Here is a 288,358-nt window from a genome sequence, read left to right as displayed (position 1 = left end):
CCATCAATGACCATTTTTAAATTAAGGCTAGATTTTTTTGTGAAACATACACTCTAGGAGTTATTTTGAGATATTCTATGGTCTGTACTATACTGGAGGTTAGACTAGATGATCGCAATAGCCCCTTCTGGCCTTGGACTCTGAATCCCTGGCCATCACAGACCAGGCCTCCTTTATTCCTCCCCTGCTGCCACAGCCCCCTTCTTCCATGCCCTCGGTGCCCACAGGCTTCATTGTTGGACTTCAAGGAGGCAAATGGCCTTTTCCCCTCAGCCTCCCCTCTGGAGGCTTCTGGGGTCAACCAGCTGGCCAGCTCCCCATCTGCTTTCTACAGGGGGCCCTAAGGAGAGGTTATTGCTTCCTCAGTGAGACTAGCCCATCTGGTTCTCATGAGTTAGGGACTCACTTCAGACAGGCAGCACCTGCTCCAAGAGAGCCCTCAGCAGCTCCTCCTTATTCCTGAAGGAATTGTGTGCCAAAAAAGTAAAAATTCTGCCCACAATATTTTTTAATTCTGCAAAATTTATCAATAAATGTGGAGACTCAAGCATGGCAGTGGGGAGCACAGGCCACTGGCTGCATGCAGGTGAGAGATCACCCTGCAGCCCATCCCACACCCAGGACAGGTACTCAGTGGTAAGGCTGCACCTCACCCTGACACAGCACAAGGGCTGGGCCTGCCTCTCTGTGCCAGGTGCACCGGGTGTGGACAGGCAGGCTCAGCCCAGCGGAATCCCAGTGCAGAGGGGCTTAGTGTGGGGTGGATCCAGATCTGAGGTGAGAGGGTTCTGTGGGGTGGCTGTGAGGGATCTGGATGGACAGGGGCTCATGGGGCGGAGGGGGAGTTCTGGGTTTGGGGGCAATGGGACTGTGCAAGGGGATCCAGGTGAAGGTGGTTGGGGCTCAGCAGGGGAGGTCTGGTGTGGGGGCTCAGTGGTGAGTGTAGGTGCATCTGGTTGGGGCTCGGGGGGGGTAGGCATCTGGGTGGGGGAGGCTCATCAGCATGGTCCAGGTGCAGGGTGGGTGGGGTTCATTGGGGTGGGGGTTTGATGGGCCTGCTTAATGGAGCCCCTGCTGCTGCTGAGGGGACACCGCATGCTGGTTCCCACTTCTCCCCCTAGTCTGCTACCCCTTCCTCCTATCCCCTACCCCTCTCCCCCACATCCCCCTGCCTGTCCAATCCCATCTGGCTTCCTTCCCTACTGCCTCTTCCCCTCACCCACCACAGGCACTCACCATTGTATGGAAAACAGGATGGCTCCCAGCACACATAGAAGAGCCTAACGAGCACTAGGTGGCATCCAGCTACAGAGTCCATCTTTTTAATCTCACCTCATAATGCTGTTCCATAACATTAATCATGTGTGTTGCCTGTCTCTGTACCTTTTCCAATTCTAATGCATCTTTTTTAAGATGAGGCAACCAGTACTGCACCACATGCAAGGTGTAGGAAAACCATAGATTTATAAAGTGTCATATTTACTGTCTTATTTATCCATTTCCTAATGGTGCCTAACATTTTTGACTGCTGCTGCAGATGTTTTCAGAGAACTATCCACTATGACTCCAAGATTTCTTGATTGGCAACAGCTAATTTAGACACCATGATTTTGTATGTATAGCACATAACACTGAATTCCATCTGCCTTTTTTTGCCCCATCACCCAGTTTTGTGAGCTCTTTGTAACTCTTCACTGTCAGCTTTGATCTTCACTATCTTGAGCAATTTTGTATTGTCTGCAAATTTTGGAACCTGTTTACCCTTTCCTAGATGATTTATCAAGATGTTGGTTCCAATATAGATCCCTGAGGAATACCACTATTTCCCTTTCTACATTTTGAAAATGGCTATTTATCCAACCCTTTGGTTCTGGTGTTAACCAGTTACTGATCCATGAGAGGACCTTCCTTCTTATCACAAAATTGTTACTGTAGTTCTAGGACATTAGTAGCTATGCTGCAATGAATGATTGTGTGTTTTCAATACATGCACTGAAGGATACTTCAGTATGAAGTTGTGTAAAAATATCAATACATTATAGAAACAAGTGTGTGAAAACATTTAATAAAGGATCTCTACATGCAAAGACAAGCGGTCACCAAAGACAGTACTAATATCTTACTGTAATTCCACAAAGTGAGCTGAAAATCTTAACATTTAACAAGATAAAATGAGGTAGTTAATGATACCAATGCACTCTGCTCTGAAACTAAGTACTTTAAATTCCACATGTTGTAAAGGACAACTAATTTTCTTCACTGGATGCTTTATTGATGGAAGATTATCTCTCATTCAGTTTACAAATGAATATGTGTAGTGATACACATTGCTGGATTAACTACAATATACAGTACCAGAATCTTTCCAAAAATTCTATATAATATTGTAATTAAAGTGGAAGACAAGAAAATATATTTAAAACAATGACTAATTAGGATACTAGTTTGCTTTGTAAAACTTTTCTTACCAGTAGTCTTATCTAAAAGAACCATCCGTTAATTTAGAAAAAAATAGTTTGACTGGCAAAAAGGCTTTTAAAGAAAAATAACCTTAAAATAAGCCAATTGAAGTAAGGATTAGTGCTTTGCATTGACCATTCTATTAAAAAAATGGAGAACTATTTTGAAAAAATTTTTAGGACATCTTTAACTATAAATAAGCTGGAGACTGTTAAAGGCTACTTTTTCCTTCACAATTACCTTTAATATGATCCAACTGGAATTTCATTTAGTCCTCCTCAGTCAGAACATGGTGGCCAGATGCAAACACACAATGCTATGAGATGTAAAATAGAGGCACTTTAAGCACTCCAATGAAGACAAAACAATTTCATCCTTCAGAAAAAATATTTCATAGCTACTTTTATTTTTGATATTTCTTTCACAACTATTTTCTCAAGTGCTAATGAAATAGTAATTCATATCAATGACAAATTTTCAATTAGCAGCACATTTGGCAAGTCATACTACTGTAGAGAGGTGATCTGTAGAATGCTTATTACCTGCAAGTCTTATTACCTGCAAGTCTCAATCTACAATCAACACAAATGATATTGTATTTCCAGTAGTAAAAATATTTTCTTTAATAAAGGACTTTACTGGTGGGTAACAACTGTATTTGCTGAGAACAAAAACCTTTACACTTATCAATTGCTATGAGAAGAAAATTATCAGTATTAGATAAAAATGATGGTATATCCTAAACAGGATGTTTTAAATGCACAGGTGTCCACTCACATCAAAGTGTTCTAACTAGTAGTATCTTTTCTCTGCTTCTCTTAAATACAGTGCTCAGGGCAATTCACTGTCAATACATGCTTATATTATCAAGACAATGTTTTATGATTGATATTGTAGGAAATACAAAAAAATCAAGTTGTTCAAGTACTCTATTACTGTGACTAATATGCTGTTGTTTTGAGTTAGTGTACAAACAGAGCCCACGGGTCCACATATTTAGATGCATCTAAAAATGTTTCTTCATCTGTTACAGAACCTGCAATACATATAACATCCACATAATTTATTTAAACAAGCCATTTTGACACAATCCACAGACAAAGTGACAAGGTTTATTGTACAGTGATAATTTCTTACTGTACTGATGTAAACACATTAAAGTGAAAAATATATGCAAGTATGTTTGAGATGAGTTTCAACCAACAAAATCAAAGCAGCTGAGCATAGCAACTGTTTGCTTCTGTAAGGTCTAGCTCACAAGTTCAGGCTGTACATTTATTCTTTGAAGGATGTCTTCAGGCATACAGAAAACAGGACTGACAGGCTTAATTTGTTCATCTCCTAACAATGATAGACCAGCAATTCCAAATAAGGTGTGAAAAGGATCCACCTGGAAAAAAAAATTAAGAATTTATACACTAAAACTAAAACCCTTTGGATGAGTTTACAGTGAGACAGTAAGACGATTGAGTTGCTAGAAGAGACTGAGAAAGCTCAATGGTGGTTGAATATTTAATTTCAGAGAACAATGGAAGTGCACAACTTCCTGGTTTTTAGTATGCAATTACTTTAAAATATCAGAAGTAAATATTCACACACATTAAAAGAAAAAAATAGCCAGCTTCAAATTGTATACATTTAGGATACAACTTTGAGATGTTTGAAGTAATGATGTTTGTTGCCACCAGAAATTTTTTTAAACCTGAACTTAACAGCACACATGCAGATAATGGAAAAAGTCTGACAGCTCTTTCCACCAATTCCTGTATGCATTATTACAACATGGTAAATCTAGTTCCTTATGATTTTACTATATATAATGTAAAAGTTACATGCTAACCTGATGATCTAAAACCAGCTCTGCCATAAACTCCATATTTTTTTACTCAACATTATATTGCTCTTTGGCAATCTCTCTGAACATAAAGCTGTGCTGATGGCTCTTAGAGGGGGCCAAAGGAACCTGAATACAGAGCTGGAGGGAAAACAGAAGGAAAAATGGGGCATAGGAGAGAAAACATAGGTAGGAGGTAATTCTCTGAGATTTAGAGATTCCTTCATGAGATAAGGAACGGATTTCCCAGAAGGCTGCTATACAGTTTGCATATCCCTACACAGAAAACATAGAAGGCTACTTACTTAAACCCTTAGGCTGAGGGTATGCCTTCAGTGATGTAGCCTGCATCCTCACTGCAAGGTGGGCATTGTCAGCCCTAGTAAAAACAGAAACCAGGGCTCTAACCTACACCCCCAACTGTGCCAGCTAGCCCAAATTGAGAGCACCACTTAGCTCAGGTGACAGGATTATGTGTGTGGCCAATACTCAAGTAAGAGCCTGAGCTAACTCTACGCTAAAGACAAACCCTTAGGACTTAGTAAGCTGTGAACTAGAGCTCCTTACATTGCTCTGCAGTGTAAATAAGCAATAAATTAGGTGGGAAAAGCCCCTTGCCTATACCATCTGCATAGGAGGCCTCATTGGCCAATTTACAGCTGGCTTAAGGGCTCTACACTGATCCAGCTACCAGCCTCCCACATATTAGTATTATATTGCCTAAAAGCCCAGTCTCAGACCAGGGCCCTAATGTACTGAACAAAACAATTAAAAGACTGTCCCTTCCTAAAGATATTGGCATAGCAGGCACATCATGGGAATGTCCAGAATGCACAGCACTGGCTATTCTCTGCTTTCTAAGGCCCATACATAGGCCATTAAAAGCCAAATGTAAGCTAAAGGACCTCTGAGGCTGCTCTAAATTTACACAGAGGGCTGGACAGGCCCCTGCATGGACCCAAAGTTAATGTGGCTCTCTTATTCTCCTTAGAGACATAAGAAAAGCTTCCTGCTACACATGTAGGGCTAACTTAGCAGACATGGGCAGGCCCAAGTTAAGACAAGACAAGCCTGAACAAGGAATTGCTGTAACAGCTAACTATTGTGAATATATTTATAGCAAATAAGGGAGTGAGAAACTAACTAAACTCACGATTGTGGGTATTAGAGAGACAAAGTGGGTATGGCAATATAATTTATTGGACAAACTTCTGCTGGTGAGAGAGAAGCCTTCTAACTACAGAGCTCTTCCTCACGTCCGGGAAAGGTACTCAGTCTCACAGCTAAATACAAGGCGAACAGAGAATTTAGCTTTAATAGCAGCAGTATTCAATTTTCACAATAACTGCTACAACACTTATTGATGACCAGATTGCAATCTGACTTTAAATATACTGACAATTTTTAATGGGAAATCTTAAATGCTATTTTCACCTTCCATTTTCATGTAGCTCACTTTCATCTTTAGTTTACCTAATGCTTTTTGTTTAAACTGACACATTTGTCTTCGCTAAATTCTAAGCCAGGGGTTCTCAAACTGTGGATTGGGACCCCAAAGTGGGTCAAGACCTCATTTTACTGGGTTTGCCAGGGCTGGTGTTAGACTTGCTGGGGCCTGGGGCTGAAGCCCAAGCCCCACCACTTGGAGCTAAAGCCCAAAGGCTTCAGCCATGGGTGATAGGACTCAAGCTTCAGTTTCATCCCTGATTAGTGGGGCTCAGGTTACAGGCCGCCTGCCCGGGCTGAAGCCCTTGGGCTTTGGCCCCCCCTGCTGGGGTGGTGGGCCTCGGGTGGACTCAGGCTTCAGTCCTCCCTCCTGGGGTCATGTAGTTATTTGATGTCAGCAGGGGGCCACGGTGCAATGAAGTTTGAGAACCCCTGTTCTAAGCTATAAATATCAAGAGCATATATTCTTAATGTTTTCCAACACCACTTTTAACTGGAAAAAAAATACCAAATTTAACTGGACAAGGCTATTTAAAGGAAACATCTTTAGCTTTTACTTCTCTTTTTAATGTAGCATTTTAAAATGTAACAGTCACAACTGCAATACAGCCTACAATCTTATTAGCCTGTTGCTTTTCAACAAAGTGTTTTTTCAGCCATCTGCTGGGGCTTTAAACAGGGAAAGGGTCCTGAATTCTCAGCATGGGATAAGTCAGCAGATATCAAAGACTGTCACATGCTCCCTCAAGGAAACAGATATGCTAAGGTAGCATTAACCTGTTCATACTCGTATACTACCTTTTATTATATATAAAATAAAGCCTTTTGCAAACCTGTAAACTTTGAATTTCAACCTAAAATGTACATATAAATTAACTTGCCATATCTCCTGGTCTGTCTGCAAATCCTCCAGTCTCCTCATCCTGGCATGCCAAGATAAAGCAGCGCAATTTCTCTCTGTCAATCCAATGTAGTCTACCAATTATCTTCAGGGATGCTAACACCCACCATGAATAACATACATCTGGTAACTGGCAAATAAATATATTAGTAGAGTATTATGTTTTTTATATACATGGGTTGCAGTAGTAACACTAGGTTTTGTGAAAACTAGCCATATCATCAAAACATCACTGAGCAGAGTACAACTTTGGAGCACTGTTTCTTGGGCAGAGAACAGAGTTCCTCCACACAGCTTATTCGCAGATGCCCTTCCTCCTCCTCCTCCCCCACAGCAGGAGAATCACAAGTGTTCTGCTGCTTTTGAAACCTTGCCAGTCTCTGACAGGATTTTGGCTCTGAAGAAGAGACTCACTTAAATGGTATTTTCATTTTCATGGCTAAGAGGGACGAGAGACTACGAGGACAGTATCAACTAATAATTTAACAAAAAAACTCTCAAGTTTGAAAGCATTTGTCTGCTGCATCCATTAAGAAAACTAGTGCTAAGAAGTCTCCACTTCCAAGTCAGTTATTCCAGATTACATTATTCAACTGTTGGACACACAACACAAGTCCCACAAAAATTATAAATCCAAAGTATTTTTCTGGTTACTTTAATGAACGAACATTTATAAATCCTGTAGTATACAGCATTCCTAAAACATCACAATATATCCAGGCCCTGATTCAGCAAGGTATCTTGAGAACATTGCATCCTCTTAAACAGGGGCCCATACTGGATGATACAGCAAGGGAATCAAGATTAAGAGTAAAAACATTTGAAAAATTCTGCAACAGCATTTGAAAGGAGGTCCATGATATTTTCCAGAAATTAGAAAAATAATATTTCTGCTTCTACACTAAGCAGAGTAAAAGTTTTTTAAAAAGTGAATCAAATACCTTCTCTGGCCTTCCATTGAGACCCCCAGAGGGTAACTGTCGTTCACAAAGCCACCAGCCCAGCAAGTCCGCATTTATTTGGTGCAACTGGCCTGTTATAGCCAGAAATCCTGTGCAACAATAGATCTAAAATTACAGACATAAAGTTCATGTGTATTTAAGAACTAAGTAGCATGTAACAGACTAAATGTAGGAGGATCACAAACAGGATTCCATTCTTTCACATCATGCTAATAGTTAAAATAAGCAAGTTAGAAGATTAAATGTTCAGTTTACAAAGTGAACATACTATTCCACTGTTCTGATAAGATTTAAAAAATCATAAGATAACATTTTACTAATGTACTCTAGTTATCATTAAAAGCAAAATGTAATTTGTAGCGTCCTAAAAAAAAAATCAGATTGAATGTTAAGGTATTTTCTTAATCTATGCAGGACCTTAGAGGAGATTTAGAATTAAAAAAACAAAAAACAAAAAACTATTTTGAGGGGGACTATGACACGTTTAGGTTGTATGTTTCAAAAATGATTAAGTTTCTCTACATTGAGTAGTTTTTATATTTTCATTTAAACAAGTAAAACCTTCCAAATTACAATGCTCAGCACAATTGTGGAAAATGAACAGCTGATTACTGTGATTAGATCCATATTGAAATAGTACTAAAATGTGTTGAAGGTAATTTCTATCAACTGGAGGTTTGGAGTAAGTGTCGGTATCAACTTCATCCAAAGTTAAGTTACATGTAAAGTTTCTAGAGAAAGTCATACAGGTCATCTTCCTTGGCATTTATCCATTCTTAATGAGCTCTAGTACCCCTTCACCTTACCTCCAGCTAGCCTGTCACCTTAAAAGAAATTCACCAGCACCATCAAGAAGTTAACCAAGTTACCTCTGCAACATATCAGACTTTAGAATAAAAGATAAGAGTGGAATCTACAGTCAATTCCACCTGAACTATAACTATCATCGGGCCAAACAAATATTTTTGCTACCAGAAGGCAAGACATTTGATCAATGTGCAAGCCAGTGAAGTACAAAAAGTTCTGATATGCTTAACCTAACAGAGAAAAAGCAGATGACTTCAAAATTGTACTCTAATCATATTACAAAATTTGAGATATTTCCTCCCTAACAAATCTGAATGCTAACTACTTTTTGAACAGCTTCATGCTTGTCTCTCTTCTGGAACTTTAGCTACATTTTTAACTCACCATTGTGATGTTTGAAACAAATTCACACTATACAAAATTGTGGTTCGGATATGGATTTTTAGGGGAAAAATTCAGCTCCTAGACCTCTTAACAGATCAATTCTGTACTTGTGTCATTTAAAGGAATAAAGTTCTTTACATACATTTACGAAGTGACAAAAGTGCTTCAGTCTGCGTTGCTGACAGGTTTTAGAAAGTTATAAAAACTAGATATTTGAGAATTACTTGCTAATTTAAAATATTTCAATGTGCAAGCAACAGCACTTACCTGCCCTGCATGCGATTCAGAACCTGGTCTACAACCAAATCCTCCATCAAAGTTCATACAGGACAAAACAAATTCGACTGCTTTTTCCACATCAACAACATCTAGCTTTCCCTGCAAGTCAGAAAAGTCCCTTTAACATTTTATACTACCACCAAGTAAATTACGTATAGCTACTGTAGCATCATTCATCTGCCATCTACAGAAAACTTAAATATTTATATCTAATATCCACCCTTATTGCAGAACTTACCAAAAGAGCTAGTGTTGCTGCAGCACAGAAAGAGAATCTGGTATCTATTTCTCCTACAAAGAGGAGGGGAAAAATAGTATAACTACAGAGAACTAAATTTTTATATATATATATATGTGTGCATATATATATGCACACAGAGGATGCATGCTATTAAAAAGAACACAGTAAGTCACTAAACATGGGTGTTTCTCTGAATATTAAATAGAAAACAGTAATACTTTATACCAATATTTTCCTCCACTAGCCAATACATTCACATTACTTCCCAATAGGATCACACTAAACAAATATAAAATGATCTGTATATAACCATGAATTAATAATCCTTTGATCACTTAGGCCTGGTCTACACTAGGGGGGGGGTTCGATCTAAGGTACGCAACTTCAGCTACGCGAAAAGCGTAGCTGAAGTCGAAGTACCTTAGTTCGAATTACTTACCCGTCCTCACAGCGCGGAATTGACGTCCGCGGCTCCCCCGTCGACTCCGCCACCGCCATTCGCGGTGGTGGAGTTCCGGAGTCGACGGGAGCACGTTCGGAGTTCAATATATCGCATCTAGATGAGATGTGATATATCGAACTCCGAGAAATCAATTGCTACCCGCCGATATGGCGGGTAGTGAAGACGTACCCTTAGTGGTTGCCAAATAAATATCCAGGCTTACTTCAGTTAAGAGAAATTTGCAAATATGCTATTTATTTTTCAGTTTATAAAAAGCACCCAGTGCACAATATGTGCACTGAACAGAGAGAGAACTGGTTGAACAATGTCAACAAAGAGATTCATTCACCAGTAAATTACCCACATTGCACACACTCAGCTCTTCAACATCATAATCTGAAGGCTACAAAGACTCAGAACTTTGGAGAAAGCAAGCTAAAGAACAGTGGACCCACAAGAATACATCAACACCAGTCAGGGGCGGCTCTACAAATTTGGCCGCCCCAAGCAGTCATGCCCGGGAGGCGCCCCCGAGCCGCGGGAGCAGCGGACCTCCCACGGGCATGACTGGGGAGGGTCCGCTGGTCGCTCCGCTGAACCTCCCGCAGCTGCGGGCGGTTCGCTAGTCCGGTAGCTCCGGTTGAGCTGCCGCAGTCATGCCTGCGGGAGGTCCAGCCGAGCCGCGGGACCAGCGAACCGTCCGCAGTCATGCCTGCGGGAGGTCCACTGGAGCCGTGGGCCGAGCGTCCCCTCCGCAGTCATGCCTGCGGCAGGTCCGCTGCTCCCGGGGCTCCGGTGGACCTCCCGCAGGCATGACTGTGGCAGGTCCGCCGGCCCAGCCTGCCGCCCCCCCGGGAAAGGGCCGCCCCACGCGGCTGCTTGCCCCGCTGGGCTCTGGAGCCGGCCCTGACACCAGTCTCCACAATGCCCAAGGTCTTCAGCTGGTGTGAAGGCAAAGATCAAGAAAGAAGGTCTCTCAGGCAAGGTCTACACTAGAAACTTTTGCAAGTATAGTTTCATCACTTAGAGGAGTGATTATGACATTTCTATAGTGGCAAAAAAGCCCTAGTGTAGTTACAGTTATATTGTTTAAAATGTTATTTTGCTAACGGAACCGATAGTTATACCAGCAACTGTGCATACATGGGTGGTGTGTGTGTGCACGGCGTGTGCTATACCAGTAATCCTTTTCCCAGTGTTGATTAGACCTCAGTAATTAGAACTCAAGTCAACACTTTAAACTGTATCCCAGATGCAAATAGGGAATGAGTGCAGTTTTTCAGAAATGATATAATATCCTTGTTGTAGTTTGTATCACCAATCAAGCAGGTAACCACATTCTGTACTAGCTTTAGCTCCTGAATTTTCCTCAATGGTAGCCTCATTTATAGTGCATTTCAGTAATCCGATCTGATAATTTACATTCTTGTTAGTATGTGTCATATCCCTGCCTGTGCATTTTATTACTATATTATGTCAAACTGGTTGCAATGTAAAAGTTGGTGCTGAATATGGATGACCATTTTAATACCAACATGTAGCTTGTCAACTGCAAATTGATGTTTATGGATTTACATATGTTGAAATATCTCGATCAGTTCATTTTATTAACTGAAAAATGAAACAATGGTTTTGTTATAACTGATATTCAACAGGATACAATACTGAAATATTAAAATATATTTTATATAAAAGAATACTTTAAAATGTCAATAGAAGAAAAGGTGAATAAACATACCCTTTAAAAATAAAAATCAAATGAGATCAATATTTTTAGAAGCTGTGAATGCAGACACAGATTTGTGTCATTACTATGCAGAGAGGTAATTCCTTTTACACTAAATATATACCACAACTTAGAAACCACTAGATTAATATCTAGTACAAATTACACTGAATCATAGGAGAAGGCACTCTCCCATCACAAGCTCTAACAAGTTTTGAGCTTTCAGAAGCTTCTATGAAGGTTGATCAGTTTTTGTTATTTATATCAATTTTTCTGTAAGTTGAGTCATCTAGAAAAGCAATGACGTGACTGGCTGTTACACAATGGCTCCTTTTTACAGTGAGGGAAATAAATGCAGTTCATGCATAATACATAGTGAAAAAAAAAAGCAATTTATTCTTAACTGCTTCATTATATGAAATACGTCAACCCATCCATGAGATTTTGAAGATATGTTACCCCATTTGTCTCCAGCAAATGATCCATCTTCTTTTTGCAGGCTCTTTACGTAGTCAACAATTTTATTTACATCAACAACATGGAGACTATCATATAAGGTAAGAATCTGCAAAACGAAAATGATTCAAATCAATTACTAGAAGGGTAAAGTTTCCTAGAATTTACCAGAGAACCAGAGCCCTAGTTTTCTTAAAACAAAACTTCATTTTATTGATGATGAACATAAATCACTAAAATTTTTAACTACCACGAAAGCTTCAGCTAACTGCAACCTACCCAACATTAGAAGCTTGATTCCATAAAATTTTAAAATTCCCAAATTAAGGTGAAGATGTCCATGTATGGTCTCAACACAATCTCTTTCTCCACTTTAAACTTTTAAACAGTCATTTGAGTTCGGCTAGCATCATGGAACATGGTATTGATTTATTAGTGTCTGATTATGGTTGAATTTTGTTAGGAGATAAGAATGTTCTGGGCTTATAGTAGCATGTATACCTAAGTAATCGAAAGGTGCAGAAAGCTTTTGGATGGGCACATTTTTACAAATATAAATTCAAAAAAGAAATCACAATTTAAGAGCTGTCAGACTTTAAAAGTATAGACTAGTCCTCAATAAGAAGCACATGCTTGGTAATAGCGAGAAGAATTTTAAGTTATGAAATTTTTAGTTAAATCATATTATAGGAAATAATGCAAGTGATTCATTCCATAGAGATTTTTCCAAGAGCTTTTTTGAGCAGGATTATAAAGGGGGGGGTGGAGAGGAGGAGAATTTCAACAAAATTTTGAAAAATTTCATCCAGGTCTAAGTTCTCTTTATCTGTTGATTGCAATTTAAATCCTATGGAGTTGCAGAAAACAAATTAGCAACTCCATAATTCCAGCTACAGTGTTTGCAGTAATCTATATTTTGCAGTTTACAGAGCATTGCATAACTCCAGTGTTGCAATATGCTTTTTAAATTGGAAAAAACAAAACAAAACAAAAAAACACAGGACAGCAATGTTAACATAATAGAGAGTTGGAGGACAGGAAAAGCAGAAATTAAGATTCTGATGGTAACCTGCACTTATTATTTTGGATTAGCAGTTTAGAATTCTTAATGTACAACATAAATGAATACAGTATGTGCAAGGTGGGTTAGTTTAGCATTGCTAAAAGAACCATAGATTTGCATTTCCTGACTATTTTAAATTTGCAAATTTAATTCTCAGTGTAGATTTTTATATTTAGGCTGCAATCTGTTGTAGTTTTATTATCTTATAGTAACATCAATATTAAGCATAAGGAGTTTAAATAAATCAGAAGGACCTCAAGACTTATTCCCTCTCTATATTGGGCTGGGAACCCTATGTACAAATCTTTTGGCTGGCCAGCGTGGATAGACCCAAACTGGGTCCAGAATGTGTCGTAACCAATTAAGACACTGAGAATAATTTGTGCCCAAATTTATGATAAGCAGAAGTGTGGCTCTCTACTCACAAATAGCTGGTACTCATTCAAACTAAAAAAAGAGTGGGCACAGCAATTTCCTCAGGTCTCAGAGTAATTCTAGAGCTAAAGTGTGATAATCATCAACTTTAGATTCAGGTAATACATGCCAAGACTCATCATTGACCTGCGAAACTCCTGAGCCCCATCTCTCACTACCAGACACATCTACTCTATATTTCATTCTATTCAAGGATTACAACCCACAACACTTCTTCCCTAGAAAATGATCTATGATGCAAGAGTATTTAAATGCTATTTACATACATTTGGTCCCAGCTTGTCAAGCCGTTTTACACTAACTTCTTATAAGTCAGGGGTAGGCAACCTATGACGCGTGCCGCCTTCGGCACCCGTAAGCTGATTTTCAGTGGCACTCTCATTGCTCAGGTCCTGGCCACCAGTCCAGGGGGCTCTGCATTTTAATTTAATTTTAAATGAAGCTTCTTAAACATTTTAAAAGCCTTATTTACTTTACATACAACAATAGTTTAGTTCTATATTATAGACTTATATAAAGAGACCTTCTAAAAACGTTAAAATGTATTACTGGCACGTGAAACCTTAAATTAGAATGAATAAATGAAGACTCGGCACACCACTTCTGAAAGGTTGCCGACCCCTGTTGTAAGTGTTTAAAACTGGACTAGGTAACAGTTTTTGGTATAGAGCAGAGGAAACTTGACTCTACAAGTAGTTAGAACCTAGATCTGTAATGGAGGTAGTGTGTAATCAGGAGGATCTCTAACGTATGGCTTCCTGTCAGCTGCAGATACATGACCACACCTTCACTTTGAAAGAAGGCTCTACATTATTAGCTGAATTTGAGTAGGCAGGCAAGTTGGGAAAATACTAAGGTATATGTTGGCTTAGAATGACAAGATGCACTTGGGTCAACCTCTGTGCGTGAGGCCTCAATACCACAAAAGAAAGTGTTTAATAGCTTACAACTTAAAAAAAAAAATCTACATCAATGTTTTACTTTTCAATTTTGTATTGCTGTACTAGTAAGCTTTAAAAACAGAAGCTTCCCAATTAAAAGTTTCAATTCAGGCACTACACACAAAGGGGAAAGGGAAACATTCATCTCTACTAGCTTTGAAGAAATTGGGTTTATATATCCTTATTATACATGTGCCTTCTTATTTTCCCGAAAAGAGGTTGATACAATTCAGCATAATTCTTGTAGCCTTTTTGAAAACTAGGCAGACTATTCTAAAATTCTTTAAATAATCAACCATTACCGTAGTTAGAAGTGTGCACATGAAGCACATGATCACTGCCTGAAGGTGACAAGCTGCTGCACCTTGTGCTTTCCAACTTGGTGCATTATACACATCTAACTTGCAAGAAACTTATTAGGGAATTCACAGAACTAAATCTATAAGTTTTAACAATTTTTCTAATGAACAAATCAGGCTCAAATAAAGCATTTCAATGTGCCAGCAGAAAAATGAAATACCTTGGTGGTATCTAGTACAGTCAAATTAATTTATTAAGTTAAGCAGCTGTTTTTCACTTACTTCCAATATTTTCTTTTCTATATATTTACCTGGACAGCACTAAGGGTATATAAAAGGTGAGGATCGTGACCTATACTGGCACTTATTCCACCGCACTCATGTTGACATGATTTGATGAATGCTAGAATTTCTTCTTTGGTCATTCGTTGCAGCTGTCCCATGAGATCCATTACTGTCAGTCCCCAGTAGACACCACTCATCCTCAAATATTCCGACATACAGTACTCCTAAGTAGTACAAAATTTTAGTTCTTAAGCAGACAAAGATATATAAACAAGTAGAGCCCTGCTTGGATACAAAAATTTGGATCCGCATCCGATCTGCAAAGACGTTAACAATACAATTGCATCTGTAGATGCATATAGCCGCAGACGGAATGCAGATACCTGTGGATTTGCAGGGCTCAGTGTAACGTACAGAATTGCAGAATTTACAAAGTTCTCTGAACTAAAGATCTAGCCATTACCAAATCCTCCCCATCCAACCAACAAGCCAAGTTATACTTTATTCTAAGTTGTTTACTTAAGAAATATAAGCTTTCTAAGCTGGCTAAGATACTGCAACTGAGTCAGTGAATTTCTGCCTTTTACTTAATTTTTCCATCTTAGATGGCTGAGGCATAAGGTCAAATTACTTGCCCACATTTATGCAGCAAGATAGTAGCTCAGACCAGATCATAAGTTACAATCTTCTTGGCTCTGGTCCTTTGCTCAAGTTACTAAACCAAATGGTCCCCTCAAAATAACAGCCTAACATTCAGTTAAGTACATAATTGCCATTTCCCAAAACTGAAGCAAAGCAACTTAGAGGAGTAACAGGAAGAGAAAAATTCATTTATTGTAGCTTAATATATTGTTATAACATCTTTCTTGATCAGCATTACCTATGATTTTTCATACTGTATTATAAAATTCCATAGTAATTTATGTATTTTCTTGCTACAGGTGAGCAGGAGAGCGAGACCATACACATGGCATAAGAGAAGGCAGGTTTCAGTCAGAGGCACCACACTTTAAAACGTAATTGAGACCATCTTGTTGGGAGACCTGTCGTATTTAAAGATCTAATTTTATTTTTCTGTACATTTTCTCTGTGTAGCCTTATGAATATCAAATATATACAGATATTTATAACTGGCTTAAAAAACCCCAAGCACAACTGCTACAGACTACTTTGGAAAAAGGTACTAACTGACTAGACTGTCCAATTCGATTAAGTTTTAATAGAATTACAAACTATCTACGCAGTACTACTATGAGCAGGATATAAGAGATTAATTTAATAAATAATTATACATTATATGCCCAGCTGAAGTCATAAGCCTGCCCAATATTGTAACACACATCACATGGCTAAACTAACTATGTCATTTTCTACTTAAACCTTGTTCCCAGAACTGACCCCATAGCATGTCAAGATATGCCTCCAGTATACTGAGGATTGTTAAAGTATATCTGTATTTGAAAGGATCTGCAAGTACTCATTCCCAAGAGAAAATTCCTCATGTTTTGGTATTTCTGGCACAATGGTTAAGGCCAGACCATTGGAGGACTTGAAAGTGGAACACTAAAAATCAAGCCAGACCAAAACAAGGAAACACATGAGGTTCAATAATTAGAGCTGATCAGGAATTTTCCAACAAAACAGTTCTGTCGAAAAAGCCAATTAACTGAACCAGATGTGTTTCAAAACAAGTCTGCTTTGACAAACTTGCATCACAGACTTCCTGGTGGGTTGTTGTGGAGCCTAGGGTCCCAGGGTCTGAGGATCTCAGATAGGGAAGCCACGTGGACTACTTGAGCTGGGAACCAGGTTCCCAGCACTCAAGGGCAGTCCCATTATGCAAGGCTTCCAGGCTCCTTGCCACGGAGTCAGGACCTGAAAGCCCTGGCTGTAATAAGCGCTTACCTCCTGTATCTGCAGCAGGGAACCAGGGTTCTCAGGGCTTCCAGGATCCCTGCCATGGAAAACCCACTGTATCCTGACCTCTCAAAGTATATCTACACTGCAAACAAACAAAAAAACCCAATCCACAGCTATAAATAGGGCCCTACCAAATTCACAGTCCATTCTGGTCAATTTCATGGCTAGAGGGTTTTGATCAATTTAAAGATTTTAGATGTTTATATCTGAAATTTCAGGGTGTTTTAACTGTGGGGCTCCTAACTCAAAATGGGATAATGGGGGGGGAGGGAGCATGCAGAGGTGGTGAGGTTTTGTAAAGCTGTTGTAGCAAGATCCCGAAATTGCCACCCTTACTTCTGTGCTTCCTGCAGTTAGAGGAAGTTCCCAGAGGTGGAGGTGGGCTCGATCTCCCTCAGTGTTGCTGGGAGCACCCCAACCAGGGGTTCCTAGCTGCTAGTCCACACCAGGGACAGATTAAGGCAGGGGGCCTGGCCAATTTAGGGATCTCCCCAGAAAAAAAAATCGGTGTCCCAGCCCCAGAAGAAGCCCCAGGTCAGAAGCCCCTACCAGGTCACCCTGAGCCCTGGAGGGAGCTGAAGTGGAAGGAGCCCTGAGTCTGGGATGCCCCGAAGCCCGGCAGGAGTGGCAGCAGGGGGGAAGCCCCAAGACAGAGCTGCCCAGTGGCCAAGATGGCAGGAGCAAAAGTCCTGAGTTCCACAACCAGAGGCACAGCAGAAGCCACGAGGAGTGTGTGCGCGCGCACACATGTGTTATGGAAGCCCTGACCCCTGGCTGGAGTGGCAGGGGACAGAAGCTCCAAGCCCAGGCCATCTGTCCCCTCCACCGCCCTGACTGCAGCCGTCAGGAGCAGAAGCCCACAGAGGAGGAAGCCCTGGGCTTGGCGCCAGAGCCATGTGCGGGGCAAGCCCAGAAGCCGAGGCTGCCCCAGCTGCAGGTACCAGGAGTGAAAACCCCCAGCCCGGCAAGAGACGCTGCAGGAGGAAGCCCCGAGCTCAGCACTTGGACCCAGAGCTGCGGCCGAGGGGAGGCAGAAGGGGAGATAGAGAGCCCGGAGCCCAGTTCCTGGGCTCTACAGCAAAGAAGTGAGGGTGTATCACCCTCATTTCTGCACTGCCTCTGGAGGTGGATCTGATCTCACTGATAACAGTACTGTCTCTCTTTCATAAAACCAGATAGGATTGGTTGGCTAAGGTTCACTATTAACAAGACAGAAGCACATGCTGGTTGGCTAGGAGAAATATACTTGTGTTACCTGAATTCCAATGTAAGGGTCCTGTGGGAATTTTAGATGCTTTTGAATATACAAATAGCAGCAGCAGACAAGAGTGCTTCTTTTTGTCTATGTTTGGCAAGGATAGCTGCAACTTTGCCTCTCCGATGAACACCTCTGCAGTTATCTGTATCCCTTTCACCCTCAGACTAGATTATTGTAATACACTGAATTTAGGGCTACACCTAAAACAATATGGAAGTCTCAAAATAGTACCTTTTCTAGTAGAATCCAGATTAAATCCAGTGATGTTGAGGCTCATTATAGCAGGTAGAAAGGCAACTATGGGACATACGTGATATTTGGGAAGACATAGCACTAGAACACAAATTCATCCTTATAAACAAAAGATCACATTTCCTAGGTCTCAGAGTAATTCTAGAGCTAAAGCAGTGATCTTCAACTTTAGAGTCAGATAATACATGCCAAGTCTCATCATTGACCAAGGAAAAGCACCATCTCCACCCCTCAGAACAACAATATCTTTTAACCCTTCCCTTTGTATTCAGACAAAAAGATAACTAACTTCCTAACTCATCACCTGCCAACCTACTCCTATCAGTGCAGGAAATGGCAAAATATATCACTTATCAGAGTATTATCAATAGTGAAATAAGCAAATACCTACATAATCATCTTTCTTTGCACCATAAGAAGCTATGTAATCTGCATGTTTCTCCAAAAACAACGTGCTTGGTGCATCAGGTTTTATAACGACATCCTTTTGTGGCGTTCCCTTTTTAAAAAAGAAACAAAAAGTTAAGTTGTATTATCAATCTAAAGAGACCTCGGTACCTGATTTTTAATAAACCGATTATTGTTACAAGTAACACTTAAGTTGATTGTAACAGATGAGAGAGAACAATTAATTCATGTTATGTGCACCTGTCGAAGCTCAATATTTGTCAGCACTTCATTTCTTTTAAACAGACATCTACGTCTACTTTATTCCTTTCCGATGAAATTTATTTGACAGAGCAAAGTGAATAAATAAAAACTTCGACAAGTTTACATTTTCACTAACCCAGATAAACATTAATCAAACTAAAAATTATTTAGAAAAACCGACCCCCTCCCTTACCCCCCCGCCCCCCGGCCGTCCAGGGGGCGCTCTGCAGCGAATCCAGGCAGACGGGTTAACAGCGAGTCGCCGACGGTTCTCGTGGCTGGGCCTGGGCCTCGTGCTCATCGCGGCCCCGCGTCCAGGTCAGGATCGCTCCGCTCAGCGCTCAGATTCCAGCCCCTAATCCCTGCCGGCTCCGCAACGCCCGGCACTGCCCAGTGACCCATCCCGAGTCCCTCGCAGGCCGGGACCGAGGACAATCCCCCCAGCCCCGTCTCCAGCTCCAGCCCGGGCCCCAGCGCAGCCCTCCCCCCCGGCCACGTTACTCCAACGGCCGCCGCCGCCGCCCCGCTATCCGCGCGCTCGGGCCCCGCTAGGCTGGCAGCGGGCGCCGGGCTCTACAACCGTCACCGCGGGGCGACGCCTCCCGCGCGCTGCAGCGAACCAACTGGTCCAGGAGCGACGGGAGCCAACCGAGCTCGCCAGGCGCAGGCCGGTGCCCCGGCCGGACGCTGAGACCCGACCTAGCGGAAGCCGGCAGGAAACGGGCGGGCCGGGCCGGGCCAGGCCAGCAGCGAGGGGAGGGGGAGGGGGACGGGGAGGGAGACCGCCCGGAGAAGCCCGCGCCACGCGGCAGGAGCGAGCCACCCACCATGTTAGCAGCCTCCGCCGCACGCGCCACCAACCGTCTGTCCTACGGGCGGGGTCGCGACTCGTTGAGCGGGAGAAGGCGGTGCCCCCGCCGGCCTCTCAAGACCCCGCCATAGCTGTCTATGGCGCTGCCTGCGCAGCCTGGTTACTCTGCCGCCGAGCTCCTCCTAGCCCCAGCGGCTCCGTGCGCGCGCCCTGATTGGCGAGGACCCGACTCCGCTTAGGTGCGCACGCGCTGCCCGCCCCAGGAGGACCCCGGCTGACCGGCGCCGCCTGCACAATAGTGAGCGGCCCCCGTGGGTGGGGCTCATAGGGGGCCCCGCATGGAGAGGCCCCGGCCGGTCGCGCGGGAGGGACCAGGAGACTGAGGCTGCGCACGGCGTCGGCCGGCCTCACTCGACGCGCGCCCGCATCCGCGCTGGGCCCGGCGCAGAGAGCTCAGCGGCCCCGGGGTGGCACCAGCGCACCGCCAGCAGTGCCAGCTATCCGGCCCGCTGCCCCAGCGTACCGTCAGCGCCTTCCGCCCAGGGCGGGACACTGCTCGGCGCTGCCGCGGTGTTAGCGAGAGGGAGGCTTTTTCGGGGGGGATTGTGGCTTCCTTCTAAGGAATACAAATATTTTTAGTTTCAATCACTAATCCGCCCCCTCCCCCGCTTTTTTAATTTTCGGTGCTTGGGGGAGGGGGAACATAAAACAGCCTGGCAGCTCAGCTGACCAATGGGAATCACTTGTTATGTGCATAGGCGGGAGCCCCGCAAGTCACTCCATTCCTCAGGCAGAAATGCCATATAAGGTAATATGTAGCGTTGGAGCCGTGTTTGTCCCAGGATATTATGGAGACAAGGTCAGGGAGCTAATATCTATTGAACCAACTTCTGTAGGTGAGAGAGTCAAGCTTTTGAGCTTACACAGAGCTCCTCTGCAGGTCTGGGAAATGTACTCAGAGCATCACAGCTAAATTACTCGTAGGAGACTTCTGAGCTGCTCTGCACCCCAGAATTCAGGGCCCAACCAGAATTTTTTTTGTCCCCGAAAATACATTCTGCTGGACAAGTGCTGCAGTTGTCTTTCGTCCACCAGGGGCTGCTGTGGCACCAGAAGAGAGGTGTCACTCCCAGGTGGGAGCAAAGATGGGAAGGAGAAGAGGCTGTGTTCCTCACAGTGCCCTGGCCATGGGTCCAGGTCAGGAGGCACAGGAATTGGAGGGACGGACGGATGGATAGCATAGGGCACATAGGTGGGTGGGTCATAGACTTGGGTTCAGAAGGACTACTGGGAGGGGAGAGAGTGGGATGGGCTGAATGGGAATGGGGGGTGCAGAGACACATGGGGACCAGGGGAGGGATGGTGGCTGACTGGGGCAGATGTGTCTGACTGAATGAGAGAGGCTAGGGGTCAGCCAGGGTCGACATAGGGGAGACTCCCTAACAGTCCTTCCACACACACCCAAAAAACCTGTTCCGTACTTCTCCCACCCACACTCAACAACCCACCAAGTTCACAACCAGGTTCCTTCCCAGCAATTACTTCCCTCTCTCTCAGCTCCTCAATTATCCTAACTCTCCCAAGTCTTTGCACTGCTTCTGAGGAATGCAGGAAATATGTTTCTGTATTGTTCTTTAAATTAATTATTACTCAAAGTTCTATATTAATATGCCTACTAAGGAATCTATTTGTCCTGAATCTTTTTTTTTGTTGTCTTTGTTACAGACATACATGCTGACAAGTATTTTGAAATAAATTACCAAAATAACTGAAACTAGTGTGATTATATTGTGTTATTTTTACAAATAAAATATGCAGAATTTTAAAATACTGTGTCCATAATTTTTAATTTTTTGGCACAGAATTCCTCCAGGAGCACTAAATACAAGGTGGAACAGATTGTCTCGTATAAGTAGTTAACATATCTCAAGGGACCAGTCAAGGTGAAGTGATCTCTTAACACCCCTGCTGTCACGGGGAGGGAGGAAGGGAACACAGCTGGGAGGTGTTCAGTCCATGGTTTTACTATCTAGCTCTAAATCACCTTCACTGAACAAGGACACCCCACTAGAGAAGTAGATTGCACCATGGAACGGGCCACCCAAATACCCCGAGAGAATCTGCTTCAATAAATAAATAAAACCATCTCTGACTGCATACCCCTAGTTGTCACCTACCACTCCACTCTGGAACCCATATAGGGGACCATCAAACAACTACAACCCATACTTAATGGGGACCCCATTCTGAAAGAAATCTTTCCTGAACCTACTCTTCTGGCCTTTTAATAACCCTCTACCTCTCCCAGCTCATCATCAGAAACAGCTCCCCACTGGCTCCCCAACTCAAAATGGCCCAAGACCTTGCCAGAATAGATGCAAAACCTGCAGGCATATCTCCACCGCTACAATAATCTACACCCCCCCACACACAACACACCTTTCAATACCCATAGGTCCTACACATGCCTGTCACAACATCTGGTGTACCTCATCCAGTGCACTAAATGTCCCAATAATACCTATGTGGGTGAAACCAGACAAGCACCACACTCTTGAATAAACTCACACAGGGAAATGATAAAAGACAAAAACACCACATCACCTGCAGGTGAACACTTTTCACAAAGCCATCACTCTACATCTGACCTATCAGTCCTCATCCCCAAAGGGAACCTGCACAACAGTTTCAAAAGACAAGCCTGGAAGCTTAAACTTATAACTTTACAAAACACTACAAAAACATGGAGTGAATAGAGACACTGGATTTATGGTTTATTACAACAATGTATAACCCACTAACAACCCCCCACATCTTTCCTCCCCTATGAGTAGAGGGGTGTTAATGGGTCATTTCACCTTAAAGCATCCCTTGAAATTTGTGTTAACTGCTTATGCTAAACCATCTGTTTCACATTGTATTTAGCTATGACCCTGGGTACATTTCTCAGACTCGAAGAAGAGCTCTGTGTAAGCTCGAAAGCTTGTTTCTCTCACCAACAGAACTTGATCCAATAAAAGATATTACAATAATTCCCCACTTAATGTTGTAAGTTATGTTCCTGAAAAATGCAACTTTAAGTGAAACGATGTTAAACAAATCCAATTTTCCCATAAGATGTAATGTAAATGCGGGGGGTTAGATTCCAAGGACATTTTTTTGTGGCAGACAAAAGGCATTATATACTGTGCAGTACTGTACTGTGGTGGGGAGGTGCCCCTTGTTTACCCCTGGGACTCAGGGCAGGGGGTGCAGGGTCTGGGAGGGAGTTAGGGTGCGGGAGGGCGCTCAGTGTGGGGTGTAGGGTCTGGGAGGGAGTTAGGGTGTGGGAGGGCGCTCAAGGTGGGGGTGCGGGAGGAGGCTCAGGGCTGGGGCAGGCAGGAGGTACAGAGCACTTAGCTGGGGCAGCTCCTGTTTTGTGCAGGGGGTGTGCAGGTGGCTGCACAGTGCAGCACTGCCCCCATGGCCGCAATTCTGGGAGCCGCCTTCCCCCCCCCCCAGCCCCGGCAGGACCACCCAGAACACAGGGGCTTTAGGGGCTACAGGGCCCTGGGTTAAGGGGGCCCTGGCCTGCAGCTTGAATGCGGCCCTGCGAGCACGGGACAGAGGACTCAGGAGGAGCAAGGGCAGCTGAACAGCCAGAGGCCAGAGAGAAGCAGTGCTTTCTCCTTCAAATGCAGGCAAGGCTGGCTCCAGAGTTTTTGCCGTCCCAAGCGGCGGAAGAAAAAAAAAAAGCTGCGATCGTGATCAGCGGCACTTCGGCGGCAGCTCCACAGCGCCACTTCATTCTTCGTTGGCAATTCATCGGCAGGCCCTTCCCTCCGAGAGAGTCTGAGGGACCCGCCGCCGAATTGCTGGATGTGCTGCCCCTTGCCGTTGGCTGCCCCAAGCACCGGCTTGCTGCGCGGTGCCTGGAGCCAGCCCTGAATGCAGGGCCGCATTCCGAAAGGGGCTTTAGAGCTGCAGGCCAGGGCCCTGGGGCCCCCTTAGCCCCTGCTTTCCAGGTGGCCCTGCCTGCCGGGGGAAGGGAGGGCAGCTTCCCCGCTTGCTTGCTCCCTCCCTCCCAGAAAGTCCCAAGTGCCGCCAAACAGCTGTTTGGTGGCAGGGGAAGCACTAGGAGGGAGGAGGAGGAGGCAAAGAGGAACTTGTGCAATGCTCCCTTGTAAAGTCAGCCAAACGACGTTATAAGGGAGCACTGCACAACTTTAAACGAGTATGTTCCCTAATGGAGCAGCAACATAACTTCGAAACATTAAGTGGGAGGACGTTAAGTGAGGAGTTACTGTACCTCACCCACCTTGTCTCCCTAATATAGGATGATGGCAGATTTTCTTGGGTTCCTATTCATTAAGGAGGTACAGCCAGTGGTTTAGCAGACTGTGTATCACCACATTTAGATTGTTTGCAAAACTAATACTTATTAAATTACAGGTATCAAAAGGAGTAAGTCTTTCTCTTGGCTGTAGCTCCTTAAAGGAACAGGCACTTGAGAAAATCTGCTGTCATTTTATATGGAATTTCTAGCTGAGGAGTGGAATCAAATGAGAGGTGAGCATTTCTATGTAAAGTACTGAAAGCTTGAAGAGGACCTGCTGCTACAGTTTTTTCAAACTTGGTGTAGTCTGCTTGGAGATTGTTCTTCCCTAACAGAAAACACTCCTCAGCAAACTGTACAACTTGACATGTTTGTATTAGAATCTAGAACTCTAGATCAGAAAAGGTGCATACAGTAGGGATTTGGCTCAAAACAAAACAAGATTAACTATGTTCTCTTTGAAGTGTCAACTGGAAATGGTGTTTTGCCCTTCCTAACCTAAACGGTTGTGTAGTCTGTGTGCTACTCAACACTCACTATTTTCTACATCTGAGGTGATTGCACTTCAGAACTGGGAGATGTGATCCTGTGCATGTGATATTCTACAGACTGCAACCTGAACTGGTGTCTCCCCTTAGGGATGTTTTACACTGCCTTGCTAGTAAACAGAAAGCCCTTGCAGGCTCTGCTCATCACAGCTACCAGCTGGCAAAGTCATTCCCAGCTGAGCACATGAATGCTATGCCCAGCCATCCATGAATTCCACACGGGATGACACCCACATATCTCTGAGTCCCAGTTCCCTCGCTCTCCCCTCCCCGCCCCAAATGTGCATCTTGTACTGTTCAATAGCCCACTGGATTGTACAGGCTCATATTTAGTCTGTCATTCCAACAATGGGTAATTAATATACACCAGTCCTGTTGACCTGAGTAAAGATTTTCCAAACACACACTGGTTTAGATAAAAAGCTTATTAAATAGGAAAAAGACAGATTTTAAGTGATTATAAGTGGAAAGGTATAAAGTCAGAATTGGTTACAAAAGAAAAAAAAGATAAAACTGCAAGCTAATTCCTAAACTTTACCAAGCTAAATAAGATTTGAAGCAAACATAATTCTCACCACACTAGATACTGCAGGCAATTCTCACTTCACAGTTCTCAGGCTGGATTTCCTTTCAGCCTGGGACCATTGCCCTTAGTTTTCTTTAGGTATTCATTGATAGTATGAGCAGAGCAATATAAGGTGGAGAGGAGAGATGAAGGTCCTGCGAAGGTCACTGTCCTTTATTTTTATACCCACGTCCTCTCTTTTAGGAATATCCCTGGCCCCCACTATGGGGTAGATAAACAGTCCCCTTTATATGTGAGATCTGCACCATATCTGGGAGGAAATGTGAATTTCTTGTTTACACTTCCCCATTGCTGAAGAATGGCTGTTTAAATGATAGCCCACTTGACTTTATTGACCTGTCTGGGGTTGCTATGTGTTTTGTCTCTGAAAAACTAGTTTGTGGGTGTTACCTAGAACTACAACATATTTCAGTAACAGTCATATAGCAAAATCTCATAATTTTACATCCAGTGATGTTACACACATCTTAATAGGACAATGATGTTCAGCAGATTGAGTTTCTAAATGATACCTCACAAGTCATGCTTTGTACAAAACGTATCATAATTATATAAAAGTGAATATGGAGTAGAGGGTGTCACAGTGTATAATTTATATTGGTTATTTTGATTTGTAAAATGTTTTGGGATACTTAAGGATGAAATGCAGTGTATAACAATATGGTGTAATATGGAGAAAATCCCTAGAAAAAGAGGATATTTGAATGTGAATTTTCAGTCTTATAGTTCTTTGTATGCATCACCTGAATATGTTGCAGGATTGATGTTCTCCAAGTTAGCAAACTGGCAATTTACAATAACTAAATTAGATTAAAAAAGCTACAAGAAACAATAAATGGCCTGCATGCCAGACTTTGCCTTCCATCAAATGCTCCGGTCAATAATAATAGTAAAAAAAATAACCTAAGTCCTCTATAAGCACCAATCATGGGTTTGGATATTAAATTTCAGATGGTGGCTTGCTACTGAAAGAAAGAAAGGAATATGTCTGAGAAATCAAGGAGAGGTGCATTGATATTGAGTTCTATGAAAACTCTTTCTTGGTGACAAAATCTCTCAGAAAATTGCCCTTTTCAGCAGTTCCCAGAGTTAAGTTATTTCTAAGTATAGACTGATAGAAATGACAGAATTCACATGCTGAACATACACGAATAAACGAGGTCACATAAGTCACTCCAACAAGACAAGTAAACACTCCAAAAATCACACAGATTTTCCACTAGAGTGCATGCTGTAAGAATGTATGGTGTAGCCAAGTGGGAAGAAGCAGTCCTAACGTGCCCCCCCCTTTTTTTTTAAACCACACACAGAGAAATGGATTTCAGACATGTTACAGCTATTAACACCATTTAGATTGATGGTGTGGTTTGTCTAGACTTCTGAGAGGTAAATCTACCAAATATACCATGGTTAGGAAAGCAAGGATTGACAAGGAGAGCAAGACCTAGGAGGGTTAAAATGTGGAGAATGGTCTTCTACAACCACCATCTGATTTTCCTGTTCCTTTGCCTGTTTTGCTACCTAAGTTAAAAGTTGAATCAAGTCCCCGTAGAAGAGATTCTCCCAGAAATGATAATGGACATTTTTTTTTTTTTGGTTTGGTGAGAGAAAGCATTGTTTCGTGTGTACTTGCCTTGGGGGGGGGGGATCCCTTTTTTCCCTTCTGCTCTTTTCCCTAGTAACATTTTTGCCATTTCCCTTTTTGAGCATGTCCTGTCCCCTGAGGTTTTATAAAACAGCTAATAGTCACCAGGTTCTGCATGTTTATTATCCTAAGCAAAGCCACACGTAGGAAAGAGTGGTATTTAGCTAACAGTTCTCTATAGTTTGCCTTATTCTATTTATTTCTTTGATTCTTACAATTTCTGCAAACTGAGAACACTTTAAAAAAATCCCAAGGATGCAGAAAGGTACAAAAATATATACACTGGAGCAGTTCAACCACTGTAATGTAGAGATGGAGCCCAACTCTGTTACACTAAGGCTCCTTTTATATTACTCTGGTAGTGTAAAGGGGCCTTAAGGTGGGCAGAAACAGCTTCCTGAGAATAACCCCTATGCAGGTGTGACGGAGCGATTCTGGCGGGACCCAACTGAGAGTGCCAAATCAGGACCAATTGCTCAAACAGGGCAGTCACAGCCCTAGGCTGGGGTTTTTCCACCTCTAAGGCCAACCAAACCAGCCAGACAAAAAGGACTTTGGTCTCACCCCACTGGCTAACCACAAGTCACACAAGCAATTTCCTTAGACACTCCAGTCTCCCAGCATCACCACCAGTGCTACACTCGTCCTGGGGATGAATGGTTATGAAAACCAACACCCCAATAAAAGAAAACGGTTCCCTCGATCCCAAAGGACCAAGCCCCAGACCCAGGTCAATATACACATCAGATCTTACCCACAAATCACGCTGTTGCCAATCCTTTAGAATCTAAAATCTAAAGGTTTATTTACAAAGGGAAAAAGGTAGAGATGAGAGGTAGAATTGGTTAAATGGAATCAATTACATACAGTAATGGCAAAGTTCTTAGTTCAGGCTTGCAGCAGTGCTGGAGTAAACTGCAGGTTCAGATTAAGTCTCTGGAACATCCCCCGCTGGGATGGGTCAACAGTCCTTTGTGCAGAGCTTCAGTTTGTAGCAAAGTCCTTCCAGAGGTCAGAAGCAGGATTGAAGACAAGATGGAGATGATGCATCAGCCTTATATAGACTTTTCCAGGTGTAAGAATCCCTTTGTCCTCACGGTGGAAACTTACAGCAAAAATATGGAGTCTGGAGTCACATGGGCCAGTCCCTGCATACTTTGCTGAGTCACAAGGCATGTCTGCCTTCTCTCCATGGGTCAATTGTGTAGCTGATGGCCCTTTAATGGGCCATCAAGCCAGCTATGCCGGGCTAACATCAGCTTTGTCTGGGACACTTCCCAGAGGCAGAGCATAATACAAAATATAGACATTACAGAGCCAATACTTATACTTAAACTACAAAATGATACACAGACATACAGACAGCATAATCATAACCAGCAACCCAGAACCTGGTCTTAGACACCTTATATGACCCCCTTTACTTAGGATTTGGTGCCACCACAGGACCTTGGTTGCAACCCATGTTCTATATGGTTCCCATTTATATCAATAACGTCACAGCAGGTCTCCCCAGCTGCTGTAGAGATAGCATAGGAGCTCTACACTGGCCTTGTTTCCAGCCACCACTGCAGGAGTTGGACTGGGAGCGTGGCCAGAGCATGCTGCACTATGACTAGTCTCTGCTTCCCAAGGGCTTATTGGAAGCCATGGCAAAGAGCACAAATTAGAGCAGCCTTAGGGCAGGCAAGCCAAGCTCCTGCAGGATGCCAGAATGCAGGGAGCACAACCCTCCCTCAAATGCAATCAGAACTGCAAGTGCAGTTGACGGAGAAGAGGCCCATCACCTGATATGTTGAATTGGTGCATTTACTAATTACATCCTCTGAGGAGGGAGTCTGAAGTTACAAATATTTCATATGCATCCATATAGCTTGTTTCAGGAACCAAAACTTCCCATTTGCAAAAATTAATGTTATGGTTTTATGAAAGCTAGGGCTAGGAAATGAAGAAAAGCACACAGGAATTAAGACATTGTCCACCTAATATATTACAGTGGAAATCCTCTTTTGAGGCAGCTTAAAGACTGACTCAAATGGAGAAGATGATTCAAGAGAACACATTCTGGACATATTTAGTGCCAGATACTTGCCTTCCTTTCACCCTACATAAGCCCACCAATCTCTGAGATAGTCCAAAGAGAGACTGCTGAACTCGAATTAATATGCAAATTAGATACAATTGACTTGGGTTTAAACAGAGACTGGGAATGGTTGGGTCATTACACTAATTGAATCTATTTCCCTATGTTAAGTTCTCCTCACACTTTCTATGGGTCATCTCAATTATCACATCAAAAGTTTTTTTTTTCCTCCTGCTGATAGCTCATCTCAATTGATTAGACTCTCCCTGTTGGTATGCATACTTCCACCTTTTCATGTTCTCTGTATGTATAAATATCTCCTATGTGTTCCATTCTATGCATCCGAAGAAGTGAGCTGTAGCCCACGAAAGCTCATGCTGAAATAAATTTGTTAGTCTCTAAGGTGCCACAAGTACTCCTGTTCTTTTTGCGGATACAGACTAACACGGCTGCTACTCTGAAACCTGAGATAGCACAGGATGCAAGTGAGGGTAGAGTTTGGCTCTTTGGATTCATTATACCTCCTACGTGACTCAGCCATGTTAGTGGGAGTAACCACCACCTTAGTGATGTTTTCAGGAAGCATTATCCCTTTGAAAGACCTAATGTCTCCTGGGTGCTGGTGTGTTACTGGGAATGTGGCAAACAATGGGTTTTACTACTCCTTAAAGGTAATAATAAAAAAAAAGGTAATAATTGGAGATATACTAATCTCCTAGAACTGGAAGGGACCTTGAAAGGTCATTGAGTCCAGCCCCCTGCCTTCACTAGTAGGACCAATTTTTGCCCCAGATCCCTAAGTGGCCCCCTTAAGGATTGAACTCACAACCCTGGGTTTAGCAGGCCAATGCTCAAACCACTGAGCTATCCCTCCCCCCTTCACTGCAGCACAGCCATAGCACCACTCACACATGCTGGACAGTGGGTGAAGGCATTGCTGCAAGCAGTTGGAGCTGGCCCCCCACTCTTGAGCTCCCCAGTGCTGGGAGAAGGATTATGCTTCCTTCTTTTTAAGGGTTCTCTGTGTTCTTTCCCTATCCTACTGCACACACACTGGAAGGAAACTTTTGCTTGTATACATTTAAGTGCACTTCATCCGAATCATATCTTTTTAGAATGTAAGTGCAAAAGTGACATTTTAAACTTTCTAATTTGACTTCTTTAAAAGAGTGGAGTGACTATCAAGCTTTTTGTAGAACAGATTTTTTTTTTCTTTAGTACTCCAAGTAGCCCAAAGCACATACGTTAGATATGGTCACTGCAATGACTGTAGGCAAAAAGTCAATGCCATAAACACTCAAAAATAGCTCAAACAGCATTCTCCAGATGAGAATTTGTTTTTAAATTGAGAGGGGAAGTGTTGACCCTTATTCTTTTCAAGTAGATCTGTGGGATCTTTATCTTCAATTTGGACTAACAGTGATAGATAAAATATGCATTTTTTCACAAGTGAAGCCTGAGCAGCTGAGAACCCAGCATACATGTAAAAAGTGAAATTGCACAAGTGACACTTTAGACCAGTACATTACAAGACAAGCAGCCTAATTCCTGGTGTTTTATCATTTACTTCAATAGGAGCAGAATCACAATATGAAAAATAAAGTTTTTTCAAGTGCATGTTTTTTTCAATAGATACCAGGTGCAGGCTTCCTTCATGTAGGCTACATAGTTATGGTTCTGCTTTCATGTGCACAAGCACTTCTGTTTTCCTTCAGCAAGACGTCTATGAGGATAAGCATTTTGCTAGTTCTACCCAAAAACAAAATTTATGCCTTGTGGCACCTTAAATACTTATTGAAATAAGTTTAGACAAAAACCTCCCACTACAAAATGATTCACCCTCAACTAGGAAACAGAACAGAGAGAATAAAACTTGAAATGTGAATTTAGTTCTCATGAACGATTGACCGTCCTGGAAACTGACATGATACTTGTTCACTTCCAGTGGCTGGATACTGACTGCTGTTCAAGTAATGCTTGAGGTTAGTTGGATCCCCAAAATAGGTACATAGCATGCACAGTATCAGTGTAAACTTCCCCTCCTCAAATCCCACTAAGTATCAATGATAATTTGGAAGAGGTGAGTTAGTCCCTCTATGAGGGAGATTTCCATGGCCTCGACTGAGATGGTCCATTGCAGTAGTCTGTGTCATGGATAATGACCAGATAGGAATTAAGTATAATTATTAACTCATTCACAAAGATTGACTAAAAATGAATTGTCTAATTCTGGGCTGGACCTGATTTGAACAAGTAACTTAAAATGTCACATCTAAATATCCTATTACCAATAATGCCACACAAGGTTTCTACCATAGTCTATTTGAAGGAAATTGGTCCCCATTTGAAAATAATGAGTAGTGCACATCTGTTTTCTGAGAATAAGTAGTTTTTTATTATTGCAATTCAGCACTATGACTAACAGAAACAACTTTTCAATCATTTACTATTAAACATGACAGGAAAAACTTTGCATTGTATGATTTACTGCTTCTATCAATCATCATACTTGAATTTATGAGGTAATATTTATGTTTAATAGGGATACTATAACCAAAAATGTGTCTCAGTAACCCTTATGGTGATTTTGAATGCATGCAGTTCAAAGAAACTAAAATAAATCTGAATCTGAATGGTCATTGTTCAGTTTTTCTGCTATAAAAAAATATGTAGTTAATGAAACTACTATTGCGCATAGCATTAGTTCCCAAAAGTTGTTCACAGTATTTATCCATAAAATGAAGTCTTATTTTAGGAAGGAGAGAGAGGAGAATGAGGTTTGTTTTTTTTAAACTGTACACAATATGATAGCTTTTTTTAAGGCACAGCAGGTAAAATACATGCATCCAAATAGACAGAACAAAAGAAAAATATGTCATCAGAACTGGTTTCAGATGAGTAAGATGAAAGATGGTGCACAAGTAAAGCAAATTTCATGTTATGCTATGCCACTATAAACAAAAACAGGTTTTGTTCATACATGTATAGACAATTTACAAGTAAAGTAAAATAAAGTGATAATTCAGCTGCTCTGATATTATTTTCCTAAAACAATAATCCCTGTTTTGATGTCAGAACATAGTATTATAATTTAGCAGGGCCTAAACATTCACCTATACTTAATTTTAAATATTCTGAAAGTGCAAGTTTGTAGAACTCAAAGTTGTAAGTACACAGAAGAAATTGAAACTTACTGATTTGGAGACCATATGAAGCAGAACATGATCTCTGAGGAAACAGAGTAATAGCTTTTTTATTAAAGGTTTTGATATTATTTCTTTGCTTAGGTCCAAGTCTGCTCCTACGGAATTCAATGATGAAATTACAATGTACTCCAATGTGTGCAAGTTTGGACCCTTCTAAGGAGAAAAAATGTACTATTGAAAAAACATATTGGAGGCCAAAGATATGCTTTAGAAAATACCAAATTTGTACTGGGACAGAGGGGAAAGAAAGTATAAAAGTAATGTTTAAGAAAGTACATCATACAAAAGTGTGAAGGAAAGGTTCTTATTTTTTTCTTTTTAAACTGCATTCAAGAAAAAGATTAAAGCCCTCTTTTCCTTTATGAAGGAATTGACAGCCAACATCAATGCTTTTGCTTAACTTTTAAACTTGGCAACATGTTCACGTGCTATGATCAGCCTTTGGATCTGAGCTGTTCCTTCGTAGATCTGAAAAGAATTATGATACCATTACATTATTGTGTTACATTGCCAGTTTTTAAAAATAGCAAGATCAGTTTCAATACAACATACAAAAATTAAAAGCTTCACAAGTATGTAAAGCAGTGCTGTTCTTTTTACCCAAACTATTCATGGCCACTTCCCCCCTTACTTTCTTAACTTCTTTTGTTGTCTCTGTCTTCATTTTATCAGGTTTGCAATGCCTCTCCCCCCAGTAATACTGTGTTCTTTCATCTCTCAGCCCACATTTTTGTATCTTTTCTGGCACTGTGTTCTCTCTTCCCTTTTCTCCTGTTGCTCAAACCACCCCTCTGTTTTAGCCTGTGTGCTGGCAACAAAATGAAACATTTACTATGAAGCTCTTTGTGCTAGGATTGAAATCAGGATTTTGGTCTTTATCCTTTTTGGCAGTACACAAAAATAGAGAGGCATGATGGGAGACATGAAGTATGATTCAGTGGTTAAAGTACAGAACTGGAGTTAAGATTTCAGTTCCTAACTCTCCTAAAGACTTGTGTAGATTTGGTCAAGGTCACACAGCCTCAGTTTCACCAACTGCATAATAGGATAATTATCTTCACCACCAGGTGTTTCAAGATTCTCAGAAGGAAGGCAGTATATAACTGCAAAGCATTATCCGAGCAATGAAAAACCTACAAGTCTTGTTAAGAAATATCACAAGAAAGGGTTCAGTTAACACCCCATGTTTGAAAACCAGAACAAGCTTCAGGCTCTTAAGAATTTTGGGCACTTTAAGCACAAAAGGTTATATTTTAAGTTGTACAGAGAGAGCTTCTAAATAAGAGCATGGTCACTGTTACTTAGATTTGTAATTGGAACTAAACTGAGAACAAGAAAGGGGGAAATAACTTTATCAGAACAGTCTATGGAAGAATGTGATAAGTACTGAATGAAATCAAGTACAGAAATTGAACAAAAGAACCAATTTTTGCAGATGAAGCATATGGACAAGTACACATGCAGTCTGTCATCAGGCAGTGATACAGTAGGGCCAATAATAAAGTGCAAAAAGTAATCGAGGGCAAGAGACATATGAGGTATCATACATCAGAAATGGGAAGATGGTATAAATCTGAAATAAACTCTTTCAGAGGCTGGAATACTTACTTTAAAGTGACAGTGGATGAAACACAGTAAGGCATTTAAAGACTCTTTACAGACAGATGAGGCAACACTGTGGATTATTCTTTTCCATAAACTTCCCAAAAGATTAGGAATAGAAACCAGAACTAGAGAAGTATGGTTAGATGGAATATTGAAGGAAATTAGAATCACTCCAAAACATGTGACCAATGATCAATGTCTGAAGAATGAAAATTCTTCAATCCAGATTTCAGAAGAATGTTGCAATCAATTCAGCAAATATATATTTTCTATTTATTATTTTTAAAGAAAGTTTAACAATGAAACACTGCTACAAATGTCAACAACAGGAGACCAATCAAAACCACAAAAGAAAATACTTTGAGGCGTTCTTCTCTGTAATTCCTTAGATAATTAGCTGATGTATCACAAATATAACTCCTGCAAAGAGATTAATGGGGATAATCATAACTAGGCTTGGAAGGGTTAGATTTTTATCTGTAAATGTCAGTAAACATAGCTTTCACCATGCACAAACTGACAAAAATATATTTCCACCAAAAATAACTGAAATGTACAGATAAAGTAGGATAAACACTGCTTGAGAATTTATCAGAGTCAAAATCCAGCGATTTAAAATTAGTGTTTTATAAAGGGACTAGCGAATAAATAGTAAAATAGATACAATTTCTTGATTTACGGATATTTACTGTGTTTATTTTGACATGTGATATTAACAATTTATATATTAACAGTTTATAAAGCTTAACTTTTTGAATCTCAACGTCTACTGTCATTAAATAATTGCCTGACCTCACCACAATTTCCTGCAATGGTGAAAATTTAAATCAATACAAAATTTTAAAAATTCTTAAATATAAGCACAGATATTATCATAATTATAAAAAAGATTAATCAAAATCAATAAGGTTCCGAGAAGATGAATGTAGAAAATGTAGAGACCTACTCAGTTTTTTTCCCAGATAAAAATCAATTACCATTCCTTCAGTCCCAAAGAAAATTGATGATAAAATCAACAATAATAAATCCAAGTTTCTGGGAGAAAGATTTAAATAATAAAAATACTTACAAGGCAATTACAGAACTAAAAGGCTCTGGACACTTTAGACAAGAAACTGTTACATACTGTGACTGTGGTTCTCTGAGATGTAATGCAGACATGTATTCCACTTAGATGTGTGTGCTCAGCACTTAGATGTGGAGAATTTTGCTTAACAGTCCCTCTAGGGGATGGCACTTGCACCTTATGGCCATAGCCCCATCCTTGACTATTGAGGTATTGCCACCCTGACTCTCCCCCTGCCCCCTTTAGTTTCTTTGCACTGAATGCCCAGAAACTAGATGCCTATGCAGAGGGGACAGAAGGTGGGCTGTGGAATACACATCTGCATCACATCTCAAAAGAACTACAGTTACGGTAAGTAACCATTTCTCCTTCAAGTAATGCTGCTGGGTATTCCACTTAGGTGACTCAAGCAGCACCTGTAGGGGGTGTAGCTCAAAGTCTATTTAAACAAGGACTGCACAACCACCTTCCCAAAGGTGCTTGGGTTCATCTGCTCTGGATGCCATGGTAAGGGCACAAGGGTTTGTAATGTATGTATCAACAACCATGTGGCAGCCCTGCAAATATCCAATACTGAGATGTCACTTAGGAATGCTATTGATGTAGATTGCACGCTCATAGGATGAGCTCACACTCCGCAGAGGAAGCATAGCCAAAGAGATTTCATATGCAGTCATGATGCTGGAACTTATCCACTTAGAGATCAGCTGCGAGGAAACTGCCTGCCCCTTCGTACTGCCTGCAGACCACACAGAGACGGCAAAGCCTGAAAGGGTGTAGTCCTGTCCAGATAGAAGGTCAGACATAGTCTGATGTCCAATGTGTGAAAACGCTGCTCCTCTGGAGATGAATGCTGCTTAGGAAAAAAACACAAGCAAATATACTGCTTAGTTTAAATTAAACAGAGACCACTTGAGACACAAACTTTGCGTGCAGCCAAAACGTCACTTTGTCTTTGGAGAATTGTGTGTAAGGAGGCTCTGCCATCACAGGCAGGTTCTGCCTGCAATTCACACATTTTCCTTGAAGATGTTATTGCCACGAGGAAGGCAGTTTTTTGACATGAGAAGACAGGGGCAGGATGTCAGAGGCTCGAACTAAGGTCCCATAAGAGTCACTAAAATGGTGGTAACATCCCACAAGGGAACCAGTTCCTGCACCAGCGGGTGGAGATGAAGGATTCCTTTCCACCATGACTTTGGAAAACACAGATCTTCCATGAATGAGTGGCTGAGATTGCTGCTAGATGCACCCTCAATGACCTAAGTGTACGCCTAACAACTGAAGACGTAGCAAATAGTCCAAGGTGTCTTGGATACTAGCTAGTGTCAGCTGAACTCCGCAGGCCAATGACCACATTGAAAAACACTTCCACTTTGCCGAATAGGCCATCCTAGTAGACGGTTTTATACTACTGAGTAGGTCTATCGATCAGCTGCAGAACATCACTCTTCCTCATCATTCAACCAGAGCAGCCACATCATAAGATGCAGGGAGGGAGCTGAGTGCCAGATGCAAGGTGTGATCGTGGTTCTGCATGAGCAGGTCAGGATGGAGAGGAAGGAATACAGGAGGCCAAAGTGACAGTGCAAGGAGGTCGGAAAACCAGCACTGCCTCGGCCATGCCAGGGCAATGAGGATGAGCCTGTCCCGATCTGCTTTCAGCTTGAGGATGACCTGTGGAATGATCCGGATCAGAGGAAAAGCATGCAGGAGAGCCAATTGCCAAATGAGATGGAAGGTGTCCTTAAGGCCACCTTGAAAGCAGAAGAGATGGCATTTCCTGTTGTCCCTTGCAGCAAACAGGTCAATCATTGGGATGCCACACGCTGCAAAGATGACTTGCAGAACACAGGGTTTTAGAGACCACTCATGGTTCAGGGGAAAATTCCTGCTGAGATGGTCCACAAGTTGATTCTGGACCTTAGGCAAGCGATCGGCTAGCAGAGTCAAAATGGGCACTTGGGGGGCACCAGCAGGAGGTGTGTCGATTGGTCAAACCATGGACTCGACTGCCTCGTCTGGGATGTATGATCCTTTCTGGGGTAATCCCGCTGTCTCAAGGGAGCAAAAGGTTGCCCAAAGGTGCACTGCAGATAGTACTGTTGCTGTGGTTAACCACTGAAGTGAAACCTTCTCACTGTTGGTGTATACTCCCCTCAGGAACATAGGGTAGCCTTAAAATCCTTGAAGGAGGGCAGGATCTCATCTATTTGTGTGAAAAAAACCACCCAGCCATTGAAGAGCAAATCCCCTATGGCCTGCTGCATGTCGGGAACAATGCCTGAATTCTGCAGCCAGGACATTCTTCTCCTGGTCACCACAGAGGCCCTAACTCTGGCCGAAGCATTTATGACATCCAGCATGGACTGCAATAATGTCTTGGCCACTAAATAGCCTTGATGATAAAGGCCCAAAATACTTCTCTGGAGATTTCAGGCATTAGAGGCCAGCAGGCACTGGGCCAGGGGCCCCTCTGCTAACTGCAAGACAAGTGCCTCTCCTGGTGCCCATAGTGCTCCATAAATGGTCCCCAATGTGGGTCAGGTGATGGAGAGCAGGAAGACGAAGATCCCAGCCTCGGTGCTGAGAAGCCTTGGGTTTCAGGTATAAAGGTGGAGCCAATCCTGAGGGAGCGAGTAACCAGTCTAATTCATTTGTTGCCCAGAACGAGGCAGGGACCGGTGCCAATGAATGAAGCCGTATCAAAGGCACTGAGTATGCCAGTGCTGGAAGGAGTGTCGACCCCGAAGTCAGTGGCATTACTGAAGCAGGTGACGGTGATGAAGTGGAGGGTGGTGAGAGTTGCCACAGTAATGTTGACAGTGCTAAATGCAATGGTGCCGAGGAGTTTCCCAGTGCCAAGGATGTCCCTTGCACTGAACCTGGTGGAAGAGGAACATCGGGATGTGGTGACAACAGACCCGAGGGTTCAGACAATGGAGCTATAAATGATGAAGCCCTAGCAATGTCCTTGACCAAGGGAGCGGTCAGGATGGAACGGCAGAGGAGGGTCTGTAGCTTCCTGGTATGCTGCCAACATGGAATCAATCAATCGGTGTTGGCATCGCCCTTGTCCATACTGGACTCAATGGATGCTGTGGATCCAGAACCAGAGTTGATGGTACAGGATTTCTAACCTCCCTACTCAGCACCATGGATAAGTTAGAGCAGGGATTCTCACAACAAATTTTTTGGTGGCCTCAGAGTGCAGCCACCAACTCTTGCTGACAATTTTTCCTAAAATATTTAATTAACTTTAGGAAAAACAAATAAATATGCATATATACATGTCCAAATCATTGTAATTTATATAGGTTTTTTCCAGATTCAGTAATAAAAATAAATAAAATAAATAAAAATGTACAGTGTTCTCTATTCTTTACTGGACCTAAACGGAATAGAAACACAAATAAGATGCTTTGCGTGTTCTTGTCTTGTTGTTATTTCCTTTGCCTTTTGGGGATTTTTTTTTTAAATTTGATAGATAGTAAGTCTGCTGCTGTGAAACGTGATATTTGTATGTTTGTTAATATCACTTTTCACAGCAGACATACTCAGCCCCGGCAAGTCCTGGGACAAATTAAGCCCTGGGGCCGAGGGATGATGGCGTGGGCGGTGAGCCTGGGACCAGAGCTTGGAACCAGAGCCTGCTACCACGCGGCTGAAGCCCAAAGCCCTGCAGCTGAAGCCTGTCCCCCCGCCCTTGGGAAAGTGGGGAATGCACCAGCTGCCTGCACCTCCAATATTTGTGTCTCCAGAGGAGGGCAAGGCCCAACCCCCGCTGGTGGCCCTGTGAGAGGGGCCACTGCTTCCCTCCTCCCCCATCACAGCCCAGGAGGCTGTGGCCGCAAGAAAAGCCCTTGGTGGCTCCACATGGCCAGTGGCCGCATTTGAGAAACGTTGGGTTAGAGGCACCTGCGCCATCCTGCGTGCCAGCACTAACCCTGTGCTCTTCCTGAGGGAGGCAGAAGAATGCCCATGATACGTGGGATGGTCTTATGCAGTCTTTTCCTCGGTGCACTAAATGGGGAACAGCTCCTCAGTCTCTTTGGAGAGGCGCCTGCTCCAGAGCCTGCAGCACCCTCAGAACCAGAGGGTGACCTCCAATCTGACTAGAGCCCCGGCGCCGAAGCATGGCCTGTTCAAGTAGCTGCTGCTTTAGGCAAAGATCTCTAGACATCTGAGTCCATTTTGTGAATGATCTGCAGATTGAATACTGCACTTTGATGTGGGCTTCACCCAAGCACAACGTGTGGAGACTGCTGTTGGGAATCGCTCCCCCACATGACTGACAATGTTTAAACCCTGGTGAGGGCATCTCAGGGGAATACTTAACTAAATACAAATAATGTGAATTGAACAAACACTAAGGATACTCCTAACAACTAGAAAAAAAATACTCTAATATAGTGAGAGATTGTGTAGTCTTAACTTCACAGAGCTCCAACTCCAGCCATAGGCGGTAAGAAGGAACTGAGGGGGCCAGGGCAATGCTGTCTCAACTTAGCCAGGGGAGGGGTTATGACTACAAGGTGCAAGCGCTGCCCCTCTATGGGTACTGCTAGGCAAAATGGCTCTGATAAATTGGGCACACACACACCTACACCTCTAAGTGGAATACATGGTTGCATCTACTTGAAGAAGAACAGCACTGAAATTCCCTCTGAACCTTTCTATGAAACGAGCTTCTAGAATCTGATCCCTTTAGGAAACATCAAATCAAACACCTGGATAGATTTCTCAGATAAATGTTGTGACTGATATAAAAAGACATTACTCTGAAACTTAATAGGCCATTTATAAAGATGACAACCTAAAACCATTTTACAAACCCAAGGCATCCTAGTTACACAGTAAAAATATTTGAAGAGCTTACGATGGACATGGATCTCCTCTATTAATACTGTATGTTGACCTAGTTACTGGCAACGTTTACTGTATGAATATGTTGGATTAGTAATGGGGGAGGGTGAGATGTCAGGAAAAACAAACAAAGGAAAACAATGACTCAAAATAAGTCACTGTTTGGTAGCCACTTTGTGGTAGTTAAGAGACAATGCTAGACAGAAAGAGACTCGGGAACACAAGAAGATCAAAAGGTCAATATCAGTTTATAAAGAGACTGGGGAGCTGTTTGGGGAAACCACACCAACATAGGCACCTGCTGGGGTGTCTGAAGGTTGGTCTGCTTAGGTTATAAACAGAGGATGGTAAGATGTTATCTCAGGTAACACAGATACATGGGTAGATTATTTGTTTTAAAATCCTTTCTTTTATGCTTTGTTCCTACTGTTAGAAATTAACAATACTTTGTTTTTAGCCCACAAAATCTTATGCTCAAATAAATTTGTTAGGCTCTAAGGTGCCACAAGTACTGTTCTTTTTGTGGATACAGACTAACATGGCTGCTACTCTGAAACCTGTTCTTAACAAGCTGTGTGGTCACAATATTCACCACTGATCACAGACTCTCAAAGGGAAGAACTGTTAAACCCAGTCAGACCTGCTGGGTAAGCCTAGCTTATACACAGGGCATCACAGGGTACAGTAGTCCAGGGCCCAGTCTAAGAGTGGGAAAATTGTGGGATTACAGTCCAGGAAAGGTAAAGAAATGATGTCTGAACCTGAAGGGGTACACTCAGAGACCAGAGAGGGTACTGGGACAGAGCTTGAGTGGACTGTGTTTTTCTGTAGAGAAGGTAAAGAACTGGAAGGGAGGATGTTTTGTCTGAAACTTGTGTAATTGGGCTGGATTTTCAGAACTCTTTCCTGTTTCCTTCCAATAGATGGTCCCATAACACTATTTATAGATTCATTGGCAAAGGAAACACACACACACACACACATATATATATGGAATTGGAACAAGATCTGGGCCCCAATCCTTGGCTGGCTGTGTGTGCCACAGCTAAACTTGGGGAATGCAAAGCCATAGTTGTGCTCCTCTTATCTTGAGCTGGTTCCCTTGTGTGAGTCAGAGAAGCTAAGAAGCTGCTCTAACTCTCACCAGCTACCAATGGACCTGAAAGGCTGTTTGAGCAGCCAGAGGTCACAGGAAAGTCCCAGCCACATACTCTTTAGTCTAAACCTGCTTTTGTGCTGCTGGAGGATACTACTATGGTGTGAAGCAGCCACACCACAGGGGATAATCTGGACCATTACATGTATTTTGAATAGTCCAAGACAGAATCTCCCTTTTTAAAAAAGCCTCGAGACACTAATCTCACTACCAGAGTAACACTTTTCTGAAGGATGTAGACCTTGTCTATCAGCTGTAGATGAATGCTGTCCATTTTCTGGAATTAATGTTACACACTTCATGGACTGGCAAATAATCACAAGAGAAAGCTCAAGAGCATCACTGGAAGATGAATTTCAGAGCCTAGGATTACAGACATCAGTTGCCTTATCCATTGCTTGCTTGTGGAAAAACTGAGCTGCCCAAAGGACACTGACAAAATGGCTCCTCAATCCAGACCAAGGAATAAACTCAAAGATGAAAGCCTCCCATTTTGCTTCCCTATATCAGAGAAAAATAAAGTAGAGGAAAAGTTAAAGAGGATTGCTGACATGGGACAAGAGAACTAAACAGCATTCTACCTGAACACACGTCTTCAGGTTTTGCAGAGGGTATAGAAATGTGCTGTACTAAACACAGAATAAGGTTGCAGCTTCCTTTCTTTTTTCTCATATGAAAAGGGGAAACCAGAACAGCTTCAGGACTATAGTAATTAATGAAAAAGCAGTAAAGAATCCTGTGGCACCTTATGGACTAACAGACGTTTTGGAGCATGAGCTTTCGTGGGTGAATACCCACTTCGTCTCTTGCATCCGACGAAGTGGGTATTCACCCACGAAAGCTCATGCTCCAAAACGTCTGTTAGTCTATAAGGTGCCACAGGATTCTTTACTGCTTTTACAGATCCAGACTAACACGGCTAACCCTCTGATACTTGACAGTAATTAATGAGAATAATGAAATAGTTTTATACCATTCATGTGAACCAAAAAAAAAAGAACAGGAGCAGCAAAGAAAAGTTTCCCACCAATTACACTGATAGTTAGTCACAGAACATGGTTTCTAAACTCTGCATCATTAGAACTTGCCAGCATCTTCACAGTTAGGTTGGATAAATATTTTGTGGCCTAGGAAACACATTGCGTGGTGAAAGAACCAACTCTTTTTTAGAATTATTTAGTTGCTCCTATTCCTGCACTTGATAGTATTAGGAATAAAGTACTGTGCCCCCGTCTGTGCAAAGGAATTCTTTTACAATCATTCCTTTAGAAGAGTAATAAGTATCAATAATGTTCCTGAGATAACTTCTGCTCGGCACTAGTACTGCAGCACTCCGAGTACTTGAAGTGGCTTTTAGTTTAAGTAATCATAAAATGCTTTTATTATGGGTCCCTCCTTTCTGCCTATGTGATTTGGCAAATGCGTGAAGATTACCATCAGTTTTGCAACAGGGAAGTGCAGTGGATCATCATGTAAGGAAGAAGAAAATTCAATCTCCACTTCAGAAAGCCTTTTAAAATAGCCTACAGGTTTGATTATTTATAAAGTGTTTTGTATAATTTCAGTTTCCTTAAAAACTGTTCGTTCTTAAACAGACTGAAGTGGGGGATTAAAGTCTATATTCTTCTCTACATTTTGATTTCTTTCCTTTCAATCTCTGCTTCCTCTTACCTTGCCTAACCAGGTGCTGCTCCCTGCTGTGAACTTGAGCCTCACTGAACTTCCACAGCAGCATTTCAGAGGAGCTTTCTAAGACAACACTGGATACCTGCTATACCACAAGGTGCTAACAGAGGCAGCCTTCCTTTTACTACACACAGCCCTTTATGTTGCTGCTTAGTTCAAGAGTTATCTGAATTGAGCTGAGAACCATGTTTCATTAAAACTAATTCAGGCTGCTTAAGTACTGGCCATGTAGTGTGGGGTCAGGACAAAGCATGTTTAAGCCAAGTTTAAGAATGGTGTTTTAGCCTACATGCGGACTTGCTATGCCAACATTTCTGTATTCAGACTTAAGATAGCATTTAGAAAGATGGCTCTTACTTGGAAAGAGACACTCAAGTCCCAGAATAAAAATATCCACATAATATCAGAGTGTTCTAAAAACTGAAGGCACAAGTAGCACATCTCTCAGATCTCAAGAGTAATTCTAAGAGCTAAAAAGAGTAGTGACTGCCATCAACTTCAGTTTCAGATAATACATGCCAAGGCTCATCACTGATTTTGGAAACTACTTTGCCGCTCTTAAAGCCAAATTGCCTCCCCTTCCTCATTCCTGGGGTAGCCCAGAACTGTTTTTTCCAATCCATCATCCCAGCTCCCTCCAAAATAGGGGTAAATGGAGTGAACGAAGCGCTACGACGACATGCTGCTTAACCTTGGCTAAAACAAGTTCAGTGACAGAGTCCCAATCTGACTTCTTAGCCAGCCTCCTTCCTCAGTCTACCTAGAAGATGCATCCTACCTCCAAAGATGCAAAGCAAAACCTGCACACAAAAGAAGTGAGGTGGGCAGGGAGAAAGCAGCTTTTCAAATATTATTTAGTAGTCAATTTTAAAAGCAAGCAACCACTAGCTTATTTTATAGACATAATGCAACCCCTATAGTAATATTTTAGTTATTTGTTTTACTTACCTGATAGATTTTGGCATCTCTCATTAGTTTTTCTACAGGATATTCACTATTAAATCCATTTCCTCCAAAAATCTGGACTGCATCTGAAGCTAGTTGGTTTGCAATGTCACCAGCAAATGCCTTGGCAATGGACGCGAAGTAAGTATTTCTGCGACCCACATCAATCTCCCAAGAAGCCCTTTGGCAAGCCAGTCTAGCTAGTTCCACTTTCATTGCCATTTCAGCCAGCATGAAGGACACTGCTTGGTGCTACAATTGTTAAAATAAAAGCAAGTTAATATTGCCTAGTTGGGATTCTACAGGGAATACAAAAGAAACAATGTAGCTTCTTTAATATTCTGGGCAAAGCAGTATATGGAATTAATTCTGTTCAGAGATATGCTATGGGATGGCAGAATCTCACACCTATAGCTCGGGGCATAGTCCCAAGTAATTAAAAATTAAAACCTATTTAATTATAAAATTTAGCATTGAACTGCACTGTTTAGCTACATTGTTAATGGGGTTTGCATCCTGCTTTACATCAAAAAGAAAAGTTGGTATCAAGTCTTTTCTTCCCTGCAGCTCCCTGCCCAATAAGTAAGGAACTGAAGTATCTGGTTGATGTAATTCAGCCCCAGCACATTGCTTTCAAATGACCTATCACCATTTACCAATTCATTCTTTAAAAAAGTTTCTGGACTTAGTACCTGGTTAACTTTATTTATGGTTTTATATGGAGCGCTCAACTCTACCTTCCCATTTGAAAAAGCAGAGTGAGGGCAGAAGCATAATATAAAGTAGTCCTACGAAAATAGAATATCTTAACAGCACATGCTACGAAACTGTGGCTTGTAACTTTTTGCTTAACGTACCTCTATAATTGGTTTTCCAAAGGTTTTTCTTTCCAAAGCATACCTCGTAGCTTCATCCAATGCTCTCTGTGCTAGCCCAACAGCACCTGCTGCTACCTGTATAGTTCAAACACAGTACATAGTAAAATCTGAATTCTCCACTTTTACCTTAATTTTTTTTTTAAAGTACCTTATTTCTGCTACTTACTGGAGGTCTGGTTTTATCAAAAGCTCCCATAGCAATTTTAAAACCAACTCCCTCAGCAGTTAGAACATTTTCTTTGGGCACTCTCACATCTTCAAAGACAATACCTCTTGTATCTGAGCAGCGCTGACCCATATTCATCTCCTGAAAAGGAAGTTTACAAAAGGTATAACTGTAACTGAATACTTCCATGGCATGATGTTTTCTAAATTTTGATTTACCTGAAAAGAAACTGAAACAGATTTTTTAAAACCAGGTTTTCAAAGTTAAACACACCGGAGAGCACTTAGACGTGCATATTGGGTAACGCCACACGCAAATGCCTATTTGCATTACAATTAAACACTGCCCTTTGTTTTATAAACCATATTTTTAAACAAAAGACAGATTAGCTCTCTTGAGAGCAAAAATTTAAACAGCCTTGACATAACTGCATTTGGTGGTTTTAATCCTGAAGAGTTACTTCTCATTGATAAACAAGCAACCAAAAACAATTTCTTTACTTACGCTAAAATCACTCAAGGAGTTTATTAAAACAATGATTTTTTTTTAAAAATCATTCTTTTCCTTATGCTTTTTATTCCCTTTATTTTTCTAAGCACAATGAAAATCACTAGTTTCACCTTTTGCTTACAGCCATTTTCTAAAGCAGTTTCACTTTTTGGTTTTCATGCACTAGCAACAAAACATTTTAGTGACAAGCTCTTTGAGAGAATTTGTTCTTTCAGAAAGAGAGTCTATTGAAATGTTACAAAGTCAAAAATGTTTCTACTGAAGTTTATTTTGTACAAGGTTGACTTAATTTTGGATTTATTTGAAAAAATAAAAAAATATAAATGTCAGATTTAAGTTGATATGACAAAGTCCCTTTGATCACCCCCAAGAAATAGAGCAATCAGTAAACAAGCATTTAGGATACCGCTCCACAATGTAAAACAACAAATTTGATCTGTAGCATGGCTCCACCTGCTGCATAGTGGTGCTGTTCAAGAGACAGAACAGCCATGGCTGGGAGTCAGGAAAGGAAAGAAGACATATGTTCCTCTTCTAATTAAATGGTCATTTCAAGTGCCAATCAAGTTGGCAAAATGGTTTCAGGTACCACACTAGCCCATGAGTCAGTCATTCTCCTTCCCCCCACCTCCATCTCCTTGACAATTTTTGCAGGTGTGTAATCACATTTTTCCTTTTCATTCCTGCTGCTTTTTAAACACCCACATAAACAAGAAAAAGAGACAGGCTCTCTATGCAGAGCATCCAATGAAACTGACTATACATGAAGTTATGTCAAATACACAACAGTAAAATATAGAGGAAAAGTAGTTTTTCATTTTCAATAGTTAGGTGTTACTTGAACCAATAGGTAAAATCTTTTCAGACAGAACTCAAGGTGTGGAGTTTTGCAGATAAGCTGCTCCTTCCTTACTCCCACCAGTCATGCTTCCTTGCAGAGACACACAGATCGGCCGTCAAAACAAAGAAAGTCCTCTGATTGCAAGAAAAAGAGGTCTTAGGACCAATTCTGATTTAACATATTTATGTACAGTGGTGTAACTCCATAGTTATTTATAGAGTTATACCAGTGTAAACAAGATCAAATCAGGCTTTTGGTTTTTTTAAGCCATCCAGGGGACCAAGCCTCACGTTGACTTGAAATAAACCCATAATACTAATATGATGGACCTAGTAAGTCACCACTAATTTATTTCAAACATCTTTAAAAATTAGTCAGAATATAGAAATAGCAATGAGTACAAAAATGTTTTCTTGTGCTAGGCAGTTATGTTGTGTACCTAATACGTTAAAAAGCATTCAAGTCATAGTACTTTCTCCTTTAACATTACTGTTTTTGAGCAGAGCAGTGCAACTCCTAATACCCCAGGTAGCTCGCTTATAAATATCTATGCATATACACTCCACCTTTCTTCCAATTTGGATTCCAGGGCTGTCCGCTTCCACAATAAATCCAGTAAAGGCTTTGCTGGCAGGAGCTTTCAGATCAGGATTGGAACGAGCTAACAGAAAATACCTAGTGCAAACACATAGTAACTTGAGTGACTCAAACCTGTCTTCACGATTAAGAGCTAAACAGACACTTTTTTAAAGATAGATACTAAGTACCATATAACATTAACCCTATCAAGAGATTCTAAAACGGAAGCATTAAGTTCTTTTCTTCTGGTAGATGACATGAACAGTAGACAGCCGGCTTTAAATTGGAAATATTTCTACTGAGGCATTTCCAGTACACCCACCACTGTGGTATCTAAGTGCCAACAAAATTACACGGGACAAACAGTTGATAACAAAGGACCCTTTCCTCATAGTGTAATGTACATTTTTATTATATTAGTTACCATCTTTAGGAATGTTATGAAAAAGTTATTGCAGAGATGGGTCATTTCATAGCAGATCAAGGATTAGGGGAGCAGGTGATTGTGTGAAAACCTTTAGAACTATCACATGATCCCATGGAGGGGATTAATTTTATTCTTCTAGGTCTAAGTTGAAGCTCATTTCTAAAAGAAAAATGCAACAAATTTAATAAGTCACCCTTGTAGTATTCATTGATGACATAAGACAGATGCTAGGTGCTATTAAATGGTTCCTCAAAGATCTTGAACCATTAAGCGGATTTCTTTGAAGCGGGTTGTACAGGATATTAAACTAGGGCAGGATGAGAGAACTGTACTTTTTTTAAAAAAATGCTCTTTTCAGACTTCAAGGCAACATCATCTAGATTTGGGGATAGCTCGGAAAGTATTCTTTTTAAGACACCACACAAATGTAACTGCTTTTTATAACCATCTGTGTGGGAAGTGACAAGTGTATTCTAGCCATATGTGGCTAGAAGAAAGAACTATGCTCAATGACCATGTATACAATCAAGGCAGAGTAACGAATAATAAGACAAGTTCTTTTAGTACTGTGCAAGTAAGTCATCCTCTGTACTTTTCCTCCCTTTAAAAATAGATAGAATTGAGTGGCTTCTAAATCATGCTGCTATCAAACACATTTTCAGAACTTTTGTTATCTGGTGGTTTCCTTAGTAGATCTTGTGGGGCACTGAAGTGTGTATTGTTAGCTGCAAAATTCTGTAGTGATATATTGATCACAGCTCAAAATATAATGTAATGAACATGAAGATTTAGAAGAGGGATCATAAAAGAGAGCCTAATACCTATTTTAGTCAGAGGAAATTTTGTTATATATAAAACATGGTGAAGGGCTGAACATAAAATCATTGAAACTGTACAGCAGATTAATAAGCAGTTAATGTACCAGTTAGCTTTGCCACCATTGGTGATCCACATTTTTTGACCATTTATGACATATTCATCTCCTTTCTTCTCAGCTCTCGTTTTTATACCTGCCACATCAGAGCCTGCTCCAGGTTCTGTTACACAATAGGCCTAAAAGGGAAAAAAAAAAAAAAAAAAAAAAGAGGCAAGGCATTCAGTAACAAAAATCACTTCATTTAATGAAGAGGACTGTATACATTATCACACTGTGGAGGTACCAAACTATTACTTATAATGGTCTTGATTTTTTCATCTCACACAATGTGTTTCCACAAATGAATTCAAAGAAGCCTTACCAAAAAAAGTAGATAAAAAGCAAAAGTATGTTTAATAGGTTTAAACTTCCAGAGTGACTTACTAGATATTATGGAAAATTTTGACAAGGCATATTGTGCAGTTTACTTTTTGAAGTAATAGGAAATTAGTAAGTGATGTGGGCAGCAACTCAATTTATTTTTATTTTTTAAGTCTCCCCTGTTATCTTTATATCCCTGATGCACCATAATGTAAAAATTGTTAATAATTCAGTCTGTACATAGTATTAGTGCTTTACTCGGGGTTGAATGGCTCTTAAAATTATCAGACTACAAACCACCTCACTTTTAAACTGCTAATTTGAATCCAGCCCAGGCTGGTAGTGACTGAAAGTTTATATTTGATGTTTAGGTGCCTATATTAAAAAAAAATGGTGGTCTCAATCCAGTGATGTAAGCAATTGTGCACTAGTAAAAATGGCACCTTGTTGGCAGAAAACACATGGATTAAAAATTAATGGACTTTCCTCTCACCTCTAGGATATGGTCCCCAGAGGATATGCTTAAGTCACACTACCGATGGAACACAGGGAACCTTGTAATGCAGTCTGTGTTACACCTTTACAGCAGAAAGAAATTTAGACTCTAATACCGGTATAATTTTGAATAGTGAAAGCTCCTTATTTGATACAGAAGAGTATACCAGTGTGTCAGAGAGTAGACCTTAGTCCAGTATTTGTAAATTTTCTAATGAGTACAAAAAAACACAATTGTACAGAGTGTCACAGGGTTCAGGATGCAATCCAGAATAGTGAGGGGTTGAGTAACCGCCTGCCCTGTAACCCTGGGTGCCTCAAATGCTTTGCTGCTATAACTCCAAGCCATGACATTCACGGTCAGCAACAACATGCAGGTCACACCCTGAGTACCTATGTCTATCTGCAGCTTGGGTCCTACAACTCTGACCCCAGCAGCCTGCCTGCAACACGCCAGTCACCCTTATGTGGCTTTCTACCAACCTGGGTTAATACCTGCAGGGTGACCCCAACACACTCCCAATACCAATTATTCCCCAAACTATGTGCTCTAATGTCCAGCCCTCTCTTGGACAGTTCAGAGAAATAATAAGGTTTGTTTGTTCCTCTAAAGACATTAAAGCACATTACAACTTATTAACTTAACTGGGGTAAATACACCTTTCCCTTTAAACACAGCACTGAATTGGTTTATAGTAAAAATAAAACAAATCTATTTACAATAGGACATAGGCTAACTGGTGCCAAGAAAAAGGAATAATGTTATAAAGCGTTACAAACAAACTGAAAAGTCTCAAACTTAAGCAAGCAAGGTACAGGATTTGTTCAAGATGGTTTCTCTCACCAGTCTTCCTTTTTTCCAGCCATGGCTGACTTCCTCTCAGTCAGGACCTTCCACAGAAGCACAAGGGGATCTTTGTCTAATCAGCTTTCTCACCTATATTCAATTCCCAGGGACTTCAACTCTACCTCCCTCCTTCATTGAGGGCCCATCTTTCTCAGCTTGCAAGAACTCTCTTCGCTTGTGTCTGTCTAGTGATGGATGCCAACGATGGCTTCTTTCTTTGCTTGTATCTTTCAAAGTTCAATTACTTTGGTTCAAGAGGCAGGATGACCTCATGCTGTTTTTTCTTTCCTCTGGTCTTCCCATCCCCCTGTACATAAATAGGGCTTGCGTTGTTTTGATTGAGCCATGCTTAATTTACATAGGAGACAAATAGCTGCCTTCTCTCCTGTCTGGAAGAAAGCCTGTTTCTCCCTATTTGGCCACAGACTTTAAAGCATAATATCATTATGTACCCCTATCTCCTCATATAGTGTTACATTTCACAATGATGTTAATCACTAGTGTGTCATTCGCTTTCAGAGAAGACCTCCACTCTATACCATCTTATAATACAGTAGTATTGTATATTATCATTTGATTCAATTGCTTACCATTTGAGGATCAGCCCCCATCTTTATATACAAGTAAATACATTGCAAATGTATTTTTTGAAAAGTAAAACCAGACCAAGCTTCTCTCCTGTTGGGCACAGACGCCATGCTACCTCCTCCTGCAATTGGTTTGATAGCTTTGTTTACCAAACATGTACCTTCATTGTCTGCCTGAAGACCAAGCTGGCCAGAGAATCAAATACACATTGCTTTGTCTAAGGCAGTCAGTGCTTATGCATTATGTGCCAAACACATTAAGAATATAATTCTGGTGCACATTCAGAATTTTTTATACACATCCACTACATACACCATGCAAAAATGTTAATAATCGGTGAGTTATTTTCTAATGATAATTTACATGCCACCTTTTAGATACAGATATGACAATAGTGTGTTAGGTACAGTGAGTATGTCAGGCTTGACAAGGGCTGCTGACAGAGTGAAGCACAAATGAGCCTCTGTGTCACAATGAGGCATGTCTTCGTTTAGCTGTTAAAGAAATGCTGTCTTTCCACCCTCCATGTAGCATAGTATCAGAAATAACATTGACTGAGATGGCATTCATAGTTTTTTGGCAAGAAGTAACTTATGCTCTGACAATCAGTCTATCATTACAAATACAAATACACACAACGGGCTGTCAAGTATGTAATACACACACACACACACACACACACACACACACTACTCTCACGTTCCACTCTCTACATGCAAACTTAAACAGTTTTTCCTAATAGATCCCATCAAGGACCTGGTGAAGCCTTTACAAGGACGACTATTGATAAAGATCATCAGGAAAGTGGGGCTCACATATAAACTTTAGTTTTATCTTTTGGATACAGTACAAAGCAAATCTTGATACTAAAGATACCACAACATTAGGGGTGCTCTATTCTATCTAGGATCTGACAGGGTGGACGCTCACAATAAGCCAGTGTGATGAATAAGAATACTAAATACATATATTGCAAATTTGTGATAAATGAGACACCACTGATAAAGCTAAATTACTTGGACCACCAAAACTAAAATTTCCACATTTGGGATTTGGATTTGAAAAGCTACTTACTAATGCTGTCTTCTAAGTATTTAAAAAAACACCACCACACAGAGCCAAATGAATCCAACCAACTGAATGACTAATTGGCTTGCTATGCTGATAAAACTTCAATAATAGATAAGAACATAAGAATGGCCATACTTTGGGTCAGACCAAAGGCCCATCTAGCCCAGTATTCTGTCTTCCGACAGTGGCCAATGCCAGGTGCCCCTGACTCAATGAACAGAACAGGTAATCATCAAGTGATCCATTCCCAGCTTCTGGCAAACAGAGGCTAGGATACCATCCCTGCCCATCCTGGCTAATAGCCATTTATGGACCTAGCCTCTATGAATTTATCTAGTTCTTTTTTGACCCCTGTTATAGTCTTACCCTTCACAACATTCTCTGGCAAAGAATTCCACAGGTTGGCTGTGTGTTGTGTGAAGAAATACTTCCTTTTGTTTGTTTTTAAACCTGCTGCCTATTAATTTCATTTGGTGACCCCTGGGGTTCTTGTGTTATAAGAGGGAGTAAATAACACTTCCTTATTTACTTTCTCCACACCAGTCATGATTTTACAGACTATCATATCCCCTCCTTAGTCCTCTTTTTTCCCCAGGCAGAAAAGTCCCAGTCTTATTAATCTCTCCTCATATGGCAGCCGTTCCATACCCCTAATAATTTTTGTTGCCTTTTTCTGAACCTTTTCTAAGTCCAATTAAATCTTTTTTGAGATGGGGCGACCACATCTGCACACAGTCTTTAAGATGTGGGCGTACTATGGATTTATATACTGGCTATATGATATTTTCTGTTTTCTTATCTAGCCCTTTCTTAATGATGTCCAACATTCTGTTCATTTTCTTGACTGCCACTGTACATGGAGTGGATTTTTTCAGAGAACTATCCACAATGACTCCAAGATTTCTTTCTTGAGTGGTAACAGCTAATTTAGACCCAATCATTTTATATGTTTAGTTGGGATTATGTTTTCCAATGTACATTACTTTGTATTTATCAACACTGAATTTCATCTGCCATTTTGCTGCCCAGTCACCCAGTTTTGAGAGATCCTTTTGTAGCTCTTCACAGCCTGCGTGGGACTGAACTATCTTGAGTAGTTTTTTTTAACATCTGGAAATTTTACCACCTCACTGTTTACTCCTTTTTCCAGAGCATTTATGAAAATATTGAATAGGCCTGGGCCTAGTAAAGACCCCTGGTGGACACCACTATTTACCTCTCTCCATTCTGAAAACTGACCATTTATTCCTACCCTTTGTTTCCTATCTTTTAACCAGTTCGCAATCCATCAGAGAACCTTTACTCTTGTCTCATAACTGCTCACTTAGCTTACAAGCCTTTGGTGAGGGACCTAGTCAAAGGCTTTCTGAAAATCTAAATACACTATATCCACTGGATCCAACTTGTCCACATGCTTGTTGACTCCCCCAAAGAATTATAGTAGATTAGTGAGGCATGATTTCCCTTTACAAAAATCATGTTGACTATTCCCCAACAAACTATATTAAACTATTTGTCTGATAATTTTGTTCCTTACTATACTTTCAACCAGTTTGCCCAGTACTGAAGTCAGGTTTACTGGTCTGTAATTGCCGGGTTCACCTCTGGAGCTCTTTTTAAAAAACTGGTGTCACATTAGCTATCCTCCAGTCATTTGGTACAGAAGCTGGTTTAAATGATAGGTTACAGACTACAGTTAGTAGTCCTACAATTTCACATTTCAGTTCCTTCAGAACTCTTGGGTGAATACCATCTGGTCCTGGTGACTTATTACTGTTTAGTTTAGAAATTTATTCCAAAACCTCCTCTAATGACACCTCAATCTGGGACAGTTGCTCAGATCTTGGGTTTTGGAATCTCCCTCACATCCTCAACTGTGAAGATTGATGCAAAGAATTAATTTAGTTTCTCCATAATGGCCTCATTGTCCTTGAGTGCTCCTTTAGCATCTCGATCATCCAGTAGCCTCACTAATTATTTAGCAGGCTTCCTGCTTCTGATGTTCGTAAAAAAATTTTGCTATTATTTTTTGAGTCTTTGGCTAACTGTTCTTCAGATTTTTTTTGGCCTTCCTAAATATATTTTTATACTTCATTTGCCAGAGTTTTTGCTCCTTTCTATTTTCCTCACTAAGATTTAATTTCCACTTTATAAAGGATGCCTTTTGTCTCTCACTGCTTCTTTTACTTTGTTGTTTAGCCATGGTGGCTCTTTTTTGGTTCTCTTACTACGTTTTTCAATTTGGGATATACATTTAAGTTGAGCCTCTATTATGGTGTCTTTAAAAAGTTTCCAAGCAGTTTGCAAGGGTTTTAATTTTGGTGCTGTACCTTTTCATTTCTGTTTAACTAACCTCCTCGTTTTTGTGTAGTTCCCCTTTCTGAAATTAAATGCTACGGTGTTGGGCCGCTGTGGTGTTTTCCTCGCCACAGGGATATTAAATTTAATTATATTATGGTCACTATTACCAAACGGCCCATATATATTTATCAATCTGGTTTCTATACTTCAACTCTAATATGATACATTTCCATGACCCTTGTCCAGGGTCACACATTCTTTGTGCCTTAATTTCCACATATGAGAGTGTGAAGTGCTTTGAAATCTGGAGCTAAAAGTGCAAAGGGATGTTTTATGTTTATCCTGTTCTTTTGTAATGCTCTATTTTTGGCTGCTTAGTTATGCAGCCTTTTTTGAAGTAGACATCTGAATCTTCCCCATTTTCTAGATACAGCAGCTACTGAGAGATTATAGTACTTCAGATTGTTTTTATGCCCGTAGGTGTTGGGATATATTTTTAATTATTTTCTGAAATCTGCCTCCGATTACACAAATGTGATTTTTTCCCCCCCGAACACCCACCCGCTACGCCTCTTCTTGAAAGAAAAGTTAGATTTTGAGACAATTACGTTAGGATTCCTGGATGACTATACTCCAAATAACTTCTATTTGCTAACTGAATGTGTTCCACTTACTATCCCTGATATTACAGTAAATTGTGATGTCTAGTTATATTTAAGTACCTATTTGGATTAAGTACATATCCCTTTACATTTTCTTCAAAAGAAAACAAAATAAGATATCATGGACCATAAGCATTCTATAAAGTAGCAGCTACACTTACACACATCAATGGCGCCTCAGTCATTCTCCCCAAATATTTCTTCTGCTGTTGCTCATTTCCTGCAATGATGACTGGCATTTGCTACAAGAGAAGATTTCTTCTTTTAAAATAGTGAACAGCATTCTATAAACTCTAGTCAAAAATAGTAGGAAAAAAAACAAGGAACTTACTCCCAAGGAATTCGCTTCAATAGCAGTTTGGACCCCTGTACATCCATAAGCTAATTCTTCTGTAATAAGGCATGCTTCAAAAGTGCCAAGGCCCAGTCCACCTACAGTTAAACAGTTTATTTACCAAAAATAGTTTACAGCCAAAGCATGCAACAATTCTTAATACAGATAAATTCAAGGAAATATCAAAAACATATCCCCTTGGATAGTCTGTATTTATCACATTTTATCCAAATAGTAAATTCCGCAGGCATGAGAATTTAGAGTTCTGTCAAATAAGACTATTTAAAAAAATAAAATTTCACACTCTAGGGTTTCTGTGAGCGATCTGCTCAGCAAGCTACAAAGAACTGAGACAAAAGTATTTTTGTACGAACTTCTTGTTGTCAATACTCTTGCTCTCCCCCTCCATACTGGACCCTTGTGCCTCCAGATTCTAGTTGTTATCCAGCCAGCCGAGAATTTTCCTGAAGTATAAGAGTTCTGAGCTCAAAAGCTGGCAGTATGGACTCTCACCCCATCCCCCTTCTGGCCCAAATTTAAGGCATGTGCTCCAAATAGTCTCCAATTGGCAAATGGTCCCTTTGGGGTCAGTCCTTGGGCTGTTCTAACTTGTGCCAGAGCCTAGGCAGAGACAGGCAGAGAAACTGGGGAGTAATCAGCTCCCTGACATTTCCCCTACTAAACCAAATAGATGCCAGCCATAGCAGAGAATCTGGCCCTAAATCGATAGGTTTCAATCTAACCTCCAGTTTCCACAGTCAGCCTGAGTAGTCCTCTAAAGCCTACAGAGGTTAGTGCCTTTTTTTGTGATTGCATGGTATTGTTACCAGACTTGAGGCCTGCAACAAAATTATTTTTTCTACAGTGATCACTCTTGATTAATTCCACATCATACTTAGACACTGTAGTGAGATTCCTTCGAAAATACAGTAGATAAAAAAAAAATCACTGAAGTTAACTGTGTACCTTCTTCTAAATCACACTACAAAAGAAAATCTGCTAGGAAGAGATGGGGTCCTCCTGACATGGAAGGGAAAGAATATCTCCTAGTGAGGAGAGCTTTAAACTATGTTCAAAAGGTGGCAGGTGACCAAAGCCCATAGATAGGCATAAAGAAGGCAATCTTAAAAGAAGGCTAGGTGTTGGGAGTGGGGGGAGGTAGCGGGACATGGAAAATTACAGTAAGGTCATAGGAGCGACAAGAGAGAAATCAGTGGAGAAAACTGTTCAACATCTTAGATTTCTATATACAAATGCAAGGAGTTTGGGGAATAAACAGGAAGAAGTGGAAGAGAGTTGTACATAAGCTAAATGATGACTAAACTGGCATTACAGAAACTTGGTGGGATAAGTCTCATGACTGGAATATTGGTACAGAAAGGTATAGCTTGTTCAGTAAGGACAGGAAGGGAAAAAAAGGGAGGAGGTGTTGCATTATACAAAAAGAATATTTATATTACACACACACACACACACTATATTATATATATATATATATGTGCGCGTTCTGAGGTCAAGGAAGAAGTAAGAGGCAGACCAGCTGAAAAAGTCTCTGGGTAATGATAAAAGAGGGAAAAAGGGGTCATGGTAGGGGTCTACTATAGGCCATCACATCAGGAAGAGGAGGTGGAGAACGCATTTCCAGAATGAACAGAAATATCCAAAAACACAAGACTTACTAGTAATAGAGAACTTTAATTTCCCAGACACCTGTTGGCTTTAAGTCTTGGAATGTATTGAGGACAATTTTTTGCTCCAGAAAGTGAAGGAGGTAATCAAGAGGACAGCCATTTTAGACTTGATGGGGAATTGGTTGTGAATCTGAAGAGAGAAGGCAATTTGGGTGAAAGTGATCATGAAATAATAGATTTCCTGAATCTAAGGAAAGAAAGGAACGAGAACAGCCAAATAAATGACAATGGACTTCAACAAAGCAGACAAACTCAGGAAACTGATAGGTAAGGTCTCATGGGAAGAAAATGTAAGGGATAAAGAAGTTCAGGAGAGCTGGCAGTTTCTCAAGACGACAATATTAAAGGCATAACTGCAAACTACTCTGATGCAGAGGAAAGATAGAGCCATATTGGCCTCTTAACTATTTTTCCTAGCAGGAGCTAGGAAAATCAAAAAGGAATCCTACCGGAAGTGGAAAGGATGAAAAGAGGAGTACAAAAGAACAGCCCAAGTATGAAGGGACAAAATCAGAAAGACTAAGGCACAAAATAAATTACATGTAATAAGGGACCTAAAAGGCAATAAGAGACTCCTTAAATACAGTAAAGAAAGAAGAAAAAAAAAGACAAAGAAAAGCTTAAATCCTCTAATTAACAGGGAAGGAGAGCTAATAACTGATGACATCAAGAAGGCTAGGTGTTTAATGCCTATTTTGCTTCAGTCTTCACTAAAAATGGTCATACTTCAACACAATAAATATTAACAAGAAGGGTGAAGAAAAGCCAAAATAGGTGAATACTTCTGATTTATTCAAACAGTCTTTAACCTGTTCTTCAAGTCCACAGGGACTGATGAAATTCATCCTTGGGTACGTAAAGAACTAGCTGAAGCAATCTCGAACCCAGTAGCAATTATCATCAAGAACTCAAGAGGCCTGGAAAAGGGTAAACATAGCACCTATCTTTAAAAAGGAGACAAAGATGACCCGGGAAATAATAGACCCATCAGCCTAACTCCAAAACCTGGAAAGATACTGGAACAAATTATTAAACAATGAATTTGTAAGCACCTACAGGACAATAGGATTATAAAGAATAGCCTGCATGGATTTGCCAAGACCAAATCACGTCAAACCAACCTAATTTTGTCTTTGACAGAGTTACTGGCTTAGTGGATGAGGGGAAGCTGTAGACATAGTATCTCTTGATTTTAGTAAAGCTTTTGACACAGTTCCACAAGACATTTTCATAGGCTAACTAGGGAAATGTTGTCTAGATGAAATTACTATAAGGTTGGTGCAAAACTGGAAAGAAAGACTGTACTCAAAGAGTAGTTATCAAGGGTTCGCTGTCAAACTGAGAGGACATATTTAGTGAAGTCCAACAGGGGTCAGTCCTGCATCTGATACTAGTCAATAATTTCTTTAATGACTTGAATAATGGAGTGGAGGGGAGAGAATGATTACAAAATTTGCCAATGACACAAAACTAATAGAGGTTGGAAGCACTTTGGAGGACAGAATTAGAATTCAAAAGGACACTGAAAAATTGATCTGAATCAACAGGATGAAATTCAGTAAAGACAAGCACAAAGTAATTAGGAAGGAAAATCAAATACATAACTACAAAATGGAGAATACTTGGCTAGTTGATAGAACTGCTGAAAAGAATCTGGGGCGGGGGAAATAGCTGATCACAAACTGAATTGGACTCAACAATGTGATGCAACTGTGAAAAAGGCTATCATCATATTAACAGGAGTGTCGAATATAAGACATGGAAAGTAACTGCCCAGCTCAGTCTGCACTGGTTAGACCCATGTTGGAGTACTGTACAAATCGTGGGTACCACACTAAGAAAGACAAAGACAAACTGGAGAGAGTCTGGAGTAGTGCAACAAAAATGATTAAAAGTTTAGAAAACCTGATTTATGATGAAATATTAAGAAAACTGAACACATTTAGTCTAGAGAAAAAACCTAGCAGTCTTCAAATTGTTATGGACTGCTATAAAGAAGACTGATCAACTGCTCTTCACGTCCACTGAAAGCAGGACAGGAAATGATGGGCTTAATTGGCAGCGAAGAATTAGGTTAGATATTAGGAAAATCTTTCTAGCTGTAAGGGTAGTTAAGCTCTTGAATAGGCTTCCAGAGGAGGTTGTTGAATCCCCATCACTGGAGGTTTTTAAAAACAGATTGGACAAACACTTGTCAGGGATGTCAAAGTTTACTTGGCCCTGCTTCAGCATAGGAGGCTGGAGTTGATGACTCCAGCTGTACATTCTGTGATTCTATGATAATGCTGTATGTTTTTTCCAGTAGCAGCCCTTAGCCTCTAGTATGTTTGTGAATGCTGTTGTATTTGTGTATTTTAACTTTTAATATCTAGGAATTTTTAATCATGCACTGAACAAGTCAGCCTGCCTATTTGACTATACCTGTTACTGCTTTACGTCTTCAAATTCGGAGTAGTTTATTTAGTACCAACCACATAACATTACCTTAAAAATAAAAACAGGGGGGGTCCTCTGTAGCATCATTCTTCATTTCTTTTATTTTATAAGCTTAAAAGAGTTGCTTACTCACCACAACTTTCTGGTATGTGTGAATTCATCAGACCAAGTTCCCATGCCCGTTTTATAAGAGGAACGGGATACTGAAAAGAAAGTATCAGTCATTCAGTTAATTTCTGCAGAACTGGAAAATGTTGAATATCCACACCTATTTTCCCACAAAAATATGGCAAGCCTACCTCTCCAGTTTTGTCATACTGTGCAGCAACAGGGATGATTTCCTCTCTAGCAAATTTACGAGCAGTAGCTTGAAACTCTCTCTGTTCATCACTGAGCTCTATAAAACAAACTATTTTAGTCACTAATTCTACACTACAGTTAGTCTTACTGCTTGTTAGAACTACTGTTCTACTCCAGTGTTCCTTCTAATTTTTCCCACCCATGTGCGGAATGAATATTGTTATTGGTGCACATAACAAGATTAATTTGATGGTGGTGGGGCCAAGGGGTTCAGAGTGTGGGAGGGAACTCAGGGCTAGGGCTGAGGGTTGGGGTGCAGGGGTGTGAGGGCTCCAGGGCTGAGGCTGCAGGATAGGTGCCCCTTCCCCAGCCGTGCCTGGGGCCACGCCGCAGCAGAGTTGGGGCTGGCAGGTCCCCAGGCAGGTTCCCTGAGCACCGGCACAGTGCTAAATAGGCTGCTGTGCAGCTTACAGGGAACCTAGATCTGCTCCCACCTGAAGGGCAGGGAAAAAAGAAAAAGAAAAGCCATCCTCAATTGCCTCCTGGGGACCAAAAAGGCTTATCCTTCACTTACCTAAGAGCATAGTCCTTCACTTTTCACCTAACAACATTTCCAATGCACTTATTTATTGATGATACAGTGATCTGCAGAACATTGAAAATGTCAATGTGGGTGTGATGCTTCCCGGGGGTACCCAGGGTTGTGAGGAAACTCATCACCACCTGCCCTTAGTGTGAGGAAATCTTGTCTGTGCCTGCTGAGTCAGCTCCCTGATTCCATCAGCTTCTGGTAACACAAGCACTGCTTTCCAGGCCCACAGGCCTGGTACTCTCTGTACAAGTTACCGACAGGCACACACAAATCTTAAAGTCCTCTACACGTCCTTCTGGAGTGAACTATCCACTTATCCACTGAAAACTCTCAGAACTCTCAGATTCTCTACGTTCAAAGGAACAGTACACACCAACTTATTAGTTTCATGTCAAGATCACCACTCTGCTTAACACAGATAGATAGATTTACAGTAAAAACAAGAATAAAGTTTAGTATCAAAGAACAGATATTCAAATGAAAGAATATTCAAAGAATATTGTAAACAAATAGTTACATACAAAACAAAATCCTAACATGCCTTCTGGAGCCTAAACTTAACTCACAAGACATACCTGTGTTTCCTAAAAGATAGCATACCCCAAATTCCTTTCCCAGCATTTTCAACTAGGATGGCTCAGACCAGTGGTCTCCAACCTTTTTATGCACAAGATCACTTTTTGAATTTAAGTGCAACCCAGGATTTATTCTGCCCCTTTCCCGAAGTCCCGCCCCACTCACTCCATCCCACCCTTCCTTCATCACTCGCTTTCCCCCACCCTCACTCACTTTCACCAGCCTGGGGCAGGAGGTTGGGGTTCCAGAGGGGGTGCAGGCTCTGGGCTGGGGCCAAGGGGTTCGGAGCACGAGAGGGGGTTCTGGGCTGTGGGCTGGGGCAGAGTGTCAGGGTGCAGTAGGGGGTATGGGGTGCAGGCTACAGGAGGGGACTCAGGGTTGGGGTTGGTGCAGGCTCCTGCTGGGTGGCACTTCCCTCAGGCAGCTCCTGGTTGGCGGTGCAGTGGGGCTAAGGTAGGCTCCCTGCCTGCCCTGGCCCCACACTGCTCCCGGAAGGGGCCAACATGCCCCAGCTTGGCCCCGGGGGATAGGGAACCTGGCTCCACGCATTGCCCCTCTCTGCAGGCACCACCCCCGCAGCTCCCATGGACCACAGTTCCCCATTTTCAGCCAATGGGAGCTGCGGGGGTGGTGCTTGCAGGCAGAAGCAATGCACAGAGACCCCCCCTCCATGGGGACATGCTGCACTGGCCACTTCTGGGAGCAGCGTGGAGCAAGCAGGGAGCCTGCCTTAGCAGCAGCCCTGCTACACCATGCGGCCGGACTTTTAGCAACCGGAGATTGTGATCAACTGGGAGAGTCTCCAGGATCGACCAGTCGATCGCAATCGACCAGTTGGTGACCACTGGCTTAGACTCTCCTTTTGTAAGATCAGCTTGTCTTCCCAGACTGAAGGATGAAATCTAATCTCCTTTCTACTTCCTTTATGCAGTTACAGAATATGGTCCTTTAGCCCAGAAGGTCCCCTCTTCAGAGGCTTATCTTGGGCCTGCATCTGGCCCAGACAGCAAACATAGCCTGTCTCCATATATGTCCATTGTTTTTTATGCTGATTGAATTGGCCCAGAGGCATACAATACACAGTAGACAAGCAGAAAGATAAGTGTTTACTACCCACTTTCTGCCTAGAATCTGTTTATCGCCTTCCAGTGATCTGTCTTAACTTACATAATTTTCAATATACACACAACACATTATCTTCACATACATTTCATAATGGCTATGATGACCAGTGTGAAATATGCTTTCAGCAAAGATCTTACATAACTCCTTTTGGAGAACCCAGGGGATACCTATAATCCTATGTACTGTGGTGCCAGTTGGAACCAAGAGCTTTCTGGGTCACAGTGGAGGAGACATTAAAAAAATTAGTTTATTATCAAAATGAATAAGGAACACTGTACTGACTGGAATAGAGAAGGGGGATGAGGAAAGTGAGGGCTTGGTGGATTCCTGCCCCCTAGTTCCAAGGTTCCTGATATATTGCACAGAATACAGGGCCTTGTCTTTAAGCAACAGTCTGCTACACAGAAGATACAGACGTTCCAGGCATCTTTTCTTTGGCGGTTGCTCAACCAACTACTAAATATTTATTGCAATTGCATCTACACAATCAAATCAAGTGTGTTAGTCCAAGTATCTTAAACATTTAATACCAGACAGAAAAACATTGTCCAAGTCCACGAGGGGCAGGCTTGCCAATGGATAAAGCCTGCACGTATGTGGCCTACATTTTCTAACTGACAATAGCAGCAAAGTGGGGAGTCACAAAAGAGCTACTTCTAGTCATTAGCAGCACATGTGATCACTCCACCGCTGAAGCAACTGAACTTTACCCAAAGATAACATGGAAATTCAAAACTTAGGGGTTGGAGTGTTGGATATCTCACGATATAGGCACTGGCTATGTTTGAAGCTTGTCCTTGCCACCTAGTATGTGTCCTGAGGGTGATATTGAGTTTCCTCAATAGAATTGTCCAAATGGGATGCCATGGGCTAAGACATTGTTTCAAGGGATTAAACACATCTTTAAACAAGGGTAAATATGGCATGCCTTGCACCTTAAGGAGTAAATTCTGCAAGGCGACTAGTCGGCTGATGTTAGACAGAACTGGCAGCAAGGCCAGGATGGGCAGTCTCATAGTACCTGTTATTACACCTAGGTTTCATTCTGCTGAGTGTCTATTAGTCCTGTGTGAAAAGAGCTGAGCCATACTGGGAGCAATATCTTGCTACAGAATAGCTCAAGCAAACCCAGAATTTTTTTAGTGGGGTATAATGCAGTTATGGTCTCATCATATATTCCCTATATACCCAGCTTTGGCAGGGGAAACCAAAACTGCAACTATCAGGCCAAGTCTTTCAGACCCAGCCAGCACGGACCGTCAAGCTTTCTCAGCGAATCAAATACTGAACAGTCACAGTTCAGCTTAATGTTAACAATGCAGCAGAAATCCGGTATTTTCAAAGCAGTACATCTCATACTCTTCCAAATATCTAGCTCCCGCCTCTCCAATAACGACACTTCAGTTATAATTATGTGCTCATATAGGATGAACTTGTACATCTGCTAAATGATTTGTATTTATTATGTTATTAGACTACAATGTATCATAATCACTGGACAGATAGTAAGTTGAAAAGTTGAGATTGTTATACTGTTACAGGAATCCCTTGTGGAGTTGCTTTAATCTCAAGTTAAAGGATGCCTCTATTTAAAGAGTTCATATAAACTTGATGTATGACACTTCAAAGAGACAAACTACAGGTCCAAAACATTGTCAGAACAACTAAGCCATTACTAGATCTTTCTCATTACTAATGAAAAACTACACATGAACAGATGAGAGAATCACACTTCTGCATGTAGTTAGTTACAGTTACAAAAAGTGACTTGAGCAGACTTTTGAAAATCTAAATTGTTATAACTTAAATTATATCTAAACCATATTCTTTCAAATATAACAGTTTTCATGCTCCTTTAAGACTATTTGTATTTCAAAAGAAAGCCATTTGAGTTAGTTATTCAAGGATAGAAAGATTCCACCACTGAAGAACTCCAAAAGAAGTTGAGATTTGTTTTTTTAAATCCAACTCTACATACATACACACACACACACACACACACAGGTTTTCTGACCTGACCAAGAAAGGAATTTTGTCTCAAATATTTTTTAAAAGAAAGAATAATCAATGAAAATAGGGCTTTTGTATGAAAGTGTTTTCTCAACCTGAACTACAGCATCACCCTGCATTGCAATAATATGGAACACATTCTTGAGCTATTGAAGGACAGTTACTTTCTCCAGATTGTAACAAATTTTAGATATAAACTGCTGAGCAACATTGCTTCAGACCCACAGAGTACTTACCAAAACTAAAGCCAGCTCCAGATTTAATGTGATGTGACGCTTCAGCAGCTTGACTAGATTGTGATCTCCAGCCACATTGAGCAATGCTTCGAAGAACCTGTTTAAAATAAAGGAATATGAGATTTATTTAACATGCTCACAAGCAAAGCTTCTTGGAGCCTTAAGAACTACTGGATTGGTTTATAACACATTAAAATTTAAATACAGACATACATTCATCTTTCTAAGCAAATACTGCATCAAATGTTGCAAAATAATTACAAGTGTTTTTAAAAGTTTTGGCTATTTTAGGTCCTGATCCTGCAATGTGCAGCACGTGGGCAGACTGCTTGTCTGCATGGAACCCAAGACTTCAGTGGGACTGTGTGTGGGTTCAGCAGTCCAACTATGCACTACATGTTGCAGCACTGGGGCCTTGAAAAGAGGGTGGGGGAAGTGTAATATAAGCATTTGTTAATCCTGTTTTAAATTAAGCTTTTACATGTATTAATAATATTCTGCCTAGAAATCAGCATTTGCCAGAATATATTGTTTGGAAAATCTCAATCTCAGAAATTCATGGAGCATGCGCTATTTTCTGTTTGCTTTTTTTGTAAGGAACTACTGCCCCAGATGGCTAGTGATCTATGGTCACTTTGCTCCAGAAGTTTGTGACTCAGCAGTAAATATGGACTTTATTTTCCTCTCTAAAGTTGATCATTGACTTTTCCCCTTCCATTTTACTTCTGTGCTTCTTGCATTCTTTGCTTCTTAGGTGGTGGGAGGTATATTGTTTATTATATCTTAAGGCATGCTGTGAAGAGAAGTACAGTGCTTAACCACCACAAGATTCTACTATGCAATTTCTGCTTAAGACTGATGAGATAGTGCCAATATTTCCCCAAAGAAAAAATATTTTTCAGGGGTTTTCTTTTTTTGGAGGGAGCCGGGGTGAAGATGGGAGAGCAGCAGTTAACTGGATCAAATGAAGCAGGCACAGTGAAAATTATTTGGTAAATCCAGCAAAGTAAGTATGAGCTGGTCCTCAAACTGGTAGTTTAGTGTTCAGACTTTGTGTAAAAGTCAACTGCATAAGACTTTTAAGAGCATACTTTGCAAACACTATTAAACCCACTGAACATTCCCTTGAGAATACAGTTACATATGTGTCATGAACATAAAGCTAAAGGTAGTATAAAATCCCTCCTTTACCTATACAGAGTTAAGAAGCTCAAATAACCTGGTTGACATCTGATCAAACGGACCAATAAGGGGAGAAGATGCTTTCAAATGTGTGGGGGAAGGTTTGTGCTTGGTGCTGCATGTGTTGTTCTCTCTGAGACAAAGAGAGACCAATCAAGTAATCCAGCTCTTACAGAAATGATACTATTTCTGTAATATTAGATGTCAGTAATAGCAAGGAAATGCGTTAGATTATCTTTTGTTTTAGCTTGTGAATTTTCCCTATGCTAAGAGGGAGTTTTATTCCTGTTGTTTTTTTGGTTTTTTTTATTTTAAAGTTTTTGCCTACAGGGGAATCCTCTGTGTTTTAAAGCTTATTACCCTGTAAAATTGCCTTCCATCCTGATTTTACAGAGGTGCTTCTTTTATTTTTTTTCTTTATAATAAAGTTCTGTTTTTAAGAATCTGATTGGTTTTTTAGTGTCCTAAAAACCTAAGGGTCTGATCTGTGCTCACCTTGGTTACCTATTTGGTTGGTATATCATTTTCAAGCCTCCCCAGAAAAGGGGGTGAAGGAGCTTGGGGGGTATTTTGGGGAAACAGGAACTCCAAGTGGTCCATTTCCTGAATCTTTGTCTAACTCACTTGGTGGTGGCAGCGATACCATCCCAGGGCAAGGAATTTGTGCCTTGGGAAAGTTTTTAACTTAAGCTGGTGGAATATAAGATTAGGGGGTCTTTCATGCGGGTCCCCACATCTGTACCTCAGAGTGGGGAGGGAACCCTGACAATATGGAACAACAAATTTGACCAAATGTAAGTTACTTTCAGCACAGCATTTCACCTTCCAAAGAGGTCCCTCCCTTCACTGATTTCTAAGATAAGCTGAACATAAGATATCATAGTGTTTCAATAAATGACATAGTAATGACAAGTCATCTTTAAAGACTATATAATGCCATAATTAGACACTTTCTTAGTAGCAAAGATTTTGTTTTGGCTAAAAGGTCCATCATTCTCTTGATAAGTATAGAAGATAACACATGATCTGTTAGATGTCTGGAAACAGCATAACAGGCACATAGTATGCAGCATTAAAATGTTTGATTCATGAAACTAATGCAGAAAACACTACAATAACTTCATTGGAGACTATGGCAAACAATTGTCAAATCTCAGAACGGAAGAAAGCAGATTGCTCGTTTGATGGTAGAAGAAACATGGTGGGACACAAAATTAGATTAACAACCAGACTGAAGATACAAAATGAAGTTCCACTGGATCAAATTTTCTATAAAAACTGCCTCCCAAAAATTACAAGTTAAAATAGAAGTGGTGGCTAGAGAGCAATTAAGAGTTATACACAAGGAAAAAATCTTTTCTGAGGTTTTTGGGTTTTTTTTCAAATAGATGGGACAGTTTTGAAGGTAAGTAGATACAGGAAGACAACTTCAGATGGCAAGAGAAGAGAAGCAAGCTATAGTATACTTGAATGTTGCATAACCGTCTTGAATTGGTAAGTAAGCAAGTTATTAATAGTTCCCTAATTCATTCCTCTGTAAGAAATTATTTGATTACATGTTATAAGTCCTCACTCTGAGTAGGAAGTTATGAATTATTGGAGGCTTTATCTTTTGGATAGTGTATTCAGTTAAAATGTGAGAGTTTATTACTTCACAAACAAGCATGGAAAATTTTACAGAAAAACAATACTCTCATATTTCTGTCTGTGTGCCAAATGACTGCTATGATTATTGATATAATATACAGAACCATGCAAAATTGTCTAAAAATGTCTAAGTGACAGATCTGAAACACGTTAGGGACTTGGATCCTTCAAATTTTCTTGATTGCAATGTCACTGACTAGGACGGTATACTTTATTATATCAGGACGGCTGTTTTTGGAAAGGCTTTTTCTAATTTTCATCTTGCCAAGAGTTTGTAACCATTTCTTTTGGATGCAGCCCTTGCGGCAGTCATTCATGCCTTTGGGGATCCAATGGCTTTGTTTAGGCTAGGAAAAGAGATTAACTTTGGGTTGGGCTTAGCTCTTACCTAGGCAATAACTCGACCTGCTAAAATCATGCTAAACATACTACCCTGCATCTACACAAGGAAAAGCAGTCAACTTTAGTTTAGATTTACCAAAACTATCTTAGCTAAGCCGACCCTATACTGACCCTTTTTCCTTATCAAGACAAAGCTGAGTAGTGGAGTATTACAATGCATTTTACATAGAGGTATACCTTAAGTCAACCCAGGGTATGTCTACACAACAATGTAAGCCCAGGCTCAGACTCAAGGTTGCTCCCAATCCCCTATTCCGCCTACACACAAATCTCTCAGATATAGACTCAGACCAATGTTTCTGGGACCAGGGACAGGAGGAGAAGAAGAGCAAACTATGGACATGAGTCCCACCAGTGGCCTTAGTGCAGTCAGGAAACCCCATTCTCTCCAAGCCAGCAATTAATTCAGGAATATTTTTATGCCTATCACCTTGCAGTAAACCATGTGCCTCATTGCCTCAGAAACCTCCACCACCACTTTACTCATAGTCGAATTTCCAACATCAAACTGGCTGGCAACAGACCTGAGGCAGTATGGGGCAGCCAGGTTCCAGACAGTTATAGCAACCTCCTTCTAGATGGCAAAAGCTCCCTCATGCAGCTGTCTTTACACCAGAGGGTCACGGCAAGCGGCTCAAAAAGCTCCAGAAATGTAGCCTTCTTCATCTGAAAGTTCTGAACCCACTGCTGGTCATCGCAGATCTGCATGATGATGTGATCCCACCAGTCAGTGCTTGTGGTCCTACACCAGAAGCATGGTCTATGTGGGGAGCATAAGCAGCTATATTGAGTGTACTGAGCAGTAACAGCTAATGCGAGTCTGCCATCCCAGCATACTCTTCCTCCTCTGCCTCCTTCTGCTCGATCATAAAATTTGTCATGTGTCTTTGGTGAGTCAGAAAATGCCACCAAAATGTCCACCAGCACCTCTTAGATGCTCCACCCTCTTCCTGACAAAAAGAGTGAAAGCACATGCAAGCAAATTACTTGAAAAGGGGTCTCCTCCATGTTGCTAGGCAAGATATATTGATGGGCTGTTCAAATTTCCTGTAATGTGCAGGGTGGGGAGTAAAGTTGTCCCACAATGCACCACACACAAAGGGTTAGAGTGGCCACATTTTGGGAGGGCACTAGAGAGTATGAAATATCATTGGTTTGACTCAGGTCTGTGAGCTGCAGAGTGGACGCTGGAGTCCAAGGTTTGAGTCCTGGCTAGAAAATTGTTAATGTAGGGTTAAGAATAACTATAGATGCTCAAGCCCCAGGTTCTCTACACAGGTCAGCTGACTCAAGTCCCACTAACCCTGGGTTTACATTGCAGCATAGACATACCCCTACAGGCTGAAGCAGAATTGGCAAGTACCTTATTATGTGGCACTGCTTGCTGCAAGTACAGGACATCAGCTTTCCATGATCTGCATTTGTTGCCTGTTAGCTTTGAGGTGAACTTTAAGATGTTAGGTTTGATCTGTAAAACACTAAATGGCAAGAGACTTTTCTTCCTGCATGACACTGCCACAGCCACAGTCAGCAGAGGTGGTCAAGTTGGTATAAAAAGAGAGTTACGGCCAGGAGGGGAACTCATCTACAGAACTTGTTTACTTTGCTAACCTGGAATACCTACATTTGTTGATCATTGTAGTCAGCTGCAAGAACCATCTATTTACCTAGCATTTCAGAGTTGCAGGGCTATAATAAAGTCTGGTATTTGTGGTTAACAGTGTATTTGACTCATGTTTGGAGTAAATATTTTCTGGCTTGAGGGTGGTACGTAGCTGCTAGTTCAAGTACAATTTATTTTCTTCTATAGAACTGTATTTTTATTTTCTACAGAAAGTGATTAGGACCTAGCATAAATTATTTTTACAGCACTATGACTCAAATTAAAATATATAATTAGAGATGTATATTTAAGAAGATACCTCCTTGTCAGATATTTTAAAAAATCCAAAGCTTTGTTCTCTTATTAGTGATCACTTCTGTTCAGTCTGAAGCAAGCATTGGCCTGCTGAGCCTGAGGTTGTGATTTCAGTCCTTGCGGGGGCCACTTAGGGATCTGGGGCAAAAATCAGTACTTGGTCCTGCTAGTGAAGGCAGGGGGCTGGACTCGATGACCTTTCAAGGTCCCTTCCAGCTCTATGAGATAGAAGTTATGTTTATTCATTATTTTTTTCCTCCAAGAATTTAGTCTCTTGGACTCCTCTAGCATTTCCCACACCAACAGAAGAGCCCCCTGGTTGTGTAACACATGCTGTTAAACACTATGGGTATGGCTACACTGGCGAGTTGCAGCGCTGGTGGAGGCTTTCCAGCGCTGCAATTAGTAAGTGGCCACACCTGCAGGGCACTTCCAGCGCTGCAACTCCCTGGCTGCAGCGCTGGCCGTACACCTCACTCAGCATGGGGAATAAGGATTGCAGCGCTGGTGCTGCAGCGCTGGTCATCAAGTGTGGCCACACACCAGCGCTGTTATTGGCCTCCAGGGTATAAGGATGTATCCCAGAATGCGTTTAACTAAATTACTCCCTTTGTTTTGTTATGCAGCCTCTCTTTGTTTTGTTGTGAACCTCCCGAGCTCAGTTGCTACTGGAGCTGCTCTACGGGAGCTGCTTATGTAAACAAACACAGCTCCTGTTTGCTGTCATCAATCTGTAACTACTGTTAACAATGAAATGAGATAACCCCCTGCCTGTCTCATTCACAGGGGTTGAGTGTTTGCTTTGCTTGAGAGAAACGGGGGGAGGGGGCAGAGGGGGGAAAGAGAGTATGTTGGATGCAGAGTATGTTGGATGCAGGCTGTTTGCAGTTAACAGTAAGGGGGTGGGAAAATTTTCTGATTTTGCACAGTGTCAGTTCCAAAAATCCACTCTCTTCTCCCCCACCCCCGGTCCCTGTCACATTGCCCCACACCCCCCTCTTTTGAAAAGCACGTTGCTCCCACTTGAATGCTGGGATAGGCTGCCCATAATTCATCACTCCCAACAGCGCTGCAAATGCTGCAAATGTGGCCACACTGCAGCGCTGGTAGCTGTGAGTGTGGCCACACACCAGCGCTGGCCCTGCACAGCTGGACGACCAGCGCTGCAACTACCAGTGCTGCAGATTTGTAAGTGTAGCCATACCCTAAGCAAAAGACAGAGAAACAGCATTTTGGAAGTTTAACACGTGAACTGTTCAAACATTAATCTGTCTCAGAACGCTGAAACACAGAACAGGGAAAGGACTCCAGAGGTCTGCATTTCTTTACTCTCCAGTGCACCTGCTCCACGGGGCTTAGCTTTAGAAAGCATTGTCATTTCCAGGGCCGGCTCCAGGCACCAGCTGAGCAAGCTGGTGCTTGGGGCAGCAGATTCTAAGGGGCGGCATTCCGCCCAATCCTAGGGCAGCACTGACTTTTTTTTTTGTTTGCTGCTCTGGCCGCCCTGTAGGGGGCAGAGGAGGGGAGCGCCCTGCAGCAAATTTGGAAGGGCAGCCCGCGTCCTTCCCTCCCCACCGACCGGAGCAGCTCGGAGCCCTCCCGGCAGGCGGCACAGAGGTCGGGGCCACGGGGTGAGCGCCCCCTGAAGCCCTGGCTGCCCCCCTTCTCTCTCTCCCCCCTCGCTCCCTCCCCTTCCCCCCATTAGACCGGGCACGCACTCTGCAGCACAGGGAGTCCCCTGGCTCCGGCTGCCCTGTAGGTTTTTTTTGTTTTGTTCTCCCCTGCTTTGCTGGCCGTGCCGTTCCCCCACCCCCGCTTTGCCGCTCCAGCCGCGCCGCAGGTTGTTTTTTTTCCACCTGCTTTGCCGCTCCAGCCGTGCCGTTTTTTTTGTTTTCCCCCCACCCTGCTTTACCACTCCGGCTGTGTGGTAGGTTTTTTTTCTTTTTCTTCCCTGCTTTGCCATTCCAGCTGCGCTGTTTTTTTGTTCCCCCCACCCTGCTTTGCCGCTCTGGCTGCACCGTGTTTTCTTTTTCTTTTTTTTTTTCACCTGCTTTGCCGCTCCAGCGCCCTGTTCCCCCCCCCCCTTTACCGCTCCAGCCCCACCGTGGTTTTATGTTGTTGTTGGGTTTTTTCCCCCTGCTTTGCTGCTCCAGCTGTGCTGCAGTTTCCCCCCGTCCCCCTTTGCCATTCCAGCCGCGCCGTTTTTTTTGTCTCCCCCACCCCGCTTTGCCGCTCTGGCCCCGCTGTGGTTTTGTTTTTTCCCCTGCTTTGCCGCTCCGGCCGCCCCCCCCCCTTTTTTTTTTGCTTGGGGCAGCAAAAAAGCCAAAGCCGGCCCTGGTCATTTCTAAAAGCCACACCCCGGAGAAGAGCAAGAGGCCAGTTGAGTGAAACCTTCTTGCAGAATTGATTGGAGCCAGGAGTAGAGGGGGAGAAGAATGACTTGGTCAAACAGCAGTGTGCATTCTATCAGGATGGCGCACAAATACACACCCACAGCCTAAGCCTCAGCTCTGTCCTCTTTCTCCCCACACTCAGTGACTAATGATTCAATGGACTCCAGTGTCTTCCACATTCCTCTCCACAGTTTTCCCCCTATATACCCTGGACCCCAGCATCTCCTTTGTTTTGCCTTCCATCCCCCAACATGAGCCTTCCCTTGCCTGAACCTGACCATTCCCTCAGCCCTGGTGGCTCTCCTACTTCAAGGTGCGGCCTCCCACCCCTCCCTGCCCCTGGTGTCACTCCAGCCCCCGCCTTGGCCCCAGAATCTTTTCCTCCCCCACCCCCATTTGCTTCATCCTAGGCTCTCATCACCGCCACCTGTACCCCCATGTGAGCCACAACACACATCTGCAGGGGCGGGGCCTCCACTTCAGGCTCTGACCCTTGCACCTTCCCTCAGAACCGATCACAGTGTGCGCATGCCTGAGCCTCAGGCGCTCCCCGGTCACCCCCACTTCCTGAGCCGCAATATGTCTCCCCTCAGAGACCCCTTCTCCCGCGGCCGGGGTCACCCACGTGTCCCCCCAGGGCCACCCCCCGCTTCTCCCGCGGCCGGGGTCACCCACGTCCCCCCCAGGGCCACCCCCCGCTTCTCCCGCGGCCGGGGTCACCCACGTGTCCCCCCAAGGGCCACCCCCCGCTTCTCCCGCGGCCGGGGAGACCCACGTCCCCCCCGGGGCCACCCCCCCCCCGCTTCTCCCGCGGCCGGGGTCACCCACGTCCTCCCCCCCGCTTCTCCCGCGGCCGGGGTCACCCACGTCCTCCCCCCCCGCTTCTCCCGCGGCCGGGGTCACCCACGTCCCCCCGCTTCTCCCGCGGCCGGCCGGCCGGCCGCGGTGACCCACGTCCCTCCCCAGGGCCACCCCCCCCCCGCTTCTCCCGCGGCCGGGGAGACCCACGTCCCCCCGCTTCTCTCGCGGCTGGGGCCCGCACTGCCCCAGTCCCACCGCCAGGCGAATTCCTCCTCCTCACCCGGGTGACCCTCAGCGCGGACATCTTGGTGGGCTCTGCGGAGCACGAACCGACCCCGCCGGCTGCAGGCGAGGAGCAGTGTCCGCTGGGCCCCGCCTCCCGACGTAGACCGAGGGGCGCCAGCCAGCTCCTGGGCGGGGCTGGGAGACTGGGCCCGTTGAACAGCTCGGGGGCGGGGCTGGGTTCGGGGCCGGGCTCCAAGTTCCGCGTTCAGCCTGCACCCGAGAGCCTGGGGCCAGCCAGGGGGGGCTCACCCTGGGGCCTGGGCGCGGAGAAAGGCAGCGTCCCGAGAGCGGCGCTGGGCAGAGGCGGGGAAGAGGAGCCTGGGGGTGAGAGGGTCAGGCTTGGGTGGGGCAGGGATTAGGTTCGGGAGGGGCTTACCTTTTCGGGGGGGGGGGGTCTGAGTCCCCGTCCCCCCCATGTTAGCCCTGCCTGTTTTGAGTGAGGAGCTTAGAACAGGAATGCATTCGGCGCATGCACTCGCTGCATGACTGCTTGGGGTGCGAAGCTGAGAACGGGTACGCTCAACACAAACACCTCAGACGCTCCTGAACTGGAGCGTGGAGAAGGGAACACCTGGCTGGAGCAGTTCACACATCTCACAGCCATTGGTTCAGGCTGTATTCATCTCCATTGGGTATTCTCTTTCAGAGATGAAGCTCAGCCCTGTTGTTGAACCGATCCTTGCTGCTGTCAAGTTGCCCTGTGTATGGCTTCATAAGCCACGGCATTAAGGGGTAGGTCAGGTGACGTCTCCCAGGATCACAACGTGCATTTTGACTTCCCCTATGGTGATCTTCTGGTCCGGGAAGAAAGTCCCTGCTTGCAGTTTCCTGAACAGGCCAGTGTTCTGAAAGATGTGTGCGTCTTGCACCTTTCCAGACCAGCCTGCGTTAATGTCAGTGAAACGTCCACTGTGATCCACAAGCGCCTGGAGAACCATTGAGAAATACCCCTTGCAATTAATGTACTCGGTGACCAGGTAGTCTCGTGCCAGCATTGAAATATGCGTGCCATCTATTGCCCCTCCACAGTTAGGGAAGTCCATTTGTGCAAAGCCATCTGCAATGTCACGTTGCCCAGAGTCATGGTCTTTTGGAGCAGGATGCAATTAATGGCCCTGCAGACCTCTGTCAACACAAGTCCAATGGTAGACTTTCCCACTCCAAACTGGTGAGCGACCAATCTATAGCAGTCTGGAATAGCCAGTTTCCACAGTGCAATCGCCACACACTTCTCCATGGCAGGGCAGCTCTCATTCTCGTGTCCTTGCACTGCAGGGCTGGGGCGAGCTCATCACACAGTCCCGTGAATGTGACTTTCCTTATCCAAAAGTTCTGCAGCCACTGCTCATCATCCCAGACGTGCATGAGGATGTGATCCCACCACTCAGTGCTTGTGTCCCGAGCCCAAAAGCAGTGTTTCACTCTGGTCAGCACCTCCGTGAATGCAACAAGCAATCTTGTATCGTAGCTACTACACATGATGAGATCAATGTCGCACTCCTCTTGCCTTTGTAGTTTAAGGAATAACTCCACTGCCACTCATGACGTGTTGGTCAGAGCGAGCAGCATACTGGTCAATAATTTGGGATCCATTTCTGCAGCCCAAAGAGGCAGGGCGCACAGTACACAAAATGTTGAAAGATGGCGCCAAATGCGGATGGAAGCACAGGGATTGCTGGCATGGAAAGCAATGCATCAAGGGGCATTGGGCCAGGACCCAGCATGCCCCGTGACCCCCTCTGCCTTCCCAGAACTCTTAGCGACAGAAGAGGTACTCTGTGGGATAGCTGCCCAGAGTGCAGCACTCCAAATACCGCTGCAAGTAACTCCTGGTGCTGTTTTCAGAGTAGCAGCCGTGTTAGTCTGTATCCGCAAAAAGAACAGGAGTACTTGTGGCACCTTAAAGACTAACAAATTTATTATAGCATGAGCTTTCGTGAGCTGCAGCTCACTTCTTCGGATGCATAGAATGGAACACACAGACAGGGGATATTTATACATACAGAGAACATGAAGAGGTGGAAGTATGCATACCAACTGGCAGAGTCTAATCAATTGAGATGAGCTATCGTCAGCAAGAGGAAAAAAAACTTTTTGAAGTGATCATTAAGATGGCCCATAGAAGGTGTGAGGAGAACTTAACATAGGGAAATAGATTCAATTGGTGCTGTAACTCTGCCAGTGTAGATATGCCCTAAGTGACATAAATTACACTGACAGATGCGTCGGTGTCGACAGTGCTATGTCGGCAGGAGATGCTCTTCTGCCAACATAGCTACCACGGCTGGTTGGGAGTGGTTAATTATGTAGCCAGCATAGAGCGACTATAAGGGAGATCTTACAGTGGTGCAGCTGATCCGTACAGCTGTGCTGCTTTAACATCTTTAGTCTAGGCTGAGCAAGTACAGAATGACTTTTGAGGGTGCTTTGGCTATTTAAAAACCCGCTGGCGCTGCCTCTGTGGGAAGCTGCATCTGGCCGATGACAATATTCCTATGCTTATAGCTGCATGAAGGGAAGGGTGAAAGCTTCGTTCAGGGCTGGCCCACAGAGGCTTAGTGCCTGGAGGCTGAGTTTGAACAGCCAGAGACCAGGGCTATTAGAGGGGCCTTGAGGCAGCAATTTGAAGCTGAAAGCCACTAATATTTGTTGCTATGCTCAGGAATGCAGTGCTTGTAATGCTAGGAGGTGATTGGTGCAGATGATACAATATTTGGGTTTAACATAATTGTATGTTGCTTTGCAGGACTCTTTTTGCTTTCAATTAATAGAATAAAGATGGCTTTCAAACCAACACAATTCTTTTATTAAAAAACAACAACTGGAGGAGAGTCAAACAAAAAATACCCACATCAGCAGTGAGGGGGATGGGAGAAGGGACGGTCCCAGGAAGAGGTGGGGTCCCAGGATGGCTAAAGATTTGTGTATATCCAGGGATTATATCCAACCTTCTCCTTTGGAGTACAATGCAGCAGGTACTGTACTTCAGCAGGGCCAAACTGCAGAGGGATGGGTGTTGAGTGCAGTGAGTGGTGGCAGTCTACAACGGAGAGCCAGTGGGCCTGTGGGGGGTGGGGGAGGAGTGGAATGCCGCAGGATAGGTTGGAACCAAGAGGTTGATAAGAGTGTGTTGGCAGTGTCTGGGGGGAGCATGGGAAAGAATTTTGTGATAGCAGCTGCAGGGGAGGATGAGTGAGGAAATGCTCGGTTTGCAGAGCTAGTATCACCTGGAGCATGTCAGCTTGGCACTCCATAACCTTTAAGAGCCGCCCTGTGGCTTCATTTTGGCATGCCACATTCTCCTTTTGGTCCCTCTTCTCGCTGTCCTGCCACTCCTTCGGTTCCTGTTTCTCGGTGGCAGAGTGCATCATAACATCACACAGAAAGTCCTCCTTAGTTCTTCTTGTCTGCTTTCTAATTCTGTGCAGCCGTTCAGCCATCGATAACAAAAAGGGAGGCTGTGCTCCCAAGGTCATCTCTGTGAAGTTTGAACGCAGCATTTTACAGAAGCAGTATTGTTTGCAACACACACAACACTGATTCAGTGATTTAAAACACAGCCAGTACTCACTAACTGGCTGACCCCAGGCAAGCACACAAGCCACAAGACCCCCAAAATGGTGAGTAGCCGTAGGGGCAGGGTAAATCACAGTTCCCAGACCCTGCTGTACACTGGGCACATGGCTCTTGGGGAGAGCCAGCACTGTAGCAGGTGTCTGATAATCATTCCTGTCCCCACACTTTCCACAGGAGGTGATCATTATGGAAGAGATCTCGCTGCTGAGGGTGAGCAGGGAATCAAGGGAGGGTCTTCTCCAAGACTGCGGCTTCCACCCTGGCCCCTATACGGCTCGCCTGTGTGCAGCAATGGTTCCCACCTCCCGTGACGGCACAGTGACATGGGAAAGTTACCTTAAGTGGGGCAAGAAACAAAGCAGCTTTGCCGAAGAACCTGCAGCAGCGGATTGCCCAGTATCTTCATGAGAGTTTCCTGGAGATCTGAGGAAGATTCCCATGAAGCGAGGGAGTCAATCAACAGGCTGTTCCGCCGCTCAGACTAGGCATGCGGTGGGAGACAAGCCTGCTTTCTGCAGCCCTCCTGCCCCCAACAACTCGCTTCAGCAATTCCCAAAATCAAATCCACTTACCAGGGGCCTCCTCTCCTGGTTGTGCTTTGCCAAGATCCGATAGCTGTGACTGGCTAGGCTCCTCCAGGGTAGAAAAGAGCTCCTGGCTGCATGCATCTCCCACCTCCGAGTCATCCTCTTCCTCTGGGTCCCCCTCCACATCCTCATCCAAGATTTCCTCCTCCTGGCTCAGTCCACTCTCCACTGGCACGCAATCCACCAAAGTATCCACAGTGGTCTTCGCAGTGGAGGTGGGGTCGCTGCCGAGTATCGCGTCCAGCTTTTTGTAGAACCAGCTGCTCATGGGCACAGCTCTGGAGTGGCGGTTTGCCTCCCATGCCTTGTGGTAGGCATTCTGCAGCTCCTTCACTTTGACCCTGCACTGCAATGTGTCCCAATCATGGCCCCTTTCTGTCATGCATCGTGAAATCTGTCTGTAGGTATCATAATTCCTACAGCTGAAGCACAGCTTTCTCTCTCCAAATGCTGAAGAGGTCCAGCAGCTCAGCATTGCTCCAAGTGGGGGATCGCCTGGGGCGTGGAGCAGGCATGGCCACTTCAAAAAGTGCGCTGAGACCACTGCATGCATCACTGAGCAAACAGGAAGGGGACTTTCAAAATTCCAAAGGAATTTACGGGGTGGGGATGACGGTTGGTCACCTGAGGGCAGGGCAGTAGAGTTCAAACCGGTGACCAGAGAGGTGAGAACAGGCATTGTGGGATACCTCTCGGAGGCCAATCGTAGCACTGTAATTGACCACGGTGTCTACACTGGCACCACAGCGCTGTAGCCCTTGCACAGAAAGCTGTATGTTTCTTGTTGGGGTGTTCTTTTTAAAGCGCTACAACTGTGCAATTTCTGAGCATGCAGTGGCTTGGCAGTGTGTACACCTCGGGAGTTACAGTGCAAAAAGCTGCTTTACTATGAAGAAACTTGCTAATGTAGACAGGGTCTAAGGAGGATGTTTTTTCACACCGCGGAGTGACATAAGTTGTACTGACAAAAGTGCTAGTAGTCTACACTAGAAGTGCTATAGTGTGTCTGATGAAGATGCTGACTGCTGATGGGAGAGAGGTCTCTTGTCAGCCTAATAAAATCACCTCCCTGAGAGGTGGGAGTCATGTCTGTGGGAGAAGCTCTCCCACCGACATAGCGCTGTCTACACCGGTGCTTAGGTCACACCCCTGAGGGACATAAGTTATAACGACATATCCTGTAGTGTAGACAAGCCCCTAGTTATTTGGGGGAGATGTAATCCAAGTACAGCAGAATATTCAGAAGGCACTGAAACTGTTTTTGCTAAGAAAATAAATGACACGTGTGAATGCTCACCGGGAGGGGAGGGTGAGTAGGGGGGTGCAAGAGTAGGTGGTAATAGGGGTTGGGGTCTGCAGCAAGGGATGGGGTGAGGAGGGGGATAAATGGGAATGAGTGGTATGTGAGGGAAGAGGAACTGGGCTCAGGTAAGGAGGAATGGGGGAGAAGAGGAGGGATTGGAGAATATGAGGGTTAGCAGAGAAAGTTGAGGGTGGGCTGGGCCTGTCAGACTTGGATTCTCCCCTTCTGTGTGTTTGCTAGGATCTAGAGGAGCCCTACCCCTCTTCAGGGGTCTGAGACCCTCTCCCTGCCCATTGTGTCTTCTGGAATCTGAGGGATCTTGCTCCCTGAGCTTCTGAGCTCCTCTCCCTGTGCCTCCCTGTGGGCTAGGATCTGGGGGTGGGGGAGCACTGAAGGTAATGCAGACTTACACATCTGAAAGCCAGAAAATGAATAGTTAATACACCTCTCCCTCGATATAACGTGACCCGGTATAACACAAATTCGGATATAACACGGTAAAGCAGTGCTCTGTGGGGGGTGGGGCTGCGCACTCTGGTGGATCAAAGCAAGTTCGATGTAACACGGTTTCACCTATAATGCGGTAAGATTTTTTGGCTCCCAAGGACAGCGTTATATCAAGGTAGAGGTGTATATACATTTTCCTGGTGAGGAGTGGGGCTGGTCAGAGTCTGTGGGGAAGGGACCTGGGCTGGTTTGGAAGAGTGGGCCAGAGTGAATGGACCTGGGGCATGGCTTCCCAGCCTGATTAAAGCAGGACCTGAGCCTGGGAATCCAAGCTGGAGGTGGGTAGTGGGAATGAGGGATGCAGCTCAGACTACAAAACCAAGGTAGCATGCAACCCCCACCCTAGTAAGATACTGCCCATGATATGTGTACACAGCAGCATAGGGCAGAAAATTAGCAAGGAGCAATTTCTTACATGTTAATGGCTTCTACTATCAGGGCCGGCTCCAGGTTTTTTGCTGCCCCAAGCAAAAAAAAAAAAAAGCCAGAGTGCTGCTGCCGAAACAAACAAACAAACAAACAAATATATATAGGAGTGCCGCCCCTTGAGAAGTGCCACCCCAAGCACATGCTTGGAATGCTGCTGTCTAGAGTCAGCCCTGTCTGCTATGCTAGCTGGTGGCTTAATGGGAAGGGGAGAGGGAGCTGGAAATGTTGGTGCGGGGAGGGGTACACATTGCAGGGAATGGTTGGGCAGGGGCTGAAGAAGGTTTCTCTTATATACTTACAGTTTTGTGCCACATGATAAAACTGTCACAGTTTGGGACATAGATTGATGAGATTCTCTCATTGGCTCTGTTAGTAACTATGCATTGCAAACATTTCAAAGCAGCACCATTATCCTCATTCTGCTATAACGAAACGTAGAGGAGCGGAAAGGAGCACAGAGGACATACATAGCAACTGGATGGCCTTGTGGAAAGAACACTGGACTAGAACTATTCCTAGTCTTGCCACTGGCCTGGTGGGTGACTTTGGGCAGGTCATGTTACCTCTCTGTGCCTCAGTTTCCTTTCTGTAAAATGGGGATAATGCTATAAAGTTCTTTGAGATCTATTGCTGAAAAGTACTATATAAAAACTAGGTCTTTTCACTGTTGTCTGGCCACAGTTGTGCATCAGCTGCAGACCTACATGAGGACTACAGCTGTCTAAATGAGCACTCACTTCTACCAACATTTCTCTTTCTTTTTAAAAAAATAGGAAATTAAAGGGCAAAAACTCAAACATCTGAAAACTAGGAAATACAGAGTTAAGGTAAATTAAAAATACACTTATGTGCATCCTTAACTCTACTCTGTGTGATCAATGCACCCATATCACACACGTTCCCACTCTGCCTTTTCACTGTAATGGACAGGCACTACCTGCACTTGTCTTATGCTCCACACGGGCGGCTCTAGCCACCAGCACACCAAGCGCGTGCCTGGGGCGGCAAGCCGCAGGGGCAGCCTGCCAGTCGCTGTGAGGGCGGCAGTCATGCTGCCTTTGGCAGCATGCTTGTGGGAGGTCTGCTAGTCCTGTGGCTTCGGCGGCAATTCGGCGGTGGGTACGCAGAAGGTGCGGGACCGGCGGATCTCTCACAGGCATGCTGCCGAATCCTTGTTAACAGCAGACCTCCCGCAGGCATGCCGCCGAATCTGTGTTACCAGTGGACCTCCCACAGGCATGCTGCTGAAGGCTGCCTGACTGCCATGCTTGGGGCAGCAAAATACATAGAGCCACCCCTGATGCTCCAACACTGAACCTGTCCCCCAACAGAATACCAAACTTGTAAAATTTAACAACCACTTTATACCCTTCTAACACCTCTTCACATTTGCTCACATGATATCACCTAATTCTGTTCTTTCCCTATCCATCATCATTAAATCCACAGACTGCTCTCATATCCCACCAGTGGGAAGAAGACCCTAATGTCCTGATACTAACACATCCTACACAATTCTATATTGAAATGGTGCAGACTGAAATGAAACCTCTTTCCTTAGATAACTCTCATGGGAGGACTCAGACCCAGATCTCTTCATATCACAGTCACAACTCTCCCAAGCTTGTCTACTTTATTCCTCCACCATTTAAAACAATTACATTTAACAGTGAATGCAGCTGCAGTGCATGAAGATAATTCCCAGTGGCTATTGCCACTCCTAGGAAGCAGAGTTAAGGTTGCATGGGCATTCTATATTACTTGGTTTTCAGAAGGCTGAATTTTGTGAACTCCACATGCTGAAAGGGAACAAGCTATCAGCAGGCAACCTTAGCACTGTGTTAATGTTTTTTGCCATTTAATTATATGATAGTTAGAAATGAAGAAGTGTGTAGGAACTTTGGTTTGTTAGATGAATTAAGAACAAGAAAAATGGCTAAATTTGTTGAATTGTGTTACAGGTATAAAAGACAGTTATTATTAGTGTTGTGTCATTTTTGCTCATTACATAACAAAAATAATGTGAAGATACTACTTGGGCACAGTTGTCCAGGGGTGCTGGAACAATTTTTATAGTGGCGGTGCTGAGAGCCATTGAACCAAACTGTAAACCCTACATATAATGGAATCCACTTCAAGCCAGGTGATGCAGCAGCAGCACCCCCAGCACCTCTAGTTCCAGCACCTATGCAGTTGACTCCCAGATAATTATGTTTATTAATTGTATGCAAACATAAAAGACGGGGCTTAACGCATATTGCTGCTCTGAGTGGTTTCTGATGGGGTATTTTAAACTGATGTTAATTTTCACATAAATTTCCCAGTAAATATGGGGCATTCAGTACGAAAGTGGTGGATGCTCTGTAGATAAAAAGATTTTGTAAGGATACCTATCTACCTTCAGGGGTGGCTCCAGGCCCCAGCACGCCAAGCGCGTGCTTGGGGTGCATGCCGCGGGGTGTGCTCTGCCGGTCGCCAGGAGGGCGGCAGGCGGCTCCGGTGGACCTCCCACAGACGTGCCTGCAGAGGGTCTGCTGGTCCCGTGGCTTCGGTGGAGCATCCGAAGGCACGCCTGCGGGAGGTCCACCAGAGCCGCAGGACTGGCGACCGGCAGAGCGCCCCCCGCGGCGTGCCGCCATGCTTGTGGCAGCAAAATGGCTAGAGCTGCCCCTGCTACCTTTGAGCTATATATTAGGACAAACGGCCCATGGACACCATATCATCCTGTAATTACCTACAATTAATACATAATTTCTGAAAAAGGTTCTCCCAAAAATGGTTATTGGAGATTTGAATAAAAATGCTCACTAACCACTTTCAAAAGCAATATGCATAATGAATTCAATTTCTGTATAAAAGGCCAAATCTAAAAATAATGTACCAAATAACCTGTTTCCCTCACTTTTTTTCCATAAATGTTTGACAGAATCCTCATTTTAAAGCAGTTTGCTAATCTGAAGACATATATGCTGGAGACCAGTTTAGATACAGTATCAGTTTAATGGACAGATATTTTAAAACTCCGTGATTGCTTTGATGAGTTTGATAAGCCATGATTGTCAGTAATTTAAAAAAAGGCAATTTTAGGTAATAGCTTTGTATGGCCCCACATATCAGATTACTCTTGTGGTGTTTCCTTCTTATTAAAATCTTTTCTGTGTTATTTCTTGGAATATGTACTTACTGACTGATAGACAGAGGCTGATTCTGATCTCATACAGGCTTTACATGAGTGTAACTCCTTTGACTTCTCTAAAGAAAAGGATAAATGGACACAAATCAGATATTAGGAATGGCAATATACAAAAACCTGTAGGAGAACACTTCCACCTCTCTGGCCACACAATAGCAGATCTTAAGGTGGCTGTCCTGCAGCAAAAAAACTTCAGGACCAGACTTCAAAGAGAAACTGCTGAGCTCCAGTTCATCTGCAAATTTGACACCATCAGCTCAGGATTAAACAAAGACTGTGAATGGCTTGCCAACTACAGAACCAGTTTCTCCTCTCTTGGTTTTCACTCGACTGCTAGAACAGGGCCTCATCCTCCCTGATTGAACTAACCTCGTTATCTCTAGCTTGCTTCTTGCTTGCATATTTAAACCTGCCCCTGGAAATTTCCACCACTTGCATCCGAAGAAGTGGGTATTCACCCACGAAAGCTCATGCTGCAAAACGTCTGTTAGTCTATAAGGTGCCACAGGATTCTTTGCTGCTTTTACAGATCCAGACTAACATGGCTACCCCTCTGATCCTTTGACTTCATTGAGGTCACACCTGACTTGTACCAATATAGTTGGAATCATAATCAGGTCCATAGTCTCATTAACTAATATCCTATAACTATTTTTGATAGATGCAGTATAGATGCAGTATAGCCATGTTGGTCCCAGGATATTAGAGAGACAAGGTGGGTGAGATCATTTCTTTTATTGGACCAACTTCTGTTGGTGAGAGAGACAAGCTTTCAAGCCCCACGGAGCTCTTTTTCAGGAAGCTTATCTCTCTCGCCAACAGAAGTTGGTCCCATAAAAGATATACCTCACCCACCTTGTCTCTTTGCTTTTGATAGAGGCATTTTTCCAGGTGGAGACACTTGATTAGACAGACAGACAGCTGGTTTTAACTCCTTTATCACTACATGGTTCTGTTCTCACAAGAAACATATTTCAATAAAAGATCTAGCCACAGTATAGGACTCTGTCTTGTTTAAGTAAATCTTCAAGATTTTGGTGTATGCTAACTATATATTTCTAATGTGCTAATCACCATACTGCAGTATCTAGGTCACAAATAAAAGGATTCCAAGTTTCAGTGTTCTCTTGGAATGGCTACATCCTAAATAGGGTGGTATCCTATAGGTCATCTTCAGGGGAGATATCTAGGTGAAGAAATTCATCAGTCAGTATATTATTGCCTCTATTGGGGCAATTTAACTACTTAATTTATTGAGCAGTCCACCTTTCTATCCATCTATCACCTGTTTATCTAGGTATTTATCATTGTAACATGTGAACACCTCTGAGTCAATTTAGCCTCACAACACCCCTGTGATATAGAGAATTATTATCCCCATTTTATAGTTTTGGTACTGAGGCTCAGAACAAAATAATGGCCTGATTTTGATAGCCTTATTTCTACTGAATAGCACCTTACTTCATGTATAGTTCAGCTGTGATTACTGAAGTAATCAACAGAAGTAAAGGTTTCAGAATCTGGCTATAAGGATGGGATTCACAAAGGTATTTAGGCACCTAATTTCAATTGAAATCAATAGGAAGTTAGGTGCCTAAATACGTTTGTGAATCCCACCCTAAGTAACTTTCTCAAGATGACACAGAAGTCTGTGGCAAAGCTGTGAATTGAACTCATGCTGTGCATGTCTTACATTGGGACAATTTCTATTTCAGTGATGTCTCTTTGATGTAGCACCCTTCCTTGACTGAGCATGGCCCAATGAAACTGTAGAAAGCTGCTCTAGAAGTAGAAAGAAAAGTTTTTCAAAAAGTGGTAGGACAGTCACAGTTTTCATAATCTGGCCCTGCATCTAGCAGGCTTTTTAAAAATCTTATATTTACTTCTGGTTTGACACAACAGCAGTTTGTAGACATATTTGAGTTGCAATATGGGGACAGGCTGATGCAAATGTCTTGTCATGCAGATTAAAAATAACCAGATGTCCTTACTGACAGCCACAACCTTAACATTACATAAAACTGAAATGAGAGAGCTGTACAGAAATCATTCTAGAAGACAAAAGATACCTACAGCCTGTTATGGGTCCTAAACTACTGTGTAATATCCACACTGAGTTGGTTAAAGCACTCAAGCCTCGTCTACACTAAATAGTTAGGTCGAAGTAAGCTGCCTTGTGTCAACCTAGCTGTGGAAGAGTCTTCAATTAAATTTGGCTCCCACTGACATAAGTGCCTCTCTACTCCAATTTAGTAACACCACCACCACCTCCCAGAGCGGCACAGAGTCATGGTCGATGTAATTAGGTCAACACAATGTCAGTGTAGACACTGTGCTGCTTACATTGACTCTTACTGGCTTTCAAGAGCCATCTCAGAATGCCCCACACTGACAATACAATCAATACAAGTGCTACTAGTGAGGATGCGCACCGCTGACACAAGGAGCCAAGTGTGCGCACACACAAATGATTTAATAACTGTGGTGGCTGTATGCTGATGTAAATTAGGTCGACATAATTTTGCAGTGTAGACATGGCCTCAGGGTCTCCTATCCAGCAAGGGTCCTCTCCTGCTATTATTTACCCTGTTCTCCACACTTATAATTATTAAAGTAAAATGGTATGTTTGTGTTTTCCCTTATAGACAAATCCTATATAATTTATTAGAGATTAAACCAGCTGAATTCTATAGAAATATAATTGGGTTCTATAGACATTACTTTAAAATGTCTGTAGATTTGAATAGAAAAGGCTATCCTTCCATTAGGTTTTAAGTCATTCTATAAAATTCTACAGCAGAAATATAATTTTTCAATAAATTCTATAGCATGATCCAAAACCCCTGTAGATCAATGACTGTTTTCTATGACATTCAACATCCACAAAGGTTTATGAATTAAACTGAACTAAAGCAATTGTTTTAATAAAATCCTGTGCAAACAGTAGCAGCTAACTGAGGCGGAATATATGCTGCAAAGTTAAAAATGTTTTAAACATGGTTATTACCCTACCATGTTATAGCAGTGTTGGTTTTTTTTTTTATCTTATCTGTGTGAAATGGAAAAAAATGTGACCCTGTTAGGCAGGGAACTTGTTTCACTCCTTCACTTCAATCCCTCATTTCTCTTCCTCAGCCGCAGTATCTTGGCTTCACCTTTGCTAGTGAGCCTACAGTACTTTTTACTTTTTTTCCTCCTGTGAGATTTTTTCCCCTCACTGTAGTGTCCATGCTGGCCAGAAAAAAAAAAAAGTCACATCCTGTTTAAATGTGGCTGTGATGCAGTTATTTTTGAAGTGTAGATGGAATGTAGAACAGTCCCATACCTCACTGTGGGGAGGAAGAGTGCAGGGGTAGGTTTGTTGAGGAGGATGCAAGTGGAGGCAGGGACAGACTGGCCAGTGGAGAGAGTAAGTACAGAGACAAGATCTGGCTTGGGGAGGTGTAGTCCTGCTGGAGAAGAAAGAAAAGCTGGCTGAGAGTGGGTAGAGTGGGAATAGGGACAGACTGGCTGGAAGGATAGAAGTGGAGATGGGGACACCAGGATGCTGGCCAGGTGATAGTGCTGCTGAAAAGGATCTGCTAGTTCTAGTGGATCACAAATTGAATACGAGTCAACAATGTGATGCAGATGTGAAAAAGACTTTTCTCATTCTGGGGTGTATTAACAGGAATGTCGAATGTAAGACATGGGAAGTAATTATTCAGGTCAGTCTGCACTCTGCTGAAGTACTGTGCAAATCCTGAGTACCACACTTAGGAAAGACATGGACAAACTGGAGAGAGAGCAACAAAAATGATAAAAAGTTTAGAAAACTTTATCTATGAGGAAACGTTAAAAACCACAGGCATATTTAGTCTTGAGAAAAGAAGACTGAGGGAGAACCTGACAGTCTTCAAATATATTAAGGGCTGTTATAAAGAGGACAGTGACCTATTGTTCTCCATGTTCACTGAAGGTAACAAGAAGTAGTAGGCTTAATCTGCAGCAATGGAGATTTAGGTTACATATTAGGAAAACCTTTCTAACTATAAATTAAGCTCTGGAATAGGCTTCCAAGGGAGGTTATAGAAACCTCATCGTTGGAGATTTTTAAGAGCAGGTTGAACAAACACCTGTCAGGGATGGTCTAGGTTTACTTGACTCTGCCTCAGCATGGGGGTGAATTTCATTACTTCTGGAGGTCCCTTCCAGTCCTACATTTCTATGATTCTATGAATAGGAGGCATTAGCAATAGCTGTGAGGGAGATTAGAAGCAGTCCCCAGTCAGGGGCAGTAGCAGGAGGCAAAGGCAACTCAAAACCAGGACAGTAACCCTTTGCACCCCCAAATAATTGCTTCCCCACTGCTACTTCTCACGTCTCCTAGTGGCAGAGTGGGATGTTCCATGTCAGACTTCTCCAATGCCTCATGAAGACTCTGAGACACTCAAACTTTGAGGGCCCCAGAACAGGCTCGGCTTGTTTGTGTTGTGTATTGAGGACTGTGTTGGAATTGCAAGTTATCACTTTAAGAGTGGGGGTGTTTCCTGATCCTGCAGTCAGAGTCAGCCTGGAATGAGCTAGTCTAGAACAAGCTAGGGTGAGTTACACTTCACTGCCTTATGGAGCAGCCTGCTTTGTCTCTCTCTGTTTTTGGTTACTGCATGTTATTGTTCTGGATTATAGGAGTCAAAGTAGTGTTACACTGCAATCTTGCAGTAAGATTATTTTATATTTTTATCCAACTTCTCACTATGCATACCATGAACATAAGAGTTCACATGAGAAGTGAACATGCAAATAATTTTCTACATCTCTGTTGGGCAGGGGTGTTGCATTTCCAACTGGAATCCTACCAGAATCATCACAGGAGAGAGAAAGACAATCTCTCTTCCTGCCCCCTTTTCCTCTGCCTGAGCAACCAGGCTACCCCTTTGCTAATAAGTCTGCAGTAATTTTACTTATTCCTCCTGTGAAAATTTTTTTCTGCAGTGTAGCTTATATATTGCTCAGCCCAGTTCATTAGTACAATAGAACATCCTATTTCATGCTAATGATCTGGAGACCCATTGATTATTGCTGAATTGTGTAAATTAGCAAGTAAACACAATACAAAAATAAGGATAATGTACTGCAAAATATACTCAGTTCATTTATTTTGCAGTCTAGGCCTAATTACGTATGTTAATATTTCATAAGATGTTATAGAAGTGCTAAGTATTTTTATTATTCTTATTATTACTAGTTAATGTACTGCAGTGCATTTTTTATTTAATTAAGTCTTAGCAATATCAGACCTCACTACAGCATTTGCTATGAAATTTTTATTAGAAATTTTTCTGTGTGGCCATGTAGTGCAGATTAGTGAGGCTCTAATGCAAAAATAACAACAACAAAAAATACATTTTGTAGCATTGGTATCCTGAAGTCAAAACCTATAGACTAGGATAACTTCAGAATAGGGCAACCTAACAAGCACGGCAGTTTCCCTTTAATAAAATTACAGAATTTATTTTTTATAAAAAAATATTAATCATTGAATGTACTATCACAGTAGTGACTATAGATAAGGCTGAGATAGAATCTTTATTCTAAGTGGCTGTTTTCAGACTCTTGCAACTTTATCAAAAACAGTATTTTCTTTAACTGGATAACAGTTCGAAAGTGATATATGTATTTTGGAAAGTTTAGGAAAAAAAGCCTACATGGCTTTTTTTTCATGTGAAATGTATTCAAGGTTCAGTTATAAACATATTCAGAAATTTGTTTTATTTTGTGCTTGGATAACTCAAATATTGCTTTGTTTCAAAACTTCAGTAAGGACCGATGGTTGTGCCTCATTGTTATTACAAAGCCACATTTGTTCAGTCTTGGAGTTTTTTAGGTAGGACACTGAGCATGCCTACACACGGAGTTTAATTTCTTGCCTTAACTTCAGAAAAAAATACTGGGATATGTTTATTTGAATATCTAACACACACATTTGAGAATAATGGATAGTAATGGAGACCAATTTAAAACATTTATATTGGATTTATAGAAAAAATCATACAATTAAAGAGACTCACCCTGCATTCCTGGCACACTCAAAACTTCCATGACTCTTCACTGGGAATTTTGAATGTACAAAAATGCAGACTCAAGCCATAAATCTCAGACTTTTAATGACACACATAATGGTACCTTGCACTCCTTTAGCATCTGTCTACTGCGGATCTCAAAACACTTTATAAAATTTAAGGAATTTAACCTCAAGTAAGTAGTGATTTTGGCATAAGTGATTGGCCCAAGCTAATACAGGATGTCAATGGTCTATCCAGGAAGAGTACTTATGCTTCATGCTTCAGTGATAAGACTATACCATCCTAATTTGTTTTAAAATATTATGTATTCTCCTCTATGTTATGTGAATGGTAGATTCAAACCTAGCTTCTGAAGAATTTTTTTAGAAATAGTTTAGTTGGACAACCATGGCTTTAATTTGCTCTGTGAGTGAAATATAGGCAGGTTAAAGACATAAAACCCCCAAACAAAACAAAATAGCCATTGGGGGCAGGGACACTGCCTACCACTAATCCAACCTAGATAATAATATTAAACTATTTGCTGCATTGAGCATTCCAGCAGCTGAAAAAAACTTTCAGATATGCTGCTCTTATTCCCTTTCTGCCTGGGAGAGCCATATTTTAAATATTTACTAGAGCTGCCTAGTTGCAATGAAAGCATCTACTTGTCAAAAATATTTAACATTTAGAGTAGCTCAGAAGCTGGAACAGTAACTTTATAAAAAGTATTTTATGGTTAGAGCTGCTGTGTGGGTAGGGTAAAACTACTTATAACTCTAATATTCATAGCCACTAAGTACATTTGAAAGGAACTCTTTGTTGAAAACATCCTGTGTTTTACCACTTAAATGTTTGAATAATGTGAAAAATATTGTGCACAGTGAAAGAAAGAGCATATTTATACACATGTATATGTTTTCAGTGGCCAGTTCTTTTGTACTGCGGAATTGAGACATGTTTCTTAAATTTATTTCTAAACTGTTGTTAAAACTTTTTTTTAATTGCCTGATTTAAGAATGAGACAAAACCATGCTGAAACAAAGAGTTGCTTTGTGGGGAGTTATATCTGAGGAAAGGGAGGCACTGTATGGGATTATTTGAAGTGGAAGATGGTTTTCTTAAATTATACAGTTAAAAATATTGTGTGAACTACTGTTCATAAAAGTATGAAGTTGTAGTTGGAGTTCGAAGTAATCTCTGCCATAGAATAGTAGCAGAGCAAGCTTCTCTAAACTGTCTCACCAATGTACCTCAACCCTGATCTAAAGTGTCACTGGGGTGAGAAGGGAGTTCAATATCCACTATCAGCGTGGAGGAAGATTATTGCCAATTGTAGCGTTGATTGTTCCGCATGGATCTCTGTCGACAGAGAACTGAACTCAGTCCACTAAACTCATTTCACATGGACTACAGAATAGTGATCATAGTGAGGACTTTTGGTCACTAGTATCCAAGTTTGTATTTGAAGTGGTAGCTTTGTAGATCAGTTTTGGAATCACTGGAAGGCTGAATGATGATCTGCATTGAATTATAGAAAAAACAAGGCAGCTTCCATTTTTATTGTACATCAATAAGACTAAACTTGTGGTTTGTCCTATCCTGTCGCAGAAGTCATTATTTATCTACTTGTAATGTGTAAATTCAAATTCATATAAAATTCAAATTGCAAAGCAACAGTAGAGGGTGCTGTGGTAAGAGACTGCTGTCTGGATTTTTAATAAATGTTTGTATTGACATTGTCAGTAATTTTAAATAGATAATGCAACAGAAATAGTCATCCAGTGATAAATAAAAGCTACATATTGAACAGTAAAGTATAAATGGATGTTAGCTTAAAAAGCAGTTTTAAGAATAATTATATAGTGGACCTCATTTATTTTTAGCAGCTGCAGCAAAGGACTGCATGCAATTTACACTTTGAAGCAAATTCTCCCCTCAGATACCTGGGTGCAATTCCCTTAGGGTATGTCTACACTACCCCGGTCGATTTAGTACGTCTAGTCTAGACGCGATGAATCAATTCCCGAGCGCTCTCCCATCGACTCCTGTACTCCACCACCATGAGAGGCGCAGGCGGAGTTGACAGAGGAGCAGTCAACGACACCACGGTAAGTCGATCTAAGTACATCGACTTCAGCTATGTTATTCACGTAGCTGAAGTTGCGTAACTTAGATAGATCCCCCCTCAGTGTAGACTAGGTCTTAGTAGTAGAGAGGAGTTGTGCCCATCTTTTCAGGGAAGAATGAGATGCTGATTATGCTGGTACTGGTGCTGATGATTATTGTTTTTAATTGTCTGACAGTAGTACCTAGAGACCTTCACAGAGATTAAAGCCCCATAGCGTTAGATGCTGTAAAAACACATAGAAATAAGCATTGTCCTAAAAAGAGTGGTTGTATATATTTATATGACAGACAATGAGTGTGAAGGAAGACATAGAGACAAAAAGGTGAAGGCTTTCAATAACTTGATATGGTGGTTGGGTGCCAGAATCCCTTAGATCCCTTTGACAGTCCCAGATTAAGTGATTGGGCCAAGTTCACACATCACATGAGTTAAACTTGTTTTAATACTACAAATGATGCTGGGTTACTCTTTTGAGAAAATCATAGGAGCCCAATCATAATAGTTAAAAATTGGCAGTTTATTAAATAAACAACCAAACAACCCTAACCAAAACAATGCCTAGTGTGCATGGCTGTGTTTTTTCAAGAGAGACTTGAGAGATTAAACTACAGAGAAGTGCCTGGTTCTGGTAATTATGCTGACTGATATCCATAGGTGTCAGATTTTGATTTCACATTTTCCCTCCAGCTAGACATTGCTTTGGGTCACACTGATACCCCATAGGTAGTGCTTTTCTGTAGAACTGGTTCCGTAAATTCCATTACTTCTGGCTGTAACCCTCCCTGAGAGTCAAATCCCATGACCAGTCTGAGTAAGGGGTATCCACATGAGGGGAACAGGGAAAGGCATTTCCCCCCGTATTCTGAAGTAGTGAAGTAGTAGTGGAGCTGCTCCATGGAGACTATTTCAGCTCACTGGTTAATGTACCTCTTTCTACACCCAATGCTCCACCACTGCAGTGTGGAGAGAGCCAGAGGATCATTTTGCTATATCCTGGATTATATAGAACTGTCCCCCACATAGCCCCTCTCCCATATACAGCCCATCCCTTTGCACAGTGGATAGTTTTGCTCTCAGGGGGACCTCTGGTAGTGGTGTGGGTCAGGATTTGCCCTTTAATCATCAAACTCTTCCTGGAGCAAGACTCTTGGATGAAATGGAGCCTTCTGTTTAAGCTGGTAAATATCTCTATCCCTTTATTTAAACCTCATGTACAATAAGGCTGAGAGCCTATATCCCCCTACATTCAATCTTACAATTTCAGCAACTATTCTCCATCCCTATACAGTCTACACCATCTATTAATTTAGAAAAAAAGAGAAGAAGAAACATGAAAAGAAATCAATACAAGAAACAGATATGAAGAAATAGGGAGTTATGGTAGCTGGCCAGGCTCTCAACAAATGTAAGTTGTAAGTCACTTGTTCAGCAAGTACTGTCAGGGCAGCCACATCACTGAGAATTACTTACTAGGTGCCTGCTATATGCGGTCTGCCTGCCTCCCTACTATAGAATGATTGTATTTGCAGTCTGAGTGTTAGTGGCATTGGGGTCATACGTCTACATTGCCACTGCGAGTGAGTCTCCTCGCCAACACAGACAGACTCAAGCTAATTTGGCTCCCGTTTCTATAAATAGAAGTGTAGCGGTTGCTGCTGGGACTGCAGTTCCTACTTTTAAGGCCCCCTGATCTCCTGGGCTGAACTCAGGTGGCTAGCCTGAGTGCTGCCTGAGTCTCAACTTCTACATGGCTATTTTTAGCGTGTTAGCTCCAGCAGAGCTACTGCCAATCTGTCTACCCAGCTGGGAGGCTGCTCCCAGCTGCAGTGTACACATACACTTTCACATACCCACCCAGCTCAGGTGTAAAACACCACTATACTGGAGCAAGAGTTTTCTGAGTGTGGACGGGACTTAGGGGCAACACTCAAGTAAGAACCTCAGTTAACTTTGCATTGAAGACAAACACTCTCTGATTCAACAAACCCCTGATGCAAGTACCCAAAGCTAAGTACACATTTACATACTTTGATGAAATGGGGTCACTTTGAGGCAGTGGTTCTTAACTTATTTACTATTGTGGGCTGCATATGCAGCTCTTTATGTGTTATATGGGCAGCATCCACACAATATATATACTATGTCTATGGCCCTGAGGATGTCACATGGGCCGCAGCTGTGTGCTGAGTGCAGGGGCGGCTCCAGGCCCCAGCACGCCAAGCTGTGGGAGGGCGGCAGGCGGCTGCGGTGGACCTCCCGCAGGCGTGCCTGCAGAGGGTCCGCTGGTCCCGCGGCTTCGGTGGAGCATCCGTGGGCACGCCTGCGGGAGGTCTGCTGGAGCCGCAGGACCAGCGGACTCTCCGCAGGCACGTCTGCGGGAGGTCCACCGGAGCCGGTGAGGGTGAGGAGTGCGGGCTCTGGGAGGGTGTTTGGTGCAGGAGCGGATTATGACCTGAGGCATGGGGTTAAGATGCAGGAGGGGGTGTGAGATGGAGGCTCTGGCTGGGAGGCGCTTACCAAAGGTGGCTCCTGGCCGGCGGTGCAGCTAGTCTCAGGCAGCCTGCCTGCCTGCCTTAGCCTCACACCGCTCCCGGAAGTGGCCGGCTGCTGGCATGTCTCTGCGCGCCCCTGGGAAGAGGGGGACAGTGTTTCTCTGTGCGCTGTCCACGCCCACAAGCGCCACCCCAGCAGCTCCCATTGGCCAGTTCCTGGTCAATGGGAGCTGCAGGGACAGTGCTGAGGGTCGGGGCAGTGTGTGGAACCACCTTCCCCCCCGGCCAGGGGCCGCAGAGACGTGCCAGCAGCTGTCCGCTTCCGGGAGCGATGTGGGACCATGGCATGGAGGCAACCTGCCTGAGCCCTGCTGCGCTGCTGGACTTTTAGTGGCCCAGAGATCACGATCGACTGGCAGAAGCTCCAGGATCGACCAGTCGATTGTGATCGAAGGGGTAGTGACCACTGAATTGTATATAATTATGGATTTAGCTTTGCAGGGGCCCCTCCTTAGTCTGAGGCCCTGGGCTGCAGCCCCTAAAGCCCCTGCGTTAATTTGGCCCTGCCCATGTTCTGGGCCCCTCTCCTTTGAGAGAAAAGTTCTTCACATTGCCAGATAAACCTGCCCTGGGCCTAAGCTAAATTCAGTTTTTTGGAGCAGGAATTCAGCCCGTCTCTAACCTACCCATTTTCTTACCTTTAAAGGTGGTTATGCTCTGAAAAGTGACTTTATAAATGGTATTGCAGAGCTCCATGTTTACTGTCTCAGTGATATTCAGACCAGCCTTGCTCACTTTACTTGTAACAGGCACATTGACAACATTTTAATTGGGGGGAAGCAGAATTAATTAAAGGACACATAAGAACTGGAGAACAAATTGCAGCAACTGCAAATACTTTTGCATGATACCGGGTTGGAAGTGAACACGTCGAAGACTAAGTGGATGCAGAATGAGTATTGTGCGGAAGGAATCATCACTGTAAACGGGAAAGAAATCGAGGCGGTCAACAAATATATTTATCTGGGTCAGCAGCTGAGCAGAGACAACTCATTCGAAGGGGAATGCAGTAGGAGGTGAAAGGTGGGGTGGGCAAGTTTCAACAAAACAAAGGCGTCTCTAATGGATGATGAACTGCCCAGGAAGAAAAAGAAAGAACTGTTTAACTCCATAGTTCTGCCAGCAATGATATATGGAGCGGAAAGCTGGTCAATGACGAAAGCAGAGGAAGAAAATCTTGCTGTCACCCAGAGAGCAATGGAAAGGCAAATGTGTAAGATATTGCTCCGTGATCATATACTGAATGAGGAGATGAGAAGGCATACAGAGGTGACCAATTTGGTGCAGGCAATATACGATGCAAAGGGAAGATGGGCTGTTCATGTAGTCCACAGGCAAGACTATAAGTGGACAATCAGTGACTGGAGTCCCAGAGACCACAAGCCACTGCTGGGCAGACCAAAAATGTGCTGGGCCAATCCCATGACAAAACTCTTTGGCCAGAAATGGAAAGTACGTGCTTACAACAAAAAAGAATGGTGTGGTGTTGACTTGCATTCGTGGAGGGACGGACAAACAAAGGTGACAAAGGTGAGAATTAAAAATAATAAAATAATATCTGTTGAATCTCACTCTGAGTAGTTTTGTACCAGGATTAAATTTGTACCGGGATTAAATATGCCACTTTTAATTAACAAGTTTATGTTCCAAACTCATGTTTCCTTTATTTATTAACACAATCCCTAATGGGCACTGTGTGTGTGTGGGTGTGGGGGTGCTTATGCCCCCAAGCTCCCAGTTGTCTATGGCCATGGTGTAAATAGATGGGTTTTCTAATTGCTAGCCCAGAAATCTCAACCTAGAATCTGTAGGTTAGATTGTGTTCTCTTTCTGCTTTATACATCAGGCCACTTTGGCAACAGATATAGTGAACAGATCTGTTGATGTTACCTGAGCCAAGGAAGAATCTTATTTGCTGTCCCAATGTTGCAGTGGCTCTGCGGTGCTAAAAAGTAGCAAAATCTTATTTTTGACAGCAATATAAAATGCTAGAATTCAGAATACACACAGGTATCAGAGCTGTTGAACAGTAACTCTTCTGGCTGCAAAGGCATTGCAAAAGGAAAACAAATGTTGCCATAACCTGGTGAAACTTGACTCCCTCACAATGCACCGGGATGAATGTATAGGAATGACTGATTGCAGCTATTACTTCAAAACTTATAGGTAAAATAACTGAAAATCATGGTCTTCCTTTTGCATTTTTATCCTGCTGTCTCAGTAGATGTATGTGAACTGCTCCCATAGTTTAGTTTTCACATGCACATCAGTATAAAAATATTATTTGGCACTTATTAGCACCTTAATTTGAGGATCTCATCCTGCTTTTCAAAAAAAAAATATTGACATAGGCATTCTTTCGTTCAGGCTTTTGATAGTATCATTCCCCTAATGTCTTTTTTTTATATACCGACAAACTATAAATCTAGGCAGGCTTGTGTCAAGAATTACATAGGGATATTGCAAAAGCGGGAAGGGGGACCAGCGATCAGAAACGTACTGCTTAATCATCTTAATGGCATTGTGCTAACAATGGACTAAACTGTAAATCTGAGGCTGGGATTCGATTACAGGACCCTTTTGCTGCAGCACTGACTGAGCCATACTGATTTTCAAAATGGGAGTTCAGCACTGGATTAAGCCTTCCCCGTTCTTCCGAAGTGATCCCTTAGCTGCTACAAGGGAAGGTTTCTATTGTCATAGGTAATGTACACTGCTACTGGGACGATGCACGGACTGAGATCAGTCTTGGCCCTTTACCTGATCATGAAATGCATTCAGATCAGGAGAATGACTAATCTCCATGTGCAAGTCTTGGAAAAGTTCCGCCTCGCTCATCCCAGAGGGCCATTGGGAAAGCATACAGGATGCCCCCTCTACCTCTCCGGACACAAATGCCTGACTCGTGGTAAGACACAACCCGGCCGTCCCAGACACTCATCAGCACGAGGGGAAAGAACAGCTCCATCATGGCATAACAAAATGGAAAGGAAACTTTCCAAGTCCAAGGGCCACTTGCCAAAGGCTCAAGCAACGAACTGCTGGTGAGTTTCTATGCGTGACAAAATGTCTCAAGAAACAGTATGGCCCCGTGGACACGACGCAGCTTGCCAATCTTTCCAAGAGGCGCTCTCCCCCCCCCGGTGCTCTTCCGACGGGGAGAGCGCTCCGTGCTGTCCTCAGCTGGCCCGATTCACCCCGATCAGCAGCTCAGCTTCCGGCCTCCACCCTAGAAGCCAGATGGGCTTTGTAACTTCCATCTTCCTAGTGCAACCCCCCGCGCCCAACAAGGTGCGTTCGAGTTACGCCGCTCCCTTCCTATCCTCGCCCCCCCAGGGAAGGCCCCGCAGCCCTGCTCAGGAGTTGCCAAAGTTACTGTGCCAGCAGGGGCCGGGCTGCAGGAGAAGTTAGGGAGGCTGCTTTTTGGGGCGGGGGGCGTGCAGCGCTCCGGGGCCGCCTGCGCGGTGCTGCTGCTGCTGCTGCTGCTGCATTGTGGGGGGAGGGGGGCTCTGCGCGCGGAGTGTGGGGTCCGGGCGCTGCCGGAGGTGTCACACGCAGCCCGGGTTGGCTCCCTCAGAGCGCACAGCTCCCCCGACTCCCCCTCTCCTGCCTGCCGCTGCCGAAACTCCCCCGCCCCCCCCGCGCTCCGCTCCTCCCGGATTCGGCGCAGTGGCTGGTTGGCGCCCAGACGGGACCGGAGGGGTCAGTGTTGGGCGCAGGAGCTGGGCTCAGCGCGGCGGCGGCGGCGGCAGAGCGGAGCCCAGCGCCAGCTGCCCGGCCGCTGCTGCCTCCCATGCCCTCGCAGCAACAAAGAGCGCGCTGAGGAGCGGGGAAGAGGCGCCCGGGCTCCAGGCGCCGCCAGCACGGAGGGCAGCGGGGGAAGATGGCCAGGAAGGGGGAAGCGGCCACCTCTCCCTACGGTAAGTCCGCCCCGGGAGAGGGGCGCCAGGCTGAGCGGGCGCTCGGTGCATGCGGATGGGGCGAGCCGGAGCCTCCGTCTGGCCTGTTTACATCGCGGCTCCAGCAAGTGAACAGCCGCCGCCGCCGCAGCAAGAGTTTGTTTCCCTCGGCAGCTCCCGGCGGCTGGGGCCCCCTCGACTCTCCGCCCGGAGCGAAGGGGCTGGGGCTCTCCTGCCTGCCCCTTGCGCGGGGGGACAGGGGCTTGGGAGCGGCTCCCTCCCCGCGGCGCGGGGGGGCTTGTTGCTGCCTCCTCGGGGAGCTGGGAAAGTTGGGGCTCGGTGGGCGCAGGGCTGCGGGCGAGCGGGGGCCAGAACTCTTCGGAAAGCCGCCTGCTCCCCGGGGCCGGAGCAGGTGCATCGCCGCCGCCGCCGGGCTCGGCTCTGGGGGGCTTGTCTGGGGCGCAGAGGTGCGAGCGCCTGCTGCAGGCGGGGGCTGAGGCTAGGGGGGACCCGGAGCCCAGGATTGGGCGGCAGGGGAGGGGGGGTGGCTTTGGGGAAGGTGGGGTGCTGGGGTGGGGAGCACGGAGCTGGGGCTGGAGCGTTGGAGTGCTGGGCGCGTGTAGACAGTATTTTGGAGCTGGGGGTGCGGGGTTGTGTACACAGGGTGGGGGTGATGTGGCACTGGGCGGCTTCGCAGTGTTCTGGTTTGGGGCGTAGGGGAGGACTGGTCTGGACAGGAGGTGCAGAGCCTGCAGCCGGTGTACTGGGACTCAGAGAGCAGCTTGTCTCCTTGCCCGAGTCCTGCCAGCCGAAACGTCGCTTCCTCCAGCAGAAGGTCACCGGGGGGCACAACTTTATCTTCGTGCTTGAGCGCTGCTTTAATTGCTCCTGAGTAGCTAATTCATTTGCAGCAGAAGACAAGGTTTAGCAGGCTCCTTAATCTGTTTAAAGGCATCTCCATAAAACCAAGTGCAGTTTTCCTTTTACAATTATGCATGAGATTTCCATGGCAAAATATTTCCCTCTTTAATCTTCAGAATGAGCAGAAACCTCTTAGAAACAAGCCTCCTTTTCTCTGCATCCCAGCAGGCTGGTCATACTCACAGATAATTTACATTAAGGAGCATACATGGAAAATAAAACTGTTGCTTTGGTGTAATATGCATGTTGTGTGACATGGCTGTAACTCAGAAAACCAAATTTTATGATTTAACAACATCAGACCAAAGGTTCATCCAGCCCCGTGTCCTGTCTACCGACAGTGACCAATGCCAGGTGTCCTAGAAGGAGTGAACCTAACAGGTAATGATCAAGTGATCTCTCTCCTGCCATCCATCTCCACCCTCTGACAAACAGAGGCTAGGGACACCATTCCTTACCCATCCTGGCTAATAGCCATTAATGGACTTAACCCCCATGAATTTATCTAGTTCTCTTTTAAACACTGTTATAGTCCCAGCCTTCACAACCTTCCCAGGCAAGGAGTTCCACAAGTTGACTGTGCGCTGTGTGAAGAAGAACTTCCTTTTATTTGTTTTAAACTTGCTGCCCATTAATTTCATTTGGTGGCCCCTAGTTCTTATATTATGCGAACAAGTAAATAACTTTTCCTTATTCACTTTCTCCACATCACTCATGATTTTATATACCTCTATCATATCCCCCCTTAGTCTCCCTTTTCCAAGCTGAAAAGTCCTAGCGTCTTTAATGTCTCCTCATATGGGACCCATTCCAAACCCCTAATCATTTTAGTTGCCCTTCTCTGAACCTTTTCTAATGCCAGTACAGACACTCCCCGGGTTATGCAAGACCCGACTTATGCAAATTTGCACTTATGGAAAAAGTTCCATAAACCAGAAATAGGATTTTTGAGTTGTGGAAATTTTTGCGTAACATATGGGTATACGTTTCTGACTTACGCAGAATTCGAGTTACTCAAGGCTTTCCAGAATGGAACTATTGCGTAAGTCAGAGGGTGTCTATATATCTTTTTTGAGATGAGGAGATTACATCTGTACGCAGTATGCGAGAGTGGGCATTCCACAGATTTATATAAGGGCAATAAGATATTCTCCGTCTTATTCTCTATCCCTTTTTTAATGATTCCTAACATCCTGTTTGCTTTTTTGACTGCCGCTGCACACTGCTTGGACGTCTTCAGAGAACTATCCATGATGACTCCAAGATCTCTTTCTTGATTAGTTGTATCTAAATTAGCACCCATCATATTCTATGTATAGTTGAGGTTATTTTTTCCAATGTGCATTACTTTACATTTATCCACATTAAATTTCATTTGCCATTTTCTTGCCCCATCACTTAGTTTTGTGAGATCTTTCTGAAGTTCTTCACAGTCTGCTTTGGTCTTAACTATCTTGAGCAGTTTAGTATCATCTGCAAACTTTGCCACCTCACTGATTACCCCTTTCTCCAGATCATTTATGAATAAGTTGAATAGGATTGGTCCTAGGACTGACCCTTGGGGAACATCACTAGTTACCCCTCTCCATCCTGAAAATTTACCATTTATTTCTACCCTTTGTTCCCTGTCTTTTAACCAGTTCTCAATCCATGAAAGGATCTTTCCTCTTATCCCATGACAACTTAATTTACATAAGAGCCTTTGGTGAGGGACCTTGTCAAAGGATTTCTGGAAATCTAAGTTCACTATGTCCACTGGATCCCCTTGTCCATATGTTTGTTGACCTCATTCAAAGAACTCTAATAGATTAGTAAGACATGATTTCTCTTTACAGAAACCATGTTGACTTTTGCTCAACAATTTATGTTCTTCTATGTGTCTGACAATTTTATTCTTTACTATTGTTTCAGCTAATTTGGCTGGTACTGATGTTAGACTTAACAGGTCTCTAATTGCTGGCATCACCTGTAGAGCACTTTTTAAATATTGGCATTACATTAGCTATCTTCCAGTCATTGGGTACAGAAGCTGATTTAAAGAACAGGTTACAAACCATAGTTAATAGTTCTGCAGTTTCATATTTGAATTCTTTCAGAACTCTTGGGTGAATGCCATCTAGTCCCAGTGACTTGTTACTCTTAAGTTTATCAATTAATTCCAAAACCTTCTCTAGTGACACTTCAATCTCTGACAATTCCTCAGATTTGTCACCTACAAAGGACGGCTCAGGTTTGGGAATCTCCCTAACATCCACAGCTGTGAAGACTGAAGCAAAGAATTCATTTAGTTTCTCCGCAATGACTTTATCGTCTTTAAGTGCTCCTTTTGTATCTTGATTGTCCAGGGGCCCCACTGGTTGTTTAGCAGGCTTCCTGCTTCGGATTACTTGAAAAACATTTTGTTATTACCTTTTGAGTTTTTGGCTAGCTGTTCTGCAAAGTCATTTTTGGCTTTTCTTATTACATTTTTACACTGGCAGTGTTTATGCTCCTTTCTATTTACCTCACTAGGATTTGTCTTTCACTTTTTAAAAGATGCCTTTTTATCTCTCATTGCTTCTTTTACATGGTTGTTAAGCCACAATGTCTCTTTTTTAGTTCTTTTACTGTGTTTTTTAATTTAGCGTATACATTTAAGTTGGGCCTCTATTATGGTGTCTTTGAAAAATGTCCACGCAGCTTGCAGGGATTTCACTCTAGTCACTTACCTTTGTGGACTAAAACTTTATAACTGTATCTGTTTAATCAAAAATTGACAATTTGAGTTATTCACACTGAGGCCCTTAAGGACCACAGCTGGTTAGCTTTCCTTCATGGAAGTGAATGGTAACCTGAACAAGCACTTGATCCATTAGTGCTTCCCCAGTAGTGGGTGTTTTGCCTGAGAAAGGATTTCAGGATGAGCCTAAGAAACCAAGGAATTGTTTGCAGAAAGGGTAATATAAACAAACCTCGGGGGGAGGGGGGACACTCACCAGAAATCAGAGAACTTCAGGGAAGAAATTTTATATGTTTCCAAAATATTAACTTCAGAGGCATTAGTCATTTAACTACTCACAGAGCCTGATACAGGGAAGTCAATAGTTTTGCAGTTAACTTCAGTGGTAATAGTCTGCAATGCATAGAAAAGCAGATAGAAGAACACTCATCTGAAGGATCACAGAAACACAGTATTTAGATAGAATTCATACTCCTGTAAGTGCAGCATATAATTCCCTCACTTACAATCAGGAAAGCTCTGCTTTGGAGAGAAGACTTGGAAATTGTATTGTGTTATCACACAACATTATTTTAGCTTCATTTTTTAAATATGTTACTTTGGAACATCTGCAGTCCTTTGGCATGATACTGTTACCTGTGTTTACATGGAAAAATGCATTTGGAAAAAATTCTTGTATTTCAACTTGTAATTTTTCAGAACTGCAAATTGAAATATACTAACTGGAATATTTGCTGTTTAAGCAATTTCACATTCATCATAATTTTTTCTTTCTTTTATCGCTCCATTTGCATGTGCTTTTTTTCTTATAGGTACTATTTAGTATGTGCCTCCTAAGGAGTCATTGGAAATAATTACTTTAGTCTTATAATGAAGAAAAGCAAATTTGAATTAATCTTTCTACCTTACTGGCCTTATACTATGAAATAGTGCAATACCTTCTAAATTCAGGCTCTGCAATACTGTATGCTTCTACATGAAATTGCTATAATAGTCACTCACCATCTCAATTGTTTTTTCTGACTCTGCTAATAGTTGGCTATTTACCTTCCCACTCATATATTTTTGAAGGAGTAGGTGCCCTTAGCCTCTCTTCTTGGAACCCTACTTCGCCAGACCACTACTGGTTTTACTATTTTATAAACAACAGAGGCAAACCTTTCTCAAAAGCTTCAATCTATTGACTTCTGGCATCAACTGAATGCCCCTTAAAAGAGATCTCAAGTCAGATTCCTGGCTGACAGCAGACTTCAGGCTCCCTGGACAGCTTATTAGCTGTCCTTTTCTCCCTCTGAGCTAACAAGTTCTCTAACTGATGCTGGGTTTCTAGATTTGGATTGGCTGATGGAAAGCCAAGATACTGGACAGTGTCTGGATGGCTATTGGAGTGAACATAGCTGGATAAAAGGCTTTAGTAAACATACAGACTTTTTTGGGTGGGGTTGGGGTCATCCTCTTCTAAAAACTACAGTACATCTTTTTAGCCATATTGGTTCTCTGCATGCGCATGAAGGGACTAGAAGATCATCCTTGAAGCAAGCTGCTTATTAGCTTTTTAAATCTAGGTAATAGGATTCATTCTTCCCTAGAACAGCTGTAATCTTGCAACAGAGAAATGTGGTTTCTTGCCCACAGAATGGAGAAAATAGGAAGGGTTTATCAAGAACAGTGATGCTGACTTTATCAAGGCTCTCTCTCCAGCAGAGAGTTTTTTTTCAGTGTGAAAGGGAAATAAATGTTCCCTCAGGAAAAAAAAATAAAAATCTTTCAGTTGCTATCTTCCAGTGGAAAGAGATCCAGATGAAATGGAATACAGGTTTTCCATGTGTAAAAGAGCAATTACCTGCCTCTGGGGGCCCCTCTTGAGCACTTGCTTTCTCATCATAGCTTAATATTGAGGTTTTTTTTAAAATAACAATGAGAGAGCTTTTATTATTATAATAAGTCACTCACCTCTGTCACTTGACTAATTCTTGTTCTTGTTGAAACCAATGGCAGAACTCCCATTGACCTCAGTGGTGCAGGACTAGGCCATTAACAATGCCAAACTTATGTGGCATCACAGTTATTTCCATAGTAATTAATAGTGAAATAAACCCTAGATTATAACGTCACTGAAGAAATGGTGTGGGGGAAGAGGATACAGAATTAAAAAAAATCTTGTTTCAGACAATATTTTAGTAAGTAGCATTGATGAGAGGAGATACGCATGTAAGGGCCAATCTTTATTATTTTCAATTCACCTTGAGTTAGCCTTCTTTTCTTTTTTTTTTTTTGCATCTGCAAATGGCAGGGAACAAGTCCTCTGAGGCAGTGACTGTTGTCTTTGTTATTTGTATGTAGCCTAGCTCAACGTGTCCTTGATTGAGGTTCTTAGGTGCAATCATAATGCAAATAAATATTAACAATAATTTAGGTTGGTTATATATGTAAAATCTGCTTGCTTCTCTAAATCAGTCACCTAAATTTCACTTTCAAAGTGCCTCTGCAGTTGTGTCTCAGAAACTGCAGGTGTAAAACAAGACACCGCTATTTAAATATATGCACCAAAGGTACTGTACAATAAACATCACCCTGTAGAATCTTACAAGACCTCTTAGGTCATCTAGGTCATTTCCCTGCCAATGCAAAATTGATCCTATTGTACATTTACTATTCTTTTCTCTGGTTTTAGAGTTCCAAAGACTAATAGACATCACTATCATTACTTTTTCTTGAGAGTCATACTACATATTCTCTTTAATTTCATCCCATTAACAATAATAATACCTATGTACTACCCAAAACAATTCCTCTCCCTTTGTGGTATTTACACTTCACCTGGCAGGTGCCAGGCACTTCAAGGTGGAATCTCCCATCACCTCTTAATTCATGCTTGGCCAAATTCAAATATGATATAAGTGAGTGCAATTCCACTGATGTAAATGGATTTGAACCTTCTAAATTATCTAAATTTGGTCCATTTTATAAAGGGCTTCAACTGTGCATGGTATATCAGCTCAATCAATAACTCTTTGGACACCGCTGCAGTACATAAGTACAAAGAGTTCAGGTATGACTGAATTTTTCTAATTTGTATTGATTTAATAGAGCTTATGCACAATGGAATAAACTTGGGAGATGGGAGAAGAGAATTCTAAAGGTAGCAACTTACTTTGTGTCCTGTTGTTTAATTAGTTTATTATTGCAGATATTTCTTTTTGAATAAGAACGTTCTCCCTTAGTACCTCACTTCATCTTCTGTTTGATCTTTTGGTGAAGTCTTGATCCTGCATGTGTTAACATTTCTCTTACTATCAAAATGAATTTAAGCATTTAAACTTCACTGTAGGATCAAACAGGAGGAACATATGGATTTTGAGGACACAAACGTTTGTTCAAACTGTCATTTCTTTTATCATTAATAAAAATAACAAGGAAAATTATTAAAAAAACACATGAAAGATAACTAGATCCAAGACTTTTTATTGTTTTTCCCACTATGAAATTCCATGTTGAAGAATCTAAATGTTATTTTAGCATAATTATTTTTGGGTGGGAACATGAAAACATTATTTAATAAATACAATCATATTGAATAATTATTTGGTATCTATGTGTTACAAACTTTATTCATTGTAATATTGTATTACAATGTATTCATGAGATAATTATAAGCAACCATTTAAAGTGCGCTCTCTCTCTCTCTCTCTCTCTCTCTCTCTCTCTCTCTGTGTATATATTTGGAAATCCATATAATACTAAAATGTCTGATCTGATTATAGTCTAGTGAGACCAACATTTATAGTAATCATTCAAAGAAGAGGAAATAAGTTGCAGACTTTAAGTGCCTTATTTTCAGCTATACCTTGTGTTTCAGAGAAGTTAGGAAAGATAACTTTACATTTGTACATGGCTGCTTCCTCTTGGGGTCTTTCAAGAGAGAAATAACTACATGGCAAATGCTGTTAAATTTGGACTGAAATATTTTGATGATTCTTGGCGGAGAAATACTCCCAAAGCCAAATCCTCATCTGGTGGAAATCAGAGTAGCTTCATTGAAATTTGGCCTCCCGGTCTTTATACATGTTGTGAGCAGCTAATATCTAGAGATGTCTCTCTCTTTTCCTGCACTTGAAGTAATGTGGAAAGAAAGATTTAAAAAGCAATCCAAGGAAAAAATATCGCTAGGCTGCAGAATTTAGTAATGTCCTGTAACATAATATTTAAAACAGTCTGCTCACTGATTCTTAATGGGAACTTTTCTGTACAGTCCCTCTATTTCCCATTAGCCAGTATTGTTTATGAAATGCCCAGGAAATGCCATTTTGGTTGCAGAGTCAGGTGGTAATGTCAGAACTTTGCTACTATTGGGCCTGGTCCTACTCCCATTGAAGCCAATGACAAACTCCCATTGACTTAAATGGGACCAGATTAGACCCATATTTCTCTCTTTTGGGGGGAAGATCATAAAGAAGGATTTTTGGTGAGTGTTTGAATAAATGCAACAAAATCAGCAATAGTTCTTCGACACCACAGAGTTGGTTTCAGTAGTAGTGAGAAAATCCTTTTTTGTTTGTGTCCTGTGCAGTTTTAGTCCAGTTCATGACAATTTTGTTAACATTTTCAGAATACCATAACTTTAAAACTTTTCTGAATTTTACCAAATCTATCGATACCCTGGGATGAGTCATGCCATATGACACTTCAGGAAGATACTTATGTTTGGGAAGTTGCAGGGAGGGAATAGAAAATTGGACTCCTAGTATGATATCATCAACTATTGAGCAGCTACTGCTATTCTGTAATGCTTTTGATAGATGGCTAGGGGACTTAACTATCTTAAGTCAGTGGGGATGGGGGAAGGATAGAGGAAAGGAGGTGTATGTCGATGTTTGTATGTCCACGTTGTTCAAAAGCATTACAATTTACCTCAAAGTTCTGTTACTTTTTGGAGAAAAAATATTCTGTTCCTAGCTGACCATGTGTTTTTTATTATATACATTATCCATGTCTCTGTATGAATTCAACAATTAACCCGATCCATGCCTCTAAATGAGAGAGTTGTAGATCGCGAAAGTTCTCACAATAGGAGGAAATATGGCAACAAAATTAATATAGAAAAGTGGGAGACTACATGAAAGGAGAACTAACAGTTTAACAGGTGCTTAGGCAGTATCGTGAATTCGTGTACTAGACTTTCACCTCTGTGATGAAACTTTGGACAGTCACAAATGAAACTTTGATTTCCTATTGCAATTTTGCCTATTTTTAAAAAAAAACCACAACAAAGTTGTGATATCTGCTCAGGAGAGTTTCCAGACGGGATTAATGGTGGTGGTGGAGTGCAGGTCATAAGTAAGGTACATGTGGAAGAGCTATGCGGGGACCCTCACATAGCACCTGCCCACACAATACACGGCTCTAGCTGGAAGTTACTATCATTTCAGCTTCATAAGCATTAAATGAACTCTCACATTGGGGGGGAAAAATCACAAGGCCATAAATTATATTGGATGTGGGTTTGTTGATCCTTAAAATTAACATATGAGTAAGATCCCTATCTGCTATAAATATGAGAAATGCTTAATCTCAGAACAGGATTAGGCCCTACATTAGGAGACTGACCCCCTAATTAAGACGAATTAACAATTAGCTGGCTGCAAATTCTGAGAGTACTCATTAATTTTCTTGTGCCATGGCTGTGTATCTGACAAATATATTACTTAGACTATGGAAATTCTACCCTTAGTTGGTTTTCTTGTGCTTATGTATTCCAAAGTATAGAAGTATGGAGCATCATTCACTGAATAATCTATATTATCTAGAAAGATTTAAGACTTAAATATCTTTTTTTTTTCATGTTTTGAGTTACAGTTTTGTGGCTCAAATTTGCACCCCTTAGAGTCAATAGGGAATTCTCAGAGGCTTCAGTGAGAGCAGTATTAGGCCCTCAATTATCCTATTTTTTCCTCACGTGAGTTAAATTAAATGATAATATTGAAAAAGACAAAATTAAAGAGACAAATCCCTCACAGAACTGTGTGAGATTAGACACAATGGATTGCAATTGCTTTTTAGAGAGATTAGTCTATTGTGTAAATATGTATTTCAGGACTGTTTAAAGTATGGATTATGTAAATACGTATTTAAGGACTTTAAAAATGCATCATATTGACAGAGCCTATTATAATAGGATATCATGTAAATATGCGTCTAGGGAATTTTAAAGACGTATTATTGTTGTTAGACTATTGTGAATATATGTATTTAGGATTTTTTTTTAAATGCAGATTATTTACCCAATAGAATGTAGAAACTTTTTCAAAGGCAATATTGTTTATCATGTAAATGCATAGTGAGGGCAATTTTTTAAACTTTGGTTACTTGATAACTGCAACCTTTTTAGTCTATTGGGCAATTGTGATATTTCAGGAATTTTTGTGTCACTGTCAGTGGTATCTTCATGGCCTTTATGGATACTCATTATGGCCCTGATCTTGTAAATGGTTAAACACATTAATAACTTTACTTGTGAATTTTCCCATAAACTTCAATGAGACAACATCCCTGAGTAAAGCTATGTATGTATGTAAGTGTTTGTAAGATCCGGGTGCAAAAGAATTCTTCATATGGTACAAATAATAACCTAAATAACTTATTTGCCACATCAGACAGCATCTCAGACAGCAAACCTCTTAAGGCCAAATCCTGTTAGCTTTATTTATGACGACATGTCTGCTCATCTTGTTCACACAAATATCCTAGCTGAAGTCAATGTGACGTCTGATGGACCAAATCCTAAGAAGCATTAAGTACCGTACTTGGTGGTTTGAGCATTGGCCTGCTAAACCCAGGGTTGTGAGTTCAATCCTTGAGGGGGCCATTTGGGGATTGGTCCTGCTTTGAGCAGGGGGTTGGACTTAGATGATCTCCTGAGGTCCCTTCCAACCCTAATAATCTATGATTCTATTGGATTAGGTCCCATGTAAGTAAGGAAAAAGGATTTGGCTCATATTGCAGAACTTATAATGAGCCCAAATGGATGTTTTGTTTTTTATTTACCTTTGTTTCTTGAGCCAAATTTCTTATGCTAAATTTCAGCCCAGATAAGTCATCAAAATTCTATGTGGAAACAACCTGGGCCTGATTCTGTCACCTTTGCTCAGGTTGAGTAGTGAGCACTTTACTCCACAAGCAGTCTCAGTGAGCCCATTCACAGAGTAAAGCTACTACCCAAACTGAAAAAGGGTGTCAGACTCAGAACCCCCTGGAAACTGGGATTTCCAAGTGGAAAAGTGGATTTAAACATCATTACGATACACTTACCTTGATATACAGGTAATGCAGAATTCAGCTGTGGTCGGTTATTTGTTGCTTAGTGATTTGTCTCAGCAGAGTAAGCACAACACCAGTGAAAGATCTCCAACAGGAAAAGAGGGTAATGAGCTAGATTACTTTCTGATGAAACAGACTTGTGTCAGAACTTGTTATGTTAACATGCAGGTGTTAATACATATTGGGGGGGGGGGAATTGAATTCTCCCTTCCAAAATACTATTTAACTGTGATATACTGAAACAACAATCTAATATCTTTACTCCCATTCAGGTCTGATGTATAGATTTGAGCAGTTGCTCTCCCAGCACACTCCCCATGGGTACATGATGATGTCACCACTCTGGAGGAAATTAACAAAATTGCAGCCTAAATGCAGGAGGCTCAGGCCTGCAGCATCTAAGAGAACTCCTTGTATGATTAGCTCTTTGTATGGCATGTTTCAGCCTACAGTGGTGATCTTTCTCTGAGCTGTATCCCTCTGAATATAAGGGAGTATACAGAAATGTCAACAGAGGCATAACTGTAGCAGAGTTATAGTTAGTGCTGTTTTAATAACCCAATGGATTAATGGCAGTTCTGTCAAGCTTGGTGAATCCTTCCATTTAGCAATAGCTTGATTGTTCTCCCTAGACTCTTTTCTTAACCTCCTGCTGAGATTTCTCAACATGACTGTTAAACATTTTATAGATCAGCTCCTAGTGAATGAATCAGCATTTTGTTTGTTTCCCACAATATGATCACTTTTACTATTCAAGCCAATACAAGGAAACATACAAACAGATGTAATGACTGCCACTCAGACCAACATGATGATAATACAGTAGTGTGACATAGAGCCTGACTGATTACTGCTTGGCATGATTTTACTGTCTGCAGTGTTGATGTGACCATGTTGATCCCAGGATATTAGAGGGACAAGCTGAATGAGGTAATATCTTTCATTGGACCAACTTCTGTTGGTGAGTGAGGCAAGCAGAAGAGCTCTGTGTAGCTTGAAAGCTAGCCTCTCTCACCAACAGAAGTTGGTCCTATAAAATGTATTACTTCACCCACCTTGTCTCTCTATGATTTTACTGTGGTATACAGCCAGTTGTGATTGTCTCCTAGATAGTACATTAGTATCTTTGTTTCCCGTTTTCAAAACCAGCTACACGTTAAAATGCCTTTCACCCTCTCCCACTCATACATGCAGTATACTTGCGTTGTACATCTTTAGCAGCCTGTTGGGAATCTCAAGACAGGTGAGGTGGCTCATTCATACAATGCACAGGGTGAAACTGACAGTGCATGATATATGCATTTCTTCTATGTGAAACAGGCATTAAAAGAAGAATCACCTTTTTTCCAGAATCAGTTTCTCCAGATAGACGTAAGAGTCCTCAGATTTTACTTTTATTTCCTGGGCAGAGAGTGAGTCCTCTGAACACCGTTTCTTCCCCTTTTATTCTTTTTTCTGCCCGCATTTCATAAGGCCCCACTTAACATCAATTCTACTCTAAACAGAAGAGGGCTGGACAGTGGTCTCTTCAAAGTCCATCAGCTCAGCTCTCTGTATGGCCCCAGGAGATGGGGAGGATTGTTAGAGTGAGGTTCTCTCTCTCAGAGCCTGAGCTGTCTGGCTTCAATAGCTTTCCTTGCCCTAGCCAGAGTGAGAAAAAGGGTTAATCTCTGGACATAAACTCTGATTCTGTGGGTAGCAGTGTATTTTGTTATCACTAGACCACTGAACTGGCTTGCTGTTTAAAAAAAACAACAACCACACCACTGAAAGAGAGAAGAGGAAGCTGGGCCATAAATCCTCACAAATGGAATGCAGTCACTGTGGCATAAGGGTGCATCTTCAGGAATAATGGTGGATTTGTCTCATTTCCCTCTTCTGTTATCAAATTTTAATAGATGGAAGGCAATGCTTATGCATTTCTAGGAAGCCAAGGTTTTGAAGCCTTACCTGGATTTACATGTGGCTCAGGTCTTGTGCCGTGGCTGCACTCTTGTCTGCCTTCCACACCTAGCATTGCTAATAGTTTCAAAATGGAAGAGTGCACTACTCTACTTGGGAAATGGATAAAGCAAATTTTTTCAGACAGAGAATGTTTATTTCTTATCAGCATCACTACAGATGCGAAGTGTTTTCCCACCAAGCTTTTGCAAAGTTTTGCATTTTTTAAATCTTTCTTGAAGACCCTGTCCTTTGAAGCAGTTGATGTGGTTTTAGCCATACCGTCTTTTCAGTTTTCCGTTGCTGCTTATCTTTTGTTTCTGTGTCCTGTTACAAACATGCATTCTTGGAAATAATAATATATAGCATTTAGATGCTGTTTTTATGTTTAAACACACTGGCCAGATTCTGATCTTGGTTACACTGGTGTAAATCTGAAATTACTCTCTTGAGTGACAATAGGTTTACACCAGTCTAAATGAGGTCAGAATCTGGCAAATTAACTGGTTAATCTGAGGTAAGAGCAGGGGTTTGGGAATCAGGAGACTAGATTATTTGTCCTACTCTATTGGATTTCTGAGTGTGGATTTCCCCTCTGGTGATGTAGGGAAAGGAATATTTACCAAACTTTGTAAAATCAAGGAGGCCTGTGGAGGAAAGGTGCTGTGTACAGTAAATGCAAAACATTGTGAGTAGGATTTTCAAAAATATTCAGCATTGGTTTAAATCTGTTCCCATTGATAAAACTTCCATTGACTTCAATGGGAGCAGAGTTAGGCTAATGATGAGGGATTCTGAAAATCCCACCTAATGTATATAAGTCATATGAAACCACCCACTTCTCAGTTATTTCTGTATACATACAATGTAGCATCTGTGTATTAAGCTCTTGCTCGTACAGCTGCATTCAGTTCAACTAATTCTGTTGTAGCCCTAATGCTCTAAATAGTTTGAGCCCAGGAATGTGAAAAAATCATATTACCTAGACTTTTTTCCTAGCAAATCTTGGTTTTAAATTTAATTCTCTTTTCAAGGTTTGTTTTTAATGATACTTTTCTGGAAAGGGGAGGCTGTTGGTTGCAGTAGTTTTGATCATCTGTAAAATCAATTGTATAGCCTTAGCAAAAGTCCACACTTGCACCATCTTCAGTGGAACTCCTACATGTTTCCTTGGCTGTGAGCTAAGAGCCTGTTACGAATATTGTCACAAAAGCAACAAATATCTTTGAACACTAAGAATACCTAATGACTAATCAAAACATTTTGCAACAAGCTTACTGGCCATATGTAGCAAACATTCAAAATGAAATCCTGCATGATAGCTGTTGTTGGAAATGTAGGGTATTAATTACTTTTTCAGAAACAGTGCACAGTTCATGGATGTTTGTATGTAAAGGCTGCTATTCAAGATAGGTTTTATTTATGATAGGTAATTATAGCCCTTTTGTTTGATCATATTTTGAACTAATATACTCAATTTAGTCGGTGTGCTGAACATCTCTTTCCAGTTCTTTATTTCTGTTATAGTGTTACTGTTAGTAAGCAAAACACTGGCTAGTTTCATGGTGGCCTGAACAAAATCCCAGGATTAGGAGCGTTTTGCAGGGGAAGTGTCTTGTGCTAGTTATGAATCTGGATGTAGTGAATTAGAATGAAAAGTCTGAATTGTTTTAGTGCATTATGATGGAGAAGTTGCAATTCTCTTTATAATGAACTTCAGCTTCTAGTAAAGTTATCCTGTGGAGAAAAACTTGGCTTCACTTATGTAAGGGGTCTACTGAAGACCCACATCTCCGGGGTATCTACAAGACTAACTGGCTGATAATGGCAAGGCTGGGGGATACTTAAGGACAGTCTATATATCTTTCTACTTTAAAAAAGAGAGAACCCATTTTCAGGACACGGCCAATGATCACCATCTGGCTATTTTGCTTGTATGTTCTACCCTTTACTTCTCTCCTCTGTCCCTCTCCTTGTTTTGCCTTTTTAGAATATAAGCTTTTTGCAGCAGGGATTGTGCCTTCTCTTGTGTTTGTACAGTGACCAGCAGATTATAGATGCTACTGGAAACAAATAACAAATACTACAATCAGATGTGAAATGCAGTTTGTTACAATAAATTGGCTTTAAATGGCAAAAGCAAGTGCTGAATTACAACATGGAGGTGCTGCTGATCCAAGAAAAGTTGTTTTGAATAGACACCCAGGGCTAGATTGTGGCATTTAACCACAGTTCTGAGTTGGTGCAGAGTCCTGCTGCCCTAGGGGGAGATCCAAGAGGGATGAGGCCTCGAGGGAGTTTTCTTGCTACCTCACTAGGGCCAAGGACAATCTGGTCCTAAGGTTTTCACTGAGGACAAATGTAACTAGATTTGAGCATCTCACCTATCAACATGCAAACCTGTGTACTAGTGAGAAAACAAACGAAACTGCCTCATAAATAACCCACCTGTTGTATCATGTGTGCTGATGCCTCTTAGATTGGAAGCTGCTACGGGATGAGGCCCTTTCAATGCTTATGCCACTATGCAGATAAATAATGTCAAAACTAGAATGGACAGTATTTCTTGGAGATGGCTAAGGACAGGGAGGAATTAAATTAGTCTATTCTGCAGTGCGTTTCTGCCAGTCCAGTTCCCAATATTTTCTAGCCTTTCTGTTTTCATTAGTTAATTGGCTTGCTTTCCTCCATGTTAGCCAGTTATGTGTCCTTATGCTTCAGTAGAAAGCATGTAGAGTAGCAAGCACTGGGCTCTTATAGATGAATGTGGGTTGATTATGCTGCTTGCTCTTGTAATCAAATCATGCTCAGTAATCTATCTTCACTTGGATATGGAATCACTCCGTTTGCTGTGCACTCACTCCTGAAGTGTAAAGGCGCATAGCCGTCCACAGCTGTTCAGCAGTGAGTGTCTGTTTCTTCCTGTTGCTCTGGTACCTGTTCCAGAGACAGGCAGACATATAAAAGCAATTGCCTAGAGTATATTAATTGGGTGGTTTTTTTCCTATCTGGATATTATGCCAAAAAAAGCCAGGGAGGCTGAGTATGCTTGATGAAGACTGTTATCCTAATACAATCAAAACAGAAGCATTGATCAGGATAACATAGCTTGAATTGATTTAGAACTATTAAAACACTTAAGCCTGCGGGGTGGGTGATTAGTCTGTCTCTGATGTTATTGGCAGGCTGGGTTTGAGGAAACATGATTATTCCTGAGCTTTTAGAAGTGAACACTAACTCTGTTCTCCAGTTCTTTACCTATTTTATTTGTGTTACAGCAAAGGCTAACCAAAGTGTAATATCTGATTTGGGCAATGCAGTGGATTGGTGGTTCCTAAACTTGATCATATCATGGCTAGACATCCGCCACAAGCAACTGGTCTCCCTTAGCTGAACTGCAAATTCTTTTGCAGTGGTTCCCATGGTACTTCAAAGAAGGTGCTGCCGGAATTGGCACTGTGGGACATGGTGTATTTTTGCTGTAGGAGCTGGTGATAAAACGACTGAGGAAAATCTTCTTGGGAGAAAGAGAGAATAGGACCATGATCACTTAGATAAATGAATGTGTCCTCCTTCAGGGTCATGGCCCACTACAGGCTATGGACTGCTACACTGGAAAAAAGCAAACTAAGAGAGATGAGGTAATAATCATATGCAGGGCCTTTTTTAAGGTTTCAGGATTACATACCATAAGTAATATTTCTAATAAATAGATAATGGGAAAGACTGAAATTCACCATAACCCACAAAGCCACCTCCTTCCCTGCCCATAGTGGTGATTTCAGTCCACCTAATCCTAATAAATCACTCCTGTGCAATGCTCCACAGAAAGGTGAAAACCTGCAAGGCCCTTGCCAGAATACCAGACGGGATGTTCCTGCAGAACTTCAGATTTAGCGATCAGTTTAATCCTGTAACAAGATTAATCATTATTAACCATCTAATCACACAAACTTCTAGATGCCATTAGTATCCAAGAAATGTCCTTCTTGCCTTCCTTCCATTGCATCCCTATAAAATGTATTTTGCCTTACCTCCATGGTCAATGGATTCCAAACACCAATTGATTACATTCTGGGGAAAAAAGTCCCCCTGTAAATTTAATCTAAACATTTGTTTTAATTTTCTGGTACGTCCATTTGTTGTTTCCTGTCATCGTTCAATTTGAATATATTGGTACCAAGCCTTTTGTGGTCTCCTTCTAGGTAGTTTATTCATTGCAAGAAAGCTTTTATCTTGCCTCTAGAATTTACCTTTTCTTATAACTACAACCCTTATGAAAAAACATAAGGCCACTGGGGAATATCTTTATCAGGGGAAATGCCAGCAGGGCATATAGCTGATGTAAAGGTTCTGTGTCGTTCCTCAACAGGTCCTGTCACAGTGGGTCAGTAGGGGGCATGAGTGAAGTGCTGACTTGCGCCAGCTAATCTGAGCTGTTGACCAAAGAATTCTTAGGCCATAGGCACCAAGTGCATCTAGGACAGCCCTGACTCTGCTCTGACTTTGACTTGTACTAGGGATCAAAGCAGCCCCAACACCATCAAAATAGTGGAGTTGCAGAGAGGCATAAAGTAATTTCTGCCCCCTTGGTACCTTGGCTGAGAAGAACTCAGATGCAGCAACGAATCAAGCCCCATGAGATGATTCTGCCCAAACAGTCACTTTGACATTTCAGTCCCATTTAAAATATCCCTCCTCATTGACCACAGCCAATTGCTAAGTCAAGGAACCATGGCCCAAAGGGAACAAAAACAAAACAATCCCACCACCAAGCGTAGTATGTTGAGATCTCCAAAGGAGAGAGAAATTCTCCCCTGGCAGGAAGCCCAGTATATTTGTGGTTTTTTTTGTTAAACAACCTTTAAAAAATAATTTATAGTTTGACTATCCAAGCACATACTTCCAACATGGGCATGATGGGAATCTATTCCAGCGTGAGACTAAAATAACTTCCAGGACTGTAGCTGTGGATTAATCATAAATTCCAGTGATCATGCTGTTGCCTGCAGGAAGGGGAGCTCTCATTTATATGGGCTTCCCAAGCTTAAGACCATAAGAACGACCATACTGGGTCAGACCGATGGTCCATCTAGCCCAGTATCCTGTTTTCCGGCAGTGGCCAATGCCAAGTGCTTCAGAGGGAATGAACAGAACAGGTAATCAATAAGTGATCCATCCCCTGTTGGCCATTCTGGCTAACGGAGGCTAGGGACTCTTCAAAGCATGGTTTTTCATCCCTGCCCTTCCTGGTTAATAGCCATTGATGGACCTGTTCTCCATGAACTTATCTAGTTCTTTTTTGATCCCTGTTATAGTCTTATCCTTCACAACATTCTCTGGCAAATAATTCCACAGGTTGGCTATGTGTTGTGTGAAGAAATACTTTCTTTTTTTTGTTTTTTAAACCTGTTGCCTATTCATTTCATTTGGTGACCCCTGGTTCTTGTGTTATGAGAAGGAGTAAATAACACTTCCTTATTTACTTTCTCAACACCAGTCATGATTTTATAGACCTCTATCATATTCCCCCCCCCTTAGTTGTCTCTTTTCCAAGCTGAAAAGTCCTAGTCTTATTAATCTCTCCTCATATGGAAGCTGTTCCATACCCCTAAAAATTTTTGTTGCCCTTTTCTGAACCTTTTCCAATTGCAATATAGATATATTTTTTTTTGAGGTGGGATGACCAGATCTGCACGCAATATTCAAGATGTGGACGTGCCATGGATTTATATATAAGCTTCAACCCGATGTGGTGTGTGTGTGTTTTTCTGTACAGCTTGACATGCAAAAGGAGGGAGAGATCTTGCTGAATCAGGTGGCCCATTGCAGAACCAGTTGTGTGCAGTTCCTGTGGCCTTGTGCAAGGTTTTGTGCCATGAAGCCTAGAAATATTTTTAACTGAATTAGGGTCCTTCATAATCAATGTATTTTGAAATAATTGAATACCTTGAATAATGGCTCTGGTTCTTATTATTTGTACTGGATGGTACAGTACAACTAATTGGTTTTTCATCACTTGTAGTTTTCCATGAGAGTTAGGATTTCTTGGACGTGATCAGATTATTAAAAAGCAGCTGACTAACAAATAATGTAGTAATACAGTATTTATTTTTAGATTTTTGCAGCAGAATAAGTAATTTTTGTGCCATTGCTTTGCTGGTAGCTGACAAAGAGCAACAAACTATATCTGTGAATACCCCCTTCTGTTGTTTTCAGTACAATGTGATATCTGTGCTAGTATCTAGACAGCAGTTACAAATAGCAAGAAGATAATAAATGTTATGTCCTTGTGGCCAACACACTTGAACTCTTGTAATGTTTATCCCAGTAAATAATTTGAAAGAATGAGAGGGATTTGTGAAGTATTGCGGTTTGAATATAGATGGTATTATTTCTTAGGAGCAAATGTTCTTCCTGGCATGCTCCCTTTAATTCTGGAAACAGAAAATTACTCTTGGACATAAAAGTAAAGAAAAGTTATAATCATGAGAAGTAGTTTATAGGTGGAAAAAAGTGATATATGTATACAGTGTGCATGTGCATATGCATACATCATCTGTATTTGCTTCTCATTTATGCAATTCACATCCAGTAGAACCTTGCTAATTTGTACTAATGGGTGGGAGACCTTTGTGAATTACTGAATGTTGTGACAAGTAGAACATAGCAAATATTCCAAGCGGCCTACTTACCTGCATTGTGGGAATCCCATCTGCAAGAGACTATTCCGTTCAGGTGTCTTAAAGCTCATTTTGCAATCACCAAGGCAAATTAGGGGAAAAAAAACAGTGAATGTTGTGCTGGTGAAAGGCGCTCATCTGTTTGATTCCTGTGTAATGAGAACAGGAAAGACCTCCCTTTCTACAGAGGGGAGAGATTAAAAAAACAACCCACAGGGATCAGCTAAATGGTTTGGGACAATGAAAAACAAAACAGGAAAGGAGTGGGTCACAGTTCAAAAAAGGGATACAAAGGGGGATGCTAAGCAGAGAACTCCAGACTGCAGCCACTGCTTAAAAAAGGTGAGAAGGGAGTCAGTAGACGCTGCCAGTGTTTAATTTGTAATGAAAACAGTGCTGGGGTTCAAGCAATTTTTTTTACATTCATAACTGATGCAGCAAGCCCCAAGGTGCCAGGGCTATGAACTTCTAAGCCTAGAGGTGAGGAGGCTCAGCCCTGGCAAGCCCTGGCACAAATTAAGCACTGGACACTGCCCAAATGAACTGTGCCTGGATATGAGAGTTGAAAAGTGGAAGTAAGTAGGCCCCACAATCACAGCAAATCATACTTCCTCCATCCAGCTGCTTCGTCCTAGGCTGCTAGATGGCCACTTTGGCTAATGCAAGAGGAGGTTGATGAGGAAGTCTCTGGGTTTAGTAGGGCAATGGTTAGGGTGTAGATAAACAAAAAGTGGGGGAAAGTACAGCTAGAACTTCAGCAAGATGTTCTGGAGGTGATGGAGAGGGGGGCTGCCATCTGGAGCACTGGAGATAAGTGCGCATCAGGATACCCCTCTGCGGCAGCGGCTTCAGGCACCAGCGCCCCAAGCTGGGGCAGCAAGCCGCGGGGGGCGCCCTGCCGGTCCCTGCGAGGGTGCTAGTCAGGCGGCCTTCGGCGGCTTGCCTGCAGGAGGTCCGACGGTCCCGCAGATTCGGCGGCAATTCGGCGGCGGGTACGCCGAAGCCGCGGGACCAGCGGACCTCCTGCAGGCGCGCCACTGAAGGCAGCCTGCCTGCTGTGCTTGGGGCGGCAAAAAATCTAGAGCTGCCCCTGCCCCTCTCACCAGAAATAAAGGCCAATATTGGCCCTAGGTGGAGGGAGGGGAATTAGCCTAGGGGAGGTGAGTGAATCTCATGTTTTTTGGGGAGGAGAGAGTCATAGTTATTAAATGCTTGAGGATGCTGCTTTTCCAGTACCTACCTGTGCAGGATGTGAAACGGATAAGGTAAAAGGCTCCTTATGCCATTGTCAATAGTGACCAAAATAAACAGTATCCACATATGCTTTTCCAAACAAAGCTTTTAAAGATTTAAAACAGCTCTGGGGACTCATTCTTTCTGATGAAGGAAGCCAAGAACTAGTATTGCAGGATTTTGCTGATCACTTGGTGTAAGTACCCTTGAGATCTGTGGATCCACTACAGTTACAAAGTGATAGATAGTGTTTTTGGAGCCGCAATCCATTTTAGGGTTTGGGAATGACTGAAGGGAAAATAAATGGGAGTTTATAAGGAGAAAGATGCTGATGGAATATGGAAAGGTATCTTAGTACCTAATCCTGCGAATTGTTGAGCCAAAGGGGCATGCAACGAATTTGAAAGGTGGCGTTTAGCCTACTCACTTTGTTTTCTCAACCCTTTCTCTCCTTGAAAACAATCCACAGGCTTTTCTTGATATGTGAAGTATGCTCCTGCCAGGAGATCGACTATGATATAACAAAACAACATCATGCACTTAATTTCACAGTGAGATTTTCATTATCTGCTCTAATGGGGGGTGTTTATATTTTCAGGATGGTGGTGTGATTTAGTTAAAATCATAGAATATCAGAGTTGGAAGGGACCTCAGGAGGTCATCTCGTCCAACCCCCTGCTCAAAGCAGGACCTAATCCCCAATTAAATCATCCCAGCCAGGGCTTTGTCAAGCCTGACCTTAATAACCTCTCAAGAAGGAGATTCCACCACCTTCCTTGGTAACCCATTCCAGTGCTTCACCACTCTCCTAGTGAAAAAGTTTTTCCTAATATCTAACCTAACCCCACCCCCCCACTGCTGCTTGAGACCATTACTCCTTGTTCTATCATCTGGTACCACTGAGAACAGTCTAGAGCCATCCTCTTTGGAACCCCCTTTCAGGTAGTTGAAAGCAGCTATCAAATCCTCCCTCATTCTTCTCTTCTGCAGATTAACTAATCCCAGTTCCCTCAGCCTCTCCTCATAAATCATGTGCTCCAGCCCCCTAATAATTTTTGTTGCCCCCTGCTGGACTCTTTCCAATTTTTCTCATCCTTCTTGTAGTGTGGTGCCCAATGCATGAGACTGAATGAATTAACAAGTTAATACTTTTTAATTTCTCAGTTTGAAAGAAGAATGAAAAGAAACAGCCATTATTGGAATGTACTTCTATCAGAGTGGGTTAATAAGCTTTAAAAGAGCTGGAGATCAATAATAAAAGAAAACAAATCATTTGAGATCACACAGTTGCATACAATAATGAAATTTTTCCTTCATTATGCACTGTTATTGTTCTCATTAGAGGGCATCCTCAATTTCTGAAAAGTAAAGAACTCAAGAGGGGTATTCTTCAATGCCTGGATTATTAATTACCAGTATATTTTATTCTTCAAAAGAGGTTTTTTTCTTTTAAATAATAAAACCCTTTTTCACAAAAGGAGAAAATGCTTATTCAGTCAACTGGAGCTTTTATTACATATTTTTCTGCAGAAATTTGAAACGTCATCTGTGTGTCTGTGCACAACAACAATTGTTCTCTGTATGTATCTGGATACGAAGGAGGGATTTAGGTGAGGAAATGCATAAAACCATATAATGCCACCAGTCTGCGGGCAGATTCCTATTGTTGGCAATCTGTAGCCCGATTATGGAGTCAATAGCTGGTATTTATGTGGGATGTTATCTTTAAAAATACACTGCGCACTGGCTGTATGTCTGTTTGAAAGAGCAGTGAAATTAAAGTTATAGATCCCAACCCTCCAAACACTTCCACATGTGAAAAGTGTGACTCAGCAGGACTTCTTACATGCATTACATTAAGTACATGTGGAGGTGTTTGTAGAATTGGGGCCACAGTAGCATAGTCTTTTGAAAGATTTGATTTTCTTTTCCAGTACATTAGCAGAATGGGATCATAGTGAATTTAAATTTATTTCTAGCCTGAATACAAAACAGAATCAAAGATCAGAGCTGATAACACAACAGGAGGAGAGCAGAGGCAGCATTTTAGAGAAACAGATGCACTGTTCCCAAATTACTGCCTGTTTTTTTTTGTTTGTTTTTTAAAAATCTTTAGTCGATACTGACAGCAGTTCATTAACATTAAGCTAAAAAGAGAATGGGAAAATATATTCCATGCAAAGGTTAAAGCATAGTTTTAAGACTGCTGATTTGGAGGTGCGTATTTTCAAGTAGTGGGGTCTGGGAACAATAGAGACATAATGGAACTAGGAAAGCGAATAGAGGAATTTGAAAATCAAGGTTTGGAGTTTACCAAATGACATGAAAAATAAACTGGGAAAAGGAATTGCAATTGGAGCTGAACCAAGAGTTCTGGGTTTTGCCTTGCAAAAAGTTGCCACAAAATGTTAAAAATTTCCATTGTGAAATTTTTCCTAACTTTGGCAAATGTCTTGAAGCATGCAAAACTCTTTATAAAACCTGTTAATAAACAAATTTTTTGAACAACTAAAAATGCCATCATTATTAGTTTATCGCTTGTGAGCAGAACCAATGTCTAGTGCTCAGAGCAAGACGAGGAGCCAGGACTCCTAGGGTCTGTTGAAAGTTCTGCCATTATGACCAGAGACAGGTCATTCTTCTGTGCTTCTGTTTACAGATTTGGTTGCTGAGACTAACAATAGTCTGTTATCTTGCATAGTGTTGAAACCACTATCTGTAAAGTGCTCACATGAAATGCCCTGTAGAAGTTTCAAGTATTATATTAATGATGTATTTATTATATTAATATAACTATATAAATATTTATTAGTAGTATAACTACTTAAATTGTAAGCGCTCTGGAGTAAGGACCACCTTTTTATTGTGTTTTTGTAATGGATCCCTCATCCTCGATTGGGGCCTGCTGTTGTGACTGCTATGCAAATTATACACCTCCCAAGTATTAATAAAATAATAATCTATTAACTTCACTGACCAGTATTGGTAGGTATTGCATGACAGTCATGATCTAGGCAAACATAAATATCAGTCCTGCAAACACATTAGTACATGCTTAATTTTATTACCATATGTAGTCATCGTAGTGAGGTTAAGCATGGACATCAGTCTGTGAGACGAGTTGTGATAATAAAGTTAAACATATGCATGAGTAGTACCAGGAACTTATGCACATATCTGACTTTAGTACTGTAACTATTCATGGCAGTAAAACATGTGCATTAGTGTTTGCAGGACTGGGGCCTTAGGTCATAGCACCGCCGCGCCCCCTCTACTCCCCCCCTTCCTTCCATAAAACAAACAAACCAATCCAGCAATGATGCTGTGGTAGCAGAAAGTGAAGCTTGTAATGACGGGTATTACTGAATTATGTAGCAGACAGAACTTTAGAATAGGAATGGAGGTTCCTCATATGCCTGTTATACTTCCACATGCTGCTGTAAGGTATGGGGGTGGGAGATGAGGTGGTCCATTGGCATGTTTGTTTGCTATTTTTGGCTCAGTCTGTTAAATTGTTGGATTAATTCTGTTACTAATAGCTTTTAAAAAAACGTAAGAACTAAAATCCCGTAGACGTTTACTAATCTGTGCACTCTGTTATCTGCACTTTTCCACAAACCGGTGGTGTCACAATCTCTCAGCAAATATTTAAAAGAAGAGTGCTATAATGAGGTCTCATACTATTAAGGCTTCATTTATTAATACTTTTACAAGAGATCCCACAGTGCATTTACTAGCAAATGTTGAAGTTGCATGTATAGTTAATACTAAGTTATATTTGTCCAAATACATGAACAAGTACAACTTGTGATGTCTGCTCCTAACCTGTATTACTGAATTTTCTCACTTTGGCCAAAATCCCGTGCCCAGCAAAGTAACTGAGCTGGAATTACAAGAGGGCAAGATTTTACCACCTGCGGCCCAGATGACTCCTTCAGTCTAATTGCTGGTGTAGCCTCCAAGGTCTTTGAATCTCTCTGGGATACAGTGAGGAAAGAGTTGGACTACGGATCTGCATAACTGCCCTCCTCTTGCCTGTCTGTTTGTTATCCTGCCCTGCCCCCACACAGCTGAGAGGCTCCCTCTAGTGCTAGAGCTGGGGTAGGATTTCCAGTGAGTTTTCCAGTTCCAGGCCAAGTACAAAATAATTCTGGTTTTAGTAACTGATGTCAGAAGATGGAAGGACCATTTTTCTATTCCTCCATGTCAGGAGGGATCAGGGCTGGATTTCCAGTTAGGCACAGTAGGCATGTGCTGAGGGGTGCTGGCATTCTAGGGGCTCCTAAAAGTTAAGTGGGTTAAAAGTTTCATTTATTTTTTTTTACAGAAAACACAAAGGTCAGCTGTAGGCTGTGCGGGGCCGGGGGGTGGGGGTGGGGCGCACTGAAGATGGTGTGCCTAGGGGCGTGTAAGGTGTATACCCAGGCCTGGGAGGGATACTGTCCATTATTATGTGATTTTCCTTTATAGTGTGTGGTTGGTTTGCTTTTAATCCCAGCTATAGGGGCCGACTCCATGGGTGATCCGGGGCTGGAGCACCCACGGGGGAAAAAATGGTGGATGCTCAGCACCCATCAGCAGCCCCCCTATCAACACCTCTCCCCCCAGTGCCTCCTGCCCACTCGTGGGCCCGGACGATCAGCACCTCCCTGCCCCTCCCCCACCTGCCACGGATCAGCTGTTTCATGGCATCAGGAGGCACTCGGGGGGAATGAGGAGGAGCGAGGGGGAAAGGGGGAACAACGTGCTCGAGGAGGGGGCGGAACTGGGCGGGAAGAGATGGAGCGGGTGCAGGAAGAGGTGGGAGCAGGGGTGGGAAGAAGCATGGCAGGGGTGGGGCATTGGGGGAAGGGGTGGAGTGGGGGCAGGGCCTGGGCGGAGCTGGGGGAGAGCACCCCCCCGGCAGATTAGAAACTCAACGCCTATGATCCCTGCCCCTCACAAGTGCTTTTTAAAAAGAGAACAGCAAAGCCAAACATTCAATCAGGAAGAGTGGACAGACTGACCTACCTCTTTGGATGCTATATTTTACCCTCTGAATGGTAATTGCTCACAAACTGTAGTGTATCTTTCACTGATTCTTTAATTGCACTCCAGTGGTAGCAATAAGTCTCCCCTAACCATCTGAGGGGAAAAAAAGCCTAGCTGGGTGCTGCTTGCACCACTGACATAGGGGTGTCTCAGTAATCCTGATGGAGAACTTATGCGAGAATAAAAAGAGGGGTTGTGTTGAGATCTTAGTGGGGAGGACAAGTAGATTCTTGTACTGTAGTTGTTGCTATTAATGCATTTTTCTTTGCCTCTTTTGTTGTTGCTGCAGACTTTGCATCTATAGTACCTCTGCGTTGCCTATTAGTCTTTTAAATAAAAAGGTGATTGTCCAGATCCACAGAGGTATTTAGGCTTCTGATTTCCATTGGAATTAATAGAAGTTAAGAGCCTAAATACCTCTGTGGATCTTGGCCTTGGTGCTAATAAAAGGGATACATCCCACCTCCAGCTTTGGTTTATCCTCTTCTCTTTCTCTATCCTCTTTAATTTGGGGAAATTTGTACACTCCACCCCCGTTACTGTTTCCAGCTCTCCAAATCTGACACTATCTCCAGAACAAAAACTAAATAAAAATAAAAGAGCTTGGGGGAGAATAGAAAAAAAAGATCTGGTGTCTTGTCCCATGTACCTACCTCACACCCCCTCATCATCTGCTCAACATACTCACTGCCTAAACTGTCACTGTTTTGTTTGTGATCATTGATGGTCACATGGGTAAAACATAATCATATTTAGGGTACAAGTTTCATAGCAAGCTGATTTTACTCTTTTACCTCCAGCTCTACATCCACTGTGATGCATAACTCTTATTTAAAGAGAAAACCACTTCTTGCTTATGACAAAACTTCACCAATGAAAAATGGTTGTTGGTAGACTTCTGAGCTCTCTTTCTCTCTCTCTGTCTCTCATTTTGTTTTGTGTCTTTCATAAAACTGGCAGAAAGCCACATTTTAGCAGATTTTCTTTACAGCTGAAAATTAATATTTACAAACCCTTCCAGGGTCTGTTGGTGAGTAGTGATATTTGAATCTGCAGACAGAAATAATAAATATTTGAGTACAAAAGTAGGCATGTGACTAATGTCATCATAGACCTTGATGTGGGTTATAAAAAGTAGATCAGGAAATGTTTTCATAGATAAGGAAAGCCGCTGAGTTTGTTGGATTTCAGTGACTCCAAGTAGTGATCAGGACAACAAACTTGCAGAATGTATGGAGGGAAGATCATGTTTCAAGAAATAGAACAGGCCTATTTTTTAACTTAGTTTGAGCAGAAAACACTCAATGCTATTCTAAACTGAATTCTAGGAATAGAGATCAGTGATGACAAATAAGATTGAAATTGGGAGCATCTAGCTGTTATCTGATGATCACAATACCACTTGATTTGATATACGGTACTTACTACTGGCTATGAAAACACCAACATTTTTGACATTGGGAAAGATGAGTAAGAGGGAATATGAATTATGGTACAAAATCCTGCCTGAATTCTCTAACGAGTGGGACATATTGAAAGGGACAGAATCCAGACCTGGAGGTCCAAAATTCAATGTTGTGTCCTTGTATCTGCATGTTGATTTTTATATGTATTTTGAAAACATCACTGCTTCAGTACTCCAACACAGGTTGGATAGTAAGACAGGATTCAGCATGGAAGGTGGCTGGGTCTGGAGGTTCAATGAGTGAGGCAGAGGGTATATGGTAAATGTAGGGTGACCAGATGAGAGGAAGAAAATATTGGAAATATCGAGATACATGGGGGGGGGGGTCGCCAGCGGAGCAAAAAAAAAATAGAAAAAGAAAAAGGGAGTACCGTGAAATACCTGCACAAGACTACAGAGTTCCTATTGGGAACCAGGAAGTGGGCGGGCAGGCAGTCTTAACTTTAAGATGCCATGATTTCTGAGTGCTATATTCTGCAACTTTTAACATTCCTTTTATGTAATTTTTTAATGTAATTTAGCTAGGAGAAAGACTGATGGCTGGAGTTATTGATTAGACACGCTTCTGGGAGTCGAGCACTGGGTTTCTATACCTGTCTGCTACAGATTTCCTGTGTGACCTTGGCCACCGCTGTGTCTTAATATCCCCCATTTGTAACCTTAATATATAATAACTTACCTACCTCCCAGGGAGTTAGGGCTAAATGTGGTGGTGGAGATCCTTGAATGGAAGACATTGTTTAAGAGCGAGATATTTTTATTAATTCACTGTATTACTCAGCCCTTCTTGTTGTAAGTTTTAAAAAGGAATATAAATGACTGTTGCTCAGTTCACTTATTTCTGCAATTAAAGAATTTCTTAAAGAAATGAGGTCTTATTTTCATTAACATCTTAACTCTGTGCAGTGCTAACAAATGCTATTCCTTATCCATAAGAATCTGTTAGGAAATCACCTAGAGAATTGTATGTTTCTTTGCAAACATTTAGGAATAATTTCATTAGTGTTTCTTTCCAGAAACCTGAACAAGTAATTATGCATTTTGTCAAATTCTCATAGATACTGAATTTACCGAGTTATAATGTGGCATAGTTGGATTCACTTGAGGGGAAAACAACCTTTAGATACAAAAAAGTAGTATTTACATAAGCATATATTCCTGTTAGATTATTACAGTTATGGTTAAGATCAAATAATATTATAGCTTGTCGTGAAATATATCTTCAAGTCATGCTTGGATTTGATATTCTCTCTTTCTTTGTAATTCATACCATCTGTATGCAGAAAGTAGCAATTTTCTACATACAAAGTGTTAATCCAGAAATTGATTTTGGAATATTTAATCCTTTTCCTCAGTATCATTTGCTGTCAGTATGACAGAAATCCTATTTTAGTTTGATGCCACATGGCCACCTACTGAGCATAACTGGCGGGCAACTAATTTTTTCTGATGGACATATGGACAAGCCTGCTGTTGTTCTTGGCCACAAGATAACTCCTGTCTACCCTCCCACACTTACTTTGAAATGTGTCCCCAATAGGTCCATAAAACAAGCCCCTAACTGCACCATTCCATCCCCAGTTGGCTGCATGAATAGGTGTCTTAGTTTCTGGCCATGTTGAGGTGCATCCAAAGCTCTTTGTGAGCACTATCTTCACTCCAATTAATCATGCTGCATTAATTGCAGTTTAAAGGGAGGTCCATGTTATCCTGTGGCTGGAAAGACAAGTACTGTACTGCAGTTGCAGCTGCAGCAGGGGAGAGAGGCTGGGGAAATGTACTGAAACATGACAAGATACAGGCCGCAAGGGGAGGGTTAATGTATAATAAAACACACATTAAAATTTTAAATGTTTAATTAAAAAAATCTTAATATAATTAAAAAAAGAAGTGAAAAGGCCTGTCTGTGCCATTCTGCAAGCAGTAGGTCGGGAAGAACAGAAACACTACCATTGCATAGACTTAGGAAAAATGTCTGGTTTGTTAAGCTAATTGAGTAATCTGAATGGATGAGCATTTGTAGTTGCTTCACAAGGTTAAAATTCAAGTTGCATGAACTATATCTTCTTCCCACAGCTAATACACCTAAACTATCTTAATCAGAGCATTTATTCCCCCATCTTTTCTGCAAAGTCTTAAATTCTAGACATAATTTGATCCCACTGTATATGTTTTTGATGTGTAGCTTCAATATCTTTCAAAGTACTTCAAATATCTGATTTATCTTCTTAAATAAGTGAATGGAGTTGCGGCTGGGTACCTGAGATGGACCATACTGATGATGCCACATTCAAGGCAGATTGCAAGAACTAGGGCAGACAATCCCCAAAGATGGTGGTTTACTCTATAATTAGATTCACCAAGCCAGGCACAGATGAGCTTCCACAGTACCACACTGGTGAACCAGAAGCCAAAACACAGTCCGTTTTAGGCATTCCAGCCTTTGGCTCCCATCCAGACAACCCAATCTAATATAGCGAGAGGTTACTGAAAACCCATTTCACCATGTGTGAGGTTCATTCTAATCCAAAAGGATGATACACATCCCAGATAAAACACTGCTTTTGAGAGGAGAGTGACAGTTTTAGAAAAGTGTTTTAGAAGTCCCACCTCCATATGTGTTCCTCAGTTTCTTGGATATCTTTCATGATTCACAGAAAAGTTACTTCTTATTTGGGGCTATTTAGGATTATAGCCAAAGAAATTCCTTTATATCATAAAGGATTCTTTAATTTGACACTAGGATTCCCATAGTGAGTATTTATACTGATTTTGCAGTTAATACATTAATTGAAGAAATTTCAGTAGTCAGCTGACAATTGCTTAGCCCTGTGGTTTTCAACCATTTTTCATTTGAGGACCCCTAAACATTTTTGAATGGAGGTGCGGACCCCTTCGGAAATTCTACCTGTGGTCCACAGACTCCTACCATAGAAGTCTTAGATTGAAAACTGACTAAACAGAATTCAGCTATAAATGTTGCACATACTTGGCATGGCATTTGACATAGTATGAGACAGGGCGCTAAGCTGTGAGCTTCTACGGTAATGACAACACTTCTGGGTTTTGACCTGTAGGTGGGGGTATTCACATACTTTTAATTGATCAGAAAAATCAAATGCCTATTCTGGGATCTGAAACTTTATTTTCATAGTCACCTTTTGCAGTGGCACTCACACTGCCTGGGTCCTGGCCACCGGTCTGGGGGGCTCTGCATTTTAATTTAATTTTAAATGCAGTGTCTTAATTTTAAAAACCTTATTTACTTTACATACAACAATAGTTTAGTTGTATATTATAGACTTATAGAAAGAGACCTTCTAAAAACGTTAAAATGTATTACTGGCACGCGGAACCTTAAATTAGAGTGAATAAATGAAGACTCGGCACACCACTTCTGAAAGGTTGCCGACCCCTGGCATAGAATGTCTTCACCAGATGTGCTACAGTGGCGCAGCTGTATCAATGCAGCTGTGCAGATGCAGCACTTCTAGTGTAGACTGGCCCTAAGTCATCTGTGTGTCTCCCCATTCCTGGGGCTGGCTGCATGCTGAACCAACCTCTGGCATAATTCAGAGACGCCACAGTGCCTCCATCCTGCTCCTGGGCCTGGCCTGCCCCAGAATGCCTTCTGCATAGACGGGGTGAGTGATGGAAGGGGCCATAGGGAATTTCCCTATCAGAAACTCTTTGGCTTCACTTGGGTGTCTGGAACCTGAGTGCACAGAACTAACAGCACTGTAAGGAACAATTCATCCTAAGAAGAATTTACTAGGTCAGTGGCTCTCAACCTTTCCAGACTACTGTACCCCTTTCAGGAGTCTGATTTGTCTTGTGTACCCCCAAGTTTCACCTTGCTTAAAAACTACTTATATTTTTATATCTGATTTTGTAAACAAGAGTGTCACAGCAACTAATACTGAAAAAGTACTTACTTTCTCATTTTTAACCGTATAATTCTAAAATAAATCAACTGGAATATAAATACTGTACAGTAATTACATTTCAGTGTATATAGAGTAGTATAAACAAGTCGTGTGAAATTTGTTTGTACAGACTTCACTAGTGCTTTTTATGTAGCTTGCTGTAAAACTAGGCAAATATCTAGATGAGTTGATGTAACCCCAGAAGACCTCTGTGTACCCCTGGTTGAGAACCACTGTACTAGGTGACACCCAATGCTTGCACAGAGAACAGAACTGTTAAAGAGTGAAAGACACAACAGAAGCTTTGTTACCAGCTCCAGGATAGGCAGTCAATGCTCACTTAATGAGAAGGAGGAAATGTATTGCTTAAAAGCATGAAGAAATAGATACCACAGCAAATATAGCTCTCTCTTTCCATATAGTTATTTTTCTATTTTCTGGATTGTGATTTTTTTCAAATCGTGGCTAGCAATGTGGTATATTTATTTTTTTAAACTTTGCAAAAGGCATAGGCTATTGTTCTTGCAGTAAATAAATAAAATAAACAAAGGTTGCAAAAGAGTCATGAAACATAATGAGTAAGTCCCACAATACCACGCCTACTTCTCTGTTTCTGGTTTGCACATCATAATGACTTTGCAAGAACCCTACTCAAGCACCGTAACCCTTGCAATTAAAATTGCTCATAAATATTCCCTTGTTAAATTAAATTTCTTATTTCTTTATAGCACTGTTAGCTAGACAGGCTACTTCATTGGTAAGAATATTGTGCTTTGCCATGCTAAAATCCCATTGGTCCTGATGTTGATCCAACAGATTTTTTATTAGACTTTTGAGAGCACTGACTGTAGCTTAATATCTTTTTGGTATAAGAACCATCATTAATCTAAGAAACTCTAATTGCTGTATGAGATTAAAACTACAAGACTAAGACTTATGCAAATTTCTTTCTTTCTTTCTCCAAGATATTTTTGGGAATTTGCCTTTCTAGATAAAATGTTAGGAATTGTTGATACTGATTTTTATCTTTAATGTTTTGCTTTCTGTTACGAATATAATGTGATAGTTATTGTTAAATGAAGAGAAAATAGAAAAAAGTCCCATTGGAAGAGTGTGAGAGCCTGGGGTTGAACCCACTATGGCTACAGGATGAACCTCACCTGAGAGGGATAAGGTGATTCCCCTGTAAAGAGCAGCTGGAAACTACCGGGGGAGCAGGGGGGAAGGGATGCTTAGGGAGAACAGAGACTATGAGGAATGAGCGCAGGCTCTAGCGATGTCCTGGGATTAAGACTCTAGTGAGGAAGGGCTGCAAGTAGCCTGGTAATACAGAAGAGACCCTGAATAGGTAAGGGAAAGAGTGCCAAAGCTCCTCAGGCGGGGAGATCTGGGAGTAGAAAGAGAAATGCTTGTGTGTGGGACTTTAATTTTGGACTTTGAGTTTTATTTTGAGTAATGTTCTGTTAATAAATGCAAACCCCAATAAAGTATTTTGACCTCAGAAAAAGTGTGGAATCTGAGTAATGAGCTGTTTGAGGGAGAAGTTATTAACAGGGTAGCCCAGAGACATTCCTGGCCAGGAGGGGGTGCATGGGAGGCAGCCAAACCCTGTTACACAGGGGAAAAGAGGATCAAGAAAATGCTGTATCTCCTTGTGGCATTTCCATGTGTGCATCACAAGGTGAAGGATTTGGAGGGAGGGACCTGTGGAGGAGGCAGGGATGTGACTTTCCCGGGAAAAGAATCTGCAGCCCTGTGTATAATCTCTTCTTTTGTGTTGCCCTTCATGTTGACTGTATTCGTTCTACCCTATACAACAGCTGCATGGCTCTCTGAAGAGCTGTACTACTAATGGTGAAGCCCTGCCCTGCCCTGATTTGCCACATGGGGCAAGACTGTCTTTAGTGATACAACATTTGGGAGTTCATATTTCTAGTGTTTCTACCTGCTCCAGCTCTGGAAAGCTTTTTTTTACATGGGCAGCTTGTGGTTCTCCCAGTATAAGTGTAGTTGATAGAAAATGTTCCACTTGCACTTCAAATCCATTGGGCGTATTTCTCTGCTCTCTTGCACTGGGTTTAGTCATTAGCACCTGTGATATATGCCATCATGTGCCAGCAGTGCCCCTCTGCCATGTACATTGGCTAAACCGGACAGTCTCTATGCAAAAGAATAAATGGACACAAATCTGACTTCGGGAATCATAACATTCAAAAACCAGTAGGAGAACACTTCAGCCTCTCTGGTCACTCAGTAACAGACTTAAAGGTGGCAATTTTGGAACAGAAAAGCTTCAGAAACAGACTCCAATAAGAAACTGCTGAACTTGAATTAATATGCAAACTGGATACCATCAATTTAGGCTTGAATAGAGATGGAATGGCTGAGCCATTACACACATTGAATCTATTTCCCCATGTTAAATATCCTCACACCTTCTTGTCAAAATGTCTGAAATGGGCTATCTTGATTATCACCACAAAAGTTTTTTCTCTTAATTAATTAGCCTCTTAGAGTTGGTAGGGCAACTCCCACCTTTTCATGTTCTCTGTATGTGTATATATATATCTCCTTGCTGTATGTTCCACTCTGTGCATCCGATGAAGTGGGCTGTAGCCCACGAAAGCTTATGCTCAAATAAATTTGTTAGTCTCTAAGGTGCCACAAGTACTCCTGTTCTTTTTGAGGATACAGACTAACACGGCTACCACTCGGAAACCTGCGCAAAGTGAGTGTAAAATGCTAACAAATCAACATGGCAACAATTTCAACTTGGGGTAAATGACTTCTCAAGATGGTAAACACTGGAGAAGCAGACCCATTATTGCTCATCATGTCATCTTTTAAGAATTGCTCCCTGTCATCTTGATAACATCCTTCTTTGTATATCACTATAATAGACTATCAGGGTTGGAAGGGACCTCAAGAGATCATCTAGTTCAAACTTCTGCTCAAAGCAGGACAAATCCCCAGATTTTTTTTTTTTAAATCCCACTTTCCTAAATGGCCCCCTTAAGGATTGAGCTCATAACCGTGGGTTTAGTAGGCCAATGCTCAAACCACTGAGCTATCCCTCTATCTGCTGCTCCTTTGCTAGCTGTGCTCCAGTCTTCACCTAGTTTAGCTCTCCTTGTATATTTTATTTTCTGAATCTTTTATTCTGTTAGTTGCCCTTCTTTGAACTCTCTCTCCAGCTTGTGTGGGTAAAGAAGCCAACCTTGATAAGGTGCTTTCTTGCCAGAAATCCTATGTTGCCACAAATATTGAGGGCAGCTAAAGACTTCCAGGAAAGATGATAAAAAAATCAGTGAAGATAGGTCAGAAAGGACATTTGGGGGAAGAGAAGAAAATTATTCAAAGATAAATTTATGTCCCCAAAGGAAAGGTATACTGACCAGCTATCAATACACCAGGATTATAAGAGGCTAGTCTGATGAACACTCAATTATTTTTGGCAAAGAAATTACCAAAAGTACAGAAAAGTTAATAGGTTATGTATGAATGGAAGAGAGGAAAAATGACAAGAAAAGCAAAGGTGGAGGAGAAGAAATGCAGATAAGATTAAGAAAAAAGGCCTTTTAATATTACAAGTATATGAGGCACGAAAGGTCAGTGAATGTGGAAGAGAGGCCTCTAATGGATAGACAGGTAATTTATTGACAGGGTATTGTAGACATTGATTTGGAAAAAATTATTAAATGAATCCTTTGCCTCAGTGCTCACAAAGGAGAAGGAAGGAAGGGAGTAAAATGCCTAAAGCAAGGAGGGTTATAAAAGCAAGGAGGGTTATAGGTGGTCAGGAAATTAGAATGAAGATGCACAAAATTTCAGGGCCAGATGGGATCCATTTAATAATTCTGAGGAAGGAAGGAAAGAAATTAGAAGATTTAGAAGATATTCAGAATGTCTCATGACCACAAGGAGATAATAAGGGACTAGAAAGAAAATATCTATATTTCAGGCAGAGTCTAGGGAAGATCCATGAACTGCAGTCTTGTCCTGAAATCTTTCAGGATTAGGACAATGAAAGCCCAATGGTGACACAATGGATCCCAGGGTCCCAGGAGTGGGCAGGGGTGATACCCATGATGGTGAAGCTTTCTCCTTGCCCTTCTTTCAGTTAGTGATTGTTGCATTTGCTTCTCCAAATTTTCCCATAATACTTTTCTTTTAAGGATGCCAAAAGGGAGTGATGGATGGAACAGCTGATCCCCTCATTATTTTGTTCACCACTTAGGCCTCATTTCCTATGCACCAATTCTGGTTTATTAATTTTTGGTCCCACACCTTTCTTGGTTACCAGGGATGATTTGTAAAAACAGTCCTTGAATTATACCAGTAAGCCTTTTTGTATGGATTAATTCAGTCTTTATCTCCCTTTTGCACCTTTTCCCGTCAACACTTACTATTATAGGTTATTGTGACATTTTATGAACTTTCACTTACTACTTACAGTTGAGCTCACAATTAGGGTAAATTTGTAGGCCCAATTATTACAACAGATCCCTCTGGCCAGTTAGGAGAGGTATTAATGGACTCCAAATGGTCCTTGGCCAGAATCATAGTGACCATAACAAGATGCTTCAGAGTTATTGGTGGGGCTTGTAAAATATAGAAAAAAGAATATGGGGCAATTGCAGAACTGCAACAGAAAATGTAAGGTTTTGCAGAGAAGTAAGGGGAAGGAAGTCAATGGGAGTTAGGTGCCTAAATGCCTTTGAGGATTTGGATGTAAGAGGTTAGATAAGTATTTAGAAAACAGATCGAGGAATACAACTGCCAAGTTTTTATAATAGATACATTTTATTGCTGAAAAGAATGACATAGAAAAGCAAGGCAGATGGGAAAAACCCATAATTGAGACATGATTTTAGTGGTTCTTTGTAAATGTTGGGCACTAGCCTTGTAAAAATCATTTCTCCTTGTTCTCACATGGCCTGATTTTCGGGGGGCTAAGAACCCACAACTCCCTTAGAAATCATTGGGAGCTGTAAATGCTCTATACCTCTGGAAATCAGGCCACTTGTCCCCAGCATCACATGTACAGCTTCACCTAGGATGGCATGAACTGTACTCTCAGCTGCTTCTGTTCTGAACTGAAAGCTCAACGCTGGAGAAATTTTGCTGAGTCATCATTTGCAGAATTTACTCCCTGGAATTTTTCCCATGCAGAGAGGAACACTTCAAAGCAATCTTGGGCATGCAGCAATATGGACATTTTAGGTGTTTTATTTTTTATTTTTTTTATTTTTTAAATATAGATGGTTGAGATTGTTAATTAATGCTAAAAATGTAAAGGTTTTGTATCCTACTGCTCTGATAGAATATTTCTGTGGCACTTGCTTGAGGCTCAGAATTTGTTATAAATGCTAGAGGTAAGCACAGTGGTTTTCAAACTCTGGGTCACGACTCGGAACTGAGTTGCAGAATGGAAGGCACTGGGTTGTGGCAGCTCTGGTCAGCACCGCCAACCGGGCTGTTAAAAGTCCCATCGGCAGTGCTGCCCAGCTAAGGCAGGCTAGTTCTTACCTGTTCCGACACCGCGCTGCACCCCAGAAGTGGCCAGCAGCAGGCCTGGCTCTTAGGCGGAGGGGCCACAGGGATCCGTGCACCGGCTCCATGTTCCCAGCCAATGGGAGTTGTGGGGAGGGGCGCGGTGCCTGTGGGCGAGAACCGCATGTAGCCACTTCTGCACCTCCACCTAGGAGCCGGATCTGCTGCTGGCTGCTTTTGGGGTCCGTGGTGCCAGGACAGGCAGGAAGCCTGCCTCTGCACCTGTGCTGCGCCGCTGACCGGGAGCTGCCCGAGGTAACCCCACACCCCTGGCCCCACCCCAGAACCTGTACCCTCAGCCCAGAGCCCTGACTCCCTCCTGCACCTCCCAGCCCTGAGCCTCCCCAAACCCAGAGCCCCCTTCTGTACCCCAAACCCCTCATCCCCAGCTCCGTTGGGTCACAGGCATCAACAATTTTCTTCAACTGGGTCACCAGAAAAAAAGTTTGAAAGCCACTGGTATAGCACACACTTTTTTTCCCCTGTACCAACATTTCTTAGTTACAATGGGCTAGAGAGCTTTGTATCTCTCAGCTGTGCCTTATTACTTGACCACACGGCCTTCTGTGGGCTGGGGGCAAAGGGCTCGTGGATTCTCATTAAGGTTCTGCCACTGACTCAACACGGGCCTTGGGAAGACACTTAATATCAATGTGTGTCTGCAAAATGAGGGTCATGGTAGTTACCTACAGGGCCGGCGCTTCCATTAGGCGACCCTAGGCGGTCGCCTAGGGCGCCAGGATTCAGGGGGCGGTATTTTGTGTGCTCCCCACGGGGCGCACGGGAGCTTCCTGTTCCGCTCCCGTTGCGCTGCCGAAGAAGCACCTTCTGCCGACGTGCTGCAGAAAACAGTGGCAGGCAATTGAGCAGCTCAATGACTGCCGCTGTCGCCTGCGGCATTTTGGCGGAGGGTCCTTCTTCGGCAGCACGATGGGAGTGGAACCGGAAGCTCCCGCACGCCCCGTGGGGAGCGTACAAAATGCCGCCCCCCAAATTCTGCCTAGGGCGCCAGAAACCCTGGCACCGCTCCTGGTTACCTAATATGGACGTTGTGCGTATTAGTGAGGGCCAGATCCTGAGGTGAATTACGGTAGTGCAGCAGCACTAAAATTAATGAATCTACTCTGATTTACACCAGCTAAGGAGCTGGCCCAGAAGGTCTAGGGATCGGGAAGGAATTTTCCTCCAGGGCAGATTGGCAGAGGCCCTGGGGGTTTTTCACCTTCCTCTGCAGTGTGGGGCATGGATCATGTGCTGGAAGATTCTCTGCACCTTGAAGTCTTTAAACCACGATTTGAGGACTTCAGTAACTCAGACATAGGTTAGGGGTTTGATTCAGGAGTGGGTGGGTGAGATGCTGTGGCCTGCGTTGTGCGGGAGGTCAGACTAGATGATCATAATGGTCCCTTCTGACCTTAAAGTCTATGAGTCTAAGTATACCATGTGTTAATTATTATTGTTGAATTAGATTTACCTCTATCCCAAACAAACCTGAAATCAGAAAAGCTGGTGCATAGAGGAATAAATTATGCATTTGCAAACCCCTTGAGTCCAAAGGGTATTAATTCAGTGAGTTTGGGTGGTGTCAGTTGTTAAGGCAGATTGAACAAGAGGGGAGCCTGTACTAAGCCTGGGAGAGGAGAGACAGCTCTCCCTCCACATGTAGCAGAGAAGAGGGAGCTGTGCCCCTCCTCCCTTCCTTCCACACCTCATCCTTTTAAACTCTTGGCAGAGTTTCTGTTAACAAACCTCGCTTGGAATTTTCACTGTAGGGCAGTTTTAACTTCTGTCAGCCTCCAAAAGAGCTGTGCTGAATGGAGCCAGCCACTAACGTTACACTCACCACCTGTCCTGATCATGTGCCCTTCCTAATTGCAAAGTGACTCACTGCCCTCTCCCTTTCACCCAGTGAGCAACTGCATCCTGCTCCCATGGAGCACGTTTTCCATCACCAGACCCCTCTGCCAAAGTGGGATTTTCAAAACACTTAACGGAGTTAGGTGCCCACCTCCCATGGGAAAGACCATGGGAGTGAGATGTCCAACTCGCTAAGGTGTTTTTGCAAATCTGAGTCTACACTAGCTTATGTAAGTGTAATGAGGGTGAATCTGGCCCTTGGTGTTTCTCCCTATTAGTTACTATCTGCTGTTTAATGTCAGGGATAATAATAAACAATGTTAATAAATAAAAATCTAATGCTATAGAGAACTTTAAACATATTACAAAAACTTAATTCCCACATCACTTCAAGCTTCCTCCTCTCGCTCTCTAAGAATATTTTTGTGCTAAGCTCTTTTTCATTCATTTTAAAGGGTAGCATCTCCCATTTGGGTTTTTACAGAGTGGGATCTATGGAGAGGTTAGGTTAAATCACAGATGAACTAAATAAAGGGAGCAGGTTGTCTTTGTCGCAATCACTTTTAGTGCTAATCACTGTCAGAGTGGGATTTAAAAACTCCCCCATGAAATTCAGAAAAAAAAATCTGCTGCAGTGGCAGGTAATTTTAAAATTACACCGCCTGCCCCACTGACTTAGTTATATGCCTAATGGCAGAGAGAGTTAAACCAAGTCCAATTATCAGCAACACCAGACACTGTCCTAAATTAGCAGAACTGTGGGATATCTTTCAAGAACATATTGCAAAGATGTCGGAGGTAATATGTTTATGTTAAAACTCAGTAATTTAGAAGCTCTGTGTCTCATTTATTTCCTTTTGTTTTTTCTTTCTGGACCCAGCTCTCCCTTTTTTCTGTTCTTATTAATGTGTGCTTCTGTATGTCTGCTGCTTTTATAGGGCAGCTACACCACTTTTACTGGTGCTCTCTGTCACCTCTCATTTCTCCTTCTCTCTTCCTGCTCTCCCACCCCTTTCTGGCTGGCTCTGTCTTTTACCCTTTCCCATTTTTTGGATTCTTGTCCCCCTCTTTTCTTCTCTCATGTTGGCTCCTTTCTCTGTAGCTGTCCTGTTTCCTCACTTCCCTTCTCTGTTTATCTCTCATGCACCTCCCCCTCCTTTCTGAGTACACAGCTCTGTTAGGATAGCCAATAAGTTTCATTGTGCAACCCACAATCCACTTACAGCAAGTGGCATTTGACAGCTAAAGAAGGGAGAGGAGGCAGCTACTGATGGATCAGCAACCAGGAAAAGGTATACATGGTTGGGGGGGCCATGGGCAGGGTCTCCACAAAAAGAAAAAAAAAAGAAAAAAAGAAAAAAAAGCATCCCTGCTCAAGAAAGTCCATGCCCTGGGTACCTTAATCAGCCTTTATTCCTTAATTGATAGGAACTTTGAGCTGTGAAAAATGCCCAGACGTTTTAATATGTTCTAGCCAAAGGTGTTAGGGTGGTTGATACAGTTTGACCTTTCTATTTGCCTGGTATTAGCCTCATTTGTAACTAGGGTTATGAAAACCCTGCAGGGTTCAGTTTATGAAGAGGGTCAGGAGTGAGGGTGGCTGGTGCGGAGTTGGTGAGTAACTGAAACAGCCACAGATCATATGTGCCAAACCTTAGTAAACCTGAGCTAAAGTTTGTGAAGTGACACAAGGCTAATTTTCAGTGTTTTTTTGTCAGATGCGAATGTTTTTGCTTAGTACTGGTTGTGTCAAGGAGTCTGATGAAAAACTCCTTTCAGAGGCTCACATTCTGATGGGCAGCAGCACACATTTCTTCCTTCTTATCCCCAAGTTTTCTTGTGGCTTCCAGCCTCTGCTAGCCTGGGGAAGAAGGACTTAAATTCTGATACACTGCATGGTACTGCAGGTCCTCAGTGTCAAGCCACTGAACTGCATATTTCTTACTAAGAGACTGAAAACACTCATAATACTAACATGGGTTTGTTTTCCAGTTAGATCACTGCTGCTCTTTAGTCATGCAAAAGCTATTTTACAGATGATGAAAACTGTAACTCTAATTCTCTTCGTCAAACTGTGCACATAAAATTTTTAGACCTACCTAGTGTGCTGCCTCCAATTTATACTAATACTTTGGGCTCTTCTTCCTAGACTGATGCAGTTTGTTTGCTTCAGTATATTTACTTCAAGGCCAATCAGCCTTTATTCATAATCAGAGAGTTAAATCAAAAGTCTGTAGTTGGTTTTGTCACACACATACTGAAATGAACTGCTTAGTTATTACAATCAGTGTGTGTTTTGCATTGATATATGAGCGTTTGCAAATATGAATTACCAAATTAGGTACTATAAAAACTAATCCATCTCCAAATCAAACTCCCATTAGTAGAGGAAAAAGATTAATGTGAGAGAGGAAGCAAAGGAGAGAGAGAGAGAGAATTCTTTTGCCATATTTTTAAGTTTTGCTTTAGAGACTACGTGTCACATGTTAATCGGTGTTGTTAATTCTTCACATGCCAGCTGCACTGACTCATCTTGAAATATAACACATCCGTAGAGATTTCTGTTACCCTCAAAGTCTTGGTGTGATGGGCAGCTGTTGTCTGGAAAGCAAGCATGCGAAGAGCAGATCCGTCCCCCAAGTGCTTGGAGATCAGCTTCTAGGCCGTATCAGGCAACCTAGGTGTCCTCTAAAGAATTTCAGCTGCAAGCTTTCAGCTCTATCGAGGAAGAGGAAAACAGGCAGCACTAGAGAAAACAAACTAGTTCCAGTAAAATACCTTGGTATTACTTCTAATATGGGGCTGGGTGGTTCAGCAGTTAGAAGAAGGAACAGTGTCTTTTTTACTCTGATCTCAGTCCAGCAGAGTATTTAAGCACATCTGTAATTTCAATGGGACTACTCGTGCTTAAAGTTACATGCTGTACTGGAGCAGGGTCTCGGTCACTCGCCTGCTGCTAACCTTGGGCAAGTTCCTTGGTTTCTTTGTGCCTCAGTTTACCTGAAATGATAACAATGCTTATCTACCTGTGTGTATTAAGGCCCTTTGAGACAGTCACATGAAGTGGGGTATACAAGTGCAAATTATTATTATTATTATTATTATTATTAACTGTTATTATTATTATTATTATTATTATTATTATTATTAAGAGCTTTTATTTGAATGAAACAAACTTCAGACTCTGAAGAATACCAGGGATTATTTTCATTTTATGAAAAGACAGTAAAGGCAGAGGACCTGGTGGCGAAAATAATAATTTTCCCATGTCGGCCCTTTTGTATGTATTTAATGGAAGATAACACTTGCTACAGTGTTCTGAACTCACGTGTAAAATTTAGAAGGCATCCTTTAATACTAAGCGGATTCTTCCCTGAAGAGTTAAGATTTGTGAAAGCTCTGGGATTAATGAATGTTGTCAGCAGAGAAACAGACGCTAGAGATCCAGGAGTAACAGCAAAAACAGGCTTATTTTGGTATGGTTTAGTTTATGTTGATTTAAGATAAACTGTAATAATCCACTCTTAAACCAGAGTAAGAATGAGTGTCCACACAGGGTTTAACTAAATTGGTGTAAAAACTGACGTACATTAAACCAGTGCAACTTTCTTGTGTAGACAAGAGGAGGTGAGACTCTATGCTTAGCTCATGGCTGCCCAGAAGGAACTGGCATTATGCACACAGAACCAGAGGAAGAGATGCACAGAAAAGTCACAAAGGGGTTGGGCTCTAACAGACGGTACAGACAAGTAGACTGCAGTGAACGTTTGAATGAAGATAATGGTGTCATTTGAATGCACATGGACAATGACTAACACAACTTTAGGGTTAACAATGGGGTGAATTCACCACGATTCCTTGGGATATACTTGTTAATCACTTTTGTATTCCCTGACTAGCTCCAGTCGTTATCTAGGGTTTGAATATCACCATGCCAGTTGCTAACATGTTTCTTTTAAAAAAGCAAATATGCTACACTATTCTATTCTACTACTGTCTAGGCTTCTCTGCCAACTGTAAAGCTGCATATTGCTGCTGTGTTAATGTTTCTATCCAAATTACACTGATAATCCAGTTGTTTGAACTGGGTGTAAGGATCCGAAGGTGCACATCTAGAAAGAACCCAGAGTTGTGGGAGCCCTGGATCTCTGACATTCCCTCCTCACTACCAAGGGAGATGTGCAAAGCAGCATCTCACAAAACCTGGACAATCAGGCCCCACAGGAAGTTGTATCAGCACACCCCAGGCTTGCAGCCATCTGAATGGCCAACACTGCTAGTTAAGCCAGGAAGTGACCTGGCTGGGCTGTCCAAACAACTCTGCAGACTTCCTCCTGCTGCTGCTGCTACTGTGTTGGACCCTGTTCTTGCTTGCCTCCTGCAGTCCTAATCTCACCCTGTTCCTGATTCCTGTTCTGCTCCTGCTTCATGCCTGATCTTTACCCCTTTCCAGTTCCTGGCCTTTCACCTTGCTCCTGACTATCAGCTCTGACTCTGGCTCAACCCTTGGCATTTGGTATCAGACCCAGATTCTGATCCTTAGCTTCGATTACTGGTCCTGACTCTAGCTCAACCTCCTGGCTCTGGTACCTGGCAGCTGATTCTGGCCCTGATCCCTCCCTTTTGTTCCCTGACCTGGACCCCTGCACTGCCCACTAGATCAGACTTCCTACATACTGGTTTCTAATACTGAAATTGTACATGCTCTGACCAAAGTGATCTACAGAGCTGGAAAAACAATGGATTTACACTCCAGTTTCAATTAATACCATTCCTTACAACCCACATGCACAGATTGGCAGATTGGCAGGTCAGAGTTCTGGTACTTTATATTTTAGCAGGAAATGAGAAGGAGTTTTGACTTGTATCAAACTGTTGTTTTCTTGGACATAGAAAATCTTTCTGTTGGGGAGTGGCTTTGAGTGGTTTTATTCATTTATTAAGTCAAATCTTAATGGCCCAGATCTTTGACTGCAGCCAATGAGTGCAGAGCACAGCTCAAGCAGGACTGAAACAGACATGTCTCTAAGCCACCGCTGTGCTTCCACCATCCAAAGCAAGCTATGTACCAGCCTGGTCCCTCAGTAAGCCTACAGGCTGCTCTAACTTGTGCTGATTACAAGGGGCAGATACAGTGGTGGTCGATCACTGGGGTGTAGGGAAGTCCCTGTCATGCCATTTTTCTCCTAGTCATGCCCCTAGGATTGTTGCAGGGATAGGGGATGGCATAGCCATTGCAATATAGCTCTATGCTATTGGAGCATCCCCCTACAGTAAGATTAATTTCCTGTCACTAGCATGCTTTAGGTCCAGTGTCTACTGATAGAACAGCACAAAGAGATTGTAATATGGGGAGAATGTGAGCTGAAGTCTTTGAGAGAATATTCTTCTGATTGATATGAGGGGCTTTGCATATGTGACTACGAATTCTCCATTTGCTCTCAAATTTTTCTGAAAAACATTTTGTGCTCGGATACACTGTGCAATTCCTTCTGAAAAAGATAGAAACTGGCCTGGGTATCTAAAGGCAGGATTGGTTCCTTAATGTACTGTACCTTGGTTGTAATATACACTTCAGCTTTTTAGTGTCTCTTAGATGCTGTTATGAAGCTAATTATGAAACCTTATTTGGTTTTTTAGCTTCTTAAACTGATTACAGAGAGTATTACAAATAATTGAATGCTGGGTTTATTCATATACTGTACCATGTGTTAAAGAAATGTGGTTCTTGTGCATCTCCATGGGTGGATGGAATTGTGAAATCCTTTTAGCTTGTATATTCTTCAGGGCATGGACTCTGCTTACCTTTGTGTTTGTACAACACATTTTGGGTGCTATAATTATACAAATCAATAACAATCCTGCTATCTATATAAAATATTCTTAATTTTAAAATCTTTATTTGTTAGTTTTCATAGAATGAGGTATCTACAGATGCTACAGACAACCACCATTCATTTATCTTATTCCAACTTGAGCATCATGGAAGCTCTTCTTTCCTGGTTCCCTTCCTAGCTTGCTGATTGCTCCTGTAGAGTTTTCTTTAGTGTAGACCTGGGCTTTCTCTCTGTGTTGCATCTAGATTTCCTGTCCTTGTCTCTTTCTCTAGGTCCTCCATGGCCTAGCTTGATCCCCTCAATTTCCGAGTGAGTTTATCTGGTCTTACGGTTTCATGAACCACTTTTAGTCTCTTGACTGTCACATCTAGATCTCTGCCATTGGGCCTAGATCCTCAGCCCAACTAAGGGCCTAATTCAAAGCCTATTCAAGTTAATAGACTCTAACTAATGTCAATGGACTGTGGCTCAAGGCCTCAGTCCACTTTGTGCCACTCTGTCTGTCTACATCATGGAGTAATGTGCTTTATGGAGGTGTGATTTCTAAAGCTTGCTAACATATTGCACATTAATTAGTTAAAAAAATCAACCCAATGATTGAAGCACCCCAAAATTAGTGGGCACTTTTGCATGTTTTATCCCTAATCTCGGTGTCTCTGTTCTCTCTCTATAAAATAGGAATAATGAAACCTCTCTGCCTCATTGGCACTTGTGAAGATCCATTCACAAACATTTGTGATGTACTCAGATATCACTGTGAGGAGAGTCATGGGAAAGTCCACGAGGAAATTAGTAATTCAGTGCAGCAGATAAGATTTGGGACCACGCATTTAGGGCCCAGTTGAGAAACTTGTTTAAGTGCATGTTCAAGTATGTACTTTAAGAATATACTTAATTTTAAAGTGCTTTCTTGAATTGCATCATAAATGAACATTGCAACAGTTGCCTCCTTCACTTAGTACCATCCCTCTGGTGAACTAAATGAAGCAGGGTCTTGTGGGGGAAAATAGTATGTTAATATTATGTACTTAAAGATGGTATCAAATGCATATGCATAAGGGAGGCTGAATTAAAATTGCAGAGGCAACCTTAATTCTGACATTCCCTAATTTTCAGTGCTTGGCTTTTTAACCTGAAGTGTGTTTTAGAGGGGAGGGGTTGGTATGGGATTTATATATATATACATCTTATGTGTGTGTCTGTGTGTAAACATTATAAACAAGTCAATTGATTTTTCTTAGTAAGTCTAATTTTATTAAGTGTTCCTTCAGACACCAGCAGCATGATTCATTGGCATCTGTTTCTCGGAGCCAGGGCCTCTGACTAAGACAACAATTGATCAGATCGGAGAATTATTTAACAGGGCCTTTACTTAAAAACTTACAGCAGAAGTTATCTCTTGCCAGAAAAGCCATGTTGTGCAGTGCAGCTGTATAACAGTTTCTTGGTTACTGTTGGGAATGTGCCTAGAGCCTGAATAACATTTAGGGAGCATTGACACAGCACACCCGTGCCATGCAGGGGGGTCTAATCATAACAGAGGTTGGTGGTGCCTGCATGACAGGACTACACTGTGGTATAACTATGGGTGGTAACACTGTTCCATAATGAGATTATAACACGATTTGATCTTGCCTAGTGGGACAGGACCAAGTGAGGTGCCAAGACATACCTCCAGCGTAATGAAGTCTGGGCCTTTGGGTTGAGGTTTTTGATTGGGACACCTAATACATTTTTCTACCTTGTATTTCACTTTAGATACAGATAGCTTCTGAAATATGTAGGTGTTAAAGTACATTTACATTAAAATTTACAAATGAAGGAAAAGATGTGAAATGAGTTCAGGCAAGAATAGTAGTAATTAGTAAAAGTGCTGCTTTGAATTACTGCATAGAATTAATAAGCATAACAGGAAAAATTGACTATTTCTCTCTGTTTCTCATATTTGGGTGTTACAACTTTACTCCAAATGCTATTTAAAGATGTACAGTATGTTGGAAATAGACATTAGACTTTGGCATACATTTGTCCAGATACAAAGGAAAATGTGTTTGTAATGTTTTAATTCTGTGTGTATTTAGTTTAACAAAAACCAGATGTTTGGGGAAATAATTAAACTGGAAATAAATAAACAAACAAACAGTATCATTCACAGCTATACTGAAGCTCTAACTTCAGCCCTCCTGCAAAAGAAAATCATGGGGTGCTAAAAAGGAGTTGCCTGAAAGCAGTCCATTTGGTGTGCTCATATAAAGTTCCTCCTCTTCCCAAGTGGTGGCAGGCTTGGGGATCTGGATATTTACCTGTTTCCTAAAGATAATATGCTTTTGTAGTATGCCACTCTGAAGATCCATGTTTATTGTATCTCAGTGACTTCCAGAGCAAATCTGCTTAGTTTTAAAAGGAAATATTTTGAAGGGATAGATATTTTATATCACTGACAGAACTGTGATCTGAGAGTCAAGCTGGGTCCATTGCTTCCTGCACATATTTATTAATAATAAAGCAGACCAGATCAGATCCTCCCTTACACTTGTGCAACTTTGTTTCTTTCTGTTAAGTCCCCAGTGATACCTGTGGCAGGTTTGCACATGTATAACTCATTGACACTTAGTAAGCTATTCTCTTTGCATATACATCTACCAAGTTTTATATTAGGATTCGAAAGGGTACAGAGTGTCCCTGCCAGCAGGTATATGGGATCTTGGGGAGCAATTACCACACGGGTGGGGTGCAAAATAAACTTTATTAAGAAAATGCAAAAACAGGGAAAATTCAATAGTGAGGAGTGTGGGGTTTGTTAAGGTAGACAATTGGGGAGGGGTTTCTTTTGGTGAACAGTATAGGGGGTTTCAATAGTGGAGTACAATACAGTAGGTAAACAATTAACACTGAGGTATAAATGTAACAGGTAGCTAACAATTTCTATGTAAAAAGGTGTGTCACAGCAGCATATAACCAACTAACAGTTATGGAAAAATATGTTAAATAACAAACAATTTTAGGTAAAAATGTGTCACAGTGGTGTAAATATAGAATGTGAGGTGTATCAGAGAGGAAAAAAGTAACCAATGGTGTTTTATGCCAGATTGGGATGGGGGGAGAGGAGCACGTGGTGGAGCAGAGGGAGATTTAAACTTAGAGAGACACAGAGAACAGAGAGACTGTAAGGAGTCAGAGGGACACAAAGAAGCTGGGGGGGGGGGGGGTTCAGTGGAAAGACAGACAACCACAATTATGCAAAACACAGCAAAATCTTATCTATGATCTAACTTAACCAAGACTACACAAATTAGCAAGTAACAAAACACAATGCAACAATTCTCTAAGCCTAACTTACAGAGTATAAAGCTAAACCTAACTTAACCTAATGAGTGCACCTTATACTAGGGGTGGTTCTCCAAGGGTGTGGCTGCAGCAGTGGAGCAACTGCAAGTGAGCTGCCCAGGATAGAATCCAGGGAGGCACAGGTTTGTTTCTAGCAGCAAAGGAGCTGCAGAAACAGAATAGAGATGCAGACCAAGGAGTTAACTTGGGTCTGTCTGTTGGGGAAAGAAAAGCCAGCAGCTAGAACAGGGAGGGTCTGCAAGAGAGAGTTCTTACCAATCCCCAGGACAACAGCAGAGGCAGGCACAGCAGCAGCATCAGAGGACGCAGAGAGGACTCAATTTGCTCACAATAATCAGGAGATCTCCAGGCAAAATTCGTTGTTCGTGGGAGGGGAGTTTAAAAACGGGGGTACGCTCAAAAACAAACGAGAGCGGGGAGAGGGCCTCCCAAAGACCCCTAGCTGATCAGACCAGGTGGCAAAGCAAGGACCTTCTCCGAAGTCTGCTTAGAAAATGTCTGGTTATATAGGCAGACTTAGGCAATTTCCCGCCAGTAACTTTGATTGGTCCCCCTTGTTAGAGGGGAGGAGAGAAAGCAGGGAAAAGTCTTCAGGTGTGCACAGATGTGTCTGGGCTAGTCCTAAGTCACAGGCATGACTTACATGCTCAGCTATGTGGCCATATAAGGTCTTGCATTCTTGGGCAGTGCCCCCTACACCGAGCCCAGGTCTGAACAAAGGGGGCAGGGGCCCACCCCAACCTGAGCAGAGCAATGGCTCCGGTTAGTCTGCAAAGGCCATTCCACTGAGCAGGGCCAGGCTATGACTCTTGCTAGCCCCATGGCTGGGAGGGGCGGCCACACAGAGAGGAAAACAAAAAAGGAATGCAGCAGGGAGGCAGCTGTAACAGACACAGAGAAGGGCAACAAAAATGATTAGGGGAAATGGAAGAGCTTCCATATGAGGGGAGATTAATAAGACTGGGACTGTTGAGCTTGGAAAAGAGACTACTAAGGGTGGGAGATATGTTAGAGGTCTATAAAAATAATGATTGGTGTGGAGAAAGTTAATAAGGAAGTGTTATTTACCCCTTCCCATAACACAAGAATCATGGGGTCACCCAATGAAATTAATAGGCAGCAAATTTGAAACAAATGAAAGTAAGTACTTTATACAACACACAGTCAACCTGTGGAACTCATTGCCAGGTGATATTGTGAAGGCCAAAACAATAACTAGGTTCAAAGACAATTAGATAAGTTTCTGGAGGATAGGTCTATCAAGGGCTACGAGCTTAGATGGTCAGAGATGCAACCCCATGCTCTGGGTGTCCTAAGCATCTCTCTGCCAAAAGCTGGGAGTGGACAACAGGAGATGGATTACTTGATGTTTGCCCTGTTCTGTTTATTTCCTCTGAAGCATCTGGCACCAGGCTCTCCCAGAAGCCAGGATATGGGGCTAAATGGATCATTGGTCCGACCCAGTATGGCCATTCTTATGTTCTTAAGAAAGATTAGCATCCAGCTTACTTTCAGCTTTTACAGCGCTGACAGGAGTGAAAACTTATTGTTGTAACTGAAGTTGGTAGATATGACTCTAATACACATTAGGTCTTGGGAACAGGTCTGATTAAGAAAGCACTGTTTTTATACATTGGATCCATGCTTTAAGATATAATTAAAACTCAATAAAATGCTGAGGACAGCAAAAGATTAAACAACTGTAGATTTATATGCAATGATGTTAAAGTTTTATTCCTCCCACACATTTCCGTTTAGGAAGAATAGAATTGTAATTAAAAAAGAAAAGAAAGGAAAAAGGCTGGATGGTTGATCTAGTGTTCTCTAGATTGTAAAATTAAAACTGGATGGTCTTTAAACGTACAGGTAACTTTCAATTAAGTTATAGAATTTATGTTGCATACATTTGTTGCTGATTCTTTATTTCAATATTTTAGGAGCAAACACATTTTTCTATTGCCAGGATTTCTGATAATCAGACTTGCATTGACTCTCTTAACCCCTCATATCTGGTACAAAATAGAACATCTCAGTGACTGTTCTGTCACTCCTTGTTTCCATGGATACTCTCTTTGAATGCAGTTATAATTAGCATGCTGCAGCCACAGTAGTTTGTCCTCTGAAAGAAAGAAGAACATCCTAGGGAGGATATGCTAAACTGTCAATGCCAGCACACTTAAACTTAAGTAATTTCTATGAACTATGAGGTCAAGCTAGTAAGAAGTGTTCTGGGGCTTAGGCGTTTGGGAGAAATGTTAAACAAACCAGCTAGAGCCAGATAGACCAGCTATAGTTGTTGGCAATATTTGTAAATATGATTTGGTGCCTTCCAGAAGATAGGATCAATCTGAACCCCAAGTTCCCCTTCTCTGTCCCCTAGACTCTATGAATTGCAGTTTATGGGAATTATGTTCTGTTAGGGCTCCAGCAGTAGTGAAATAGTGATGAATAGTGCAAGACTACATTACAATGTAGCTAGATCATTTAAACAATCTCAGCTATTAAAATACATTATTGTTGCATGACTGCTGAAAACTGTCTATCAAAGTTTCAAAAAGTACAGTTTGCCTTAATATTTTATAGGCAATTTCTGGGTGCTCAACACCCCTCGGAGATAAAGTATTATCTCTATCTGTTAAATAGAGAAATTGAGGCACGGGGCAATTAAGTGACTTGCCCAGTTCATGCAGGGGAAGTGTGTGGCAGAGTAGGGAACAGATTCCAGATCTGTTGACTACTAGTCCTGTATCTTAACCATATGACAATCCTTCTGCACAGAAGGCCCAATACTGTAAGATTCTGAATGCTCTCGGGTCCCACTGAGGTAATGGTAGTGAGGGCCCTCAAAGGGCCAGTCTATAGCAGATCTGGTATAGCAGAGCAAAAGCTTTGGGAACCAGAAAAGGGGAAGCCTGAGGTTTACATTTCCTGAGTCATTTTTTTAAAGAGCAAAATCAGTTGCTTCTAACACTAGGTATGGTCAGCATTAGGTTTTTTTCTGCATGGATCAGACATTTCTTGCATCTTTCCTTGAAATTACCTGTGTATACTGATGGCTACATGAGTACAAGTTCCTCTCTAAGAACTCCCACACTTTATTATTAGAAAGAGCTGACAGAATGTGGGAGTTCTTGAGACAGCTGAAGTTTGTCAACTATCATCTTGGGCCAAATTCAGCTCCCATTAAGTCAGTGGCATGGCTGTCGTTTACTCCAGTGGGAACAGATCTGAGCCCATTTTCTCATCTTTTAGAACCGAAATAGAAACATATCCTTTACATTAAAGCCACCATCAGCTACAAAAGAAACGAGGCCATTACTGCAGAATACTTGGTATTCAAATACATAAACAGCATTATCAAGAATAAAACATATTAAACTAAAAAAAAGTGACAATGGTCTGACTAACTTTTAAGGACCAGATGCTCAGCCTATGTAAATCAGTGGAGCTCTATTGAACAAATGGGTCTATGCTGATTTATACCAACTAGCTTCTCTATGGAGATTTAGGGCCAGATGCTTAAAGGTTGAATAGGCCTCAACTCTAGAGTGGTCATTCCAGATCATGTTGAGATCATATTGTTTGGACAGAGTGGGATAGTTTTCACTGCAGCTGCCTTTGTTGTCTCTCTTAAGTGGCTAACTAGAGGACTTCAGTCTCTAGGGCTTCCATAACCACTACATTTTTCTTTTTAAAGAAAGAAAAATAATTAAAAAATATTCAAGAGCACAGAATTATTTATTTTATATTCCCTCTTGCCTTTCTAATAGCAATAACACTTGCTTAGCTTGCCAACCAGTCCTTAACATACACTGACTCATAGACTCATAGACTTTAAGGTCAGAAGGGACCATTATGATCATCTAGTCTGACCTCCTGCACAATGCAGGCCACAGAATCTCACCCATCCACTTCTATAACAAACCCCTAACCTATGTCTGAGTTATTGAAGTCCTCAAATTGTGGTTTGAAGACCTCAAGCTGCAGAGAATCCTCCACCAAGTGACCCGTGCCCCATGCTGCAGAGGAAGATGAAAAACCTCCAGGGCCTCTGCCAATTTGCCCTGGAGAAATATTCCTTCCCGATCCCAAATATGGCGATCAGTTAAACCCTGAGCATGTGGGCAAGACTCACCAGCCAGCACCCAGGAAAGAATTCTCTGTAGTAACTCAGATCCCAACCCATCTAACATCCCATCACAGACCACTGGGCATACTTACCTACTGATAATCAAAGATCAATTGCCAAATTAATTGCCAAAATTAGGCTATCCCATCATACCATCCCCTCCATAAATTTATCAAGCTTAGTCTTAAAGCCAGATATGTCTTTTGCCCCCACTACTCCCCTTGGAACCAGCTCTCTAAAATACCAAGGGCTTTCCTTGCTGTTTCCAAAGAATAATATTGTATTACATTATTAGAGTCATGAGGAACTGTAAACATTCACTTTACTTAACACATGCTGTAATTTCAAAAGGGCTTAGGTGGAAGTGATCTTTCAAAATATTGCAACATGAATGCGAAATAAAATAACTCACAGAGGGGAAGATTTGAGTACACTGTTTCTAATAGTATACCAAGCTCGCTGGGACCTGAACTCACTGTGTGTGTTTGAGCAATGAATCACATAATGGGGCCTCCATCTTAGCTTGGGTCTCTAGGTACTTCCATAATAACATGAAATGAAGCAAAAATAACTAAATGAGCCAGAAAGTTTGTCCAAAGAGGGCGGAATTGGTTGTAACATTCTCATTTAATTAAGTCCTTAGTTATAACTGCCAAACTGATTTTAGATTATATTTTAAAATGTTGTATTGGGGGTTTGTTAATTAATGGCTTTTGCTGTGAGCACTCGACTGAACCAGTAAACAGATTGTATAATAAATATATATAATATAATATAACGTTTGGTCTTAATGACATGGAGCAGCAATGAGCTAAGCTCTAATTCATACTACTGTATTTCTTCAGAAAAACTGAACAAGTCCTAGTTGATATTTCTTTAGAGATGACTATGTGTAGTCTGTTTGAGTGAAATTACACAAACTTAATTAAACCAGTGGGCGTTTCATGAACAAATTAAACAAGTTTAGGGCCAAATTTTACTCTTAGATAAACAGGTTTAAATCTGTAGCAAGTCAGTGGCATTCATGCATAACTATACCTAGAGCAGAATCTGGCCATGAGTGTTAAAACTAGATATGGGCTTGAATCTAAACACCACCTCATTTTAGGGTTACCAACCCTCCAGAATTGTCCTGGAGTCTCCAGGAATTAAAGGTTAATTAAAGATTATGTCATGTGATGAAATCTCCAGGAATACATCCAACCAAAATTGGCAACCTGACCTCAGCTTTTGATATGGATTTAAAATTCAGTGGCTTGAAGCCCATTGCTAGTCATAAACATGATGAAGTGTGTATGAAGTGGGTCTTTGGCTGGCTGGAAGAGAAGTGTTTGACCCTTTAAGGGCTCCCGTGCAACTAGTAGCACAGGGGGAGGAAGGAGAAAGTTTACCTGGACAGAGTTGGGTAGGAGAAAGAAGCCGTTGGACCAGATTTGAGGGGGGCACTCCCCTTTGAGCTGACTGGAAGGGGGGATGGTATTTGTACCCTGTGCAGTCTCAGAGAAACCTCTTTCAGCTGGACCAGGTTGGCAGTACCCACCCTTCCACCCGTGAAGTCTAAAAAAGGACTGGGTTCCTTCATGATCCACTATGGGCATCACGCTAGTCTCCTGTCCTTAGGGCCTGGGAAGGAATTTTGCCATCACTGACAGTGAGTTTGGGACCCGGTGGCATGGGGCTGGGTTTTTAGGTTATAATGTTGCAATTTAGTGCATCAGGCTTGTGGTGGATATCTAGTGCAGGTACTCGGTATGGAAGGGCTACCATCACCGGATATAATGGATTGGAAAAGGATAAAAAGGAAAAGCATTCCCAAAGGGAGCTGAGGAAGGGGATTCAGGGCTCCTACATCTGGCACAGCAGAGAGCTGCCCCCTCCTTTTATAACCCCTTACCCCTCTTACGAGGAAGGGACAGCATGGTCCCAACTATGGGGTGGCTGGAACCAGAGGTGGGGATTGTGTAAATTAAGGAAGCAATGATGACCTGCACTGTAGAATTTATTGCTGGTTACTGGGTGCTCTCAGAATTCTCTCTCATTCAAGAACATCTCTCAGAACACCAAGAATTCTGAAAGCGCGCGCACACACACACCCACACCCATTACAGTCTGTATCCAAAGATGCTCTTCCACTTCCTAGATAGGAGGACTCAATTTCTGCTCTGCTGTCCTCAGAACACCATCCCATGGTCGAGGAAGCAGAAGCCTTCCTGGCGGCACCATCCACATAGCCAAGCATTCACCTCCAGGATATGTTTGTATTACTTCAAGAAATTTTATTTCATTTTCCTCCTCTCCCATAGTATAGAATTATAGGCCCCTTCACCAGGTCATTTCATCCCTCCCTTCCTCCCTCCGCCTGACAAAGCAGGATTACTCCCAACAGAACATTTTTCTAGTGCATTGTCCCTTTCTAGTTTCATATCCCAGATGCTTCTAATTATTGTTTTGAGTTTAACAATTAAACTGAGTTTCAAAAATGAAAGTATAATGTCAGAAGATAATGTACTCTGCACAAGGCATAAGCATTAAGAGTAGGGACCAATCTATGAAAATATTTTCAAAACATTTGAGGCCCATATTTTAATCTATTTTTCAAATTAGGGAAAATGAGTTTTGCAGTAAGGCGACAAGCAAATTCAAGATTTAATGATTTGGTTCACTTGTTAGGTCCATTTGTTTGCTCTAAATGTGCTAGGGTTGCCAGGTGTCTGGCTTTTGACCAAAATGGCTGGTCGAAAAGGGACCCTGGTGGCTCCGGTCTGCACTGCTGACTGGGCTGTTGAAAGTCTGTTCAGTGGCACAGCAGAGTTCCGTGCAGCTCCCGGAAGCAGTGGCATGTCCCCCCTCTGGCTCCTATGCATAGGGGTGGCCAGGGGGCTCTGCATGTTGCCCCTGCCCAAGCACTGGCTCTGTAGCTCTCATTGGTCAGGAACCGTGGCCAGTGGGAGCTGTGGGGGTGGCACCTGCAGATGAGACAGTGCACAGAGCCACCTGGCCGTACCTCCATGTAGGAGCCGGAGGGAGACGTGCCGCTGCTTCTGGGAGCTGCCTGAGGTAAGCGCATCCTGGAGCCTGCACCCCTAACCCGCTCCCACCTGCCGAACCCCTTGGTCCTAGCCCAGAGCCCCCTCCTGCACCCCAAACCCCTCATCCCCAGCCTCACCCCAGAGCCTGCACCCCCAGCCCGGAGTCCCCTCCTGCACCCCAAATACCTCATCCTTGGACCCACCCCAGAACTCACACACCCAGCACAGAGCCTGTAACCCCTCCCACACCCCAGCCCCCTGCCTCAGCCTGGAGTCCCCTTCCATACTCTGAACCCCTTGGCTCCACCTCCACAGCCTGAAGGTAATGTCTTATTTAATAATCTATAGTTCCTGCTCCCTTGTCCTCATAGACTACCATGATGGAAGCCATTAAAGTCCATACTCCTGATTAAGTTGATATGAATGGTTTGTACATTTATTACAGATGGGATCAGTTGTGACAATCATTGCTCTTAATTAATATTTTAACTTTTAAATTGTGATTTTTGCATTTTGAGGAGTAAAATCAACAGGTGTAAAGAACAACTGTGGTGGTGTGGTGCGTGCTCACACTGTTGAAATAATAGACCTTCCACAAATCCCACTTCTAACGCAGCTTACTCTGGTGTGATAAAATTAAACCAGTTAGTATCACAGCTAATATATCTTATGGTTACAGCAGTATAGGAGCCCCAGAACAGAGAACATCAAAGAGGAAGTAACTCAAAGTTCCTCAAAGGCAGGTTTGTTTTAAACATATGAGACAATACTAGAATCCTGCTTGGATTTTTTGGAATTGGATTGGTCCGCAGTGTTTGCATCCCTAACAGACTTGCTAGAACAGTTTGAGTCAGCAAAATCAATGCTCTAGGTTTGGTAGAGAGACAAGATGGGTGAGGTAATGTCTTTTTATTGGACCAACTTCTGCTGGTGAGAGAGACATGCTTTCAAGCTGTGCAGAGCTTTTCTTCAGGTCTGGAACATGTACTAAAAGTGTCTAGGCTTGGTAGTCAGCTATGTTATGGCAGCTAGCTGGTATTGAGGGACTGAATTCCCATGGAAGATTATGTGTTGATTTTCAAGGACTTAGTTTCAGTACTGTTTTTAAAAACTACTTTTTATAAGGCTTTGATTCCAAATACTCTTCTCTGGTTATAAGAACTTTTTGATATACCTTCTGTAAATCACTACTCTTACTGTAAACTTCACATTATCTTGAGTGTGCTGAAAAATGCTTATGAGTGATTTCCACACAGAATAAAAAAACACCAAACTGAATGCAACATAGTAATTCAATCCAGTGGTATTCTAAAGCTGAAAAGTACACTTTGAATGGTTTATGAATAGCACCACAACAGACATTAAATTACAGCCCGTATAACCACGAGGACTATGAATACTAGATACATAACATACTTTTATTACCAGTTACCTATAAGGTTGAGCAAAATGAAAATCCATCATGCAGGAGTGTGTTATGCTATACAAAGCACACTGGTTTATAGAGGAGAAGGCAAAAACGCTGCATTTATTGAGAATACAGCAGTTAGCATATGCTTTTCAGTCATACATATACACACAGAGTCCTGCCAGTTGATGTTTATAGTTACCAGTCCAGAGTCTGGATCAATCTAGTGGCCAGCCAGATTGGTCGCAGAGGAGAGCCGGGGTCTGTCGGTTGCGATCCGATGCTCCTGGAGTGTGGCAAGACAAACCCAAACCCCATGACAAAGCACCCTGTTCTTATAGTCTTTTTTTCTCTGTTGAAGTCTATGGATTTTGCAGTGTCAGTCTCTGTTATCTTCTGATGTAAATGTTCCAATACACCTCTGAGAGGGTCATCCTGTCCTGGTTTTGATTCAGTTAATTTGTTTTGTCCTTAGGGGTGCCAGTCTTACCTCAGGTTTGTCAATCTGCCCTTCCTTCATTATGGATGTGCATTGATGGTGTCCTTAAGTCTCTTCACTCCTTCTTCCTTGACCATCTGGCTATAACAATGGCCTTCACACTTTATCTTTTCCTGATGCATACATTCCTCATTCACACAGTCTTTTACAGTTAAAGGTATACAGCAGTTTTTATGTTGAGGAAGAAAAGGCATTGTAGATTAAGCCTTCCTAAATCTTATAATCAAAACAATTTACATTGGGGGCCCAGGCCTTCAATGTTCCTGTAATCTCCTTAACATAGATACAATACAAGATCCTCTCTCTTACTTTCTAAACCTTAAAACGAAGAAATGTATATTTAACTAGAGTGCCTAATTTGTAATACATATAGGAAACCATAGCAGACATTATAATTTTATCCTAAAACAAAATGGTGACCATAATCAGTCATAAGGATTGTTCTGGTTTGTCATTCCTTTCTGCTATTCAAAAAGGGTGGCTGACCGGATAAAATCAAATCATACATTCATTCTCATAGTACAATTATAAAATCCTGCTCCTACAAGCAGGCCTCCAGCACATATTGCACAGCAGGATTATAATATATATGTGGAGGAGAAGAGTTTGAGATTCAAAATGGAGGCGGATTTGAGGGCATGTGATTTAGGAAAATGAGGAGGATTACAGGACATATGATACAGGAGGAAAGGGATTACAGTGCATGTGATGTTGGAAGACACAGATGACTGGAACATAAATTGTAAATCCTCACACATTTTATTTATATTTTAATCAGAGAAACTCCCTGGAGATCTGCTTTGTAACAAGGGAATGCTATCTTAACAGAACAGTCATTTTAGCAGAGTTAGAAAGGAAGCGTGTAGTCTGTTAGCTAAGGCACAGATGATGGAAATGTTATCATGCAATAACACATGGACACATGTCACCCTGGAGTTTTAATATCTCATATTCCAGTGTAAGAGCCAAGAAAATCCTGCTTGTTAATTGCAGTTGTAAAAAAATATATATACAGAAACCAATTATGTTTGTAAAATAGGATGGCTGTAAAATTGTTAGCTAATAGTGTTTTTTTAAAAGATTTGAATAGATTACTGAACCTTTTGCAATATTTAATGTCTGTCCAGAATGCGTTTTTGCTTTTCCTCTCCTTTTTAAAGAAAGTGGGTTAATGTAATGATCAGGAAGGAAAGCCGAGCATACATAGGCAATGTGGAAGCTTCCCCTCACCACACTGCCAACCCAAACTGGCAAAGCCCTTTGCTGTCTCAGCCCAGAGGCTTTTCAGAGCTGAGACTGCATTGTGATGGTTTAGTAATGAAGACAAATTCTCACTTGAGGCTACCAAACTTTATTTTAATGTGCAACCTTCTCAAGATCCCAAGAGGTCAAACTGGGGTAGTGAGCTACTGATCTCTCATTTACTTAAGTACCGTATTTGGGGCCCAGTCTTGCAGCTGTTACTGATCTGAGTAACCCCGCTCTGACCTCAATAAAACCAGTCTGAATCTGGGTTGCATGATCAGTCACTTAGGGCCCAATCCTGTGAGGTGCTGAGTGTCTCCTGAAAAGTGCTAAGGATGCAGGCACCCAGGATTGGGTCCTTTATTAGCAGTAACTTCAATTAAAGCTAAAATATCCTTTAGTTTATATCCCTTAGGGCATCCTATATCTTACTCTTATAAATGCCAATCCTTCCAAGCACTTAAGTACATGCATAACTTTAAGTTACTCAGGTGCTTAAGTGCTTTGCTACATTTGGTTGGGGCAATAGGCAGATTCTGTCTCCCAGTTCTCCTCTGTGTGACACTGAATAGGGCACTAATGTACCGCAACCACTTGAGGAAGACGTCAACCAAATTCAGCACTCGGAACAACCTGCTCAGAAAATTGGCTGGCTGGCTGAACCTGGGGTGTGAGCGCCTGGGCACTTTGCCCTCTGCTATTCAACAGCAGAATACTGCGCTCCTGTCTGGTGTCACTCATCCCACATGAGGCTGGTTGATGTAGAGCTCAACAAAGTGATGTGTATTGTTACTAGGACTTTGCATGCAACTCCATTGCCACCGTGGCTGCCAATACTTAGTAATGTAGTACCTTGCCATATTCGCCATTAGAAGGCCTCTGTCATGCTGCTGTCCAAGATCCATGAGAACAGCAGCTCACCTGCTTTGTGCCACTTACTAGCTCACCTGTCTTCTAGATGCCCTTTATGGTCATCTGCTTGGTACAACTAGTGGTTGGCAACGACAGTTGTTAATCACTTGCTCGTCACTGACCCAACCATCTGTCCCCTAGGTTTTGATCTGCCAAGGCACCTCTGCGAAGGCACCTCTAAACTGGTTTCAAATAGGACAGGGCAACTGTGTGGCCAATCTGTATACATGATGTTTTCAAATGTCCCATGATGCAGCTGTGGTCAACTTCAGACTGTTGCATATCCTTGACGAGTGTCCACTGGCTTATTTCGATGTAGGGCTACCAGCTCTCCATCTGGCTGATAATGATGCGATCAAATGCCTGGGAATATTGCATATGCTCTGAGAGAGATTCCCCCCCCACACACTTGGGTGGTGACATAACCCACTCTAATTACAATTTTTCTTTGGGATATTTATCAGATGCGACTAAAGAAGTTCTGTTTCTTAAAAATACCTTTGAAGGCAGAGCATTTCCAATGGAAAATATATGGTGGCAGATTCAGCAGACAGTTATAAAGCTGAAGAGCCCATTTTGCTGCATTTATTTCTGCTACCGATTTCTAGAAAATTCTCTTGCTAGTTTCAGTACTTTGGCACTGACTAGCAGCACTTCTCGGGTTTAAACTTGGTCAACTGTTGGGAGAGAGAGGAACTCAAGTTATACTTTTATCCTGCCTGCCCATGAGATTTTTTTTTTAAACTATGCACTAACATGAGTTTACCCCAGATCTCCATATTCATACTGCATACATGTGTATAATCTGTCAATTTATAGGGAGAAGTTGGAGGTTAAAGTAGAACTTGATCTTTAGGTATCCCATGCAAATATTAAGACTTTTAAGATAATAAAGTAGTCCTAGTAGTTTCAGCCAGCAGTCTCTTTTATTTATTTATATATATATATATGATTTTATTGCTTAATGTCTTCAAGTATAAGGGATTATATATAGTGCATAAAATTGAGATGGGCTATAAAATGCTAACTTTCTGTGACTTTTTTGTTAAGTGCACTTCAAGATCATGAAGCATGTTTTGTTTCTGAAGATGGGAAGGAATTGTCTGTTTCACTGACAGGAAAACAAGTTGTCTCTTTTTTTTGTTTTGTTTCAATCTTATCTCATCTTTTTGTAGCTCATTTAAAAATATATTTTAATTGTTGCATAAAAGAATAACTATTCTTAAAATCTCCTTCCCCACTCTAGATTTAACCTGTTGGTCTGTTCTCTGGAGGTTTCTTCCACTGCAAGTCTTGTCTTTGAGAAGTGTATCTTTACTCAGGCCACATCTCAATCTGCTAACATTAATTCGCGTTTTGCCATTAGACTTCAGTGAGAGTGGGATTGGGCTTTTCATGTCATTTTTGTACAAAGTTTGGAGAAGCTGTCAGAAGTGGTTATGGCAACTCAGAGAGAGACTTTCTTTGTGCCTAGATAATAGCAGTCATGAGCCTGAACCAGAACCTCAGATCTGACAAATTCCCATGTTTTAGGTCTGTCAAACATCAGAATTTGGTTCCCAGTTTTGCATTTTCAGTCCATTTCTGATCTCACTATGTGTCTGATATCACTCCCACTAAAGTCAATAGCAGAAATCCCACAAAGGGAACAGAACTGGGCTGGATTTGTAAGCAGCTCTCTTGAACAGGATTTCTTTAGCTTTGCATTTGTTCCATATTGTAGAAACAGCCAACATAGGCGGGTGTAATTTTCTCTTTACCAATTCCATGCAACTTTGGGCTGGTCCATGTAGAGTTTTTTTTTTTTTAAAGTGCTCTTACTATATCAGTTTAGAATCCCATAGACTTTTGAGAATAAACTATACTGATATAAGCACCTTTATACTGCAACAATACTAGGGCAGTGTATTGCTTTAAATATGTCCGTTTTTAAACTATATAAGAGTACAAAAACTGTGTTCAGACAAGCCCCATGTTGCACTAAGCAGACACTAATGTAATCTGCAAAGTGTTTTGCTTCCAAGAATACCTGAATATTATAAAATAGATGTAGTGCATCTACTTTAATGTCAAAAAGAAGATAGATCATCACCCAGCAATGAATGCTTAAATAAGTAACACAGCATCTGCTGTTAGAAGAGCAGCTGACTTTGTGTAAGATTATAGCTCACACAGTGAATTTGGTATGAGGTAATGTGGATCCTTCTAAGTGAGGTATGTGTGCAATGTATACGTTGAAAGGGCCCTATTAGTATTGAGTGCACCATTCATGAGCTTTTTAAGACTTTATGTATAATGACATTATTTCCTAAACGTCATGATATTGGTAACTTGGTAGTTGTTTCTGTTATAAAATGCTAAAATGTTCCTGTTCGGAAAGAAAACTTAAGCGATGTTGGAGTATTTAACTTTTAATATTCATATGCCCCAGTCACTGAGCCTGGCTGAAAGTTGAATGGCTAACTACGCCATACAACTTTGTCTGAAATAGCAGTTACACTCTCAGGGGGGCTGCCTAGCCAGAGAATGGCAACTTTCACAAGCCATGTCTCATTTCTAAAAACAGACAGTTCTGTTTAAATTCAGGCTTCTGGTTCTGGGTGAATTTTTATAAAAGGGAAAAGGAAAAGTAGATTGAAACTGTTTTTTGTTAGTGTTTAGTGAATGGAAAATCTTGGAATAAAGGGTCAATTCTGAGCATTACTCTAAAGGTTTTATTTGATCAAGCAGATGTTTAAATTCAAATCAGCCTGTGTTATCATTTTGTGAATATATTCACTGTTAGCCACATAGAGCTGGTATTAGTGTAAGACTGCACAGAACATCCTACAATAAACGGCAATGGTTTCAGAGATGAAGGCAAAATAAATGTAGTGTGTGTTCTAACATGGCTGCCTATTAAAATATTAGAACAAATTAACATAATATTACAAGCTCCACTTGTAACTACATGCCTAGCGGTTCAAGCACAACCATTCAGAGCTGGTGCACTGTTCATTGTAACAGACAATGTGCTGCACATGGACTATTCAGAAACGCTAGTGCTCATATTCATGCAGTTTGTATGTGTTATAGAGACATTAATTTTAATACAGTTGCCCTCATTTTTAAGAACATCTGTCAAAAGAACAATAGACTTAAAAGTTCACACATCTCCAGGGAGCCATTATCTGCCTGTATGGTGGTAATTCTGTTTTTAAAGAACTCCACCTGCTTATAAAAATATCTTGAAATGGTAATTATCTAATAGTAGGTCATTCCCCCCCCCCCTTTTTTTTTTACCCTTTAAGATTGGTCCTTCGTTTTCTGAACCTGATTTTCAAAATTGTGCACAGCTGTGGATAAAAGTTCATGTGCAATTGCATTCCTAATTTGCAAGTACAATCACTGAGAGTGCACAAGCAGATTTATTTACATATGCAAATAGCCAGTACACAATTTGAATATTGTAACAAATAATGGTAACCAGAGACAAAACTTGGCATACAGTTGTGCACATGTGAGTGCATATGAAATGGCATTTGCAAACTTTAAAAAATCAGGCCCCCTAAGAAAAGTACAGGGATGATAAAGCATTTTAGATGGTTTGGGAAACCCTTCAGGCCATCAGCAAGACTTGTGCAATGTGAAAGCTGTCCAAACTGTTATGGTGAATTTACTAGACAAGATGTAGTGGTATTTCATAACTACCCCGGCAAAGCAACAGTTCAAATGATTGTGTAGCGCAGGGGTAGGCAACCTATGGCACGTGTGCCAAAGGCAACACATGAGCTGATTTTCAGTGGCACTCACACTGCCCGGGTTCTGGCCACCAGTCCGAGGGGCTCTGCATTTTAATTTAATTTTAAATGAAGTTTCTTAAACATTTTAAAAACCTTATTTACTTTACATGCAACAATAGTTTAGTTATATATTATAGACTTATAGAAAGAAATCTTCTAAAAACATTAAAATGTATTACTGGCACACAAAACCTTAAATTAGAGTGAATAAATGAAGACTCAGCACACCACTTCTGAAAGGTTGCCGACCCCTGGTGTAGCGTGTTAGAACATAAGAATGGCCATACTGGGTCAGACCAAAGGTCCATCCAGCCCAGTATCCTGTCTGCTGACAGTGGCCAATGCCACTCCCCAGAGGGAGTGAACCTAACAGGCAATGATCTCTCCTGCCATCCATCTCCACCCTCTGACAATCAGAGGCTAGGGACACCATTCCTTACCCATCCTGGCTAATAGCCATTAATGAATTTATCTTGTTCTCTTTTAAACCCTGTTATAGTCCTAGCCTTCACAACCTCCTCAGGCAAGGAGTTCCACATGTTGACTGTGCGCTGTGTGAAGAACTTCCTTTTATTTGTTTTAAACCTGTTGCCCATTACTTTCATTTGATGGCCCCTAGTTCTTATATTATGGGAACAAGTAAATAACTTTTCCTTATTCACTTTCTCCACACCACTCATGATTTTATATACCTCTATCATATCCCCCCTTAGTCTCGTCTTTTCCAAACTGAAAAGTCCTAGCCTCTTTAATCTTTCCTCATATGGGACCCATTCCAAACCCCTAATCATTTTAGTTGCCCTTCTCTGAATCTTTTTCTAATAGTTTCTAGTGTTCTTATAAGAGGATATAATTGTACTAACTTTAATTTAAATAAACTTGAGTTTTTATTGTGTAGTTCTATGGGAAGGATTAATTAGTCATTCTCTGTGTAATTGTTTTGCACTGCTTTTAGTCATGCTTGTGCCATAGGTTTAAGTAAGGGCAGAATTTGGCTTGTTCTATTTCTTCTCAACAAGTTTCCTTTTGAGAAGATTTCTAGCCACAGAGGCAAGATCTCTGAAGAAAAGAAAAGGAAGATGCAAAGGAATGCCAACTAGCAGTACACATATGTGCTTATGCCGTGCAAGAGAATGATAGCAAGAACTGGCTGTTCAGATCATGTAATGCAAAGAACGGAGTCTGAAATGTAGAGAGATTAAAAAGTACAGATAAGAAAAATAAGTTGGTTGGTTTGAAACTTTTGGTTTTTGAGATTTCATTCTCAAACCAGTCACTGGGGAAAAAATGGGTAAAAGCATGTAGTCGCTTTCATGTTTTCACTCCTATGAAGGGGGACGTTGATCAGTGCTCAATTCGCGCTCCCCATCAGTATCCGGCCTGAGCCGGGGAAGCTAATGATCCAACCAGTGGTCCAAATTCGGTAATGAATCTCGTCATATGCTGCCTGAGGCATGTTGTGCATACGCTAAGAAGAAGACTCCTATGAACTGGAAATGTAATCATTGTGGAAAATTAAACATTACTTGCATGTATTATGGAGTAATAGGATACAAATGATGATTATAACCATTCTGCATCAGACATTCATGCACCATTTATCTTTTATGATGTCTAAAGTCTAATTTTCACAAAGAATCCCTACTGCTACAGCTCAGTGAGTAGGACCGAGGACAGGCAACATCAGGCATTCTTAGTCTAACTCACTTGTCGTTAGAATAGCTAGACAAGGCATAGATGAGGTGTCAAGATTTTAGGGTTTCATTCCCAGTTCTGCTAGCTACCTACTGTCTGATGCTGGGCAAGTGAGTGAGGGCCAGATATTCAAAATTGTGCATTCACATTTGTGCACCAGGCTTGTACATGTAATTACTGAGATGTACTTGTGAATCAGGTAATTGTGCATTCAAATAGTTATGGGTGTGTACATGTGAAAACGAAGTAATGACATTTACATTTTTGCACATTTAGTTGTGAAAATCTGACACTGATGATACTCACATTCAGAATGCAATAGCATAAAATAAACTGGAAGAAATTACAGTACAGTAAGATATTGATCTGCATCTGTCAGCCATTACAACACAACCAGGGCGAGACTCAGGGGAGACTCATATGAGAGGGAAAGGCAACAGCAGTCCCCCACCATTCCTTAAAATTAACCAAAGAAAAGAACCTGGACCCAGAAGTCTTCCCTGTTTTCTGATCCTGAGCTCCTTCCCAGTTTACTAGCAACTTTGTCCTAAATCGTATTCCAAAATGTCATTTGCTCCAATTCACGGGTCAGCACAGTCTAGTTTTCTGGAAGAGAAAACACCTAAAACCTATAGAAAGTATGGATCAAAAACTGACATCCCTATCCTGCTGGATTAACACTTAAATACGGAGTAACAAGGAGGAGATGTAAAGCAAGAAAACTTGGCTTGTAAAGCAAGAAAACACGGCATATGATCAGCCTCCCACACAATTGCATAAGACCAAGACTTGCACCTTTTGTAGAGTGGCAAAATCTAGAGAGGCCTAATCCCGCTGCCCTCACTTTGGCTAAACTCCTGTTGATGTCTTTCATGTTCTATTGATGATCAATTACATTTTTACTTCCATGAGTATTGTCCAAGGAAAGATGGTAAGAAGGGATCCAAAAAGAGAACACGTGGAGATAATCTGGGCACTCTTTCCACCTCTGCAGAGGAACATATTGTTGCATGCGTTTTGGCTTATGTCAAATGCCTAATGCAGAGTAGTGCAGGTTCATTAGCAGTATAGTGGTAGCCATGCACTGCTCTGGAAATAGCTTGAATTGCTACATGCTATAAATGAAGAATGGGAGCCTCTCCTGGGGCTAAGAGTAATTTATATCCCAGATCCCTTTTTCAGAGGGAGAGATGAGGCATTTCAAGATAACAAGGTTGTCAGGCACCCACTGATTTTTTGGGGGACTTCTTTTGCTTGCTGTTACAATAATTTTTTTAATGAAATTCCAGCTTTCATGGATCCACAAGGCCTTTTACCTTTACACAGTCTCTGGCAGTATACCCATGTAGTGCTAGGCCCGCCACTTTGTGCAAGGAAGAGTCCTGCAGCTCCGCTACTCCCAGGAGGACCTGCAACTCCATCCTTAGCCCCCAAAATTCAGTTTCCATGGAGGGAACCCAATCCCTGTAAAGGTATCCCTTCTCCCACAGGAATCTTTCCTGCAGACCTTTGTATGAGGTTTATACTGCCAGAGCTAGCTATCGTTCTTAGCTTCTCTGAGGAGAACTCACTCTGATATTCTATTCTGGGGCAGGGAGAGTAACCCGTCCATCCTCACCAGCTGGAATTTGAGTCACAGCACTTCTAAGATGTGCCTCGGTTTCCCTACTTCTGGATGGAGTCTCAGTCCCAGCTCTGTCCAGCTCTGCCCCAGGGAGTGCGTTCTCCCAAGCCAAAAGCAGCAGCTTTCTAGCCCCATGCATGCTGGTCTGTGACCCTAGGTAAGGACGAGGTGATGTTCTCTGGCTCCTGGTAAGAATCAAAGTGCTTTGGTCTCTGCCAGGCTAGTCAGTCAAATCATTTCCCATCATCACCTCCATAGGTAACTGGTCATGCACCCCAACCTCTTTGTGCCCCTTCTTGGTACTCCATTTTAAGTATATCTTTGGGACAGGCACCTTAATTGGGGATCCAAATACCCCCTCAGGGTTAGATACTCATTGGGTACAAACTTATTGGGGTTCGCTATGTCAGGGAGAACCAGAGTTACCTCAGCACTCATGTCCTGCAAGTCCTGGACCTTTGTCCATTCACCTCTATGCCCTGACCCCCCTAAGCCTCCTGCCCACACCCACTACTTGACCTGAGGAAACCCTGTGAATTTGGTACTCCAGAACCTAAGGGTTAACCTCAGCAGTCTGAACATTGTATCTCCTCTCCCTCTTCCTCTGGATCCTCCATTATACTGTTAGTTCCAAAGACTTGAGGAGCTGACATTCCCTCCAGTTGTTTTTTCACTAGGTTAACCCTTTCTGGCCATAGCCAGACCCCCGGAAACTGAGCCTCAGGCACTCTGCCCACTTATGCCCAGGCCTATTACAGACATAATGTCTTGGGTCCTTGGGATCTCTGATTGGTGGTTTGCTTGAGTTGACCAATACCTCCACTTTGGGTTTACCCAAATCCCATTTCTGCGAAACCCCTTTATGGGACCTCAATTTGGGCCAGTCCCATTTTGGGTTTTCTTACCTGAACTAGGTCTACTATCCATAAATTCACCTGCCGGTCGGGCTGCACAATGCAACCCTTGAGTTCTGGAGCATTAGCCATGTTTTAAGGTTACGGGGGCACACCTCCAAAGTTGTTCGAACCCCACCAATCAGACAAGCATGCAGGATAGTAACTCCTGTACCTTTTCCCCATTTGCAGAGGTGCTCCCCCATCTGGGTTGCAGCCTCCATATATGTCACCCCCATATTCTTTTGCATGCCCCAAAACCGTCTTCTGTAAGCCTCAGGCATCAGTTCAAATTTAAGCAATAAGGCTTTTTCAAAAAGTTCACTCCCGGATTCAGTTCCATCCATTTGATTATACACATCTCTATACTTTGGGCCTCAGAAAGGGAGTGAGACCTTGGAATCTATCCACAGGGAGAACCTGATTTAAATTGCAAGCTTTCTGAAAGGCAGTGGGGTAGACATCAATACCCCCCTTTAAACTGGGGCAATAATTTAGCATCTGTGTTTCCTGTGATCTTGGCATCCCATAGTTTCTCCCAGCTTACCATTCACATGTGATCTCGTGCTCCTCAGGTTCTCAGTTTCCAAATTGCTTTCACGGCTGTTTCTCATGTTTGGCTCACTCGGTTTTGTCTTTTCCTGGTCAGTCAGCTTCTGACATTCCAGTTCCTGTTACTTTTTTTTCGAGCTGCAATTTTTGCTACTCTAGCTGTTAGGTTGGGGAACTTGGTCTTGAGGGACACTCTGCGATTGTTTCAGCTGCTGCAGATACTGTGATTGTCCTGATTTGATTCTGTTTGTATCTGTCTTTATCCCCCCAGCCCAATCCTCTGGGAACCTTGTAGGGGTCTAGACTTTAATTCTTTACCTGGTCGTCCTCATGTAGTAGGTCAAACAGTTCTGCCTTGGTTCACTTTTACAGTTTAACTCTCCCTTTGCACAGCTCCGTTGTCTGCCTCTTAAGGAGTTGATTATATGTCATTTTCCTTATCTGTCCTTTCCTTCTGTCTACTCAGAACATAAACCACTTTCTCTGTACAGTAGGTTTTGACTAAGCTTGTTCTTACTGTTGCAGTCGCTTTTTGCAAAATACTATAATTGCAGACAGCGTCCCACTGCTACCACCAGCTGCCATTGATCCTCTGGGCGTGCTAGGCCTCTGACGTTTACACAGTCTCTCTAGGAGGATACTTCTAGACCTGGCCCTAAACCTCCACTTTTGCAAGGAAGACCCTGCAGCTCCACTACTACAAGACTGGGTCTTTGGATTCAGCACCTCTGTTTCTCACTGTGGTTCCTCCAGCAGTTCCAAATGAGTTAGACTGTCCTATTCAGTGACACAGGACCCAGGGCAGCCTTTTCAAAAGAAGACAGCTTTTATTAGCCAACTGGAATACAGTATTTTAAGGCCTTAGGTTAGACTTGAAAAGCAGGGTTTACATGCATGTCCATGCTCGCAACATTACCTGCGTCTCTGACTCAAAGATGTCCAGGATTCCATCTCTATCTGCCCACTTGGCCTACACACCAGAGACTTTCAGAGCTAAAAGCGTAAGCTGGTAACGGTCTGTAGCTCCTATTCTCTGTGTTTTGGCACAGAGGGAGACTTGCAACTCCCAGTCACCAGAGTGTTACATAAGCATGGAGTATTATTTCATTTTCTTGTCCACCTTCTGTTGGAGAACCCTACTCGTCTACTAAGTTACTGACAATTTTAGGGCCTGGGGAATGTTAACCTAGCATGCTTGCAGCTGTAAATGCTGCCCCCAGCCCTTCCATGCAGCTGCGTCTCCTGTCTGGGGTCTATACAGTCCCACCATGGGGCGGTGGGGGCGGTACAGCTGTGCTGGAGGAGCTGCTGGTGTGGGGCGCTGGCTCCTGGGAGCAGCGGCCTCATGTTCTGCTCCTTTCGCTGCTGCGGTTCCTGGGAGAGCCCTGCAGTTCAGCGGATGCCGATTTCTATCTGCGGATATCCACACTAGCAGGTATAAATTTGTATCCACACAGGGCTCTACAATTCATTCTCGAAAATGTGTCTTTCTGATACGGCATATCGGCAATAAATGTCTTAGTGGTATGGCGTACCTGACCATACTGGCTTACTTTCACCACTGCTGTTGAAGTCAATGTTAGAACTCCAATTAATAATAAAATATATGGAGATATACCAATCTCATAGGACTGAGAAAGGGACCCTGAAAGGTCATGAAGTCTAGCCCCCCTCATTCACTAGCAGGACCAAGTACTGATTTTTACCCCAGATCCCTAAGTGGCCCCCTCAAATATTGAACTTACAGCCCTGGGTTTAACAGACTAATACTCAAACCACTGAGCTATCCCTCCCCTCATTTCCATAGGGCCAGGATTTCACTTAGTGATTTTTGCATTGCTTTTTAGTTGTTCAGTAAATTGCAAAGGTCAAAGATGGTTCCCCTGTCCAAAAGAAGGAGTGAATTCTGTGCTCATTTCATTCCCACTTTGTGCATTTGTAGTTGCAGATGCTCTTTCATGCTATTCTGCATTTTCTCCTTAACCTTATAATTGTTTTAATGACAGCCATTTCTCTCTTTTGAACTGGAGAGCACAAACTATGAAGAAAGGTGGTACATATGGTAAAACTGATCAGGTCAGGTTTAACTAGACAACTGCCCCCCATTTTTTTGTTTGTTTCCTCAGTTCTGAAATATGTAAACTTTATATTTTTGGGCTGGTTCTTCCTTCTTCATGCAAATCACTTATGTCAGCATCTGCCGCCTTTAAATATGTATATTTAAATGACACATTTCTGAAAATTTACACTGCATTTCTAAGAAGGAAATGTAAGCAAGCCATATTGCACAAAGAGAGAGGACATGTGTGAGCATAGCCAGAATAGACCCCTGAAATGTGCAGTCCTGATTAGCTTCCTCTGGCATAAATTCTCACAACAGTGACCCATCTCCATGCAATTGTTTGGCCTGGGCATGAAGGCAAGGGCTCCAGGTAAAAGGCCATGGCTCTTTAATGGTGAATAGAGCCTTACGTAATGAGTGATAGTTGGGATACAAGCTGACATTGTACAACCTGAAATGTCTTTAAAACAGACTTGCTTTACCAGTTGAAACCATCCTAGTGGCCTTCAGTCTGAGTGGTTGAAAGTTATTAGGGTACACCACAGGGCTAATTAGCCAGTTGCTTTACAACAGAGATGTGTATGTTGAAGATTAATGATTATTAACACTTTCATTCTGCGGTAGGCATGATTTTATTCTTTGAGTTGATAGGCGGAAAGAGACAGACTGTCCAGGAAATGCTTCACTCCTGAAGAAGAATACGGGGGAACATCCGATAAGCAAGCTCAGAAGGAGTTCTAAGGAAACTCTGTGTATAACCATTTCCGTAGTGTGTTATTGCAAACACTGTATCATTTCATGTCAAAAGGAATTTTGTAAAATCTGCGCTAACTCTTGATGTTCTTGCCGGCCTTGTGGGATTACTATTCAGTGATCAGCTAAATTACAGTATATTAGCTGCCTTAATATACAGTTCTGGCTTCCTGTGGTAGCAGTATAAAAGGTAGCATGTTAAAAATCTCAGTGGTATCCCATGATGTCTTTAATTTCAGAAGAATTTTAGTGTGGGAACTTTGGAAATCTGGCCACATGGATGAAGATGGAAACCTATTTGGTCAGATTTTTAAGAGGGCATAGACACAGTGTTAAGTACCCAGCAGCCACTCCAAGAAAGCACTGCCTGCTCCTTGTTTATGCAACATAGTTAGTTGGGTGTGTGATTTGCTGTCATTCACTTTGCCTTGTGACTGAGATGCGGAGGACGACACAGCATATTGCAAACATATGATTAATGTAAGACAATACAGTGAAATAAGGCTTAAGGGCCTGAGCCTGGGCCAGATTTTGCTACTCTTCTGCACAGCTTGGAGGGGGATCAGCATTCTCCACGGCCGCATGCCTGCCTTCCGAAGCCTCCCAGAGAGCTCTCTGTGGGGTTGAGATCTGTGTGGAGGGAGTTTCAGAGGGTAGGCAACCCCAGCTTGGGTGGGTGTATGGCTGAAGAAACATCAGCCCCTGGGTCCCCAGAAAAGGGACTATGTCCTCAGGCTGTATTACTTTGCATGTGGAGTCCCATCGGTGGCAGGGTGATATCTGAGGGCAGCAATGCCTAGGAGGAGTTTCTGAAGCCATGATGCCAGGGAGCCCAGGGGGCTGCTCATGGTATAGAGCTGTCACGGAAGTACAGGACTTCAGTGCAGATGGCCCCGGCCTCCTAAAAAGCCTGCTAGATCCTGGAACTTCACCTGGGATTTTCCTCCCTTACCATTCCTGCAGGTTTTATTAAAGAAAGTGCTATCTGGCCCTCGTAGAGATGGCAAATACCCTCAGCTGCAACTAGAGTCACTGAGAGCAGCTGGGGTGCTCAGCATTTTTTAAAATCAGGTGCGAAGTATGGACATAGGAGACTAATTTTAGGCACCTACATTTGAAAATGCTGGCCAAAATTTGTCAAAATGTACAGCTTGAACCTGAGGGGAACTGAGCACCTGTAACTGCTGATGTGGCAGGCACCTTAAAAATACCAGAGAGAGAGAGAATCAGCTCATCCTGAAGTCAGCTGAAGTAGCAGATGGGCAACATCTCACAGTAGCAAGCCCTCTGAATTCAAAGTAAACTCTGTTATGTATGTAATGTATTGCAAAATGTATTACATATAGCACCTGTACAGAAATGAAAACGAACCTGTACTGTTTTTTTTTGACATGTCTAGTTCCTGCTATATGACTTGCACAAATAATTATTGCAAAATGTTTTTCTGGGGAAACTAGATGAGGCAGAGTATCGGGGCTGGGGGGGGGTTAGCTGTGTTGGTCTGTATCCACAAAAACAATGAGGAGTCCAGTGGCACCTTAAAGACTAACAGATTTATTTGGGCATAAGCTTTCGTGGGTAAAACCCCCACTTCTTCAGATGCATGGAGTGAAAATTACAGATACAGGCATAGATATACTAGCACATGAAGAGAACGGAGTTACCTTACAAGTGGAGAACTAGTGCTGACAAGGCCAACTCAGTCAGGGTGGATGTGGTCCACTCCCAATAACTGATGAGGAGGTGTCAATACCAAGAGAGGGAAAATTGCTTTTGTAGTGAGCCAGCCACTCCCAGTCTCTATTCAAGCCCAAATTAATGGTGTTAAGTTTGCAAATGAATTGTAGTTCTGCAGTTTCTCTTTAAAGTCTGTTTTTGAAGGTTTTTTTTATTGAAGGATGGCTACTTTTAAATCTATTATTGAATGTTCAGGGAGACTGAGATGTTCTTCTACTGGCTTTTGTATGTTACCATGCCTGATGTCTGATTTGTGTCTATTTATTCTTTTACGTAGAGACTGTCCGGTTTGGCCAGTGTACATGGCAGAGGGGCATTACTGGCATATATCACATTAGTAGATGTGCAAGTGAATGAGCCCCTGATGGTGTGGCTGATGTGGTTAGGTCCTGGTGGTCACCACTCTGTGTTGTTTTAGGTGAGGCAACGTTGTCATAGGAAGGGGGTAAACAGCTTTAATTATTATTAAAAATTTACCCATATACTTTGCTGTTCCATCTGTAGTGGCAGCCAGTTAGATCTTTTAAAAGCACTGCATTCTGGGAGCTTGCATCAAGAGGCTTAGGAGAAAGTGCTTTTGAGTAAATTTACAGCAATTGGAGGGAGCTCGGCGTTGTAAGGAAAACTTAACCTTGATATGTACTGCATTATGTAAATTGCTTGCTTAAAAAATTAAGAGGAGGGGAAAAGCTAGTTTTCACTGTTTGACAGAATTAGCTTGACATTGAATCATTTTGTGTCTGTCTGCACCTGACTATTATTTATAGATGGACAAGTAAATGATGTAAAGTTTGGTAGTGTGGAAGAAGAGCTACTACTGTAATCCAATTTAAGATCTGAGAATTTTTTAGCAAATATTGTGCATTATGCTACCTTTATTTTGTAAATAATTAAAATATTACACTACTGAACTGGGCCTTGATCTTGCAATGAGTTCTACAGGGCAGACCCTCTGCACCCACACAGATCTCGTTGACATCACTTGATCACTAACTACCATCTTGCCATTTTTGTTAACTGTTTTTTTTTTTTGCCACATCTTCACAAATCTTGCATATACCATTTGTTTAGCCTAAATGAGTAACGCATTTCACCCATAACATGCAATGCTATTAAACTGATGTAAAGGCAAACAGTATACAGTACTTCATATCATTATTTTAAAAAGCTCAGTTGATTAATTCTTAATGCATAAACCAACCACAGTGCACAGGGACTTGTGGGATTATCAGGAAACTACTGAAGTACCTAATTAGCCACAGCAGCATTCTCTACAACAATTTTCAATTAACTTTTAAAGCAATAATTCAATGGTACCATTCCATAACAACATATTATAAATGATCTTATAAAGAATGCATGGTATGGTCTGCCAGATAATGAAGTACTGAAGTAGGAAACAAAGACCTCAGACATTCAGTGACTGCATAGATTGGGTGACAAGTGGACTCATGGCTTTTGCACCAAATTACAAACCTCTACTACCATTGGCACTGTTGGAAAATCGCCACTAGCTCTTTGTAGTATTAGGGCTGACATCTGTTTACTCCAGTAGAGGGAATCAGTGTATATACGTACAGGCCCCACTACATTATTTGTTAATGTGTACTTAAAGGCGACACTTTTTCTAGCCACATGATGGTGTCATTGTGGCTCAAATATCAACAAACCATAAGAAACTAATAATGTTCTAAATAGAAAACAGCAGTTCATTAGGGTTGATTAATAGCTTGCTGGCAAAATTCTAAGCTAGTGTATATCTGTGTTTAGCAACGTCTGTTGTGTGCTTTCTAATATGCCCTTCTGGACTCTAAATTTACTTTGACAGCTGGTAAATAGGTATGTGTTGTATGATAGTCCAATATAGAATTTGTTGAAGCAGACTTTAAGAGAGGCAGTGCAAATGGAGCCAGGCATATATAAAAACTGCAATCATTTGGCTACCCTGCTTCTTTAATTCCATTCTCTTAAAGCATAGCAAAGAAGCAGGGAAATTGGGCGCTTACAGTTGGTATAATGGAGAGAGCTCACTCGCAGTGAGACTGGCTCACACACAGTGGTTAATATTTTAAAATAGGTAAAAATCTTAGAAAATCATAGTGTTCAATAGTCGTTCAGATATGCTGGATATAAGTAGCTTGATTAGTAAATATTACAATGATGCTTTGTTTTGCAGTGGCAGAGTATGTGGTTTCATATACAGACTGTGTAGGGCTTTATTCAGGCGGCCATAGCGAATTACTGGATGAGATGTTTTTGCATCATTGTTTACCACAGATTCAGGCAACAAGGTTGATCTTATTAAGCAGTCTGTTAACTTTTGTTGCTATATGGTTTAATCTAGCCCTGTTGTGTAATATTGTCATGGGAATCAACAGTGCTGCGTGTATGTGTGTGTGTGTGTGTGTATGTATGTGTGTGTGTGTGTGTTTTACAACTAAAATTTCAGAATTGGTGTTTTAATCATATTTACTACAAGTAACACTGAAACAAGATCCCAGCCAGGATTGCACATTGGGAATTTACTCTCAAATACTGTGCATGGCTAAAGGGAGGTGTGGCTAGATTATTTCATAAAAACAACTTCAAGCATTTAGATTTGACACAACAGCTGCAATTTCACACAACAACTGGAATTTCTTTTGCTCACTTTCTAATGCAGATATCACAATACCTAGAGTAAACAAACCAGACATGTTGGCACTGGCTGCTATTCACAGTGCATTTTGTATTGTATTTCACATCTATGGTAACATAATGTGAACATTAACCCATTTTGTATATTTTTATTTGTTATCTTAGTTAATAGCTGTTGATGGACTTATTTTCCAGGAACTTATTTAATTCTTTTTTGAACCTGTTACAGTTTTGGCCTTCACAACATCCCCTGGCAATGAGTTCCACAGGTTGACTGTGCATTTTGTAAAGAAGTACTTCCTTTTGTTTTAAAACTGCTGCCTATTAATTTCATTGGGTGACCCCTAGTGCTTGTGAAGAAAATAACACAAAGAAAAAATGTTCCTCCAGTTCTTAGCCCCGTGACTCAAACCTGATGAATCTATTAGAGAGGACATCCAAAAGTAACCCCTTCTGGGAAAGCTCCCAAGCCTGTAGCTTTTTGCAGGCGTGTTAGTATCTTGGCTTTGCATTTTCCAAAACCTGCTTGCTCTGTCTTCTTTCTTTTCACACTAAATGGGGAGGATGGGGAGAAGTCATTAAAAGACTGACATTTAGTGCTTTCCCTCCTCATGTGAATAATCACACTGACTTAGGTGGAACTACTTGGATTTGGCCAGCCGTGGGTTATGTTTTCTGTCATAATACAACTGGCTGCAAAAGCACAATTATTTTTCGGAATGTAGTATCTTGTTTTCAGTTAGTAAATAAACAATCAGTCCATTTCACAGACAGCAGAACATGGTGCATGCACAAATACACCCAGACATTTTAGTCTGCTCCCAGATCACAAGTAGTAGCATCATGATCTAAGAGCTATTAATGTGGAAACATTTTGTAGGCCCTGGAATAAAACATCCAGTTTTGTTTCCAGCATTCTTACATGCTGTACAGCTAGTTAAATAAATGAGAGTATTCAGGCCCTACAGTAAATAGGAATTTTAGAAGAAAAGTGGGTGTGTTTTGATGTGTTCATGTGGAAACCAATGCCCAAATGTTTTTCTAGCTCACAGCTGGTTCATAGCACTGTTGGTATTTTGAGTTCTGAGAGCAAGGCAAAAAGTTTGTGTGGAGTTTTGAGTAAACATAGTAAACTGTTAGGAGCCATTGCACTTGTGTGCTTACCTGGAAATAATCCAAACTTTTGTCAAACTTAAAAAAATAAAAAAGAGGAAGAATTCTTATATCCATATTTGACTTTCGTGCATGTACATTGCTCTAAATCCAACTCATGCAAGTGTGTAACCATCCACAACATTCTCCTTATGAATGGATATCTGGATTTGCAGATATAAAATCTGTAGAAACAGCTTAACTTAACTGTGTGAATAATAATAATTATAGCTTATTTTTGGAGTTTATTTCAAGCCAAAGGATTCCAGAGTACTGTACAATCTATGGAGCTGATTCTCCAGGACACAAAATATATTGGAAGGACAGAACAGGTCGTGCTGGCGGGGGAGTGGCACTATATGGGAGAGAAAGCATAGAATCAAATGAAGTAAAAATCTTAAATTAACCAAACTGTACCGCAGAATATCTATGGATAGTAATTCCATGCTTGAATAATAAGAATATAGCAGTAGGGATATTTTACTGACCACCTGACTGTGAAATACTCAGGGAGATTACAGAGGCTATTAAAATAAAAAAAATAATAAAGGGGGATTTCATCTATCCCCATATTGACTGGGCACATGTCACCTCAGGCCAGGACGCAAAGATAAAGTTTCTTGACACCTTAAATGACTGGTCCTTGGAGCAGCTAGTCCTGGAACCCACAAGAGGAGAGGCAATTCTTGATTTAGTCCTAAGTGGAGCACAGGATCAGGTCCAAGAGGTGAATGTAGCCAGACTGCATGGTAATAGTGGCCATAATATAATTAAATGTAACACCCCTGTGGCGGGGAAAACACTACAGCAGCCCAACACTGTAGCATTTAATTTCAGAAAGGGGAACGACACAAAAATGAGGAGGTTAGTTAAACAGAAATTAAAAGGTACAGCACCAAAAGTAAAATCCCTACAAGCTGCATGGAAACTTTTTAAAGACACCATAATAGAGGCTCAACTTAAATGTATACCCAAAATTTAAAAAACAGAGAACCAAAGAAGTGCCACTGTGGCTAAACAACAAAGTAAGAGAAGCAGTGAGAGGCAAAAAGGCATCCTTCAAAAAGTGGAGATTAAATCTGAGTGAGGAAAATAGAAAGGAGCATAAACTCTGGCAAATGAAGTATAAAAATATAATTAGGAAGGCCAAAAAAGAATTTGAAGAACAGTTAGCCAAAGACTCAAAAAGTAATAGCAATTTTTTTTAAGTACATCAGAAGCAGGAAGCCTGCTAAACAACCAGCGGGGCCCCTGGACAATCGAGATACAAAAGGAGCACTTAAAGACGATAAAGTCATTGCAGAGAAACTAAATGAATTCTGTCGGTCTTCATGGTTGAGATTCCCAAACCTGAGCCATTCTTTTTAGGTGACAAATCTGAGGAACTGTCCCAGATCGAGGTATCATTAGAGGTGGTTTTGGAACAAACTGATAAACTAAACAGTAATAAGTCACCAGGGCCACATGGTATTCACCCCAGTTCTAAAGGAACTCAAATGTGAAATTGTAGGACTACTAACTGTAGTCTGTAACCTATCATTTAAATCAGCTTCTTTACCAAATGACTGGAGGATAGCTAATGTGACGCCAATTTTTAAAAAGGGCTCCAGAGATGACCCTGGCAATTACAGGCTTCAGTACCAGGCAAACTGGTTGAAACTATAGTAAAGAACAAAATTGTCAGACATGTAGATGAACATGATTTGTTGGGGAAGAGTCAACATGGTTTTTGTAAAGGGAAATCATGCCTCACCAATCTACTAGAATTCTTTGAGGGGATCAACCAGCATGTGGACAAGGGGGATCCAGTGGATATTTGGATTTTCAGAAAGCCTTTGACAAGGACCCTCACCAAAGGCTCTTAAGCAAACTAAGCAGTCATGGGATAAGGGGAAAGGTCTTCTCATGGATCAATAACTGGTTAAAAGATAGGAAACAAAGGGTAGGAATAAATTATTGGCTTTTAGAATGGAGAGAGGTCAATAGTGGTGTCCCCCAGGGGTCTGTTCTGGGCCTAGTCCTATTCAGCATATTCATAAATGATCTGGAAAAAGGGGTAAACAATGAGGTGGCAAAAATTGCAAATGATACAAAACTACTCAAGACAGTTAAGTCCCAGGCAGACTGCAAAGAACTACAAAAGGATCTCTCAAAACTGGGTGACTGGGCAACAAAATGGCAGATAAAATTTAATGTTGATAAATGCAAAGTAATGCACATTGGAAAACACAATCCCATATAAAATGATGGGGTCTAAATTATCTGTTACCACTCAAGAAAGAGATCTTGAAGTCACTATGGATAGTTCTCTGAAAACATCCACTCAATGTGCAGCGGCAGTCAAAAAGTGAATAGAATGTTGGAAATCATTAAGAAGGGGATAGGTAATAAGATAGAAAATATCATGTTGCCTCTGTATAAATCCATGGTACGCCCCATGCAGATGTGGTCGCCCCATCTCAAAAAAGATGTATTGGACTTGGAAAAGGTTCTGAAAAGGGCAACAAAAATGATTAGGGGTATGGAATGGCTGCCATATGAGGAGAGATTAATAAGAGTGGGACTTTTTAGCTTGGAAAAGAGCTGACTAAGGGGGAATATGGTAGAGGTCTATAAAATCATGACTGGTATGGAGAAAGTAAATAAGGAAGTGTTATTTACCCCTTCTCATAACACACGAATTAGGGGTCACCAAATGAAATTAATAAGCAGCAGATTTAAAACAAACAAAAGGAAGTATTTTTTCACACAATGCACAGTCAACCTGTGGAACTCCTTGCCAGAGGATGTTGTGAAGGTCAAGACTATAACAGGGTTCAAAAAAGAACTAGATAAATTCATGGAGGATAGGTCCATTAATGGCTATTAGCCAGGATGGGCAGGGATTGGGTCCCTAGCCTCTGTTTGCCAGAGGTTGGGAATGGGTGACTGGGGATGGTTCACTTGATGATTACCTGTTCTGTTCATTGAGTCAGGGGCACCTGGCATTGGCCTCTGTCGGAAGACAGGACACTGGGCTAGATGGACCTTGGTCTGACCCAGTATGGCCGTTCTTATGTTCTTACTGGGTTTCCTGTCCAGGGTGTGCAGGACCGGGCTTGCCCTTTAAAGTACTGTAAGTAGTGTAGCAAGGAAAAACCAGGAGAAAATAAAACTAATATTAAGGAATGCAAACCTTTCCTATGGGCTCAATGCCACCTTTCCATTGACCGTTTTATTTCTGAAGTTGCCAAGGCCTTAGCCACTACAGAAACAAAAATAGATTTAAAAAAAAAAAAATTTAAGTATTGACACTTACCTGCTTTTCATGAGGTCTGTGGAATTCCTCTAACAATCTTTCCTTTTAGCTCCAAAGAGCTGCATTTGTGGAGCCAGCCAGAGGAGAGGTTTTCAGGTCTACACACTGCTCAAATACATTGTCAGCACTGAATCTGCTAGCCCACAAGGAGGCGGCGGCGGCGGCGGGGGGGAGGGGGAGGAAAGGACACAGCCCACTGTCAGCGTTATGCGTGCAAGGTGAAGACAATAAATGAAACTGAGTTCAAATATATCCATACCCTCAGGACCATTATCAAATCCGCGTATCTGAATCTCATCTTGTTTTCTGGGACATCAATTCAGTTAATCATGGCTTCATTTTAGTATTCTCCATTAAAGTAGAGTAGTATCCATAGATCATTATCTTCAGGTTTTCAACTACTTTCCCATTCAGCCTCATAGTTATAAATAAAACTTGTTAACTTTTTGTAGCAATTACCACTTGACACATGTCCAGCTGCTCACTAATGTTTGCATAGCTCTATTAACTCTGTTGTCATGTCAGAAGTGAAATGTGCACCTTTGGGTACTTTGAGATTAAAAGCAGACAGATGTTCTGTGGTTGGGGCTGTGAATCACAAATTTCCATAGGACCCCAAATTAATTCTTGGTATTGCAGGGTATCTCCAACTCCCAGAAGTTAATAGTACTGTCTATTCCTCTGTGTTTGGGGAGTACCTTACACTTTCTGGCCACTGCCATCGTATCAATAAATAATTAATATTAATAAAAAATATATTGCAATTTAAGGTATGGTATTTTCAAGCTGACTTCCAGAGTTAAAAACATAGTAATTTTTCAGCTCTAACAGCACCCCTAAAAAAAGAAACAAAACTTCCCAAACAACCCTCCCAGCATTAATTGCCATATATAAAAACCCTCCACACTTGCAAGTAGTTAACAGCAACATTTTCTTTCTACATCGATACAATTTTTACTGTATCAAAGCAAGACAACTAGTGAGTGGAATTAATTACTCCAGGAGATCTGAAAGCTTCTACTCTCCAGTCGCCTGGAATTGATGAAAATGAAAATCGTTTGAAATCCACAATAAATTGACATTGGCACTCATCACAGAATTTTTTTCCACCAAATGTATGGGCTGTGCTTAACTGAGAGTCTCATTTTGACTTCCACTAACAAGCCCATAGCAATAAAAAAGACATCATGGAATTACAGCTGTTACAGAATTTAAAAAAAATCTGGAAGTGTTTGTGTAGGTATGTATGTGTGTGTTAGGGTATGTGTATCTATATAATACAGATTTGCATAGAGTATACATGTGTATGTAATAGCAAGAGAAACGCGCGCGCGCACACACACACACACACACAGATTTACCCAAGAATAGCAGAATTTGCACCTTTAGTGTCCCCCCTTACTCTTTCTTTGCTGGGCATGTCAATACGTATATCTTCCCAAAGACTTCTTATTTTCTAAGTGTTGCCAATTTTTGTCACTGATTCTTTTTCTAGTTTGATAGAGGCTCCATAATATTAGTTGTAAGTCTGTTGCTCTTATGTAGTAAGCCTGACTTTGATCCCCACTCTCATTTTCTCAGATGAACTCTCATTCGATGTTTCCCCCCTATAAATATGGTAAACTTAATAAGAGCTTTAACAGAGCTTCCCTTTACTCTGTGACATTTATAGCCCCAGACTGGTCTGGAGTAGGTAGGTGGAGCAGTGGGTGATATCATTTTTCTATTAGCAGAAAGCCCTGCCTCCTTTGTAAGTTTGCATTCCTACTGGAGGAGCCTATGCCACTCCAAGCAGCTTTATTTTTAAACCTGGTTTAATAGTACTTTTGTGGATTAAGCCTACTGGGGAAACTGCTTCCAGCACAGAAGTCTGCAGTTAATACCCCTCTTAGACATAGCTTGCTAAACTGATCAGGAAGCAGTAGTATGGCTAGGGAAGAAGAAAACTACTACGGGAAACATGGTAATTTACCTACCTCCTTGTGTTCTCAAAAAATGAAATGCTTCATAAGGGCTCTAGCCAATGCCCTTTGAAATCAACTAGAGTCTTTCCATTGACTTCAGTGGGTTTTGGATCAGGCCCTAAGTGGCTTTAGCTAACTTCTTCCATTATTTGCAAAATCATGTAATCTTTTCCAGTTTGGAGCTTGCAGCTACAATTAATGGCAGATAGAAGGTAGAATTTGTGTAAATATAACTGATTTTCATTTTAGACAAATGATTTAACTTAAAAAATCACTGCAGTGCAATAAAGTGTGACAGAAGTAATTTTGTTTATTATTTAGACTTTTTTTAGAGTTGGAATTGGGAAGTTAAATTTCATTTGATGTATTTATTGTAATGGAACAATAGTTCAACCTAAAATTCCTATTATGAAATAGTTTATGAAACAGATCTGTCTAGTCTGCGAAGAGTGATTATCATCTCCGTTTTTAATTCTAGCAAGAAAATGACTATGTAATTATTCCACACCAGTGGCTACTTCCCCCATGCCTCCCAAACTCCTAAAGGTTTTAATCAGCTTTCAGAATTAAATGTTTTGTTTTTGTTTTCAAAATGTTGCTGATATGACACTTAGCAAGTGACTTTTCTTTTTCTTTTTCTTTTTTTTTAAAGAAAGGGTTACCTAGAATAACAACAACAAACCCCTTCCTGTGTCTATTCTCTCTATTCCTTCTTTAGAGACAACTTCAGTAATTGGGGAGGGGATTTGATGTGTAACTTGGAGAAGGAGACTGAGAACAAGCAGTGTGCCCATTGTTGGTTGTTATGTGAAACTATAATCACAGATACTGTATATGTGTGTTTCAGTGAAGAAATTCCTATAATGCTGAAGCGTACTTTTTGTCAAGGAATGTGATTGTGTGTTTGGCTTTTAATATATTTAGTGTTTCTTATGTAAACAGTTGTGTTCCATAATGGATTTGTGGCAAAGTTTAGAAAAAGAAAAACAAGACAGGCTGAGCGCTGGTGTACTGCTCTGTGCCCCAATAAGCATGGTGACTTTGGTGGTGAGCTGTAGTCCTTGGAAGAAATTTGCTGTAGTGCAGTGGCTTTCTTTTTGTTAATCAGTGTCACTGTCGGATAACATTCCCCAGTTTGTTTGATTGCTGGAGATGAAAATCTCCATTTGAGTTAGAGATCATTTTCTGGAGCACTTTGTCTATTTTTATCCTCTTGCCTATAAATTAGAAGGTATTGACTTTCATTGTAGAAGTATTGTGGAGTTCGCTTACACTCAGATGTGATCCACAAATGTATATATCTTCCAAGGTGCATTTTCTTTGCACCAAATCAGAATCTATGCAGGTATGTTGTAGCTAACCCAGCTGAAGCCTATTACCATATGGGTGTACTGTTAATAGAGATGATCTTGTTTGTAGAAAGTAGCCCACTTGTTGTTACACATTGTATTGTATCTTGCCCCACTGGCTATGCTATCAAACCGTCCCCCTGAATACAGACATCCTGAGAGCACAGGAAATTGCCCCTATTAACAAGCTTCATCAGTACAATGTATCATAGAATCATAGAATCTCAGGGTTGGAAGGGACCTCAGGAGGTCATCTAGTCCAACCCCCTGCTCAAAGCAGGACCAAACCCAACTAAATCATCCCAGCCAGGGCTTTGTCAAGCCTGACCTTAAAAACCTCTAAGGAAGGAGATTCCACTACCTCCCTAGGTAACCCATTCCAGTGCTTCACCACCCTACTAGTGAAAAAGTTTTTCCTAATATCCAACCTAAACCTCCCCCTCTGCAACTTGAGACCATTACTCCTTGTTCTGTCATCTTCTACCACTGAGAACAGTCTAGATCCATCCTCTTTGGAACCCCCTTTCAGGTAGTTGAAAGCAGCTATCAAATCCCCCCTCATTCTTCTCTTCTGCAGACTAAACAATCCCAGTTCCCTCAGCCTCTCCTCATAAGTCATGTGCTCCAGCCCCCTAATCATTTTTGTTGCCCTCCGCTGGACTCTCTCCAATTTATCCACATCCTTCTTGTAGTGTGGGGCCCAAAACTGGACACAGTACTCCAAATGAGGCCTCACCAGTGCTGAGTAGAGGGGGATGATCACATCCCTTGATCTGCTGGAAATGCCCCTACTTATACAACCCAAAATGCCATTAGCCTTCTTGGCAACAAGGGCACACTGTTGACTCATATTCAGCTTTTCGTCCACCGTAACCCCTAGGTCCTTTTCTGCAGAACTGCTGCCCAGCCATTCGGTCCCTAGTCTGTAGCAGTGCATGGGATTCTTCCGTCCTAAGTGCAGGACTCTGCACTTGTCCTTGTTGAACCTCATCATATTTCTTTTGGCCCAATCCTCTAATTTGTCTAGGTCCCTCTGTATCCTATCCCTACCCTCCAGCGTATCAACCACTCCTCCCAGTTTAGTGTCATCTGCAAACTTGCTAAGGGTGCAGTCCACACCATCCTCCAGATCGTTAATGAAGATATTGAACAAAACCGGCCCCAGCACCGACCCTTGGGGCACTCCACTTGATACCGGCTGCCATCTAGACATGGAACCATTGATCACTACCCGTTGAGCCCAACCATCTAGCCAGTTTTCTATCCACCTTACCGTCCATTCATCCAGCCCAGACTTCTTTAACTTGCTGGCAAGAATACTGTGGGAGACTGTATCAAAAGCTTTGCTAAAATCCAGAAATAGTACATCCACTGCTTTCCCCTCATCCACAGAGCCGGTTATCTCGTCATAGAAGGCAATTAGGTTAGTCAGGCATGACTTGCCCTTGGTGAATCCATGCTGATTCAATGTAGGCCAAGTGGAGGAATGTCTGTAAGCAAAGTAAATCCCTACTGGAAATTTATTATGCCTTTGAAAACCTGGCCTGCTCCTATTTTCAAGGGCTGAGAAATCTTGCCTGCCTGCCTGATAGGTGGGGATGGGTGGGAGAACAGACCTGTTAAATATATTTATTAAGGGCTAGATCTTGGCTGATGTGTCAGTGCAGAGGAGGAAGGGAGAGAAAGACCTCATTTCCCATGCAAATTCCCAACATCTGGGTTCCAGCTGCCGGAAGAGCCAGAGACAAGGCAAGGGTTGATCACCTGGTACCCTACCCCAGCAGGTGGGTGGGTAGTGGGGGGGGGGCTGGAGGAGGGTGAGTAATCTGTACCTAGTAAAGCAGGGGGTACAGATTTTCCACTTTCTAAGTCCCATTTCCTTTTGCTGGGGTGCTCTTGGGTAGTGGGTGGTGGACACTGCCCTTTACACAGGGCAATAAACTCGGTCTAGCATCCTGTAGGTCAGGGGTCGGCAACCGGTGGCTCGCAGCTCACCAGGGTAAGCACCCTGGCGGGCCGGCCCGGTTTGTTTATCTGCCGCGTCGGCAAGTTCGGCCGATCGCGGCTCCCACTGGCCGCGGTTCGCGGTCCCAGGCCAATGCGGGAGGCAGGAAGCCACGGCCAGAACATCCCTCGGCTCGCGCCGCTTCCTGCCTCCCGCATTGGCCTGGAACCGCGAACCGCGGCCAGTGGGAGCCGCGATCGGCCGAACTTGCCGACGCGGCAGATAAACCGGGCTGGCCCGCCAGGGTGCTTACCCTGGCGAGCCGCAAGCCACTGGTTGCCGACCCCTGCTGTAGGTAGTAAGCCACAGTGTGCTGGTATGTAGTAAAGTTACAGGTTCTAAATCATACCAGAAAGAAGTTATTTTTTTAAAATGTTTAATCTATGGAAGGCCTTATGCCGTAAACTGAGGCAATACAGAGTGCAGGCCTCTCCACAGCACAAGTTATCAGGTTTCTTCTCAATTTGCCCTTTCTGTTCTGGGCTCACTCTTGGTTTAAGTGGCTTGTGTGTGACAACATAACCTGTGTCCTGTACTCGCCAGCAGTATTGCTACACACACAGCAGCTCCGGAGCTATAAGCTGCCAAAGTTCTTTTGTGGTAAAAATTATATTTTAGGGGCTTACTGAGGTGGAAGAGAACAAACAGAGTCATGAGGTCTGCTGTGTTTATTGTACTAGGCCTGTGAATATTTTGATAAGGTTTTTCTGATATGAGGCATGAGACCAAAGTCTGAATTTAGTTAATGAGTAAAGGCAGTTTTTAAAATGTATTTCTTCGAGCTCCTCTCTAACCATGGTCCTTTGTATTTAGCTTTTATTTTGTTAAAATTTCCCAAGAACTTGACAGTGTTTATTATAAAAATTAAAATTAACTTCAGTTTCCAGGGTAAATATTGGGGTACAAAAGGACAGAAAAAAGCAACAATTAGAGAAAATAAGAGTGCTGAAAGTCAAAGCAGGTTTATTTCATGAACCGTGCATTAACAGTACATATATGTATGCATATGCATGTGTATCTTTCACTACATTGCTTTACTTAGACCAGGGGTCGGCAACCGGTGGCTCGCGGCTCGCCAGGGTAAGCACCCTGGCGGGCCGGCCCGGTTTGTTTATCTGCCGCGTCGGCAAGTTCGGCCGATCGCGGCTCCCACTGGCCGCGGTTCGCGGTCCCAGGCCAATGCGGGAGGCAGGAAGCGGCGCGAGCCGAGGGATGTTCTGGCCGTGGCTTCCTGCCTCCCGCATTGGCCTGGGACCGTGAACCGCGGCCAGTGGGAGCCGCGATCGGCCGAACTTGCCGACGCCGCAGATAAACAAACTGGGCCGGCCCGCCAGGGTGCTTACCCTGGCGAGCCGCGAGCCACCGGTTGCCGACCCCTGACTTAGACAGTCTTGCATTTATACTTGGACTAATGTATTATTAACATAAAGACATCTACCTAAAGTAATGGATTGGATTTTCTTAGTGTAATTAGTGCTTTTCAGGTACTTGACTGGTTCAAAATTGTGTGGAAATTTGGTAAAATCTGAATAATACTGTTTGTAAAACCTGGGGACTTTTGGGTAAAAATGAAAACGAAGGGCCTTATTTTTAGTCTAACTACACCAAAATGGGCACAACAGGTTTGTCCTGTCACATAGTCTCTCCTCCTTCACCTGGAGAATTCCCTCACAAAACTTCCCTATTTGTTGCTCCTTTTCACTAGCCAGGGACATCTCCTTGGGAACAGTGTGCTGCATATTGTCCTTGATGCCCATACAAGTGCTGAGAAGCCAAGCTGAATGAAGAGCCTCCTGCCATTTGGAGAAAAGAAATGACACAGTCAGTCTCAAAGTTGCCATTAGTAGGGGGCTCTGCATCCTGTGGAGTGACCACAGAGTGATCAAGAAGTAAACTCTTTGTGGGAAGGACTGTCTCATTGTTCTGTGTTTGTACAGCACCTAGCACCATAGGATCCTGGCCCGTGACTGGGGCTCCAGGGCACTACAGTAATACAATAATAAATACTAGTAATGATGACAATGAATTTGGACAGAAGGCTGATAGGAGAAAGACTGGTGACCAGGAATAGGGTGGACTTAATTTGTTAGAGGAGACTGCAGATGGGAACAAGGGGAGAGGAAAGAACAATAGGAACGGGGATGGAGAGGGAAGGCCAGGGAAAGAGCAAGCGGTTGATGTTAGAGTCAGTGTAAGAGCAGAACATCAGCAGGAGAAAGAATGCAAAAATTGGGACAGTGTGACAGAGACTGAGGGCTGGTGTACATAGGCGCCAACGTTCTCTGGAGCCAGTGCGTGCCCATGCCCGTGCCTCCCCCCCAACCCCACCCTCGCCCCAAAGTCCCCGCCCTAACTCAGCCCCCTCCCTGCCCCAATTGGATCCCTTCCCTGCTCTTGCCCTGACGGCAAGAGTGGTTACCCTGCTCTTGCCCTGACGGGCTTAAAACAGCCCTGGGGGAAGGTTGTGGCTGAGAGCTACTAAGCTGGGCTGATTGGGAAGTGGCTGCAACTGCGCCATGCCCCAATCAGGCCACAGCTGGCCTGTATAAAAAGGCTGTGAGACAGGAGCCTAAAGAGTAGAGGGAGAAGGGCCTGGCTGCAGGGAATCTGAGTAGAGCAGGGCTGGGATAAGGCTGGGGAGCTCCAGCCTGGAAAGCCCCAGGCTGCGGCCTAGCATAAGGCCAACAGGTACTGGGAGTTGCAGAGGGCAGCCCAGGGGTAGGCAAAGGCAGCAGGTCCAAACCCAACGTTGCCAGTGATGAGTAGCTGATACTGCAGTCTGCCCAGGCCGTGGGGGTTAGACAATGACTGGCAGTAGCCTGATACTGAGGCAAGGTGGGGATTCAACAGAAGAATTCTTCTGTGGCCCTAGCTGCCATGTCTCGGGGAGATGGCTTAATCACAGCGATGGGAGAACCTCTCCCGTCAGCATAGATAATGTCTATACTGAAGCACTGACATTAAACTGATGGTTTCTAATTCAGCTTTGGTTGTACAGCACTGCGGGATGCTCAGTGAATAGTGTTCTGTACAGCAGTACTGTAGTAGCAGCTTGCAGTGCAGTGCTCCCCATAGTCAACAGAAATATACGAGGCACTCACATTGACACAGTGCCGTATCTGTAACTTGGCATGTCAGTGGGTTTGTTATAACATGTGACGGGGCTCACAGTGTTGAGCACATGTTCTGATGAATAATGAATATTGCCTACATGCAGTAGGTATTTTTTCAAACTTGAACATTTTGACTAATTAAAAGCTAAATGAGCAGATGGCATCAGTCCATGCTAGGCCAGCTTTCCCCTCCACAAGATTTGTAGAGAATGATGGGAACCAGCTAATATTCTTGACATCCAACCCAAGACTGGGGGAAACTTTGGAAAGGGGGAAAAAAGGTTAAATAGTACATTTCATTGTTGTTGCCCCTTTGCCAAGACAAAGCACGTTTGGGAGCTTTGTTGGTCAGGTGCCTGTTTAGAGCAGAAGTTGGTGAAATGAAGTCAGACAAATTCTGCTAAGAAAACACCTATGTATAAAATATACGAGTCTGGTTCCCTTGACTAGCAGTGCCAGCAAACTGCACATGGGCAGCTCTCTTCTGCAGGAACGGCAGATCAGGCACTACTGCCTTGTTCCAAGAAGCAGCTGTCTTGGCCCCCATCTCTCTCTAAGTATCAGAGGGGTAGCCGTGTTAGTCTGGTTCTGTAAAAGCAGCAAAGAATCCTGTGGCACCTTATAGACTAACAGACGTTTTGCAGCATGAGCTTTCGTGGGTGAATACCCACTTCTTCAGATGCAAGTCAAGTCTGAAGAAGTGGGTATTCACCCACGAAAGCTCATGCTGCAAAACGTCTGTTAGTCTATAAGGTGCCACAGGCATCTCTCTCTAAGACGCACACAAAACTCAAATAGAATCCAACTGCTTAAACATACTCTGGGCCCATTTTTCTCCTGCTGCCTCTTCACTTTACATCTAGTAAACCTCAAGTCCAAGGCTCCCCTCAAATGAATGGTCTGGAACAGGTGGCAAGCCATCAGCCCTCCTTTTGTGTAGCCACTTCTGCAAAACAAAGGCGGCTCAGGCTATGTTTACAGTAGAAAAGGTGTGCTGGGATAGCTAAACTGATAGCGTGGTGTAGTACATTCCTAATGTAGGTGCAGTTTATACCAGCAGAAAAATGCTTTTGCCATTATAGCTTATGCTACTTCCCCATGAGCAAAATAAGCTATAATGCACTAATATGCTGGTATAACTCTGTCTACATTAGGGCTTCTTCCAATATAGAAATATCTTAAAAATCACCCCCCTAGTGATTTTCCTATATCAGCAAAAGTTTCTAGTGTAGAGCTGGCCTCAGAAAGGCCTAACAGACCATACAAAGAAGAGTGCTCTAACTCATGCAGTAGTACCATTAACAACAGTTAAGAGCAGGTGCTGCATGGCATCTCAAACTCTTTCTATAGATAGTTTCATGCTGTGTGCTTATACATCAATGATCTCGTGTGTGAGCCATTAGTACCTTTCACTATAACATTTATTACTTTGCAGCTTGAGACTGCAAGGTGCTGATCAGCCTTTCTTCCCTGGTGAGAAAAGAGCGTACTGTCTGTCATGGAAGATAATTTTTTATTATTTCCAGCATGATCTTATTTTATGGATACTTTATAAACCCAGATAATATTAATTCAGAGGTTTTAATGGATATGCTGATGGAATCCTAACTTCATCAGCATTAGTGGGTGGCACAGTATTTAAACATTACTGAGAAAACTAAAATGCACATTGAAATGTTCACTAAAAGAATATACACTACTATTACATCCTGACTTTATCTTCATTATCTTCAAAAAGGAAGTTCAAAATCTGCCTTTTGCAGTGCCAGTCAGGTTTTTTAAATGCAAATGCAGCTGAGCTTTTAAAGTTTGGACTCTGTTTGTGGAAAGAGCTCTGAGATACCTGAGTGAACAAAACTGTGGAAATGTAGCTTACGACATGTTGCTATGAAATGATTGTCAAGAATGAGGCAGAACTGAACAAACAGTTTTCAAAGATGGTGGATTTACTGGCCCTGAGTCTGAAGAGTGGGGTCTATATAAAACCTCATTGCTTACATGATTTTAGACAATGTTCGAAAAGAGAATATTTACACATATGCACACACAAGGCCAGCTCTTCAGTTGGTGTAAATTGGCATCGCTTCATTGACTATACATATATATTATGTAATACAAATGTGCGTGTAAATAATCCATTCCTTTTCGCACTGCAGCTACAATCATATGGACATAATGGTTGTAAATTTGAGCACTGTGTGGTCTTGATGCTGCTCCTTATCTATTTTATTAAGATAGATGACTTATTTCTCTGTCACTTAGATGGATGTCATTGCTTATGGTTTAACTTACTGTAAGTGTTGTTTATTATAGGTGGGGTTTAACTTTCAGACTTGACTTTATTATCTTCTGTATTATCTCTTTTCACTGCTGCGGAGTCCCTCTGACACTGGCATTCTCTGTGTTGGAACTTTGGTTTACTCTGTCCGACTAAGCAGGGCCGCCCAGAGGATTTCGGGGGCCTGGGGTCTTCGGCGGTGGGGGGGCCCGCCGGGGAAGTGCCCTGGAGACCCGCGGTGGGGGCCCCCCACTGCCGAATTACCGCTGAAGCGGGACCCGCCGCCAAAGTGCAGCTGGGTCTTCGGTGGTAATTCGGCGGTGGGTCCCGGAATGGAAGGGCCCCCCACCGCCGAATGACCGCCAAAGCGGGACCCACCGCCGAGCTGGCGGGGGGCCCTTCCGCCCAGGAGCGGAAGGACCCCACACCGGCGAAGACCGGGAGCGGAGGAAGCTCTGGGGGCCCGGGCCCCGCAAGAGTTTTCTGGGGCCCCCGGAGCGAGTGAAGGACCCCGCTCCATGGGCCCCGAAAAAACTCTCGTGGGGGCCCCTGCGGGGCCTGGGGCAAATTGCCCCTCTTGCCCCCCCCTCTGGGCGGCCCTGCGATTAAGTATCACAGGCAACGACGTAAAGATTATTTGACAGGCGGCACCAGAAATGTGCACTATCCTACATTTCCTTTCTATAATACCTGTTGCAGAAACAGTGATGTTTTCAGGGGTCTTTTATTTTACATCTTTTCTGAATTGTTGAGAGAGGCAGAACTGATAAACCGGTTTAATTTAGTTCTCATCATTAACCTGTAGAAGATAGGAGATTTCTGGAAAGTTATCATCACTGGTCACAGAACTGCTTTGCGAACTTGTGATAAATTGACTTATCCTAAGCATTTTTCTCTAGTGGCTCTTTTGCATATAAGTGTTATGACGAAGTGGGAATGTTCATGCTGTGTTATGTGAATGCTCAGTGGGGAGCGTTGACCTGGGGGTTGTGCTGGGACTGCCTTGGGGAAGGAAGCATACCTGAGCATGTAACCTGAGAACCCAGGAGGGTTGAAGGCCAGTTGAGACCTCTGCCCGGGACACTGAACAAAGGACACAAAGGCTGGGAGAGGCTGGGGGGAGTTTTCAGTTTGAAGCTGGCTGGGGAATGGAGAGGGGCGCCCCGACGGGGCTTGAGCTTCCCAACGGGGTTGTGGCCTCCCTGGGAGCCCCAGCTATACCTAACTAAAGTGGGTCCTGTTGTCTGTACTGGCAAGACCTCTTTTGGACTGTGTTCCTGTCATCTAAATAAACCTCTGTTTTACTGGCTGGCTGAGAGTCATGTCTGACTGTGAAGTGGGGGTGCAGGATCCTCTGGCTTCTCCAGGACCCCGCCGGGGCGGGCTCACTGTGGGAAGCGCACAGAGGGGTAGAGGATGCGAATGCACCAAGGAGAGACCCAGGAGGTGAAGCCATGTGAGCTTCTTGCCCTGAAGACAGTCTGCTCCAAGGGAGAGGAGGCTCCCCAAAGTCCTGACTGGCTTTGTGGGGAGCAGTTCCAGAGCATCGCCCGGGGACTCAGTGACAACTGTAAATGGAAGAATTTTACTTTTAGCATAGTTATTTTAAAAGCGGCCCTAAAAACAAGTAAGCTAGGTGAACAAACTGCCTATTGAGCTCACATTTTTCCCCTCAATAGTTTCTTATGTTATTGCCAACACATTACATCCCAAGAGGAACACTGGAAACCATTAGCTTTGCTATGCTTGGGATGGCTAAAAGATGCTATTTACGTACTGGTTTGTACCAGTGAAATTAGCACTTGCTATATATGCTAGTTTTAAAAACATTGTTAATAATAAAAAAATAGTCTCTAAAATGAGATCTAGTCATGTTACATTAACTTTTTTTGGTAGAATAAAAATATAGATGACATATGTTTAATATTGGGTTTCTTAGGATCTGCCACCTTAAAAGCAGGCTCAGATTACATTGGATACAACAGGAGTTGTGTGTGTGCTTATTTTAGAGTAGAATTTGGCCGAAAGTTAAAACAAACATTTCTAAACATAGGTCATCCAGAACAATAATCAGTACTGTAATAGTGCTTATTAGGAAATAATGTTATGTTTTGCATCTCCAAATCCACACTGTATGTCTCCATTTATATCCATAGTGTTCCCCTCATAGATCAACAATGAGTCAGCTTTACTTGTTTGGAGAAAGAATAAAATTACCTGCTCCAAAAGCTCATGCCCTTGCATATTGGAAGAATCATTATCATTTTTAAATAAAACTGTAAGATTCCCTACATTTAAAAAAACAAAATATTGACTGCAAAACATGCCTCTCTTTTCAGTAACATGAACTGAAATGTATATGGTTTTCCCTGTATTAACAGTGGTTACTTCTTTCATTTTTTATGTATTCTCAGCTGACAGTAAAACAAGAAGTCACCGTAAACATGTATAAGTCTGCAGTTATTATTGAAGTCTTAGATAGGTGTATATGTATGCTTTGAAATATACAAACAATTCACAATGTCTCTTTTGGAAATCCCTAATCTCTATACTGACAAAAATTACCCACTAGAAACTTCTGAATGAAACCAGCAAACTTTGGGTGTGCTTCATACTCAGCAGACTAGGGTAGCTTCAATGGGCCTAGTCACGGTACTAAGTACCTACCCCTGTAGCAAGGGCCTCAGGGACTGGACCACGTGACAGAATGTATACAATCTAATACAATGGGAAGGTCTGTTCTGTAACTGGGGCATGAGACATTTCTCATAATGACTTGTCTACACTACAGTGTCTACACTATCCCCAAACCAACGCGGGGTTGTCGACCGAAGTGCTACGCCTCTTGTGGAGGTGGAGTACAGAAGTTGACTTTTCAAGCCCTTTGGGTCAGCGGAAGGGACTCGGTAGTGTAGACACAGGTTGAGTTAATAATGTATAACGCGGTTCTGTCAACTTAACTTTGTAGAGTAGACCAGGCCTCACAGTACATTGTCTCACTCTTCTCTCATAATCAGCTGTGCCATACAGAGAGAAAACATAATTTTCTATCTGTCATCATTGTAAGGAAACAGCAAAATCTACCAGGCTAAATTAATCCTTGATTTTAGTCCAGGTAAGTGAATGGAATTTTATTGGGGACAAATTTGTTCCAATCTTTTTACCAGGATTATAGTTTGGAATGCAGACTGAGGTGCTGATGCTGCATACGCTTACGCATTTTTATAGCTTTCGGCACAAAAACCTAATGGGACTATTCACGTGCAAAGTTCCTTGCATACATTAGGGTTTGCAGAATTAAGGCCTAAGGAACTTGGGTATGGATCCACAAGGGATTTAGCCTGATCACTGCACTGCATTTTAGACCCCTAGGAAATCATTGGAATAACAATGGGATCCACAAAGCCTGGAGCTCCAAGAGGGAGCTGGAGCCCAAGTCTATATTTGAAAATATAGTAAAGTCCAAAAATATTTAAGTAAATGGTATTCTATTATTGTGTAACCGGGTGATTAAAACTGCGAATAATTGTGATTAATTTTTGTAATCACTCGACAGCCCTACTTATAAGATGACCACCACTTCTTCCCCCACTTCCAGGATTTTGAATAGGGTCTGATCTGGTAGGTGTGATCCAAGGACTCTTACCAGATCAGGCCCTGCAGAGAAAATAGGCAGGCGAACACCTAACTTCTCTTGTTGCTGGATTGTGCTGGGGCTTAGGTTTCTGGATGCCAGAGTGAAGTAGCAGCACTCATGTGCAGAAAGGTAGGCGCCTTAAGAACTCTTACTCTGCAAATTTTTGTGCTGTCCGTTTAGGTGTTTATAGAATTAGGCAGTAGCTGAGGTAGGGGTTTTGTTGGTCTCAGGGAGGGTTACTTAAAACTGGGATTTGGGTGCCTAAATTTGGGGTTTAGGTTGATGCTTTACCTCTGTGGATCTGGCCCTTGAGAGTTGAAGTTGTCAGGTAGATTTGACGATGGCACTAATTGAAGTTATTACTAATGTTTCACATGGCTAGTTTACATCAGTCAATAGAATTATTACAAATCTTCAATTTTTTTTTAAAGAACATAGCAGTTAAAATGAACTGTGAATGAAATATAATGTTGGGTTAAAATAGTACTGGTAACTTTTTTAGCTGTTAAATTAAAACATTGGAAAACAGATAAATGCCTTCTCTTATGGTGCTGTTTTGGAGAAGGTGTATAAACTTGGGGATTGGTGACCTGTTTTGGAGATACAAACTGCTAATATCGCGTATTCCAGCAGAGAGAGAGAGAGAGAGAGAGAGGAAAGTACAATTAAAAGTCTTTTGGGAAAGAAATTTTGAGAAGATAGTCGTGAATCTTATGTACATTGTATTTTTATATATTCATTTTTTTTTATTTGTATGAAACAGACCTGTTTGGCACATGTATATAATCCTATTGTAATGGATTAGATAGATATGGGAATTTGTGCTGTAGTAATATACACCTCTACCTCGATATAATGCTGTCCTTGGGAGCCAAAAAATCTTACCGCGTTATAGGTGAAACCGTGTTATATTGAACTTACTTTGATCCACTGGAGTGCACAGGCCCTGCCCACCCAGAGCACTGCTTTACTGTGTTATATCCAAATTTGTGTTAGATCAGGTGGCGTTATATCGAGGTAGCTGTGTATATATTGATAGTATTGTGTACAAAAGTTGTATTTTGCTTCTTTCTGCATGGAAAAATGAGTAGTAATGTATTTTAAAATATATTTTAACATTTTAGAGAGAAGTAGGTAATCTTTCAGATAGCACAAGACCAAGCTGCTTGGGGATTTTGGGTGTCCCATTATGTCTTGGAGTGGCTGAGCTCAGGTAATCAAGACAGGTGCTGATGGAGGGAGGAGAAGCAAAGAGAGACCAGGAAAGCTGCAGAAATAGTAGTGAACCAGTAGAAAAGAGGAAGGTTTGGAGGTCATGAGGAAGATGCTAAATTTTTCAGTGAGAGATTTTAAATTAAGGCTTTTCATGTCTCTTTTTTTCCTTGAAGAATGTTCATTTTTGGTTTCTCTCTAATAACACACTCCCTCTTCCAAACCGTCTGGGGCTTATTATGAGTTTAATGAACAAAACCACAACTTCAGCAAAAGCAAATTTTCTGCTTAATTTGAAACCTGAATTAATCTGCAAAATACCAGGTATCAAGTGGTTTTGTTATTTTTGTGGTTTCTTTTACTGAGCTTGGGCAGGGGAAGGAGTTGCAAAGAAAGCATTTTATTTCAAATGAACACTTGCAATCATATTCTCAGTGAGTAGTTTTAGGAATAAATAGCTACAAGCCCAAAAGGAATTGAAACAACATTGAACATTTTCTCTCTTATGAAGTATAAATCTAGAAGAAACACATTGGGAAGAGTGCCCTGTTTAAAATAATTGCAGAAATGGCCACGTATAACTTCTTTAAAAAAAATCACTCTACTTTCCTTATTTTGGCCAGATGTATTTTATAACATATGCTCATAAGACATCTTTGATTAATTTGTTAACAAACGCTTGATAACACTGAAGTTGTGGCTTTGCGAATGCTTATCTGTAGCAAGGAATATCTGGTTATAGTTACTGGTATCATTTATATCATAGCTGATGTTTATTTTTGTTACTGTCATTCTCAAACCCATCTATCAGCCCCGATACAGTTAAAATGCACTTCTGCAGGCTTGCCATTCTCTGGGGTGAGGCTTGCTGTTGACCATACAGCCCAGTTCTGAGCTCCTTTCTCATGCACTGCTCCCACTGATGTCTGTGGTGGATTTTGTTGTCACAACAAGGCCTGTAGGGGGCCAGGTAGAATAGAAGAGTGTAAGTGGCAGGATGGTTTGTCACGTGGATTAGCAAAAACCTTAAAAAACAAACGCTGCCTGTGTTGTTCTTTGAGGCTTTTGTCAGGACATTCAGCAAGAAACAGTTTTAACAAATAAAACAATTCATCTCATGCTGCAATAAAATAACAGAAACTCCAGCCTGTGTCATCACTTCACTCCTGTATGAGGTTTGTCATCTTTCTTACTCCAGAATAGGGGTGCTGGAACAATTTGTATACAGGGGGTGCTGAGAGCCATTGAACCAAATTGTAAACCCTGTATATGATGGAAACCACTTCAGGCCCAGAGGGGTGGCAGCACCCCTAGTTCCAGCACCCATTCTGCAGAATGTCCTCTCCTTCTGTGTTTCAAGATCCAGGCCCGATTCACCGTTGCTTGACACCCAGTGAAGTCGTGCAGTGCAAATGCTACCTATTTCAAGTAGCAGGATGGAATGTTCCATTCACTTTGCACTGGTGTAAATGACTACAGAAGATGCAGGGCAATGGTAAATCAGACCCATAGAGGTTTCTGTCCTGTCTGCTGGACAACTTGACTGGCCTGCAGTCTCCAGGATTGCCTCATTATCTCCTGTGAGCACCTGTGCAAAGGAAGGGCAAACTGAGCTAACGTTAATCCCCTTGTAGGCTAATGACCATATATTACCCCTGCATACTGCCATGGTGTGGCACTGGCTCCTGTAAAAGCCATCGATCTCAAGCAGCATGGTGCAAGACCCTGGAGTGAGCACAGTTCTGTTAGCCTCCATATAGATTCTATAGTTTCATGGGAGCTGCAGACATGGCTCCAAATCATTCACTTTCTTGAAGGGTGATCCAGTGGTTAGGGCATTCACTTTTTATTCAGGAGACACAGGTTCAACGTTCAATTCTCTGTTCTACCACAGTCTCCCTGTGTGACTTTGGGCAGATCAGACTCTCTCTGCCACATTCCTATCTATAAAATGGCGTAACAGCACTACCCTACCTCACAAGAGTCTTTTGAGATTGAATACATTAAAGATTGTTTGATACTAAAGTAATGATGGCTATGTAAGTACCTAAGATAGATAGATACGCAAAGCTCTGACCTCTTCTTCAATCACAGAGCAGGTCAAAGTAAGCGATGAGATACTGGTATCGCTCCTAAGAATTAATTTACTAGAACGGGTTACACTGGGCATCTTGGAAAGATGTTCCTGAAGGACTGCTGTTAAAAGAACATAATTCATATTTTTACGAGGATCTGTTTTTTATAATATCTTATTTTAAATGCAGGTGAACCAAGGAAATTTGACCCAAAGTTCAGAGGACCTATTCACAACAGGTAAATATTTTTATTTAGTATATTAATACTCCGGTTAATTTTTCTGTAAATAGAGAATTAAGAATGCCATTAATGGAGAAATGATGTTTGATTTGACTCAGATGTCTTTTTTTTTTTTTAACCAGGAGAAAGTGCTGGAGGTTATTCTTGCTATAATTCAGGACTTCCAATTGCTAGGGGGAGTCAGTGGGTGTACACCTTGGGAACTTCCAACATCACCCCTATATCCAGGGCCAGCCCTTCTTTGTGCAATACCTTCCTTATAATGTTACATTGATTTTAGTTTGACTATTCCTGAGTATTACTTGGCATGAATCTGGCTCATAATCATTGGACTGGTACCAGGGCCCAGTCTTGCAGCTCTTACTCACCTGAATATTACTTACTCACATGTGACGTTCTGAAACTGGTAACCAAGAAAAAAAACAGTGTTTCAGGCTTTGAGCTTGATCCTGCGGTGCTGACTGAGGTGAAATTTCCATTAGAGCTAATGGATGCTCAACATCTGTCAGGATCAGACCTCGCTGCTTTGCAACAGTTCTTGGGCAGCCTAACAAATTAACGTACAATGCTTGGTTTTATCAACCTGTTTGCTCTGTAATTCACTATTAAACAAATATGCAGTTACCATGACAATCTCTGCCACACTAGGTATTTATGCTATTCTACTTGTAAGTTCTACTGCAGCTTTTTAGAGAAACCATTACGTCATGTAAGCTCAATGAATTTTATAATGCTCTGGGGAGAAATGCAATCTAAGGACTTGATATTTTTCCTGATGTCATACAGCCTTTTTTTTTGTTTGTTTTGTTAAAATTAATGTGTAATTTATGGAATTTTACTTTTTTCCTAATCTTTATTTTTTCTGACTAAATAAGCAGCAAGTGGGAGGAAAGATTCTCCTTGGCAGTTTTTTCCCCCCTTCTGTTCCTGATCATCTTTTAACAGTAATGCCCTATGATATCAAAGAAGCATCCCTATAATTCCAGATTCTGGACATATTTTTTAATAATTTATATAACTAAAAAGTTTCCAGTGGCCACATTGGTATTACTATTGGCTAAAATTGTTCCTGACCCCAAATCATCCGCTTGTGATAAATTGGTTAGTGTGAATGTGTGAGATTGTCTCCTATTGGATGAAAGCAGAATAGTTCAACTATGTGTCCTAGGACCTATTCTTCTGATAGCTAGTGGTGTTTATATGAAACACATGCACAGGATGGTCTAGTGCAGTGGTTCTCAAACTTTTGTAGTGGTGACCCCTTTCACACAGCAAGCCTCTAAGTGAGACCCCCCCCTTGTAAATTAAAAAAACTTTTTTATATTTAACACTATTATAAATGCTGGAGGTGAAGCGGGGTTTGGGGTTGAGGCTGACAGCTTGCGACCCCCCAAGTAATAACCTTGCGACCCTCTGAGGGGTCACGACTCCCAGTTTGAGAACCCCTGGTCTAGTGGTTAGAGTACTAGCTTAGCACTTGGAAGACCCAAATTTAGTTCCTTGCTCTGTCACAGACTTCCTGTGTGATCTAGGGCAAGTCAATGAGCTCAATTCCCAGCTCTAAAATAGGGATGATAGCACTTCTCTATCAAGAGGATTTGTGAGGATAAATATATTAAAGACTGAAGTGCTCAGATACTTATATGGTGCCCATCATTGCAGTAACTTTGATAGACAATATACATAACAGGAAAATAGTAGAAAACATAATTATGTTACAGAAAATGTCCTCTAAGATACTTCCCTCCTAAAGGAGTGTAAGACACTTTTAAAGTGCAATGAGCCATAACAGGCAATAGAAGTTCCCCAAATATGGAGCTGGACCTAACATCCTGCACCAAAATTCCAAGCTAATACAATCCAGCTAGTGGCTCCAGTGAACCAAGTGCATCTTCAGAGGAACTCCCTGCAGAGTTGACAGCAGTCAGAGGGGCTTGCTGTGGCCTCTGTTTGTGGCCCAGGGACTTCGGAAGCCTTCTACTTCCTGTAGAAGGAGAGTAACAAAGGAGGTATAGACATACTTTTTGCCTATATGAGCAAGAATTCTAAAAATATGTGTGCAGGGCAAATCTGGTCTCCATTTGTACACACGTGGCCACAGGACATGTAAATCTGTATGTATATAGTGGGTGGGGGAAAATATGTCTAGTCCCTTCCGATAAACAGACTCACCTGGTCCTAATTTTATAGGTAATCTGTTTCTATTGATAGGAGAATAAAGCTGTGTTCTTTTTTGCATATGGGAGGTACATGAGACTCCCAGCTGCCAAGTTGTTCTTGTCAGTATCTGAAGGTGTGGTTGCAGAAATAATTGTAGTAATGGCACATCTGATGATGGCTGCAGCAGAACCTGATAACTCGCTGATAGAGAGGGCTGTAGACTATTTTATATGTATTTCTGCATCCGCCTTAACTAGTCACCCTAAATATCAGTTTGCAATACATTAGTTCTTCTAAGTTCTCAGTTGGGCAAAGGGATCTGCAATGTGGCGCTCCATTGAGGTCCATTGGACTCTGGGCAAAGGAGCCTAAAGCAGAGGCATTGGAAGATTTTTACTCTAGTACTCCATCTAAGTTTCAAGAGTGGTTCTTCTCTGCAAAATAATTATACAAAATTGGCATTGTGAGGTTTCATGTTCATTGTGTTTCTGTGATTCCATATAAAATGTACTCAGTTCACACTAAAAATATTTTGTTTTGAGTCTAATTGCTAGGGGACTACCAGATTTGCAGATGTGAAAATCACATCATGGACTGTGAAATCTGGTCTCTGGCTGACCAGCTCAGAAGGCGCAGCGGAGAGCAGCAGCTGCTTGTGGGGCGCCAAGCTCTGAAGGCAGTGCTGCTGCCAGCAGCAGCACAGAAGTAAGAGTGACATGGTATGGTATTGCCACCCTTACTTCTGTGCTGCTGCTGGTGGCAGCGCTGCTTTCAGAGCTTGGCGCCCCACAAGCAGCTGCTGCTTTCTTGCCTCCAAGCTTCAGGCATCGCTGCCAACAGGAGCCACACAGAAGTAAGGGTGGCAATCCTGGGACCCCCCTTCCATACGCTTATGACCCCCTTTTGGGTTGGGGACCCCCGTTTGTGAAATGCTGCAGAGAAATCACACATTTTTTGTGGGTTGGTCACGCATAAATAGCCAATTTCACAGATGTGTTACACATCTGCGAAATTTATGCTGTGACCAACCCACCAAAAAATGGGTGATTTCTCTGCTATTTAAGTAGACCCCTACTAATTGCCAGTTCTGTAAATGCTAACTGGAATATGAGAGTCAAGCTGATTTCTTAGTGATTTGTGCTTCATCATCATAAATACCAGGTGGGCTGAGTTGGGAAGTGCCTGTTTTCTGCTGCATGCTTTCCTGGGGATTAGATGGATGTGCAATGAGAAGTGGCTGCTGATAGAACCAGCAATAACTCTCCTCTACACCTACTATCCTACCCACATCTTGTAATAATAAGGGGTTTAGGACACAGCATGGCAACAGGGGAAAGGATGCAATGAAAATCTTCCAAGGCTTCCAAGTAATCCAACTGCTGGGGGAGGAGGGTGTAGGTTGAGGAGAGGTGAGGCTGCTTCATTGACCTGGGTCCATTTCCTTTGCAAGCCACATTCATTACCTCTGTACTGGACATTTGTTTTACCATCCTGTGGCTTTATCTTCAGGAGAGCAGCATGTGGCCCAGAGACTGTGGTACGGATTTTTCCACTATTGGTTAGCTAGCAGTGATGATTCCTGTGTTTTCATTTCTTTTTGTTCCTTTTAAAAGGAGGGAGAGTGACTGGCAATCACTGATTGCACATACTTAAAATGTTAAACAGCAGTGGATGAATGGAATGTTAAAGTAGCTTAAGGGCAAGTCTACACTACAAAATTAAGTCAACCTAACATATGTTGGCATAGAGCCACCACAGTAATTAAACTGCTTTTGCATGTCCACACTATGCAACTTGTGTCAGCGGTATGTGTCCTCGCCATGAGCACTCACACTGATTCAGCGCGGGGCACTGTGGGATGGCTTCTGAAAGCCAGCAACAGTGTGTACATTGACACTGCATTGACCTGGTTACATCAATCTAAGTGCTATGCCTCTCGCGGAGGTGGAGTTATTGAGTCGGAGTAGCGGGCAAGTTACAGCAGTAGGAGCTGCATTTTAGTGTAGACACTTAACGAGTTGGGTTAAAGTAAACTGCCTTACGTTGACCTAACTCTGTAGTGTACACCAGGGCTAAGTGTATAGGCTTTGCTAATACTGTTGTTTTTGGGGATGTTGTATGGGGATTTTGTTGTGTTTAATGAAAAAGCTGTTTGAATTAAAAGGATTAAAATGTAATGGCTGTGCTGAGTGACTCTCAGCCAAACAACTCATGCTAATTCCAAGATGATGTTATCAAAAATACATCTTTAATTGCTGTGATAACACACTGCAGTCCTCTCAATTTATTCAGTTCTCATTCTGCTCTTTCTGAGACTGTCTGCCTGCCTCTGTCCTCAGTCAAAATGTGCAGCATAATATGGAAATGTCAGAAAAAAGACAAGGGTAGTATCCATCCTATAACTAGAAGAAATATATTAGTTCTGAAACATTTCCCCCTTTGTTACAAAATCTCCTGTCAGTACAATCTGACCCCAGTGCATTTAGTGGTCAGTGCTGCAGGGGAAAGCATGTCTGTTAACACTCAAGAGGGTTGAGTAGGTTACAGAGAAAGTAAAAGTGGGCAGAATACAGCAAAGAGATTATGTGGAATAGCTAATTTTTTTCTGAATACAATTTCAACATTGAGAATATATTTGACACTGGCATTTACCATCCTCTTGGTGAACAGAGTAAATAACAGAGAGCCATCAATTATTTATCAATTTTATTTTTCTCGGCAGAAAAATGATGGCAAAGATGAAAACTGCAGCATAGTTATATTCAAAGCTGTCCCTTAAACACACACCATTCTTTTTCACCCACAAATGTATTTCTTTTTTTCCTTTCCCTTCCAAAAATGGATAGTTTGGAAATAAATGGAAAATCATTAATGTTAGTTTAGGGAATAAATCCTAATATAAGATCTCTGTTCACAAATTTGGCAATGAGACTTTGTAAGTCTGTGTCTGTGTTTGTACAGAGGAATTTAAGTCAAGTATCAGAGGGGTAGCCGTGTTAGTCTGGTTCTGTAGAAGCAGCAAAGAGTCCTGTGGCACCTTATAGACTAACAGACGTTTTGCAGCATGAGCTTTCGTGGGTGAATACCCACTTCTTCAGATGCAAGTCATTTTAAGGAATTTAAGTGTTTGCTTTTGGAACGTTTTACCGTATTCAGTGCAGTACATATTACTACCAAAATATATTCATGTAAGGATTTAAGTATCCCTTCAGAAAAGTTAGTAAAATCCCACGGTGTAGCAAAATAACCTTGTGTATCTAGGTTCAAGGGCTTGAATTGAGGACAGCAGTAGCCTTCAATCTCCATTTCCTGGATTTTTATCATCATCCTTTTTGGGGACTAGATTGCTCATAGGAATGGTAATGACGTGTAAACATGCATTTACATAGGGGATATATTTGTAATGTAAATGTTGGATTGAAGAGTTTCATAAGAGAGAGTTTGGATGGAGTCAAGAAAGGTTGCATAAGAGAGACTTGGCCACTGGGGGAGGTAAAAGAGGAAGTTGCCTGCTCCTCTATCTCATGTTTTCTGTGCTTTTATCATTTTATTGTTTTCCTCAATTCTCTTCCCCCCCCCCGCTCACTTTCTCTCCCTTCCCCAGTCTGTCAGTCTTCTCCTCCTTTCTCTCCTCTCTTGAGCACTCAACTTCCTGCCTCCCCCTTTTCTGCTGCCACAACAATCTCCCTCTTGCATTCACTCTGAGTCCTGTGTGTCCTTCCTGTCAAGCCCTGCCACAATCTGTTGCTCCCCATGGTGCAGCAGAGGTGAGCACAAGCATGGATAGCAGCCACGGGTGATAGACAGCCACCTATATATAGTAATACCGGTAAAAAAATGAGTTGTCTGCAAGCTCATCGTTCATAGCATTGTCCAGACTGACAGGATATGGATCTGACTTTGCCTGCAGGGGAAGGTGCAGTTGGAAGTGGGTGCTCAATCTGAGATTTCTCAGTGGGCAGAGTGGAGTGTGCTTGTGGTGGGGTGGTCCTTAGAGTGCATAAGCGTTTACCCAGCATGGCGTCAGTTCCACCAGCTCAGCTGGCTGGCGGCTCTTTCTCATGAACAGTATGTTGGGGGATTTACAGGGTTCCTGGTGAAACACAGAGGCAAGCTGTGAAAACAGGGACATGCCCTGTGTTCAGGGACCACCCTATACATTCTTTAAATGGGTATGTGGTTCTTTGTCACAATGCTAACCAGATTTTTCACTGACGGAATTAAGCAAAGAAGTGCTTCTCTAGTGCTCTGCTTAAACAGTGTGCCCAGCAGGAACACATGGCTAAAGGTAAATAGCTGTACATTAATTCTTCCTCATAGTTACAATGGATGATAAATGGGGAAATTAGTATTGACATTTGTGCATACTTAGATTAATGTGGTGTGTGTTAAATAGTGGGATGCTGAGTTTGCTCTCTTTGTAGGGCTAAAAGCCTGATCTAAAGAGTGTGGCTGTTTTGCCCTGTACCGCTGGTACAATCTGTACTTAAAGCCAGTGTAATCCAGCCTCAGTGCAAGGAGGATCCTTTCTTGGCAGAGAACTGGCCCAGAGGATATTAGGCCCCTCCGTCTCCCTACTTCCAGGCAGCATGGCAAGGAAAAGGTACTGTAAAGGAGTCCTGGATGGGACAGCTCGATTTCATACTGATCCCAGCCTGCAATTTCAGCCCCTTGGGACTGTTTATAGTCAATGTAAAGTATCAGCCATGTTAGTCTGGATCTGTAAAAAGCGACAGCGTCCTGTGGCACCTTATAGACTAACAAAAGTATTGGAGCATAAGCTTTCGTGGGTGAATACCACTTCGTCAGACCAGTGGGTATTCACCCACAAAAGCTTATGCTCCAATACTTCTGTTAGTCTATAAGGTGCCACAGGACTCTCTGTCGCTTTTTAGTCAGTGTAAGTTAGAGTAGCCCTTAGGCTGCTCCAGGGGCATGCACAAGGGGGCAAGCAAGTGCACAGGCCCCCCCCCAATAATCAGCGGGCTCCTGGTCTGTGGCAAGGAGAGTGAGAGAGCGGGGTTAGAGGAGTTCTCTCTCCCTTTCACAGCCCTGGGGCTAGAGGAGCTCACTCTCCCTGCTGCAGGCCCAGGGGAGAGAAGCTCTCTCACTTTCCCCTCCACGGCCCCGGGGCTGGAGGAGTCCGAATTCCTGTGCACGCCCTGCTGCTGCTCTAACTCAGTGCAGGGGGAATGGCCCTGCCTGAAGGAGGAACAGAGGAGTGCAAGGTGAGTTTTAAGGCACTGTTGTGCACACATACATTGCTGACTTACCCTGCGTGCTATTCAGCTTTAGCTGGGTGTCTGTCCTCCAGCTTTTAGTGAGGTAATTGTCAGAGTCCCACTGTCATGAATAGTTAGTAAAGGGTTAAAGCATAGTACCTGGTGGGCATCTGACCTGAGGACCAATCAGGGAAGAGAATTTGAAACTCCTAGGAGGGAACTTTTCCCTCTGTTTGGGGGGGTCTTTGTCTTTGGCCGTTTGGAGTTCAAGAGACCAGACGAGTTAATCAAGTCCCTACAAGTTCCACCTTTCTGGACTAATTTCTTCTAGTCAAGATAGTGAGTATTAGAAAGATACTTTGTGTCCTTATCTAATAATCCTATGTTTGCAATTCTGTGTGTTTGTTATTGATTATTCTTAATTCTGCTTGTACTGGTTGTACTGAGAAAGAGAGGGGATTCTCTCCAGAACTTAGCAAGGTTATACCCTATGAGTGCCCAGCTTGGATTCATAGAGATTCTGTATTTTCTTTTGTTCTCTTAATAAATTCTTTCTTTTCTTTGGACTTGGTTAATTCCTTCCCTTGGGGAAATTCAGGGGAAGGGGAGGGGGAAGTGGGCTGCTTCCCTGTGTGTAGAGATTCAAGGCGTTTGAATCCAGGCAACTCTGTCTCCAGAGCAGGCTGGAGAGAGGGAAGAGAGGGGGAGGTTCCTCCTCTGTGAATTGATCTGTGTTCCTAAGGGGGGAAACAGGGGTGTCCCGGCCCACGGAATTGACCGGGTGGTGGCAGCCGAAGGGGAGACCTACCCTAGGATTTTGGGGTGGGGGGAAGACATGCGGGTCCTCACTTTGAAACCGCCCAGTTCCAAGTGAGGGTAGACTCCTGACACCCACAGACACAAATCAGAACATGTCTTTAGTTTCTTCTCCACCTTTAATTTAGTGTTGTTCAGTTGCGTAGGGTAGCCCAGTTCTAGGATGCACATGTAGAATTAGGATAAAAGGTTGCTATGTTGTCATCAGTGACCTATAATAAAAGAGCTGGTGGCTGTGAGGGAATTTTTCTTTATTGGTATTTAAACTGTGAGTGTTTGTACTATTACGTATATGGGATTATATCTTAAATATGGATGAACTTCATCCCTTTCAAGTTCTAATGCCAAATGTCATTTTAAAACATATATCAGCTGAAGCAGGAAATGAAAGTGATAAATATAAATAGAACAAATTTCAAAATTAGATTGTAACCTTTTCAGTGGTTTTCAACCTGTGGTCCGTGAACCTCTCCAGGTCCTCAGACTTTGCCTAAGATTTCCAAAGGGGTCTGCACTGCCATTTGAAATTTTTTTTAGGAGTCTGCAAATGAAAAAAGGTTGAAAACCACTGCTCTAAGAAAACTAGTTTGAGATTAAATATAAGGTTATAAAGGATAAATTATTTCAATTAATTAACACATCCCAAGGTGTCGTTTCCACCTTTTTACAAATTGCAGAGATAGTGAAGGAGGAGCTATATTTTATTCTGACAAGGTGAGATTTGTTAAGTGTTGGAAACCTTTCTGTTCAACTTAAACCACAGTAGAGTGACTTATATTTTAGGCATGACATTTTCTTATTATTTTTACAATGTGTTCTTCCCCGGGGAATACTGGGCCACAGTTCCACAGAGTACCATCATGAGAGTAGGAAAATGTGGTACATTCATGATTATAAGTGACACTGCCATATATTGCAGGTTTATTAGTGCTGCATTGATCTTCCCCTATTCAACTCTTGAATCCTTAAAGAAATTAGTGGGTGAAGTCTGCTAGAGTTTTTGAACAGCAAACTTAGTAATTGGAGCCAAAGGAAGGCCTTAAAGATCACAGACACCCAGAGAAAATATTGTTCAGTCCGCATGGTTATGGAATGATAAGAAAAGACCACTGTCAATCAGTGATTTATTGGCTATTCTTAAACTCAGAAAACTGCATCTGCCAACAGGAGTTGGAGGGGGTTCATCACCTCTCAGGATCAGGCCCTATAGCAACAGTGAACACTTTACCTAGTTTCACAATGCTAAAGACAGTTGTTTTTCTCCCAACCACTAAACTGAACTCTTTTACTGGTGTTTTGGGGTGCTTTGTCAAATGAACTGGGTTTTATTGAATGGTCTCAGCGCGTCATTCTGAGAACAGAGGCGTCTGAGTATGTCACAGGGGAGGCTAGCCATGCTGTGTTCATAAGAAGTTCAGTAATCCATGCTGTAATTGTTTAGGAATAAGTTTCACTAATGCCATTTTGAGATATTTTAATAGGTTACTAAATATAACCTTGATGACAATGCTGTTAGGTGCAAAACCACAAATTTCTCCAGTTTTTCTTCCAGCACTTAGTGCATTTCATACAAGAAAATAGTCTGTCTTCTTTCCATCCAGATTTTCTTTAAACTGCAGCAAGAGAATATTCACATATAGCATAGAATATCAGGGACCTCAGGAGATCATCCAACCCCCTACTCAAAGCAGGACCAATTCCCAGACAGATTTTTGCCCCAGATGGCCCCTGTCAGGGATTGAGCTCACAACCTTGGGTTTAAGGGGCCAATGCTCAAACCACTGAGCTATCTCTCCCCCCATCTAACGTTGTAGCACATTTTTGAAACTGCTATTATGTAGCTGAATCATAAAGCTACTTTTGAATTGTCTCTCATTTCGGAGTTGGTCTGAACTATTCCCCTATCCTCCTTGGTTATTTTTCCTCCCTCTTTTATGTAGTTTCTTTATTTTTTCTCATGAGTTCATACTGGAGTTTCTTTATTTTTCTCATGCGTTCCTCTTTGCTTGGTGGTATTCCCTGTTATCTCTAGAAGGACACAATTTCTCTTTGGGGTGGTTGCTAGCTCTTGCTATCCTTAAAAGCAACTTTAAATTTAAAACCCGCAGTTCATCTGACTGAAGATTATAAGACTCAGCTACTTGTTTTTTTGGCATATTTAACTTGGTAACATGTTTACAGTTCATGAACCCATTTTCCTTTGTGCATAAATGAATGTCTCTTACCTATACACTCTTAGGGTCATGGAACTTCAAAGAAGAGCTGAGGTCTGGTGAGAAAGGGGCTCTCAGCTTGGGAATCAGGAGCAAAACTTTAGCATACTGTATCCACAATAAAGTGGAGGGGATCGACAATAAAGGCTTTGATGTTTAACTGTTTTTTTCTTTTTCTTCCTGCCTATCCCCTAGTAAATTCCACTAGTTGTGATTTTATTTCATTTCCTCTATAGCAATGCCTCTGCGTGGACTCTTCTTTCCTTCCCTACCACGATGCTCTAGGAAAATGGGTAATTTCCTTTTCTTCCGAACTCTTTATATTCCTTCTTTACTTATCTCAAACATACTTAAGAAGGGTCATTTCATGACTAAAGCACAAGACTAGTTGCTAGAAAATCTGGGTTCTGTCCTTGTCTCTGCCTCAATTTTCCCATATGTGAGATAGGAACAATAGTACTTGACTACTTTATAAGGCTTATAAAGCACTTTTGAGATGCTATAGAAGAAAGGCAAGGTTCAGACCTTGGCATGGAGCCTTCTGTGCAGTAGAATTTCACCTTTGCTGCCTTCTGCAAGGACAGGTGGCCTGACCCACTCCTATTCCTTCTTGGATTTAAATGAGAGCTAAATTTGGGGACTGAGCCGAAAAAGAAAAAAAGTAAATCCAGTTTGATCTGACCTGAAACCCTTTTTTTTCAAGATTTTTCATTAAATTGAAAAACACAAAAAATAATTTTGAGTCAACAGTGATTTGACCTTTTTTGGTGTTTTTCACCCTTATTTGTGAGAGGTTTTTTATTTTGACCACATTTCAAAATAAATGTTGTTTTGAAATGACAAACTCAAGCCAATCTTTTTTTTAGTGGCCCACACAAGCTGCACCCTGGCAGGGTCCTGCCCCTCAAGCAAAAGGCAAGCCATGAAGAGACAATCAGAATCTTAAATCCACAGCCTATTTTGGAGCAGCTGTTCTAGAACTGAAAACAAGCAACTAGATATCATTATTGATGTTTGTCAGTGTTTAAAAACAAAACCCTTAAATGCTTGTGCTGGGTAGTTAAAGGAGGAAGAGACTGCATCAGGAAAGATTTGGGATGAGAGTACATGTTTTTTACATGTGGCCACATAGAGGCATGTTCTTACTAGTCTTATTTCCTTTCTTCTTTTACTACTAATTTAGTAAGGATTTGTAAACAGCAGTTGAAAGCTATAGAGTGCTGTGTTTAGGGCTCTGGGACAGCTTTGTCCTTTTGTTACATTTTAGTTGGCAGTGGGTAGTGCCTATATATGTGGCTGTTGAGTAAAGGTAACCGATAAATCCCATATCAATCAATCAATAAATAAAATTTCACTTTCAGACTCAGTTTGCTTCCTTCTGTCTTCTCCCCTTTTCGCTGATTGCTCTGATAGATTTTAAGACCACTATGTTCATGTAGTCTGACCTTCTGCATAACACCTACTATAGTACCTTGCCCCTTAATTTCTGCATAAAGCCTGTAACTTCTGTTTGATCTATAGCATATCTCTTAAAAATATCTCCAGTCTTGACTTAATGACTTCAAGTGATGAAGAATCCACCACATCTCTAGGTAAGTTGTTCCAACACTCAACCACCCTTAGTGTTAATTTTTTGTGTGTGCCCTATTTCTAGTCTGAATTTGTCTAGCTTCAGGTTCCACTCAACAGATCTCATTACACCTCTTTCTGCTAAATTGGAGCATTACCTTCTATGAGAAATCTTGTCCCCATTTGGGTGCTTGTACGCTGCGTTCAATTCACCTCTTATCCTTTTCTTGGATAAACTAAATAGATTGCGTTCTGAAATCTCTCACTACAAGGCATGTTTCTCTGGTATTTGAATCATTCCTGTAGCTCTTTTCTGAACCCTTTTCCAATATGCCAATGTTCTCTTTGAAGTGTGGGCACCAATAATGGGCTCATTAATGTCCTTTCTCTCTACAACATTCCTGTTCTCGCCTCTGATCCACTTAGGGTGACCAGATATCCCGATTTTATAGGGACAGTCCTGATATTTGGGCTTTTTCTTATATAGGCACCTATTACTCCCCATCCCCGTCCTTATTGTTCACACTTGTTATCTGGTCACTCTAGATCCACCTGTGGGGAGCTGGCTGAGACTAAAAATATATCCCATTAAAATGCCACAGACATTTTCCTTAACACACAAATCATAGTCCCCAGGAGTGATGTTCTGAATCAATTATATTTCAATATGCTTATGGCTCTGATTTGAATTTGGAGTGAAATCCTGGCCCCACTGAAGCCAATGGAAAAATTCCCATTAGCTTCAATGGAACCAGGATTTCACCTCAAGACAGTGTCTTCCTGCATCCCACTTACCTGACTGCACTAATAAAATAGGAATTTTTTCTTCTCTTTATCTGTGTAACCATCTAGAAAATAAATTTAGGACCATATGATGTGTGAATGGCCTTCATGATGATTAGATTTACAGGCAGGTTTGGTGATGGTTTTTATTGTAGCTTCAGACAGAAAATATGTCTCTAGACTAAAATGCCTGTTTTAATATACATTATGTTACACTACAAGATAGAATCAGAATCAATTATCAGAATTGGGTTTAATATTCAGACATCTTTTGGCTGAACTAGACTGTGTAAAAATATTTAACCATCAGAATATGAAATTTGTTATTACCTTCTGATAAGATCCAACAACTTACTGTTTTGTTAGAATTTATATCCGCTCAATCTCAGGCTCTGCTGAGAAATGAATCGTAGTTTGGTGTGCACTTGCGCTGTACAAGGTTTATACAGCGTTCAGCCTCCCTATGTTAATCTTTTGGGATATGTTTAATATTTAATACTGGTAGTTGCTGAGAAAATGGAGTTTTTTGACATAATCCATTTCAGTCTGCTGATGAGTAGCACAGACGTGAACATAAAATGGGGAAATGAGATGCATTGGACTTGTGATGATTACAATATTTTATTAGAATTGCCTCCAATTTTTTAAACTTCTCAGAAAATATAAAAGCAAGTGTTAGCAATAGACGAGAAGATTGCATGGTGTGTCTCTGGAAACTTAAATTTCAGTCCAGAAATTAGGTCACAAGTCAAATGAATTCCATGGTCCCAGCCTATTTAGTTCTCATGGATGTTTATCCACATTATACAAAATGCTGCACTTAAGCACAGTGGGCTTCCTAATGGAATAAGTGGGGTCTTGCAGGTCAGAACAGGGGTGCATTTGCAGAGCTGTGGGAGGAATCTTGTACAAAGCATGGTCACACTATGCTTGGCTCTAGCCAACCGTTTTCAGTTCTCCTCTCCACTGAGCATTAAAATTTCACACACACTAGAAGACTGAGGGAAAACAGCATGATTATGTACTTCGTCTGCAAGCATGGACTTTAAAATATTAAGGATCACATTTTACCCATAATTTTAAAATAAGCTAACAATAGAGACACTAATTTTGTAGCAAAACATGAACAGATACAAATGCTTCAGGTCTTAACCCTTTGTATACATTTATTTATCTGTGTAGACACACATCCGATCGTACATATATACACATACAAAATTGCACTGAAAATAATATTGAAAATCATCTTCCAAACAGATGGGTGGAATCGTTCCCATTCAGCGGGTCTGGTTTCCTTTTTTATCTCTAATTTAAATATAGGAATATCTCTTGAGCATGTATTTCTGATGTGCTCAGAGTCAAAAAACCTAACTGAAACAAGCTAAAAGCTCTCTGTCCCCAGGATAACACTCCAGCTAGTAGATTAATCCAGGGAGTGTTTGACTGAAGTGGTACGGTTGATTTCAGTCCTCAGTCTTTCTTTCCACAATAACTTTGGGCAAGATCCTCAGATGGTATAAATCAGTGTCTCTCCATTGACTTCAGTGGAGCTATATTGATTTACAACAGCTGAGGAGCTGGCACAGTGATTATTTCTGGATCTTTTAGACAGACTCAATAAACAGTGTGAAAACCACAGAGAGCTGTTCAGCATTTTCATAAATAGTGTATTTCACATTCTGGAGGCCAATCCAGACCAGCTGAGGGGTTGTGTCATTGCCTGCCCTGTAACCTTGAGTGCCTCAAAATGCTTTGCTGTTTTGTAGCTACCAACCTGGGCTGCTTACAACCAGCCTACCTGCATGCAGGTCACACCCTGATGGTCTGTGTGCTGGTTCAGCATCTCTGACCCCAGCAGCTGTTCTGCAGACCCACTTTGGCTTCTACCAGCCTTGGTTGCTATTTGCAGGGTGACCCCAACACACTTCCAATCCCAAATTTCCCTAAAATGGTGTGCTCTGCAGTGTTCAGCCCTCTCGTTAACAGATCAGAGAAGTAATAAGGTTTGTTTGTTCCTCTAAAGAGACACAAATACATGACAGCTTATTAACTTAAGTATGGCTAAATAACCCCTCCCTTTAAACACCACACTGAGTTGGTTTATAGTAAAATGAAACATAGGTTAAGTCATGCCGAATAAAAGGAATAAAGTTAGAAAGGGGTACTAGCAAATAAAAGTGAAAACACTAAAAGTCTAAAACATAATCTAGCAAGATACAGGCTTTGTTCAAGATGGTTTCACTCACCAGTCATTCTTCTTCCAGTCATGGCTGACTTTCTCCTTTCCATAGAAGTACAAGGAACTGGCTTCTTTTCTTCTTAGGTGAAAAACCTTTGCCTAAGCAAGTTTCTCACCTATGTTCAATTCCAGAGACTTCAACCCACCTTGGTTGAAGGACCCATCTTTCTCAGCTAGCAAGAGCTCTAGCCTATTGTCTGTGCAGTGACATGCCAAAAATGGCTTCTGTCCTTGCTTATATCTTCCAAGTTCAAAGAACTGGTTTCAAGAGGCAAGATGACCTCATGCTGCTCTTCTCTTCTTGTGGGCTTCCCATCCTCCTGTATGATTTCTGTGTAAATGGTGCTTCCATTGTTTCTGATTCCACCATGCTTAATTTACAAAGGAGACAGATAGCTGGGACATTCTCTCCTATATGGGAAGACTATATAGCCTAACATCAGTGAGTATCCATAATGCCTTATATAAAGTTAATATATACAGTTCACAATTATATGAATCACCCATGTGTCATTAGCTTTCAGAAAAGACCTCACTCTGTACACTTTTATAATACAGCAATATTGTATACCATCAGTTGTTTCGATTGCTTATCACTTGAGGTTCAGCATCCCTGTCTTTTTATAGACCAGTAAGCCTTTGAAATGGATTCTTCTGAAAAAGTAAAACCCAGATGTAGCTCTCTCCTGCTGGGTGTAGACCAGTGTTTCTCAACCTTTTGATACCAGGGACCAACTTGCTTCCTTCCTAAACTGTGTCAGGGAGATCTCAGGGACCGGAGCCAGTCCACGGACTGGTAATTCAGAAACACTAGTGTAAACAACATGCTGTCTTCTCCTCCACTTGTTAATGTGAGGTTTGCCTCCACTTCTTGTTACCTTGATAAGTCTGTTTACTGCTTATATGTATATTGAGGTAAACACAGATTCCTTGGTTTAGGGTAGACCTGTTTAACAACTCCCCCTCAAATACCTGGTTTGTATGCAGTTTGGTATTGCAGCCCAGAGAATGACACGTGGGTGAGGTAGTATCCAGTGATGAGCTGCCAAAATCTTAACAACGGGTTCCCTATAAAAAGTTCTGATTTAACAACGGGTTCCCTATAAAAAGTTCTGATTTAAGGGATGTGCGACAGCATGTATTTTTTGTACCAATAGGGTTACCATACGTCCATATTTTCCCAGGAGGTGATTAAGAACTGAAAAGCCTGACATGTCCAGGAAAATACAGATGTATTTTAACCCTACCTAAAGTTCTTTTTTAAAAAGATGGGGCTGAACTAGAAATGAGCTCCGTTTCACAAAACCCCATGTGAGGGTGGTGATCAGGGACAGTCTCAATTTTTGGTCTTTTTCTTATATAGGCTCCTATTACCCCTCACCCCCATCCCGATTTTTCACACTTGCTGTCTGGTCACTCTAGGGATTGTGCTGTGACATGTGTGGGTCCCAGCTGTTCCCTGCCCCCCCCTATTAAAGCAGGTGTGCAGGGTTACTGCCCTGGGAACTGCAGGGGGCACCAGTGGATGTGGGGGCTTGGCTGCAGATAGGGTCGTGGGGCAGGGCTAGCTGGAGGCAAGGGAGTGACACGGGCTGGCTGTGGGCAGGTGATTGCAGACGGGCGGGTGGGCTGCGCGGGTGGCTGTGGGCAGGGGGTGGGCTGCGGGGCAGAGGCTGGCTGGGCAGAGGGGTGGCTGCGAGGCAGGGGGTGGCTGGCAGGGGGCTGGGGGCTGGGGGCAGGGGCTGGCTGGGGGGCGGGCTGCAGGCAGGGGGGCTGGCTGGGGGCAGGGGCTGGCTGGGGGCGGCTGGGGGCAGGGGCTGGCTGTGGCAGGGGGTGGCTGTGGCAGGGGCTGGGGCTGCTGGCAGAGGGTGGCTGCGGGCAGAGGGTGGCTGCGGGCAGGGGGCTGGCTGGGGGCAGGGGGCTGGCTGGGGGCGGCTGGGGGCAGGGGCTGGCTGTGGCAGGGGGTGGCTGTGGCAGGGGCTGCAGGCAGAGGCTGGCTGGCTGGGGCAGGGGCTGGCTGGGGGCAGGGGCTGGCTGGGGGCGGCCTGGGGGCAGGGGCTGGCTGTGGCAGGGGCTGCAGGCAGAGGGTGGCTGCGGGCAGAGGGTGGCTGCGGGCAGGGGGCTGGCTGGGGGCAGGGGCTGGCTGGGGGCGGCTGGGGGCAGGGGCTGGCTGTGGCAGGGGGTGGCTGTGGCAGGGGCTGCAGGCAGAGGCTGGCTGGGGGCAGGGGCTGGCTGGGGCAGGGGCTGCTGGGGGCGGCTGGGGGCAGGGGCTGGCTGGGGCAGGGCTGGCTGGGGGCGGCTGGGTGGCAGGGGCTGGCTGGGGGCAGGGGCTGGCTGGGGGCGAGCTGCAGGCAGGGGGTGGCCCCTGCGAGCAGGGAAAGGCGGGGGCGGGGCGCAGATACTCACACGGTGGGAGCAGCAGGACGCAGCCGGAGCCCCAGGGCCAGAGGTCCAAAGAGCAGGAGCAGCAACAGGGCCAGGAGGCAGCTCACATGGCTCTCGCAGCACAGCGCAGCGCCCCCCGGCGGCCGGGAGGAGGAATTACAGGCTTCCCAGGCAGAGCCCATCAAAGCTTCCCTCGCAGGGAAGCCAGTTAACAAGCGGTTCTAAAACCGCTTCTAAATTTAACAACGGGTTCGCGCGAACCGGTGCGAACCGGCTCCAGCTCACCCCTGGTAGTATCTGAAAAGAGCTATGTAAGCTCGTCTCTCTCATCAACAGAAGTTGGTCCAATGAAAGATATTACCTCACCCACCTTGTCTCTCTAAATTCTTGGTTTGAACACATTTTAGTTATAATTCCAGTATACCCATTGTGTACATACAACACACAAGAATATTAATGATCAGTGACTTACTAGTTTTCAAACGATACCTCACAAGACATATTTTGTACAAAGATTTTACCATAGTGTGTAGGATGTGGATAGAGGGATGCTTAGTGTCACAGTGTATAATAGGTATTTTCACTTGTGTGAAGTGTTCGTAGCAACGAAGGAAGTGACCTATATTGGAAAAGTCACATAAGTGTGTATTAGCATAAAATCATGATTAATAAAGGTTTCAAGGGTGACAGTCAAGAAATGCTTCAGGCCAGAGCCACACATTTTTTTGTCTTGACTCTGCCACTACCAAGAATATGATATAAATCACGGCGAAGTTTATAAAACACAGCACTACATCTGTGGGGGTGGTTGCTGCTTAGATACCTAGGTGATAGTTGCCTTTGACTCTACGTTGGATAGCCACATCCCCTTCCTCTTTCCCCACTAGATCTTGGGGGAGGAGGATGGTGTTCTCAGAGTTCTGTTCTTAGTCTGCTCCCCTTCTATCTTTGCCCCCTTTCTCTAAATGATCTTGTCCATTCACACAGCTTCAACTACCATCTTTACACCAATGACTCTCAAATCAGCCTTGCTACTCCCGACCTCTGTTGTCCATTCGCTCCCACATCTCAACCTGTCTTTCTGATGGTCTGAAAACTTGAACTTTTTAAAACTGTGCACTCACTGGGGCAAAGCCTGTGTCTTCTGCTGTGATTGGAAAGTGCTTAGCAGTTTATGGGTGCTTATGCAATATAAATATTTACTTTCAGTGATCTTGTGGCTATCTTCCTTAGGCTGAGGAAAAAATCATAAGTGTTAGTCATTTCCTGAGCTCCACCCACAACACAAACTCTGCCCACTCACAACTCTAAAATGAGGTGCTGCTCACAGTAGATTATGCTGATCTTCTTGATAGGATCATCTCACTCCTTTCTTGGGTACTGTGGTCAGTACTGAAACAGTTGACAATTTAAATGTCAACATCGTTATTATCAGGCTTCAGAGTCAATAACCTGAAAGAGTCGACGCAGAGGAGTGCTGGCAAGAAACAGATTATTTCTTATTGCTAATGGAATTTTAATCAGTGCCTGTATCTTTGGCAGCACACTGCGATCTATATTGTTGTAGTATATTATACACCCCACTGAGATGAATGGGCAGTTTTACTTTTCTTAGAACTCCTGTTGCAGGCTCTCAAGAGACACCACTTCATGGCTTTCTTCTGGTTCACATTTTGCAGATTTCCTTCGCAGCCATAAAGGCTAGAGACTTAATTTTTTAAAATTAAAGCTGTCTGGCACACAATATTCAGCCACCAGGAAGAAGTACACCTCAGTGAGACAACATAGGCCAGCTCATTTCAACCCCTCTCATTAAAGATTCTCTGAAGAAAACTTAAGAAAATCTAGTGTTTAGGCTGATAGATGAACAAAGCGCCATTTGCATTAAAATCTTATTAGTACCTTTCTTGCGGACTTTCTAGTCTCCATAGTAGCAGCGTATGCTCAAAAGGAAGTATCCCTGAACACACTGAATCTGCCACCAACTCCAATGTTTATTCAGCTTTGCTGAATAGTGCCCTTTGGTCTGGCCACACTGTTTGATAAAAGTACCAGCCGCTCTATTCAGATCCATACCAGCTGAGATGATCTCTCAGTTCAGGCTACAATCAAGTAGGGGATCCTGAGTTCTGTTCATAGACCACAAAACAGACAGAAATTCTTTTTCCTACAGCATGGTTTCTTAGAGTGATTTCAAAACATAGGCATCAGTCCTGCAGAGAATTCTGTGTGAGCAGACCCCTGCACTCAGGCAGAGCTCCATTAACACTGAGCTCTGAGCAGCATAGATGCCTTAACGGTCAGCTTCAAGTTTGTCCACAAAGGAGTGATGTTTCCCATTGTCTGTATTCATACATGTGGATGGTGAGCTCTCTGGGGCAGAGGCTGTCTTTGTGTTATATGTTTGCACAGGGCCAGGGATCCAGGTCTGTAAGTGCTGTCGTAATACTGGTACAACTCTAATATTAAGAATAATGGTTTCTTGCTAGTGCAACATCTTGGACAGAATTGCACGCGTGAGACATTATGAACTGTAAAAACAATGAAGAGTCCCTGAGGCACCTAAATTTGTTAGTCTCTAAGGTGCCACAAGGACTCCTCGTTGTTTTTGCTGATACAGACTAACACGGCTACCACTCTGACACCTGTCGTCATGAATTGTAGAACTGGAGGATGAAGCCAGCAGAAGCAAGTAGTCCCCAAGAAGAATCATTAGCCACGGAATGCATGGTTTGTCCGTGAATAAGTACTTCCAATCTCGGATACTCAGTATTCATAGTCATTATTTATTTATCTGAATTCCGTTAACATCTTCTATGTACTGTGTAACCTCTATGAAGACACAGGAACAAAGTGTTTTCTTACTTTGTGCTGCCACATATAACAAAGCGAGTAAGCCAATCCATTTCTGAAAGGTGGTAGAAAGCAAAGTAGTACCCATAAACTAAACAAAATGACAACAGTAGGCAATACAATCTGGCATGGGGGCCAGAAATGTGCACTTATCAAATGAGATTATTTTATTACTTCACCTGGCTAAAATGAATCTCTTGGGTCTATCAGTGATTTATTTCTATGGAGACAGCAATGGTCAAGTAGAATAGTTAGGCTAACAACAAAATTTGGGCAAGATCTTGGGGTGCAACTGAACTGCGAAAAGGCAAAAGAACATTGCAAATTTCAAAGACAGCCATACTTTCACATTGACTTTCACATTGTCCAGTGCATTTTAGTTCGTGACACAAATGAATCATTATAAAAATACAGCATTATCATGCTCTGTTAAAATATCCTGTTGTCCGTGCAGTCATTGCTGCTGGGAAAAGGTTTGGACTCCATTTTTGGGGGTTGAAAAAATGGTTATATTTTTCCTTTTATAATTTTTGCATCATGTATCCCATGAGGATGGTGGGTATCTTTGTGTGTATGTACAGGTATATTATAAAAACGTGGCAGTGATATCCATGTGAAAGAGTGCAGGGGCCATATGATAAATTATATTTATCATGCACTCTCTCCTCAACACTCTGCCCACTAATCCATCTCCCCTAGCATTTATTTACCCCTTGAGAAGCTTCCTGCAGTTTCCTTGTCTTGAATACAAATACATCAGCAAAATCAATTTGCCATCAAAATGTTTCTATATTCCCCCTAAATGTGAGCATGTCTGCTCCAAAACAAAACCAGTTCAAAGCCCAGCACAGGCAATGCTCAGTCCTGCTTACAGCAATAAATGTAATATCCCAATATCTTGTGACCCTTCAGGGCTAGAAATGGGAGCCTAATCCTTTTGGGGAGGGGAGATTCCCAGCATTCCATTTGATCCAGTTTTGAAAACTCCCAGTGATTTTAAAGGCGTAAAATGGTGCCACAAGTATTCCTGTTCTTTTTGCGGATACAGACTAACACGGCTGCTACTCTGAAACGTGTGGAACAGTTATTTTAGGTCATTTGGTGAGGTATCTTATATATTTGTTTTAATTTTTCTCTCCTGCTGAGCCTTGGATTTCTAAGGTGAAATCCTGGCCCCACAAAATCAGCAAGACTTTTGCCACTGATTTCAGTGGAGCCAGGATTTTACCCATGGTAACAAGGCACCTGGCTGCACAGGCAGAGGGGTGCAAGAAATAGTCCCAATAAATTTATTTTAAAACTCTCCAAACCATGCCCAAAATAGTTTTGGTGCAATTATTATAATTATTTAATATTTCTATTATAGCAGCACCCAGAGGCCAGGATCAGTTGTGCTCGGCACTATAAAATCTGTGTCATACCCAGAACAGAAAATGGTGTGAGGTGGTAGAAATATTTGACACTTGAGTAACTGCAAAACTTTAAGGGATGAACTGGCACAAATGGGTATGGGCTCTGATCATACATAATCATAAATACCACGTGTACAAGAGGGTTCTGACAACAAGAGACTTATAATTAAAGTATTGTTATGTCCTAGTTCACCTTCCATTAGTATTTTTACCTGAGTTATCTTTTATTAAACACTGCACCATTTAACAGTCACTCTGGAGGGTGAGAAACTGAGCCTGAGTAAAGTATCAGAATTAGTGTGAAACAGATGTGAGCCTTACATTTAAAAAGGTTTAGTGCTTCTGCTGGTGTTAAGCGAAGGAAGCAGGTGACCCCATTTCCACTCATTATTTATCCATTTTGTGATACCAAATAAAATCTAAAACTTTAGATTAAAGCTCTCCTCAGAACTGTAATGTGCTGTCATCTATTCTCTGGGCAGACACTCATTACAGGGCACTTGAGAAAAGCTTCGTGTGTGACAACTGCAGCAAACGATAGGTTAAAGCAGTGGTTCTTAACCAGGGGTCCAGGGCTCCCTGGGGGGCCATGAGCAGGTTTCAGGGGGGCTGCCAAAATAAACCAGAGAGCAGGGCCAGCATTAGACTTACTGGGGCCCAGAGTAGAAAGCTGGATCCCGAGCCCAAGCCCCTTCTCTCTAGGCTGAAGCAGAAGCCTGAGCAATTTACCTTTGTGGGGCTCCCTGTGGCATAAAGCCCTGGGCAATTGCTCCGCTTGCTACCCCCTAACACTGGCTCTGGCTTTTAATCTACTGAAAAACAGTTGTTGTGGACATGGGTGGGCTGTGGAATTTTTATAGCATGTTGGGGGGTGGGGGCGCGAAGGAAAAAGGTTGAGACCTCTCTGGCTTAAAGAACAAGCGGAGCTCCATTGTCAGTTCTTTCAGTTTAACAAACTCTCGTTCATTAGATTGCCTCAGCACATCCCGATAGTCACACAGACCTGGAACCTAGTGCTGAGATTGTTTCTCTATGGAAAGGCACATGGGTCATTCATGCTTAGTTTCTTTTTCACATCCAGAAATGTCTCTCCAAGTTTTGCAATTGTTTAAAAGTTGTGTAATCTTTTCCCCTCTTCCCAGTCACTGGGATCTGGATCTACTCTTCACCCTCTCCTTTCAAACCCATAACTAAGTGTCCCCTATCCTTCATATCTCTCAGATTGGCCTCTCTAGTGGGGATCACTTTGGCCAGAAGAATCTGAGAGCTATAAGCCCTTATGTCTAATTCTCCATTCTTAATTTTTAAGGACAGTATTTCTGCACTTTCTTCATTATATCTGTCATGCTGATTGCAGCTGAATGATGGGACTTTTAATAAAACTCTAGCAAGATCTCTTCAGCCATTTTGGGGATTTCAGGGCAGGGATGCTGGAACAATTTGTATAGTGAGGGTGCTGAGAGCCATTGAACCAAACTGTAAGCCCTGTATATAATGGAAACCACTTCAAGTCAAGGGGTGTACCCTCAGCACCCCTAGTTCCAGCACCTATGTTTCACAGTGGATCCTCCCTACACACTCACACACTTTATCCACTTTAAAAAAGAAACTTTAATTGATCCTTTTTAGATGGGGCTATGGCAAAAATAGATGTTTGAAACTTGAAACTCACCATGGCTAAACCTCTGATTGAGGAGTAATGCCTCTTCTTGTGCTTGAAAAAAAATGGTTTTAATTTTAAACAGACTGACTTTAAGGGACAGATCCTCAGCTTGGCCTTGACCAGCATTGGTTTCAGTGGAACTATGCCAATTTACACCAACTGGTAGCCACTGGGACATTTATTCACGTCTGCTTGTTTAGACTGCTAGGCCGGGTTGGAGGTGGTTTAGTTCGGTAAGGCAATCCTTTACTTTCTTTTTAACTAGAAACACTCCTTAGCCAGGGGCGGCTCCAGGCACCAGCGGAGCAAGCGGGGGACGGACGGACGGTCACTGTGAGTGCGGCAGTCAGGCAGCCTTCGGCGGCGCACTTGTGGGAGGTCCGCCGGTCCTGCGGCTTCGGCGGCAATTCAGTGGCGGGTACGCCGAAGGTGCAAGACTGGCAGATCACCCGCAGAAACGCCGCTGAATCCACATGACCAGTGGACCACCTGCAGGCGTGCTGCCGAAGACCGCCTGACTGCCGTGCTTGGAGAGGCAAAAAACATAGAGCCACCCCTGTTGTTAGCCCACTTCTAGAGTGATTGTTGTTTAGTAGTCATCTAAAGCAAGGACATGTGAATATAAATTTATGAAGGAGAAGTGGAAGCCAGATAAGTTCAGACTAGAAATAAGGCACAGATTTTTAATGATGAGGGTAAATAACCATTGTTAAAACTTATGTTGGGTTGAGGTGGATTCTCAATCATTGACAATTTTTAAATCAAGGTTGGATGTTTTTCTAAAAGGTATGGTATAATTGAAAAAGAAATTAATTAAGGAAAGTCCTGTGGCTGGTGTAATTCAGGAGGTTAGACTATATGATGTCTGTGGTCACGTCTGATCTTATAATGTATGAATCAATCATTTACAAAGGAGGAGTTATTTTCGACACCTTTCTAATTCTTCAAAATGTTTCCTTCTGTCTTTAGGCACTGTACGGATGTTCTGTGCTGTGTAATCTTCATAGTCGTCATTCTGGGTTACATTGCATTAGGAATTCTGGGTAAGTAAACATAGGTAAAGTAGTGGCTTCTCTTGCAGGGGGAGTAAATAAGTGAGTCATTATTTTAATTGAAGAGTCCATTTAACTTTAAACTTTCTAATCAATGAGCCATATGTTTCCTAGAAGCAAATCATGAATGAATTCCTCACATTAAATGTCTGTTATTGTGATGTTGCAGTCTATATGGTTTTATAAAAATGTGCTAATGAGTGAATATAATGTAACTGGAATATGCTTCATGCAAAAGTCTCTTGTAAGGTATCATTACAAAGCTTATAATCTACTGAGTATGATCATCCTATTTGTATAAATGTACCACTCTTGTATCTGAAACTAGAAATATGAAATATAACTCTGAGGGCCTATTGTAATTATGCAAAGTGTGGGCCATTAATGGTGGTTTGGAATCTTGATGACTCCCATTAACCAGGACAATTGTCTGCAGATGGGTGTGTTTACCTGTAAGTCTTCCTGTTACCTGTGTGCTGGCAAGTGGGCAATGAAGTCTTGCAGTGACATGTGATCATGTCACCTTGAACTGGAATCCATCTTTAACCAGGTGTCTTTCCATTGAGAAGGAGGGGGTGGGAACCCAGAGAGGGATTCCTGCCTTATGCAAAAGATATATAAAGGGGTGAGAGAACAAAGGGACAGGAGCCATCATGAAGAATCCCCTAGCTACCACCTGAGCTGGAACAAGAGCTGTACCAGGGGAAAGAATTGTGCCCAGGCCTGGAAGGTGTCCAGTCTGAGGAAAAAACTACTGAAGCCTCTCTGAGGGTGAGATTATCTGTATTCAGTTTGGTTAGACATAGATTTGCGTGTTTTAGTTTATTTTGCTTGGTAACTTACTTTGTTCTGTCTGTTACTACTTGGAACCACTTAAATCCTACGTTCGTATTTAATAAAATCACTTTTTACTTAATACATATTCTGAATTAATGATACCTGGGGGAGCAAACAACTGTGCATATCTCTCTATAAGCTTTATACAGGGTAAAACGGATTTAGTTGGGTTTAGACCCGGTTGGGAGTTGGGCATCTGAGTGTTAAAGGCAGGAACACTTCTGTTAGCTGCTTTCAGGTAAACCTGCAGCTTTGGGGCAAGTAATTCAGACCCTGGGTCTGTGTTAGAGCAGATGGGCGTGTCTGGCTCAGCAAGACAGGGTGCTGGGGTCCCGAGCTGGCAGGGAAAGCAGGAGTAGAAGTAGTCTTGGCACATCAGGTGGCAGCTCCCAAGAGGGTTTCTGTGATCCAACACGTCACAGTTATAATCAGGGAGAGGTTGAAAATGATGTGTTTATTGATGGAAAACCCCAAAGTAAAATATATGCAGGTAAAAATCCCATCGTTCAATCATTTTGCTATCATTAACTTTAATTGAGAATTAAATTAATTGCCAGGAAAATCCTGGCACTTGTCACTCATCAAAAAACAAAAGCTGAGAAAAACATTAATTTTTAAGAGGCTTTGCATTCTTTAAAATATTAGCGAGAGCCTCTATGGGAGCAATGAATGGAGCAGAAAAAAATAATTTAATTGTGGGACATGGAGCTGTTCGCTTATCAGGGTATTCCGTGGTAACCGTTTAGTTTGCTTGTCTGAGAGAACTTCACTGAGTGAGGGCAAATGCCAGCTACCATAAAAATACAATTACTATGTGTTTGCATATTTGACTGAACTTAATTTCCTAATAAAAGACCATATGGCCCTGGCTTAGACACACGAAATGTCATCACTCTTTTTAATTCTGTGTTAGTATTTTCTCTACTGTACAAAACTACACTATGTGTAGTGTCAGAAGATGACAATAAGCAAGGTTGATTTTACACAACCAGTAGAAATCAGTAAGTATATGGGAATGTACATCATCCTCTCATTAGAATATACTATTGGCACAGCATCCCAAAAGTCATAATTCGTTCTGTCTCTCTTCAGCTCTCTGTCTCTGTTAAGATTTTGCTGCTTCTCTCTCCAGGTGCTCCTGTGTGCATGTGCTGTTCATTCCCTTGTTCACACATACTAGTTGTCCCTTCATGGAACATCCTGCTTTTAGAAAGGGGGAAAGGGAAGGAAATAAAGTGAATACACTTGCAAGAAATAACAATCAAGGGAGTCATTGCAGTTGAAAGGTAGCACCACACACTGACCCCATAACAGGCAGTAGTTGTCTAATGAATGGAGCATGATGCTGGCAGGCAGGAGACCTGTGTTCCACTCATGACTATGTCACTAAGTTGCTGTGCCATGTCAGGCAAGTAACGTAACTGCTCTGTGCCTCAGTTTCTCTATCTGTAAAACCGAGATAATACCTACCTTTGTAAAGCGCTTTTAGATCCATGGATGGAAAAAAATCTGTATAAGGGCAAAGAGTTAACTAATAAGCTATTAATACAGATCCTGTGCCTGTGTGCCATACATGGATCCAGTACTTTAATGGTTTCATTAGCAGTGGGATTCTTCTTGGGGACAGTAGTGGGTAGAGGGTGAGGGAGAAGGGTGTCTCTAACTGTACTTCATGCATTATTTAGTCACATTCAGATTAGCTTGTCTGCAGTCCTTTGGCTTCCTTGCACAGCTCAGACTCTGATGCTTCCTTAACATCGATGGCATCCTACGTGGGGATGGGGATCTGTCTGGTCTGTATCTGCTGCTGCTACTGGAGTGTGTATGAATGAAATTTGGCATTTGCTTTCTCATCTCTGCCTCCTCTTTTGATCCTGCTGCTTGTACTATTTGCTGTAGAGTGATGCTACGATCTGAGTTGCCCCTACTTTAATTGCCCAGTTACATTGTCTGTACCTCACTGGCCTCTTGTTTCATTCCAAGCTGGTACTAGCACTCATTTTACGTGTGTGTGTGTGTGAGAGAGAGAGAGAGAAACTCCACTCAGAGTTACAATAGACATGAGGAACAATTGTCAGAGCGTGGACACTATATGTGTCATCACCCACTGGGTCAGAAAAAGGCAGGAGATGGCTTAGTCCTGGCGCAGCAGCAGGACTTCATGCTGCATATACACACCTGCCAAGCCTCCCACCTGAAGCAGGAGTATCCCACATTTGGACTAGTTTACTTCCCTGTTCCCCCTCTAATGTTCCACCAGCTCTTCCTGCTCCCTGTTCACTCAGCTGGTGTGTTACTGTTCTGTTCCTGTCCTTTCACTGCTCAAACACACAGCCCAAGTGGAGGAGCTGGGCTCAGATCATGGGTGCATTCCTTGTTCTCTTTAATATGTGAACACTTCCCTAACAGGTGAGTGACTTCTACTCTGGATGTTGTCGGACAGAGTATTGGCGCACTGGCAATTTGTAGTTGTGCAGCATTCTTGTGCATTCATATCTTCCTGCCAGCCTGTACAATCTCCCTCCAGCACTGCACAAATCTCCCTTAATCCTTTGGCTAGACTTCCATGGCAGCTTTGCATGTGCTGTTTCCAAACATCATGTTCTGCATGAAATACGTTGCACAAGCCGAGGGAGGCAAAAGATGAGTGGTTGGCCAGATTCCGCTCTTCCCTGACTCTGTGGTCTCAGACAATGGGATCAGTGTGGTGTGTGATGGTGAATTTGTCCAAATAGGGTACATTTGCACATGCCTTGGAATCCTATTATGAAAAAAAACTTCTAACCAAACGCTTAGGTATAAAACATTGAAGGTTTGGAATCCAACCCTGGATCCAGGTCCAAATTTTGTGGCTGGCCACTGTTTTTATCTGTGATGGGTGGATCCAAATATTTGCATCTGAACACCCTATTAAATATCCAAATCTAAACCCCACATGGTGCCTGCTTTTTCTTTGTCCTCAGATTGTGATTCATCCTTCTTATTTTAAATGAAAGATGAGATCAGCATGGGTCCTACTCCAAAGGCCAGCCCTGCTCCAAATGCATGAGTGTCAATAAAGCTCATATGAAGAGAAAATAGATTATAAATCAATTCTCCGTCATGAGTTATGCCTTAAGCATCTCCTGTCCTTTGGCTTACTATAGAAATAAAAAAGTCGATTTCCTTGGTTTCTTGACTATGTGAGAATATCTTCCTCGTTTCACATGGCTGGATAAAGAAAGGAAATACTCAAACTAGGGCTGTTGATTAATCGCAGTTAACTCACACGATTAACTAAAAAAAATCAATCGCGATTAAAAAAATAATCATGATTAATCACACTGTTAAACAATAGAATACCAATTGAAATTTATTAAATATTTTTGGATGTTTTTCTACATTTTCAAATATATTGATTTCAATTTAAACACAGAATACAAAGTGTACAGTGCTCACTTTATATTTACTTTTTATTACAAATATTTGCACTGTACTGTAGTGCAGCCTCTTTATCATGAAAGTGCAACTTACGAATGTAGGTTTTTTTGTTACATAACTGCACTCAAAAATAAAACAATGTAAATCTTTAGAGCCTACAAGTCCAATCAGTTCTACTTCTTATTCAGCCAATCGCTCAGACAAACAAGTTTGTTTACATTTGCAGAAGATAATACTGCCCACTTCTTAATTACGTCACCTGAAAGTGAGAACAGGTATTTGCATGGCACTGTTGTAGCCGGCGTCGCAAGATATATACATTGCAGATACGCTAAAGATTCATATATCCCTTGACGCTTCAACCCATTCCAGAGGACATGCTGATGACGAGTTCTCCTCGATAATGATCCAAAGCAGTGTGGACTGACGCATGTTCATTTTCATCATCTGAATCAGATACTGCCACCAGAAGGCTGATTTTCTATTTTGGTGGCTTGGGTTCTGTAGTTTCTGCATCTGAGTATTGCTCTTTTCAGACTTCTGAAAGCATGCTCCACACCTCATCCCTCTCAGATTTTGGAAGGCACTTCAGATTCTTAAGCCTTGGGTCGGGTGCTGTAGTTATTTTTAGAAATCTCACATTAGTACCTTCTTTGCGTTTTGTCACATCTGCAGTGAAAGTGTTCTTAAAATGAACAACATGTGCTGGTTTATCATCCGAGACTGCTATAACATGAAATATATGGCAGAATGCGGGAAAACAGAGCAGGAGACATACAATTTTCCCCCAAGGAGTTCAGTCAGAAATTTAATTAACGCTTTTTTTTTTAAACGAGCGTCATCAGCATGGAAGCATGTCGTCTGATGGCTGAAGCATGAAGAGGTATATGAATCTTTAGCGCATCCAGCCGTAAATATCTTGCGATGCCAGCTACAACAGTGCCATGTGACAGCCTGTTCTCACTTTCAGGTGACATTGTAATTAAGAAGCGGGCAGCATTATCTCCCGTAAATTTAAACAAACTTGTTTCTCTTAGAGATTGGCTAAACAAGAAGTAGGACTGAGTGGACTTGTAAGCTCCAAAGTTTTACATTGTTTTGTTTTGGAGTGCAGTTACGTAACAAAAAAACCTACATTCGTAAGTTGCACTTTCATGATAAAGAGATTGCACTACAGTACTTGTATGAGGTGAAATGAAAAATACTATTTCTTCTGTTTTTTACAGTGCAAATACTTGTAATAAAAGTAAATATAAAGTGAGCACTGTACACTTTGTATTCTGTGTTGTAACTGAAATCAATATATTTGAAAATGTAGAAAAACTTCCAAAATTATTTAAATAAATGGTATTCTATTATTGTTTAATAGTGTGATTAATCGCAATTAATTTTTTTAATCGCTTGACAACCCTAACTCAAACCCATCACTTGGAGCTGCTATTGACTAAAAATCTGTGGCTCACTTTCTACCCTTCACTGTGTGTGCACAATTCCCACTAGCCTCAGCTGGGCATGCACTTATGTAACCACAGGTATAATTTGGCTTGGTGTGTGTTTCAAGAGGTCTGAAGTGGGGTCTGGGAAAAAGGTAATCAAATCTCCTTGAAAGATCAAACTCAAAGATTTATGATAATAGTCTATCTCCATCCTACTTCAGTGATGGTTGCTGTTGAATGATTATACTGAACAGAAATATTTATTACATGAGTTATTCCTTGCCATAATCGTGTTACCTTTATAGATGATTTGATAAATGAAAGGGGGCTAACTCCCTTTTATGGACACCCAGCCAGCCAGTTAGCTATAAAATCCCTCTTGGTAGCAGTTCTCTATTTGCTTTACCTGTAAAGGATTAAAAAGTCTGACTGTGATGCACAGGTAAAAGGAAGGGAGTGGGCACCTGACCAAAACAGCCAATGGGAAAGCTAGAACTTTTTAAAATGGGGGGGGGGGAAACTTTTCCCTTTATCTGTCTGTCTGTTCTCCGGAGAGAGGGGACAGAGCAGAGACAGGGCTGGGACAATGCTGTAAAAAGCTTTAAAACCAGGTATGACAAATCATCAAATCATACCTTGAACCTACTTATCTGAAACCCCAGATATGTAAGTAGATCAGGGAATATCTAGGAAGTCAAAATTAGGTTTATTTCTTTTATTTCTTATTGGCTTGTGGACTCCTCTGTGCTAATCCCCAAATGTGTTTGTTTTGCTTGTAACCTTTAAGGTGAACCTCAAGAGAGCTATCTTGATGCTTAAGTTTTGTAGTTTTTTTTTTTATTAAAGATCTAGCAAAAAGCCTAAGTTCCAGATGTATTTTCTTTCTCTTTGTTTTTAATAAAATTTACCTTTTTTAATAACAGGATCCGTTTTTTTGTGTCCTAAGAGGTTTGTGCACAAGTTGTTTAATTAGCTGGTGGCAACAGCTGATTTCCTGTTTCTGTCTCAGCTCTTCCCCGGAGGGTGTGTGTGAAAGGGCTTGAAGTAATTCCCAAGTACACCTTTCTGGGTTCCAAAAAGGGGTTTTTTTTGCATTTGGGTGGTGGCAGCATCTACCCATCCAAGGTCAGAGAGAAGCTTTAATCTTGAGACTTTAATACAAGCCTGGAGTGGCCAGTATTAATTTTTAGAATCCTTGCGGCCCCACCTTCTGCATTCGAAGTGCCAGGTGACAGATAAAAAAAGAGTGTCAATTTAACATTTATTCCTCAGAGAACTAATTCAGTCCTTCCTATTTATTTGGGAGATTTGGAGCTTATCAGGGAGAGAACTTAAAAAAAAAATCTACCAGACAGCTTAAAATCTATGGTAGTTTTCATTCAGCAAAATGCATGTGAAGGGCAGTTAATGAATTATCATAGAAAGAGCTCAAGGCTTCAAAGGATGGAGTAATTCAAAAGGAACAAAACTGAGTATGATTTAGATTTACTCCTGAACTGTGGTTCATATACAAACCTGATCACAGCCTCCTGAAGAGTTTCTGGTACAAAGAGAAATCATTTCTCCTCTCTCCCCCGCCCCCCTCCAGTCAATAGCTTCACCATGAGTAGTTCAGATCCTCTTAGAGCAACATTATTATTTGCAATAGCAAATTTCTCCAGATGTCTCTCTTACATTAAAGGAACAATGGTGCTTTTATCCTTTATTGCACTTAGCCAAGCTAAGAGTTATGATTGTGTATCAAAGTTTTAACATAATTTTGTCTTCTAGTAAAGGGTTGATGGATTTAGAGTCTAAATGGGAACTTGAGATCATCATGCTTGTTCTGCATCTAAGATGCGCCTTGCTCTTCATTTAGTTTCCCTCCCCCAGTGTCTATAGCTCCAGCTATGAAAGACTTATTCTTCTAGAACAGAATTCTTCTGATTTGTGTTCAGGGCACAACTGGGGACTAACCACTGGGCTGGTTGGCCACCTGTGAAGTAGTGAACAATATGTTGCTTATGTAGTAGTCCTGCTTCTAGGAATGTTTATGCAACAGCGGTGTCATCAGCATGGGTTTACAAATTCAGTATCGTATGTCCTATTATCTGCTTCACTGCATTTGTAAATTGTTTGTGTTAAAAAGCCATAAGCACAGTTGGGTAGGCCTGTTCTTCCACATATTAAAACATTAAAAGCATACCTTTAAGGGAAACAAAATAATGATATGAAAGTCTGTATTCCCAAGAAGCACACTGTTGAGGGAATGACTCAGATAAGTTAAACAGATTTGCAGTTATTTTTTAAGTGTCAGTGGAAGCTGTTGTTCTAATCACAGTTTCTCCTTGACAAGGAGTTTTCCAGTATTTGCATCCACTGGCTCAACCATACATCCCCCCCCCCCCAAAAAAAAGTATTTGATAAACATTTAAAATGATAGACATTAGCCATTTCTGATATCATACTTGTGTACATCAGTGACAGGATGACATCACTTCAGCAGTCCCGAATGTGGATCCCTGTCTGTCAACTGCTTTGCCTGTGTCATACGCTGCCCCACTGCTACACTGACGGCTGACTCAGCTGGGTTGGTTGATGTATTTGTTTCAGCCCAGCTGTGTATGCCAGCATTCAAACTGTGATTTTACAAGCATCAGACCACGCACAACCTTTTGCTGGCATGAACATTCTATATACTTGGATTCCATTTCATTTAGTACTTGATATTGGGTCACCAATAGGGCAGTGAAACAAAGACTCAAACACTACCCTTTGAGGCTAATTGTGATAATAACCTTCCACTGTCAATGGAGGCTGCTGATTTAGGTACAATTCTACACTGAATAGGCTAGGAAATGGAATATTTATCATCTGGGGTTCTTTTCCCAACATTGTTCTAACTCACAAAGAAAGTAATGGTTTTTCTATCCTGTTTTCTGTTGCAATATTAATCAAATGCTAAATCTCCATCCTCTATAACGGACCAATTCTCGGTTTCTCTCTGAAAATTAGTTGAGATGTACTTTCCCAACTTCCACCCAGCAGATGTGATTTCAAACTAAAGGAAACCAATTTGATAGCAAACCCAGATGCATCTGTTTTCTAAAGCTGTTTTCTAGATAAGAGGCCCAGTTTTGATTCCAGTAAAGTTGACAAGAGCAAGTGTTGACATAGAAAAGCTTGTTTACCATATTTTTTAAACCAGGTTCATCCAACGCTGGTTTAGTGCCCCAATATGACTGAGGCCTCAGGCTTGTAGGAAAGCTACAACCAAGAATCAGTAGGTATGGGCTATTGGAGGAAGGCAACTGGACAAGAGTCCCCAAAGACTGGAAATACTGTTCAGAATACTTCACAAAAACAAAAGTATGAGCAAAATGTTCCAGCACTTGTACCTCACTAATTCCCACGAATGCCCAGGAAGCCCACTGCAAAGGATCACGTTTGGAGAATTAGTGAGTTAATGGCCTATTCCAGGGGTAGGCAACCTATGACACGTGTGCCAAAGCACACTGCCTGGGTCCTGGCCACCAGTCCCGGGGGTGGGCGGGGGGCGCTGCATTTTAATTAAATTTTAAATGAAGCTTCTTAAACATTTTAAAACCCTTATTTACTTTACATACAACAATAGTTTAGTTATATATTATAGACTTATAGAAAGAGACTTTCTAAAAACGTTAAAATGTATTACTGGCATGCGAAACCTTAAATTAGAATGAATAAATGAAGACTCAGCACAGCACTTCTGAAAAGTGGCCTAATCCAAACCCGGTGAAACCAGTGAGAATCATTCCAGTGACTTTAGTGGGCATTGGATGGTGAGTAATGAGAAATGATAAAACAGTAAGGATACATCACAAAATGTACTTCGTTTATCTGTATATAATTGTATTGCCAATGATGTTTCAGTGTATACAAGCATCCAATTTTTGTCATCTGCAAGCTTAATTAGACGATACAAAATCCTCACTGATGAAATTTGGAGATGACACACAAAATGGGGGCGTCGCAAATAATGAAGAGGACAGGTCACTGATACAGAGCCTTCTGGATTGCTTGGTTAGCGGGATGCAAGCAAGCAATAAGCTGTTTTGATACAGCTAAATGTAAATGTATACAACTAGAAACAAAAAATGTAGGCCATGCTTAAAACAGTGACTTTGAAAAATATTTGGGGGTTGCAGTGGATAATCAGCTGAACATGAGCTCCCAGTGTGACACTGTGGCCAAAAGGTGCAATCCTTGGATGCATAAACAGGGGAATCTCATGTAGAAATACAGAGGTTATTTTACCTCTATATTTGGCACTACTGTGATGACTTACTGTGTCCAGTTCTGGTGTCCACAATTCAAAAAGGATGTTGATAAAGTGGAGATGGTTAAGAGAAGAGCTACGAGGATTAAAGGAGTAGAAAACAGGCATATAGTGATAGACTCACAGAGCTCAAATGTGGGTGTCTTGATCACAGTTTATAAACACCTACCTGCAGAAGAAATATTTTATAATGGTCTCTTCATTGTAGCTTACAAAGGTGCAACATGATCCAGTGGCTGTAAGTTGAAGCTAGAAAAATTGACACTGGAAATAAGATGCACATTTTTAACAGTAAGGGTAATTAACTATTGGAACAATTTACCAGGGATTGTGGTGGATTCTCCATAACTGGAAATTTTTAAATCAAGACTGGATATTTGTCTAAAAGCTCTGCTCTAGGAATTATTTGGGGCAAGTTCTCTGTCCTGTGTTATATAGGCGGTCAGGGTAGCTGATCACAATTGTGATCTGGCCTTGGAATCTATGAATCAATTATTTGTAAAAGTAAGGAACAGCCTTAAGGCAAGAAGAACAAAGAATGATCTGTTGCAGGATGTTTGAAAAGGGAGCTGCCATCATAGAGACCACTTATGATGGAGTCAAACATTTTGCTTTTGGACAGACAGCGGTGGGGAAAATGGGTTGCCTCATGGGCCACTAGACACAGGAGATTCTGGATATGTCTACACAACAAAGAAAAACCTGTGGGCTGGCCTATGCCAGTCGACTCGGGCTTGTGAGGCTCGGGCTGTGGGGCTGTTTCATTGCTGTGTAGACTTCTGGACTCTCATCCAGTCCCTGCTATCACAGGCAGTCTCCTTACAGCACTCTGGTCTTTGCTGAGCAGTGGTGAGAAGGTTGATTTGTGTGTGTTCTGAGATGATTAGCAAAGTTATACTGGCAATTTTTGTCTTTTTTCCTATTTGTGATTGATTGGGGTGGGAGGGGAGACAATTGTAGATAAAATATCCTACCTAGAAAGGGGATATTGTTGGCAGTAGCAGATAATTATCTATACCCTGCAGAAGATGTTTTGCTGCTGAAATCTCAGCACTACTTTGAATCTGATTTGACAGACTTTATCCATGCTGCCTTCTGCTATGCTAGTGTGAGGGGAAATACAGTCAAGAAGGGAACAAATGGTTTTTTAGTAATTTTCAAATACTTTTAAAAACTAATTTTTGGCGGTGAAAAGGTTGATAAGAAAACCTGTCTAAAAGCATACACATAAGGGATTAAACCCATTTGGTGTCAGCAGCGAAACTGATCCATTTGGCCTTGTCTTTTAACTGCATGAGATGCAGAAAAATATTAAAGAACATTCCCTATTGTCATACAGTCACAAAGGAGGAAAGCATACAATAGAACATAGAAACAGCCCACTCACTCACCATTTAGATTATTTCATAAGCCAAATTTACATATATCTAAAGATTGACTTTATGGATTCATATAAGGAAGATCGTGTCTAATCCATTAGGTCAGTGCTTCTCAAAGTTGGGCTGCCGCTTGTTCAGGGAAAGCCCCTGGTGGTCCGGGCTGGTTTGTTTACCTGCAGCGTCCGAAGGTTTGGCCGATGGCATCTCCCACTGGCCACAGTTCGCTGCTCCAGGCCAATGGGGGCTGCGGGTAGCGGCGCGGGCCAAGGGATGTGCTGGCCGCCCTTCCCACAGCCCCCATTGGCCTGGAGCGGCGAACCGCGGCCAGTGGGAGCCGCCATCAGCCGAACCTGCGGACATGGCAGGTAAAAAAAAAACAGCCAGGACTGCCAGGGGCTTTCCTGAACAAGCGGCGGACTGGCTTTGAGAACCACTGCATTAGGTTACATTACTGAGTGAAGTCAAAGGGACTTCTCACAGGTGCAGAAATTCCGTACATTGCAGAATCTGGGCCTTAATAGATAAGGGAGAAAATAGAATTTATTTGAATGTCTAGAACATATTTGAAACCAACTAGCAGATTATTTTACAAACTAAAAAGCATGGTGTAATTGAGACATATTAAAATGAATTAAAAACTAGCATAAGAGCCAGAAAAACAAAGAGTGCCAGAAAAATAAAACCATTTAGGGTGAAAGATAACATAGCAAATTCTGAGTTGGTATGCAGTGGTGCAGCTATATTAAAGTCAATGGAGGGTATGTTCTAGTTCCGGCCCATAGTCTGCAAGGATAAGTATTGCATCTACCGTTCTGTGCTTTGCAGAGATTCTCTCTCCATTCCACCCATCACCGTAGTATCTAAGTGCCCCTGCTACTGTAATGACCTTAAGGAAGATTTAATTTCTAGTGTGACTAAATTTAGCACCACAAAATCAACAGAAAAGTGGGCAATTATAGAGGAACAAGTTCAAAGTAATTTGTGTAGATCAGGGCCTAACGTAGCTTCCGACATTCAGTGTACACTCTGAGAGGAGGAAACTAGGGGCTAAATATAACTATAATGGCTATAGCGTCCTCTACACACTACAGAGCAAAGAAAAGGCTGGGGAATGATCACAGTTAATAAAACTAAATCCAGCCACATTTTGCAGCAGTTGTGTTAGTAAGCCAGATCTAGGGATGTACAGGTATAGGACATACTGTGTGGGCTAATATGCTGGCACCATCCTGCACATGTGAGGTGAAGTTCTGATTATTTTGTTATGGGGAGGATATAGATAGAAATTGTGATAGTCAAGGGCAGTCAAAATTATTCAGAACTTACTGGGGAGTTGTGAAGATTTGTCAGATCTGACCTCTGTAGCTTAGGAAAAAATGATACTAATGATGATTTCCTAGTGATGTACTAGATCCTGAATGGGAACGGAAATAAGCAGTTTGAGAAAATGAAATTTTTCAGGAGCAAGAAATCCTCGCCTGAAGTTGAGGAAGGAATAGAAGCAGCATCCTCCAGTTCAGGCTGAGGTTCTGTACTCGTACAGTTGTGTCTCTACTTATATGAACAAATCGGCATAGCCAGCTACAGCGCTAAGAGCTGAGCAAGTGGTTTTATATCCTGAAATGGAGGGGTTGCATCCCTTGTTAATGTGACTCGATGGCCGCTAGATTGTCATTGCCAAATCTTGCCTTCTCGCACACCATGTAACCCCATTCGTTTCAGTGGGGTCGTGGATATAAGCAAAGGCTCAGTTTGGTCTGTAAGGTTTAGCTCCATAACACAGTGTGGCTTTAAGCCAACAAAGCTTTTGCAATGCCTCCTCTTTCTCCTTTTAATAACCATTATTTTCTAAGTGCATTACCTCATATTTTGGCCACAACCCAGGCGTGTGTGTCCTGAAGGAAAAAAAGAGAAATGTTTTACTGTCTGACTGATTCATCCATATTTTATTTTTTTTCATTAAGAAATCTACTGTTTAAGGAAAATCAATTCTCTTCAGAAGCTATTAGTAGAGGTTAAAATAGTACGTGACAGATGGTGCATTTTAATTGCTAGAGAGCTTGAACTATTAGCAGGCTACTGCTGGACATGTGTTAAAAGATCTGTCTATCTCTTTATATATTTGTAGCTTGGGTGCATGGTGACCCCAGGAAGGTGGTCTATCCGACTGACAGCTATGGGCAGTTCTGCGGCCAGAAGGACACCATAAATGAGTGAGTACTCAGAGGATTCATCTGGCTTTATTTCTCATGAGGCATGCATGAGAAACGAGTTATCAGCCCTTGGCCTCCTGGGAATTAAATTGGGAGGCTGCAGAAGAAGCAACCTCCGCCCCCACTTTACTGTATTTATTCCAATTAAGGTTTCTGAAAAGCTCAGTTGATCAGTGGAAATTTAGACCTGAGTTATTCCTGTAATGCAGCTGTTTGCATAGTATGGAGACTGTGACTAGTAAAATACCATTATAAAGTATGGCTTGTGCCATTAAGTGCAAAGAGACCCATATTTTAAAGTATTTTTATAAGAGGTGAAGACTCTGGTTAGCTGCCACTGGTTTTGACTGCTCAGGTTAGGATATTTAACTAATACGCCCTCTGAGAAATCATTTTGTTCATCTCTGGGGAGGAATAACCAAAAGTATGGCAGACTGCTTCTCACTTTGTACAAACCAGCATTTCATGCTCAGCAGGTACTAAGTGCCAAACAGCTGCTCTACTGTCTGCTGCTAGCTACCTGCTGCCTTTATGCTACTAGAGGGAGGGATGTGTGGTCTGAGCTCAGGTCTGGGGACAGCTCTGACACTGACTCCCTCTTTGGCCTTGGTCTTGTGTCTTAACCCAATTTTATTTTCCAATCTCTTAAATGTGGGTGGCAATTCCTAGCTCATCTGGGGAGCTGCAAGGATTAGTTAATCTGTTAGTATCTGTGAAGTACTTGCAGATGAAAAGAGCTATATGGGTCGAAACATTATTTCTATGAAAGCTGGAGCCATGAAATCACATTACAGGAAAGTTTTTTTTTCCTTTTTTTAAGTCTGCATTAAACACCCCTTACTTCATTATCACTGATATTAAATCCAGTTCCATGCAAGCAGCAACCAAAAGCCCACAGTTGATAGCTCTTCTGCTGCCTCTTATTCCTCTTCCCATTCAGCTTGCAGGGATGGAACAGAGGAAGCAAGTGTCCAGAGCCACAGTGAGAGGGGCTTCCACCAGGCCCCTTGCATGGAGGTAGGGAGTAGTGTGGAGGAACACCCAAGATGGTGTCCCCTCCCAAGGCAGGGAAAGGAGCAGAGGAGAAGTCTGGAAACAGTCTGTGCCACTTGCTCTTGCAGATTCCTGCATGGAGCTGGAGAGAGCGGCAGAGAAGTGGCCAGAAGAGTTCCACCTTCCCCTGCATAGGGAGGCAGAACTGTCAGGAGGAATTGCCCCAGGTCAGAGTCCTAGGGGGATCAGGAGAGGCAACTGGACCAGGCACCAACCCTTCCGCGAGCCTGTGCAAAGCACACTTTCTCTCTCTCTCTCTCTCTCTCTCTCACACATACACACATACACACACGACCCATCGCAGGGCTTGGAGAAGCAGAAATAGGTAGTGACATTGGTGGCTGTGGGCTTCCCGCCTTGGGGGAAGCAGAAGGATTCTTTTGCATTCACCCCATTTTCTTTTGTCCATTGTGCATGTTCTATCTCTCTATCTCTGTTCCTTGCTCACTTATTTTCTCTCTCTCTGTTACTTGGCTCTTCCTCTTTACTTCTCCCTTGTATGTCATCCTCCTTTCCCTGGTTCATACAAACACAAATCCTCTTTCCCTCTCTCCTCCCATGCTGGGGAGATTGGGGGGTGGGATATTGCTGCTGAGGCTGGGAATTGGCACTCAGTTTCCATGTTGAGGAGCTTGCTATAAATGGATAAGCCAGAAGTGACATAGGAATATTTGGCCAGTGCCCCCAAGAGAGCTTATGGCAGCCCTAGCATCAGAGGGAGCCCCTCTAAACAACCACAGACCAGCTCGTCTTGACTCCTAAAACTCTGAGGTGGAGAGGATTTGGCTATGTGCTTCACAAGCCCCAAAGACCAGTCCTGGACAGCTGTAGTGTCAAGCATGAGTAAGGAGGGGAATCCCTGATAAACTTTCATCCCTAATGAGAAGCTGCCAAAAGCCAGGGGTCCTGCAATGCCTTCATTGTTCCCACTGACAGTTCCCACATAGCAGACCCCAAAAGGCTGACCTGGAACTGTGGGTTTGCGGGCCTCCAAAACGGGCTTTGACACCTATGTGCCGATTTTCTGTGGAGAGTGGTGGCAATCTCTTTATTGTGACTCTCGCGCCTATATTAATAGCTTCAAACATACCCGCAATATTTGTGGAGAAAGTCGTATTTCAGAAACCGTGAAATGTAAAACTAGGCCTGGATCCATTGATATCTGAAAAAAGAATTGTGCAGCAATGAATTCCGTACAGTCAAATTAATTCCACCTTGTGCTGCCTTCAGAATCCCTCTAGGGGAATTCTGCACCTTAGCATCTCATTGTAATCCACCCATTGATCTCTCCATATAATCTCTAAATTTGTTTTGCCTTATATACAACAACATGCAAGCACAGAATACAATTTATTTTAAAGGATGCAAACCTAACTCTATGTGGCCCCTTTCCTCTGCCATACACACTTAATCTTTGTTGTCTCCTGTTAATGCCAGCAGCCATCAAACACATCAACATGAGAGTAAAACAATGTGTTAATGACATGGGCTGTGCTGAGTCACTCACAAATGGTACATACACCCAGGGAACTCTTAAAGAGCAGTGATATTTCAGCCCAAAATGTTACTCAGTGATTTGAAGAACTAACAGCTAAGGATCGCAAGGAGTGTATGACTATTTCCTTAACTAGTACGTGACTGAACGTGTGAGAGTGAAAACATCCTGACCTTTTAAAACATCAGCCCAGATGAGCTACTCCCAATTTCACAGAGAGTTACGGTTTGCAACACTTACATGTTATGGGCCAGAGTGGGCCTTGAAGGTACAGCCATGCAGTGGGGTGGGAGGCAGCTCTGTTGCAATGAGGGTTCTGGGGGAATCACACGCTGCAGGGGATTTGCCATTACGTTTTGCAAGGCTGAAGCACGCAGTCCTCTCACACCCAGCTAACTTTGCTGCCTAGTGTGGAGGGGGTGGGACTATGGCCTTGTCCATACCTGCTCCCTTTGAGGAGGTCTCCACTAGAGCTGACCGCAGGGCAACAATTCCGTTTCACAGCAACTTTTGAGATTTCAAAATTTGTTTTCATTCCACATTGGAATGAAGATGTTCTAACCAGCTCTAGTCTCCACTGCTGCTGATGCAAGTCTACTGCAGGAGCTGCATGCCCTGGCCACATTGTGCCTGGCCTTTGCGTAAGGATGAAGGGTCAGAAGGCTTTTTCCCCTTCCTTTCCCCCTCATGCACTGCCAGACACAGTCTTGCCCTTACTTCTGACCAGTACTTGGGTTTGTGAAAGTCCCTTTCAGGTGCTGTGTTCCTGTTTTCCCAGGCAGCTGCTTCAGGTTTTGAGCAACAAAAAAACTCTTGTTTGATTTTTGGTGCCACCTTCTGATTAACACAAAAACATCAGCTGGTACAGCTTGCTGTGTGCTGGTAGTAACTTCATATGCTGTATCTACAAAATAGGTTCTGCATATGCAGGTGAACTACAGCGCATGAAAAGGTGGTTTGCCATGTAGAGTGCTAGCCTTCCAGTTCTCGAACCAGGTTCTGGGCCATCTCTAAGAACAAGTGGATGTCAGCTAAGGCTCCTGTGGAGGAAAACACTCCTCAGAATGACGACTCATCAAACAAAGCAGTTTGACTTAACATACATTTAAGCTTGGGCAATTCAGTTTCTGCTTGATTTTCATTTCTCACCTGGGATTTGCAGTAGTCTTTTAGGATAACAATATTTAAAATTGATAGTGTACATTGTAAATCCATATATGGTATGTGAGTACTATGGTCATAAACATAGTATATAAACATCTATACATATTAAAATAGTTTTTTTTATTCCTATTTCTCTATAGGAACAAGACTAGTTTGTTTTACTTTAACATTCTGAAATGTGCGAGCCCAATAGTGCTAATAAACCTACAGTGCCCTACAACACAGGTAAGTGAAATACAGGGAGAAAACATTCTCACTGCCTCTTGCTTATTGGTGCTTAAAACTTGACAGAAGTTATTTGATCAATTAGTTGCATTTTGTAGAATATAGTTTAATCATATTGTAAAGTGCAGTGTGTGTATAGCATGTATCTGAGTATACAGTGTAGCAGAGTCAGTGTCTATTGTTAACAGGGCAGGAGAAAGTAAATAGAAATGCATAGAACTGTTTGTTTTGGATTTAGAGTTGAAAAAATTCCCAGTGTGAGTGTGACTGGATTTGGCTAATTGTCCGTCATGAATATAGCACGAGTGACTGTGCAGCAATGTAGTTTGTGCACATTATTATAGCCATTTTTCAGAAAATCATTTTGACTGGAACACAGATTTTTCCAAACCAGCCATGTTTAAAAAAATGCATATTTTCTTGTTTACAACTGACAATAGTGTTCATTTGTCCAGACACGTTACATGCCTTCTGAGGAATTGGTAGTGATCAATGCGATTGTTTAATGTTAAATAACCCTTAGGTTTGGCTAATCACTTGTTGAATGCTCACTAATCAGTATCCCAGTAGAAGAGAGGCATACATAGCTTGTGTAGACAGAGACTGAGGGCTTGTCAACACTTACAGCATTGCAGCTCTGCCACTGCAGCGCTTCATGAAGATGCTACCTATGCAGATGGGTGAGCGTGTGTAGGAACTCCACCTCCCCAAGAGACGATAGCTATGCCGATGGCAAAAGCCCTCCTGTTGAAATAATGCTGTCTACACTGGGGATTAGATCGGTATAACTACATTGCTCAGGGGTGTTGAAAATCCCTCAGCGATGTAGTTACACCAGCATAAATTCCTAGTGTAAACCAAGTAATATAGTCTGGTCCTGTCACTTTGGTAGAATATTAAATGAATCTCTGTGTTGATTTGTGCCGCTGTGGTCTTGACTTTTTACCTACCCACTGTGCCACAGCCTCTTATGTTCAGGGGACACTGCATAATGTTAACAAATATATAGGTCAATGCTGTTGCTGTTGTGCAGTGCACTCTTGGATTGCGGTTTGTTCTGTAATAAAGTAAGCAAGGTGGAATATTAGTCACAAACAGTTTGTGTTTTAATTTATCTGTTTTCAGGTGCACAACAGATCTGTGAAACTGGAGGGTGTTTTTTCGACCTTTTCTAGTCTTTGGATGATAATTCAGATTAAAGGTTTTAACTCTCTGGCTGTTGTGAAAATGCTGAAGAGCCACTTTGGCTTGATACTTCACACTGTGACTTTTAGAGGAGGTTGTGGTGGTCCCCCAAGCCAGATCATTTACCTGAGTGAGCGCAGGCCTGAGAATCAGGGAGGGCCTGAGTTCTGCTGCCACTGACAGGCCTTGCTAATATTATGGATTTTCGAGGCCTGTACAGACAATGTTTAAATGTTGCCTTGCAACACCCATGCGTGGCAAATATCAGTGCCAGTTTTACAGATGGGGAAACTGAGGTTATAGTAAGTGATGTGCAAACAGCAATTCATTGTCCGAACAAGGATAGAATTCAGATTTCCTCATTCCCGGATCCATGGCTAGTCCACTAGACTCTTGCACCCACCAGGTCCTGGCCTATGAAATAAGATCCCTTTCTGGTATGGACATTCCCGCAAATGTTCATAATGTGGAAGAATGACTTAGGGCACTTGTACACTATGCCTTTGAGGGGAAATTCACTTCCTTCTAGGGTAAGCCTCTGAGGAGGAGGGAGTCCAGACAGGGTAGCTTTGCAGGGTGCAGCCTCTCTAATGGCACTCTGTGCCACAGAGGCAGGCTCACAGGGACATTGAGGAGGGCAGAACATGATCATGGACCCAGTGATCAGGAAGGCCTGCTTAGAGTGTGTGCTGGAGCAACAGTCACTACTCCACACAGGAATCTGAATAGCAGCCTATCTGTGGGTGGATTCAGTCATTCCCAGCTCTTAGTTTCTCAGACACATCTTTAGTTGGGGAGATGTGAATTTCGCCCTTGGCATGTGCACCTGACTTACTTTAACACCTGCGGGAACTCTGTCATGGGTAAAGGGCAATTTACAGTGTTAATTTGGTACACCCCCTTAGAGGCATGTAAACCTAACTTCATTTAGCCCAGCATCATTGAAAGCGGATTTGACTGAAACTACTGTATAAGAGGGTGAAGCAATTTTTAGCTTCATCAGATTTTATTGATCAAAGTTGTCTTGTGTCATGCCACATGTCTTGTGCTGCTGCACTAGCATATTCATATACACAGCTGTCTGTGCTTAGGGGGTTAGATCCAGGCCTTTCTGAGGATTTTTTCATATGTATGTTCAATAAAAAGTTTTAAAAAACAAACTTAAAACTGTACATGTGTCTCAGAATGTATGGAGACCACCAAGACATGTGGAGGCAGAGCAATTGAGAGAGACAGAATTTGGGGAGAGATTTGAAAAGGTCTGTCAAAAGCTCTAAAAACTGTTTTTATATAGAGATTCTAACAATAGACACTGCCCCTTTCTAAAGGCTACAGTAAGCATTGCTCCAGGCAATCTGATAAAACGGGGCACTTTTATAGATGGCCATTTTTTTTCTCTTGCTGTTTTGATAGCATGAGTGGGTTGTTTTGGCAGGGTTTTTGTTTCCTTTTTTTTTTCCAATTTATAATTATGCATGTATTCTTTCCTTACAGCTTTGTGTCTCAAAGTGCCCAGACAGGTTTGCAACATACATAGACATGCAAGGTTCCTACAGACATAACAAAAGTTATTGGGAATACTACAGGCAGTTCTGCAAACCTGGTTTTAATAAGCCTTGGAAGGTGCGTATATATACATACATAAGTATAGATGGGATACATTCTGCTTTAAACTATACATGAGGCTTGGTGTGTGTAAATCAGTCTAATTCCATTAAAATCAATGGAGCTGTGCCAAATTATCTCAACTGAGGAGCTCTTCTGTAAGTATATTTCAGCTTTGAGTTTGTCAAGAGTTAAGATCTGCTAGCCAGACAAAATCCCCAAATCTTTAAGTGATTACTGAAAGCTCAGTTCAATGGAAAATATCTGCAGACTTCCATGCTGTGGATTTTTGGTTCTATAGGGTATGTCTACACTGCAGTGTAAGCCCAGGATTTGTGGGACTCAAGTCAGCTGACCCTGGTTTAGAGAACCCAGGGCTTGAACGCTGACTGTTAACTCTACATTAAGAATTTTCCAACTTGGGCTTAAACCTGTGGCTCTGGCATCCACACTCCAGTGCACAGACCTGAGTCAAACCATGAATATACCAGACTCCCTAGAACTCTCCCAAAATGTGGCCGCTCTAGCCCTTTGACCATGGTGAACTGTCCACCTTGCACATTACAGCAAGCTTGAACAGCTTACCAACACATCCTTCCTAGCTGTCTTTTTGGTGTTTGCGCGCCCAGGTATGGAGCCAGCAACATGCAGGAGACACATTTTCAAGAAATTCTCTTGCATGCACTTCCACTGTCGTGTCAGAAAACAGGCAAAGCTTCTGTGAGATGCCAGTGGACACTTTGGTGGCATTTTCTGACCCACCAAAGGCACCCAGGGTCGGCTCCAGACCCCAGCGTGCCAAGCGCGCGCTTGGGGCGGCCTTTTGCTGGCAGGGCGGCAGGTGGCTCCGGCAGACCTTCCGCAGTCATGCCTGCGGGAAGTTGACCGGAGCCGTGGGACAGGTGGACCTGCCGCAGGCATGACTGCGGAGGGTCCGCTGGTACCGCGGCTCGGGTGGACCTCCCGCAGGCGTGCCTGCGGATGCTCCACCGGAGCCGCGGAACCTCCGCAGGCACGTCTGCAGGAGGTCCCGCGAGCCGCGGAACTGGCGACCGCCAGAGCGCGCCCCGCGGCACGCCGCCCTGCTTGGGGCGGCGGGATTGCTAGAGCCGCCCCTGAAGGCACCTGACAGAGCTTATAGTGGAGCAGCAGGAGGAGGAGGATTCCCAGGCGTGGTAGACTTGCACTGGCTGATGCTGCTCAGTACATTCAGTATAGCCACTGATAACCTCTACATCAGGGGTCGGCAACCTTTCAGAAGTGGTGTGTCAGGTCTTCATTTATTCACTCTAATATAGGGTTTCGTGTTCCAGTAATACATTTTAACGTTTTTAGAAGGTCTCTTTCTATAAGTCTATAATATATAACTAAACTACTGTTGTATGTAAAGTAAATAAGGTTTTTAAAATGTTTAAGAAGCTTCATTTAAAATTAAATTAAAATGCAGAGCCCCCCCCCGGTCCGGTAGCCAGGACCCGGGCAGTGTGAGTGCCACTGAAAATCAACTTGCGTGCCGCCTTTGGCACATGTGCCATAGGTTGCCTACCCCTGCTCTACGTAGACCATCACTTCTGGCACAGGGCCACAAGCACAGACTGGTGAGATCACATCATCATGCAGACCTGGGATGGTCAGTAGTGGATCCAGAATTTTCACATGAGAAAATCTACCTTTCTGGAGCTTAATGGGCAGCTTGCCCCAAGACCCCAGCATAAAGACACCTGCATGAGGTCAGCCTGTCTGGAAGCTGGTTGCTATAACCGTCTGGAACCTGGCTAATCTAGGCTGCTACAGGTTGGTTTCCAGCCAGTTTGGTGTTGGAAAGTCAACTGTGGATAAATTGGTGGCAGAGGTTTCTGAGGCAGTCAGGCATGTGGTTTACCCCAAGGTGGCAGACATAAAATATATTCCTGAAGTAACTGCTGGCTTAGAGAGAATGGGTTTCCTAATTGTGCGGGGACCATTGATGGAACTCATGTGCCCATAGTTTGCCCTCCTCAAGGAGCATGAATACAAAAACACAAAAGGTACCACTCCATTGTTATACAGACCCTCTGGACTGCAGAGGTTGATTTATGAATGCCATTGTGGGTTGCACTGGAAAAGTTCTGGATGCCAGTGTTTTTTGACAGTTGGGAGTCCATATTCACAGACAGGCTGGGATACTATTCCCACCAAATGACACTGTCATAACCGGAGTTACTGGCCTCACGTTATTCTGGGGGACTCCGCATACCTCCTTTTGCCTTGGTTTATGAAACCCTACCATGATTTGAGGGGACTTGGCAAAAGATGGTTTATCAATCAGCAGGTCTAGAATGGTTGCTGAATGTGGTTTTGGCAGATTGAAATCCCGTTGGAAACAGTGTATGAAGCCAAAGCATTCAAATGTATAGTAACTGAACAGCACATGTTTGAATGCAGTGGGCTGACTGGCTGGCTACCAAGATAGCCCTGGAAAATACATCCTTCCCTGAAATGTGACTACCTGTCTGGAATTCCTGCTCAGGAAAAGTTTGTAGCTATCAGCATCCAGGATTGGGTCAGAATCCATGAGGGAATCAGTAGGATGCTGTGTCAGCTTCCACATGTCTTACCCTGTTATGGCTGCTTGCAAACACACAGAACTTAACAGCCTTCCTCCTCTGCCCCTGGCACATTTCTGGACAAAAATTCAAACCCAGGTTGACTTTGGCACAATTGATTTTGTCACCTATGGACTGCGTGGACTGTCTCTAATTGAAATGGACTGGATGGGAGTCAAGCTGCTGGCATACAATCCACCACTAGCAGGATACATTGTGCTAGCAGTTACGTCCAATAGTTTTTGCGTTGGTTCATAGAATGGAAATGCCTCCTATTACTGTATTAATAAAATTAAAATGGAGCCAGAAACTCACTGTGCTCAGGGACAGCTTCTGTCCCTTCTGTGTCTGGTGCATGCTGTGCAGTGGGCTGTTTGTCGGGGGAGGGGGCATCAAGCAGCTCCACAGAGTATGGCCTAGGGTGTGCAGCTGCTCCAGCTCCAAAACCTCTTTTGGGACGGGTTTCAGCAACAGACTTCACTGTCCTCACTCAGCACCTGCTGCTGGCTCCCATCAGTCCCCATCAGCCATTCCGGCTGACCAGGTCATTGTGCACCACCGTTGGCTCCGTGTTCAGAGCAGTGCCTAGCACCTGGTCCAACTCCACATAAAATGGGCATGATGTCGGTGAGTTGCCTGAGGTGCAGTTCTGGTCTCTGATTTCCCCGTACTCAGTCTTGAGCCACTCAGTCCACTCCATGCACTGGTCACTAGTGCAGTAAAGTTGCTACAGTGCCAACTTCTTTGCTGGTATGCATGATCATTCCTGGTACTCTTACTAACGCCCACTGTTGTGCTGGACTCTCAGCAGAGAGTTATCAGAATCTGGCTATGCTCCTGTGACCATAAAGCTGTGTGCTGTGCAAAAGGCTGTTTCTGTTCGGTCTCATTGCAAGCACAGAAGGCTTTCCGATGGCGTGATTGCAGCTTGCTGGCCAGAAATGGATGGAAGGATTAACACTGACTCACCAACCTGCAGGAGGGGGGGCGGGGGGTTGCTTCTATTTTCACTGGAGTCAGCTGGAGATTTTTGGGGTAGAGGAGAAAGGAAGTTGGTCCATGACATTGTGGGATACTTTTGGCAGATTCTCAGGACCTGGGTCGGGGGGGCTGCATCTATACTGCAAAGCAAAAGGGGTCAAACTCTGGGTCCTGGCTTGACTGGGCTTGATCCCTCCGCCCCCACAGGGTCTTAAGACCCTTGGTCCGAGCCCGAGGCTGACAGATTTGTGTGTAGATGGAAGGGGGGCTTTGGGCTCAAGCCTGACTCTAAGCCTGAGCTTACATTACAGTATAGATGTACCCAGAGAAGCCAATTTTCTCCAGTATATAGGTTTAGGGTGCACTGATCCACAGTGGAGGAGGAGAGCTCAGACTAGTACTAACAAGTTCCCTTCATCCTAGAGAGTTTTATATCTGAATCAGCAGGCATTGTAGTAAGTCACCTGCATCTTCTCACTCCATTTGTTTTAGCCAGGGAATTACTCCAGCTTTGCAATAAGATGACCATTTTGAAATACCATGGGTTTGCATTTGAACATACCTTAATATTCCTCCCACAATAAGAACACTTGCAACTGTAACATCAGCCTGAAGTTAAATGTACTAATTATGTTATAACAAACTTTTTTTTTCTATGAGAGACAAAAACATCTGCCCAAGCACCACTGGTTCATAGCCAGGTTTGATGCCTTCTGTTTTTATCTTATTACCAGTGATGAGCTGCCAAAATCTTAACAACGGGTTCCCTATAAAAAGTTCTGATTTAACAACGGGTTCCCTATAAAAAGTTCTGATTTAAGGGATGTGCGACAGCATGTATTTTTTGTACCAATAGGGTTACCATACGTCCATATTTTCCCAGGAGGTGATTAAGAACTGAAAAGCCTGACATGTCCAGGAAAATACAGATGTATTTTAACCCTACCTAAAGTTCTTTTTTAAAAAGATGGGGCTGAACTAGAAATGAGCTCCGTTTCACATGTGAGGGTGGTGATCAGGGACAGTCTCAATTTTTGGGTCTTTTTCTTATATAGGCTCCTATTACCCCTCACCCCCATCCCGATTTTTCACACTTGCTGTCTGGTCACTCTAGGGTGTGCACATGTGTGGGTCCCAGCTGTTCCCTGCCCCCCCCTCATTAAAGCAGGTGTGCAGGGTTACTGCCCTGGGAACTGCAGGGCACCAGTGGATGTGGGGCTGGCTGCAGATAGGGGCGTGGGGCAGGGCTAGCTGGAGGCAGGGAGTGACACGGGCTGGCTGTGGGCAGGTGATGCAGACGGGCGGGCTGCGGGTGGCTGTGGGCAGGGGGTGGCTGCGGGCGGCTGTGGGCAGAGGCTGGCTGCAGGCAGGGGGTGGCTGCGAGCAGGGGGCTGGCTGGGGGCAGGGGCTGGCTGGGGGCGGCTGCAGGCAGGGGGCTGGCTGGGGGCAGGGGCTGGCTGGGGGCGGCTGGGGGCAGGGGCTGGCTGTGGCAGGGGGTGGCTGTGGCAGGGGCTGCAGGCAGAGGGTGGCTGCGGGCAGAGGGTGGCTGCGGGCAGGGGCATGGCTGGGGGCAGGGGCTGGCTGGGGGCGGCTGGGGGCAGGGGCTGGCTGTGGCAGGGGGTGGCTGTGGCAGGGGCTGCAGGCAGAGGCTGGCTGGGGGCAGGGGCTGGCTGGGGGCAGGGGCTGGCTGGGGGCGGCTGGGGGCAGGGGCTGGCTGTGGCAGGGGCTGCAGGCAGAGGGTGGCTGCGGGCAGAGGGTGGCTGCGGGCAGGGGGCTGGCTGGGGGCAGGGGCTGGCTGGGGGCGGCTGGGGGCAGGGGCTGGCTGTGGCAGGGGGTGGCTGTGGCAGGGGCTGCAGGCAGAGGCTGGCTGGGGGCAGGGGCTGGCTGGGGGCAGGGGCTGGCTGGGGGCGGCTGGGGGCAGGGGCTGGCTGGGGGCAGGGGCTGGCTGGGGGCGGCTGGGGGCAGGGGCTGGCTGGGGGCAGGGGCTGGCTGGGGGCGGCTGCAGGCAGGGGGTGGCTGCGAGCAGGGAAGGCGGGGGAGGGGCGCAGATACTCACACGGTGGGAGCAGCAGGACGCAGCCGGAGCCCCAGGGCCAGAGGTCCAAAGAGCAGGAGCAGCAACAGGGCCAGGAGGCAGCTCACATGGCTCTCGCAGCACAGCGCAGCGCCCCCCGGCGGCCGGGAGGAGGAATTACAGGCTTCCCAGGCAGAGCCCATCAAAGCTTCCCTCGCAGGGAAGCCAGTTAACAAGCGGTTCTAAAACCGCTTCTAAATTTAACAACGGGTTCGCGCGAACCGGTGCGAACCGGCTCCAGCTCACCCCTGCTTATTACCATTAGAAAAGCCAGAAGCATATTTTATTCCTCATCCATGACTGTCCAGGGATGCTTAGGTCTTTTGCTTCCATTCTGTGAGTGTCAGGCAGATGCACCAGTCAAATCATGCCAAGAGATTAAGATACAAATGAGGGAAAATGGAACATTTTCTTGATTGTAAAGATTTCTCAGGTTGAGCAGGTTTTATTTGTTCTGCATTGTATTCCCCAATTCTTCTTTGGGTTTATTTTCTTTCAGTCTGTTGCTCAAGTGATCCGTGATGAAGATTGCCCTTCGATGATCATTCCAAGCAGGCCTTGTGAGTAGTTATACTTTTTGCACGTCTCAGCAGAGAATTGGTGTGTATGTTATTAAAGTGCAGCTCCACTCTGAAAGGAGATCCTGACGTTGTCGTGATGGGGCTCTGCATTGGCTGTCAGACATGGCCAAATCAATGTGACACCATGTAAAAGTATAAAGATGTTTTTTTGAACTTCCAGCTGTGAAAACTCAGTCTGGGATCAAGTCAAGCTGGGGTCTTTCTGCCTCATGAATCATCCCCAGTACTGAGGACTCTGCAGACTAAATTATGCCTTCAGAAGCATGAGGGCAAGCAACCCTATTGTCTTTGGTTAATGGCATAGCTGCAGTAAGGGCATAACATGGCTCTGTATTTGAAGTTTAGATGAGTCCAGTTAGGATCTAACCTTCTATAGCTGTACAGGCTCTGCAGGGCTGAGAGGTAAAAAGGAAGCATTGTGTCTCTGAATACATATACTGGGTTCCGGTGCTAATCTCAGTTACAGGAGTGTTTTAATTATTTAGCCACAATGGAACAGCTTCAAGAGGAGACTGAGAAAGCCCCACATCAGAATACTGCTTAGCTGAGTAGTTAGAGCACTTTTCTGATCCCTCTTCAAATCCTTTCTTCACGTCAGGCAGCTGTGGGAATTTAACCTGGGTCTCCCACATCCCAGTGAGTGCTCTAACCTCTGGGCTAGAAGTCATGGCATGGGCAGCAATAGCAGCGCCGCCACCTGCTCCTCCTCTGGCCTGATCTGGTAGATGGCCTCTGAGCACACTGGGCCCCCAAGGTAAGATAGGCAGGGGAGTGCCTACCTTTACTGGATTCTGCTGGGGCTTAGGTGTCTGGACACCTACAGGGAGATGACAGTGTGCATGACCAGAGGCAGAAATTTAGACACGGAAGGAGCTTTTATAATGAAAATTTAGGAGCTAAGTGAGTGTAGGCTACAAGGTTAAGCAGCAGCCAAGTGGGGCTTTTTTGGATTGCAGTGGTGCCTAAAACTGGGACTTAGGCGCCTAGGTCTGGGGTTTAGGTGACTGAATACCTTTGTGGATCTGGGCTTCACTACTGATCTGAAATGATTTACACACAGCTTAGTACGAATTTGATGGCCAAAGACCATAATTTTAAAATGGAGTTTGATAATAAATAAATGTATGTTATTACCCACCTTTTTCATTACTTAACAGTTCTTAAAAGATGCTTTCCTGACTTCTCCACAAAGAATGGGATTCTGACAGTGGCAAATCAGACAACATTCAAAGATGGAAGAGGGAAAACAAGAAATGTAACTGATCTCAGGGAAGCTGCAAAGTAGGTTTTTCCTTCCTCTTGTGCTTTTTCTTTTGTGTGATACCTTTTGTGTCTGTTCCGGGTCAATAAATTAATGTATAGGTAGAAAAGAAATCAAAATCAGTTATAGCAAATGACTGAAATTAACCAACTGAGACATTGTAATGAAGTGACAGAATTGTACTTCAGTGCTTTTAAAATTCTATACCAGGAAACTAGCAAAGGATTTTTTCGTAGAGTGCTTTTCCATGTAATTTGGAGGTGTGTTGTTTGTGACTGATTGTCAGCTTGGTTTTGTTATTTTATTAGTTCTCTCTGTGAAAGGTTAGCTTCACACAGAGCAAGGAGTATAAATTCTAATGCTTCAGGGGACAAGCCACCCGCTAAGGCTACCCCAGCCAACAGTCCTGGGAGCAGACCCTCACTGACATCAATGGAGCTTTGACAGTTTACACCAGCTGAAGATCTGCTCTTTGGTTTTTAATACCTGTCCCAAGGAGTGGGTATCCTAGCCAATTTTGTGAGACTGGTGGCTTGTGGGAACCTCTCAAGCCTCTCCAGATAAAAAACTAGCATCTCCCATGCTGGGCCTGAGCCAGGAGGAGAGGGAACTGCTGGCCAAGAGCAGCTTCTCTAGCTTCCATCAACTCCCCATTCAGACTGGGACCAGAAGGCACCTCCGCTTCCCTCCCCTCAAACCTAGCAATGCCCCCTCTCTTGCCTCACCAATGCTGACTCCAGACCCCACAATTTATCAAAGCCCCCTACTTCAGCTGTCCCCAGCTATCATAAAGCCTTAGCTTTATTTCTTCCTAGCATTGTCCTAGGAAAATGTTTTAATGTTGGCAGCTATTCTGGGGTTAGGAAAAAACCTCCCCTATGGGCAGGTTATTGTTTTACTGTTTGCTATGCAGGGTTTTTTTTGTGGCTTTGGTACTGGTAATGTTAGAGCCACTATTGTATGGCTTCTGGGGGTTTATGGCAGATCTTACTACCAGCTGACTATATTTTTGTGATGTAAATAAGAGATTGCGTCTTGTGATACTAATGTTATTTAGAGCTTTTTATTATATTTTTTTTCCAGAGCTGTACGAGTGTTAACAGTTTGGAGGGGCCTTTCACCCTCAGTGGAATTTCCATCCCTTAATATTACTGTAACTGATGTTCATTTGTGAACAAAACCTGAGCTACAACATTGTAATGTAACTTTATTACTGGCAATGACATTTCAAACTCTGTTTTGCTGAAAAACCAAATGCTACAAATAAATGCATGTTCTAAAAATGCTTTGTGGCATAACTTATATTTTGTTAGTACATTAAGGACCTATTTGCTGCTTAAGTAAGATGTGTAGTATCCCATATAAACCAAACTTTTTTTCTCTTTTGTTTAAGTGGTATCAATAATGTCCTTGATGCAAGATCAGTTGGGATGAAAATTTTTGAAGACTATGCCAGTTCCTGGCATTGGATTTTAATGTAAGTTTATTTACAGATATTGCTGTCTCCTACACTTTGTATCTTCCCAGGTGTGAATGAAGAAGAACTTTTAATTTATGTGTATGTTGACATCCTACTGTTAAACTCCAGGAGTCTCCTGTTATCACATACTTGTATCATGGACTTTTCATAGCTCTTATACACGATGTGAGGCTAATCCAGGATCCTGCTATGTTATCCATAACTGCAGCCTCACATGAGTCTGTGGTAGATCTACAAGAGATGTGGGCATCTTCCCACACGCAAAAATGATGTGGGTTCTTCTCTCTTCATGGCCCATCTGTTTTGTTATTCCAAACCCAAGAATCCTTATGTTAAAAAACAGTTTAGTTTGCTACGTGACAGCAGCGTAGTTACCTGTCATGTCATTTACAAAGTAAGCAAATGAATAGTTAAGGCCATCATAAATCTTACACTGCTAACATAGTAGGTGAATTTATTGTATAAAAGAAATGCACAGTTTATCAACTCTTAATTTGCACCTGAAATAAATTCTTCCTGTACTAAGATCGCAATATAAATTGAACACTAAAATGTTAAAGTAAAAAGAATGACTCTGAAGCTGAAAACTCAAGCACACGCTTAACCTTAAGCCAACAACATGGAAGTCAATGGAACTACTCACAGCATGGAAGGTTAAACATGTGAGAGTCTTTACAGGATCAGTGCCTATATAAATTGCATATTAATGACATCTTGTCAGGCTTGAATGCAGTTCTATGGACAGATATTTGTGTTAAGAACTGTTATATAGTTCTGATAACATACGACATATACCAGATTATTCTAACAGCAATTACAAGTAGTTTCTACAGTCAGTTTATAAATATACTGATAAGTGTACTCATTTTCAGAATGATCTGTACTTCTGAAATTGTTGGATGAATTTTCTTTATACTTTGCTAAAACTTCCTTGTTTGGTTTCAGAGTAGATCTCGCAGTTTTCAGGCTGAACACATTTTCTAGCTATAGAAGATGTCTTAAGGTACGTCTGCACAGCAGTTAAACACCCGTGGCTGGCCTGGGTCAGCTGACTCTGGTTGCGGGGCCATAAAATTGGGGTGTAGATGTTTGGGCTAAGTCCCGAGCTCTGGGACCCTCCTCCACCCCTGCATGGGGTCCCAGAGCTCAGGGTCCAGCCTGAGCCCGAACATCTACATGGCAATTTTAAGCCCTGCAGCCCAAGCTCCATGAGCCTGAGACAACTGACCTGGGCCAGCCATGGGTGTGTAATTGCTATGTAGCCGTACTCTAAGCTTCTTTCTACACTGCCCCAACCAATAGAGGGCAACTTCCTCACATACTCGTAGTGCTTGATTCTGCTCCCACCAAAGCCAACGGCAAGAAACCCCCACTGATGTCAGTAGTGGCAGGATTGGGTCCATTACGCCCACTGAAATAAATGGGAGCAAGATTGGGTATAAAATTATCCACACCTAAAATCATTAATTTTTTTTGTACATCTATAGCTGGGCCATGAGTTTACAAGACTTAACTATACAGGAAGTTTGAAGCTAGAGGGAGACAAAGTAATGTTATGCAAAGGTCAAAGTTTCTAATATGGTCATTCTTCAGAATGACCTGTACTGTTGAAACTATTGGATGGATTTTCTTCGTACTTTATCAAAACTTCCTCCTTTGGTTTCAGAGTAAATCTGGCAGTTTCCAAACAGAATGCAGTTTCCATGCGAAAGTTATGGGTATGATACTGTAGGATTTTATAGTGGAAGCCAGTTCGTTACAGCCTTAACTATGGAGAGACACCTGCTTTTCCACAATACCCAGGAAGATCTGCAGCTTTCAGTTCTCAGACCCTAATTCAAGAAAGCATGTCTATTCACAGCAGCTCTGAAGAATGTGATTCACTTCAGCCACATGCATGAGTACTAGTGAAGACAGTGAAAGTAGTTAAGCATGTACTTAGGTTAAGCATGTACTTAAGTATTTTCCTGAATCAGGGCCCCAATCTCCAAATAGTCCAGCTATTTTTGAGGAGGAAAGTTTTGAATGATGAACCATTCAGTGAGAAAGCAGGAGATGTCCTTGAATGAATGAATGTCTTGTGCAGGTTATGGTGAAGAGATCTCCAAAGCAAGCTGTGGCTCTTTCTTTTTCACTGTCTGCTGCACAGTTGTAAGGTTTACAAGCCCAAAGAGATGGCTTATCCATCACAGTCATGTGGTCCTGAGTCTGATCTTTGAACCAACTAGTGATCACTAAACAAACTTTAAATTAATGGTTATGGATTTTGTATTTCAGTGGGTACGTCTTCAAAGTCCAGGGTTCATAATAATTTATTTTGTTTTGGCCTCTGCTAACGTCATCATGAAATTAAATGAAATATTTTACTGGTGTGTCCCACTTGACTGCGTGTTGGGATTATATGTGAGAGGAGACTGGCTTATATCTCCTATGGCTGTACATTCAGATACCTGTATGCGTGTAAAGGGTTTACACAGCCATCACTGGTTTTTTTTCTTTGTGACTTGCATGCTGGGAATGAAACCAGAATTCACACTGCCTTACCACTGATTTGAGTAGGCTAAAGGAAGACACTCACTGGGTAGCTGTTTTTTTCCCAATTGCACTGCTGGTAGGTCATTGCCAATGTCAGCTTTTTTCTCTTTCTTTTTAATGCACATTTTCTTCCCAACTCCGATGCACTGCACATGACTTGTTTGGAAGGATAGAAAGGAAAGTGTTTTATTCTCAAATTCAAAGTTCCTATCTATTTTTTCAAATGATGTTCTTATTTAAGAACCTAAATTAAACTAACCACACATGTACACATCCTTCCAGTTTGACACTTCTCTACCCTTGCCTAGCCATGGCCTGAAGATGTCACTGACTCAGAACCTCAGCCGGTGTAAATCAGCACAGTCACTGCAATGAAGTTATACCAGTTTACTCTAAGGAGCTGGCCCATCATTTGTAAATGTGTCTATGAAATGTAATCAGACTGCCTAGAAACATATTGCTCAACAGACTGGTTTCCAATAGTTGAGGGTATCCAAACTTTAAAACACTCACCACTCATTAGACTTTCAAAAGGAGATTTGGAATAAAATTTTAGACCTGTCATTCTGTATTGTGTGAAAGAGTGACCCTCCTTTTGCAGTAAATAGAATGCGCAAGGAGGAGGGATGCTCATGCCTGTTTCCCTTATGTTCATGTTGTCTCCTGTCTTTCCAGTGGTCTGTTCATTGCAATGGTTGTGAGCCTGCTCTTCCTTGTGCTCCTGAGGTTCACAGCGGGGGTCCTCTTCTGGATTTTCATCCTTGGTGTGATTGGAATTATAGGATATGGTAGGTGTTAACTCCTATACTCCCTAATGAGGAACTGCAGAGAGATTTTGTTCTTACTGCTGATGTTCATACAAGGAAATCTGTAATTACTGCCAATTAAGTTTAACTTAATCAGGTGAAATATTGCATAGGTTTGAAAGGGTATTGAGGGTTTTTTTCTTTAAAGAAACTTCTGCTGTGGCCCTGATCTTGCAAACGTTTACCACCACGTGTACATCCACATGTAAGCACTTGCAGGATTAGGCCTTCTATATTTGCACCATGATTTCTTTTTTGTTCATGTGGGTTTATAAACCACTAGTCTCATGATCACCTGTAGTTTTTGCCTGTATGGAATGTTGAAGGCAAAAAAAAACAGAGGCTCATTCATGTTTACAGCGTCTTCAGAAACACTCAGCTCTTACTGGTTTGTTTTTCCAAAGGTATCTGGCATTGTTACTGGGAGTATGATCATCTTCAGGGGACACCTGGATCTGACCTCACGATCTATGATATTGGCTTCCAGACTGACTTCAGAGTGTACCTGCAGCTGAGGCAAACATGGTTAGCATTTAGTAAGTGCCGTTTAAAATTAGTCTCTATTAATGCTTAACCAGGAGAACGAATCATCAGCTGGTTGGTGCAACCTATGAAGTACCCCTTTTTACAGATGCTGAACAAATATCCTCCTTTAGATAAGTTTCTGGGATCTCAGTGCAGTGAAGGTTTTTATTATATTGTGCAGTTTTCAGGATTACTAGTTTATCTGGCCTAGATGTTGATCTAATCACATTACTAACAAATGTGGAAAACATGCACAACTGGTAGAACACCACTCTTATTGCGATGTCCCTCTTTGTCTTATTGGTGGTGGTGAGGGAGAGGGTTTGACTTGATTAGCAGAGAGTAAGACACTCCCTGGGATCCTGGCCAAGTTGCAGGGGAGAGGGGATTTGCCTTTCCCCATCCATCCATGTATCATTCCTTCCTTATGGGCACCACATGCAGTGTGAAGGGAGGAAGGGATGGGGTGTTAGATGGGGACCAAGTGGGCCATTGTCTGCATGACTGGCCAGTTCAGGAGAGGTGGCTGACCATGATTGGTCAGCTGCACTCCACCCCCACTGGCAACTGCCCAAGCAACACCCACTCTTTGGGAGTTATTGGGGCCTAAGGGTAGCAGAACTGGGTCTCCTGCATGCTGTGGGCCTAGCCAGATCAGCCCTCATGGGAAATAATTTTTCCTCTGGACAAGATTGGCTGACCCAAAAAAGATGTTTGCTTGTTTTTAACTTCCTCACAGCATGCGGGAGGCCTGGTTTGGTGAGCACAGCATTTATGGTGTTGCAGCTTTGTGGTCAGTGTCAAGCGTGGGGTATCTCTGGGGGTAAACATAAGCACAGGACCCGGGCATCTGCTGGCCAAAGTTTGGTCTTGCTGGGGTTGGGGTGGTCTCTTAGGTCTAGTGCAGATTGAGGCATTTCCCATCTCTGCTCTCATGCCTTTGAGCCAGCGGGATGATAGGAGATCTCATCAACTGACTGGATACCAGGGATGATTTAGGCACTGTCTCCCTTACTTCCCTGACTCCAGGTTTTGTGGCCTTGGCATAAGGCTATGTCCTCCCACATTGGACCTTTTGCTTCCTAGGGCTTGGAGTACCATTGAGCCCATTGTTAAGATGATTTAACAAAGCTGCAGTCTGCTGCACAAAACCTATGTGCTGTGTCTCTGTTTACCTGCATGTCTGAGTCAGTGAGCTAATGGGGGCCACTCACCAGTTGCTGAGGTGAATCTCTTTCAAGTAAGGCCCCTAGAGAATATTAGTGTTGTACCATGTGTCCCTATTCTCTCCTTGTATCTTGCTGAGATGTTGGCTTGCCCTGTATAAAAATGGGCCATTGACTTCAATGGAATTACTTCTGCATGACACCAGTGTAATGGAGGTCAGAATCAAGCTCTCTTAATTAAAAGGCTGAATGTCCATCTATGTTTTATTCTTTTTCCTATGTCCAGAGACTACAAATTAGCAGCAATATAGTATAACCATTGAAAAATGCTTGTTTCTGAATAACCCGAAGTTTACTTTAATGGAGTGCATTAAGGATAAATGATATTTTATGCTAAGTGCTACGGACATATGTTTTTAAATAGATGACTATATTTGTGAACTGCCTGACATTGCAATGCTCCACTTTCCTTTGTAAATTACAAACACTAATGTCATCTGTCAAGGCTAGCAGCTTCTGTGGGATTTCCCAAGAATGTATTAAATGGGGATTGAAAGTTGGCCTTCGCAGTCAGAGAGAGAGCAAGCATGTTCTAGCATAGGTTTCTTGGAATTCATGACCAGGATTGTAAAGTACAAGGTGGAAACCACCAATGTAGAAAGGCAGTGTGTTGGTTTGATTTTTGAGTTTAATTTTCGTGCTTGCAGTGATAATACTTTGTATTGTGGAAGTCTTCATCATACTGATGCTGATCTTCCTGAGGAATCGGATCCGGATTGCTATTGCACTCTTGCAGGAAGGGAGTAGGTACGTTTCTCTGATTTATTGATTTTTTTTTTTTTAATTGTAATACCCTCCTTGTAATACTCTGGTGGGACTTGATCCTGCACTGCCGGGGGCAGAATACGGCGGATAGAAGCACAAGGGGAAAAATGCTAAACAGTCCAGGGAGTGCAGGGGAGCCTGATCCTGCATGAATGAGAGTGTGGCTTTATGGCTGCTAGGTTACTCCTGCCTAGTAGAAGTAGGAGGGGCTCATAGGAGAACGGGTAGCTAGGCAATCATTTGCATGCTGAGGGAGTGCACTTAAGCCCTTATATTCTCAGACACACCTATTCTCTGCCCCCACCTCTTCCCATTTTAAGGTACCAGATGTACAAAGGTCTTCAAACATATGTTCATTCAGCACAGAGGACTACATCTAGCGCTGAATCTTGCTTGTGCCAACGTGGAGCTTCCTTTCATACTTGCAAAGGGAGCATAAAAATGTTGTGTGGCCTGCTGTGCACCAGACAAGGGCTTGTAGGATCAAGACCTTGGCATCCATCATAAATAGGGTCAAGTCTCATTGGCAACTAGCAGTAGGATTTTCAAAAGTGTTGCAGTGACTTAGGAGCCCAGTCCTGTTGATTAAGGCACTTTTGAAAATTCCACACTCAAAAACCTTCTGAAAATTTGATTATGCAGAGAAAGTAACATTTGAGAGTAAATATCTTTTAAATGTCTCCTTTAAACATTGGGATGGTTACTGTGAGGGGTTTAACCGTATTTTTTAGAGTAAGGTGTGTGTGTTCGGGGGAGCTTGATATAATCCATTTGGAAGGCTTAGCTGACTGTCATATGGTGAAAAAGGTAACTAACAAGAGTCAAATTTTGCCTTCAGATCCAGGTGTGTTATACGCATTGATTTCAGTTATTGCTCAGATGAATTAGTACCAGCGATGATATACAGTAATAGAGTAAACACTTCTTCCTGTTAACAGTCTCACAGGCAGTTTTCAGGTAGCAATTTATAACTTCCCTGCATATACTTGGTCCTTCTAGTAAACACAGTGCATCAAATTCTCTCTGTTGCACCAGTGCAACCCAATTGATTTGATGGAGTTGTGCCAGTGTAAATGAGGACAGGTTTTTGGGTCAAGTGGTAGGCTACACATGTGTACCCAAGAACAGAACTTAGTATAGAGAGCTAGTAGATGGTAGGTAGTCACGGTGCTACCAGATTCATCAGAGCAGTGCCGAATCTGAATTGTGACCTCTTCCCGTCCCTGATTTTTTATTTTACATTCCTTGCCATCCCAGTGCCTGTAGTATCAGGACTTAGGGAGTCTTTTGTGGAATTAGGGAAAGCTGAAGTTCCATAATCAACCTACTTATTCCCCTTTCTACAGCTATGCATGCAGGAAATAGCAATCAATTTTGGCAGCACTACACTTTATCCTTTGGATCCTGTTCATTATAATTCAGAAACAATTTACACACTAAGACACTTTTATTCAAAAATGTGACAGATAGAAACACTTCAGAAATTTCATAAACTTCCTGCTGGGAGGTAATAACATCCTCTAGATTTTTTAGCTACACTGAAAGGTCACTTGAGGGCAGTACTTTTACACTCAATGTATAACGCATGAGGTGAAACGCTGTAAGTAATTACTGTACACCTAACAGACCATGCCCTGTATTCAGGATGATGGAAAATAAGTTGCTAATGACTGGGAATCAAATTATTTTTTTCAGTACAGTTTAACTATTCTTTCAGTAAAATTACAATGTATAATAGTAATGAGCTGTTTGGAATACATTGATAGAATAGTTAACAAGCAGTTTGTTAGAGTAAACTGTCTGTGGCTTCACTGTTAACTAATAAGCCTATCATTAACTGCTGAAAACTACTGATTTGTGATTATTTCTTAAATAGCATAAAAGTGTGCATGTCTGTATGACTCATAATGCACTTATTGTGCCTGCAGATCCAGGTATGATTTGACAATAAAAAAACACTACTAGAATGTTGCCATTGACCTCGTTGTCACACAAGACTGATTAACTTATCCCCAGGGCCTTCTTATTTAACAGCAGGAGTGGAGTAAATTTGTCTTCCATTTGCTTTCTGGGAACTGGCTCCTGGAAGTCAGCTGGCAGCAGGAGTGAACAAGTCAGGGGAGAAGCACAATGGGGGAAGGAAAGGCAGAAGGAGAAGGGAGAGTGGAATGGTCAGAAGACCGCGTCAGGGGGCTGTGGAAGGAGAGGTTCAGAAGGAATAGGATGAGGTGGATTGGAGGAATGTAAAGGAAAATGGGAGAGCAGTGTAATCAATCCACATGCTTTAGACAACAGGCACACTTTTTATAATCCACATGCAGTTAGCTGCCTGTACAATTATTTCCTATGCCATCACCACGGTATCTAAGAACTAACCATCCTCATTATTCCCCTGTGAGATAAGTGCAGTCATTTTCTAGAGAGGCACTGATGGCTTAAGTAATATATTTAATGCCACAGAGGGAATCCTTGTCAGAGCAGGGATTAGAACGCTCAAGTTCCTAGTTATCTGTGCCCATGCTCTGACCACACCTTTTACTCATTGGGACTAGTGTCTGGTTTGTCAGCTACTAAAGCATAGGCCTCTGTCTCTTGAACTAAAGAAGAGCTTCCTTAGCTGGTAGCAGTAGAAAGCCCTTTATCCTTTCTGTGGGCCAGCAAATTTAAGCAACATCACATACACACACACTCTTACACAGAAAAATTATACATTACAGTGGTGATGTAGCAAAATGGACTGTGACTCAAGAGAAAAGGAGAATGTCAAGGGTCCAGAGCATGCAGTGCTCAGTAGAGCAGAAGGTCCCAGAGCAGGCTGGATCTGTGAACACTAGGAGGAAGGCAGGAGGGAGGATGTACATGGGAGTTCTAGGATATACAGGGGCCCAGGGGAAAGAGCGGGTCTAGGAGTTGAGTAGTTTGGGGGCATGGAGAAGACAGGCAGTGGGAGGGGCAGTGTCTGAGGCAGACAGCAGCTGGGGGGGGGATGTGGGAGCAGAATGGGTTTATGACCTGGGATTGAAGGAAGGTAACAGGGATAGGATCAGGGAGGGCAAAATCAGTGGAAAGAAGGGGACTGGGAACAGAATATAGCAGAGATTTGAGGAGGGCAGCCAGATGAAGGAGGGGGAGGAGAACAGACAAAATGAGATGGTGACAGAAGTGAGGCAGTAAGGAGATGGTACTGGCACTGCTCTGGGATCCCAGCACTAGGTGACACCACCAGTATCAGTGAAGAGAGAAGTAAAAGGGTTAATGCTAAAGGGCTAATAAAAAGTAATTTTTTTGTTTTATCATTCTAGATTTCAACCTTATTTTGTTTCCTTTGTAGGGCTATTGGCTACATAATGTCCACATTATTCTACCCCATTATCACCTTCGTTCTCATTGCAATCTGTATTTCCTATTGGGCAGTGACAGCTGTGTATCCTTCGATATGTCTAAGTATTTGTACCTCATTATTGCGGTAATATCTGAATAGTTCGCCAGATAACTGTGTAAATGCTCACATCAGCCTTCACTCTCAACGAGCAGGACATTGGAGGTAGAGGCAAAATCCTTACGTAACTGTTTTCATTAAGGTTCTTCTCTTGATAGCTGATGTGGGATGAAGCCACTGTAGAAACCCTCACTTTGCAGTATTGAAATGCCTTTGTGCTTTCTTACGAGATTCTGAAGAAGACTAACACCAACAGATTGTATTTCTCACAGACATCATCACCTGGAGACATACTTCACACCCACCCCTATGTGCCCTACTGTTTACACAAGGAATAAATAAATGCACTTTTCTTCTGCCTTGCTTCTCTCAAAGTGGCTGGCGTGGCAGTGCGGGGTGAGACGCAGAATTGGGGATGGCAGTGATGTTCACACACCTGACGTGTTAGTGTGTTTGTAGATCCAGTGGACAAGGCAGTGGGAAATGTCCTGCACCTGGATGTATTGTATCTCTTTCCCTCTCACATCTTATCAAGTGGGTGCATGAGGTGCTGTACGTAGCTCCTGTCTCATTGAGCTCTGTTCCATCATGCTGGCTGAGACTGTATTATAACACCTTCAGAGAATCATAGCTGTTAGAGCAAGCCATTAGGTCACTTAGTCCATCTCCCCATCAATAAAGGATTCTGTACACTGGGTTATGGTGTACATGCAGGACTTTATATTTTATTTAAAAAATAAGTCTCAGGGAGAAATTCTCCCCAGTGGGCTTAAACAAGGCACTGTGCACTATTTAAGCCTCATTTAAGTCCTTAATATGGGTCTTAAATGGTACATAGGGCTTTGGGTGAGCCCACTGCACAGGGCTTATTCACCATAGAGCGTATGGCCTGCACAAGACTTCACGTTCCTTAGTTTCTTAGTTAATCTGGGAGCTCTTATTTGCTCCCTTGCACTTTGCCATGTTTTTCACTGGCAGCTGCAGAGCCTGTTCTGCTCCCCACCCTGCATAACCACCAACAACCTCTCTGTAAAACTGCTTGCTACACAGAGGTTTGCCAAGCAGCAGAGGGAGGAGTCAGGACGCCTTCACTGGGTGAAGAAGAGTCTCTTATTTCTGTTCTGAGCAGTATTAACTCATCCTCTCTGTTCCCCACTGCAGCAGTCATAAGCACGGGAGCTGGCCAAGAGCCACTGGCAGTAGGGTCACCGACTAGTGCATGCTGCCATAGTGATGTGTGCAGAGGGGACTAAGAGCAATGTGGAGGTAGCTCCTTCCCTGAGTCTGGGAAGTGTGCAGACTTCAGGGCAGGGTTTTCCACAGTTCTCTAGCTTATGAGGAAAATTTAGATGTTACTTGTTAGCCCTTCTGCTTATATGCTGGCCACATGCATAGGAAGAGGTGGTGCTCTAAAACTGAATCTCTCGTCAACCCACACAGGTTTCAGGGTTACTGATCCCCTATTATATTGTTTAATGTGTGATGGAATTTATGAACCTGTGATTCTGTGAGTTCCTCCTTAATACAATTCACTCAGTTTCCTGTCTACATCAGGGGAACCTGTGTATAAAGTAATGGCTAATCAAACACTATGCAAGTATGCAAACCTGACCTGTGACCCAGAGGTAAGCATAACTAATAACTGCCTAGGAGGGGGAAAAGAGGGGGCATGCTAATTATATTAATGTATTGACATTCAGTATATGTGTAGTGCTTGTTTAAAGACCATGCATACTTGTATTCCACTCATTTTTTGTGTTAGGTCACATAATACTTAGCACTAGGTAGCATTGTGCATGTTCAAAGTACTTTACAAGCACCAGGTAATTAATTCTCACAACCACCCAGTGAGGAGGATAAGTATGAATAGCCCTGTTCTACAGGTGAAAAAACTGAGACACAGAGGTAAAGGCTTAAATTTTCAGAAGTGTCCACTCATTTTTGGTGCTTCAGTTTTTGAGATACCAAAAGGTACCCACAGTCAGTGGCCAGTTTTCAAAATTTGGGCCTTAGAGACTTTTTCCAAGGCTGCTGAGCAAGTTAATGGCAGAAACCCAACTGGGTACCACATCTCTCAGCTTGCAGTCATATGGTCTTGCTACTAGACAATACTGCCTATCATAGCAATGAGGATAAGTTAAGAAAATTTACAAAATGCTTAGCAAATATTTTGGCATTTATTGGGAGCAGTTAGATCACGTTGGGCTCTGACTTTGTTTTGGGAGTTCTTCCAACACAAAAAATGTTATGAAGCCTAACATCAGTAGAAATGTTTCCAGATATTTTAAATGCCAATGGAAACAGCTTGTTTTAAGTAATAGATATCATTCCCATGAAATGCATGCCTCCCAAACACTACAGCACTCTGCTGATGTCTGTGAACCAAAGGAGAAAGATTCAGTCTGACCATTCTGTTTTCATTGTGCAAGCTGGGCAAATGGACAGAGTAAACAGCACAAATAGAGAAAAGTAAATTCAATTCTAAATTTTTTTTATTGTTATTATAATCTAAGGGGAGACAGATAAGAAATTCTGTGACCGGATCCTCAGCTGGTGTAAAAAGTCATAACTCCATTGACTTCTCTTGAGCTAGCATTTTACACAAATTGAGGATCTGGCCATGAGTTTTACATAAATATGACCAGCTGCTGTGTAAGGAAACTGAACAAGTTGTGTATCAGGAGAGGGGATTTGTGTAATTCAGATTCTGAATCGTTAAGCCCCAGTCATGTAAAGACTTGTGTTTGTGCTTACGTTTGTGCATAGTGAACGGCCCATTCACTAATCACAGAGCATTAAGTTAAGCATATATCTTAGTCTTTTTTAGTATTGGGTTTTTAATAAGGCCCTACTTGAATCATGGAATGATTGTCAAATAATTGCAGCTGAGTTGCAGACAAGACATGGAAAATCATGGAAAAGTAATAATGGATCTTTTTTAATTGTGGTAATTTGGAAAAGCCAGAGAAAACCTAATTGTTTAAGAAAATTTTGCTGGAACAATATAAACACTCAAGTATTATGTTAGATCTGCTAATTTTTCTGATAACTGGACATTTTGCTGCAACTATGTGACAGTCATTAATATGTGGGGCTAATAGTGGTGCTGTCAGCCCTGGGCAGCCGGGGCTCCCACTGTCAGCCCCAGGCTGGTAACAAAATTGCGGTGAAAGCCTAATATTGTGGGATCCACAATTTCCACAATATCACAAATTAAGTAGGGCTTTAGTTTTGAATTATTTAAATGAATTAAAAACATTTACATTGTAGTTAGACTTCCACTTGTAGCTCAGGATTTAATGAGTTAGTGAAATATCTAGCAGAATATATGAATTTTTGTGCTCAGCCATTTAATTTCAGAAATTGTCCTGACACATCCTGTTCATTGCTTATGATTATTTTTGTTGTTTTTCTTTCTGAACAGACTTTTAACACAACCAATGTGACCAAATTATGTGTTGGTGCTCAGTGTACTTTTGCTTTCTATGGGGGAGAAAGCTTCTATCACAAATACATCTTCATCTTTCAACTCTCCAATGCTTTTGTCTTTCTGTGGCTGGTAAACTTTGCAATTGCACTGGGTCAGTGTACCCTTGCTGGTGCCTTTGCCTCTTACTACTGGGCCTTTAGAAAACCTGCTGATATTCCAACATGCCCACTCTTTTCTTCATTTGGACGAGCAATACGGTAAGGATAAAAATCTGGAGTTTAATCTCTTCGTGTTTCCTAGTGCTGCTCATAACTCATAAGGAAACAATTTCATTATGCTTAGAGTATCAAAGGAAAACAATTATGTAGAAAAGCTTAGTCATTAAGGGCTCAATCATTCTAGTCATTACGGACCTGCATTTTGCTTTTGACTTCAGTGGTGTGACGAGCAGATCCAAATTAATTAAGTGCCTGAATTTCAAAAGAGTAGAAGCTCTGAGAAATTGCATGCCTAACTTATACAAGCAATTACTGCACCTGCATATGCAAATCTGTTATAGCAACCCTCTAATGGCTGTTAGACACCTAAAAAATACAAATGATCTCACTGCAAACACAATAGCGATGTGTGGATATACACATTTTTGTGCATGGGTCTGGGCTTTTGCTTTATTGAAAAATCAGGAGCATATTGACTTATTGTGTAATTATTAAAAGCACTGTACAGTTTAAACTTACACCCAATATTTAAATTTGTACATTTAAATTATATCAGTAATAATCTTTAGTTAAAATTAGCAAAGGAAATGACATTATGGATATAAACACTTTTAGTACAACACAATTTATAGGCCTTTTGTAATTGTAGTATCTCTTATTCATATTGTATCTAGCAGGGCAAATTGTTCAGCTAACACTAGGGTTATTCAGAAGCATTTAGTAGAGGCAACATTTCACAATCTTTCGTCAGCATCCAAGTTCTTAGCAAATTTTGCATTGTTGTTAATCTTTTTCAAAAGACTATTTGCAGATTTCACAGTCCATAAGATAGTTTATCATGATATTTGCGAAGGTCAGTTCAGTTATGTATTGCTGTTGTCTCCTGTAACATGGTAAAATACCTCTTTGTTTTGTATTAGATATCACACAGGTTCACTAGCATTTGGATCATTAATTCTTGCAATAGTCCAGTTGATTAGAATAATGTTGGAGTACCTGGATCACAAGCTGAAAGGTGAGATTTCTGAACTTGCTGTAGAATATTAAGAATTCATCTTATTTTCCAAGATGGTTCTTCAGCTATAAAACATCTAAGAGGCAAATCCTGGGCTGGTATAAATCACTGTAGTGCCATTTGAAGTCAATGAATCTATGCTGATTTACCCCAGCTGAGTGTTTGTCCTTGAAAGTTTAATATAAGAATTGATGTAGGAGATGGATGTGATATAATGTAGGGCTAGTGGGCTAGATTCACTCTGGAAGGGAGAAAATTGCAAATCCTTGCTCCAGTGATGGGACAGGATTCTATCCTGGGGGAGAGCTGGCAACATTTCAACTACTGACCTATCTCTGGGGATCCAGCCATTGTGGGCAGCCTCTCATATTTTTAAAGACCACTCATCATGTGTCTGCATGTTCTGCTCTCGCTCCTTTTCTGCAGGTACACAGAACTCCTTTACGAGATTTCTGCTCTGTTGCCTCAAATGCTGTTTTTGGTGTTTGGAAAAATTCATAAAGTTCATAAACAGAAATGCCTACATCATGGTGCGTATTTTCTCTCTCAGCGTGTTCTAGCATCATGCCTGCCGCACTACAATCAGTATCTTAGATATAAGCCTCAAGGCATAGGCACTGACTCCATGGGTGCTCCAGGGTTGGAGCACCCACGGGGAAAAATTAGTGGGTACTCTGCACCCACCGGCTGCCAAGCTCCCCGCCCCACCTCACCTCCTCCTCCACTTCTGCCTCCTCCCCTAAGCACGCCGCGTTCCCGCTCCTCCACCTATCTCCCAGCGCTTCCCGTTGTCAAACAGCTGTTTGGCAGCTCTTAGGACTTTCCAGGAGGAGTGGGGAGGAGCAGGGGGGGAGGCACAGTCAGGGGTGGAGCTGGAGAAGAGGCGGGGCAGAGGTGGGGACTTGGGGGAAGGGGGTGGAATGAGGGCGGGAAGGGAGCGGGGACTTTGGGGAAGGGGTGGAATGGGGGTGGTGCGAGGGTGGTGCAGGGGCAGGACTGGGGTCGAGCACCCACCAGGAACAGTGGGAGTCGGCGCCTATGCCTTAAGGTATGCCTATAGTACACTGCACACCAGTGGCGGGGACATGTACATGTAGCTACATGCTGCAGTGACAAGTAGGCTGTTTCCACACTTAGGTATAGCTACATGGAGCAGTGAAAGGCTCTGGCAGCTTCCCGTTGCCAGAGCCTTTCCCTGTTGCTGGAGCCTTTCACTGCAGTAGGGAAAGTCTTCAGCAGCAGGGAGGCAGCAGGACACTGCACTGCTAAAAATAGCCTAAACTGTGCCTCGCCATCTAAAGTGCTGTTTATACCTGTGCTAGGGGTGTGTGCAGTGTCGGTACTCTGCAAGCCTCCATAAGGAGTGTGCAGTATAGATGTATCTGCAGTCATCAAAACTTTAATGTTTTGCTCTTTAGCTATGCCAGGCTTAACTTTAGCTACAGTCTGTCACTGTTTGACTCTAGAAGGTAAAGAATTGGATTTTAGTGACTTTGGGGGAATTCATATGTCCCTGCCCCCCAAAATGATAGTCTCCTTTTTCCCCTCCCCCATCCCTCTTTTTTTTTCCCCTAACAGTACCCATCAGAAGTGGAGATACAGTATGACTGGTTAATTTCACCCCCCACCTGCAATTCAGACACTGATTTCAATAGGAATGTCACTACATCCTGCAAACACTGTATATTACATACCTACGTGATATTTTTGTTAAAATGTGCTGCTATGAATAAGGAAGCTACAGAACACTCAGCACTTGTACTTGCCAGTAAAATCATAGAGCCAAATTCTGCTCTCAGATCCAGTGGTATAATTCCAAAGGAGCTGCATTGGTTTCAGGAGAGAGATTTCAGATTTACCCCATTGTAAATAAGAGCAGAATTCACCTTGATGTCTTGTTTTGACCTGAAACAATTTCAGTAAAAGTGTTTTGCAGTCTAAGAGCTGTTATCTCAGAGGAAGTGACTCTAATGTTTTCATTAAAACCTCATTTGCTCCAAAGGGATCTCAGAATTAGTGCAGTCTTCAGGGGAGGAAATTTTTCTTTCTACAGCCTTATCTGCATGGCGAAAATTGACCAGCATAGCTATTGTGGTATAATTTAACTATTCCAGAATATTTCCCCCACGTGGCGACACTGTTCTGGAAAGAAAGTGAATTTATTAAACTGCGTGAGCTGGAAAATTACTCTGGAATAAAGTCACTTTTATTCGAGTCTCCACTCAGGCAGCTATTCTACAACAGCTAGTACAGAATAGCTTATTCTGCAGTAGCTATGCCAGTCAGTTTTCCAGCGTAGACAAAGTCTTGACTTTTGTGGGTTTTTTTAAAAGCATTTAATAACCTATACTAAAATAATACTGAGGTTGTCTAGGAAAAGCAAGGCATGTCCCTATTAAAGCTGTTGCCCTTCTTTTTGGATACACTGTGCATTTCGACATGCAAATGTAAATCCAAATTAACTCAACTAAAGCTAATTAGAAGTAGCGGTGAGCAGAACCTGGTCCCTGATAATGCTGCAGTTTTGCAGAGCTCTGAACAAGTAGGGCCTGTTTTGATCTTGCTCCAATCTTACACTGATGTAACTCCATTGACTTCAATGGAGTTACTCCTGATCTACTTTGGTGGGAGATCTGAATCATGTTCAGGGCATCTGATCTGTGTAATAAGCAGCATTAAGGGAGGGGGGACAGCCTTAGATGGATTTTGTTAGTTTGTGCCTCCACTAGCAAAAGGCCTGAGCTGCAGAGTTGAGATCTGGACTGAATTTCCCCAAAGGTCAGGGGCATTTGGAGCCTGGGTTTTGCTTAAGACTCATCTGTAGCCTTAATCTTATTTTAAAGTGGCTTTTTTGCATTCAGTTATTGTGCCTAATCCCTGCACAAATCCCAGTAGTGGCTTTAGGCTTGTTTGTGGATGGATAGACCACAACGCTTCTCCCTATATACCCCTCAACTTGCCATCCTCAATTCCTCAGCTATAGGCAAGCTGTCACAGAGACTGTGTTCCCCAGCTGCTCTATTTGGAAACCTAAGTATTGTCTCCACCTCCTGCCTTTCCCTCCTGCAAGCAGGTCACCAGAGGCAGCAGAGCCTCACAAACAGATGATTTGGAGAGGTGGGTGGGCTGAGAGATATTCTGCCACAGTTTGGTGAGAAGTAACAGGAAGCAGGAAGTGTATTGTGGGACGGTTTATGGATATGTGGAGGTGGGTGGGTTTGGTCACAGGTGGGAAAGAACTATGTAGGGCTCTAAATGTGTTCATTTGCATAGGGCTCCAGAAAACTTATGGCTGTCCTTGATTAGCTATATAGTTAACAATCAACTGTTACTGTTTTACAGATTGCGATATATGGAAAAAACTTCTGCACCTCAGCAAAGGAAGCGTTCTTTCTGCTAATGCGGAACGTGGTGAGGTAAGAGGCCGTGGTTCCTGTTGCTGCTATTACACTCTGAAAACTCACTTTCGCCCCAAGAAAATTAATTGTAATGGGTCCTGCCTTCACACATTGCTCTCCCTTTTAGCAGCTCCTCGTGCATCTGGCAAGCCATAGAGCTAGTCTGAGATAGGATGATTTTATTTAACCTGACAGACAGCTTTGCTGCGGGTTAATTGGTTGACATTGTAGGTGGCTAGGCATCCCTGGTAGCAGCAGCAGGGCTGTCAAGAAAGCAGTGGGGCCTACTGACAACATTTCTATTGATTTATTACACACATCATAAGGCACCTATCACCGTGGTATGCAGGTGTAGCTTGCAAGGCTTGAGGTTGGGTTCACATTTTCTAATAAGAGGAGCAGCTAGATCTAAGCCTCAAAATTCCTGGAAGGAAACTTGGGGAGAGGGCAAGGGAGAGGGAAGCAGGCTGGGAGGGGTGACAAGGAGGGAGGGAATGTTTTTGCTTTTAAAACCAAAGTCTATAATAGGTATCTCTCCTAGTGTTGAACCACCGCCCCAAGCCCCCTCGCTCCATTGCTAGGGCCGCTGCTGAACTCCTTATGCTAATCAACACTCCTCTTCAGTGCTCCTGGCTCTTCCTGTAATATCTGAAGATCAGAAAGAATGGGAGCAGGTTGCTGATTAGAACAAGCCCTTAGGAGGAGGCCATGTTGGAGCAATAGGAGGTAGCCTAATTACCAGCAAGAGGCACATTTAAGGAGGTTAGGTAGTTTAAATTATTCAGGAAAGGATAAGAGGACCTGGATGGTGAGGAGCAGGAAGGGAGAGACACTGACTGAGAAGAGAACGCAGACAAAGACTGGGGGAATGGAGTTTCTAGACAGAGGCAGGAGGAGAGGACTGAGCTGTATGTAAAGGTTCCAGGACTTCCTTGTGGGTGCAGCTATTCAGTTAAGCACCCCTGCCCATTGCATACCAGAGTTAGACAAAGGGCTGCTTGCTGAGGAGTCTCCACTCCTGTTATCAAGTGTAAATACCAGAACAATGTCACTTCCAATTTGCAGTCCCCATGCCACAGGGGTGCTGTAATGGTTCCTCGCTCTCCCATGGGGAGGGAGGCCACTCAGTCCAGTCCCGTCTGGCCAGAACCAGAATCCACAGGACAGTCAAGAGCGCACAATAGGGCTGGGCAACCAACAGTCACAGTCAGACTTTAGCCTGGGTTTGGGCGGCTCATTCTGCCAGCCCTTAAGCAGAGTCTATACCTGAGCTGGGGCCTGGGCTTGAGGAAGCTCAGGCTGCCCGCAATAAAACAGGTTCAAGTCTGGCTTTAGCCTGGGCGGGGCTCAGGCAGCCAGCCAGTCTGGGGGCGCTCCTTCTTCAGAGCTGGAGCTTCCTTGCACAGTGTAGGGCGTCGGCCACCGCGGGGTGGGGTAGCAGGGGAATGCGGGCCCACCCTACTCCACCGCATCCCAGCCCAGGGCCCTGGCAGGGGCCGGATTGGCTACCCCTACGTTGGCGGGGATCCAGCCCCAACATGCCAACGGAGCCACCCCTGGCTCTGCAGCCAGCTGCTCCATGGCTGCCCTGGACCACTTCCTGCCTCCCCGGGGTTCAGTAAATGTGGCCTCCAGGCCTCTTCCGGCTCCTTGGGGTACACAGTGGCAGGCATTCCGGGCCTGTCCTCGTTGGCATCTGGGGATCAGGAACAGCCAGGTGTAGGTTCCCCTCCGGGACGCTGCAGAACAGGCAGAGTGTCTCCTTCGCGGGCTCTGCCACAACTGTGCTGCAGGGCCTGCCTTTTATACTTCCGGCCATGCCCCGGTACTTCCGGCGAGGGGGGGCAGGGCGATCTAGGCTCTGCCCTCCAAGGGGAATGTAATGGTCCCTTGCTCTCCCGCTCGGAGGGAGGCCGTTCGGCCTCACTACAGGCTCCCGCAAAGCTAAGTTCAACTTCAGCCCTGGGTGTCGGGACTCAGGGCCCCAGAGTTCAGCCCCATGTGGTGGAGCTTTGGCTTTCTTCCCTGGGCCCCAGTGAATCTAACACTGGCCCTGCTTGGTGGACCCCCTGAAACCTGCTTGCAGCCCCCAGGTTGAGAACCACTGTCTTACAGTACGTGTTAACTATGTGTGCTAAACCATCTGTATTTAGCTGTGACACTCTGAGTACCTTCCCAAGAGCTCTGTGGGCCATGTCGGCATTACAAATTTTGGGCAATGAAAGTTACATCGGTATAAAGCTGCTGCAGATAGTATATCACTTCTGCGCACGCATATTTGGCTCCTTTTACAAGTGCTGCATGTACTCACCAGGGGTACTTGTGTCGATGCATAATGCAATGCACCATGGGTAGGTATCCCAATGTGCAACCCACCACCATCCAGCACACTGTCTTTTGGGGAGATTAGGCAATGCAGGGTTGGGCAGACATAAGTCACATGGGTGATTGGGGCCAGGGGTCAAGTTCCCAGCGTGCAGTTGTCTCCGTCCCATAATGTCACTTGTATCCCATAATTTTCTTGCCCCTTTTTAAAACTCCCACAAACTTGTGCAGCCCTCCTCTCAGTTTGCCCTCTCTGATGGAAGCATGGAGCCTAAACAGCTCTGCACTATTGTCATAAGCATTGCAAGCATAGGATGCACGATCCTCCAGCATTTGCAGAGCCATAAGAATAACCAAATCAGGGCAGAACATGACAATTTCTTGGAGGACAGGTTGCTGTGAGACATAGCAAGAACCATTTCAGGGTTGTTGGTGGCATTCATGGAGGAGCTGCAGATGGTGGAGTGCCACTTCTGAGCTTGAGAAACTAGCACTGAGTGGTGGGATAGCATCATAATGCAGGCTTGGGATGATGAGCAGTGGCTGCAGAACTTTTGGATGCACAAGGCCACATTCCTGGATCTGTGTGCTGAGCTGACCCCAGCACTCCAGCGCAGGGACATCAGAATGAAAGCTACGCTGACAGTGAAGAAGTGAGTGGCAATGGCACTGTGGAAACTTGCAATGCTGGATTACTCAGTGGGAAATCATTTCAGAGTTGGCAAATCCATCGTGGGGGACATTGTCATGCAAGTGTGCAGGGCCATTAATTGTCTCCTCCTGGCAATATGCAGGACACAGTGGATGGATCTGCAGCAAAGGGGTTCCTGAAGTGCAGTGGAGCAATAGATGGCACACATGTCCCTATTTTGGCACCAGACCACCTTGCCACAGAGTACATCAACAGAAAGGGCTACTTTTCTATAGTTATGCAAGCATTGGTTGATCACCAGGGATGCTTCACTGACATCAGTGTGGGCTGATCAGGGAAGATGCATGACACTAGCATCTTTCAGAGCACAGGACTGTTCAGAAAGCTAGAAGCAGGGACTTTCTCTCTTGACCAGCAGATTACGATTGACAATATTGAAATACTTGTAGTGGTCCTGGGGTACCCAGCCTATCCCTTGCTCCCCTTGGTAGCACCAAGGAAAGATTCAACTACTGGCTCAGCAGGTGCAGAATGACAGTAGAATGCACTTTTGGTAGATTGAAAGGATGCTGGCATTGTTTACTCATACTATTGAATCTCAGTGGAAAAAAACCCATCCCAGTGGTTTTAGCTGCCTGTGGTGTCCTACATAATATCTGTGAAGAAAAGTGGAAAAGTTGCCACCAGGATGGAGAGCAGAGGTGGAGCAGCTGTCTGCTGAGTTTGAACAGCCAGACACAAGGGCTATTAGAGAAGCTCAGCATGGAGCTATAGGGCTCAGGGAAGCTTGGAAGAGCACTTTAACAGCAACCAACAATGATGGGTTGTGGTGTACTGTGCTCTACCTGGCCCTGCTGTTCTGAGGCCTGTTAGGAGTTGTATGGTGCTTGGTGCACATCTATGAATATAACACTGTCAATGCACCTATTAATTTTTACAGTGTACATTTGTGATTATTAGCCTGTGTATGTCACTGGTCCTAAGAGTTGTATCACACTATACAACAAGTGGCTGCTTTCAGAACTCCTAGGCACTCTGCAGCATATGCTGTGAACTAATAAAGATTAATTATTTTCGAGTTTTGTTTAGTAACAAAACTAGTGCAAAGAAAAATCTGTGCAATCTAACAGCAAATACATTAAGAACTTAATAAATTAATGGATCAGAACTTAACAAGGGGAAAGAACATTCATGTCCATTTTACCTACACATACTGCAACTGTGGATTTCACAGGTCAGTTTATGTGATGCTGTGGTTGTCCTTAATGTCCCCTGGGGTGAAGTGATGGGGTAGGGATATGGCCCCTGACACCACCTGGAATGTTGAGGGGAATATAGGGAGATGCTGTAATGGAGTTTTCTGTGGACTGCAAAGGGAGGTGATCCTGTGATTGTTGAATCTGTAGCATCTGGAGAAGTGCCATTATGTCCTGCTGAATCTCCCTCTCCTGGGACTCTTGGCCCAAAACCCTGTATGATCTTTCCTTCTCCAGGATGTCTGCCATGTTTACCTTCCAGGCCCTTTGCCATGATATGATTCACTGACTTGCAGGATCTCACTGAACATGTCATCCCTAGTCCTCTTCTTTCTCTTCTGTAAGTGGCTCAGGCATTCCATGGGTATGGAAGGGGAAACCCCTCAAGACCACAACAGCAGTAGCTGCAGATAAAACATACAGAGGTACTATTGTCAATATAGTCACAATGGAAAGCGAAAGTTAAGAGTCAGAACTTCCCCCTTTCCTTGTTAAACCAGACATGCTTGTGCACACTTCTGCTGTAGGGTACTTGTGCATGGCACCACTCACAGCACTGGCCAGAGTGAGTAAGGCCCACAAGGGGGAGGGAAATGAGGAGGAAATTTCTCGGTTGCATGAAACTATACGTATAGGGCAATAGCACACTTACCTGAGGTTCTTTCCCCTGCATTGGGCTCGTCCATGCTCAACTGCCAGGACTGACTGGATGGGTGGAGTCTCAAACAGGTCCTGGCTTGTGCCATAGCTGGATCTCCTGGTCACATGTCCCCCATCCTCCTCCATCTCCTCCTCACTGTTCACACCAGGATCCCGTGACTTGGGCTCCTTGGAGGTATCCACAAGGTGTTCTGCAGGGTGGTAGTGGGGTCTTTGCCGAGTTCAGCATGCAGCTCTTTGTAAAAATGGCAGGTCTGTGGCTCAGCACCAGATGGACAGTTTGTCTCCCTGGCCTTCTGATATGCCTGCTGCAGTTCCTTTGCTTTCACAAGGCACTGCGGCTGATCCCTGTTGTACCCCTTCTCCTGCATCCCCTGAGCAATCTGCTCATAGATATTCATGTTTCTGTGACTGGTCCATAGCTGTGCTTGCACAGCGTCTTCTTCCTACAGGCCAGGAGATCCAATATCTCCTGTCTACTCCAAGCCTGAGCGCATCTGGAGTGTGTAGCCGGCATGGCCAGCTGGGCAGTTGCACACAACAATGGAGAACTGCTAGGTGTGCTCACCAGGCTGGATAATCAGGAAAACGCATTTCAAAAATGTGCAGGATTTTAAAGGGGAAGGAGACCTTCCGGTTTCAATGATCCTGGGCAATGAAGCTATCAATTGTGACCAGAGCAGTCAGTGTCTGGCATTGTGGTACAGCTGCTGGAGGTCTGTTGTTTGACATAAGTAACAGTCACATTGCATCGACCTCAGTACATCGACCATGGCTCACCACTGCTCATTGCTGTAACAAGCCACTTAGATCAGCGGGAGACAAATTTAAATCTAGATACATGCACAACTAGGTCAATGCAAGGTGGCTTATGTCAGCCTAACTATGTAGTGTGGACAAGGCCTGTAGCTTGAAAGCTTGTCTCTTTCACCAACAGAAGTTGGTGCAATAAAAGATATTACCTCACCCACCTTGTCTCTTTAGTAAATTTCGTGGCAGAGGTCTGAGATCAGATCAGCGGTCTAATGTATTTTTCACAAGAGTACAGTGCGGGATACTGAAAGGTAGCCCCAGAGGTATGTGTCTCGGGGGGAGTTTGGAGAGCAAGCCTGACTTGCAGGTCCGGCGCAACCCATTAGGCGACCTAGGCAGGGCGCTAACATTTGGGGGGCGGTGACCACGGCAGCAGGATCTTTGGCCACCCCAGTCGTTGGCAGTATGTTGAGGGCTGGACCTTCCGCCGCCTCTGTCGGGGGCGCCATTTCGGGGGCAGGACCTTCCACTGCCTAGTGCACCAAAAAAGCTGGCGGCACTCCTGCTGACTTGTACTCACCCTGCAGCAGCAGCTCTTGTCTGCAGAGCTGGGCATTACAACCTGGCACACCAGGGTCGCAGCACTATTTAGGTTTGGCCTGTCCGGCCCTCCGTAGATGAAGGCAGATGGGCCCAACCTGATTGGTACTGTGATGCCGTACACCAGGTTGCAGCACTACTCGATTTGGGGCCTAGTCAAATATGTTTTTACAGCCATTTCCAAGACTTCACAGACTTTACTTAAATTCATGATTACCATGACCTCCATGACAAAATCATAGCCCTGGCTATCGCTTCCACTCCTCTCCCTTATGCTATTGCTCTTAATCACCAAGAGCAATAGCTAGGAGCCAGGCAAATCTTGTATTATTTTGAATTAGGATTTTCTACTCTGTATAGTCTAGCTCTAATTCCTAACTCTGACAGGCTAATGATGGTTTGTTTCCTTTAATTGGGTTGTTGAATGTTTATTTCATGCTGGTACATTACATTACCATATTCATAGCCTTCATTGTTGTCAAGTGTCTCACAATACAAGTCTCAATTCCATGCCATGAGTCAGGCAGGATTTTGATCAGAGGCTCCCTTCTATAAGCCCCCATTCTGGCTTCCTTTCCTTCCTGTTGTTTTCAGTCTGATTACAAGGAAGACTGAGCAATGCAGACTTACTGTCAATTTTTCTGACTCCTAGCATTCATTCACCTGGGGCTGATTCCCTGCTTTGAGATTGCCCCCTGCTGTGCTGAGACACCTCAACAAAGCCTTGAGGTTTCAGTGCATTCTGAAAGCAGAGACCATGTGGCTAGCAAGGAGTGAATGAAATGGACAAAAGTCTACTGACAGCATGTACAAATGCTGGGTCTCCTACGTTTTGGTGCCCAGTTCACCTCCTGCTAGGGCTGGCCTGCCCAGGGTCCTGCTGTGAAGAAAAGGAGAAATATGCTAATTTCTTTATCAACAGAGCAACACCCAATTAATAGTTTTCAAATGCTGTCAGCAGTTTTGCTGTCATATGGCCCTGTTCAGCAATGTGCTGAGTGCTCTCACCTCTCCTTGATTTCGTTAGAAGTCAAAGGTCCTTAGCCCCTCACAAGACTGGGCATTTAATAATCAGAATTCTAAAATGCTACCCTCCTGTATTGTCTCCATGTTGATTTCTTGCATTGTTATATTGTTGGCCAAAGGACCAGTTCAAGACAATGACCTTTCTGAGCCAATTTCATCAACTTTCCATGGATTTCATGGAATATGAAAAGAGTAGAGATGTTCTGTTTTGAGGTGCTCAAACACCGTTTGTCCTCTGTTGAATAGAGTTGCGGTGCTGGACAAAGTTACAGATTTCTTGTTGTTCCTTGGGAAACTTCTCGTTGCTGGTGGTGTAGGTAAGTCAGTTATGTCAATGTAATGTTGATTCTTATTCCCTACTAGCCTAGTATGTGCTAAACTTCTGTGCTCAGACAACACGTCAAGGACGTGCTCTTGCAAACCTTGATACCATAAGCACTAATCACATGAGCAAAGAATTGCAGGATTGAGCCCAAAGAAGCATGTTTTCCCTCTCCTTTTTCATCTTACTTTGTGCATTTGACAGTATTTTTTGTATAGTCATGTAACAGGTCGGACTCACCCCTGCGGCGCCTCCTACTGGTTGCTCTGGGGAATTAGCTCTATTCCAGCCTGGAGCGCCCTCTGCAGGCCGGTGATCCACCTGTTTGCTACTGTCCCGAGTCCCTCCCAGGACCCCGGTGCCTCTTTAACCTGTAACTGGGTTTCCCCCTCCCCAGGGAACCCCCACCTTCTATCCCCACCTTGCCTCAGTGTATGGCTACTGCCAGTCATTATCTAGCCCCACACTCTGGGGCAGACTGCAGTATCAGCCAACTCATCCCTGGCAAGGAGGGTTTGGACCTGCTGCTTTGGCCTACCCCTGGGCTGCCCTCTGCAACCCCCAGTACCTGTTAGCCCAATTCTAGGCTGCAGCCTGGGGCTTTCCAGGCTGGAGCTCCCCAGCTCCTCAGCCTTTCCCCAGCCCTGCTTCACTCAGGTACCTTCTCTCTAGTTTCCAGCAGCCAGGCCCATCTCCCTCTGAAGGCAGAGAGAGACTGCCTGGGCTCCTGCCTCATAGCCTTTTACAGGGGCCAGCTGTGGCCTGATTGGGGTGTGGCCCAGCTGCGGCTACTTCCCCAATCAGCCCAGCTTGAGAGCAGCAGCTCTCAAGCCCTGCCAAGCTGCTTTCAAACCCCTTCAAACCCCGGAGCAGGGATCCACCCTGCTACAAGTCACTTCCACTGTTCTCGTGTGGGTGTGTGATGGCTGCCATCTTAGTTGACACACTGGGGATTGAACTGGGGACCTCCAGAACTAAAAGCATAAACCTCTACACCTTGAACTAAAGTAGTTTGCCTTGGACTGTAACAGACTCATATCCTCTGCGGATCTGGCAGAGAGGGGAACCTGTAGTATACCATCCCCAGTGTGTTACAGGTGCACATTCTTTCTCAGACCGTGCAAGAGGGTATTTATCAGCAGCAACAGCAGCACTGTAACTGAAACTGAACTGTCAGCAAGCTGCTTGCAAGTGTGTGTACGGAGAGATGGGGTGGGCCTGAGCATCTTTTGTAGTGTTGCATTCAGGCCTATTCAAAGGACCCTTCCAAACACAAGCCAGGGAGCAGACAAAACCTAACGTTTTTACAGTTTTTCCTTTCATACTAATAAAAGTCAGTACATACTGTTCAGTGTGCTGCGGCAGAAAACTGATTTTTTTTTAATTGGTCCATTTCAAAAATTCAAGTTGACTGTGTCCCCATCAAGCCTTTTAAACTTTTCACGTTTCAAAACATGATTTCATTGATGCCATCTTTTATATTTTGTGTATTTTTTTTTTAAAAATCCTAAATGGATTATTTTTTTACCAGCAGACGAAAATTAGAATTGAGACCAAATCTGCAATGTTTTTGTCATTACTATAGACTGACTTTCAAAATGGGAAGGCAAATGTGATTTGAAACTCTCTCTGAAATGTAAAAAGCAGCAAAGAGTCCTGTGGCACCTTATAGACTAACAAATATATTGGGGCATAAGCTTTTGTGGGTGAATACCCACTTTGTCAGACACAGTATTCACCCACGAAAGCTTATGCCCCAATACATCTGTTAGTCTATAAGGTGCCACAGGACTCTTTGCTGCTTTTTACAGATCCGGACTAACACGGCTACCCCTCTGATACTTGTCTCTGAAATGTGAGCCATGAAATGCTGAAATCGATTCATGTTTTCCTCCTCCTTAAGGATACATTCTATAGGATAATTCATTAACATGCCTTTTCTGTTCTGCGTAGCACAGATATGATGATGAATGAATTTATGTAGCTCTAGATTTATCATTAAGTGTATTTATCAATAGCTATGCCATTTCTATTTTTAATCTCAAATAGTTAAATATTCATCCAAGAGGTGAAAGCTAAAGCCACAGGCTTTTGCTCACCTATGTCTTTTAATTTATTTTTGTTCAAGATCAGTCTGATGGTCTTTTTTATGATCATATATTTTATTGTATCATATATTCTTATTTATTAGTTTTGATATAAAACCCAGTCTGACTCATGAAATAAAACAATTGAGTCAAGTCTTCCTGGCCCCACAAGTATCTTTATGATAAGGCATTTATATGCCATTTCTGTTCTAGTCAGAATACAGATCCTGGGGATAATTGATATCTAGAGATTTATTGCTCAGAACCTCCTGAGTCTGTTTTCAGCTGTTCTTGTCTTACCCATTCCTCATGAGTGTTGAAGTCCCAGATAGCTATGTGAATAAGTAATGGCCTGTGCTCTGTGCTTCTTACAGGTGTTCTAGCCTTCTTTTTCTTCACACACAGAATACCAGTGTTCACACAAGAAACACCAACATTAAATTACTACTGGGTACCCCTGTTGGTAAGGATGCAGTTTACATTCTTAGGACACTGTGGGAGTTTTGAGGGGCAGCTCTGGGTCAGTTCTTGGGGAGCACTTACTGGCAACTGCATCTCCACCATCCTGTCAATGGGCGCAGCATCCTCTTCTGTGGCTAGCCAGCTCTGCCAAACTCCATCCCTCCCTGACTCAGTTCAGGTAGCTTTGTACCATTATGGTGCTGCAGTGAGCCTCAAGGGACTTGCACCTTCTCTGTGCAGGAGAATTAGGCTCCATGCCAGCTCTGCACAAACCTCCACACACAGCACTGGGGTAGACGATGGGGAACCAATTGCAGCATGTCTTCCTAAAGGATGAGGTCTACAGAGCAGAGAGAAAGCACTTGGCTCCTATGTAGGGTGACCAGATGTCCCAATTTTATAGGGACAGTCCCGATTTTTGGGTCTTTTTTTCTTATATAGGCTCCTATTACCCCCCACCCCCTGTCCCGATTTTAAACATTTGCTATTTGGTCATCCTACTCCTATGTAAATCTTTTCCCTGTGGATTCCCTCATAGATCTGGGGATAGCTGCAGGTTGGGTGGTGGGCCCTCTCTCTTGAAGGGGCAATCTGAGAGAACTCCATGAACTGAAACAGAGTTTCTTAGCCCTTTTGTGGGTTTTCCTGCACTAGGAACAACATGATTCCAAGTTGCCATCTTAGAAATTGGTAACAGGTGTATGTCACCACACAGTGACTTTAATCTGTGATCTTTTGCCTCAGCAGCAAGACTACTGCAGAATTATGAAACTGTAAATAAATCCTTTCCTGTTGGTTTAACAGACTAAGTTTTTGTTTGTTCTTGTTCTTTGAGGTGATGTTGCCATGATGGTGTCAAATGTATGTGTTTGGGTTTTTTTGCAGACTGTCATTATTGGCTCTTACCTAATTGCACATGGGTTCTTCAGTGTCTATGCAATGTGCGTTGATACGCTTTTCCTCTGCTTTTGTAAGTATCGAGTTCTCTTTCATTGACACTCTTCTTCTGATGACATGCAGGTAAAGAGTCATCTTGTCAGTTTCCTTACAGAATTCATGTGACATGCTGGCATATTGTGGGAACAAGGAATTGCTGCTGTTCTTAATACAGGCCGTTTAATTTTAGTACCGAGGGGCTTGTAAAGCTCAGTGATCAGATATGCCTTCATTAGCCTATTTGCCAAGCTAATGAAATGTATCTGGGGCTCACTGGGGCATCTAGCTTTTTGTTTATTAAATGTTTCCTAATTTTTACTAACACTTTGCTTCTGGGTGTTTTGTAACCAGACTTGTCCAGCGACAATTCACTCACATGTCTTACTAATGCCAATGGGCTTTGCACTCAGGTGTTCTTCTCCAGCAAATGCTTTTATGTGGCTGATAAAAGGCTAATGTCCTTTTGGTTTCATACTAATAACGACAAAAGCTTCATGCTGACTTAACATGAAATTACCTTAAAATACCATTTTAAAACTGTCAGTCTCTTGTGACTCCATAACAAACAGTTGCTGACTCTTGAAAGGGAGACGGTTCGGGGCATGTTTGACTTCTTGTTCAGAGGATGCTCAAATTACCAGAGAAATCAATTGGTCTCAGTTTGGACCCTAATTATAAGAACAAGGTGTGCTCACTAAAGGCAACTCATTCCATTTGTGAGACTTAATAAAATTTTGGATTTTATTGTAATGGGAGCAGTAGAGTAGACCTTGGCAGGTCAGAGCAGGAGTACATTGCATTGGTCAACATTGCATCTGGTTGTATTATTTGACTGTGTTAACTAGTCAAATAGTCCCTATGGCCAAGGGTTCCTAAGTGCACGTTGTGGCAGTGGGACCTTGAGGCACGTAAGCACGACTAAGGGCTTAATCGCCTCCCCCACCTCCATCTGGATAAATTCTCTAACTCCTCTGAAATCTAGCCCCATTGTTAGAAACAAAGTAGTGAATTGGACCCCAAGCTCAACCCTTGCTGCCTGGAGCCTCCGTTCCCTTGGAACAGGCCAGAACGCCAGTGACACAGGACTTGGAGCACACTGGCATGTGGGGGACACAGAATAAAGTAAATCAGAACCATTTCCTGACCACCTTCTACCACCTTTAATAACCATCTATATTTATTTATTGCAGTGGGCCCTGTTTCTCCTTTCACAGCAGTGTAAATCAGGAATAATCCACTGATGTGAGAGAGGAATCAGAGGGGAGGTGTTTAGAGGCTCACAAGAATCAATCAGTTTCCTTCTCCATTTGATCACAAGACTTAGATGCACTAGCAGTTTTACTTGGAGCAGAGAATTAGCTGTCAGGAGGCATGAATTTTTTTATTTTGAGCTGTGCCAGTGACTCATTGTGTGACATTTAGGCTGAATCCTGCAAAATGATCTGCACAAGCAGCCCCATGCAGATCACATGGCTCGACGTCTCATTTTCCCTATCAGTAAAATGTTCATCTATCTTTGCAAACTGTTTGGGATCCTTGCATGAAAGTGTCTGTACATACATGCAAAAGATTACAGTTTATTAGTGCAGTCGAGGCACAGCAAATCTATTCAGTCTTGAGCATTCTTTAGAAGAGGACAAATCATTCTTTTATAATCTGAGGTATAATATTAATAACCACCAGTAACTCATGTCACAGCTCTGAAGATATCTCCTAGTTTTCATTAGTTCATTCACTGTTTAATGTCTCTTTTGGGGGAGAGGGAAAGTAGAAGGAAATGCATTAAAATTAATGGGAAAATTAATATTTTCTTGTAGGTTTCTTTCCTTGTATGGCAAAACTCTGAGTCTCCATGCCATTATTCAAAACTTACATTCCACTCTGCTTCCCATGTCATATACAGCTGTGTATTATGGGAGCAAAACTGTGCACTTATGGGGTCAGATTTTCAAAAGAGCTCTGCTTCCTTTTAGGGATGGATTTTCAAAAGTGCTCAAAACCCAGTAGTTTCTTGTATGACACTTTTGGCCAGATTTTCAAAAAACTAAACACCCACAATACCAGGCTCTTCTGGCCCTAGTTGTGTGTGCTGAGCCCTTCTGAAAATTCCAGTGCAATTTTTAAACAAAAGAACTGGAAGAATTAAAAGGATTGATGTGCATAACTTTAGAATGTCAGTGTAGCCATCCACTGATGTTTGTCTGTTTTGGTGTAAAACCTCCTCTGATTTGGAAAAAAGTGGAACTTGGTGCTTTTTCCAGTGTCCACCAGCAACTTAACAGCGCAGCTAAATTGTCTGGTATCAGATTTTCTAATGTTGTTTTTTCTGCTTTTTCCCTTGTTCAATTCTCTACCCTTTTATGTTTGTTCTTTTTTTGTTTGATTGCACTGCTGCTTGCTGCTTTGGCTGCTTTTGCTGATGCAAATTCAGGTGAAGATTTGGAAAGAAACGATGGATCCACAGCAAAACCATACTACATGTCAGCTAGCCTGCACCGAATTCTGGGAAAGAAGGAACTAAGCCCTAAGAAGGCAATGGGATAACTTTAAAAAATTGCTGGAAATCAAAACAATGTCACTTTTAAGTGGGATATGTATAAACTAGGCAAAAGTTAAAACTGTAAATGATGCTTCTGGTTGATGGGTGATTCTTTTTCTTTTTGCTTGTATCTAAAATCATTAGCAATTTGGTAACATCTAACTAGATAGGGAAATGCTTAAATTAAGAGCTGTGAAACAAGGCCACGTTTTAGTTTATAGAGTGCCTATGAAAAAGGAAAATGTAAATTTGAATCATTTTTTATCCATAGCTAATGGTGTTTTAATAACTTTTGTAACACAGGTTGCTGTTTCAAATGACAGCTGTTTTGATAACATTTCTTTTTTTATAAGTGTATCTTTGTAAACGATATTCAGGCAATTTTTGAAAGCACTACAATGTAACCTAATTAGCCATAAAAATAGATCAAGAGACTCTAGCAAACCAGCAGATGGTACTAAATTTGTAAATATGGTGCTATGGTTGTATTTTTACTGTACAAGCTGGTTGACAGCTATTTAAACTGTGATTATATATGTACTAATAGTTCCCTACATAGATCTTTTGATCACCTCCTTTACAAACCGTATATGTTAATAAATGAGAAAGGGTATCACACAGGTTCAGTCTCAAAGAAGGTAGGTAGAGTAGACTACAGCTAAAACTGCTTTATAGTGAAATCTGTTGTAACAAAATTCCTTTTAGAACAGAAGTTGGGTTAAACATTAACCTCCATTGAAGGAGTGTTCCACTGTACTTGAAGAACATGGTTTGTGGTTCCCGCAAACTTTCTATTTCCATCTGGTGCAAGATGAAATATGTATAGCTCTCAGCTGATGTGAATGGGAGATGCCCTTGTATTAGTATCCCCTGTGCCTAATGGTTCTATGATTTTATTCTACATGATGTTGAGGTTGAGCTCCACCTGCAGTATGGAAAGGAAAAACTGAAATGCAGCCATTTTCCTTAGAGGCAGGTCTTCATGGCCCTCTATAAGCTCCAATGAATTCTTATTTCCTGTGTCCATCCAGGTGGGCTTCCTCCCTACTTCCACAGGCTGAATGCATTGTCTCTGTGGGACTCTCAGCTCCTGTTAGCCCATGGAATAAGTGGCCAGGGCTAGAAATAAAATCTGAGTCTCTCACCTGATAAAGCAGAACACTAACTATTTAGACCAAGGAGCCAGGGTTTGTTTAGTGTATGTTTAAATCATTAAAACTGCATGGTTATAAATGCAAAGACTAGTAGTAGCTTTATACTATTGGTGTAATACGTATTAGTATTACACTAAGGGCTTATCTACATGGTGCCAGCAAAGCATACTAGAGGGGTGTGATTTGTAAAGCATTTTAATGTGTTGCACCCTAACTGCCCTGTGTAGACCTGTTGATACACTGTAAAAGGACTATGTTAAGGCAAACTAGGTACCTTTTAGAGCACACCAGCAGGGTCTACACGGGGCTGTTAGAATGTAATACGTTAGAGGGTTTTATAAATCACACCCATCTGGTGCTGTGTAGGCAAGCCCTAAAACCCAAATTCTGCAAGGCTTCTGTGCATGGAACTACCACTGAAGTCAATGACAGTTCCACTTGTGCAGGGCTCACAGGATCAGCCCTACATTTTATCTGAGCATAATGAAGAGTAATACAAAGAATACATGATTACTGTAAGTAGGCGGAATGGGGTAACCTTTCAAGGTGATGTTACTTTTGTGAATGGGGATAAAAATACTTTAACCTATTTAAATACTAATGTAGAATAATTGTTGTAAAGTTTAAGGGGGCCCAATGGGCCAGCGTCCCATGAGCATCCAGAGATCCAAAGCCAGTGAGGCTACGTTCTAACTTTCATTGGCTACAGAATTTTGAATTAAGTATTCCATGGCAGTCCACTTAACCAGGGTAGAATTGGCAACATCATCCAGCTTTGTTGCTATTACAGAAATTGAGCTCCTGGAGTTCAATGAGAACCTCAGCGTCAGAACACAGGAGCAGGTTCTTTTCCAGTTTGCTGAAGATTCACTCATATGGGAAAGAATTTTTAAGAGCCCATACTTTGCTCTTTGGAGGACAGCTCCATTCCCAAGGTCAACCAAGAAACAAGAGTTGGTATAATACAACAGAGATTAAAGGAGGGCCTTCCTTCATCCTGCACTTGGGTGAATGGGAGGGGAGCAGGAAGTTCCCATCATGCCTAAGTAATTTTGTGTATTAATACTAGCCATAGGTTGAATCAGTTGACTACAGATGAGTTATTCCACCCATATGTTTGGAGTAACTCCTGGGGAATGGAAGGATCTTGAGATCACGTGGCCTATACTTTCAAAAGTGACTAGCGCTTTTGAAGGCCTTGATTTTTGAGTGTCCATCTTGAGACACTTTAACGGAGCCTGGCTTTCAGAAAGTGCTGAACACCCGCTCTTTGAAAACCAGGCTCTCTTACAAGGCTTTTCAAATTGGGTATCCAAAAATTGAGAAGCAAAAATGCAAGGTTCTTTTGAAAATTTAGGCTAGAATGAACTGTTTGGGCTGTGTGCAATCATTCCATCACCTGCTGATCTGCTATTCTGGATCAGGCCCCAATGTAATATAGGATGGTACTGTAATTAGTTCATTAATTGGCACCTAGAAAGACTGAGCAGAGCCATCTATAGTTCTGCAGTGGATTGAAGAGTTTTACTGGGTGCTCTACTGAAAAAGCGTATTTCTGAGTACAGTGCGCTTTTTGCCATATGAATGTAACTGTAGAGTTTAATATGACATAATAGAATATGAATATGACATAATAGAAATAGTAATAATAGTCATATGATTAGAAGTTTTTTTAATAAACCTATGCATTTGCTAGAAGAATTTCTAAAAGTTTTAAACTGAATTGTTTATATACCATATATATATATTATAAAGTTCCTCCATTCATTACTATTTTGTGAGAATTAATTTAGACTATAAATGAACAGTGTTTCTGAGAAGAGCATTTAAAAGCCATTTTTTAAAATGAAGCAATTAAGAGAACTGTGAAAATGCAAAGCAATATCGCTTAAATTCTGTAGTCAATCAGCTGAAATACTTTTTAAAATTATTTAAAATTAAAATGGGTAAAAGAGAACTGAATATTTTGGAATTATGTAGGCAGAAATTAATACAAATATTAATTTGCAAATTAAATGATACTTTTAAAAGAATGTTTAAGGTGGATTATTATAATGATTCCTAACTAATCCTTTAGGCCAAATTCTGCCAATTTATGACCTACGCAGTCCCAGTGAATTCAGTGAATTTGGCACTTTACTCTGTTATTTGCTTTAACATGAAGATAAAACTTAATTACTATGTATTTCCTCACTTTAGGGAGGTGGAATATTGGGCTAAGTATGGTATGTTAAGATTGTTTATTATATAGGTTTTGATCCTACACCCACTGAAGTCAGTGGGAAAATTCCCATTGATTTCAAAGGGTAGAGACAGGCCCATATAGTGACAAAAGGCTGATTATTATTCCAGCTGTTTACAGTGTAACAAAATGCCAAAACATCAAGTATTGAAATAAACCTAGAAAGCTAAGAGAGCCGTTGTGCATTAAGAGTTCAGTAGGTGGTGCTATTACTTTTCTTATTGTACTGCTTTGATCATTTACTTTGTGCCATTCTTCCTCCTAGTGGAAGATTTAGAAAGACATGATGGCTCTGCAGAAAGACCCTATTATATGAGTAAATCTCTCTTGAAGATTTTGAACAAGCAGAATGTAGAAATCAAGAGACATTAGAAAATACCCAATGTTGTAACCACCCAGTCGTGTTGGATTTAGTCCTGGTTTGATGCATTGTCTTCCCAACACAGTATTAATTGTTGGCTTTTATTTGCATGTTTTATACCAAAGCTTCTATGTAAAGCCATCAGAATTAGTAAGGAAACTGTTTAAAAGACAAAAAACGCAAGATGCAAACATTTTTATACTGAGATTTGTTTCTTTTTCAAGCTGTATTTAGCTTTTAATTCTAGTGGCTTGGATGTTTTGAAGATGCTGAATATTCTTTTAAATATAAGCATTTAAAAATATGAAATGTTTTCCTGTTGCATATTGTGGTATAAGACAGTAAAAAGATTTCAGAAATCATCATATTAAGCTTATTCTAAAAAGAGAGTCTTTAAATATCCTAAAAATAAATGATCATAAAAATGATTAGACTTAACAGATTGTCTCTGTATTGTAGTATAGAACTTCAGTCTTTAAACTATTGCCAGTCACCCAGTCTGTACAACTGTGTCCTCTATGACAAAAGTGCCTTACTGGCTATTATTATTACCCAGCTTATATTTTAAAGTTTACATACATAATTTAAACCATAAAATAAAAATTGCTAGATAGGAAAAACAAGACTCTTCCAGCTTAGTTGAAATGAAATGGTATAAAATCAACTGCATTTTAAATACATTTGACATTTTTGCTAAATACTGCAGCATGCATAATTTCCCTGTTACTGTTGTCAGGTCATAAGTATTTTATGCTCCGTAAAAGAGAATGGTTTTGTTGCAAGAAGAAAATCATGCAAGACTGTTTGGTCTGCTTTAGTAAACTTTTCTAAATCTAATTTAGGGGATGCTGAACTCTTTAACTGGGGGTCCTATTTTGTCTTCAGCTTCAGAGATAGCCCATTGTATTTAGATAATTGAGGGTAGAATTGGGCCCTTGGTATTTAAAATAGAATGAAAAGGGAAGATAGTAGATATCTGTTACACCAATGTTATATATGTTTTTTTAGGTTCCCAAATGTAAAGTAGATGCTTCATTTTAAGCCTGATTATTTACTATTCTGGAAGTGTTTTATAAATGACCTTTAATTTTCTAACTTTTGATACAGATTATTGGAATATAAGTGCTTCATGTTTAAAATTACTAGTGCTACTAATATAAAAACTGATTGTCCGTTACTATTTGTTACAGAAGGGTCCATAAGCATTTATCTCAAATAAGTACAAGTAAAATCACAAAAAGGCAATTTACAGGTTGAGAAATGAGAGAGAAGTAACTATCGTTTTCACTTATCACATTTTTCATTTTAATGTGACTTTTAGAGATTTATCATTTTCATGCCAAAACCAAACTAATGTGAGCACATGACAGTCTGAGCTCTAAAACCTGTTTGCTTCTGCTGTGCAGAAATATTGGGAATGTATTGTTTAAATATCTTTGATAACTAAAATGTTTAATATTTAATGAAATTTGTTGTTACTTATTGTTTTACAGCTCTTGGGGTATGTTCTAATAAAGATTTAGATATAAAAGAAGGATGCCTTTGTGCTGTTGCTTTTATTTACGTGTATGGCTTTTTAGGCAAATACCTTCATGAAAACTCACTGCAAAAATATTTTAGTTAGATTTATACCACACCACACAAGTGCACCCATCTCATGTCCTGGGTGCCACTGACATCTTGATACATCTCCTTAAATAAACAGACTCCAGCAATTACCTGCAGATAGCACAGCCCTGGCAGCAACATGATTATAATAAACCTCACCAGCAAAATCACTCCCAGAATGATGCATCATTGCAATGTGGCGATTAGGAGTATTCAGCTCTTGGCTCAATCCAAGAACTCTCCTTAATTTGATTTATTTATATGTGTTTTAGCACCTGTTTTTCAAGCCTCTTAGTACCTTGTACAACTTAAAAAAATATTAAAGGATCGATATCCATAACATGAAAGCTACTGGGCTGACACTGAAGTAAATGGGTGGTGAACCTGAAAACCTAGAGGTGATAGGAAGATTTAGTATTATTATTTATATTGCACTAGTGACGAGGTTTCTCAATCAAACACTGGGGCACACTGCAAACACATAACAGAGAGACAGATCCTGCCCAGAAGACCTTACAATCTTAAGTAAAAAGCCTAATGTCCTTATCATGAAAGGGATAGAAAATTCCAGTTAATATGGATGGACAAATTTCCCTTTAATAAAGTGGCAAAATTTCTGTGAGAAACTAAATAGGACAAAGTTCATAAGACCTGTGGCTCTTGCTACAGCCTCAGGATCAGATCCAAAGCATTCTCATTCAAGGGATATTTGACTTTAGAAAAAGTGACTGAGGGGCAGGAAATGTTGGGTATGGACTGTTGTATTGTTCTCTGGTTTATTACACACAGTTTATTAAACTATGTGTGGGTATCAGACCCAATAATCAGTGATTTTAAGAACACTGTGGCAATCCAAGATGGAGTCTGGAAACTGTCATCTTGTGACTCCATCTTGTGATCTTCTGTACACTGTCAGCCTGGTCTGGATAAAACTGGCCTGAACGGGTTTTTCCCGCCACTGGGCAAGCCCCAAGGTTCCATCACCTCAGACTGTTTCCTGCTTTTCTACAGATTGTACCATGTTTTCCCGCCATAGATTCTATAAAAGAACTGAGATCATAGGCTGATGGTGCCTGAGCTTCACGCTCGCAGGGAAGAGCTACTGCGCCGCTGGGTTTCTTTGTTATATAGCTGTTAGTCATTTACATTTACCCCTTCCCTAGCTGTGTAATAATATCCCCTAATACATTTACCTGTTTGTTTTGAACCTTCTCTCTTATCAGTTATATTTATTGTGCACCACACAAGAGGAGGGGGAGGAGATCTGCACTAGTCCACCGGTGACAGATACTGCAAAGGGCCTTTTTCTGAAAAAAAAAAAGGGGCTTATTTCTATTCTGATGCCTACACCACTTTACGCATTCAGAGTTATCTTGGCCCCCCTTTGAAATAACAGAAATAAGCCCAAACCTGGGCATCTACAGAAGACATGTTGCAAGACCCATCTATTTTCCAAAGCTTTCCCTCCATAGCAGAAGACTAGGAAATGCTAACATTTTTTAGACCCCTCCCTCCCCCCCCCAAAAAAACAACAACTTGAAGAGCTTCTGGAACTTGGTAGATGTAGAGAGCCTTCACTTTCCATTGTCAAAGTTCCTGAGGCACCTACATTTCAGAGCCTGTGGCATGCACGCTGCTGCCCCATTCTAGATGTCGGGATGCCTATGTCTCACCAACCCTAGAACAATTTGTGAACGGGTATAGGGTTGCCAACAGCCCCTTATTACAGGGGACGTCCTGCAGAGGTGCTGAAACTAGAGGCAGCACCCCCAGCTTGAAGTGGCTTTCATCATATTCAGGGTTTACAGTTTGGTTCAATGGCTCTCAGCACCCCAATGATACAAATAGTTCCAGCACCCCCGACGTCCCTTCTTTTTCCAGCTCTGTACAACAAGGTTGGGAGTTGATGAGTGCTGCAAAAAGCAGCAAGAAATACCCCTAGCAAATGTAGGTGAGAACTGCTTAGTAGTAATTGTTATTAATAATATTATTATAATATCATGAGGCGGAGTGAGGCTGAAGTGCTAAGAAATCAGTCTCTTATTTTTGAAATACAATGTTGGCAACCCAAGGTGGAAGATAAGTATTTGGTCATCTATGTCACATGCAGGGCCTGATCCTGTAGACAGCCTCTGCACACACCTACCAGAGCAGGCCCCATTCAAAACCTAGCTGCCAGAAGAGCAGGTGCTGCTGCTGCCTAACTTATGACCCAATGGTTGGAGCATTTGCCTGGGGTGTGTAAGACCCTGGTTCAACTCTCTTTCCCCCCCACCCCTGAGGGGGCAAATGGCTTTGAGTAGGGGGTCTCCCACTTCTCAGGACAATACTCTAACCGTTGAGCTATGGGATAGTCTGATACCCAGTCAGTCTCGCTGGTTGAAGCTGTTCCATGTGGCATAATTAATGGAGCAGGGAAATGGACTGGACAGTCATTGGTTGAGCCCTGCATGGGTACACATTTGTGTACCCGCATCCAGTCTGTACACTGATATTCACCAAGGTCTTGTACATCAAGACCAGGGTGTTTACCAGTAACAGCAGCAGGCAAACTGAAACTGAAAAGGCAGCAGGCAGCCATGCATTCAGAGAGGAAAAGGAGAGAGGCAGGCAGGCAGGAGTCAGTCTGGTGGTGATGCTCTTGGGTCTGCACTAAAGATCCTTTTAAACAGAAAGAGGTGAGCTGGAAACTCTTATGAAACCTTCTTAAACAGGACCTACCCGGAAAAGAAATTGGTGAGTTTAGAAACACAAACAAGTTGCCAGTGTCCCTTTAATCACAGAAGTAGAAGCACAAGCCCAAAAGAGGATCCATGAATGCTACAAACAAGGAGAGAAGTGGCTGAGGCCTAAATTCCCCCACATTCAAGAGGGGGCTTAGGGCAAAGAAAACTCTGCTTTGGAGCCAGCTAGTACTTCCCTGGCTATGCTGCCCCAGTACTTCCCCTTAAGGCAGTTTCCCACTACTCTTTAGAGCAGGTGGGGGCATGACAGATCCTTAACATGCCCACATCCCATGTGGAGACCCAGGAGGGCAGCAAGAACTTGCTGTAGAGGTTTCTGTCCCTTCCTCTTTCCAATGCAACAGAGGAGATCTGTACATGAGAGGATCCCTGGGATTACTCAGGCTGTGTCTACACTCAGGGCTGGCTTTAGGCCTATTCCACCTATTCCCCCGAATCGGGCCCTGCGCCTAGTGAGAATCCCTTCCCTGGCTAGAGGTGCCTTTTTAATTTTTACTCACCTGGCGGCGCTCCGGGTCTCCAGCGACACTTCGGCGGCAGGTCCTTCGCTCGCTCTGGGTCTTAGGCGGCACTTCGGCGGTGGGTCCTTCGCTTGCTCTGGGTCTTTGGCAGCACTTCTGTGGTGAGTCCTTCAGTGCCACCAAAGACCTGGAGCGAGTGAAGGACCTGCCGCCAAAGTGCTGCCGAAGACTCGGAGCACCACCCGGTGAGTACAAGCCCCACATGTTTTTTTACATGTAGTGGGTTTTTTTTAGTCATCCCTGCCAGGGCCCCATCGAAACTGTTCGAATTGGGCCCCGCACTTCCTAAAGTCGGCCCTGTCTATACTACATCTTATGTTGGCATAATTTATGTCACTTAGAGCAATGAATAAACCATCCCACTGAGTGACATAAGTTACACCAACATAAGCGCCAGTGTGGACAGTGCTATGTCGGCAGGAGAGTTTCTCCTGCCAATGTAGCTTCCACTGCTAGTGGGGGCTGGAGTAGTTAAGCTGACGGAGAGCTCTGCCCCGGAGGCTTAGAGCGGCTACATTAGAGAGTTTACAGGAGCGCAGCTGCATTGGTGCAGTTGCACTGCTGTAAACTCTCTAGTGTAACCACAGCTCTAGCCCCAAGGATTCCTGGCCTATGAAGCTGAGGAAGGGAATGGCGACCCCATGACACCCGGCAGAGGGGAAAGATGCTGTCATTAAGCTTTTAAGAGTCTAGGAAAAGGGACTATGGCTTCTCTTGCATCACATTGTGAAAGCATCATCTGGTTATGAACTTGGTCAGGGACCCTATCTTTGTTTGCTCTGTTAAAGCACCTAGGAGACTTTTGAGTATAATAATAATAATAATAATAATACAGCACCATGTATACTTAAGCACAATATTATCCATCATCTCTGAATTCAGCTGATGGATACCCTATATAATCAATTAACTTGGATTCAGATGCTGAAAGAGTGCCTTTGTAATATACAAGCTATCATTAGGGGATTTCAGAGAGAATGAGACCTGGTCCCCCATATGTACAGAGTTATTTTTAATTAAATCTGCCTTTTTTAACTACATCAGCATCTTTTTGTCTGTCAGGACTGGCTGTGGCTATTGGTGGTTTTGTCCTGCATCAGAAAACTTCAGATTTACTGCAAATCTGCCTTCCTCCTTCCTTTTAAAGCATGCTCATAAACAGACTTTCAGCCTGATGAGTTTTATGTATCACATAGTTTTCTTAACATTCATATTACGTTTAAGTCTATCATTGGCTGCAGGCCATAGGAACTTTAATCCATGTCCAGATGACTTTTAAAGGCTAGTCTCATTTTCTCTAGATTACTGATGTTCTGAGCTGCAGGCTTTCCCTGGTGATCTTAGTTGTCGCTAAGTGCATATTGCCCAGGGGAAGCATCACTCCCTATCATCTTCTGCTGGGGTCGAGGTTCAGTAATTTGTGACACCACTTTATGGGGTGCAGCATATGCCCCGCCACATTGCTAGCGAGTTCTCCTTGCTAGCACATGGCAGGGCCAGAGATATGGCTTGTCTTACTCCTCACCGACTCACTCCTACAGAGGAGGATCTGCACACTGTTTCTGTGCTCCCCAAGCCCCAGAGCTGTGATCTGGCTAGCTCTACTGCAGGCTGCAGAAGGAGGGGGAAAGTTCTTACTGACTTGCACAGCAATGTTAGGGCATAGCCTTGTGTAGGCCTTAGTAAAAGACT

The 288,358-nt window shown here is 42.6% G+C and overlaps 3 protein-coding genes and 3 non-coding genes across 17 annotated transcripts; 1 reads left to right on the top strand and 5 right to left on the bottom strand.

Annotated features, from left to right (window-relative positions):
• Positions 1 to 2,056: 2,056 nt before the first annotated feature.
• On the bottom strand, positions 2,057 to 20,033 carry RABGGTB (Rab geranylgeranyltransferase subunit beta). Of its 9 annotated transcripts, none has more exons than XM_045027590.1 (11): positions 18,783 to 18,890; positions 18,137 to 18,339; positions 16,867 to 16,963; positions 15,842 to 16,004; positions 14,988 to 15,185; positions 11,942 to 12,047; positions 9,312 to 9,364; positions 9,062 to 9,172; positions 7,583 to 7,708; positions 6,622 to 6,771; positions 2,057 to 3,850 (listed from the first exon to the last, which is right to left on the bottom strand). In XM_045027590.1, the coding sequence occupies exons 5-11, from the start codon at positions 15,174 to 15,176 to the stop codon at positions 3,710 to 3,712; spliced, it is 876 nt and encodes a 291-aa protein (XP_044883525.1). In that variant the 5' UTR covers positions 15,177 to 15,185; positions 15,842 to 16,004; positions 16,867 to 16,963; positions 18,137 to 18,339; positions 18,783 to 18,890; the 3' UTR covers positions 2,057 to 3,709. The 9 variants fall into 9 exon arrangements, with proteins under 9 accessions (XP_044883525.1, XP_044883527.1, XP_044883530.1 ...); XM_045027592.1 differs by lacking the exon at positions 18,137 to 18,339 and adding an exon at positions 18,371 to 18,472 and having other exon boundaries at positions 18,783 to 18,869; XM_045027595.1 differs by lacking the exon at positions 15,842 to 16,004.
• LOC123376774 lies at positions 13,479 to 13,563 on the bottom strand. Its single transcript, XR_006581944.1, has one exon. It is a non-coding gene; the product is annotated as a small nucleolar RNA SNORD45 (small nucleolar RNA).
• LOC123376775 lies at positions 18,516 to 18,598 on the bottom strand. The gene has a single exon (XR_006581945.1). It is a non-coding gene; the product is annotated as a small nucleolar RNA SNORD45 (small nucleolar RNA).
• An 11,368-nt stretch (positions 20,034 to 31,401) lies between the features above and the next one.
• Positions 31,402 to 72,235, bottom strand: ACADM (acyl-CoA dehydrogenase medium chain). Its single transcript, XM_045027721.1, has 12 exons — positions 72,086 to 72,235; positions 63,463 to 63,559; positions 58,923 to 59,020; positions 58,757 to 58,826; positions 54,494 to 54,594; positions 54,324 to 54,404; positions 47,884 to 48,014; positions 46,522 to 46,630; positions 44,605 to 44,745; positions 44,418 to 44,513; positions 43,564 to 43,812; positions 31,402 to 32,704 (listed from the first exon to the last, which is right to left on the bottom strand). Exons 1-12 carry the CDS (start codon positions 72,107 to 72,109, stop codon positions 32,633 to 32,635), a joined length of 1,269 nt encoding a protein of 422 aa, XP_044883656.1. The 5' UTR covers positions 72,110 to 72,235; the 3' UTR covers positions 31,402 to 32,632.
• On the bottom strand, positions 43,061 to 43,152 carry LOC123376776. The gene has a single exon (XR_006581946.1). It is a non-coding gene; the product is annotated as a small nucleolar RNA SNORD45 (small nucleolar RNA).
• A 23,926-nt stretch (positions 72,236 to 96,161) lies between the features above and the next one.
• Positions 96,162 to 283,330, top strand: SLC44A5 (solute carrier family 44 member 5). 4 transcript variants are annotated; one of them, XM_045027390.1, is made up of 22 exons: positions 96,162 to 96,332; positions 193,372 to 193,420; positions 217,708 to 217,781; positions 231,288 to 231,372; positions 235,225 to 235,309; positions 237,989 to 238,117; positions 244,239 to 244,299; positions 245,478 to 245,601; positions 246,975 to 247,058; positions 250,272 to 250,384; positions 250,807 to 250,938; positions 252,801 to 252,900; positions 256,250 to 256,342; positions 257,895 to 257,982; positions 259,782 to 260,044; positions 260,926 to 261,020; positions 261,447 to 261,550; positions 264,363 to 264,436; positions 271,937 to 272,007; positions 274,474 to 274,562; positions 275,447 to 275,531; positions 277,929 to 283,330. In XM_045027390.1, the coding sequence occupies exons 1-22, from the start codon at positions 96,296 to 96,298 to the stop codon at positions 278,039 to 278,041; spliced, it is 2,148 nt and encodes a 715-aa protein (XP_044883325.1). In that variant the 5' UTR covers positions 96,162 to 96,295; the 3' UTR covers positions 278,042 to 283,330. The 4 variants fall into 4 exon arrangements, with proteins under 4 accessions (XP_044883325.1, XP_044883327.1, XP_044883326.1 ...); XM_045027392.1 differs by lacking the exon at positions 96,162 to 96,332 and adding an exon at positions 136,132 to 136,249; XM_045027391.1 differs by lacking the exon at positions 96,162 to 96,332 and adding an exon at positions 177,389 to 177,512 and having other exon boundaries at positions 281,698 to 283,330.
• Positions 283,331 to 288,358: the final 5,028 nt, after the last annotated feature.

This window comes from Mauremys mutica, chromosome 8 (assembly GCF_020497125.1).
Source record: "Mauremys mutica isolate MM-2020 ecotype Southern chromosome 8, ASM2049712v1, whole genome shotgun sequence".
Taxonomy (NCBI): domain Eukaryota; kingdom Metazoa; phylum Chordata; order Testudines; family Geoemydidae; genus Mauremys; species Mauremys mutica.
This window is presented reverse-complemented; position numbering and strand designations above follow the sequence as displayed.

Bases quoted from the DNA above. Each gene is read 5' to 3' on its own strand.
- RABGGTB (XM_045027587.1), bottom strand. The intron at 12,048-14,987 runs GTAAATATATAG...TTCGTTTTGCAG, and splicing joins ATACCCTTAGTGCTGTCCAG to ATTCTTACCTTATATGATAG. The intron at 9,365-11,941 runs GTAACATATCTT...TCCTCTTTGTAG, and splicing joins ATTTGCTGGAGACAAATGGG to GAGAAATAGATACCAGATTC.
- ACADM (XM_045027721.1), bottom strand. From the start codon at position 72,109: ATGTCCGCGCTGAGGGTCACCCGG. The intron at 48,015-54,323 runs GTAAGTGTAGCT...TTTCCCTTTTAG, and splicing joins CTGAGGCGCCATTGATGTGT to GCCTATTGTGTAACAGAACC. The intron at 44,746-46,521 runs GTGGAGTGTATA...CTTCCTTTTCAG, and splicing joins GAATCCAAATTGGAAGAAAG to GAGATGAATATGGGTCAGCG.
- SLC44A5 (XM_045027390.1), top strand. From the start codon at position 96,296: ATGGCCAGGAAGGGGGAAGCGGCCACCTCTCCCTACG. The intron at 235,310-237,988 runs GTAAGTGAAATA...CTTTCCTTACAG, and splicing joins TACAGTGCCCTACAACACAG to CTTTGTGTCTCAAAGTGCCC. The intron at 264,437-271,936 runs GTAAGAGGCCGT...TCTGTTGAATAG, and splicing joins CTAATGCGGAACGTGGTGAG to AGTTGCGGTGCTGGACAAAG.